This window comes from Sarcophilus harrisii, chromosome 5 (genome assembly GCF_902635505.1).
Source record: "Sarcophilus harrisii chromosome 5, mSarHar1.11, whole genome shotgun sequence".
In the NCBI taxonomy this organism is placed as follows: Eukaryota; Metazoa; Chordata; class Mammalia; order Dasyuromorphia; family Dasyuridae; genus Sarcophilus; species Sarcophilus harrisii.
In genome coordinates, this window is record NC_045430.1 from 210,425,356 (window position 1) to 210,713,713 (window position 288,358).

At 35.2% G+C, this 288,358-nt stretch overlaps 1 protein-coding gene across 1 annotated transcript; it reads right to left on the reverse strand.

The window, feature by feature from the left end:
* Positions 1–54,407: 54,407 nt before the first annotated feature.
* VIPR2 (vasoactive intestinal peptide receptor 2) lies at positions 54,408–187,923 on the reverse strand. Its single transcript, XM_031939586.1, has 13 exons — positions 187,078–187,923; positions 183,957–184,053; positions 143,880–143,987; positions 139,438–139,535; positions 88,524–88,621; positions 80,842–80,983; positions 75,039–75,189; positions 72,300–72,360; positions 69,140–69,209; positions 67,429–67,520; positions 59,912–60,041; positions 59,786–59,827; positions 54,408–56,195 (listed from the first exon to the last, which is right to left on the reverse strand). The coding sequence occupies exons 1-13, from the start codon at positions 187,138–187,140 to the stop codon at positions 56,022–56,024; spliced, it is 1,326 nt and encodes a 441-aa protein (XP_031795446.1). The 5' UTR covers positions 187,141–187,923; the 3' UTR covers positions 54,408–56,021.
* Between the last annotated feature and the right edge of the window lie 100,435 nt (positions 187,924–288,358).

The following is a 288,358-nucleotide window of genomic DNA, read 5'->3' on the forward strand; positions in this document are numbered from 1 at the left end:
TCCATGTTTGATTTTTCATGTGTGTTCATTTTTGAGCTTTTTTATAGCTCTCCTTCTGACTTCAGGACTTAGTCTCTATAGTATACATAGAAATTAGACTTAGTCTCTATATAGTACATATAAGAAATATTATTCTTTATAGTATACATAGAAATATTAGGGGGATAAAATAGTAGGGACATATTCGGTATATAAATATAAGTGGGATAGAATTGGGAAATAAGTTAAAGAAGGTTGACATTTCTTTGATGCTTGGTACATCCTTTGGGTTGTGACAAATGGCATATATAATCCAATATAAGTTAAATATATGCAATGCTGGTTCCTTTCACTTTTACTTACCATGTATTTCTGTATTGTCATCTGGGCAATCACAAATATGATTTCTCAAAAACTTTAGTGAAAGGTGGCTAGGTGGGAGAATACATGTAAGTGGACAAGGGCACCAAACTTGGAGAGAGGAGTGTCCACATTTAAATTTTTGCTATAGACACTTATTGACTATATGAACTAATAACTTCTGCCTGCCTCAGTTTCTTCATCTGTAAATGGAGATATTCTACCTCACACAGTTGTTTTAAGAATTAAATGAAATTACATATGTGAAGTGCATTGCAGGCTTAGGGCCTTAGAAATGCTAGTTATTATTATTATTATTAATTTTATGGTATGCTGAGATAACAAATCTATATAGCATTGATGGAAGGACATTGGTGGTAAAAAAAAAAAAAGATGGATTTTCTGCATCCAGAACAGTTTGAGATCATACAAAGTACAACATAATTTCCCAAATGCATTGTAACTCATTTTTTTCCCCTATTCAATTCTGGGTCTCTTTCAGTGTCCATCTATAGTACCTCTCCTAGATATATGTACAGCTGTACTAACTCAGTGGTATGGTAATGAAATTATATGTAGTAATCTAAGCAAAAGATAATTTTCATCCATTTGATTTTTTATATGGATTGTTAGATCAATCCTTTTATGTCACACATAAACAGAAACATCTGGAAGAACTCATCATCTATGAAGAATATGATTTTTATTTGAAACTTCCACAAGACATTTCACATAATAGGTAAAACACCTTTAATGAACCTTAAATCTTTCCATTTTGTGCTTCACATGACAATATTCAGAGGTTTATTGAATTGTATTTTTCCCATAATTTTATTTATCAAAGAATCATGTGACATCTTAACATGTACAATATCATAGAATGAGAACTGGAAGGTACCTTAGAGACTCCTAAGCTCAGACCTTTCCTTTTACAGATAAAGAAACAAACATGGAGACTTAAAGAGACTAACTTGCTCATGGTCATACAGCTTATCTCAGGCAGGAAAAGAATGTAGGTTATCCAGGGCTCTTTCTACTTTGCCATTAAACCATATGAAGCCCTTTGTTGGAGAAGTGATTTTTGGGTTATATTTTGTTTATTCAATTGAGTTGAATAATTTCTTGTAATCAATAATAAAGAGAAGAGTCTGGATTCTCTATACTTGTCAGTCGATGGCTTCCATCTCAGCATCTTTGTACTTTCCATCTCCCATTCCTGAAACATGCTTCTGCTTGACTTCCCATTTCAGAGAGGCCTTTTTCCTTTTAAGACAGAACTCAAGTATCATCTTCTGCACGAAGCCTTTCTAGATTTCTCCAACTGCCTAGAACTGTCCCTCCCGTACTGCCCTGTATTTAACTATTCTCTCCATGTGTATGTTCATATTTATGCTGTTCATGTATATCCAAGTATTTGTTCTTTACCCATTAAAAGGTAAACTCCTTAAGAGTAGAGATTATTTTCTTTCTTTGTCTTTATATCTCTAATGCTTGGCCCAGAATAGGCATTTAATAAGTAGCTTTTGGATTGACTCTGCTCTATATAATTATTTGCAAAAGCCTGGCTGTTCTTTTCTTATATTTTCATCAAGGATATTTTCTCTGGATATATTGTTAGACTTGATCACTTTGTGCTGGTAGAAATATTAATTAGTGATTTCCCTCTCAAATCTCAGAGTGTCTTCCTTTACCAGAGATCCCATAAAATGAGCACTCAGTGCTTTCATAATTATGTCCCCAGCATAAATTTATTTTGTATGTTCTTGGTCTGGTCCAACAGAACTTTTCAATTTTATTTTAAGTGCCATTCCTCATATAATACCTTGGGAACTGAGAGTTTAGAGTTCAATGTAGTAATTCTACTATCATTGCTGAATGAAACACTGACATACAAGTTCTATTCTATTTTCTTTTCTAATCATGCATTTTATATTTGATATCTCTCTATATACTACCTATCATTGGTATTATGCTACAACCTACTTTTACTTACCATGTATCTTTCTATTGTCATCTGGGCAATCAAAAATATGATCAGTTTTATCTTTGGATGTTCTGGAGATGATTTGACTTAGTTGGGTTTTGTACAGGCTTACTTTTTTTTCTGTTACTTTTTAATCTTTTATGATATGGTATGATATTTCCACTATTTCCCCACTAACCTCCAAGAGTTTCATAAATGAATTTTTATTCTATAATGATGTTGATCTTGACGACTATGTCTCTTTAGTGGACAAGAAGTGAAAATATTGCTGAGTAAGGGGTTTCTTTGCTCTTTTAGTTTCCTCATGTAGCAATTGCTTCATGTTAATTAAACCTGTGTAGGAAATGATGATAATAAAAATGATCTTTTTTGCCTTTTTCATTTTACCATTTTGACATCAATGACTAATTTGAATAGTTTGAATTTTGTAGCAAGTACATCCAATATAATCTTTCTCAGATTGATCTCTTAATTGATGTTAATTTTGACCTTTGCTGTAACTAAATGATCATACTGCTGATTCTGACATGACTGACATTAGTAACTAATTATTTCTCTTCTCTTTAGATATAGGATTATTGTGTTGTTAATTAGATCCTTCCATTGACTCATGTTCAAATTCTTTTCTTGAAGAAAGAATTAATGATATATAAATGCACGATTTTCTATATACAGAATATATCATGCAAAATGCCAGCCTACACAAATCAAAAGTCAGAATTAAGGTTGCCAGGAGAAATAGCAACAATCTCAGAGATGCAGATGATGGCACTCTGATGATAGAATGTAAAGAAGAATTACCAAGCTTCCTGGTGAGGGCAAAAGAGTTGAGTATAAAAAGTGAATTGAAGTTTAACATAAAAGCAAAACAAAACTAAACCAAACTAAGATCATGGCAAATGTTTTCATCACTTCCTGGACAAATAAAGGGAGAAGAAATGGCAATAGTGTCTTGAGCTCAAAGATTTCTGTAGACAGTGACTGCAGCCATGAAATTAAAAAAAATCTTGCTTCTTAAAAAGGAAACTATAAAAAATCTGGACAGTTTAAAATCTATGGTTTTTCCAGTAGCAATATATGACCATGAGAGTTGGACTATAAGGAACATTGAATGCTACAGAATCAATATTTTTGAATTGTGATGCAGGAGAAGACTTTCAAGAGTCTTTTTTGAATAGAAAAAAGGTCAGATCAGCCAAAATTTAGAGAAATTAATTCAGACTACTCATTGGAAGGACAAATACTGAGCTGAAACTGAAGTATTTTGGCCAAATTATGAAAAGACAGGACTCACCAGAAAAGACTCTGATGTTTGATTGAAGGCAAAAGGAGAAGGGAATGGCAGAGTAGGAGACAGTTAGATAGTGTCATGAGCTTAGACAGACTTTGGAAAATAGTGGAGGATAGAAGGGTCTGGTATACTATGGTCCTTAAGATCATGAAAAATTGGACATAGTTGAATGACTGAACAACAACAAATTTAATTAGCATGTAGAAGGGTATATTTTATTAAGGTGGCATAGCAAAATAGTTGGTATAAACATTCTCCCAAAAGATGGTGATAGAATCTCCCACCAGTAAATATAGAATCAGGGGAAGGTGGGTTGAAGCTTAAAGTACCTGTAACAAGGTGAAAATTCATAACTTCTGGAAGTATTTTTGCAGCAGTCCTTAAAATGTTCCCTTTAGGTGTGGAATAGCCTTTCCTCTGGGCTATTTGTAGAATTCTTGAAGTTGCTTTTCCTCTTTATGTCTAATATGTCTTCTTTTCCTGATGCAGACATTGCCTCTTTTCTATTCTGGGTACATAATTAAAATACTGACAACAAAGTTCAAATCTTCTGATCCTGCAAAGTTTACAGGGTGTTCTTTTGATTAAGAAGTGATGGAGGAGACCTAGATTGAATCCAAGGGTCTTGGCTAAGTGAGGTTAGGTTACTGACTAAGATGATCTCATCCTTACACTTTCCTCCAAGTTTTATAATAATAATTTCACTGCTTAACTCTTGGAGTGGTTCTAATGAAAGTGCTTTATAAACTGCACAGTCATATTTAGACAATGTAGTGCCATATTATAGAAAAGAATGTAGAAATGAAAGAAGTTAAAAGGTATTTATTACAAGTCAATTCCTTAAAATCTTACTAAAGCCTTCTTTGTAGACTAGATTGCAATTAAAACTATTAAACAGAAGTTTAATATTAACTATAATTAATTTATTGCTTATTCTGTTAATGTGGTAATTGTAAACCTTAACATTATTTTATGTATCACTCAATGTTTGATGTTATATTTATAATGTCTTGTTTGTTAGAGTAATTTAGGCCAAGTGGCCCTAATGCCCATGAACACATATTGGCAAAGCAGACATTTTGAACTTTTCTACTGTTAACGCTTGGTCACACAGATAAGGTTTGCAACTTTTTAATTGAATGAACTCCTTACCTGCTATGGGAACCTTAAATCATTCTTTTGCTGCTTTAGATAGCTATGTTTTTTAGATCTGCTCACAAATTTGTGGTCCTAATAAAGAAACTCCCCTTCCCTGGATCACTTAAGGCTGGTATTGGTATATGATGATAAGGACTTTTCTATCACTTTTGGATCTGATTAGGAATCTCTCTTCCTACATCTGGCACCAATTACCCATTCTCGTCCAAGTCCATTCTTAGGGTACATATAATTTTGCCATTTGACCCCCAACTTTGAACATGTTCCATCCTCAACATGTCTCCCTCAGTCTGGAGTGAGTTTCTTGCATGTGGGGACAAATCCTTCTCTGTTTATCTTGCCATAGTACAGTATGGTTCTTTTTTTTTTTTTTTTTTTTTTGGTTTTGTTTTATCAGCTTGCTGTATTATAATAATAAATTTCATTATGATATCATGATTTTTACTACCAATTTTCTAGAAATTCTGAATCCAGGTATTTGCTTTAACTTTAGCTATAAGATCAACTAAAATAGTTAACAAGACATTGATTATGTTTGCTTGTATAACTTAATGTTTCTGCTAATAAGGGTAAGCCAGATTTAGGTTAAGGAAAATTTGAATGACAGTATATTTGTAAAACAATGAAATTTTATTATGTTTAAATTCAATTCAATTCAATAAACATTTTAAAAGCACTTACTATGTGCAAAAACATAGTGACTCAAATTATATTTTAAAAAATGTTGCCTAGTAGCAAGTTCTAAAAGTATGTTCTAGTGAATAGGTAAGGTAAGGGATGGCAGTTAGGTGATACAATGGATTGAGTATTGAGACTTGAGTTACCTTGTGACTGAACTACTTAGTTAATTAACAATTACTTAATGCCAGATATCTTTTTTTCTTTTAGCATATCATTCAGATGTTTCAGTCCTGTCCAACTCTTTGTGATTTTCTTGGCAAAGATACTACAATGGTTTGCCATTTCCTTCTCTACCTCATTTTACACATAAGAAATAGATGCAAACTGGGTTAAATGACTTGCTCAAGGTCACACAGATAATAAATATCAGGTCAGAATTGAACTCAGGATAACTCTGGTCCTACTACTGGCTCCACAAAAAAGAGCTGCCTTAGCATAGACTCTTGTCAAATACCATCTGGAAAACTTTATAAATGATGAAACGCTAACGTGGCAGTTAATCTTTAAAGTATGTATTATTTTTATTTCCCAATAGGAAATTGTTGCAGTAGCTTAAATATTACTTCTTCAATTGATACTTTTTTGCTTAGAAAAAAATCTTTTTTTCACAATACAATGATAAATTTAAACCCAACACTTGATTTAATTTTGAGGAATTTTTGAGGAAGGCCATATTATTGACTTCCTCATATTTGAGGAATACATTTAAAAGATATATGCTCAGAAAGTTTTAACTACATCTTATATAGGACAGAAAGCAGAGATATTATATAAATGTGGGAAAAAATAAAATTGAGTTAAAACCTAAGTCTTTTCCTTTTGAAGTAATGAGACTCCTTGGAATTCTAAAGAAGTGGCAGTACATGAGTTGGGTGGGCACAGGCTCCAGAGACTATAGCTCACTCTTAACAATAGCCTTAAGCTTACTGACAAAACATGGATGTGGTTTGGCTCAGTTTATAACTTCCTTAAAGCCATAGCAGGTTGGTGACCAGAAGCTATTAATGGCATTTTTCCAATTTTTGCTGTCATGAAAGAATTAATACATTTCTTTTGAAATGGTCTTGATTAAGCCTGTTTTTTTTTTTTTCTCGCAAAGTCATTTCCAAGGCATCTTGAGTCATTCATCATCTTTATGGCACCAACATTTTGCCATTAGGAAAATCTTTTGACAACACTCTCTTAGTTCACTAAGACCTTTCCAATAATGCTAGTGGGTTAAATGTCTCCCCAGACTGACTTGTGACAATTACTGAAGAAAGTGGTCCATCTGGAAACCTTTTCCTTCACACAGGGTGAGACAATTTTTCTTTACTTCTGTGATAACTTCTAGTCCATTTCAATGTGACTGAAACAATTTTCACCAAGAGTTAGGAATTTTTGATTAACATTAGATTAAACTTTGCATTGGTAAATTCTAAATCGATCTGGTTCATTCTTTTTTTGTTCCTGACCTCTTGGTATTTTTCTCCTTCCTGTTATACAATCCAGGATATTGTTCTCAGTTATAGTGACCACTTAGGGAAAAGAAAAGCAATTTAGCAAAACTATCCAATATTTCAACCAGGTCAGACACTACATACACTTTTAGAGATCATCTAATCCAATCCTTTCTTTTTACTAATGAAGAGACTGAAGTCCAGAGAAGTAAAATGAAATTCAACTCATGCTACCAAAATGAATTATGAGCAAAATCAGGACTAGAAATCTTGCTGTGTAGTTTAATAGGTGATATTCACTATGTGTCATTGCTCCTGGGATTAAAAAATGTAGAAAAACAAGTTTAGAGTTAGAACTTAATCTGTCAAATGTAGTGACTTTTTTTGTTCAATTTCTTCCCTCCCTTCCTTCTCTCTCTCTCCTCTCTCTCTCCCTCTCTTTCTCCTCCCTCTTTCCCTCTTTTCCTCCCTCCTTCTCTCCTCCCTCTCTCCCTCTCTCCTCCTTCTTTCCCTCCCTCCCTCCCTCCCTCCCTTCCTTCCTTCCTTCCTTCCTTCCTTCCTTCCTTCCTTCCTTCCTTCCTTCCTTCCTTCCTTCCTTCCTTCCTTCCTTCCTTCCTTTCTTTTCTTCCTTCCTTCTTTGCCTTGACTTGCATTCCCTTGCTATATAAATGAAAGAAATGATTATTGCTAACATGTTTTTCTTTAGTAAACATCATCACTTATTTTTTTCAGTGAACAAGCATTTGTTTTTTTTCTCTTCCTTGCCCCCTTTGAAAAATGAAAGAAAAACAAAACACTTGCAATAAATGTGCATAGTTAATCAAAAGAAAAAAATAAATTTCACATTGTCCATGTCCAAAAATGAATGTCTCATTTTGCATCTTGAATTCATCATCTCTCATCAGGAGGTGTGTAGTATCAAGGGTCCTCTCAAATCTGGGTTGATCATTGTATAGATCACAATTATTGTCTTTAAAAGCTACTTATGCTCATGATGTTATCATATAAATTTGCCTAGTTCAACTCATTTTGCTCTGCTTCAGTTCATAAATGCCACCCCAGTTTCCTTTCTTTTTCTTTTTTTATTAGAAATGTTAGTTTTTTAAAAAATAGTTTTTTATTTTTCAAAATACATGCAAAGATAGTTTTTAATATCTACCCTTGCAAAACCTTGTGTTTCAAATTTTTATCCTTCCCTCTCCCCTCCCTAACTCTATTCAGTGAGTAATCCAATATAGGTTAAATACGTGCATTCTTCTAAACATATTTCCAATTTATCATGCTACACAAGAAAAATTAGATCAAAAGGGGAAAAAATAAGAAAGAAAAGACAAACAAACAAATAACAACAAAGGTGAAAACACTATAGTGTGATTCATATTACTTCTCCATAGTTCTCTCTCTCGATGCAGATGGCTCTCTCCATTGAAAGACTATTGGAATTGCCCTGAATCACCTCATTGTTGAAAAGAGCCAAATTCATCACATAATCTTGTTGCTGCTGTGTACAATGTTGTTTTATAGAATAATTATATTTCATTGCATTCATAGCTTATTCAACCAATGTACTTTTGGTTCTACTCACTTTATTTAACATCAGTTCATGTTTCTCTAGGCTTCTCTGAAATCATCCTGCTGATTTTTTCTTACAGAACAATAGTATTCCATAACATTCACACACCATAACTTATTCAGCCATTCTCCACTGATGGGCATCCACTCAGTTTCCAGTTCCATGCTACTACAAAAAGAGCTGCTACACACATTTTTGCCTGTGTGGGATATTTTCCCTTTTTTATGATCTCTTTGGGATGCAGACTGAGTAGAGACACTGTTGGATTAAAATGTATGCAGAATTTTGTGGCCCTTTGGGGAATAGCTCCAAATTGCTTTTCAGAATGATTGAATCAGTTCACAATTCCACCAACAATGTATTCCAGTTTTTTCAGATCCCTTCCCACATTATCCAATTTCCCAACATTATTTTTTCCTGTCATTTTAGCCTTTATTAGAAATATTGGACCAGTTTCTCAGAAACTACCCCATTCATTTTTTATAATGGAGCATTGGTATCTCATTACACTCACATGCCATTATTTGTCCAGCTAGTCAAGACACAAGATGAGATTATATCTGAGTTTCTATAGGGTTTAAAAGAGGGCATAATGAGGGTCGATTTCATCCCCTACCTCTTTCAGTAAATTTGGTGAGAGAGAGAGAGAGAGAGAAAGAGAGAGATTAAAAATCAGTGGGCTAAATAATTTAACAATTGCATCATTTTATATCCTATTGTAGAAAGAAGGAAGTCTTAACAATCAACCCACTATCTTTAGTGAAAATGACTGCTAATTTTGTGCTAATTTGTAAATAAATCATCACACTTTTTATTTTTTATCCAATTAAAGTAATACAAAATATCTATCTCTTGAAGTATTAAAAGTATGGAAATTCATTGTTTCTTGAATTATATATCTATATTCTTGAATATAAGAATAATTCTTATTATGTCTTGAAATTCTCAAGTAAGTGTGTGACAAACATTCTATGCACAACAAAAGTAGGGAATGGGCAAAACAGATCCCCTGGGCATCCTGAACTACAATATTGAACCCAAGATTCCAGCTTAATTTCTCTTCTGTTATAGGGAGAAGGAGCAACTGACAAGAAGGGAACTGCTATATATACACATGACCAAGTTTTTTATTTCATAAACATACTTGTTATATCCCCCAGAAAAAGCAATTTTGATGTTGAACCTTGTAGCTCTAAATCCTATTGCATCAATAAATGACTTCATAAACTCTTTTTTGCTAATGAATATTCTGTGTAATATGTAAAATATCAATAGAATCATCATCATGAAGTATTTTATTAATAGAATGAGTACTAGTGAAAATATTTTCTAAAGGGCTAGCTAATAATAATAACAATAACTAATATGTATGTGGTGCTTTAACAATTATAAAGTGTGACCTAGGAAGGGGTTTTACCTTCATAGCTGACTTACAAGGCCAGTATTTTGGTTAAATTACTTGAACTCTTTATTTAGGTTTTAATATATAGTTTTCAAATAGGCCTGCGAGGGGCATTAGAACGAGAATTAGTAGGAAGTAAAGTATAGAGGCTAATTGGCCGATAATGATGAATGGTTGTTCTACAGGTTGGCTGCTGATTCAGGTAAGTGTGATTGTTTTTATAAATATTCTCACAATAGCTCTGGAAAGTTAAGTACTATCCTAATTATCATATTGCAGTTAGAAAACTGAGGCAAGGAAGAGGTTTATTAATTTGTGTAGGATCAGCCAGTAAGTGTCTGAGGCCAAATTTGAATTCAAGTCTTGCTGAGCTAAGAGCTGTAGAAGCATTAAAAATTCAGTCTCTAATTTTTGCAAACTAGATTTTCTGACTAAAACATTCAGAGTAAAGGTTCATATCTAGATTTCTCTGAAATAGTTGGATCTCTATCCCATTTGTTCTGGAAACTAATGACTTTTTCTTTATAATACTTTCTCTTCTTGTCAAAACTTCTTTCTTTATACAATAGGATATAAAATGATGCAATTGTTAAATTATTTAGCCCATTGATTTTTAATCTCTCTCTCTCTCTCTCCCTCTCCCTCTCCCTCTCTCTCTCTCTCTCTCTCTCTCTCTCTCTCTCTCTCTCTCTCTCCATCTCTCATTTCTTTCTTTCTGTCTCTCCATTTTGGTTTCTCTCTCTGTTTCTCTCCCCTCTTTCCCCCACTCTTCTCTCTTTCTTTCTTCTTGTAGGTTTTATTTTTTCTTTTCCTAGGAATATCTTCGATAAATGTGCTTCTTTGTGGTTTCTTCTGCTCACCTTCATCCTTATATCCCATTGCTCAAAAAACCCTTTCCTCATTACTCTCATTGCTATTCTAAGGCATATGTTAAAGGTTTCCATTGTCTTTGCTCTCTGATGACAGATGAGCAGAGTTCTTCCCTGTGAGCAAACCAGCATCAGATTTCTCAGTTTGCTGATAGGTTTTTTAGGAGTGGAGGTGGGAGAAATGTCATTCAATTTGAAAAGTCCAAAAAGAGAAGGAAAAAGCCAAGACAGCAGATTTGCAAAGTTTTCTGTTTATGATGCTATTTCTCTGTATTTTAAAATGTTGTCTCTCCCCACCCTTCTCTGCAGCAGCTGGAATATTTTGGGGTTTTTTGTTCTTTCTTTTATTTTTTGGGTTTGATTTGATGCTGCCTGGCCCGGAATGTCCAATATCCACTTCTGCTGAGTGAAGACTTGCCTTTCCTTTTTGATTTAATTATAGATGGCTACCATCTTGGCAAATTAAGGATATCATTCATTCTAAATTTTTGCTCTGCAGAAATTTGATAAGGAGGCAGACTTAGCACCTGCTGCGGGCCCTTTTCAAGTTCAGACAGAGTTCATGGCAAATCTACTAAATTGGGCCTCATGTTGTCTGTGCCAGCCTTTTTGTCCTGGCAGAAATGGGCATGATTGCTGGGTAGAATTTAGGAGACGGTTTGGAAAACTAAACATAGACTCCAGATCTTAGAGACTAGAAAGGACAATGTTTGTTTTTATCCCTGACTCCTAGATTTCTCAGCTTCCTTCAAGTCTCAGATACAACCTCACCTTCAGCATGAAGGTTTTACTAGTCTTAGTGCCTTCCTTCTAAGCCCTGATTTTATCCTTTACATGTCTTGTTTGTAAATAGTTTGATTTTATGTTTTCCCCATCATTAGACCGAGTTCTTTGAGAGCTTTCTTTATATCCCCAAAATTTAGTGCAATACTTGATAATGATGAGCATTTAATAAATTTAATTTAATTCTAATAAATAACATTTTAATAAATACTGATTTATTGACCATGGAAGTAGACTAGAAAGAGATACATGATCTTGTTTGATTGGAAGTAGTTTGGGAGTTTTATTCTTAACCTCGATGTTTTCTTTCCTCTTGACTGAGAGTGAAAGAAGCCTCTGAACACTTTTCTAGTCCATTTCCCTTTTGGAGGACCTTGAAGAATAGCAGGATACAATCTTGTTTTGGACTGCTTTTTTATCCTAGAATTCATCTGAGGATCAGAGCCTGGACTATAGGTTTCCTCTCCTTGTCCCTTTTCCTTCTTTCTGGTTAGGCAGTTGTTCAATAAATTTTTATTAACCCAGTTACTAATGGAAAGATTCTTGTCCAAAAAAAAATTTAATTTGAGAGCCAGAAACCGGGAGAACATTCACATTTGAATGTGATTCAAGATGGCATTTTTTTTGAGGCTTTGATCTGGACACATTTGGATCTTCTGCTTTGTTTGTTATTTGCATGTTGAAACTAGACTGAGATGTCATATGCCTGCTCCAGGATTCAGTATTTATAAGGGAGCATCATAATTTTCCCGAAGGTCTTTGCTGATTCATGGAAAGCCCATTCTAAGACTAACTCTATGACCTCTGATTTTTAACTGATAGACATTTTTATATTATTATCTGTGCAAAGTACTTCTTATGCTTGTATGTGAGATTGTTTCTGTGATTATTGTATTGTCATCATCATCATGATCAATATACTTATCTAATAAATATTTTGGACTTGTATATTGAATCAGTTGGTTCTGGGCTCAGTCCTTATAGGCTGGGAGTAATGATGCAAAGATATAAATTGCATCCTATCAGGAGAGACCATTACAAACATATGTCTTCCTCTGCCTGTTGAAATCCTATTCCTATCCTTAAGTCCAAAATCAGCTCTCTCTCCTCTGCAAAGCCTTCTGGATTCCCAGTCAGCAATTATCTTTCATTCTTCTGACCCCCTATAATACATGGTACTTCTTTCATGCCCTCATACTGATATGTTTTATATGAAAATTCTTTGGGTATATACTGTATCCCCCTGTCTGGATTATAAACTTCATGAGTCAAGAATAATGTCTTTCTTATATATTTATTTATATCTCCCTCACTCCCTGGTACAGTGCCTTGCATGTAGCACATGAACAAATGCTTGTTAAACAATGTACAAGAATTTATTATTGTTATTATTATATTAGTTAATACATTATTAAGTGTTTATTCTGTACCAAATGGTTAGGATACAAAGAAGAAAAAATAGAGTCTTTTCTCTAAAATAGTTTGAATCACAAAATCGTGGAATGCAACTTCAGATGGATCTTTTTTTGCTCCTCAACAATCTAATTTTACTTTCATTGACTTCCTATTGCAAGTCCCACAGTCACTATTGTAATTCTTCACTTCCGTTCTCTCATCTGCAACAGCTCTTCTATTCTTAACACCTCCAGCAAATGACCCAGCCTCCAAAAGGGATGATTGAGGTCATCAGACATGGGCTATCTCAACTATCTTCCTTAAATCTTTGTAACAGTTTCCCAGCAGTACTGCTGGCTGTTTCCTTTTTCACTCTGGTCATAGATGAATTATTCCCCTTCCTCACTCAGGTTAATCCTGCTACCTTCCATTCTTTCCTTTCCTGATAGAACCTTACTCTACAAATAATTCCTTCCCTTTTCATTTTCAGCCTTTTTCTTTCCACTGGTTCCTTCCCATCTATCTCCAAACATGCTCTGATCCCTTCAATCCAAAAAAAGGTTTAATTTGATATTTCTACCACAACCTACTACTCTAGAATTTCTCTCCTTCCTATTGGTGTCATGTTTTTTTTTAAAAAATAAATTACCTGATGGTTCTCCCCTTCCTTCCAAGGTACTCTTGTGATAAAGTGTCTGTTCAGACCACTGAAAAAGATCTCTAAAAAGTGACCTCCTAATTCTCATCTCCAATGGCTTTTAAAAAGTCTTAGGACATATTGTTACTCCCCTTCTAATAGTCTTGATGTTCTCTTATTCTTTAGCTATAGTGATAATGTCCTCTTCTTGTTCCTTTCTGTTTGACTGAACTCTTCTTAGCCTCCTTTCTTTGCTCCATCATATCCCCAATCTCTAGATAAGCATCGTCCAAAGATCTATCCTCAACCCTCTTCCATTCTCCTACTCCCATTTCTTCCTCTCCCTCTCCTGCTTATTTCTCCTTCCTTTTCTCTTTCACTTTCATTTATTCAGTTATTTTCCCAAGTAGTTGAGTCTCTAATCTATGTCTTCTTATATTCAGATTCATATCAAAAGTTCCCTACATCCACCTGTATGTGTTTGAAATCTGAGAACCAGAATTCAAATGGTGAGTTGCCTATTTATCCTTCTACTTTGGTCAAGACAAGTTGTCTTCTCTGTCTCAGTTTTTTCATTTGTAAAATGGGAGAGCTTGGAGTAGATGATGCTAAGATTCCTTCTCATTCTAAATCAGTGATTCTGTTGACTTTCTACAAATCAAAGAATCATGTTCAAAGGAGTGCGGTATGTAGATAGGGTACTAAATTTGGAATCAGAAAGAACTGGGTTTGAATCCTTCCTCAGACACTTTAGCAGTTGGAGAAGTTACTGAACCTCTTTGTGTCTCAGTTTCCTCATTTCCTGCCATTCTTCAAAGCCGCTAGTGGTGAAGTGGATGGAGCACTGGATCCAAAAGTGAGAAAGTCCTAAATTTAAATCTAGCTTTAGACATGTAACATTTATGTGATTTTAAGCAATCCACTTAATCTCTGCCTCAGTTTTCTTAATTATAAAATGGGAATAATAATAGCACCTATCTTACAGGGTTGATGTGAGAATTTAATGAGGTCCATATTCACTTAGCCCATAGCCTGGCACATAGTAGGCACTATGTAAAATGCTTATTACCTTTTCTTTCCCCCCTTTATTTATAAAATTAGTCTTGGTGGTTTCCAACATGCCTCCTAGCTCTAAATCTATGATCTTTTTTGTTCTAAAGCCAAACTAGTTGGTTTTAGAAACCCCCAAATTGCTCCTTCTTTGGATGTTACTATTCCTGTCTATGACACCACTAGTCACCCACGTTCCTAAGGTTATTTTTGCTATTTTTCTCTTACATTCGATCAGCTCTCATGTCCTTTCTTCCTTGCTTTTGCATCTATCCCTTCTTCATTCTTCCACTATCACTACCCTATTACAGGCCCTGATTATTATCTTCTTGACTCATTTAATAACTACAAAACTTCCTGCTACCCCCTCCACTTATTCATCACTCATTTACATTGTTGCTATAATCATCTTATATTCATAGATCTTATGTCACCATTTTCTGTTAAAAAAATGTTCAGATACTCCTGGTTGGCTATTGAATCTAAATCTACTTTTTCTAACATTTGAGCACTCAGCAATCTAGAATTATCTTTACCTTTCCAACTTCACTTCATGCACTCCCCTTCATGCACAAACTTAATCAGACTGCTCTTTGTCTTCAAAATACATGTTGCACTGTGCCCCCTCCCTATCTTGTGGGTGCTGTTGCCAGTATCTGTTAAATTCCCCTCTTGTTCTTCATTAAAGTTAGCTATACTCAAATATCAGAGAGGCTTTCACTCTCCTTTGCTGGTAACAATCCTCTTCTTCAAATTTATAAAGCTTTTAGTTTTGTAACTCTCTAATATACATAATATGTATTACTGAATATTATAGCCTTCTCTGTTAGCCAGATATTTTAAGCTCCCTACTTGACTTTAAGCTCTTGAAATGTTTTATCTAAAAGCTGTTTATCCTTCAGCATCTAACAGTTGTTTGCATATGGTAGATACTTAACAAATATCTATTATATCTGTAATGTGGTGATGAGTTGTTCTACATGCTGAAAAAAATACAATTGAATATTTGAGTAAAGTGGTAGGAATGCATATTATGTACATAGATATCATATTGAGATGAAATAGGTGCACTAGGAAATGTCATATTGGGGAGCAGAGATTTGGGGAGAAGGAAGAATCACTAACTGAAGCATCAGGAAAGACATCATGGGAAAGATAACCCCTTGAAAGAATGGAAGGGTTTCAGGGACAGCAAAACATGATACCATTTGAGTGTGGGACAAAGAAGCAAGTAGGGTCTTTCTAGGCATTACAAATGTTTTTTTGCAAAGATATTGGAATAGTTTGCCATTTCCTTTTCCAGCTCATTTTGCAGATGAAGAAACTGAGGCAAACAGGGTTAAATGCCTAGGGTCATCCAGCTAGGAAGCGTCAGAGGTGAGATTTGAATTCAGAAAGATGATTTTTCTTGACTCCAGCCCTGGCACTCTATGCTCTGTGGTACCACCTGGCTGCCCTGATATGCTCAAAAGTATGAGCTAAAGGTGGGCTTGAGCCAAATTACAAGATGATATTAAATAATAGCCTTGGACATTTGTACTATATTCTGTAGGCAATGGGGAATCACTGAGGTGAGTGATTAGAATTGTACTTTAGGAGGGATAGATGTGTGAAGGATAGATCAGAAAAGGGAAAGCCTGGAGGGGAAGAAACTAGTTAGTCTATTACTTCTAATCTAGGTACTTTCTATTATTGCTAATCTAGGTAAAAGGTGATGAGGTTTTTGAATGAGAATGATGGAAAAAGATACACACACACACACATATATATGTCTATACGCACATATATAGTATCAAATTGATAGGATACAGAAATCTTAAAAAAAATTACAAGGCAACATTTGTATGGTACCAAACAAAGTACAAATAATAAATGTCAGAGGAGTTCAGAGGAAGGAGAGATTACCCTGGGACAGTGTTTACTAAATTAAATAAAGGAAAGGAAGGAACTGATGTGACATTGACATGGTAGAATCAATAGGATTTGACAACTGATTGGGTATTGGAGAGTGGAAGAGAGGGAGGAATGAAAGGTAAAGCTGTTATTTTGAGCTTAGGTGATTGAAGGGTGGTGACATCATCAACTGAAAGAGGTAAGCTTTTTTGGGGGGGAGGGCGTAATGATATTAGAGGAAACAATGAATTTAGTTTTGAATATAATGAGTTTGGAAAGAGATGAGAATAGTCTAGGGGGGCACCAAAACAGGGTAGAGGAGGAAGCTAATAGATAAGTGAAGATAGAGGAGTGATTGCTTAGAAGAGAGAAGAACCAAGGGAAAGTGATGTCTTAAAAGTCAAGGGAAGAAAAACTACATATGTAATATATACTCTTTGGCTCCATTCTTGTCAGGATCAGACAAAATCTCTCTTTCTTCTCAGGATCCTAGAGTACCCTGAGAAATTGTAGCCAATAGTCAATAAATGTTTATTAACCCTGTACTATGTGTCAGACACAGTTCAAAGTTAGGGGAATACAAAAAAGTGAAAATTATTTTCACTGATCTCAAGGAGTTTACAATCTAGAGGAAAATATAATACATAAAAAGAAACTGAAAAGGGAACATGATGAACTGTGTAGCTAGCTGGGAATTGAAAGGATAGCTGCTCCAGATACTCTCTGTAAAGGTGGGAGAAGCCTTCTACTATTTACTCTTCCTTTTCCCCAATGAGAGGGAGGGAGAGGCTTCAGGAAGAGGGATTACTGATAAATTGTGAGTGTCAAGGTGGATGTGATCTTGTAGGATACTGAGGGTCTAGAGAGCATGATGAAGTCCATGAAGGAAATGATGGTGATTTGTGGCCCTTTTCTGTACTGCCATTGACACTGATGGTGTTCTCTGATTGTTAGGGGTTCAATGCTAGTGCACACTAGTTTTATTTAACCGTAATATCAGGAAGCCTTTACAAAGGTATATATATTTCTTTTTTTTCAATTTTATTTTTCTATTGAAGTTTTTTATCAGACTTGATCATCATATAATATTGATGTTATCATGTACAATCTTCTCTTGGTTTTGCTCATTTCACTCAGCATCAGTTCATGTAAGTCTCTCCAGGCCTTTCTGAAATCATCCTTCTAGTCATTTCTTACAGAACAATAATATTCCATAATATTCATATACCACAATTTATTCAGCCATTCTCCAATTGAGGGACATCCACTCAGTTTCCAGTTTCTGGCCACTACAAAGAGGGCTGCCACAAACATTTTTGCACATACAGGTCCCTTTTCCTTCTTTAAGATCTCTTTGGGATATAATCCTACTAGAAACATTGCTGGGTTAAAGGGTATGCACAGTTTGATAACTTTTTGAGCATAGTTCCAAACTGCTCTCCAGAATGGCTGGATGTATTCACAACTCTACCAACAGTGCATTAGTGTCCCAATTCTTGCACATCCTCTCTGACATTTGTCACTATCTTTTCTTGTCATCTTAGCCAATATGACAGGTGTATAGTGGTACCTCAGAGTTGTCTTAAGCATTCCTCTGATCAATAGTGATTTAGAGCACCTTTTCATATGAGTAGAAAGGATGTGGACCCATTTCTTTAGGGACATATGATCTCAGAAGGGAAGAAGGTCCTAAAGATGTTCTTCTTATCACATTGTCTCTTATTTGATACCATGAGTGAATATGAGTTCCTTCAAACAGGAATGAAAATAGAGATATAAAACTACAGTATTCAAGTCTTTTTTACATACCTCTAAAGCTAGGGAACCTTTCTTTTATCAGAAAAAGAAAAACAATAAGAAAAATCACAATTATATCAGTCATATGTAATATAAAGTACTTATGAATCTCAAAAAATGTCAGGAAAAATTCTATATGTCCAGTTAGGAAACCTGTCTGAGAAATTATTCTTTTTTCTGACAATATAAATATGTTAGAGAATTCATCATAAAGAAATAGGCCACTGTGAGTCATGTCTGTGGTCATGTCTGGCATATAAACATGTGCCATTTTAATCCAGAAGTAACAGAAGGGAATTGAGTTTTAGAAATGTGGAATTCATGATGTAGTGGAACAGGAAAACGTCTGAAGAACACCCAGCCGGGATGTTGGGCAGCCAAAGACCATAAGCCATGTTGGGAAGGATTTTAGTTCTTGGATCATTGGCTTCTCTTATGTACAATGGTGTACTCATTATGGTAAGACATGCAGGAATTACTAATGGGATTGCTCCTGGCAGGTGCTGCTGTATGGCAGTCAGAACCAGCTTTGTGGGATTACATTTTAGCTGCTATGTCAGTAACCCCAATTCATCATAAGGGCAATTGTGGCTGGGAGGACTCCAGATGTAGATGGCACGAAACCTGTTAAGCCTTTTCCTTCCACCTTAGGGAGGCGATATGGCATAATGTCTGGGGTGTTGGATTTAGCATCTGGATATTCAGCTTTCAAATCTTGTCTCTCACTTTATTAATTCTGTGACCCTAATAGGTCATTTATTGAATTTGTTGAAAAAAAACCACAGCTTTGATCCTGTCTTTAAATGTTCTACTGATCCATCTTTTCCCTGTTTTTCTTCCTCCCCCTTTCTTTTGATAAAGATTTTGAACCTTTAAGTGAATTATTTCACTTAATGAATGGTCCTTATTTCTGGTTACATTTCTTATCTGATGGGCTGATTTTTTTTGTTGTTGTTCTTTAATAAGAAATTACCATGGTTGTTTTTGAAATCCTATGGTTCCCAACTCATAATTGGAGTGCACTGTGACCCAGACAGCTGGTATCATGATGTATCATTTCAGAAAGTTACTGTTGGACTTTATAGAAAAACTACTAAAATAATTGTGAGACTAAATTGCTATCTTAGAAACAAACCCTGGTAATTATCTTAGAACTTAGACTGTAAGGTCAGGTCTATGGTTCTATATATCTCAGGGAGAACTTACTCCCTGTGAACACCTGATACTTCTCAGAGCTTGAGGTTTAGGGAGTTTACTCCCTAAACTGGAGTAGCTGTGAAAGGGTAAGGGATTTAAATGATTTCAACTGGTGCTAACTCCTACATAGAAACAATTTGGAGAAATACAGCAGAAAGAACCCTGCTTTGGGTGGAGGGAGAGGTCAGAGTACCTGAGCTTTGTATCATTGCTTGGCCATTTAATCCCTCTATTATCTTTGGTCAATCTAGGACTCAGTTCCTTCCTTTTTACAATGAGAAAAATGGATTCAATAAGTTTTCAAGTTTCTTTCAACTCTCAATTTATGATCAATCAATCAATAGATATTTTTAAAAAGGATTTATGATATGCCATATGCTTTGCTGCTTATAGAGATGACAGTCTTTGTCTTTGGAAAAATTATATTTTACTAGATTTTAAGATCCCATGGTCCTATGATATTTACCTCTCCTCAGTATCTCCCATGTTTCAAATATAAAAATTGAAACTTGTGTGCTGATTTAGGTGTTAGAAACTAGGGACCCACTTCCTTTGCAGCAAGCAGCCTTTATTTTTCCTTTTCAATCATTTTAAAAATAGTAATCAAATTTCTGTTCCTGTATCCAATAATACACCAAGTACTAAAAAGGACACAGTGCCTTTCCTACTTTAAGCCACATACTAAGAAACATGAAACAATAAGATTAGAACTTGAAGGGACCTTTAATATCCTTTGATGCCACTTGCTTCATTCTCCTCTGTACCACGCTATTGCTAACACTTAAATGCTAAGTTGTATTATAAGTTTGGGAATGGAGAAATTGATGTAAGTTGGACTAGCATTAAAAGTATAGCCTGTACCAGATTAAAATGTAACTGATTATTTGTTTAATAAAACAAACAAAAATATAACAACCGATAATATGTGGTTTTCTAAATTAACACATATGGGACAACTAGGTGGTGAAGTGGGTTGAACCCCTCATGCCTGGAGTCAGGAAGATCTGAGTTCAAACCTAGCCTCAAACATATACTAGGTATGTGACACTGCGTAAATCACTTCACTCTGATTGCTTCAGTTCCCTCATCTGTAAAATGAATCAGAGAAGGAAATGACAAACTACTCCAGTATTTTTGCCAAGAAAACCCCAAATGAGGTCACAAGAATCAGACATGACTGAAAACAGCTGAATAACATTTAGAGAAGACAGAAGTCTTCCTCTAGGAATAGAGAAAAATATAATAGCTAATATTTATAGCATTTCACAGTTCTTCAAAGTGTTTCATATTCATTATCTCATTTCATTCGAAGAGCAAATTAGTAATAATAGCTATTATTTAATAATTACTTGGAGATTACAAAGTAATTGCTAATTGCTTAGTAATTAGTGATTACTAAGTAATTACTTAGCAATACAGTTCCCACTTTCCAAATGAAAAAACCAAGGTCAGAAATTATGTGACTTGCCTGTGGTCTTAGAAATACAAAATATTCCCATGTAGACTTTGAAAAAGGCAACTTTCTCTTTATTTCAGGTGTAAAACTTTTCCTCAGGTTGGCTGTGCCATCAGGAAATATTTCCTCTGAACACAGGACTGACTACCTTGGAGAGGAGATTTGAACCAGACCTTGCAATCAAATCACTAAGCATTTCGTAGACACATAGGAAGTCCTTTGGAAAAGCTTGTTGATTTGAAGATTGAAATATGTTTCTGTAGAAGGGAGTTGGAGGTGGGGAGAAGGTCATAAGACAAGCCTTAGAAAGAGAAAAGAATATTGGATGTGGAGAAGATGGTGAAATTGCTTAGCTAGAGTAAAGTGGGAAAGATGACAGATAAAGTCAGGAAGCTACTCGAGCTCTCCCAGTTTCCCTCAAAAACTATATGAAACCAAGTCTGTGAACAGGTTATGGAATAAAACCACTCTGCAGTTCAAGATAGACTGAAAAAACTTCAAGAAAGGTCAGTCTCTCTGGGGTGAGAAGAGTGTTCAACCCAGGTCAGAAAGATGCTGAGAATCACAGAAAATCAGCAACTTAGACCCTCAGTCCTGGCTCAGTAGAGGAGCAAATGGGGAGGGGCATCTTCCAGTCCTAGCTCAGAAGGCTATCTCTGGGAAATCAGGAAGTTTACTGAAAAGAACAGGCAAAGCTACCCCCTAAAAACACAAGGGGCCCTTATGCTTAAAGCCAAGCCTCAGAGCTTCCCAGGAAGCTTGGGACAGTGACCCTTTTATCCCAGGAGCAGAGCTCCACCTTAAAAGTAGAAAAAGAAGAAACACCAAAAGAAAAGAAAAGAAAAGAAGCAAGAAACAAAAAGAACCTTGACCGTAGAAAGCTACTATGGTGACAGGGTAGACCAAAATACAAACTCAGAAGAGAACAGAATGTCCACAGAAGAAATCTCAAAGGGTGAGATAATTTGGTCTCAAGTTCAAAGAAGCTTTTTTGGGAAATGTTCATAAAAGACTTCAAACGGTAAATAAGAGAAATAGAAGAAAAATGAGAAAAGAAATGAGAGGTATGCATGAGAGAGTCAACAGTTTGGAAAAGGAAGGAAAAAATTGTCTGAAGAAAATAATTTCTTAAAAAGTAGAATAAATCAAATGGAAAAAGACATACAAAAGATAACTGAAGAAAATCACACATTTAAAAACTAGAACAGGGCAAATGGAAGCTAATGACTTTGTGAGACAGCAAAAATCAACCAACAAACTAAAAAGAATGAAAAAATGGAAAAAATGTGCAATACTTCATTGGCAAAACGGCTGATCTGGAAAACAGAGCTTTAAGAGACAATTTAAAAATTATTGGTCTTCCTGATCTATGACCAAAAAAAGAGCCTGGATAGCATTCTACAAGAGGTCATTAAGGAAAACTGCTCTGATATTCTAGAAACAGAAGGGGAAATACTCATTGAAAAAATTCATTGATCACCTCTGCAAAGAGATCCCACAAGGAAAAGCCCAAGGAACATTCTTGCAAAACTCCAAAACTATAATCTCAAAGAAAAAATATTTCCAGCTGCCAGACAAAAATGATTTATGTATCAAGGAGCAACAGTCAGGATTACCCAGGATCTGGCAGCTTCTACAAGGATCAAAGGGCCTGGAATAGCATATTCTGAAAGGCAAAGAACCTGGATTTCAACCAAGAATTAACTACTCAGTGAGACTCAATAGCATCTTTCAGAGCAGGAGATGGAGCTTCAATGAAGTAAGAGACTTTCAATCATTTCTATTAAAAAAAACAGAACTAAACAGGAAATTTAATCTGGAGTAAAGTGGGAGCTAAAATTCTGTGGATAAAGTGAGCTGCCCCTGCTTTGTTAGACTTTTCATTAAACTCCCAGTCCCACTCTCATTGCTAAAGCCCACCCCAACTATGCTCCCTTTTAATAAGAAAAGCAAAAGGAGAATAGACTGATAACAGTTCAGTCTGATGGAGAAGGGGACTTTATATCATGAATCACTTCTATTACTCTTAGAAACAGCTTCATCAATAAGCTTGTTTTATAATGACAACATGAAACACATTGTCCTGAGAATAATTTCTAGTCTTCAGGTTTTCAACCACCATAATAAAAGCAAAACTCTAGAACTTGTAGGTCATTTAGAGATCATCAGTTTATTCACCTTCAGTAATTTTAGAGAAGAAATTGAGACAGAGAAATTTGTGTCTTGTCCAAGATAACACAACTTGTTAGTGTCAGGACTTGGGTTTGGTCAGTGAAAGGATAGCAAAGCCATCCTTGGATTTGTGGGATAAGAAAACAGATCAGATGGGAAATTAGAGAATATGTGTTGGGTCCTGGCTCTGCCATCTGACTGCTTGTGATTATGGACAAATTACCTTATCTTTTTGGGTTTTAATTTTCTTATCTGGGAAATGAGGAGATTGGACTAAATATCATCTCAGTTTCCTTCCCATTCTAAATCTACATCCCAACTCTCTCTGTGGCAGACTGTTGGCATGGGGAAAGACTAGCAATAGGTAGTATGTAGAGGTCCTGCTAGGGAGACAATTTACAGGAGATAAATCAGACAGAAGGTGTCAGGACTTGGCTACCCCCAGAAGATAAAGTAAAACCCAAAGGATTCCTTCCTGAGCTAATATTCTATCTGTGTAAGTCAGTAATGATGCAATGCAAGACAGAATAGAGATATTTTAGGAATAAGGAGACACTCTTAGAGCCTCTTACATCACCTTATGAAGCTAACTGCCTCCTCCAGTGATAGATTTCCAAAAAAGTTTAAATATCTTGGTTTGAATCCTAAATCCAAAGAGAACCAATATATCTTTGAGAGCTGGTCCTAGGAATATGCTTGATTTAGATTTGAATTTCTCAGAGGATAATGTTTCATTTACTTCCTATGGAAAGAATGATTATAGTCTCTGCATGAATTTTGACATGAACATGCTTTTCTGCTGTACTGTTTACATTTTTCTATTCCTCCTAAATATTTAGTCATGGATCTTGCTTCTTGGGCTCCCCACATAATAAAAATAAGTTCCTCTTTTGAGTTCACAAACTTGTTGGCTTGATGTTTATGTAAATAAATTTTAACCTGTGGAGGCCATTGGAACACATAAGCAGAAGAATTTAAAGCTCAGGCTGTTTGTACTTAGAGGCTGGGAACTATTTATTATTTATCAGGCAGCAGCTATTTAGCTTGACCTAAGTCAAGCTCAGTTCCTAAATCATTCATTTTGTCTGTACTATCAGGAAAAATGTTTAGCGTTTTGCTCACAGTAGCAATTTTCATATCTGTGGGATCCCTGTAAAGTAATTCGAGTAATTTTCTTGTGTGTCTTGTTGTTTCAAGCCTTAAGTGTTATCAGTAGGGCTGAGCAATTCTCAGGGGTGCAATGGACAGGTTTGGGGTATAGGTAAGGGGAGAAGGGAAAAAGAAGAAGAAGAAAAAGGGAATAAGAGAGGAAAAAACAGAAAAATAAAGAGGAATTTAAATAAATAAAAGAGAGAAAAAATAGTGAATGAAATGGTTTCACAGAGATTGGCTTATAGTATGAAAGCAATATTTTGTTTTGAATCAAACCTATGAATCTGTACTTGCTCTGGCATTTATAGTCTTCCAGAGTTGCCAATGAACACGGAAAAAGTCAAATGATCCATCCAGGATCTTATGAGTCAGTATGTGTCAGAGGGAGGGCTTGAATCCTTTCTTCTTGACTCTTTCCAGCTTTCCATCCACATGGCCAAATTGCCTTTGTTACTAATGGAACACTAAGAGAAGTTATTGCTGGGGTTAAAGATCAATGCACAGCTCAGATTTTCATCTTGGGACAATTAGATTGATAATGAAACAAGATTATGGTGATATTTGGTTGTAATATTTCAATAATGTTATGATTTTACAATTTTTTGTTTTTTGAAAAAGAAAGTTCTATGAATTTATAAAAAAATTACTATTATTTTCTGATAATTCTGTTCATTTGATGATAATAATTTAGTACATAGTGCTTTAATATGTGCAACATACTTTACAAATACCCCATTTTATTCTCACTAAAATCCTGGAAGAAGTGCAATGATTCCTCCCATTTTACAGGTGAGAAAACTAAGGCAGGCAAAGATTAATTGACTTGTCCAGCGTTACAAGATAGTCTGATTCTAGATTTGATGCATGATGCCAATTTTGATACCATGTCCATTACTCTCTATTTCCTTGCCAAGGAATATAATCAAAAGAATATAATTGTTAAGCCTTATCACTTGGCATTTTTTATATTTATAGTCCATCACCTCTCAGTTAAGAGGAAGGAGGTAAGCTATGTCATCTGTCTCCTGAAATCATATCAGTGATACTATGCAAAATTCTACTAATTGGACCCATATTATATGGGGTATGCTTATAGATGATTTTTAATTTTTTCCAAAGTACTGGGTCTTTGTCTGGAGTAGCTGATACAAGATGGCTAGTAATGCTTGAATAGAGTTATGCAGGGAGATATGAGACTGCGATATAACTGGAGACAGTTAGTAAAGAATGGATTAATTATTTTTCTACTTTCAAACTTCAGTCCTTGCAAGTTTAGATGAATCTTTAGAAAAAGCAAAGGAATTCTAAGAATAATTAAACATCTTGTCACTAATTAGACTGTTGCAATCTCAACTTCCATATTTCTCCCATTTGGGCTGAGTCTCGACATTTTAAAATGCTTCCTCTGGGTAAGTGTTATCACTAAGTCCACAAAGGGGCCATAAATTTATTCTCTTCAGAGCTTAGCAAACTATGACTTAATAAAATTTAATAAGTTTGTTCACAAGGTAGAACTCAAAGAATTATTTCATATTTTTTATTTTTTCCACAACTAAAAGCTTTATTACAAATATCATGATGTCTTTAGGCATTTGGTTACTATTCAAAAATTATCTACTGAGTGCCTGTTAGATGCTAAGCATTGAGCTAGGTCTTGAGTAAATAAAAAATGTCCATTTCTAATTTGAAGCATCTTATTATATAATTGGGAAAACAAAAGTAAAACACACAAAAAGATCTGTGAACAATGTAACACCATATACCTAAATTCAAATCCTGTGGCTTAGAATACAAGTACTAAGAAAAACAAAGATGCAAATTTCATTTATTTTGGGAAGACTTCAGGGAATAATATGGCACTTGATTTGGACCATAAAGGATGATTACATTATGGCTAAAAAATGACATATTATGTGATGCATTCACCTGATCAGAAACACAGAGATAAGAAGAAATAATGTAGATAGAAGAGACAGCAAAAAATATAGATTCACAGAAGGGATGAACAATCTTAGTAATTCCCCTTTATATGGCACTTTTCAAAAAACTTTTCTCAGAACAACTTTATAATGTATATAAATATTACTAAAATTTACAATTGTTTCTTATAGATAAGGATACCAAGACTAAGTGATTATCCAAGATTATATATCTATATATTGGTAAGTAGAAGACTTAAGTAAGACTCAACTCCCAAGTCTTCTCAATTTGTATCTAGTGTTTTTCTTGTTATATCCATCAATCATTCATTTAACAAGGACGTATTAAGCACTTACTGTGTTCCTGTGCCATGTGCCAGGCTTTATGTCACATGCTGGGGACACAAATTCAGCAAATAAATAATCTCTAGTCTTATGGAATTCCCATTGTAATGGTTGGTGATGCAGCAAAATCATTTATCAGTATAAATTAAATCTAAGAAAGAACAAATATAAAGGAGTTTGAGAAGAAGAACATTAACAGTTGTGGGGTCAATACCCAGAGAAGATACTGTTTGAGGAGATGTTGCTTGGAGTAAAAGAGGGATTCTTTAAGATGGAGGCAAGGAGAGATTGCATTTCTGGCTTAAAACATAGCCAGTTCAATGACAGAGGTATAAAGTGATGTGGGAAAAACAGAGAGGTGAATTTGGCTTTATGTCTGCGTGTGGGAGAGAGAATAAATGTACTATTTCTAAAGTTATTTTTGTATAGATCATACTTTATGCATTGATGATGCCATATGAAAGTATTGACTGAGCCTAATTCCTTGGCTGTGAAATATAACATACTTGTGAAAGCCCAATAGAATTTCATTTGCTAATGGACTTTAATCAAGAGGCAACCTGTGAATAAAATAAACAAATGGTTTATCTGTTGAAAGCTGAAACATTAATTTGCAATTTGTTCTTTCTTCAAACATTAACCAGTGTCTACTCTTTAATAGTGAGACATAAAATGATGTGAATAAATTTAACAGCAATTCATAGAAAGAAAAGAAGTTCTATTTATCAAATTCATGGCACGTTAGAACTTAAGAGCTAGAAAGGATCTTACAAATTGATCATTGAGACCAAACACATTATTTTATAAATGAGGAATGGGAGAAAGTGAAATTTTTCATCTAAGTTGAGTCCAGTCAAATACCCTGTGATCCCATTGATACAGGTATTTCTTCCAACTGATGTAAACTATAATTTATCTGTATCTTCCCAGTCATTTATAACTTGGATCCCTCTGATCCCATCCTATGTAATTTCATTGAATCACCCATTTGACCTGGAAGATGCTACTTAGAGATTATCTGCCTAGTATTCAACATATTGTCACTAGTGCTTTCCTTATAGGCACTTAGATGGTATAATGGATAGATGCTAGGCCTGGAGTTAAAAAGACCCAAATTCAAACCCTGCCTTAGACCCTTATTCTGACACTGGGCAATTCACTTAAATCCTATCTTCTTCAACTATAAAATGATGATAATAAAAAGAACCTATCTTTTCAGATTATTAAGAGGATCAAACAAGATAATATTCATAAAATATTTAGTACATTTTCTGTTACATTGTTTTCTTCCTTCCAAACTAATTTTATTTTACTATTCTGTGTGTTTTAATATATTTATTGCTTTTTATTTATGCTTTTTTTGAATATATGTTTTTAATCTCCCTCAGTAGAAAGTAATTTCCTTAGAATAGTATTGTTTCATTCTTTGTTCTTATTTTTTCTGAGTTTAGTAATGGCTGACATATTTTAGGCAGTTAATAAGTACTTGTTAATGATACATTTATCTGATGACACTTTTCCTTTCTAATTCTTTGTATGCTGATGCTGACTGCTGTGACCAGTTTGTACCTCTAGTGGAGCTAGTATTTGAATCTTTAATCCTTTGATAACAGCATTCTTTTTACTATACTCCAATGCCTTACTTGTTAGAAAAAGGAAGAAAATTTCTTATGATTTGTACATTTGGAGTTATCCATTTTTTGGAATGACTTTTTTTTTTTAAGTTCTAAAAACTTATTGTGAGTCCTCATTGTTATGACTACAAGTCAAATCTTGTTCCAATAAATATCCTTACAAATCCTCCACATAATTAGGGAAATTTTAAGCCCCAGGGGAATTCCTCATTTATTAGAGCAATATTCATCTGCTCAAAGTTTTAGTACCACTAGTCCCTTAGAGTCTATTATAACAGGATTCACTCTTTACAGGAATTGATCAAGTGGGATGCAGATAGACTTAATGGGTTTCATCTTAATTAGAACTAAGCTACAGCACATGGGCTAGGAAGTCTTGGGGCCTGTTGTATCACCTAAGTAAACATGAATGGAAACTGTCCATCTCTTTGTTTCTCACATGACACTCTATTACCCAACTCTGCCCCTTTGCCCTGACTGTCTTCCAACTCTTGAGTGTTCTCCCTTCTTATCTCACCCTCATAGAGTCAATCTCTCTATTCCTTTAACTTGCAGCTCAGGTACCATCTTCTGTATTAAGCCTAGAAAAGAAGAGGTTTTTGCTAACAGTGTTCTGTGCAGCTTGCCTATGATGATAAGAATCCACCCAATTATTATAGGAGCAGTGGGAATATGTTGATTTTCAGAAAATCCTTATCTTTTTGGTTAAAGAGTGGCAAAAATAAATTTTGCATAGTATCCTTTCTTCAAGGAAAGGGCCCAGACACGGGTCAGTGCTGTAGTACCCTCAGGTGAGGTTAGTGCTTGTAGTCTATAGATGAAAATAAGGAAAATAGTCCATTTGCCTCAAGAAGTGGTTCTGAATTCTACTCTGTCAGTGAATTGGAATCTAAAATGGGAATGCAAAGAAGAGAAGATTTTATAACTAGAGAGAAAATTATTCTGGGAAGAAATTCCTACTATAGGAATTCCTACTATAGGAGATTCAGATCTTGTTCCTCTTTCTCCTCTTTGTTGGGATATAGACCCATTAGTGGTATTATTAAGTCAAAGGGAAGTCTTCATTTTTAAAGACAAGGAAGTTTAAATTCATAGAAATTATGTGAGCCATTGACATACAGCTAGTAAGTCACATATCTAGTCTTGACCTTAGGTGTGGAAACACTTCAGATGAGGCATTCTTTTAACTATATTATGCTGCTTTTTTAGTGAATCATAGTGAAGGAAAATTCATAGAAGCAGCCCAAGACAGCAGAGAATCCACATGTGATTAAAAAATGGATTTGTAAAATGTCATATGGGAGTATTTTGATAAAAGCAGAATTGTAACTGCCAATTTTTTTCATCTGGAATAATCAATCACCAGTCAAGCAATATGCATTAAGCTCCTCTTATGTGCCAGACATTGTGCTAAATGTGGGGATACACAAAGAGGCAAAATACAATTTCTAATCATGAGGAGCTTATAAGCTAATGAGGGAAACCACAGAACATGGGGAAACCACTTTTACTTGGGCTGAGTTGCTAACTAGAGGCTAACTTAGTTGTATCTATGATAGTAGAGAATTCTAAAATTTGTTGTTTTGGAGAAAAGCTCCAGGCACTCCATGCTTTAATTCTGATTATCGACTTTTTACTCTTTTATTTGTTGGTTATAGGATATCTAATCTTTGATTTGATTTTAATAGTTTTAATAAAACTTTCTTTTCCTACCCTATATGTATCATTCAAAAGATAGGGAGCATATTGAGAAACAAGAGAATATAGTCTGAGATTCCCCTTTTGGGTAGTTTGGCAAAGCATTTCTGCCCAATTTCTGGGTGGAGCTCAAGTTAATAGAAACCCTTGAAGATTATTCTAGTCAAATAGGGTACTTCTGAACCAAGAGTCCTGTATTGCCTAGTATGGTGTGGTAGAAATGAAGATTAGAAATCAATTAGAAACTCAAATATTAATCCCAGCACTGCCACTGTTAACTTGGGTAAAAATCATTTACCTTGTTAGACTTCACATGTCCTGTTTTTTTTAAATAGATGGGATAGGGCAAATTACTTGTACATGCTAGTTTAGTTCTAAAGTTCTGTAAGTTTATGTATGATTTTAGAATCAATTACATTTGGTTTTTACAACCCTCCATGAGTTAGAAATGCTGCAGTTCATAATCTCCTGAGGGTTAGGCTCTTGCTAGACAGCTCTAATAATTTCATCATAGTATAGCAGTTGTAAGAAACACCAAAATTCATTCTTAGATTGTCAACATGATGGCTGAAAAGAAAACAATTTTCAGGGAAGCATTTGGGTTTGAATGACAGCATCTAAATAAGCAAAGCTTGAAACCTGATGTATTCTTTTGTAGTGAGGGTACTTTTCCAGCCCAAATAATCAGTTTTCTAGGTAGATAGCCAAATTAATTTGTCTGCTTTGGCTCATGTTCTGTTCTGTTACAAACTCTACTGTTTCTTCCTACAAAATACAATGGCTCACAAACTTCTCCCATTGAAATCCTCTCCTCTTCTTAATTCTTCCCATTGGTCCTTGGATTTGGAGATTTGGGCCTGAGAGGAGTAAGGAAGAGGGTTTGGAGTAGAAATTCACCTGTCTGAGGCATGTCTACTACTCAGGTAACCCTTAATAAGACTTGGAGTACACAAATAGAAGGAAGCCCAAGAAACAAAATGGGGATTAGTATAATAATATCCTTCTTTTACTACCAAGTACTATCATGTTTAGTCAAGTTGCTTTAAATAGAAAATCCTAGGTTGGGTTCATGTGAAAAGAAGAAAAGCAAATTTTCTATGGAGAGTGATATTTAGAAATCAACTGGTAAGAAGCAGAGCTACACAAGTTAGAATACAAATTTATGATCCCAAATCCAAGTCTTTTTCTGGAACACCAGTATAAAATTCAATGGACTAGTGAACCAACTGATCAGACTATTCCCTTTAGCAGTGCTTGACACAACTTGCATATGCTTTCTCAACTTGGTACTCTTATCTATGTTCTTCATGTAGGCCTTTTAACATTGGAGGTTCCCAGGGACTCAGGCACCCTTTCCAACTTGTCACATTCATCAAGCCCACCACATCACAAGCCGACCTCTTATAACAAATTTCATTGGTTATTTCTAGAATAACATTTTTTACAAAAGAACCCATTGTTGATAATATGTTTTAAGTTGCTTATACTCATCATACATATTTCAGTTGCACTTTGGATCACTTAGTTTTTATTCTTTGATGTTCCATTATTCATAGTCATATAGTAGTGCTGAAAAATATTGTTTTTTAAAAGATGGGATTTTGTGCAAGAAAGCAACTTGAGTTCATTGAAAATGCTATCTTTTCCTCTCTTTTCCTATGTAATTCTGGGCTTAGCTATTGGTCATATTGTCTGTTCAAAATATATATCCTGATGGACTGACTTAATGAGCTATTCATAGAACTATTTGGCTCACTATGAAAATAAGCATTCTTTATTTATTTGGCCAACTTCTTTTGGGTGGTCATGGATCTTGTTGAGGGAACCTCTTGTTTTCTGAATCTTAATCCCCAGGACATGGCAGATAGTAAATGCTTTCCTGAAGGCAGATTTCAGAAAAACTGGGATACTTACATGAACTGTTGCTTAATAAAATGAGCAGAACCAGAAGAAGGTTGTATATAGTATCAATAACATTGCATAATGATCAACTTTGATAGATTTAGCTCTTAGTAATATAATGATTTAAGACAATTCCAAAAGACTCGTGATGGAACATACTATCCACATCCAAAGAAAGAACTATAGAGTTTGAATGTAGATCAAAGCATGCTATTTTCATTTTGTTGTTGTTGTTTTTCTTTCTCCTGGTTTTCCCCTTTTCTTCTGATTTTTCCTTTACAGCATGACTAATGTGGAAATATGCTTAATATAATTGTACAAGTATAACCTATATCAGATTGCTTGCCATGTTGGGAAGGGTGGGAGGAAAAAATGGAAATAAAAATCTTATAACAACAAATGTTGCAAACTATCTTTACGTGTAATTGGAAGAAATAAGATACTATTGAGTGGGAAAAAAAATGCTTTCCTGAGTAGCTGAATAATTATCACTCTGTTGTTCTTCAGTTCTTTTTTAGTCCTGTACAACTCTTTTTGCCTCCATTTAGGGTTTTCTTGGCAAAGACACTGGCGTGGTTTGCCATTTTCTTTTCCAGCTCATTTTATTGATGAAAAAAACTGAAGCAAGTAACTTACTCAGGGTCATATAGCTCTAAACATCTGAGGCCAGATTTGAATTCAGAAAAATGAGTCTTTCTGACTTCAGGCTTAGAATTCTATCCACTGCCTACTTAGCTGGTCCAAATCATATTAGGGATGAGGCAACTGAGGCAAACAGGGTTAAGTAACTTGCCTAGCTTCCCCAAATCACTACTACATCATTCACAAATCTGACAAGTTAGCACGGCAGTGAAAAAACCATTGGCTTTGGTGTCAAATGACCTGGGTTCAGGCTTGCTCTGCTCTTTACCTGAGTGATGCTTGACAAAAAACTCTGAAGGTCTCAGTAGCCTCACAAATAAAATGAGGGGATTAAAATTGATGCCCTCCTAGTCCATTCTCAGTTCTGGGTATATGATCCTGTGATTTAAAATCATAATTTTTCCAAGTGCCCTCTGATGAGCTTGAATTTCCCCATTTTATGCTTTGCTTAGTATTGATCATTAGAGAATTGCTAGAATTATCTTCTCACTTGTTTCCATCAAAAGAAATTTTATGAATTTTAACATATTTGTGGGCAATATTTCATTGGAGAGTCTTTTCAGCTGTCTTTTCTCTATTGAATAAAATTCTTTGAGAAAATTAATAGCAAACATTTACCATAGGAGATCATACATTTTTAGTTCTCTTTAGTTGTTAATAGACTGTGAAGCTAGAAATCTGCTGCAGAGAAATGCTTACAAAAATACCTGTCTTTTTTTCCTTTTATTGAAGACATCCTAGATTTGTGTACAGATCTATTCATAAATATATTTACTGAGAAAGTAGGCATGTAGATAAGTATGTATTAAATAGCATACATGATTTTTCCCCTCATCCTTTTGTACCTTATCCTCTTTTGTATTTTTATTGTCTAGCTATTCAGAACTAAAAATGATATTCAATGGGGGAGCCTAAAGCAGATTTCTGGAGATGATGGAATTTCTTTTTTTTAATTAAATAAAGTTCAATAACCAGCAGCTTAAATGGGAAAACAAAGAATCACTTAATTATCTAATAAAAAAAAATAAGACTTTCTTCATCAATGAGAAATTAGCTCAGTTTCCATAATGTTCGATGATTAAGTGGGCCAAGAACCACACAAAACCACCCCCAAGCTTTAACATTTGTTTCTGCTATCTCATCTCTCAAATTGTTATGCATGTCTCATGTGCCATTGCAGCCTGACAAAATAGTTTTACTATTAGAGTCTTGAACTTGCATTAGTTTTATAAGACATAAAACAGAGATTAAGTATATAGATATATAAAAATAAATCTTAACAATTGGACCTACTAAAGAAAGTATCTCTCCTCTCCTCCCACCTCTCACCAACCTTTAGTGTGCCTAAGTCTGCTAGAATAGGGGAAACTTTGGGAGACACATTCCCTCTGGTATGTGTGTGTGTGTGTTTGTGTGTGTGTGTGTATAAATTTACTGTGAGCAGATTTGGAGCACATGCAGGCTAGAAAAGTCATATATCAAGGATATTGATATATTTTGTCAAAATGTCATATTATCAAATATATTATCAATAAATAAGTTGATATATGGCATATAATTCAAATCTACTGGGGAACAATGTTTTTGGGAACTTATAGAAATTGAGCATAAAACTGACAGGAAAACTAAACTCCACAAAATGAAGACACAATTATGCTTGAGAAGGAGAATTATTTAGTGGAACTAATATCCACATGGATTCTAGAGTTATTATTAGATCAATGATGAATATGTTAATCAGCATATGAATTACCAGGATGATCTATTAGAATAACACAAATATGTATATTTCTATTGAAATGATTCCTAGATAATGAAAATAGAATCTTTAACAATAACAAAAAATTAGATATAAATTTATTCCTTCAAAGAGGGTTGCAATAGATCAATAACTGTTGTAAGCCCAACGGGGCCTGCCTGCATACCTGTTTACAAAGACTTTCTAACTCCATCAGAGAAAGAGAAAAAGTATCATAAATCTGGAACCAAAGCTACCTTAAAGATCATCTGATTCCAGGATTCTTATTCTTTTCTGTGTCATGAATCCCTTTTTGACAATCTGGTAAAATCTATGAAACTCTTTTTAGGATGATTTTTATAATCTCAATAATATTTTATTTTTTCAAATAATGTTAAATTAGTTTTCAATATTCATTTTTTCTTTTTTTTTATTAAAGCTTTTTATTTTCAAAGGATATGCATGGATAATTTTTCAACACTGACCCTTGAAAAACTTTGTGTTCCAATTTTTTTCCCCTTTCCTCTCAGACCCTTCCCTAGATGGCAAGTAATCCAATGTATATTAGACATGTGCAATTCTTCTATACATATTTCCATAAGTATTGTGCTGCACCAAAAGAAAAAATAGAAAGAAAATAAAATATAAGCAAACAACAAGAGTGAAAATGCGATGTTGTGATCAACACTCAGTTACCACAGTCCTCTCTCTGGGTGCAGATGGCTCTTTTCATCACAAGGCCATTGGAAATGGCCTCAAATCATCTCATTGTTGAAAAGAGTCATGTCCATCAGAATTGATCTTTATATAATCTTATTGTTGCTATGTACAATGATCTCCTGGTTCTGCTCATTTCACTTAGCATCAGTTCATGCAAGTCTCTCCAAGCCTCTCTGAAATCATCATGATGATCGTTTCTTACAGAACAATAATATTCTATAGCATTCATATATCATAACTTATTCAACCATTCTCTAATTGATGGGTGCACAAACACTTTTGCATATGTGGGTCCCTTTCTCTCCTTTATGATCTCTTTGGCATACAAACTCAGTAGAAACACTGTACAGTTTGATAACCTTTTGGGATGGTTTCAAGTTGCTCTACCAGAATGGTTTAAATCAGTTCACAACTCCACCAACAATGTATTAGTGTCCCAGTTTTCCTACATCCCCTCCAACATTCTTCATTATCTTTTCCTGTCATTTTAGCCAATCTGGGAGGTGTACAGTGGTACCTAAGAGTTGTTTTAATTTGCATTTCTCTGATCAATAGTGGTTTAGAGCACCTTTTCATCAATACTCTTTTTTATAAGACTTTGTGTTTTAAATTTTTCTCCCTCCCTCTCTTACCTCCTCATTTCCCATGACAGCAATTTGATAAAGATTAACAGGATGATGTTTATAAAGAAATAACATAAATTACACAGGATTAAGAAGAAACTGATAATATTGATTATATTGAAAGTTTTTGATAGTCTTAAAAAAAACAAGTTCAGAAGTCCTATTTTAATCTAAAAGCTTTATCTTACAGATGCGGAGCTAAAGCCTAGAAAGGGACTTGTTATTTGGCTAGGTCACACAATAAGGGAATAGCAAATGCAGGATATGAACTTAGATCCTCTGATTCCCAAATCAATCATCTTTACATTGTCCCATTATGGTCAGTTCTCTTCTTAAAGAAAGGTTTTTATTGATGAGAAGTTGAGGGATTGCTATGTCCCCCAATGATCCATCCTGCAAGGGAGAAAAGAGCAGGATAAAGAGTTAGCTTGGGTTTCTTTTTTCCCTCATGGCCAACTGGAAAGGGGAGGTAGGGAGTTGGAGAACAAAAAACATGTCAAAGAAAAGAGCTGAAAGATTTATTTGAACTTTTGCTCATAGACAAGGACCTTCTTATTAGGACCTAAGATTGTTTTTTTAAGCTTTTCCCTGAAAGGTGAAACTATACTTATTTGCCTTCTAAACTCTGGCAGAGAGAAAACAATTATAAATCAAAGACATATGACCCTATTAAAGAACAGATCACTTCGCTTCTTTATTCTAGTCCATATATATCACATATTCATAGAGTTTCCAATTAAGAGCTACATGACTTATTTATGTCAGCATTCCTCCAGTCCCTGACTCATTGGTGACCATCAATACTTGTTGAAACCAAGTCAGAAAGGGTAGGTATACTCTCTCTTAATTTAACAACCAAGTATCAGTTATTAATTATGATATTGTGAGTATGAGAGGAGCCAAGGAAACTTTGTAACACTGAAAGATACTATGGTGGGTTTCCTTGCATTGGTAGTCTTTAAGTAGAGCTGACTGACTTTTTGTTGAGGATATTGTAGAAGAGATTCTATTTTAGCTATTGTTTGGACAAGATGGCCTTTCTAATGCTTAGGTTTTGTGATCTTTGTAAGGATAAAATAAAATAATATTTAATAATCCCTTCGCAGATCTTAGATAAGTTACTCCATCATTCTAAACCTCAGTTTCTTTAAATGTAAAATAAGAAAGACTATTCGATCTAAAAGTTAGATCTAAATGCTAGCTATTATATTAGAAATGTAGCCATCACTTGATATAGAAACATGAGATAAATGATTATTGAAAACTATCTTAACATGTATTTGAAAAAAATAAAATATTTTTGAGATTTTAAAAATCATCCAAAAAATGCAACATAGAATTTAAAAGGCTTAAGGAACCTTAAATAAGATCATGATCATGTCCAGACCTTTATACATGAGAAACTTGGGGCACAAAAAAAACATCATGTTATGTAGCATAAAAGTTGATTTAAATCTAATTTCTTTCAAACTTCTTCCTATTTTTCCAATAATTCTTAACTAATAATAAGTTCTTCCCCATATAATCTAGCTTCTTGGATTTACTGTATATTGAATTATAAAATGTCCTGCCTTTTTGGACAGTAGTATCATTTTCTTGTAAATTGAAGTTTATCATTATAAATAACAACTATGTAATAATACCATAGAAGCAAAGATTTAGAGCTGAATGAAACATTACAGTTAAAATAGTCTAACTTTCTTACACAAAACCTAATAGACTTTAGGTTCTCATTCAATATCTTATTTCTCTGTTTTACATGTAATTTTAAAACCACATTGGCTTTTCACATCAGATCAGAAGAAACATTAAAAAGATACATCAGAAAGAAACAAAACTCATTTCTCATTCTGCAACAAATGATGTCTGACTATAGTCTAACACTGACTATATATATAATTGTACAAGTATGTACAATTATATAAATGTACAAGTATGTACATTTATATACAATGTACAATTAAATAAATTGTACATTTATATACAAATGTACAATTAAATAAATGTACAAGTATGTACAATATACAAATTGTACAACACTCTCTATGACTATAATAAACTATAACTCTAAACACATGAATAGCAGTCTAAAGCTATTTAGTATAGTCCCAGCCCATTCCCCAAGAGCCTTATCATAGTATAGAGGAAAGAGCAGTAGATTTGGAATCATAAATGCCATTTGCCACTTTATAATCTTAGATAAGTTACTTCCATCATTCTAAACCTCAGTTTCCTTACATGTAAAGTAAGAAAGTTAGACTATCACTGTACCACTCAGTGTGAGAGTTCTAGCCTTTGTTTCATTAAGGGATAGGATTTTTGAGTTCGTATTTCCTTCACTCTGTATCAGCCAACCATTTGAGGAAATAGCACATAAACTCTCTGCTACCATAAAATACTCCCATACTCTGCTATATGGATTTTTCCCCCCATTTACCCTCCATCATTCACCCCATCTAGCTCAGATCTATCTTTTTTTTTATTTTTTCCCCTCCTTTTTAAAAATTTATTATAATAACTTTTTATTGACAGAACCCATGCCAGAATAATTTTTTACACCATTATCCCTTGCACTCACTTCTCTTCCGATTTTTCTCCTCTCCCCCTCCACCCCCTTCTCTAGATGGCAAACAGTCCTATATATGTTAAATATGTCACAGTATATCCTAGATACAATATATGTGTGCAGAACCAAACAGTTCTCTTGTTGCACAGGGAGAATTGGATTCAGAAGGTAGAAATAACCCGGGAAGAAAAACAAAAATGCAAACAGTTTACATTCATTTCCCAGTGTTCTTTCTTTGGGTATAGCTGCTTCTATCCATCATTGATCAATTGAAACTGAGTTAGGTCTCTTTGTCAAAGAAATTCACTTCCATCAGAATACTTCTTCATACAGTATCATTGTTGAAGTATATAATGATCTCCTGATTCTGCTCATTTCATTCGGCATCAGTTCATGTAAGTCTCTCCAAGCCTCTCTGTATTCATCCTGCTGGTCATTTCTTACAGAACAATAATATTCCATAACATTCATATACCACAATTTACCCAACCATTCTCCAATTGATGGGCATCCATTCATTTTCCGGTTTCTAGCCACTATAAACAGGGCTGCCACAAACATTTTGGCACATACAGGTCCCTTTCCCTTCTTTAGTTTCTCTTTGGGGTATAAGCCCAGTAGTAGCACTGCTGGGTCAAGGGGTATGCACAGTTTGATAATTTTTTGGGCATAATTCCAGATTGATCTCCAGAATGGTTGGATTCGTTCACAACTCCACCAACAATGCATCAGTGTCCCAATTTTCCCGCATCCCCTCCAACATTCATCTTTATCTTTTCCTGTCATCTTAGCCAATCTGACAGGTGTATAGTGGTATCTCAGAGTTGTCTTAATCTGCATTTCTCTGATTAATAGTGATTTGGAACACTCTTTCATATGAGTGGTAATAGTTTTAATTTCATCATCTGAAAATTGTCTGTTCATATCCTTTGACCATTTATCAATTCTTTATCAAAGAATGGCTTGTTTTCTTATAAATTAGAGTCAATTCTCTATATATTTTGAAAATGAGGCCTTTATCAGAACCTTTAATTGTGAAGATGTTTTCCCACTTTGTTGCTTCCTTTCTAATCTTGTTTGCATTAGTTTTGTTTATACAAAGGCTTTTTAACTTGATGTAATCAAAATTTTCTATTTTGTGATCAATAATGGTCTCTAGTTCATCTTTGGTCACAAATTTCTTCCTCCTCCATGGGTCAGCTCAGATTTATCTTTTCCTAGTCTCTGTCATTCTCTATCCTTCAGTTCTTTTGTGCACTCTAGAAACCATTATTTTGTTAAAAAATTTACTTTTATCCTAGATCTCTTCCTTCATGCTCTTTCTTGCTCTTATTTTAACTTTAATCAACTTTAAGTTGATTTTATTAAGAAACTATTGCATCCTTGTCACTCACTTCAGAACAGAGTTCTCTATCAAACTAGTAGGATCAGGAGCAAGTTGCACTCCCTTTGCCATCACCATTCAATATCTTCTCCTTTGAGGTTTACTCTCTTCATCTATATCAAGAATTCTTTTTTTCTTTTTTTTCCTCATTTAATAATAGTATTTATTGTACTTTTTAAAAAAATAACTTTTTATTGACAGAACCCATGCCAGGGTAATTTTTTACAACATTATCCCTTGCACTCACTTCTGTTCCGTATATCAGGGATTCTTAAACTTTTCATGTCACCAGCTTCTGACAGACTGGTGAAACCCAGCCCTCTTCTAAGGATATTTTTGAATGTATAAAATAAAAATACTTTCCTTTTGATCTGATTTTTTTGTGAAGTATGATAATATGGAAATATGTTTAAAAGAATTGCACGTTTAATCTATATTGGTTTGTTTGCTGTTTTGGGGAGAGGGGAGGAAGGGAGAGAAGGAGAAACATAAGGCTTTGCAAATGTAAATTTTGAAAACTATCTTTGCATGTATTTGAAAAAATAAAATACTATTTTAAAAATAAAATAAAATACATAGGAGTACAAAAAGAAACAATCATGTTGAAATAAAGATGTGATTTCCTCCCCCCCCCCCATTCAGCTTTATGGGTTGCATGAAATCTATTCACAGACCCCTTGGTGGAGAAGAGGGAAGTCGATGGAACCTCAGTTTAAGAACACCTGATCTATATCATCTGAGTATAGATTATTGCTATAATCTGGAAGTATCTAGCAAGCAGCTGGCAGTGTAAGACCAAAGTTTAGGAGAAAGAACAGGGTTTGATTTATTAATAAGCACTGCCAACTACCTGCCTCCATCCAGATGGAGCTGATGGCCATTTCTACCTAAATGTCATGGAGCATTTTGAACTCAGCATGAACAAAAGGAAACTGATCAATATCACTTTCTTCAAAGTCTCTATTTCTGATGAGCATATCACCATTCTCTAAGTCACCAAGGTCCATAGTCTTGACTCCTGCCTTTTCCTCACTTCTCCTCATCCTTATCTGATCAATCCTATGTAATGTATCTTCACAGTGTCTTTCAAGGTGTTCTTTTCCTTTCACTCACAGGACAGCCAAACTAGTTCAGACCCTCAACCCTTCTTCCCTGGAAAATTGTAATGGGATCCTAGAAAATCTCCCTGTTCCAGATTCCACTCTTCAATCCATTCTTCATATAATTTATTACATAATTTTAAGACATGGATTTGATGGTGCCATTTCCCAACCAAAAATCTCTAGTATCTTCATGTTGTCTCTTGGATAAAATACAAATAAATCATTCTATCCTTCAAACTCTTTAATAATCTGGCTTCAACATACATTTCAAGACATTGCATATTACTCCCTTACATGTACTCTACCATTTTTAAGCAAATTGAATCACTAACTTTTCCTGATCCTTAGTATAGATTCTCTCTCTCTTTAAGTTGCCATTTATGTATTTCTCTGTGCATGTACTATAACCCAAGGTAAGATGTAAGTTCTTTTAGGAGAAGGAAGGTTTTGTTTTTGTCTTGCCTTTTAAAGTTGAATTGATTGTACTGTGGAGAGCATTAAATGAAAGACTGTCTATGAAGTATTTTGCAAACTTTGAAGACCTATGCAAATATTAACTATTATGATTATCACAGTATTACAGTATTATTACAGATTATTATCTGTAAGTCTAATTATATACTGTGTTCCAATCCCTGATCAAACCTTCCAGAAACATAGAGAAATCTTATATAATATTCTCCCCATAGAGTTGTATTCTTAGCATTTTAGAACAATGCTGGACACAAAGCAATTACTTAATAACTGTTAAATAATTGACTGATTCATTCAAGGTTAAATATTTTAGATCAAATGTTCCAGGAGGCTAAGAAATATTTAACAATAACCTTGACCCAATTTGTTTTGTATTTAAAATTTTAATTATCTTAAAAATAAAAAAAATTACATTACAGTGTAAACTGTTGGGTTTGGAATGAGAATCTGGATTCAAATGTTAGCTCTTCTTCTTACTAGCTACATAATCTTAGGGAGTCTTTTTCCTTTTGAGCCTCAGTTTCCTTCCTAAAAGGATTGGACTAGATTTTCTCTAAGATGTCTTCTAGCTCTAAATTTATGATTCTGTGACCAGACAGCTCTAAGGTTCTTTGATTCCCTTGTAGGAAAATAGGCATATACACCTCCATACAAAAGTTAGAAGTGAATATATAATTTCCCCCCTAAGGAAGCACTTTGAAATTTCTGGGCTGATTATTTCTGATTCTGTATTTCCAATTCGGTTGCCATGGTAATAGTTACCAGCGAACTAAGGTGGGTAGTAAGGATGGGTAGTTCTGAAAAGAATGACAGATAACTTTCATGCTTTAAACATCAGTATTTTAGTGGTGTGAACACTCTTTCTAGTGATGCCCATTTATTTCTGCATGCAAATAAAACAGGTGCTAGGATATATCAGTGCAGCCAGGTCAGAGAGGTTGTAGGCCTGAGGCCAGCTGTCCCTCAACACAGAGTAATCTTAACATTCTGCAGATCTTATTAAACTGACTCATGCACAACTCTGATCCGCACAATTCTGAAACCCTAGGAGTTTCTGAGTGGGAGAAGAAAACTCTGGGGAAAGGGAGAGGAAGTCAAGAGTCTGATGTGAGAATATGTATATCACTGATTGGACACTCTCCAAACAGCAAGTTTATGACCTCCCAAGATAGCTCATATCCATTTCAGACAGTTCTAATTGTTAGAAAGCTTTTTTTAAAATTTTGAATTGAAAAGTATCTTCTCATTTCTACCCACCTTACCTATTGGAAATAATCATCCCAGAAATTTCAAAGTGCTTCCTCAGGGTGGGAAAAAGGTAATTTATTTCTAGCTTTTATATGAGAGAACATTTTTTCTTTAAGAGAATAAAAAATATTAGTGATATCTGGTCATAGAATCATAGACTTAGAATAACAAGATAACTTAGAATCATCTAGCCAAACCCCTTTATTTATATATGAGGAAATTGAGGCACAAAAGTAAAGGGATTTCCTTCTGGATCTGCACAGAATAAATGGAACCCTAATTAGCTTAGGGGTTGTGTGAGGGGATGGGATATGCTTTCTTCTTATAGCAGCAGTACCTTCACTGTGCATCTTCCTCTTGCACAATCCTCCCCCTTCTTCAAAATCCAAACAAAGGGATGCAGTCATCATTGCACCTGAGATACAATTTCTCTCTTCACCACCAGATTTCTTTTTCCATTTTAATAATGTCTAGTTATGGTTCTTAGAATAAGTTCTTCTTCCTTTTGAATGATAGTTCTTGATGAGTTGATTCTGAGGCTGCTTGCCAGCCTACTCATCTGCCTTTGGACATTCTTCAAGTTTCTCAGTAAGCTTTCTAATATGAAGGGCTCACACCTGACCTTCAAACCCAGGACCTTATAATTATTACTCTGACTCTCTCCTGGAGGGGACTGCAGAGTAGCCCATCAACAACTTGGTCTTAGAGAGGCAGTGTGATTCAGTGGAAAGACCAAGGGATTTTGGAATTAAAAGATAAGAGTTCGGATCTTAATTCTGCCACTTACTGCCTACATTAACCTCTTGGTCACACTTAATTAAATTTAGGGCAATGGCAGGCCATGGTGTCTAAGATCCTTTTTATTCTAAATCTGTGATCCTTCAAATGGAATGTGTCAATTCATGGGATGCAGGATAAGGGAATGACATATGAAATATGTTTAAACTGATTGTACATGTATAACCTATATCAGATTGCTTGCTGTCTTGGGGAGGGGGAAGATAAGGGAGAAAAGGGAAAAATTTGAAACTCAAAATCTTACAAAAGTGAATGTTGAAAACTATCTTTACATGTAATTAGAAAAAACAAAATACTATTAAGTTAAAAAAGAGAGAGATAAAAAAGGACAAGGATTTGAACTGAGTTTAAGTGAAGGAGACTTCCTGAAGAAAGTGAACTTTGATCTGAATTTTATTTGAAATTTTTTTCTTTTAAATATTTTTATTTTCCTCCATTACATGTAAAACAATTTTTTTTAACAAATTTTTTTTAAAATTTTGAGTTCCAGATTCTCCTTCTTTTTCCCCATTCCCATCCCCAATTGAGAAGGCACATGTGAAGTTGTGCAAAATATTTCCATAAAGCCATGTTACAAAAAAACCTCCAAAACAACCCCCCCAAAACCTATAAATCTCTCCCCCCCAAAAAAAACCTCAAGAAAAAAAGTTTTAAAAAGTATGTTTCAGTTTGGATGCAGATACAATCAGTTCTTTCCTTGGGTATGGATAACATTTTTTCATCATAAGTCCTTCATAGGAGTCTCAGATCATTGTATTGCTGAGAATAGCAAAGCTATTCACAGCTGTAGATTTGAATTTTAAAGGTGATTAGATTCTAGCCTCTCCTGAAATATATCTTTCAGTGCTCTCAAAGCCTGGCAAGGACATACGACATTGCTATGATTGTTGGCTTTCATGATAATAGCTAGCATTTATATAGCACATTTAGATCTACAAAGCACTTTAGATATGATCCTTACAATAGCTTTGGGAAGTGGATGCAATGGTTATTTCCATTTTATTGATAAGAAAACTGAGAAGAGGATAGCATAAGCGATTTAGGATCTTCCTTATTCCAATCACAGCAGTTTATCCACTCAGGGGTATTCAAACTTTTAAATAGGGGGCAAGTTCACTGTCCCTCAGACTGTTGGAGGGCCAGACTATAGTAAAAACAAAAACTTTGTTTTGTGGGCCTTTAAATAAAGAAACTTCATAGCCCTGGGTGAGGGGGATAAACGTCCTCAGCTACTGCATCTGACCCGTAGGTCATAGTTTGAGGACCCCTGATAGCTGATTGATTGTATTTGAAACTGAGCATCAATTTCAAACTCAAAAAGAAATTGAGATCATTACCTTATATAAGGATTCCTGCAGACACATATTGAGTTAGAAAACCATGTATTAACATTATCTATACTTCCTTCTGTCTTTATTTTATTGAATATTTCTTAATTACATTTTGTTCTACTTTAGACTATGCTTAGATACTTTGCCTGTCATGTTTTTGATACCTCTAAAACTGTAAACCAAGTTCTCTCATCTCATTCTCATTCTTCTGCCCTTCATTTTCAGATCTGTAGGCTTGTCATTAATACCATTTCATTTTTCTAAATTTATTTCTCATTTCTATGAGGAGGAGGAGGTTGGATTACTATCATATAACTCTTGAATGTCAGACCCAGCTATGTGATATGTAAATCCTGACTTTTACTCAATACTTTGGGACACAGAAAGAGGATGGAATATGGAGTTATAAAACTTGTGTTCTGACTAATTTACTGTAACACAGTGTGACATTAAGCAAGCCACTTCTCTTGATACAGTTTCCTCATTAAAAAAAAGTTTTCCTGGATGAGAATCTATGTTTCTTTCCAGTTCTAAATTCTATCATTATTTCCATATTGGTAAGCATGATAAAATTTCTATAAAACTTCCCAATGAGCAGTCATATTTAAGATAATATTTTAAGATCATATAAGAGACAGTAATTGTTTGGATGCATAATTGTTTGGATGTCTCAAAGTGGGTCTTCAGGATACAAATAAATAATACAGCCTAGACAAAAGTCTTCTCTAGAGCTAGACAGCTAGGGTTAGCAGGGAGAGTGTTCCAAGCAATTGCTTTGAAAAAAAACTTCAGCAAGTCTGACTAAGGTTCACTGTGCTAGGGGTGCTGAAAGCTGAGGGATGAGACTATCTTGAACCTTTCTGTTGCTTGCCAGAGTTTTCTAGATTCCTGAGGAAGTAACTTGGTCATAGAAGACCCTGAATCTATAACCATACTGATTCTTCAGAGCTCACTCAGGGCACAGCCATATCTCCTTTATATGATGTGGAAGGTTCTTGGGATGAGGTAAATGAAAATACTGCTGTATAAATTGTGGTTTTGCCTTTGAGTTTGAGATAGATTATGTCATAGAAGGTAGACCCACTTGCAGAACCGTTCAAAAAGTTTTGTCTGTGGAAAGTTGCTATTGTGATAGCACAACTCACTTTTCTTTCTTTCTTTTTTTTTTTTTTTTTTTGAGGTTTGAATTTTTTTTATTAAAGCTTTTTATTTTCAAAACATATGCTCGGATAATTTTTCAACATTGATCCTTGCATAGCCTTATGTTCCAAATTTTCTCCTCCTTCCCCTATCCCCTCTCCTAGTTGGCAAACAATCCAATATATTATACATATTATAAAATATATGTTAAATTCAATATATGTAAACATATTCATACAATTGTCTTGCTGCTCAAGAAAAATCAACTCAAAAAAGAAAGAAAATGAATAAGAAAACAAAATGCAAGTGAACAACAACAAAAAAGAAAAAAATGCTATGTTGTGGTCCACATTCAGTGTACACAGTCTCTCTCTGGGTGTAGATGGCTCTCTTTGTCACAAGATCATTGGAACTGGCCTCAGTCATCTCATTGTAACTCACTTTTCATGAAGAACTTCTGATTATTCATAATTCTGATTATTATTGTTATATGATAATTATTAATGATTATTATATTGATTATTCTGAATAAATATTATAATGATTTTTATTATTCTGATTATCCTTCATCCTAGTTCACTGCTTTGTTGTCTCTTTGTATTCCTTTATTTCCACTTAGATAGCTAATTCTGTCCCTTGATCTAGCTTTGTTTCCCACCAGGCAGTTTTTTTCTATCTTCTCTCCAAGATTTTTGTCTCCATCTCTAGCTCATTATTCTGAGAAGGAATCTGTAGGCTTCACTAGACTGCTATAGGAATATGACACTGAAAAAGATTAAGGACCCCTGGCTTAAACCCCAAACGTGGGGTCTCTATTCTTCCTGTAACTCAGATCCTATATAAATCTGGCAGAATCTTTCCCACTCTCTGACATATTTCTCCTAGAGGGAAAACATGTTTCATCCTAGAGCTGCAACATCCCCAAAATAGAGGTCTGGCAAGGATTTAGGCCTAATTTATGTCAAATAGTGTTTTGGAAAATTTGTTTATGGGGATCTTCTATTTAATCTGAAAATATATTCTAGATTTAACATGTCCTTCAGAGTGAATGGCAAGTTGCTTAATTATTTCTAATTAGGAACATTCATCAAAAGACCAAAATGAAACCCACGCTTTGACCTAAATTAAATGTTAATTTGGCTAAGGTTCAACTTGATGAAGATTCAGATCTGGTTTTTGTGTTGGCTGAATAATTTTAGAATGTGTCTAATTTAAGTTCTTTTTTCAAACTAGTTTTATTAGGTATTATGTTGGGGGAAAGCTTAAAGTTCTCATATTAGTTTAAAAGAGGAGGCAAAAATAAACATGTGGTAGTTCTCAAAAAGGAAAAAAAGGATATGGCAGAGAATAGTGAATGAGCTGACTTTTCCTTGTCTAAAAGGAGTCATTTTGCTCATTCTTGCATTTTAAGCTGGGTTTCTGATATTTCCCTTAACTTGGATGTTCCTCTTCTCAGTGGAATGCTACCCATGGACTAATTTGGAAAACCTAAGTTGGTGGGCCCCAGCATGGTAGGTATATACCAGTGTTCATCAGCTTTTATATTTTCTTCTCAGCAATAAGGGAGATAAGTCATACCCTTATGTCCCAACTTTGTCCTAGCCTCATTTCTACCGTTTAGGCACTGTGCTGGGAAAGTCTGATTCAGGGTAATCTCCTGGTTGCTTAGATTTGGTTAAAATGGAATGAGACACCAGAATGCAGTACTTAATAAAAGGAAGTCTACTTAGCCATAACATAGAAGGGGCATTAAAAATGGAGACTTTAGCACATAATTTTGATAGATGTGGGAATCTTCCCTTGCTTCCATTTAGAAACTTCTCTGGGTGGACAAGATAGAATGACTTGAGACATCCTTCAGACTTGAAGGATCCCACTCTAGATGGCTGACCTTCATATGCTCACAGGTGACCAGTAAGCTAAGTTAGGATTGCCAGAGACTATCAGGAAGCTGCTACAGAGTACAGGGACACTTTTGTTGCCTTTTAAGGAAAAAAAAGCCTATCTCATGTATATGCATAGGATAGGCTATATGTGAGGAGAGAATTTGGGTAGATAATGATCCTATCGGTATTCCTGCGTTTCCTTCAACAAATATTTCTATCTTTTTAAGATTCTTGTTTAGGTCTTATTTAGAATTGAATGCTTCTTACTTGACCATTCATTGGTTGAACTCTTAGACTAATATAGTTTTCTTCTATCCTCCCCATTTAGCTAAATCTTACATAACCTTTAAAACCCAACTCATGTCCTTCTTCACTACTGAATCACTTCTTCCCTATCACCATGGCCTAGAAGGATTCCTTTGTGGTCTAAACTCTCATAACATTTATTTATTTTCTTTCCCACTTCCATTTGGCTCTAAGGAGATTCTGCCTGATACTGTCATTTATCTCTTCATTGGATCATATCTCACCTACCAAACTGAAGAATAAGCTGGGAAATAACAGTGGTGTCTTAGGTTCTATTAAATTCCCTAAGCACTAAGTTTATTGGTGCTCATAAAAAAATTATTGAATATCTCAGGCCTTTACTGAATAGAATCATTTATTTGGAAGAATCAGATTGGTCCATTATATATCAATATACACATACCAGTGAATTAGATTATCATAAACTTTAATTGTATTGTCACAATCATAGAGTTTCAAGTTGAACAAGATCCACAGCCATGCAGTTCAATGCACATGTGAACAAGAATGTTGTCTATAACTTGCCCACAAGTGGTCATCTAGCTTCTGTTTGTAGTCCAATGATAGCTTCGGAGGCTACTCATTCTACTTTGGAATAGGAGACATTTATTTCTTTTTTTATATCCAACTACATTTGCCTTTTTGTAACTTTTTCTTATTCCTTCTAGTTCTGCATTTTGGAGCTAAGCAGAAAAAGTCTAATTGCTTTTCCTCTTGGTTGTCTTTTGCATATTTTGAAGACAACTGTCACATGCCCTTTGTGTAAACGTGTAAAAGGAAAACAATTTTTGTTGGGTGCTTTGCACTCATATTCTCAAACCAAGATCTTTTGACATACAGCTCTTTATGTGTGATTATTAAATGAATCATGCAATGAAATATTTGTAAAAGAACCCTCCAAATAAATGATGGTGTGACAATATATGTGGTGTGATAGCAAGATAGGTACTGAGGAGGCAGAGTAGATAGAAAAATGGACCAAGAATAAGACCTGAATTCAAAACTACTGTTAGACACTTATCATCCATGTAGCTCTGTGCAGGGCATTTCCCCTCTCTTCTCAGTTGCCTCCTATAAAATAGGGATGATAATAGCAACTACCTGCTGGGGTTATTATGAAGATAAAATAGGATAATATTTGTAAAGCTCCATATAAATTATATAATGATGATACTAGTATTTTCACCAATGTTACATGGAAAAAAATTACAATGCCTTTCAAAGCACATCATATACATTATTTACTTTATTCCTCATCATAGACTTGATGTTTATTTTATAGATAAGAGATATGATTTTTAGAGAAGTTAAATATACCAGGTCACCTTGCTAGTAAATATGAAGGCCATACTCAGACCCAAACTGTCGGGCTCCAAGTCTACTGGTCTTCCCAATACATCAAGCTGATTTTTTTGTGTATGTATGACATACATTCCTTCAGTCACCAGAAATGTATGTGTTTGTGTGGAAATGCGAACAATTAAAATTTAAAAGGCTCCTTTGTTTTCATTTATAGTAACATTTCTATTGGTAACTAAAATCATATACCTTGTATTGAAGATTAGTTTTATATGATATCCCAGACAAGCCCAGACTGATGTGAATACCTTCTCAACAAGGAGATTTCTTAACCATCCTCAAGTTTCTTTCCCTTCCTGAAACCCTGGAGAGAGGAAAGGAAGTGACAGATTTCCTTTTTTTCCCATTTATAATAGAAAGTTTTCCATATGAAAGATGCACTAAATCCTCTTTTGCTATCATTAGCCCCCAGGGGTCCCCTTAAAAACTGCACATTGGGTTGTATGAGGCATCCTTCCCAATAACAGGACAAATAATACAGGACATTTGTTGAATGATTGTCATCTGGAGATAGCATTCAGAGGAGGAAGAGGCTGACTGGCTGGTTGCTTGTCAGATGTTTGTAGATCAGGATGAGACTCAGCTGTAGAATGAGAAATATTTATATTTTCATTTTAAAAAAAAGATTCGTGAGAAGAAGGGTTCTAATGTGGACTTCTCTCCATCTGCTGCTGTCAGGATTTGCTTAATAACAACCATAAAATTGGCCTTTTATAAACTGTTTTGGAAACACTGAGATGACCCATATAACTTCCGGTATACATGTATAATATCATAGTAATGATTATAACTTGTTTTTCTATAGGGTGTTATAAAGTATATTTCTCACAAAAGGCAATATGCTTAATGGATAGAATGACTTGGAATTAAGAAGATATGGATTCAAGTAGAGCCTCTGACACTTACTAGCTGTGTGATTACAGATAGGTCACATAGTTTCCTGGGATTATCCATCTTGTCAGACCTTATAGACAGTCAGTACCTGTTTCCTTGTAGAGAAAGTCAGAGAAAATGAAGGGAAATACCAGACCCTTTGGGAACATTTTATAATGAGTGAATGAGGTAGGGATTATACACATTATTTTCATGGGAAAACTGAGTCTCAGAGGTAAACTGATATGCCCTTGATCATATTAATAATAAATGACAGATATGGTATTTGAACCAAGATCTCTTGTATCACTGGGAAAAGATTGTGAATAAAATAGTTTTGCAACTTTGCTTCTCTGTTCTACAGTTCCATTATACAACAATTTATTGAGAAGTTGCCATATACACATCCCTGTGCTAGGAATAAAGAAGTAGAATATGCTCCTAGTCTCTGGCTTCAGGGAGCTTATAGATCAGTTTCTTAGAAAAAAGAGTCCCCTGATCTCTCGAATTCATCTTAAAACAGTAATGAGAGATTGGATCAGAACCAGGTCTTTTTGGTGTGAAAGCATAGTTTCTGTAAAGTGCAATTATACTCTGCCATCATTCTGCCATAATCTTATTCATTGATGGAACATGAGGTCAAAAGGATTATTACATTGTTTAATATGTATTGAATGATATGCAGGACACAAAGATCCCCATGTATATGGCCTAGATGTTGGTTCTGAAAAAGACAAAAATCTCAGTATGTCAAGCACCACTACAAAGAATGATTCTGTGTAACAGAGATATTTCCATAACTTGGGATGACCCACATAAACAATGCTTTATTGATTTAGTTACAATAGATTTTATACAACACATAATGTTATACAAGTTTTTTTTTTTTTCCCCTGGCCATGCAACTGACTTGTTCACATTGTAGGCAGGGTAAATACAAATGAGCCAGACTACAGTTGAATTCTTTTTTTTAAACATATCTTTGGTCCTGCTATAAATATTAATCACTTTTCAGTTTCTCTGACTTTATACATCTTATCCATTTATCAGAAGGTACTTAAATTTCCAAGTTACCCACCCACAAAAAGATCAAGTTAGGAAAAGGAAAGGATAAATATTATATGGAATGGGTGTGGGTTTCTGTTTGGGGTAGGGTGTGAAGACCACGTATTTTAAAATTAGTCCGAGTCAGGAATTCAGGTTAGGGGAAAATCATCAGTCTTTATTCTCAGTGAAGAAAGATCGGAGGTGGAAGAGAATGGGCAATAGCAATGTGTGCAGTTGAGTCAAGAAGCTAGCTAGACCAGCAGCCACATGACCAGCAGCTAGGAGTATGGAACCCAGGCCAATCTCTCCCAGCTTCTCTTCCTGTCTCTCTCTGCCTCCACCCACCCAAATCGTCATTTCCTATACAACACATCAAGACTTGCACGGAGAGTGGGCAGGGACCATTCTTTAGCCAATCATGTATATTAATAGAGTATATAGCCCAATTACTATTTAGCCTCACGTGCTTGGGACCTCAGTGCATCAACTCAAGCCTCAGCCCATTACAGTAGGGGAAAGTGGAAAATAGAGAAAAAAAATCTCTATATGTATATGTTTCCTTTTTGACTCCCATTACTGGATTTAGAGCACTATTTTTTTTTTATTCAATGCATATTTATTGAATACCTACTTTGTAAAGGTTGCTTGGGGGGGAATAAAAAATGTTAATTCCTGACCTCATGGAACTGCAACCTAGTAGGATTAATGAGACATGTACATAAATAACTGTTGTGCTTCTTCATTCATTATAGAAATCCTGGAACCCTTGCATTATTTCCACTTTCACTGGCTGGAAATGTGATTCTAGCAATGGATTCCATTTTTTATCTTACAACAAAACAATCTGGAGATCCCCGGAGTTGTCAGAATTTGTTTTTTGCCTTTGTAGGGTGACCCCAGGTTACTTAGAAGCCTTTCCTTTAACCTCATTAGGTGCTTCTCAATAGACAATTAGTCGTAGATCACCTTGTCATCTCTGATGATGTCTTGGGCTTTTCTACACTTTTACCTGTCAGTAGCTTCATTTAGAAAGGCAGCGAGGTGGTGCAATGAATAGAGTGCCAGGACTGCAGTCAGGAAGACTAATCTTCCTGAGTTCAAATCTGACCTCAAAGCTGTGTGATCCTGAGCAAGTCACTTAATCCTGTTTATCTTAGTTTTCTCATTTGTAAAATGAGCTGGAAAATGAAATGGCAAATCAGTCCAGTATCTCTGTTGAGAAAACCCCAAATAGAGTCACAAAGAGTTGGACATGACTGAAATTACTAAATAGCAGAACTATAGTTAGTACATCATATATATCCCACTTTGGAGGAAGCCTTCTACATATACTTAGGGTGGCATTCTCAGTCAACTTACACATATGAAATTGTTAAATAAAAAATATTGACAATTCATTGAATGGGAAATATTTATGACATGATAGACTCTGTTGTATTCTCCAAATTCCAGATTTTTTTAAATTGAATATTTGAGTACTTACTGCTTTTCTAAATAAACTATTCTTTTAATAAATATTGAACTCATTTTATAACCACTTTTTACTGAATAAGACAAAAGCAGAAAAGGCTTCCTATTTGCCTTGGCAAATATCTAACTGAACAGAATTTTCCAGGAAGGTTCTTTCCCTATTTAGGTTCTCATATATATTTCTGAAGAGGGGCAAGACCTTTAATCAACTGAAAGGAAGTCTTTCAGATTTTTTCAAAGACCTTAGTAGTCTTAACTGGAAGAGATAAATGTGAGCTCTCTACCCCTATTCTACAAATGAGGAAATTGAGACCCATAAAAGAGAAATGACTTGCTTAGGGCCATATATCTATATCCTCTGATGATAAAACAAGTTCTTTTTAGTCTTCTAAGAGCATTCATTCTGTAGCAGGATGGCTTGGATTCAAATCTTCCTTTTGATCCTTAATACTTAAATGCCCTTGGACAATTAATTTAACATAGCTAGGTCTCAGCTTCCTTATCTGTAAAATCAATACCTTGATTGACTTTCATTTTTACAAGGGATAACCCTCTAATGTTCTTTCTAGTTTTTTATCTTATTTACCTGCTTCTCGGGGGCAAGGAGAATCATACCTTTTTCTCTTACAGAGGACCCCAATTTTGCAAAGAATTTTAGTGGGTTAGTTAATGTTTACCTCTGTACCTGCCATGCTGAAGACATTCTTTTTAGATAGCCTAGTCTCATCTTCCTTCCATCTTGTTTTCCCCCTCCCCCAAAGAACTTTTGCCCAAACTATTTTCCAGTCCATTAAGGTAAAGCAAAAATCAGAATCTGATAACAAAATAATACACCTTTATAACATCCAGTTCTGTATCATGAGGCTAGTCCCATGGGCTAATCGTTGTCCCAGAAAAGCTTTGTTTTCCTGATCTGATTTAATCTAATTCTATTAAATAAAAGAATTCCATATGAGTCAAGGGTTTGCCATTCCATCTCAATGGCTTTGAATTCTATATTGTAGACAATATTACTCTGTCATAATAAAATTCCATTTTATTTAACCCTAGTTCATCAGAAATGAGGATATCATGAATTAAAAGTGACTTGTAAGGAAGACCTGAGATCTCTATTGTCTCTAACTGCCCAGAACTGGCAATGGAAGCACCTCTCAGAAAATGCAAGAAGCCACTGCATAAAGAATAAGATGGGACCTTATCCATCCCCATGTTATGGCTTCATCCACGTCTATTACATTGTCCTTATTAGTTTCAGCCTACTACTCCCCCACTGCTCTCCTCAGCTCTCTGCCTGTCACTTCATTTTGATATGACCAAAAACCCACTTTATGTTGTAAATAAAAATATAGCTTATTTTGTCCCTTAAATTCATTGCCAGGTAGCTTTACCATGTAACTCTACAACATAGTATGAGAAATTCTTAATACAATTTCATGGTTTTCAAACTATGATTTAAAGATTTTGTTTACACGTGGTTATGAACTTTGGAATGTGTGCTTTCTGAAGGACCTGGAGGACTGTCAGAACTCAGAGTACCTAGCAAAGCTGAGTGCATGGTGATGGTGATGATGGTGAGACACAGAAAACCTTTGGAAGGAAAGACAGGAATTGGTTTGTTCACCTGACATGCATTCTCCAACTTTTCAGAGCAACTTATCATTCTGTCATTCTTTCTTCCATTGTAAACTCTTAAACCAAACAGGTTTTTTTTTTTGTTTTTTTTAAACATTTTGTGTATTATGGACCCTGCTGAAGCTTATGATCCCTTTTCAGAATAATGTGGGTTTTTTTTTTGTTTTTGTTTTTTTAAGAATTGAAGGAAATACTAAATTTTAGTTAGAGGTTAATAAAAATAAACAGATATGTTTTCCCCCATCCAAGTTCCCAGATCCCTGGAAATCAATCCATAGGCCTCCCTAGAAGTCTTGACAGGTTGGAAACCCTGCTCTCACTTCTGTAAAAAGCAATTTTTTTTCTTTTAAAATAAACTAAGAACTCTAAAGCTAGCACAGAACCTTGGACAAGACTTGTCTTATTTCATTGTGTATGATGTATAGATATGCCATCCATATAACATAAATAAAGATGCCCTTTGCAGTGTCTACCCTTCTCACTGGGACTGCCCCTTCTATTTCTTTCATGTCAAAAACCCCCAATTACTTTGTATACAAGTTCAGACTGCTGATTGCAGGCACGGTATTTCTAAAATGAATTGTAGATAATTTCCCCCTTTGTGAACTGTTCTAATAATTCTCCACTGAAGAAATTTTGAAATTTGACAAAGGATTTCAAAGTGTCCTATTCCCTCCCTCCATCAATACCTTCTTAGTTTCTTTCTTTACTCATTTGATATTTTCCTCATTTTTACTCTGGTGACTGGGATATGACCTGTATCTTCACCTTTAGATTAAGTATTTAGACAGGGGTTGACTTTTCACATAAAATATGAAGATGCTTATGTGATATCTTTCATTCCCCTGGACCTAAATATTGTATCTATCTACCTGTTACAAGGCCTAAAATCCCATCATTAAAGATTTAATGGGAGAGGAAGCATTAGAAATTTTTGTTTAAAAAGTACTCACAAGATGGGCAATACTTTAAGTACTTTTTAGTTATTAATACTTTAGTGAAAATTAGTTGATTAAATTAATTTTCTAGCTGAGAGAAAAAAATTGGGGATGAGTCAAAGAATAAATTGATTTTGTTGAAGAGGGAGGAAAGAAAGAAGTCTTACTGGACACTGTTTGGGAGGAGAAAAGCCTACAGAGATTCCTCAGAGGGGATGCCCAGATAACCAGGGCAGTTGAGGGGAAGTAAAGGCCCACTGTGAATTGAGAATGAGGGCTGACAGTGAAGTTTGAGCTACTTGATGGTTTTTGCTTTCTTTAGGGTTCATTTTGGGGGGATGGCTTTTAAAAGCCAGACATCATGAATGCCAGAGAACATGCCCTCTTGTAGGGCACATTTTTTTCTGAGGTAGGTCTGAATCCAAACAGTATTTCCCGTTTGAAATACCCAAAATGAAACCCAAAATAAAGGGTTGCTTGTTTCTATGCTTAAAGGCCTGAACAGGGAAGTTGATGAAGACTTCACTGGGGTCAGAGGGAGACTACCGAGAGTGGTGCTTCCTTATAGGGCAGGATCTAGCTCTTGGATCTCTTGCTGTTCTTGACTAACTTTGACCTGTGCATCTCAGAGATCATCTCACTCCCTTCTCGTTTCCCCTTGATAATGGACGTTTTATCAAAGATTCCAACATACATTCTAGGTCTGAAGCTCTTAAAAAAAAGCTTAAAAAATAATGCAGTTTAGCCATAATTAGCTTTCAGATCCAGATACATGATGAACACATCACACGAGAATACAATATGAGTGAATCTAACTTAAAGCTCAGCGTCTACAGGACTGAGCTGCCAATGGCTCACAAAATAGGCCATTTCAGACACAGAGATGGGGAGGGGAAGCAGAAGCAACCCAGCATAGCTGAGAAATATACCACATTTGGCCACAGGGGATATAGGCTTGGGTAGCTGGATGTTGCTGCTCATATCACTGTGGTTTCGGTCTGCAGGAAGGAGTGAGCTCGGGAGTTCCGATGAAAATGTAAGATGCTTTCAGAGCCATTGCGAGAGATCGAGGAGCTATGAAGCCTGTAATCCCGGTTCATGGACTGGTTCAAGCACAAGCTTCGCCATTTTCTCTTTAACTCACTTTGCACCTGGAAGGAAAGAGTAAAAAGGGGATTGACTAGTCAAAAATGACCTTGTGTTTATTTTGTGTAGGTTTTTTGTAGGTGTAAGTATTATCTATTTCTCTAAAATGAAAGTTCCTTGAGGACAGAGCCTGCTTCTTTTATTTTTGTCTTTCTATCTCCTGGGTCTTCCATGGTTCCTGGAAGATAACAGATGCTATGAATGTTTGTTGATGGATTGGTCAAAGGAAGAATGAATATGGGAGAAAGAATCCCTAATGGAGTCAGAGGACCTTCCAATCCTATCTCTGATGCATGTGACTTGGGACAATTAATTTAACCTACAGGGGACACAATTTCCTTATCTATAAAATAATAAATGGACTAGGTGACTTCTCAGAATGCTTCCAGTTCTATGTTAATGATCCTTTATAAATAGAACTTCATATTGTTGCCTATGTGTCCCTGAAAAATATAAGCCCAAAGTAATTGTTATAAAAAAGACTTGGTTTCTTGGATTAACCCCAACATTTAGGGCAAGAATTGTGTAGTCCTTGTGTTCTTTTTGTCCACAATCAGGTCAGTAGAGGCCTGGTAGGAGTGCTGTTATTATCCCCATTTTATACTTGAAAAAACTAAAGCAAATAGAGGTTAAATTATTTTATCCATTGTCACATGGTTACAGATTTAAACTCAGCCAGACCCAGCATCCTATCTACTATGTCACCCATTGTTGTGGAGTCATTTACTTGTGTCTGATTCTTCATGAGCCTATTTGGGGTTTTCTTGACAAAGATATGGTTCGCTGTTTCCTTTTTTATCTCATTTTGCAAATGAGGAACTGAGGCAAACAGAGTTAAGTGGCTTGCCCAGCTTCACACAGCTAATAAGTGTATGAAATCAGGTTTAAACTTAGGAAGAATTTTCCTGACTCCAGGTCTGCTACTCTGTCAATTGTGCCACTTAGCTGCCCTATTATGCCATCTAGCTGACTCTATATGGAAGAAGGTGTGCTGGGGTCAGTTCAAAACAGTCTGATTATTATATTTTCTTGGATATCAGCAAGCATTACACCTCAATGCTTGATTTATTGTTTTGTTTATTGTCTGGACACAAAAAGGTAATGGAGAAAATGTTAATAATGCAGATTAAATTTAAGAATATAGTGTATAGAGGGACAGCTAGATGCATAGTGGATGGAGCACCAGTCCTGAAGTCAGGAGGACCTGAGTTCAATTCTGGTCTCAAACACTTAACACTTCCAGCTGTGTGACCTTGGGCCATTTCCTCAGGGGAAAAATAAAGAATACGGAGTATGTGTGTTTTTATTTTTGGAAAGTTGATTATTAAACATATACTATCACACAATTGGATTAGACTCGTTTTTCTTGGCACTAGGAAACAATCGGTAGAAGTTTCAGAGGTGCAGATTTTGGCTACATAGAAAGAAAAAATTCCCAGCAATCCAAGGCTATGGAGAAGTTGAATGGGCTGCTCCAGAACAGAGTTCTAGGAATCTCAGAAGAGGTAGTGAAAGGCTAACTGACCACTCTTTTGGTAATGTTGTAGAGAAGATTCTTGTTCAGAGATGAGTTGGACTAGGTGACCTCTGAATTCCTTTCCAATTTTAAGATTCCAAATCTTATAATGAATGTGATAATGAAGTGATATGAAAGAGAAAGCAAAGAGAAGGGAGTACACAGAGACTCTTTTCAGGCAAACTATATGAGGGTGAAGCTTCTAGTCCCTAGAATTTGGAGAGATCCTAGAATGTACTAGATGGCACAGTGGATCGAGTGCTAGGCCTGGAATCAGGACTTTGAATCTGGCCTCAGACACTTACTAGTTGTGTAATCTTAGGCAGTCACATTGTGTGTTTTTTGTCACTTAACTCTTGTCTCAATTTCCTCAAAATGAGCTGGAGAAGGAAATGACAAACCATTCCAGTGTCTTTGTCAAGAAAACCCCAAATGGGGTCACACAATAGACCAAGAAGAAGAATAATGTAGTAGGTGTTAGGCCATTCATACAAAAGAAGATAAGATGAAATGGCTAATTTACATTCAAAATCTTTAAGTTGGATATAAAGCAGTATTTTAGAAAGCAAACCTTATGTCTATCATTTGTGTCAGGTCAAGTTTCCTGTATTGGGAGTGATGAATAAAGAGGCTGTGGATTAGCCAAAGTGAAACTGAATTTCCTACTTATGAGGTACTTAGATCTATTTAGTTGGAAGAGCCCTCAAAAATCTAATCCTTTCATTTTGTAGATAAGGGTTTTGTTATTTGCTCAACCGCACTACTAGCATCATAACTAATATTTACATAGAACTTACTATGTGCTAATTGCTTTACAATTATCTTATTTGTACCTCATAGCAACCTTGGAAGAAGGTGCCATTATTTTTCTCATTTAGCAGATGAGGCTAGTAGGTACCTGAAGTCACATCTGAATGCAGATTTTTCTGACTCCAGACACAGCTCTCTATCCATTATACCACCTAGCTGCTCTAGAAGGAGCAGGATTTGAATGCAGGTCCTCTCTCCTAAATGCAACACTTTTTCAACTACATCATACTCTAGAAAAAGTGTTGCATTTAGGGTAAGAGAACCCAGCTTCAAACGCAAAGCATTTATTGTCAGATAGAGGCTGACAGAAAACACTCGATCTATATTAGAGATACACTAGAAATGGCAAGGAATGGGGTGGCAGATGGAAAGAAATGAAGAGCTAGAGCAATTTTGAGATGGGGTGATGGAGTGGCCAAAGCCAAGGGCTTAAAATACAACGGGTGGGTAATTCTTGGCAATTAACTACCTTGGGAGTTTGGGTGTGGGTATGTGCAGGCGATAAACAGGGCATCCACACGGAATCCTCAGCTGCTAACACCTTTATTTACGAGAATACTGAATTTTTGCTTCTTCATGTTCACTTTTGCATGTTAAATAGCTACAGGCTGATTTCCACTATTTTATCTGATTAAAGGATGGAGCAAGGTGACAGCAGCTGCAGTGAACTGAGCACAGATGCTTATTAAAAAGCATGCAGACTCTAATTAATTTTCAGCTTGAAATTTCCTGTTGTTGTCACAGGTCTGACAACCTGGCATTTTGGACTCTGTTGAAAGTGGTAGGGGAGACTATTTTGGTAACAGTATTTTACAGTGACTGAAGGAGAGGAGGGTGTGAATTTTGGAAGGAGAGATGGAGGAGGAGGGAACTGTGGGTTTCATGAATGTGGCTTTAATGAAGATGATTCAGATTAGGAGTTATATGGAAAACCACGATGCTTGGTGTAAAATAAAGAACGTCTAACTTTACAAGTGAAATCTGTTTTGAAATTCCCTCTCTTTTCCTTCTCAGACAGTTCATTCTTTAAATATAGAAGCCAGCATGGTACTTATTTCTTTTTTTTTGCATCCTTTTGATGATTAAATATTTTGTTTTCTCCCAATTACATGTAAAAACAATTTTCAGTGTGATACCCTTAACTAAAAAGTCATATACCCTTTTGATATTGATGGGCCTACAGAGATGACACTTGATTGAGCAAACATTCTAGGAACCCAACTGATTATATTTTTACCCATAAGCCTGAGAGAAAGGCAAAAGACTTACTTCACTGTTCAAAAAACAGTAGAGAATTGCAACAACCAGGCCCTGCAAAATAGGAAAAAGTATCAGAGATTATGAAGTCAAACATAGAAAACAGAAAAAATGAAGCAGTTTTGTGGATGACAGTACCTGGAATGATCCAATACATAATTCAAACAGTATTTGATATGTGTTGGAAACGCCGATAGGAAACACAGCAAAAATCATATAGTGAACTCCAAATAAAGGGATGAGCAGCAGCGTTGACTTGGTGAGTCTCCTAAATCAGAAGAAGAAAGAAGATATTCATGCATAAGATTAAATGTGCCATTAATCTAGCATTCCCACATACACTGATGAATGGCATTCTGCAGTGAAAACATGCTATCATTATCCTGTCTTCATTGCCATTGGCCTGGTTTCTAATTTTTCATTATTATTGAGGATGTGAATATTGTACATCGATCTATGGAATTGATATAGACACATATAAATTAGAATTGGAAGTAACTAAGCTCTTATATACAGAACACGATGCAATTATGTATATGTGATGTGCTTCTGGAAACTGGCTCATACTCCTTATCTATGGATTTGTTTGCATGAATTTTTTATCTGATTTTTTTTGTTTGTTTCTTGTATATTTACTACTTATGATCATGTGCCTTATATCATGGAAGAGTTTAGTTCAATGTGCACTGTATTACCTAAATTTAGGATTTGATGGTAATTGATTCTAAAAATACCTAAAAGTGGGGACAGCTAGGTGGTGCAGTGGATAGAGCACCAGGTGCTCTATCAGAAGGTCCTGAGTTCAAATCTGGCCTCTGGCACTTAATACTTCTTAGCTATGTGACCCTGGAGAAGTCATTAACCCCAATTACTTCAGCAAAAAAAAAAAATACCTAAAGGTGACTGCAAATGACGGTTCCTAAATCTGTTAAAAGAGCATTGGAAGGCTTGTTGCATTTGTCTTTTAATCTTGTAAAAATATTAATTAGCAATATTAATAAGAATTAAGAATAGTAAAAACCCTCAAAAGAAAATTTTAAAAAAGAAAAGGAATGTAACTAGCTATCTCCATAGATTTCTTTTCTTTTCAAAGCATTTTGAATATAGGTTCTGAATCTGATATTCCTGAGATAAATTTACAAGCATGTAATTTTCCTGCTTTGGAAGCTTCAGCATCTTTTTGGTACTTTGGGGATAAAAATCAAATTCCTTTGGTACTTAAATTAGGCTCTTACCCACATTTCTCAACTGATTTTCACGTAATCTCTCCTCAAACATTCTTTACTCAGGTCAAACTGGCCTACAACTCTCATCTTGAGGGCCACATACAAACAGTTCACTATATGGCTATCAGGCTTTCTTACCCCATTTTCTGGGAATCTCTAATTCTTCTGTACACTCCAAGTTAATTTTTCTTTGTATGTATTTTAGAATTCCTTATAGTAGCATTTATATTGTGCTTTAAGATTTGCAAAGTGTTTTACAAATATTATTTCATTTTATACTCACAACAATCTTGGGAGGTAAATATTATTATGTCCATTTTTATGGATGAAGAAACTGAGTCAAAAAGAGGTTTGTGACTTGCCACAGGTTATACAGCTGTAAGAGTTTGAGGCTGGATTTGAACTCAAGGTTTTCTTGACTCCAAATCCACTATGTCATCTCATTTGGGTACATCTTGTCTTATATTGTTATATTCTCTCTTCCCTCTATGGAATATAAGCTCCATAAGGGTAGGGACTATTTCATATTTCTCTGACTTCAGTACTTAGCATAGGAATGAGAGACAGTCATTGGTTTTTGTAAAAAAAAATAAACAGAAGAGAATAAATTATGGCTTTTAGGGAAGTGTCAGAGTTAAGTGGATAGAAACTATGGTTTTCAAATTGGCTTGGTTTCTGTGTGATTGGTGGCGAAGTGAATCTCTAGCCTCTAGCTTGTTGAATCTCATCTCTACAATGTTAATGCCTGCCTTTTAACTAATATTATTGTATTTCTTTGTAATGCTCATGTGTGGATCATTATGAGAACCTCATGGAAAACCATTAAAGTCTTAGAAGAAGAAGAGTTATTTAAGTTAAAAAAAACTTATCAATAATGAACTATACCAATTTATTGGTAAATGACTTTAACAATATAATTCTCCATTCTCTTATGTTTATGGTTTATAGAATCAGAGCTGGAAGGGATCTGAGAGATTGCCAAATCATTACTCATCACTCAAGAGGTGGGAGGATTTTCAGAGACCATATAATCATAAGATCAGAGATTTGGAATGAGAAGGGACCTCTGAGACTGCTGAGTGCATCCCCTTTACTTTATAATGAGGTAATTGAAGGGAAGATTTTAGGACTTGCCCAAAGTCACATAGATAAGAAAAAAATACTAAGCCTCAGAAATGGAACTTAAAGCAAGGTTTTTGGAATCTAGAGTTGGTATTCTTCCCATTCTACCATGTTGCTCACCTTGTACTTTGCCATGACACCTAGAACTCCAGATAAATTGTAGCCTCCAATAGAAGCAATGGGATTCAGTGGAAAGAATTCCAGGATTCATATATGGATATGAAATGTGCTTCAGGCCAAGTCTGACTCTGCTGGTTGGATTGTAGGAATGATTGCATTTAATAACTCAGATCTTTGTAAAAATAGGGGAGCTGGGCTAGGTGACTCATAATGTCCTTTTCAACTTTAAATCTATGATCTTATAATTTAAAGGATAGAATTTTAATCCAAGTATAATGTCAAAAGTATTCTTTGTACCAAAGCTATTTCCAAGTTCCAATAAGGGCTTTGTAAATATTAAAGTACTATGTAAATGTGAGCTATCATTATTACCATCATCATTATTATTCTTGGCAGCCAGTCTATACAAAGAACATTTTATTGATCTAGTTTAATGGAATTTTATATGGCAACAAACAATCCTGTATAAGAAAAGCCTTTTCTGGCCTTTGATTATGAGAAAGTCGCTTCTGACAGTAAAGAAAACCTTTTTACATTGTGTCAATTTGTATTGTACGGTTTTATCTTTTTTGGTGGAGAAGGGGAGAGATGAGAAATATGGAACTAAGCTTGAACTCTGATGTATCTGCTTATTTTCATGTTTCTTAGATCAAGTTTCTAGATTGGTTGTGACTTTGTCCAGTGTCACATAGGGATTAAAGGCAGAATGAGGATTTGAATCCAAATCTAGTAACAGCTTGAGTTTTTACTAACTGGGTAACCATTATGTAAACCAATTAATTTAGTTAAGCCTCAGTTTCTTCAGCTACAAAATACAAATAAGGATAAGGCCGCTATCTACTTCACATAATTGTTGTAAGGAAAACACTCTGCCGACTCTAAATGCCACAGAAATGTGAGTTGCTATTCTTAGCAATTTTGTTCCAAATCAAAGATTTCTAAGATAATTAGTTCCCTAGCTTATGGTGGACCAAAAGAAAAAGTCAGCATTGAAGCTGTGCAAGACTTAGAAAAATTCAAATTTCAACTTAAAAAAGCAACCAAGTTGTCAATTTCTATGTCTTCCTCAAAGCTCTAAAAACTCTAGATAACCTGAGAACCCTGTGCTGGTCTGTATCTTTCTAACTTGATCATCCTGACTATAAACCAACTTAAACTTAGCCATTGCTTCATGGATACCAAAATTAAGTCTTACCTCTCCACCACACCCTCTCTGGCTGCGAACAAGAACATATCTTCCAAGGATACTGTCTTCTCTGATGATAAGATAAAGTAGGGTAGAATACTGTGACTTTTCTCTATGCTTTACTCATTGAAATGGGCTCAGTATAGCCCATTCAAAACCATGTCTTATACATTTAGGAGGAATTTGAATGTACATAAGTAATTGTTTATACTGAGACTGTTGACATTGTGGCAAAATGTATAAAATGTCTAATACATTTAGGAGGAATTAGAATGTACATAAGTAATTCTTTATACTGAGACTGTTGACATTGTGGCAAAATGTATAAAATTAAAATAAGTACATTGAATTTTCATGATGTATGTGTGTGTAGGGTCACTTGTATAGAATGAATCGGAATTCTGTCCCAATGCTAAAGGATGGCATCTCTTAAGTCCCGTAATTGTTAGAGGATGATCATTCTCTTTAGGTAAAAGGACCATACATCTCATAGAACTCTCAACCTCCATTGGTCCAATTTATTCAGCAAGTGTCAACTGACTCACATTGAGGAACACATTTAATCTACTCAAGCCCTTCTTAGTAGATGGTATAATTTACTGTGGTTTACTGTTTTTGTCTCAGAGGGCAATGAATCATCCTCACAAAAGAGATAGTGATTTTATAAATTGTGCTCAGTCGCTTGACAATCGTGGTTTTTCTGCATCCTCAGTCTGTTCGTCACATTCTCTGAGCATCAAGAAGTCAGGATTCCCACATGGATATAAAATGTGCAACTTTTTTTGTCCCTAAGCTCTACTGTGTTGAGCTGTACTAATGGCACTAAAATGTATCTAATATCCTGGGTTCTATTTTTTTTTTTAATTCTGCAAAGCTGGGAGAATAAGTCACTGACTGATCATAAACTTTATTAGGCTGTCTGGTAGCATGGAGACCAGTTTTGTCAGTGAATTGCTCCCCTTGAAGGCTCTTCTCTTTGTCAGTGAAGACAGGATTAGGAGTGTCCATTGTCCCTGATTATCACTCAAAAGAAGAGGTCATTTGGGATTTATGCAACTTTAGAAGATAATTGGAAGCTTGGAAAATGCAGGACCAGTATGGAACTTTTTCTAGTTAAAATTTTTCACAAAGTCTTTCTCAAATTTTTTTTTTTGCTGTTATCTCTCCCTCTTCTGAATTCTCACTGAAGGGCTGTAGAGCAGGGAGAATGAGCTAGACTGCAGGTCAGAGGATGCTTTTGCCATTTACTGCTGATGCTTTGCATTGTAATTATTTGTCTTATATTCCCTACCAGACTATTTATATTTCTTACTAGCTCTTGGAAATGAAAGACCATGATTTATTCTTTTTTTTCCCCCACACTCAGAGTTTCAGTACAATGACTCTCCTTGCCTATAATAAATAAGCAATTTTATTCTGAACCCCAGTTACTCATTAAGTACTCATTTTGGTGATGAATTTGAGTATTTGTATATTAATCAGTATCTTCTGCTAAAGTTGCTTTGTGTGCATTCCCCCCCCATTTGTCTAACTAGTATCTAAGTTCTTTGAGAACCATATTCTATGTCTGCTATTTCTTTGGTTAATTCAACAGAATGTTCAGGAAATACCTTTCTGCTTAATCTTGGAGACTGATACCACAGAAGCTCAGGAATCTTGTCTAACTTTTGTTATAGACTAACTAGCTTTAGAACATTTCTCTGGGATTGGGGTTCACTCAGTTTCTTCACTCAGTTGCCCCATTTGTATCATGGAGATGCGATAGCAATGGTATATAATTTCATTGTTAACTGAAAAGGACTTGGTTCTGTAACTTCCACTTGCCCCTGCCTTAGCGTTTTGGCACTGATAGGTAAAATAAAAAAAAAAAGCCACATTTACATATATGTCAGAGATAGAATTTGAACCTGGACACAGGTCCTCCTGACCCTGGTTTTTATTCATTGTGCTATATCACCTCTCAACATAAAGGTGACTTTTACTTATGCCAAAGTACTATAAGAAAAATATATTTTCCCTTTAGCAAAATAATCTTTATTCTGAACCAATCAGCCATATTTATAAGCACCAAAAAAAAAAAAAATGGAAAAACATGTGCACAAGACTCAGAAGAAATGGATCATTTTTTCTCCTTTCAATTCCTATTTAATTAGGCATTTGTCATCCAACCTATAAATATTTATTGAATATTTACTATGTAGAAGATATTTATGCATTGCGCTAAGTGTTAAAAATAGAAATAAAATACATAGTACCACCCAAGTTTCACAACGACTACACGAGTTAAGCAAGGCAGATATTATTGACATTTGACAAAGAGGAAACTATAGTTTAAAGAGGTTAGACAACTGCTTGTGTCAGAGCTAAGTCAGATACTGAACTGACTCTAAGACGTTACTCTTCCTATGACTTCATGCTGTCTCTCCTGAGTGGGATGCACAAAAGTTTTAGACCTAACAAATAGAATTTCTTCGTGGAATAATTTGGGATAATCCTTTGCAAATCTGGCTTTACATAATTATTTTAGAGATTTTCGCAGCCAACAGGATTTAGGGTTATGCTTTCAAATACAAGTTAGACTAAGAGAAAAAAATTCTTAAATATCCTCCAATCTCTCCTCCCCATACATACTTTTTTTTACATCAGTTTAGGAAAAAAGGGGAAAATTCCAAGCCTTGTTCTTCCTTTGAGCCAATTTTACCCCCATGGTTTGTTAGTCTGCGTCACATTCATTTGGAGCTATCCCTTTTTCAGTATCAAAACCAAATGGTGACCCTTCTAACAGAAGGCTTCTACTCTCTGAATTTCAGACTGTGACTTCTGCTGGCATTTTGGTTGGGGGCTAGAAATGAGGAATTGAATGTGGTATTAAGGCAGTCTCATGTATATAAATCTAGAGAGGTTTAGATATTGCTTGATGTTACCATTCCCAGTCTTAATAATTTTAGAATGACTTCAGAATTTTATTCTCAAACTTGGTTTTCTGGTTGCCTCATGAGAGATGTTTGGAAACCTTGAACTCTAATTTACATGTGGTTTATCCCCTTTGCGGATTATCTATAGCCACTTAAAATGATTATGAGCCCCAACTTCACTGTCACCTGCCAAGTTTCTAAACTGTTTCTTTCCCATCATCCTGCTAGTGAGTCCTTAAAGTAAACATTTTAATTTAACTCAAAACAAAGGATTGGATTATAAAGCTGGCCACCCAAGAGGCATATTAATCACTTGTCATAAAGATGACTAGTGATAGAGTTGGTATTAGAATACAAATCTTGGCACCCAATTTAGAGCTTTCCTCCCATTATACTGCATGACTACCCAGTATTTGAGGAAGTTGTTCTTTTGTCCCGAATAATATTTCACTTTTCAGAGATGATCTGTTTATTCTCTATTCTTAATGTATGTTCCTGGGCTTCCCTTTTTAAATCTGTGCTGAAAAGTGGATGGAGATTTCTGTGGTTAATTTAGATCACATACAAATGATCAGTTAGTACAATCATGTATATATATGCAGATCTACATGTAGGTAGATATATTTACATATGTACATATTTACATAGTCTCCTCCACAAGATACATATACATACATATACATAAAATGTTGTGTATGTGTATGTCTCTGTGTATGTAGACAAAAATCTGGTGAGTTCCCAGTTCTTGTGAGTAGGTATAACTTGTTCACTCTACTTTTCTTTTGAGACCTAGTGGAGGAATATTGAGTCAATTATCCCTTGTTCTCAGCCTCAGTTTTCTCATCATAAAATATGGGGACTGATATCTTTCCTTGCTAAAAGTTTGAGCAAGCTGAAAATGCCTCTGATTTCATGAAGTAAGTCTGACCCTTGATTTAAGTGAGATAGTGCCATTTTTTATGTCACAGAAGTTTAGTGTGAAAGGAACTCCCCAGGCATCATTTTTTATACTTGCATTTGTTTATATTATTTTAAAACACACTGTCTCACACATACACATACATGCATATGTATATTTATACTCACTTGTACTGTGACTGATCATTGCCTCCGACATCTGGAGATCTCAACTTCTGCAGTAAAATTCTTATAATACTAATGAAAAGGATAAAATTCACCTGCTCCCAAAAGAAATATTTGTCAGTAATTTTGATTTCTGACTTCTCTGGCCTGAAAACTTAGAATCACTCTGAAAGGTGGGTCCTCCTACTTTGGTGAAATTTCTATATTCAGTTCTGAAGAAGTGTTTCTACTCAGTCATGTAGAATTGACTTCCTTCCTATTTGTCTATTTCTCAAAGTTCTGAGAACTCTTTCCTCAGGGTCAACACAATCATTTTTAGAAACGATAAAATTGATAAAACAATAATACAATGATACCTGTCTAGGGCATAGGGAGAATGGATGAAGTGGTAAAACTAAAGATGTGGAAAAGCCTTCTTGCTCAAAAATATCTTCCTCATTTGGCTACCACAGAACATGACACATTTACCATCAGTTACCTTTTTGGTGACTGTTCTCTGTGGACTCCAATTAAAAGGTAAAATATGTGATATGGGGAGTTAAAGCAAAATTTGTTCTTAGCCCTGGGTATAGATGAATTATTCCAGTGTTTTTGTCAGTCACCTAACAAGCCCTAAAGGGAAAAGATATGTATAGGTAATATTTTCTCAACAGTACCTTGGTTAGCTAGTAAGAAATAGTCTATTGACAGCAGAACCCTTACCATTTTGGAATGGTATACTCTTTAGCAAAGTGAAGAGGAGTGTGACACAACTATTATACCATATCATCTTTGCTCTTTCTCTCCATAGCTCTAGACTTTACTTTTCCTTTCTGTGAGGAAAAACTAAGCACCTGCTGGCATTGACTTATAGCTCCCTGTGGTTCCTCATGGGTATATTGGGCACAGAAGAAATTTATGAGAGGTATCAAGCAGAAGGGAAGAGGTATATCTCAAAACTAGTAAAGAGGTAAAGGGGTCCAGAGTTTTCTTTTCAAGACTTGATTTTCTTTTTAAATTATCCATCTAGGCCCTGAAGACAGAGTGGGGTTGGGCAGGACAGCAGAAAATGGCTACTGCTATAGAGATACAAAAAAATGAAAAAGGCAATTGGGGGGGTATTTGGGGAAAGGGAGAAGACAAGGATTTGTGGGGAATTTAGGACATTTCCTTCTGCCTGTTTTGTGATTGGCTTTAAAATTGCTCATTACAAGAAAAGGTCAAGAATAAGGACTGAATGAGTTGGAATCATCAGTATCTTCCCAATCTATCAATGGAGTTATGCCATAAAATTTACATTTGTAGCAATGCTGGCAACCTAATTTTTGAAGGTGAAGCTCATACCAGTGGACATGTAATTAAAACCAAAAATCAAGGACATCAATTCAACTTGCTTCTAATTCCCCCTGAGATTTCCCCCTTGAGCTAAGAGAACACACTTTCTTTTTTCAATCCTCTTCTTTGCTCATAGATGAAGAATCCTCCCAGGCTTTCCCCAAATCATCCACTCAGACCTCTGCAATGGAGAAACTATCACGTAAATAAGTCTAACTAGATTTTTGCAAGAAATGAGTTCAGACTGCTGGGGCAACAGTGAAACGTAGGTAAAGAGGCTTCCTCAGCAGGCTGTTTGAGATTGGGGTTATTTACACTTAATAAAAGAATAATGGCTTTGTTGTTATCTTAAGCCTGTGAATCAATGGGAAATTTATCCTTCCATCCAGAGTTTACTTACGAAGATAGAAATTAAAATTGGAGTTCGTATCACCCACCAGGGAACATTGTGTTCATTTGTATCCCAGCAACTGTGTGAAAGAAAGAGAGAGAGAGAGAGAGAGAGAGAGAGAGAGAGAGAGAGAGAGAGAGAGAGAGAGAGAGAGAGAGAGAGAGAGAAGGAGGGAGGGAGCCCACTCAGGGTTGAAGGAAGGGGTAAGAGAGGAAAAGAGACGGAGAGAAAGAGAGGGGGAAGAAGGGGATGAGGAGGAAAGGGGGGGAGGGAAAAGGGGGAAAAGAGAAGAGAAAGGGGATGGGAAGGGGGAAGGGGAAGGACAAAGGACAGGGAGATGGGAAGAGGGATGGGAAAGGGGAAGAATAGGAGAAAGGGGATAGGAAGGGGGAAGGGAGAGGACAAAGGAGAGGAGGATGGGAAGAGGGATGGGAAGGGGGAAAGGGGAGGAGAAAGGGGAGGGAGAGGAGAAGGGGAAAGGAGAAAAGGGGGAGGGAGTGAGGGAGGGAGACAGACAGAGATGGAGACAGAGAGACAGAGAGACACACATAGAGAGTCACAGAAAGAGAGAGGCAGAGACAAAGAGACAGTCACAGAAAAAGAGACAGAAACAGAGAAACACACAGAGAGAAAACAAATAAGAGAGTAAGAATATTGTATGTGTTAATTTAATCTGGCAATATATATATAAACACCAGTGTGCTACACTTGAATCTTTTATGTTATTCACCAAAATGATAATTATTTTGTATACTACTGCATCTATCACTTCATTTCTATAATTTTGGTTTTTCCTTGTAATACTTTTTGAAATGACTATTTTACTCGGTTTTGAATAGCACAATTATTTTTTTACTTTGAGACCTGGAACAAATATTTATAAAGAGTCATATTGTTTAGTTTGATTCTTCTGGGTGTGATACTTTGGTGATGAAGGTTTTGGAGACAAATGCATACCCACAGAATTCACAGGCAAGTAATAGGTCCATAAAGGACTTTAGCATGGTTTGACAAGGGAACTTACTGTTAGTCCTAGACTGAAGTACCACATAGTACTAGGTTTTCTCTCTACCATACCATCCTGTAACACATATATACATACAGTGGAGTTTGGTCTTGTTTTGGACAGCTGAAGTAGGTAAAGAAGATAACGTATGAAGTTTGGGGTTTTGGGGTTTTGTTTTGGCAGAAGTAGTCACAAACTATGTATATGTATGTGAATAGGATTTTGTGGGGAAGGGTGTGTGTGTGTGTGTGTGTGTGTGTGTGTGTGTAGGATTTAGGTGAATATGAACAATGTTGGCCAAAGGATTAGCCAAGGATATCCATGGATGTATAAAAAACCTTTTTGCACTGAGTGCATTTTATTCTTGCCCTACTGACTCAAATAGCAGTTAAGTAAGGATTTGGGGAGCTTCAGAATACAGTTTTGCCATGAGAGTGCTTAGGTACAACTCTGATGACACAACTCAGAGGAATGAACATGTTTTGAACCTGTGGAAGGAATTTCTGTTCCATAGTTTTCCCATATTGTAAGAGACTTTAGAGCAGGGACCTAGTTAAAATTCTCTTTAATTTTTTTAGTGCTATGGGACCAGTACTTGACAGTGCGATGCCCAATTTTAAGAAGTTCAAATTATCACCATTCTTCCAAAATATTAAAAAAATATTTCCTTTTAATTTTATATGCCATTTTTGGCTATGTCCCTCTATCCCATTCCAATCAAGAAATAGAGAAAAAAGTTAAACTTTTAAGTCAAATCAACCAACAGATTATGTACTATATGTACTATATACAGTAAACTTTTGTCTCTTCAAAGAACACTATGTAATACATCAAAACACTTATTTTTCAAAAGCAGAAAAACTGGTGTACCAAGCCATTTAGTCTGAGTAATGAATCCTCACTCATGGAAACACTACTCATTAATCAATCGATTTTTATTATGTACTATCATATGCCAGGCACTGTGCTAGGTGCAAGAACATTCTCCTTTCCTTGAGCAATACAAAATAACGCCATAATAATTCCTTTTGTTGTCCAGGCTACATGGTATGTGAATTGACTTTCAACATGTAAATTTTGAATTAAATGTTCTTCACTGTTACTGGGTTAGATTTGGACTTCTACTAAGGATCAAATATTGACTTGGGGCTGCAGTGACATTTCTAGCCTTGACTCTCTAATTATATTCTTCTCCTTGCAAAGTCAAACTGAACTTTTACTGTTTATTACTTACACTTTACATCCCCCTCATCATTTTTTTTCTTCTTAAAGGAAGCCCACAGTTCCTTCAATCACCTTGTATTTATTTTGTTTATATAGCTATATATGAACATGCTGTTTCCACTATAGAATGTAAGCTCCTTGAAACAAGCACTATTTTATTTTTGTTTTGAGTTGTGTGCATTGTTCAGAATTCTTTGGGACATAACTCTAAAACCACTTTGGATCAAAATCCCATTATTTTTTGTCAAAAATCTCAAGTACAGATTTGATGGTTTATTTATAATAATTGATAGGATGGTCTAATTATTTTCTCTATCCTCTCTCATCACCTATTTGAGTTAGGGTTAGTTAAAGACATTCTTCTGCAATTTTGAATCTTACCTAGAATGGTTTTCACCTGTATCAGGAACTCCAATATATCCTGACCAGTAATTCCCAGTGGCTATTACTTCCCTTTTCATTTCTTAACTAATTTAATATTTATTATTAGCATTTTTAAATTTTGAGTTCCAGATTCTCATTCTCCTTTACAGCATTATCCCACCCATTAAGAAGGCAATTGATATATCAATTATACTTTGGAAATCATGCAAAATATAATTTCCATATTAGTCATATTATAAAAAAATAAAAAAGAGAACAAGAAAATTATATATCAATTTGCACTCAAGAGTTCCTATATCTTTCTGGAAATAGATAAGCCTAACTTTTAAGGTATATCTGCTATTTAGCTTTTGACACCATTATATTTCCTTTTCCAATTCACCCTCCTCCCCAAATTATACATTTCCTGAGAGAAGGAACTGAACATTATATTTCTTTATATTGTCAAGAGTGCCTAGCTCAGTGCCTATTCCAAGACTAGATATAGATTAACTAGATGTTCAAAACATATTGGTTGGTCTCATTTGATGCTGAAATGAATGGGATGGTGCTTACCCATTGTCTTCTAAGAAGATTCTTGCCAAAGTCCACACAACAATAAAGATTGTAGGGATTCCTGCAGAAAGATATTTCTTTAATCACAACTCCCTGAAGGATTCAGAATGGCATTGAAGTCTTAGAATATTTGAGTGTGATAAATCAAGCTCAAATGACATTGAAGATATGATGAATGATACTTGAAAATTTCAGTTAACCAAAATGTTGGAAAAAGAGCTTGTTTCACAGAGCTCATCAAAGGATAAGCAGAGACTCTTTTGTTCTAGCTCATATTATAGAAAACTGTCTAAAATGTGTCATACCATATTCCTGCCTTAGTAAACTGACCCCAAAGATAGGAGAAACACACAGAGGGACTTTAGAAGACTGCTATGGATCACTAGTGATGAACTGTCCAACAAAAATGGTATAAATGACATTATCCAGGAAATACATAACTGAAAATGGGTAACCCAGTTGGGAAGCAAGCCCAAGGGATGATGGATGAGTGCCTTAAACTGAGTGCTACTTTGATATTCATCAACTGTTAGAATACCTAGATGAACTTTAATAGACAGGGTGGATCTTCTGTGTGGGATTTATGAGAGATAGACAGGAATCACATGGAATGAGACATTAGTGATAAGTTATGATCTATACCATTGAAGGAAATATCTATACCAGAGGTGTCAAACTTGGGTCCCATGAGACAGCAAGCAGCAGCAAAACTGCTGCCTGAACCAGATTTCAATGTAATTGGGAAATGCTTAACACCATAAATAAAAATACAGTGCAATATAAATATTATCAATTTATGGTATTTAAGTCAATAAAGTAGGGATCTATTTCTAGTTTGGTTTGATACCACTGATCTCTGCTGTCAAAATTAAACACCCACTAGAATCCTGAGGAGGTAAATGGGGTTCAGTAGAGATAATTACATCTTGGCTGAAAATCTTGTAGAGCCAGAGGGACATCATTCTGAATACCAACTGTCATTGATCATGACTATGTTATCCAAGAGGTGTGAATTTGGGGCAGAATGTAGATTGCATCTTCTCTTCTTACAAAACAAAACAAAAATCCAAAGCAACTGTCAGATAAACATTCACTTTGTCATGATTTTGCTCTTTATCAAAACCAGGAAGGGAGGCAATCAGCTTCTGAGGCAGGAAGGCAGTACATGATGCTCATGGCTTAAGTAGGCTATTTGCATCTTCCTGTCAGGCAGCAGACAGCAGCTGAATGAGCTGAGAGTTTAGCCTTTTCAACTATGGTCCCTGAGTTATGCAGGTGTTTAAGGAAGAAGAGAATAAAATGAAGATAAGACTTCTTTATAATAGAGTAGAATGGTGCTAGGGGGTCTAGGGAATCACCTGGGTGACTTTCTCCATATGCAGCTACCTGAATTCTTGTTACCAAAAGAAATGTTTTTATTCTTTCAAAAAGCATTCTTTAACAAATTTTTTCTAATTTGTGGGCTCATGTTACATTTTCTTTCTTTCTGACTAAACTGTCGTGTCTATCTCTACTGTTGGAATATCTCCTCTTTGAAAACAAAGACAAACATATCTTTTGGAGTGGTGTAATTGCTAAAAGTCAAAATAATACAATAACAGTGACCTCTCTTGTTACCTTTTCCAACCCTAGTACAAACACACATCTTGGGGAAATTTTGAACCATGGACTATCCCATAGATCTCTTATCTATAGGATACATGGAAGGGGCCAAGCAGAGTTGGCTCTATAATGTGACAGCTTCATCGTTAAAAACTTTTGAGCCATTTTTTGGTGTATCTAATTCCTTTTTAAAGGTGGGACTTGACAGTCACTGATTGTGGAAACTTTACATTAAAATGCAGTGTTTTTCTCCTTATATCTCATTATTTCCTTGAATTTGAGTTAATTGAATGTTTCTGTTATTTGGACTCAGTTCATTAAGACCATTTTGCAAGGCCTCTGTGGGTTTTTATATCCATAAGAAAGCAATTAGAAGCAGAAAGAATAAGGTAAAATTAGATAGTTTTGCTTCAAGTTTAGATAAAAGGTTTGAATGACAAATCTTTATCTCCCACCTGGATGATGTCCTGGATTTCATGATTTTCAAAAACTCATCATTCTATAAGATGAATCATATCTTAAACTCACACTTATTCATATCTTCTCCTACCCTAACTTCAGGGCTTCCTCAGTCTCTACTTTAGGTATCTTCCTTATCTCCCTTCCCTTTTTAGTTTATTTTTTTGTATTGTTTTCTTCCATTCACCTTCTCGAGGTAGGAACTGTCAAATCACACAGTGTCTGACATACAGTAGGTGCTTAATACATATGTATTGACTGACTAATTCTGACAAGGCAAAGAAGAATGAAGAGAGAGTTTGTTGAAACATCACATTTTAAACAATCTGTCAATTTCCATCATTGTTGTTATTTTGGTTCCTAGTTGTAACACATATTTGAACATATGTTTAAAAAATCCCCCAAAACTTCTATGAAGATGTAACTTTTGAGATCCCGAAAGGTAAGCTTTCATGGGTTTTAAATATCTTTTGCCATAGGGTTAAATCTGTCTGTTTTTGCTAGGTCAGATGAGGTGTGAATTGTAAGCTGAGATGGTAAAGGGTAAAAGAATGTGTGAGAGCACAACCATAAATAGGAACTAGCTAAAGTATCATGGACATTAACTTGTATAATCATCGAAAGAGGGGAGCACAGACACTGGGTATGAGAAAGGACAAATTCTTATGAAATTCTTACCCCATCCAATCAGAAGATACATCAAGAAATATCGGTTTGAGGAAAATATAACCATAAGGAGAGTGTGAAGGTAAAGCCCTTCTACCAGGAGCCAATAAAAATTTGCCATGATACAGTACTGGAAAAACACCAAGATCAACTTGCAGCCAACCTGAAATAATACAAACAAAGAGTAAGGCCTGTTGAAAAGAAGAGGGGAAATATGATAACACTTGGCTAAAAATAGCTTATAGCAGACAGAGATGCCCTAGTACATATTATGTCCCTCTGTTTGAATAGGGAACAAAGGACAAATTGGTGTGCTGTCTAGGGAAGGGAAGTGATTAATATAAAGTATTCAGGCTGTTTATATAAATGTGAAAAAGAATGTATGTTATGTTAAAGTAAGCCCCCATGTGTGTATCTGACACGCCGAGAGACTATTTATTTGGGCATATTAAACTTACTGTTAAGATAAACATTTTTAAAAAGATAAATGTAAATAACTATCTCTAAGAATAGTCAACTCATAACTTTAAAATCAACTGCTGGAAGGCTTAACTAAACAGTTAGGTTTTTCAGCACATCCCTCTAAACTTTTTCATTCTCCCTCAATTTATCTCATTCCTTGTTCTGTGCCTTCTTTTTTATTTTTTGGAGGGTTTATTTATGTTTTATCCTCCCCTTCCCTGTACTATACACATGGCTCTTCTAGTATCAAATAAAATCATTGGAGAATAATAATGAGTTATTCTTCCCCATATTGGGGAATTATTTCATTTACCTAGATGTGTAGGTTCTTAGAGGAGTCCATAGAGAAACCACAGGCAATAGTATGGGGAGAGGAATTTGTTGAATGGGAATCATCTCTAGGTATGTTCCTGATCAGAGAGGTGTGGAAACTTTCTGGAACATTTATGAACATTGATACTAGGGCTGATCTGATGAAAAATCAGAACCCAATAATGTTAGTAATTCTGTAGTTCTGGCCATTTGTTCTTTTTTATTAGACATAGGATATATATATACATACATATATATATAGGTGTGTGTGTGTATATACACACATATGTACATATATATGGAAAAGGAAAGGGATTCAAATTCAAATGAGCTAATTTTTGCTTTATGTTGTCATTTCTGGAAAAAGGTTTTTGAGGGGATAAGGTAGAATTCTGCTCCTAGCAAAAAAGGGATTTCTTATATATCATCCAATGGATTATTAGTATAGAATATGGTTTTTATTGTCAAATATAGCTAATGGATTGGTTTATTTAGTTTAACTATACTTTGTTAGAAAGGTGGTTTCCAGTAGGGGAGTGAAGAATCACTGGAAATTGATAATAGTATTGAAAGAAACAATAATAAAGCATTTATTTTTAAATATAGTTTCTAACTTTTCTGGGTTTTTCCATAAATTTTAATTATTAATATTCACTTTAAAATTTTAGATAATAAGGATTATAATTTTATTGTTACGAACTTTGATAGGAGCTAGGAAAGGCTAAAAAATCCATGCACACAGAGAAATAGGGGAGGAAAATTTTATTGCCTCTGTGCTTTTTTTAATTTTGTGAAAATTACTTTCGAATCTTTCTTCTCTTTTTCTTCATTATAAATATTCCAAATGAGACTTTGAATAATATGTTATATTATGCATGATATAACAAATACTTGTTGAATTGGATTTATGAACATGCTACCTGTGGTACACGATTGATACATTTTTATCTTCTGAAATTCAACAAAATACCTTTAGGTCTATAAAAAGTACTCTAAAATATTGGGTACATTTCAATTCTCCCCCTCCCCCAAATTACTATGTATTGGCCTCTAAGGAGTTTCATCTCCACCGTACTTTTTCACAAAAAGCTTCCATGTTTTTAGAAAATTTTACATTTTTCCTTTTGATCAGAGAAAACCTGTCATGGAGCAGGGAGCTAAAAACAGTAGCATGGTCACAATAGTCAAAGAGGTCTAAAGTCTTGGTTTTCCAATAAAAGAGTCCTCTGGTTCCACTTTGTTTTTCCTTCTCTGATTATAATTTTTTTCTGATTGTGCTATGCCTCTCACAGTACTGTGCAGATGTGCAACGCTAAACATCAGAACCCCAGAGTAACAGAAAATTTAGCCATGGACTCTGCTATGAAATCTTGGCTAGGTACTTTACTGTTTAAAGCCTTGACCTTATTCATGATCTCACAATTTGACATTTCAGGTGGAAGCACTAGGATCTCCCTCAATTGTTCTAATGTGGGACTTGAGAAAATTCTCATTTGATAGCCATCTGACCCATGATAAAGATAAACTGTTCATTTATTTGTCATAGAAGCTTATTCCTCTCCTGGATTTCTATCTGAGCATCCCTTCTTAGTCAAATTTGCCCTACTAGCTAACATAATTGGTCCAATACTAATTTACTGCAGGATACAATGGCTCTTTTTTCAAGACTTCGATGGATCAATTCTAGCATTAACCAGAGTATTTATGGGTTGTCCAAAATATTTTACAAATTTAACTCTCAGAATTATCTTCCGAGATTACTAGGGTGCTTGTTCACTCCTTTTGATCAATGGAGGCAACTAGCAAAAAATAACATATTAACACAAAACAGTATCTTAGGTTTCTGCTGTTTGGAATATCAGGTCAGCAACTAAATTTAGCCGTGCTACCTTTGTCAGTTCATCTGTCAGCTAGTAAATGTTTAACAGGAGTCTGGAAGTTTTCAATGTTGAAAGGGAAATATTTTCATATTCTTGGCTACCTATTCTGTCCTGCCAACATCTTGAGAGAAAGTCTTACACCACCTATTTTGGGAGATGTGCCTCATAAATTTTGTTTCACAGCATAGTTTTGACTAAGCCTGGCTGGAAACACAACCCCCTAAGTGACTTTTCCTTTTTTCTTTCTTAGAATATATATTTTTATTCAAATTTCTGTTTTCTACTTTTTAAAGAAAAAAACAGCAACAAGAATAGCAAAAACCTGAACTAGATCCATCTGTATCTTTTTTTCTTTCTCCTTTTAAAAATGTTCTTCCTCTCCTTTTTGTGTCTCTTCCTTCTTCCCTTATTCTATCTTTTATATTTTGGTAAAGAGATGGGATAGGAACAGTGGCAAAGACATGATCAGAAAGGAAGTATACCTGAAGGATTCTGGATAATTATCTACTTCTTTCCACTTATTCAAATTTCAGTTACAGTTGAAGAAATGGATTGTCAAGGGGAAAGAACATAGTCCTCTCCTCTCCCCAAATTTTTTCTAGAGAATTATTTCTATTATTATTTCTAGAGAATTATCTTAGCCAAGAGATCCTTGCCATGCCCATCATTCATGAATATTTACCAAGGATGGCCCCTAGGTTGGCCACTTAGCATTTGACCTATGAATATGCTCAAGTGATTAAAATACGTGAATTCTACTTTTTGTTCCCATTTATAGGAATGCTGGATGGCCTCTTAGTTTTGATGGTTTGGCACTTCCTCAGAAAACTGCCCACCATGGTTTAAAGGAAGCCTGGAGGAAATGAAGAGAGTATATAGGAAAGTCCTGCATCCAATATCAAGAAATTATTATGAATGGAGATGTTTAGTGTTAAGAGTATGGTCTTAGCATCTTTCCTATCCCTTTCTGTCAATTCTCAGGTCTTACTTAGTATAGGGTAGGGGAGACAACTACCCAGAAATTAAATGCAACAATTCTCTCCACCTTCAAATGTGACCTTTTTCTGGCGACAGTGGCCAAATAAAGTTTCTGTTTTCCATTGTTGATTACAGGAGGATACCATTCATTAAATCAATTTGCATGAATCTTAAGATAAATCATTCTTGATAACATAGGTCCCTGAAGGAAAAGCATGAAGGAACATAGTAGCTTTGCTCATAGTGCTAGATGGATATTCGTCCTATCTATTGCTATAAAGGATTGCTATTATATTAGAAAAATAAAATGTAATAAAGCAAATTCCAGGCTAAGACAGTCTTCCAAGCCATTCATCTGGGAACAGTTGTGTCCGGCTGCCCAGTCCACTTCAGTGGAATATAAATGGGATATTCTGGCATTCCCAGTTGTTTACAAAACAAATACAAGTTCCAAGGTTCACAATATCCCATCAGCAACAAGTCTAAACAGACAAATCTCATAACACAAGAGAAATTCAAATATGACTTGGAGAGCTTGACCATACTATAAGATGACTATCAAACAAATCTCTCCAAAATGATAACTGAAGCTTTACGTGAACCAAGGGGGGAAACAACACTACTAATGGAATGGATGGAATATAAATATAGTTTAGAGAAAGGATTTTTTCCCTTTATTCTGTGATGCTGTGAGGATCAAAGAATCTAGTGATGAAAAGGACTGTAAGGATCACCTATGAAGTAGATTCCTGCATCTTAGCATCATAAAACCATTAGGATATTTTACATGTCATTTTGACTAGAATACGCTTTTTATTTATTTAAAAATTAATTTCTATTTTATTTTTTGCAATTAATAAACATTTTAAAAAATCTTCATTTACCATTCTTCTTTCCTCCATGGAAAGTTGCATTATAGTGTAAGCTATTATTATTTGCTAATGATTTAGACCCTACCCTTCTGATTTCTGTCAAGAGATGGTTACATCTTGATGATTCCCTGCCAAGCCAAGAATTCAGAAAATGAAAATTGCTTTCTTTGTGCTGGAATTTGCCCCTTTTACAATATGTCCTATCTCCACTAGGTGCAACCCAGTGATTATTTATGATAATGAAAATGGAAAATTGAATATAGAGCTTTAAGGATTATCAGAGTGCTTCATGTAAATTATCTCAATGCATACTCCCAATGCACTGAAGTAGATATTATTAATCCCATTTTAGTGATAAGAAAACTGAGGTTGTGAATGGTTCAATAACTTTTTAAGGTCATAGCTAATGTGTTTCTAGAGCAAGATTTGCAACCAGGTTTCCCCAATTTTGCATAGTAATGCAAATAGGCTAACTTCACTGGATTGATCTGGGTCATACCTGAATCATAGGAAAGTCTAGAAATAAGGACAGCATACTACTTCATTGATCAGATTCCATTTTCAGTGTCTCCTCTTCCCATTGCCAAGTCCTTAAACTCTCCAGCTCCCTAACAACTTGTCTGGGACCATTATATACCCTTAGGTATGATTCTGTGCTCTATCTCTTTGGACACTGCTACATTTTTTGTCTATTGTGATAATGACCCCTGACCTGGTCTAGCCTTCCAAATCTACATAGTTGCCTGCTGACTACATCCTCTTTGTCATTGGCTTAGGATAAGTTCCTTGGCTCTTTATCTCTGGCTAGGGGTGCTCAGCCAACTGTACCCTGGCACCTTGATGCTCTGCAATGATGAAAAGTCAAAATGGAGAAAAAGGAACAATGTTTATGATGTTGGGTAACATAAAAGAAAATGATATTTCAAGACACTAGAGTTCTCATCAATGAAATGATAAATCTTGAGGGCACAGTATTGGCAGTAAAATATGCTTTCTCCTTCTCATCAGAGCAGGGGTAGACATCAGGTATAGAATATGACATACATTTTCAGCTATATTTTGAGTTAGTTAGCTATGCTTCTTTGTTATAGTGGAAGGTTTTAGGGTTGTCATTGGAAAGTGGCAGTGATGTAAAGAAAGGCTTCAATAAAATCGTGTTTATTTTTCTTAAATGGAGAGAAAGGAATCAGTTTAGTACATGGTTCTTTTGTTCCTCTTGATGAATATTGTGGTTTGCCAGGCTAATATCTATAGAGTCAAGAAAAATAGTTATATGATTGCTAAGAACAGAAATAGAAGGGACACTCTTACCAATGAAGATGCCTGGTCCAGACAGTGGAGGGTGCTAGAGTTAGAATAAAGAATGTCATCCTTGACTAGAACAGAGATAGCTCTCAAGATGAACGAGAGGAAAAGGTTCAAATGGATGTAATTCCTTGTACAGTGCAGTTTCCTAGAGAAAAGAAAAATTTTAAATACCATATTTTAAACATCCTTAAAAACTAGAGATTTTAATAATTTGCTTATATGGTTTAATTTTATCTCTTAAATGAAACCAATTGGAAACCAACAGATTTTAGTTTCTCCATGTGTTTGGCAAAAACTCTACAAAGCAGATGAGACAGACATTCAATTCATCATGTTTTGTGAGGATTTGAATTCCTGAATTCTATGATGCAGGTATAAGAGTGCTGGATCTGGAGTGAGGGAGAATTCCTATCTAGCTGTGTCCCTGGACAACAGTAATGATGAGGATAACAGCTAATGATGATGATAATAATAATAATAAATAGTAACTAACCTCTATGCAACACTTCCTATGTCTCAGACACTGTGCCAAGTGGTTTACAATGCTCTCATTTAATTCTCATAGCAACCATGAGAGGTAAATGCTATTATTACCTCCATTTTACAGATGAGGAAAGTGAGATTAACAGAAGTTAAGTCACTTATCTAGTTATATGGTTTGTAAATGTCTGAGGCCATATTTGAACTCTGGTCTTCCTGACTCCAGGAATTATCTAACCACTGCATTAACTAGTTGTTTCATAAGTCTTTTAACTTCTGTGCACCTCAGTATCCCCATTCATAAAATGGGGACAATAGCATCTTTCTCCCAAGGTTGCTGTTATAATCTAATGTGATAATTTTTGTAAAGTCCTATGCAACCTTAAAATGCGATTTAAATGCTATTTATTATTATTATTATTGTTATCTACCATGCCTGTCTCTTAGCAAAATTGATGACAAGTGACTGGATTTGTGTGCTTAAGTTTTATTTTCTGTCCTTGTTCTGTTTGGAGACAGAGGAGATTTTGGAGGGGCTCATGCGTATTCCCTTGATATTTTTTCAATCTCTAGTTCTCCTGACATGAAAACATTTTCCAATGGCAGATAAATTCTCCCCTGGCTAATTAACATCTGACTTCCAAGGTCTTGTTTAGATTTTTAATGGCTTAAACTTTTATTGTAACAATAGTTTTCAGTTAGTGATATTTTCCATTATACATTTCCAGTATACATTATACTAATCTAAAAATCTCTGAAATCCAAACCACTGCAAACATTTTTTTTCCTGAGGTATTTGGGGTTAAGTGACTTGCCCAGGGTCACACAGATCCTGAGACTAAAAGTTAGATTTACTGATCTAGTGGAAAGAAAACCATATGGGATATCCAAAAATCCAACCCTGGGTCTAACTTACTGTGTACATTTGGTAAATCATTTAATCTCCCTGGGTCTAACTTACCAAGTCTTTACAATGAGGAGGTTAGAGTAAATGTCTTCTAAGTTCCCTTATAACTTCTATTACTATACAACTTAGATCTCTTAATTATCAAACTAATGCTTTATTTGGCACACCAACTACCTTTCAACCAATCTTTTTTTCGTGGATGCTTCACTGATCTTCCTTGAATGCAATAAGAATTCATTTGTATGACATTATTTGTGAATGAATTGAAATGAAGTGGATTTTTCAGATCACTGAATTTTAACTGTTGAATTGCTAGAATTTTTAACACTGTTTTTATGTTAATATTTTAAGAAATGTTTCTAAAAGTGTTTATACCTACTTATTTCCACACAAGCTTAGTAAACAGTATGTTGAGCACAATTCAAACTTTATTGAATGACTTGGAGTCATTATACATATCAATAATAGTACCTTGAAGTACCAGAAGTTTGAATAACTTTTTCTTTTTATATTCCAGAATGATCTTAGCTAGTGTTCTATGTCCTTAGAGAGAGCTTTTTTCTCTTCTCTCCTTCTGCTGTGAGAGTGTAGTCCCCATTCTATTCTTCTATTCTTCATCATCTTTGCTCCCTGTTGTTTTTTTCTCATGTTAAATCAGAATTTCTATTTTCTTTTTTCTTTCTTTCTTTCTTTCTTTCTTTCTTTCTTTCTTTCTTTCTTTCTTTCTTTCTTTCTTTCTTTCTTTCTTTCTTTCTTTCTTTCTTTCTTCCTTCCTTCCTTCCTTCCTTCCTTCCTTCCTTCCTTCCTTCCTTCCTTCCTTCCTTCCTTCCTTTCTTTCTTTCTTTCTTTCTTTCTTTCTTTCTTTCTTTCTTTCTTTCTTTTTTGCTGAGGCAATTGGGGTTAAGTGACTTGCCCAGGGTCACACAGCCAGGAAGTATTAAGTGTCTGAGACCAAATTTGAACTCGGGTCCTCCTGACTTCATGGCTGATGTTCTATCCACTGCACCACCTAGCTACCCCAGAATTTCTATTTTCTTATGTCATATTTTCTTTTCTTGCCACTTCCCCCATATTTCTTGGCTTTCCCTTGAGGGGAGAATAAATCATTGTATGACAAGCCAGTGATAGTACTTCTTTCCTTTTAGACAGTAAAATACCCGATCACAACCCAACATGTATGATCTTTCAGTTTGGAGAGCATTGTTTTTCTTCTTCATTGCTCAGTGCTCTTTTTGGTTTCCTTTCTGAGTCTGATAGATTCTGAGTAGGACAAGATGACCTCAAGGTTGAACTCTGGGTAAATGAGTCTTTATTATATAATGTTAAAATAATAAGAAGGCAACGCAGTTCAGCTTTGTGAAGGAAATAGAACAAATGTAGGCACGGTGCCACAAAAGGTCACTGGTGCTTCTACCTGGGTTCAGAAGATGATGATTGATTGGCTGACATATTGATTATGATGGTAGCAACAGAATGGCTGCTGACCTCACAATATTGCACAATGATTAAGAATGAAAAGGGGAAAAGGAGGGGTCAAGTAGGACTCTCATCATACTGAGTTTCCATGACTGTACAGGCTTCTAGGACTCTGGAAATTTTTCTTCCTGTGAGTGCCTTTGGTGTGCTTGCTCTAATTATAGCATATCACTTAAGGCATACATACACCAAGAGGCTTAGGTACTTTGGTGGATAGAGCTCTGGGCTGGGAGTGAAGACCTAAGTTGATATCCAGCCTTAGACACTTACTTGCTAACAATATGACCCTGGGCAAATCACTTTACCTGTTTACCTTAATTTTTTTTACCTGTAAAACAGGGATAATTATAGCACCTATCTCACATGGTTGTTTTGAGGATCAAATGAAATAATAATTTTAAAGAACCTAATATAGTACCCAGCACATTGTCACAGACAGCATTTAGTGCAAAGCCCAAATGGAAGATTTCCCTTTAGAATCTGGATGGCAAGATCTTCAGATTTTCCTGTCTGTGCTTACTGAATACACATGATACATCCTGTTGAATGAGATTCACAGGAGTTCAGCCTAAGAAAAAGCTAGATGATATTTATATAGAACTTTAAGGTTTGCAAAGTGCTTTATAAGCACTATTTCATTCTTACAACAATCCTGGAAGATAGGTGTTATCATTATCCTCATTTTAAAGATGAGGAAACTAAGGGAGGGGTGAAGTGAATTATTCAGGACTATACAACTTAGTATGTGAGGCTGAAGTTAAACTCAGATCTTTCTACTGCCCCAAGCTGAGGAAGAATGCCTAGGTGGTTGAATGGCCAGTCCATCAATTCCCACATCTTGGATAGGCAGTCAACAGCATTCAGAATTGTGAGGCAGAAACAAAGCAGAAGGGCTGCATTTCAGAAATTGCACGATGCTTTCAATGATACTAAACTTCTCTTTGGAACAAAATATATTATTTTTTAAACTAATGTTCTTCTGATGATGCTATATGTCTCAGAATCATGGAATTGGTCTCTAAAAATTATATTGGCAACAGTCCCTCAAAAAGCCATGGAAAGCCATATTATAAGGATGCTAAAAGCATATGCCATGTGATGATTTCTATTCAAGAATAAGTGGGAAAGGTCATAAACTTTATCACTGAAAAAGGAGATGAATTAGTCATGTTGGAAGTAAGGGTTAAAAACATATGTACTGTATGACTTATCAAAAAAGACCTAGAGGTGAAGCTCCTATTTTCTCTCCCAAATTAAGCATATTGTGTGGAGCCTCTCTAGGATTCATTGGACAACAGTGATAATGGTGACACCAACTGAGAACATGAATGTTGATCATGAACTGAACAATTTGAAAGAATACCCACATGGGTGAGAGTGTGACTCCATTGAAATTCTCTAGATTTATAGTATCTGTCTGTCTTCCTAGTATACTGGCTAGTTCCTTTCCAAGGGAGTGTTGCACAAGAGAGTCAAAGAAGGTACGTGGTACTTGATTTCTATAAAAGTTTCTCCTATGTTAATAGTTTGGTTGTTGAAATGTATTGAGGTTCTGACACCAAATTGTTAGGAAATCGCTTTGTAATAGTTTTGTGTTTTTGATCTTAGAAGAATCTATTTACTTGACAGTGTCTTCTGAGAGCATTTATTCATTCTAGGGTAGAAACACAACACATTGACTGAAGATGAATATATTTGTGACTCCTATCTAATAAAGGCAGCATTGATACAGAGAAAAGAGTATTGGATTTGGACAAAAAGGACTTGGATTCAGGTACTGTCTTTACCACTTACGGTATATCTGTGAGATGGTAGCAAGTCACTTAACTTCTTTTATGTGGGGAAGGGTCCCTTTTGGTTACAAATGTATGATTCCCTCTGAATTCTGGAAGATAGATACTACTATATTCTTCTGGTTATAAGACCCAGATTGAATCTTGCAACAGTTTGTGTGTGTGTGTGTGTGTGTGTGTGTGTGTGTGTGTGTGTGTGAGAGAGAGAGAGAGAGAGAGAGAGAGAGAGAGAGAGAGAGAGAGAGAGAGAGAGAGAGAGAGAGAGAGAGAGAATATGGTAAAGTAGAAATAACATTGGATTTGCTGTCAGATGATCTGGGTTTGAACATGACTTCTGTGATTCTCTATCATCAGCTATGTGATTTCATCACAACTTTTGGTCTATTTCCTCATGTGTGAAAGGAGAGAGTTGGACTAGATGGTCTCTGAGGTCTCTTCACTTCTATGTCTATTATTCCAAGAGCCTACAATCATAACTTTTGTGATTTGACTGATCTTCACGTCAGTCTAGGAAGTTTGAACAGAGTAGTTAAATATATGTGACTGGGCAAAAGAGGAGCAATAGAATGGTTCTATGACTCAAGATTAAGGGAGTCAGTGGTAGAGTCCAGAATGGTACTGTATTTTTCTGTTAGTCGTGAGCTATGCAAGTTACTGTACTGTTGCTTAATACTTCAACAAGCACGGAAATTTCCTTTTATAAATGGAGTGCTTCAGGCAGATGACTATGACTTGCATTTGGAGAGTCGTGTCTGATATCAAGTAAAGCAATTCACTTAGTGCATGAATGAACAAGCTTGCAGAAACTCCTAAATTGCTATCAGGTCAGCTAGTTAAGTAGGTCACCGAGCTCAAACTTAAGGGAAGTTGATTAATGCCTGGAATTTAGAATCTCTGATGATTCTCTGTCTCTCTGTCTGTTGCTGTCTCTTCTTTGTCTCTCCCTCTCACCCTCTCTTTCTCTTTCTTTCTCTCCTTCTTTCCCTTTCTTTCTCTCATTCAATTGCTAGTTTAAATCCTCTTATTCACATCTATTCCAAATTTTCTATCATATATTTCTGACTCAAATGGCACCAACTCAGAGATCCAGGCACAGGAAATGGAGTAGCTTGAGAATATTTCTCAAAAGTTGTCTAAGATCAACTATCTGATAAAGCTGGAATCCATGAAAAATAAAAAAATAGTTTTCAATCATACTTTAGTCCCTGTGCTTCTATTTTTGGAAGATAATTCTCTGGTCATATGGCTGATTTTATTTGATATGTTTTTTTTTTTTACCACTAGAAGAATATTTTAGTAAAAACCTAATTGTTAGTACACTGAGTGGGAATTCATTGCTAATGAGACTTAGGTTTAGGTTCAGTATACAGATGGATTAATTAGCTTATGGAACCTCTTTTCCATGATGATAGTCAGTATCATTGATCTTGACTAGCCACAGAGAAGTACCATTGAAAAAAGGAAATTAATTTGGATTCAGAAGATCCAGAATTGAATTGGGCAATTCATTTCATATCCCTGATATTAATCTCTAAAATGGATTTCCTCAGTTTCTTCATTTGTAAAATGAGATTTCATTAGAATGCCTTTGAGGTCTTTTGCTGAATTAAATCTATATCTGGAATCTTGAAAATATGTGCCATTCATCACATAGCTTATTGAGAAAATATGAATGGTTTATCCTAAATCTATTTTTACTACCAGAAAAAAACACTTCAAGGATATGTCCAAAAAAGATTGAAAGCTTTTAAATAGCAAGGTCCATGTCACCTCTTTTATGTTCCCCAAAAGTGTCTCTCTCCTTCTTTTATCCCTTCATTACTCTTGCTCTCCCCCTTGTTGTTACTCTCTCTTTCTTTTCCTCTTTCTCCATCTCTCTCTTCTCCATCTTCCCCTCTCTTTCCTCATCTTCCTCTTCCTCCTTGTCTGTCTGTCTCTCTCCCCCCCTGTGCTTCTCTTTTCCTCTCTATCCATCTTTCTCTTCCCTCTCCATCTTTCTCCTCCCTCCTTTGCCCCATCTCTTCCTTTCCATCTCTCTCTCTCTCTCTCTCCTCTCTCTCTCCCCTCCTCTTTCCCCCCTTTCTCTCTCTCTCTCTCTCTCTCTCTCTCTCTCTCTCTCTCTCATCCTCTTTGCTGGTCTCCCTCTCTTCAACTCTCTCATTCTTTTCTCTCTCTCTGCCTCCCACTTTTTCCTTTTCCTTTCCCTCTTTCTCTTTCTCTTTCTTCTCCCTTTCCTTTTCTTCCCTTTCTCTGTTTTCTTTTTCTTCTCCTACATTCTTCTTTTTGCTTTTCCTTCTGTCCTTCCTCCATCCCTCTCCTTTTCCTTTCTCTTTCTTTCCATTCTGTATGATTTTTTATTGATTTTTTCCATTTTATGATCTTATTTCCATTTTATGATTTTATTAGTGTAGGAAACACTACATAATGAAGATAGGCAATTTATCTTTAACATACTATTAGAAAATCTCTTTGTCAGATGTGTAAATGATAGTTCTTGAATTGAACATCTTATTGAAGGTGTGTTTGTAGCATCATCTTTAATAATGACACTAGCTCACAATAATATAGCACTTTCAGGTTTACAAAGTGCTTTTCTTACAACTTCTAAAGTAAGTGGTATAAAGATAATTAACCTCATTTAACAACTGAAGAAGTTAAGACTCTGAGATGCTGAGTGACTTGCCTAAAAACACAAAGCTAAGAAAGATTTGAGATGAGATTCAAATGCAGATTTGTGACACTCCAAATCAATGTTCTTTCTATTTTCTTTGAAAAAGACAGCATGTTAAAATGGGAGGGGGCAGTTAGCAATGTATTTTAGTCCAGCGCTGAGGTATATGAAGAACCATCTGTTCAGAATTTTATGAGGATGTTTTGCAGTCTTAGCTGACATGCACTATTCTCCCCAGGGAAAGAAGTATTTGACATGGGAATGTTTGTTTCATAGTTTCTTTTTATATTCACAGATACGTAAAACTGAGAAGCCACCAACCCTTATCTTTTTCCATCTGTTTCCACTCTCTCCTTACCTGAATAGACAAAGAATTATACTTCCAGTTGTCAAAGCAATGAGAGAGACACTGTATCCCAGGGTATAAATTGCTTTCACCAGGATAAAAAAAGTCATCTAAGAAGAGAAAGATTATGAATACAAGTTATTAGTAATAAACATAAAAAATAAGAATCCCTATGTCGATCTTCTTAGTTGACAAACATGAATCTAGAAATACAGAGTGATCCCTGCAGCAGCAGAGTAGGGAGGGTGTTGTTCAGTTGTTTACTTATGTCTCTGTATGGTGTTTTCTTGGCAAAGATACTATGGCGGTTTGCCATTTCCTGGTCCAATGAATTGGGAGAAACAAAGGCTAAATAATTTGCGGAGGCTCACACAACTAGTGAATGTTTGAGGTCATATTTGAACTGAGATCTGCCTGGCTCCAGGACTAATGCTCTACCCACTGAGCAATTTACTTAACTCCAGAGTGAGGAGGTTTAATAAACACATGGCTGCCTAAAAAGAAAGAAGTATCATAGAATAGAAAGAGTGCTGGATCGGGAATAGAGGTTTGAATTAGGAAATTCAATTCACCTCCCTGAGATCAATGAACTGAATCTCTCAGTTTCCCCCATCTGCATAATTAGATTGCACTAGATGACATCTGACAATCTTTTCAGATTTAAACTTATGAGTACTAGAGCTTGAAAATGTGTGCTTCTTGTCACTAGGATAGCCTGGTAAGAAAGGGAGGATAGTCTAATCCCAGCTCTCCAATATACTAGGGCAAATCACCTTGACCCCAATTTATCCCCTCTCTTTCAAATGAGCATGGAGTCCAGAGTTCATCCAGTCCAACCTCTCTCATGTCAGAAATGATGTGTCCACACATCAAAGGGCTTAGAAAAGGAGGCAGAACTTGGATTTAAACCCACATGGGTTCTCCGATTCCAGACCTTGTACTCGGTTCCACTAAATCACAAATGCCTTATTTTGATTCTTGAGATTTGTTTCTATTATCTGGTTGTGTTTCATCCCTTTGTAATATTCTTCTCTAAAATGTAATGTTCTCTGGGAACAGATTTCTTGGGGGGCTTCTGGAGGCAGCCTTCATTTCAGTTTAGTAATTACAAGTGCAGCCAGGGATTAAAATCCAAATCCTTTATTGTTTCCTTCAAAGTCTCATCTCCTTTACTTGGGGCTCAGCTAGTTTTCTGGAGACCTTCTGGATCTTGGTTTCAGTGTTCTCCACAGGGCCTGCCACCACTTCTCTGTCTTTCTTAGTTCTCTCAGAGTGCCTTCTCTGGCTTCTGAATCTCCCCTACTGAATCCTAGTTGAGGCTCCTAGCTTATATATGTCCTCTTAAAGGTGTGAATCTTGTGGAACTATAGTAAGTACTAAGTACATGTATTGAATTAGAGAACTGTTAAGCACCATGCTAAACTAGATAACCATTGTCTCTATCAACTCCACTGACTTAGCACCTTGTTTCAAGTTTTGGCCCTCAGTTCTTCTTTACTGTCATACTGTGAGGCAGGCAGGTAGTGTGATGGACAGAATACTGGACTTGGAGTTAGGAAACTCTTGAGTTCAAATTCAGTCTCAGACACTTATTAGCTGTGTGATCCTGGGTAAGTCACTTAATCTTGTTTGCCTCAATTTCCTATCTGTGAAATGAGCCTCAGAAGGAAATGGCTTATAATACCTTTACCAAGAAAACTTCCAAAATGAATCACAAAGAGTCAGACACAACTCAGAAATGACTGAACAACAACAATAACTTCACACTGTAAGGTATCTTGACATTGTTGTTATCATTCTACTTTCCCATAATTCTTTTCTAATGATCCTCCATTGTAAGCAAGGTAACTTGCTTGCTATCCTTTGTCTCCCTGTCTTTGCAGGTGCCATTTTTTCCATGTGAGATACAATTCCTGATCCTTTCCAATATTCTTTACTTCTCACAGCTATTATAGTTAAATCCCAAATTCACCTCTTCTACTAATTCTTCAGATTTCACTTAATAGTATTCATTTGTGTGAGTTTGTTCCTCTCTCAACACATCCATACTTAATATATGCTATATTATTATTTATTACTTGCTGAGATGTCGCTTTGCAAATGTTTCCTTTAGGTGTTCAGCTGTTTGATATTGGTTTTCTTTCTTCCTCGCGAGATGTATAGCACATATGGGGTAAAGAAGATGTCTTCCATTTTTCCATTTATTGCTCCAGAGTCAGGTGCATATACAGCTGTGCAATGCACACAGTAGGTGCTGGGACTGCTTGTGTTCATAAGTTGATTTGCTACCATTGCCTCCTCAGAGTGAATGTGAAGAAAGCTTCTCTACCTCAATACATTTTCCAAACCAGATCAAGAAATCAGCTGATTCAAGAATTCTGCTTTTGAGCACTCATGGTGGTATTTTTAAATTTTATTTTTAATTATTATTTTTGGTGGTATTTTTTAAAAAATACATGAGTGACAGCAAAATCTCTGAATGTGTCATAGCAAAGAAGATAGTCCTGATGGGGAAGCTGTACACAGTTGTGTGTATGGTTGTATGTGTGTGTATGTTTTAAAGTTATGTGAGTTCCATTTAAGAAAGAGAACAGAATAATTCTGCTGAGTTCACAATGCAGAATTCATTGAGCATCTCAGCTGGGTTTTCTTTGATCTCATTATTTTAAACAACACTTGGCCTTGTATAGAATGCTAAACTTTGTACAATGTTGATATATAATAATAATGAAGACATAAGGAATAGTAAGCAATGAATGTATACATTATATTAAACATGTAATAAAAGACTTTAAAATCCATATATTTATATGCATTAGCACAGAATTCTCAGATTTTTTTGACTGAAATGTTTAGCTTTGGGATGTAGATCATCATCCATTCATTCAACAATCAACATTCATTTATTAATTATTACTTTCATCAGTTGTTATACTAGGTGATAATGATACAAATATAAAAATGATAATTCTCTTCCCTCAAGGAGCTTATATTCTAAAGGAAGAGGTGCAACATGTACATATGAAACAGAGCATAAATCACAGTCCTGCCTGGCCCCTTTGGAAAGGAACACAATTCTCAGAATGTTGACCATGTACCTTGTCTAATTCTGGGAAAACATAGTTCCGTATTGAAAGGATATAACATTTGGGCTGATAACATAGGGCTGCGAGAAGACCATGGAACTATCTAGAGCTTAGAAACTGTCAGTGTACTTCATTCTTTTATCAATGAGTCACATTTTCTCAGAAGTATCAAGGATTCAGAGTCAGCACAGTAGGTGGCTTGTTCTGTCTAGTCAAAGTAGACCGGGGAATTTGCTGTTTACTGATCATTAATGCTCACATAGATTACTACAAAGTACACACAAATTAATTCAATGCAGTTTCAAGACATTAAGGACCTTAACAAACAAGAAAGTGCAGAATGGTATCATATGCTGTAGAAAAGGGTTTCTGGCCTCCATTTTAAAGGAAATAGGAATTTAAAGAGATAGAGGTGAAGAGGGGATGTATTCCAGATATATAGGATCACAGGGAGAGGAAGTAGCACATGGATAAAGACACAAAAGTGGGAGATGGAATGTCATTTGAAGAAAAGAGGTCGAAAGAAAGTCTGCTGGAAATGGAGAATGCACAAATTCTCTACAGACATAAGTTTGAGCTATACAAGTTCTGGAGAAGACAAGGAAGACAAGGGGTATCTAGAATAAAATGAAAAGACTTGATTAGTTGGGCTCAGGGCTTAGTTTCATTGTGTAGCTGGGATTTTGCCAAGATGAAAATGAATGCTAAATGAAATCAAACTTCTTGCAAATGCAGTATAATAGGTACACTCAAGTTAAAAGTCTAAGGAAAATAAATTGCTTATGTTAGTAGCCAGATCTTAAATAGATTTGATACAAATGGAGTAAAGCCCACTTTGCAGCAGAATGAGGGACTACATAGGTCTGGAGTATTCTCAGTGCTGACACTGAGAACCACACACTGGCACAAATATTTTCTCACCTTTGCCTTGCTTTAGGCTTCTGTGGATCTAGTTTTAGTCCAATAATATTCAAGAATCCCCTAGGGTAAGACTTGATCTCTATTTTGGTCCAGAATAGCCTTATCCAGGTCTATGTCCAATCCACAGAAATCCTAATTGGCCATTGAGGTTCCATCTATTGAAACTTTCTCAGGCACATCTGTTTATTTAGTTCTGTCTGAATCATAGTTGTAATAGTTTAAAAAGTATGTATTATGATATGCTTGTAGAAGTTCAATAGAACTCCTTATTTTCATCTCTATATAAGTTCTTCTCTATCTACTCTCTTTCATTTTCATAAACTCCTATCTTAATTCAAGAACCCCAAGCAGGGATTTATAAATCTAAGGCAGTGTATCCCAGCTTCTTAAACTGTGGGTCACAATCCCATATGGGGTCTCATAATTGAAAGTGGGGATTATGAAATTATTATTTATTATGAGTAAATGTTTAATTTGTATACTTATTTCATATCACTAGATATCTGGGGTTATGTAAAAATATCTTGGTAAGAATGGATCGCTAGCAGAGAAAGTTTAAGAAGCTCTGATGTAAATGGTTTTCTTCTCACCCATCCTTAGAGGTATAGTAGACTAGACACAGTAATGGGAAGAGACAAAAAGGATTGCGTACTTCAAGGGGATTTCTTTGGAGTAATGTGCTTTCTTGGGAAATCTGGGTAGGTAGATATTAAGGAAAAGAATAAGTCTGACACAGCAGAGTTTAAAGAGTCAGTTTCTTTGCTCTGCAATATTTCCTCACCACCACCACCATCATCGTTATTAACAAACATTTATATATCATCTACTATGTTTCGGGCTCTGTGCTGAGCACTTTACAAATATTATCTCATTTGATCTTCACAACATTCCTATGAAGAAAATGCTATTATTATTCTCATTTTACATATGAGGAAATGGAGGCAAACAGATTAACTGACTTGCCCAGAATCACACAATTAGTAAGTGTCTGACACTGGCTTTGAACTTCAGGCTTGGTATAATGTCTAATATGCTATATAAGTCTCTTAGTTCTCTCACCTATAAAATGAGAAGACTGAACTAATCAATCACCCAATCCTTTCTGTTCTTGCATTGAAAGAATTATGACATCCTAAGTATCTAAGTTCTTATCAGGGAAAAACTTGGGAATTGGATTCACTAAAGCTGCATCTGGTTTTTACCTAGCTACTTTTTGACTTTATATCATGGCCAAAGTGCTCTGAAAAAAAAATCACTGGATGTAAAAGGGACATGGAATGTGATCCTGATGAGTATGCAGTAAAAACTTCTGAGATCAATCGATCAAACAAGCAACAAGAATATATTAAGCCCTTTCTGTGTGTATCTATTCTCTATGCTCTATGCTAAGCATAGGAGATGTGAATAAATTATACTTTGACCCTGAGAGATGAAGAAGCAGCTACTTAGCACCTATTATTCCTTTCTTGTAAAAATCTAGGAGTCTCATATCTACTTAATGGAGAGAAGAGAATAAAATGATCCGAGGGTATTCCTTATAGAGGGAGTGAGAGACTGATGAATACTAGACTTCTATAATATAATAAAATTATATATATATATATAGAAAAATTTGGGGAGAAACTAATGCATAAGGAGTAGCTAGGCCGCACAATGTATAGAGTGCTAACCCTGGAGTTAGAAGGCTGATCTTCCCGAGTTCAAATCTGGCCTTAGATATTTACTAGCTGTATGACCTTGAACAAATAATTTAACCCTGTTTGCCTCAGTTTTCTCATCTGTAAAATGAGCTGCAGAAGGAAATGGCAAATGACTCCAGTATCTTTGCCAAGAAAACCCCAAATGGGATACAATGAATCAGATGTGACTGAAACAAAATAACAACAGTAACAACTCATGTAAAGAATCAAGAGAGATATCTAGGAAGGAAGCTCTGCAAAAAGTTCCTTTTAATATATTCTACAAATTAAAATCAAAGAACATAAGAATTTATAATGGTTCTTTCTTTCTCTCTTTCTTTCTCTCTTTTCTCTCTCTCTCTTTCTTTCTTTCTTTCTTTCTCTCTTCCTTTCTCTCGCATTCTTTCTCTCTTCCTTTTTTTCTCTCTCTTTCTCCCTCTCTTTCTCTCCTTTCTTTCTTTTCTTTCTTGGAATTGGGGGCTAAGTGACTTGTCCAGGGTCACACAGCTAAGAAATATTAAGTGTCTGAGGTCAGATTTGAACTCAGGTCCTCCTGACTTCAGGACTAGCGCTCTATCCATTCTGCCACCTAGCTGCCCCCGACTTTATCTTTTTGAACTTCTTAGAATGTGATTTCAGTAAAAGGGTCATAAGTTCTTGGGAGCTAAGTGATCAATTATCAATGATCAAATATCAATAATCCTCATGCAGGATCCAGGTTGCCTTGATACCACATGGCATGGCTAGGATATGAACTCAGATCCTCTGAATTTCAGAATAATCTTTCTGCCATGCTGTGCTGGTGCTGTCTTTGTTTTCTGGTACCTAACCTCCAAGTCAAGAAGGCCACAGTGCCTTTGAATAACTTTTGAATCTAGCCTAACTTGGTTTTAGTAAGATATATAGTTATAAAAGTCCATGCATCTCTTATATTTTGCCCAAAAATTTTGAGCTTTATTGGAGGGGACCTCAGTGAACATCTAGTTCAGTCCATTCCTGGAAAAAAAATACCTACTAGAACATATCTGATACCTAGTAGATCTTTACTTGAAGACCCCCAATGAAGATCAAGACAACCCATTTCACTTTGGGACAGCTCTAAATGGGAGCTATCCTCCTTGAAATCATGCCTGAATTTGCATCTTTATAATTTCTACATTTGAAGAATGTCACTTCCTCTAAGTGACAGTGCATCTGTTACCAGAAGGCAGCTATTACATCCCTCTTGATTCTTCTCTAGGCTAAGCATACCAAATTTCTTCAGCATATCTTCATATTACATGGACTCGTCAAGATCCTTCACCATCCTGGTTGTATTTCCTTGGACATTCCTCTGCTTTTCATTATCTATTTTAACCTGGAACTACTAGAGCAGAGCACTATATTCTAGATAAAGTCTAAGAAAGTCAGAATACAGTGGGACATTCCTCAACTCATCAGTCCTAGATGTGATCCTTTTACTTATGCAGTCCAAGATTGCATTAACGTTTTATTTTTTTTTTTTACTTCTACTTCACACTGCTGACATATATGGAGCTTTCAGCCCACTAAAACTCAAGAGATCTTTTTTTCTGACAAACTGTTGTGTAAGCATTCCTCCCTGCCCTATATTGAGAAGTTGATTTCTCAAAACATAAATTTAAGAACTTGATATTTGTCTCTACTGAATTTTATATTATTAGATTTAGCCTAGTGCTCTAGCCCAGGAGTCAACAAACAATAGCCTCTGAGCCCAAGTATAACTTATTGCCTTTTTTTAGGGTATGCAAGCTAAGAATGATTTTTATATTAAAAAAGCTTTATTGTATTTAAAACTCTTCTTAGCTCATGGATGAATTAAAATAAGTGGCAGGGTAGATTTGTCCTTTGAGCTTTAATAAGCCAACACCTGCTAGCCTATCAATACCTTTTAGTAGCCAATTGTTATCCAGTGTGTATGCTAGCCCACCTGACTTTGTATCATCTGTTAATTTAATGAGTATATCATCTGTTCATTTATCCAAGTAAATGATAAAAATGTTGAACTGTCCAAGGCCAGTCCTAGATTGTTGGGGCTCCCAATTGTATTCTTCCTCCTTCCCTTCAGATTAAAGTCAATTAATTGTTAGCTTCATAAATCCATTGTGTACATGGTCCATTACTTGGGTGGATCTCTTCAGATGAGGCCACAGACTGGCGGCACTCAGCTTCTTTGATTATCAGGCTAAATAGATCCTGATCACAGAATTCTCTATATTCATGCAATTCCAAGGCCATTAATACTTTGTAGCCATTATGATAATTAAAGGTTTTGATTACAAAGAAAAAGTTGGAGAAAGAGTATATGTGATGGTTTTTCTTAGCACAAAACCATCATGATTAGAATCACCCTCCATGAATGAAGGAAAGCAAATTTAGAGTAGCATCAATCCAAGTATCATCCCTTAAGGAAAATCTTTCTGGATCTTTCTAGTTAGTGCTGACTTCTGCTTCAAATTTTCTTTTATTAAATTATCTGTTTGTGTAGATAAAATGCACTCCTGATGAAAATACACTGAAAGCAGTACTTTGTACAGTACCTTCCAAATCCAAAAATATGGAAAGGAGTTGTGATTTTGGATTTCCTTAACATGAGGAATTCCTCATATGGGACCTCTATCTATGGTTTGTCATAAGACAGCCCATCATTGACTAAGTAGATAAGTCCTCCATAAATCCTGAGTCAGTAGAGATTAAGGGGATATAAGGTCATATAACTAGTGTCAGTAACTGAATTTCTATATAGGTCAAATCTGGCATGGAATCCATTGTGTCCTTCTAATATAAACCTTGCAAATGCTTTATTGGGACAGCTAGATGACATAATGATAAAATCAGGAAGACTCATCCACTTGAGTTCTAATCTGTCCTCAGATTACAAATTATGTGACCCTTAAGAAGTCACTTCATGCTGTTTGCCTCAGTTTCTTCATCTGTAAAATGAAGTGGAGAAGAAACAAACTATTCCAGTATCTTTGTCAAGAAAAGTATAAATGGAGTTACAAAGAGATATGATTAAAACTTCAAATGTGCTTTAATAGTGCACAATGCTCTCACTCTCTCTCACATTCTCTCTCTAATCTCTCCCCTCTTTCCCTCCTTCCCCCCTCTCTTTCTCTCTTTCTCATTTCCCCTTAGCACTACCCCCAGCATAGAAATCTACTTGACTCTTAGATGGATATTCAAAAGGCAGTCATTGGGAATAATATTCATCTGCTGATTTCCTTCAGTGCTTTGATGATCTCTTCCAGCAGAAGGGAAAAAGCAGAAATCATTATAGTTATTGTTGATCTTAAGTATTCATAACAGCTTTGATCGTTAACATAGTATTATGAAGAGACTAATTTCTGACTTCAAAGGAGAAGCAAGCATGCTGTGGGATTGTCTGCATTTGGTCAAAGGAACTAAGCAGCTGCAACCTTAGAGGAAGTCTGGGTTATTTCAGAAGTTAATTCCAGCATTGAATTTTGAATAGGAAAATTCGTGACTTTAGTTCTTTAATCAAAGATATAATGACAATATTATCTCCATAATGATGACAATAATAATAATAGACATTTAAAACCTGCAAAATGCTTTATATTCTGATGCAATATATGATTTGAGCCTCACTAAAACCTTGTGAGACGGATACTTCAGATATTTTGTTGTTGCTCAGTCCTTTAGCCAAGTTTGACTTTGTGACCCCCCACTCCTGCACCGTCTCTTCAGTGGGGTTTTCTTGGTAAAGATACTGGAGTGAGTTGCCATTTCTTTCTCCACTGGATTAAGACAAATAGAGATTAAGTGACTTGCCCAAGATCAGCCAGCTACTAAGTATCAGAGGTCACATTTGAACTCAGATCTTCCTGACTCCAGACCCAAAACTCTATTGAGAGAGATATCTAGTATTAGCACCCTCATTTTACAGATTAGACAGATAAAAGCAGAAAAGTTAAGTGATTTGTTAAATGATGAAGCTAGGAAAGATTTGAACTCATCTGTCTTGATTCCGAAACCAATACTTTTGTCTTTGTTACTAAAATTAATTTTATTGATGATACTTTTTGTATTTATATCACAGTTATTTCTGGAAATATTACCTCCTGTTGGACAGGTTGGTACCGATAATCCTAGCTACCAGGAGGCTGAGGCAGGTAGACTGAATTTGGGAATTCTGAAGGATAGTGTGCTCAGCCAATTAAATCCTTCACTAATATTGTAAAATTTGAGATCAGAGGGCCAATAACAAGGGGTTATAAGGAGAGAGAGACAGACAGACAGACAGACAGACAGAGAGAGAGAGAGAGAGAGAAATATTACCTTTTCTCTGTGCCCCTACTTTCCTCCCCAAATTGTACCCAATTTGTAACCAAGAAACACAGGTTGTAACCAAGAAACCAGTCTTACAATACACATCATTCTGCCTTAGTAGTTTTCCATATCTCTGTTAACAGGACAAAAGCCTATTGCATTATTTTCTTACGCATTATTTCTGCATTTTCAGTTATTCAGTTTAGCTTCGTTTTAGTGACCTTTTCTTTTATTTTGCTGTAGTGAAATGTGTGTGTGTATATATATATACGCACATTTTATATATATATATATATATTTCTTAATATCTATCTGTATTAATCATCCTATGTTTTCTGAGTTCATATTTATTCCTGAACAATAAGAACAATAATATTATTACATTACATTCATAACTAATAATTTCAGCCTTTTTCTTTGCTGAAATAATGGCAATGTTGAATACAGACCAGCTAGATGCATTACATTTCACCTCACAGAATACATTCTTATGGAGTGAAAGCAGAATACTTCCAAATCCAAGGATAACTAACAACTGAAACAATATGCTCAAGACAAGAGGGAATGGCAGGATTCTGAATTATGTCCAGGACCCAAGCCTCACAAGATACAGTTGGCCCCAGTGCATCAGAGAAACTCAGACATCTTGTTAGAAGTGACTCTCTTTTCTGTGCTTTGACAGATACTTCCGTAAAGTTGAAATGGGCCTGGAGCTCAAATGTTTCCTTGCAAATAAATGATAGTTATTCTGAAAAGAACCAGGTTTGTCATTTCCAATATCTAGTTATATTACAGTTTGACTGCAAGCAGGAAGTGGATGAAATGTTAGAGTTCCAAAAATTCCCCATGAGTCCTTTATTCTCAGTCCTCTCATTTATTTTCAGTGCTGATGATTCTCTTGTTGGCTCAAGCACGTTAAACATCTTTTGCTGTTCTCTGCACTTCAATGACTCTATCAATTACTGTTTCTTGTACATCTTAGGTATATGTATGTATATGTATGTATGTATATGTGCTCTTCAGTGGAATAGGACCCAGGTGCAAGCTATTGAGGACAATGGTAGAGACAGCAAGTTTCCATCATGTAGGAGGAATTGAGACACATATTTTAGTGAACAAGAGACATTTTGTTAGCTAGGATACAGTCCATTAATAAACAGTATATAAACTCTATTTAAGTCCAAATCCCCTATTTCTATCCTAGACCAGTCTTCTCATAGTTTCTTAGGTGTATCTATCTTCAGGTGTGATTTCTTTCCTCAATTAGATTACTTTCTATTCCTCCTTACCTCTATCTTTTGGAATCTATCTCTTTCCACAAAACTGAACCATCTCTTTCCCAATGTGATCAATTTGGATAGACTTCTTCTATTCCTCCTCCAACATCCTAGAGTATTCTGTCTTGTAGATATCATAGGATCATGCGTTAAGAACCGTTAGACATCATATGTTTTTTCAACAACTTTTTGATATAACAAGAAATTGTTCTCAAAGATTGTGCTGAATTTAATGTTCAGTTTTGACTCACTTAAAATTCTAATTGCATTGAAAATGTTTTCTTTTTAAGACTATCTAGACAGGATTTGGTTTTCCTTGAGACAACAAAGAAGAACCAAAAATTACATAGAACTCACTATAGTTTCAATTTTATTTCTTTGATGGATTGAATGATTCATCCATTTGTTAACAAGTTTATCCTCAAGAAAGTGCTTTGTAAATATGAAAGGGCCACATAAATGAATTACAATCAATAATTCTTTATGTATTGTCTTACACATATAAGGCATTTAATCTCTGTTTAGAGAATCAGTGATTCCCATATTAAGATTTAAAAGGAAAATTAGAAGTTATCTAGTTCAAATCTTTTATTTTATATACGAGGAAACCAAGGATGTGTTAAATAACTTGCTCATGATTGCTCAACCAGTAAATGTCAAAGGCAGGATTTGAACTCAAGTCTTTCTGATTCCAAGTTCAGTCCCTTAACCACCAAACCCACACACTAAATAGAAAGGAATGCATTTTTTCAAACATTGATTAAGTGCACACTATGTCCAAGTTGCTTTCAGTGATATGATATTGTCCATTTCTTTATTAAATTTCTTTTTCTTAAAGCAACCCTTTAATGAGCTTAGTATCCCTCCCTCTCTGAACTTGTATGAATATATGTGGTCATATACACATATAAAAATACATGTACATGTGTATATATACTGTACTTATATATTTATTTCATATGAATACATGCAAGTAGATATATTTTTCTTTGTTCAGTTGTTCCTTTATGCAACAAATATGTTCTTTAAAAGTTGTGAAATGAATGTTTATATAAAAAATCAATTTCAAATGCCTTAGGGAAGCTGATTTTTTTTTTAAAAAAGGAACCCTGCAGTGTATACTCCTGCAAAATTTAGGATCCTTTGTACTGACCCCCTAACTCATTTCTTTTGTAAGTTCAGACTCTTGCAAAGTAGAATAGAGCTTTTTTTAAAGAGAGGAAGCACATGTTATATATTTGTCTTTTGCCTGAAAACCAAATGGATTTCCACCAACAGAAAACAGCTATTTCTATTAAGCTCAGATTGATTTGGGTTTTATATGTAATCTTTTTTTTCTTCCTTATTTTCTTGAAAAAACTTAAAAATGGAAACAGTTTTTGAAGGTTCTTTTTATGGAGTCCATTTCAAAGCTGACTTCAGATAGTAACAAAAAAATGAAACAAAATGAGAACAGATTGCATAAAAGAAAACAATTGATTCTTTTTTTCTCCCACCACAACATTTGTAAGGTCTGCTATAGTTTGACATTTTCTTCTCTATCTTCTCTTCCCTGTCTCCCTCCCTGACATAGGAGGAAGTCTTTCTGGGTTAGTTTTAAATATACACCTCAATTTGCAAGATCATTTCTTCTGGAACATGAATGTAATTGAGAAAAGCATGTCAACAATTAACCTCTATATCCATTATGTAGTGTATTATTTTGAGGATTCCTCACTATAAGCAGATCATGTATGCACAACTACATACATCTGACATGGAATCTTTACTAATGAATGTATTTATGGATCTTAAATTTTACAGACATTTCCACTGTAAGGTTCCTTTAAATAGTCAGCTTCCTTAAGCCATTTATAGTTGATTTATTTTTGCAAGCTTTTTAGAAACACTTGTGGAACATCTGAATATATGTAAATATCTTCAATTACATATACATATGTATATATGTATTTATAGTGAATATACATGAAATATATGTGAAAAGAAAGAATAAGAGAGAAAGAACAATAAAGAATTGGGCTATTTTAAACATGTTTATATATATTCATACATATACACATATAGCTTCAAGTGCTGATAACATGATTTTCACATGCAGTTTAAATATGGTAGCTGAAAAGAAGGAAATATAAGGGCAAAAGCTCCATAAAAATTTTACATGTCACTACTCATTGATGTGTCTCTTTTCCTCTGCATAACCTATCTTTCTTTCACAAGAATGACCCATTACATCCTTCACATGTGATGTAGATTTAGGGATTGAGAAAATTTTTTGGTCTATTAGGAGAATTCTTGGGGGGGGGGGAGAAATTTATAAAATAATCAATAAGAAAGAATTCTGGGGAGTCACTAGAAGGGTAATACTAATTCCTGCAAAATGTATAGGAATTAGTAAATGATTTATTTGAGCAAAAGAATTGTGGAAACCCATGCTTAGATAACAAATGGCTACCAGTATACCAGCAGAATGTAAACTTGCTAAGTGTCTTCTAGGGTAGAAGTTTGAGTAAGATCCAGCTATTATATTGTTTTCTACCAAAGAATTAGCTTAGTTACATGCAAAGAGTCCATAGCCAAAAGTTTGTCCCGCAGATCACCAGTTCTTTGACCATGGCAACCCATGGAACAAAATAAAATACAAACAAAATGGCTCTTGGTTCTATGTTATTTCTGCTTTTGAAGTGATGATAGCAAAATAACAGAAAAGAGGGGAAAGGATATAAAGAATCACGTTTTTAGATTTGCAAACATTTATTTAACTGTTGATTTAAAGGATAAAAAAGCACATAGGGCTGTGAATGAGTTCTTTTTGGAGAGATAGAAAAAGGAGTGGAAGGGATTGGGTTTTTTGTGCACCCAAAGGCAAAAAGGAATGTAATTCCAATAGCTACCTGGTCATCTCCCTTGGCAGTGCATGTGATAAATATAAGTTAAAATAACATCATGAAAAATAAGGTTCATGAGCCAACATGTGTTGCATAGAACTAAGAAAAATAGAAAGTTTAAAGAGTTGTATAACCTTTTCAATGAAATATATACTTGTGTCTGGAGAGACTTACATGAACTGATGCTAAGTGAAGTAAGTGAATAGAACCAAGAGAAGAATAAGATTATGTGATGATCAACTCTGATGGACTTGGCTCTTTTCAACAATGAGGTGATTCAGGACAATTCCAATAGACTTGTGATGTAAAAAGTCATCTGCATCAAGAGAGAGGATTATGGAGACTGAATGTGGATCACATCATAGTGTTTTCAACTTTTTGTTGTTGTTTGCTTACTTTTTTTTTCTTCCTCATTTTTTTCCTTTTTGATCTGATTTTTCTTGAGCAGCATGATAAATGTGGAAATATGTTTATAAGAATTGCACATATTTAACATATAATGTATTATTTGCTGTCTAGGAGAAGGGAGTAAAGGGAAGGGAGGGAGAAAATTTTGGAAAAAATTTGCAAGGGTGAATACTGAAAACTATTTTGCACGCATTTTGAAAACAAAAAAAACTATTATTAAAAAAGAAATATATACTTGAAACTCAATAACCTTTATCAAAGATAAATCCAGGGGTACATATTTTTAAAATGTTGGAAACATAGCCCTAACTAGGAAGTCTAGTATCTAAGATAAATTAAGTTGTAGGAAGATGGAGAAGATATCTGTATAATGCCTGGCATACAGTAAGCACTTAATAAATACTTATTCATTTTCAGTGATAGGGGTGAAGGGGATGAAGAGAAGCAGTGATCTAGTATTATATTTTTGAAAGCATGGCATAGGTCCCCAGAAGTTTGCCCCTGTTTGATGCATCTGTATTGAGAGAGGGAACAGCCCATCCATACTCCCCACCCCTAAAATTTTTTTCTCTTAATTGTCAAGGTATGGTTGATCTCTTATTAGTGCTTGAGATCCTTCCACCTTCATCCAGACTATTATATAATAAATGATTATTTGGTTTATATGAAAGATTTTGTGAAAGTAGAAATGACAAGATTTGTCAATAAATTAGATATATTGGGTAAAGAGTTGAAGATCCAACTGAGGTCGCAAGCCTATGTAATAGGATAGTGGGTCCTTGGACAGTAATAGAGAGGCTCAGAAGAGGAGAGGATTTCAGGGGAGAGATGATTTCTGTTTTGGAAATGGTGAGTTTGAGATATCTATAAACCCTTTCATATTTTCAACATAAATATACCGTGACGTTATATGATTGCTAAATTTGGAACACCATAATGTTTGAAGAACAAAAAATTCTGTATGACTCACAAAACAATGAAGAGATAGATGGAGGATTCAAATAGGCTATATCATTTTACCTCGTGGTAACTTGTATGCAAGCATTGACATAAAAATACCATAAAAATGTTGGAAGTGATGTGGGAAAACTGGGACACTAATACATTGCTGGGAGAGATGTGAAATGGAATATCCATTCTGGAAACTAATTTGGAACTACACCCAAAAGGTTATAAAACAGTGTATACTCTTTGATCCAGCAGTGTCACTACTGGGTCTGTATCCCAAGGAAATCATAAAAGAGAGAAAAGGACTCACACATGCTAAAATATCTGTATCAGCTTTTTTTGTGATGGAAAAGAATAAGAAAATGAGTAGATGCCCATTAAATGGGGAATGGCTGAATAAGTTTTGGTCTTTGAAAGTAATGGAATATTATTGTTTTATAAAAAATGAATAGGCAGCTTTTAGAAAAGTCTGGAAAGATTTACATGAACTGATGCTGAGCAAAACAAGCAGACCAGGAATATATTGTACATAGTTATATCAAGATTGTGTGATGATCAGCTGTGAAAGGCTTGGTTCTTCTCAGTGGTTCAATGATTCAAGGCAATCCCAATAAACTTTGGATGGAAAATACCATCAGCATGCAGAGAGAGAACTATGGAGAGTGAATGTAAATCAATACATACTATATTCACCCCCACCTTTTTTTCTTCTGTTGTTGTTCTCTTTTGTTCTGATTTTTTTCTTTCCCAACATGATATATAAGGAAAAATGTTTAAAAATGAATGCACAGATAACCAGAAAAAAAGAAATGCCATCAAGGATTGATCTGATTGATCAGAAAAGAAAATGGGCTGGAGGGAATTAGACTGGGGAATAACAGTAACTTGGGCAAAGTGTTGCTTGGAATTTACAAAGTCTTATAAATCCTAGAAGAAGTCCAGTTTTATAGGTAGATTCCTTTGTGGAAAATTCTTAGAAGATATTGCAAAGAGTTGCACAATAAGGGGAGGTTTAGAATCTACAGAAATGGTAGTAGTAGCTACAGCAACTATAGAAATTGTAGTAGTAGCTACAGCAATAAGATCAGAATTCCATCAGAATTCTGATTATTTTTTTAGGATTCTTATGACTCTTTTCAACTTGGAACCATGTATCTATTTTTCACAACTTGCCTACTTAAAATTAAAAAAGCCACAATAGATTGGGATAGACAAAAGATTAAGAATTCAGAAATTTTTTTTGATGCCTGAAAGTGGTCACTAAGTAGCTCTTTAATGCTAGACATATCATGTCACTTTTCTGGGCTTTAGTTTCTGTATCTTTAAAATGAGGGATGTGGACCAGAGGATCTCTAAAGTCTACAAAATCAGACCAATAACAATTTCAGAGAAACTGGGGTCCTATATGAATGGATGCAAATTGCAAAGCAGAATCTGAGGAGCAGTTTATACTAACTACTTTGAAAAACTTTAGTGCTCTAATCAGTGTATTAATAAAGCATAACTCCAGATGACCAAAGATAAAGCACACTAACCCCCTTCTGGCAGAGATTTCATGAATTTAAAATGTAGAAAATAAACTACACTTTTGGACACAATCAATGAGGGGCTTTGCTTCACTTGTCCATGCATATTTGTGATGCATATTTTTTATCTTTTTTAATTCATTTGAGAGGAGTGGGAAAGGAAATGTGAGAAAGAAAAAATGCTTATTAATTAAGAAAAACTAAAACCAGGTCAACACTTCAGATCTGATCTCTGAAAGCATGTTCTTTTGTAAGGAAGTTGGTATTAAATAGAGTTCCATCAAATTATATAGAGAAGTTGTCTTAAGTATCAGAAAGTAACTCAAAAACTGTTAAAGCTCTCTACACTCAACAATAAAAGAATGAATTTAAAAGAAAAAAGTCAAGCAACAACAAAAAAGTCGCATTTTTCATATCAGTCTAAAAGTAATTTGATTGATGTGGTATTATATATACATCATCAAAGATGTGCCTAATGAATATAACAATAATTCTGATTAAAGAACTGCTAGCAAAAGGATTTGGGCTTGGACAGATTTACGGGTATACAGAAGGAATGAAATTTGGCTGGCATAAAAAGCCACTAACATTTTAAAATTTGCCATTAAAACTATTTCAGGTTTAGCTGATAATTAAATGCCAATGATTGATCCCCTTTACTGAAGGCTCTGGAAATACTTCACTTGGCACTGAAACACTGACATGCTTCCACCAGAAGGTGATATTTGTAAGCCTTTCTACTTGAGTTTGGTGACAGGGAAGATCCTAACCTAATAATGCTATGATTTTGGATTGCTCCAAGGCCATGGATGTTTCTATTAACACAGGTCTATGAAGAGGGCTCCTGACATAGCTGATGAGATCACTGGCTTTTATGAGTATGAGTAGTCATGACTTCTGCAACCATGAAGAGAAAGAACTCCATAGTTCTTTATTCATCTGCATAACGTTGACGAGGGAATATTGATGTCCATTAATGATACTGCCTAAAGAAAAAGAAAATCCATGATTTTATTGGTTTAAAAAATTCCAGAGTTGGGTGACAATTCTGGGAAGATGGCATAGTATGTTGGTAAATTTCAAGCTCTGCCAATTTCCCCCACAAATAAAATAAATTTGTGCCTCAGAGTGAACAAGGACTGCTGAAAAACCAAGAAAACTTGGAGTAGAACAGGGGTCTTCCTGATACAATCTAGTAAAACCTGAAGAAAGAGTCTGGGCTGGGATTAACTTGTTTGAAGTGCAAATACCTCCAGGCTAGCTCCACAGAAACAGCAAGTGGGGATCTCTCCAGGTTGTGGCTAGAGCCTCAGTGGGAACTACGGAGACTTTCACCTCCCAGACTGTTTGTTGCCTGAGAGTTTGAATCCGGGAGGATTGAGGGAACCTCAGTTGACTGGTAATGCCAGGTTCAGCTGTGCAGCTGAGTTGCACTGAGACTCCCCTGGGTGAGAAGGAACCAGAACCTGGTGACTGCAGAAGCAGTGGAGCAGGGGCATTGCTGGCTGTGGGCACGTGCAGGAAGAAGGGGCTCTTGGTCTAGGGTTCTTGGTCAGAGTGGAGAGCTCAAGGGAAGCTTGAGGAATCATCCCCTCATCCCAGGATTAGAGAAGTTTACACTATTTCTTACTATTTCTTATATTTTTTTAAAAAAATGAACCAACAAAGAAGTAAGCCCACCATGAAAACATATTATGGGAACAGGGAAAATCGGGGTCTTCAGAGGAGGACACTTAAGTGAAAAAAAAAAATGAAAGCTTCAATACCAAAGAGTAATGTGAAATGGCTCCTTGACCAGAGAAAATTTATAGAACTCAAAAAAGAATTCAAATTCAAATGAGAGAAATTTGAGGAAAAATTAAAGAAAAAAATTAAAACTATCAAAAAAGCAAGAAGATTATGAAGAATAAAGCTAACCAATTAGAAAAGGAGGTACAGTCTGAAAGATAAAAATAACTCTTTGAAAATTAAAGTTGGGCAAGGAGAAACCAGTGAAACTGGTGTGTGTATGTGTGTGTGTGTGTGTGTGTGTGTGTGATGTGTGTGTGTGATGTGTGTGTGTATAATATATATACTTTTTTAGATTGGTATTTGTTAAGATATTTTTGAATCCCCCCTGATATTCTTCTGTGCACATAATAATGCTCTCTTTTGTTTCAGTTTGTTTTGTTTTTCTGTTTTTATTTTTTCTTATTCTGTTTCTTTAAATAAAATAGATTTTGGGAAAAAAATCCAGAGTTGTCTCAGTTATGGTTTATCCCAACTGGCCCCCTCCACTCACATAGGAAGCCTACGTGCATTTAAGACTGCCCATATAGAAGGGGGTTGTTTAATTATCTCAGGATATAATGGGGAGAGAAGAGTCTGTTGACAATATCAAAAACAGACATAGTTGTTCGGATAATTTGGATCTTGTAGGATCACCTAGTCCAAACTCATTTTTACAGATAATGAAATTGAGCCCTGGGAAAGTCAAGTAAATCAGAAGCAGCAAGACAATGTTTCAAATCTATGTTTGATTTCAGATCCAGGGCATTAAACTGGGGCATGTCATACAAAGACCCCAGATTGAAATCAGCCAAGTTTACAAGCACTTTATAAACATGTGATTTTGTTTACTTTGTGTGGCAAGTTTTAAAGGCATTATTGCTTCTAGTTTATATTTGGAGAAAAATTAAGTAACTTGCAGGGAGAAACAGCTTGTAAGTGTGGGAAGTTGTATTCAAACCTGGGATTCTCCTGCTTTCAGATTTAGGACTTCTTCCTCCAAGGCTCAATAGAGAAGGTGGGACTGAAATTGGTTCTTGAAGGTTGATTAGAGTTTGAATAGACTATATGTATACATATATATATATATATATATATATATATATATATATATATATTTCAAACTCTAGTCTATATATGTGTATATATATATATATATATATATGGAACAGTATTAACAAATATTAATCAACCAATTAAAAAGCAAGTATTAAATGCCCATCATGTGGTAAGCATTGTGCTAAGCACTGGGGATACCAAAAGAGGCAAAGATAATTTCTTAAGGATCTTACAATGTAATATAATATATGGAAATAACATGAGAGGAAAAGGAAGAAAGGATATAATCTAACCTGTGTTTAATAGAGGCAATAGCATGGGGAGTAGTGTGAAATATTGGGTAAGTTGTTTGGGACCAAGTTATGAAGGATATTGAAAGCCAAGCAATTGGAATATATACAGAAAACAGTCATTTCTTGCTGATTGATACCATCCTTCATTCCCTTACTGTTCTCTTATTTTTATGGAGAACTCACAATAGTTCAGATACTTCCTCCATGAGTTCCACAGATTCTGACAATGAAGGAGACCAGGGTAAGTAGCTGGGGATTATTCCTTAAATTTTTGGACATGGAAACCCATTAGATTGAGAAGATAGTTACTGTGCTTTGTCCAGGTACCTGAGGCAATGGTTCATTCTTTGACACTTTTTAATTCATTCAGAAAGCTCTTTCACTTAAAAGCATTAGACCTCTTTGGCAATTTCCTTTAGGAACATGGCTGAAGAAATGGATTTTCCAGCTTTAGCATCTGGCAGACTTCAGCATCTGGCAGACCTTAGTGTAGAACAGCCAGCAGGAAGGAAAAGAGAAGACAGGTACATTCTGTTCTAAGGGCAAGGGTATGTCTATATTTTTTTTCTGGGAAAAAAACCTGGAAGATTTAATTTTTTTAATGCTTTCCAAGATAACTTAAATCTTTGCCTTATTTTTCCTAGAAAATAGAGTGCCAAGCTTGGAATTAGGAATTTGACATTGAGACTTCAAAGGAAGATATACTAAGTTTGAACGTTGCCATTTTAATAAACAGACTAGCAAACCTGAGCCTTCCTGGCTCTGAAACTGTATTCACTTACTATCCTGATCTCTTTTAATACATTACAAAATGTTAGAAAACAAAGCACTCCGATGTCTGATCACCATGAGATCATTATTGACAAAATTAGTCTTTGCTTCCTCAAAGAATAGCATTTGAATTGGCCATTAAAATCTGCATAGAAATCTGATCTGGCAGAGTATAAGGGAGAGGAACTCTTTTTAAAGCTCTTTACAATCTTGTTCCAATCTCTATTTCCAGGGTGATTACATACCACTTCCCCTCAAACAGTATGCTTTCCACACCTACTTGCTCTTCCCTTGAACATAATATTCTATCTCCCATCTTTTTATCTTTGTTTCATGTCTGCAAAGTTCCTTCTTTTCTGTTGGAAGTCTGTAGCTTCTGTCACAGCTCTGTTCAAAGGCTACTTTCCTACAAAAAACCATTCCTAGTTTCTCTGATTGTTTGTGTATGTGTTTTCTCCTCCCCTCTCCACAAAATAAGCACATTACATAATGCACATTGATATCTATGCTGATGTCTATAACGTGATATCTATCTATCCATCCATCCATCCATCCATCTTTCCATCTATCTATCTATCTATCTATCTATCGTATATGTTGTCTCCTTCAGTACAATCTCAGTTTCTCAATGGAAAGAAATGTTTTAATTTATGTATTTGTATCCTTGGTACCTGGCACTGTGCTTTATACTTGTGGAGTTGAAGTAGTTGATTTGAAGCCATTCCAGGCACAGAGGCAAAGTTTAGGGCTGCCTGGCAGCAGGGTTGGGTGAACAGAAAGTAGTTTGGTTTGACTAGAGCACAGAACAAGTAGAGCAGAAGCTTGGTATGTGACAAACCAGACCAAGAGGGAATCAATCTTTTTTGAGGAAAAGCTTCAGGGCAGATTCAAAGTCTGAGAGGTCAAGCTTGAAGCTTCCAGGGCAAATCACTGTACAATGCCATATTTGAAATACCTCTTTATTTCTTTTTCTAGAAATTGCTTAGTATTTTATTTCCCCCCAATTACATGTAAAAACAATTCTAAGATTCATTTTTAAATCTGTTGAGTTCCCAGTTCTCTCCCTCTATCCTTCAACTGAAAAGGCAAGCAATTGATATAGGCTGTGTATGTGTAGTCATGCAAAACATTTCCACATTAGTAATGTTGTGAAAGAAAACAGACCAAAAAGAAAAAAAAACTTCATGAAAAATAAAGTTTAAAAAAAGTATGCTTTAATCTGTATTCAGACACCAGCAGTTCCTTCTCTTGAGATGGATATCACTTTTCATCATTCGTCCTTCAGAGGTGTCTTGGATCATTGTACTGCTGAAAATAGCTAAATCATAACCAGCTGATTATTTTATAATATTGCTGTTACTTTGTACACAGTACATTTCACTTTCCATCAGTCCATGCTGATTCCAGGTTTTTCTGGGAGTATTCCGCTCATCATCTCTTAAAGGATGGTAGCATTCCATCATAATCATATAACCATGATTTGTTTAGCCATTCTCCAATTGACTGTCATGCTTTCAATTTCCAATTTTTTGCCATCACAAAAGAGCTGCTACAAATAGTCTTGTGATATAGCTCCTTTTCCTTTTTAATCAATCTCTTTGCACTACAGACTTAGTACTGCTATTGCTAGATCAAAGGATATCCATAGTTTTATAGCCCTTTGTGGATGGTTAGAAAATGGAAGAATTAGGTCACAACTTCACCAAGAATGCATTATTGTCTCATTGTCCCCATATCCTCTCCATCATCTGTCATTTTCCTTTTCTGTTCTATTAGCCAATCTAATAAATGGTAGTACTTCAGAACTGTTTCAATTTGCATTTCTCCTATCAATATTGAGTTAGAGCTTTTTGTTACATGGCTATAGATAGCTTTGATTACTTCATCTGAAAACTGTCACGTCTTTTCATGATTTGTCACTTAGAAATGGCTTTCATTTTTGCAAATTTGACCCAACTCTCCATATGTTTGAGAAATGAAGCCTTTATGAGAGCAACTTGCTTCATTTTTTTCACTTCATTTTCTTCCATCATATTTTCACAACTACATTTATTCTATTATTTCTCTCCTTTCACCGTGCCCCTCCTCAAAAGTGTTTTGCTTTTGACTATCCCCTCTTCCAATCTGTCCTCCTTATTATCTTGGCCTGAAACACCTCATTGTTGAAAAGAGCCAAGTCCATCAAATGAGAAAATTGAGACCCAAAGTGTTTAGGTCACTTTTCTATAGTCATATAGGGAATAAACATCAGAGACAATTTAAAAACCCATATTCTTTGGCTCCCTATGTTTTCCATGGTACTGATTCAAATGAGGTAAACTGTTAATGTGAATTGTTTCTCACTCTGCTACTACACTTAGATAAAACAGTGATCTGCATGTGTCTTAAACCTTTACAGTGGATATAATGTCAGGCCTAATATCAGAAAAACTAATTTTCCTGAGTTCAAAGACACTAGTCATGTTACCCTAAGCAAGTTATTTATCCTCCTTCCCTCCATTTCCTCATTTGTAAAATGAACTGGAAAAGGAAATGGCAAACCACCTCAGTATCTCTGCCAAGAAAATCCCAAATGGGGTCATGAAGAGTCAGACATGACTCAACCACAACAATGATAACAAGAACACAAGCTCCATGAGGACAGAAATATTTTAATTTTGTATTTCCCTTGGCCCCTTGGACAGCACTCTCTAAACAGCAGATGTTCTGCAAATATCTGCTGAACTGAAGTGAATCCAAAGTGAGAAAATGTGTGAGAAAGTACCCTGAAAAGGCTCAATTGTTCGCTTACCCAAAGTAAATTATAGTGTCATTAATAAGCACTAGAGAGAAAATACTGAGGGGGAAATAAGAACACATTGCAATCACTTTTTTTTGATGGAGAGGAAAACAACAAAAAAAAAGAGTTTTATATGCTGGGACAGAAAGGAAAGGGATATTGAAATCAAAGTAGATATAAAGAGAGAGGTAAATAACTAAAGGAAAAAAAAAGGAAAACCCAGCAACCTCCAAATAAACCCTGAGAGTCTCTTGAAGTCAAGCATCTTGCAGGGAGTTAAAAGGTAGTTTCCATTTAACAGTCTATCAAGGGGCAAAGCTTGGCTTCCTCATTGTCACTTCCAATGATAAGTAAATGTTCACACAAGGGCTGAGCTAAAGGTCAAACTGAAAGAGTGTGTGACATATTTCCTTGGCTGCTTTTTTTCTAAGATGTCAACCAAAGGTCAATCTTTTCCCCTTGGATGCTTGGACACTGAATTGAGTAACAGACTGGTAGTCTTCTAAAGATGGTACTTAGTTGTCATCCCAGATTCTTCTTCAGCTCCACAGTATAAAAACTTATACATTCAGGGTCTCTGTTTCCCATCTTCCTCTTCTGATGCCTCCCTAAATTTTGAGGCTTAGAGTTGTAGGGGACCTTAGAAAACAAGTAGTTCAGGCACCTCAAAAAAAATTGTACAATTAAGAAGACTGATGCACAAGAAGTAAACTCTTAGCTGCTAGTGACTGGTCCACTCTCTCCATGAACTGGATCATAGACTAGGTCACATAAGACAAATTAGTGGTAGAATTGGGACTAGAACTCGAGTCTCCCTTTTCTCTACTTTCCTCCCCTTTCCACCTCAACTTCTGGTCCAGAACTATTTCTTCTGTAGAGTATTGCATCCTAGTTAAACAATCTTGCTTCCTTTTGGAGCTGAATTTCATCAACTGAATAACAATAGACTTATTATTCCTTTATTGCTAATTCATAGCTTCTGCTTTATTTTGGATTTCAGCAAGTGCTCACAGGATTAGAGTTAAAGGGATGAGAGAGTAAAGGGATGAGGTAATTAAAGCAGTCACAGGGCAGTTGTTTGCCTCATTAATCATACATTCAGATTGTGTTTCAGACAGATGTCTGGGATGTGGGTAAAGTACCAGCTACTTCTCATCCATCCCCCTCCGACCATGTTTTAATTACTAGTTAAATGAATGAGATAAAGAGCCAGGGAGGGGAGTATACCTGATGTCTCACCTGGGGAATCTTATATTTCTTATAAAATTCCAAGTAAAGCCATAGCAATATTGGTTTCTATCACACCTGTTCTCTCCTCTTCCCTCACCTACTTTTCATAAGCTGTCTCCAGACTCTGGAAGTTCTAACCTACAGAGACAAGTTTCCAAGGGTTGCTCAATGCACAGCAGCCATATACTCATATCTGGGCAAAGTATCTTGGGTATAATGAGAAAGCTAGACCCGGAAGGTCCACCCTGTAAGTACAAATTAGTTAGACCCATCCCAGCTGCCATCAGAGGCAGCTACACTGACTTCTTGGAGAACAAATCATAATTGAAGTGGGGGATTTGGATGTCCTCCCCAGGCTATCTTTGACCTTGAATCTCTCACTATCCATAGGATCAGACTTACAGACTTGCTTCTTTTTTGTGATCATGAGTCTCTATTTGCTTGCTGAAGTGGCAGCTTTGTGGAGTAGAAAGATGACAATTGAGAGACTTGAGCTCTGCCTCTGATTCAGGGCTTGAAATTGAGCAAGTTATTTCAGTCTTGATTTTCTCATCTATAAAGAGATAACACTGGGCTCTCTAATCTCAGAGAACCTTGTAACTCTGGAATTCACTCATTTTCTTTCCTGACTATGGGGCTCAGGTGTTTGGGAGGAGATTCCAGCAACTAAGGGGCCTTGAGCTAGAGCTCAGAAGAACATTTTATTATGTATCCTGTTATTCTGAATGGAACAGGTCATTATATAAGCAATTGTCTTGGTTACCAGGTGAGGCATATGTGATTTTATTGTCTGAAAATGATGATCTCTAACAAATACCTACAAATAGAATTGCTATTACTTTATTTAGTTTCTGAGTCAACCAAGAAAAATAATTTAGAGAAATTTTTTTTTCTCCAATCGTCCTATGGGTATTTTTTTTAGCTCTCTGATTTTATTAGGGGATATGTGACTAAATTCTTATTCAAGCATTTAATGAAGTCTGCAAACAGAAACCTTGAGTGAAGAATGGGGGGCAAAGTATTATTCAGAAATTTAAAATCCTTCTCTGTTTTCCTTGAATGAGGTGATGTCCTATGATAAATAACAAAGATGTTTTCTTTTTTTTTCCCAATGAGCATTATAATACCAGTCGACTCCTACATAGGTCAGAAAGTTTCAGAAACTTCCATTTAATTTTTAGATTTCTTAGAATAAGTAACCAGGCACTCAAAAATAATAAAACTTGGTTCTCCTGTTAATCATATTTCTCTTCATAAGCTATACTAGATTTGTTCTGCCTTGGATTTTAATATTCCATTGTATTTGACAAATAATAAGTATCTACCAAGTATAAGTCACAGAAGGCTAAAAAGATGAATAATAACAGATAGTATTTATACAGTGCTTTAAGGATTATAAAGTAACTTATACAAGTAATATATTTGATCCTCACAACTCTATGAGTTAAGTGTTATTATTTTCCTGATTTTACAAAAAGATTATGATAGAAAAATTAAGGGTCTGTCTGAGGCAGGATTCAAATTCAGATCTTGACTCCATATCAGCTCATAGTTCTTTGTCTCTAGAGGTTACAAAAATAATCTAGTGCCACTTGCCACTCAATACAGAATGCCCCTCTTCAAAATTCCTAATATTGGTCATCCAAACTTTGCTTATATACTTTCACTGAAAAAGAGCTCACCAGGACTTTCATACAGTTCTTGTTAGAAATGCAACCTTAGATCAGACTGATATATTTCTTCCTGTAACTTCTTTCCATTTATAAGGTCTGATTCTTTGATGCCATAAGGAATACACCTTGTACTCAGTCTTCTACACACTGCTCTTCATATTAATTTGCTATAATTTTGCTTTATAGAAAAGCTGCTACTTACTCAAAGGTTCTCAGAACAGAACCAAGGAAATATAAAACCATTCTCTAAATAATTTGACCCTAAATAGAGCCTTTGTTTTAGTTACCTACATAATTCTTCCTCCCTTTTTTCTAACCCCCAGTATCCTTTGCTTTGTTTGCAATGGCAAAACCAATGCATAAAATTGTTGGAAGAAGATATTAAGCTCCGTTCTGTACCCCAGAGAAGCAGCTGCTGAATTGTTCCAGCATCCCATGTTGGAGTAGAAATGGGACAAGAGGAGCTTGTGCTCCTCTTGGTATCATTGATGGCCACATGATTGGAGATGGAGCTGGTGGAGCTCCTTGGGAGGAAACGGTCACATTCAGAATAATTTTTTATACCTCCTTGTCTTTTGCCAGCTCCTGGGTTCTATTCACTGAGTAAAATGCAAGGTGCCAACAGGCGCTACATTCAGTTCTGCAGGTGGTCTGCCTCACATGGCTTGTCTGCTCCCATTCTGAATGAAGACCAATTTTCAAAGGAAAGGTTTACATTATTATTACTCAAAGTAAGAACACTTTGGGACTGGGCCTACTGGGATAATTGGGAGATTACTTGCACAATTTCTTTGTAGTGCAATTATCCTACAGAGATATTTTAGAGAAAAGGTAAGCTCTCCAGAAAGCTCGAGTGATCAGGTGTTATTACAGCATGTGAAATGTGCAATTAGAGTTAGCTAATAGCTTGTTTGTGCAGGACCATCCTATTTATAATAGCTGGCATTTACATAGTGTGGTCAGGTTTGCAAAGTACTTTACAAATATCTCATTTTCTCCTCACAACCACCATTGATACTTGCTGAAGTGGCAGCAAATGTAGTAGAAAGATAGGAGTTGAGAGACTTGAGTTCTGCCTCTAATTCAGGGCAGGAACTCGAGTAAGTTATTTCAGTCTTGGCTTTCTCATTTTTAAAGAGATAGGACTAGACCCCACTGATCTCAGAGAACCTTGTAGCTGTGGTGAGCTAGGTGACCTAGGTGCATTTATTATTCCCATTTTACAGAGAAGGAAACTGAAGCTGGGTAAAGGTAAATGACTTGTTCATGGTTATGTTAGGTGTTCCATTTTTTGGTAATGGAGGGGAAACTGATTTCATTTAAAATCTAAATCCAAAGTATGATAATTTTTGTTTTCATGGAATTATCTCACAAAAGTCACTTTTAAGGAAGAAGGAGAGCAGAAAGAGGAATTGGGGTCAAAAAACCTATGCTTGAGTTCTGGCTCTAAGATGACTGTGTAACCATGTCATCTAATTTTCTTGAGCATTAAATTCTTCATCTGAAAAATGGTCATAATAATTCATTGTTATCTCTCTCACAGGGTTAGTGAGGAAAAGATTTAGCAAACTGTCAACCTTCCTATATAAATGTTATTCTGTATTCCATTATGTTGATATTTTAAAGTCAAGTAGATATTTAGGAAGTACAGTGGATGAAGCACTGAGAAATGTCAGGAAGTAATGATATTTTTTCCCCTATTTGGACCTTTGTTTCCCTAAATGCTGCTGAATCAAGTAGATCTCCTTGTCATTTCCCACATGACTGCCTCCTTTAAAATAATTTAGATAATCAGGGAAGGAATTATCTCTCCTTTTGTGCTTGATCCAAGACAGTAGACCAGATGAGTCTCACAGCCATGTTAGACTTGAACTTATGAAGCTTTATTTCAGGTTGGCTCTCTAAACAGGAAAAACAGGCAGAAGAAAGATGTGTCCATGAGCGGCAAGGATAGAGGAAAACATGAAGCTAGGTCCATTGTGTTTATGCTTAGAAGGTTGGTATCAGTTATTACATGAAAGTCAAGGATATTCACTGCCCAAGCAAGAGCAAGCAATGCATTAGTCTAGTTCCTTATTTCCTGGCTAGGAAGGGTCCACATATTCTGTCTACCCATTGGTATCTGATCCTTTTGACTAGTTTGAATTTGCTCTTGTTATCACTCTTCCAGAACTTTATTTAAGACCCTAATTCTACATAAAAGGCTTATTGGGCATACTGTGGCCAACCAATGTTTGCACATTCAGCAAGAGTAGAACTAAGCCTCAGGCATCAGTGGAATACCAAAAATGGATAGTCAAAGGAGGAAGCCTGGATTCCAAGATGTCAAAGAAACTTGACAACTGTTTGTCAGGATCTCATAAATAAATCTGCACTCTTTGGGTAGTGGATGACTATGGTCTCTTTGGCTTCTAATACTATGATTTCATGGCATCTCCTATATAAAATTTTAACAAAAATTATGGCTAATAAATATGACACTAGGAGAAAATAGTGATTATGGACCATTCTGTAAATGTGAATTTTCTTTATTTTTGAAACATAAAAACTACTGCCCCAAAACAGAAACATAGAGATTTTTCTAAATATTGTATTTCTTAATATCATTGAATTTTAGAACTCACAGGAGTTCAGTACAATTCCAATTCAGTTCCAATTTCCATAAGGAAACTGAGACTTAGAGAAATTAAGTGTGACTAAGCTCATACAACTGGTCCCTACTTTGCATTCTCTTGTGCAAGGGAGTGGGCCTAGAAGGGAGTATCAATTAGATACACAACTTTCAACTTTAGGATTGAAATCATCATAGACAAACTCTTTTCAGCAAATAACATTTGTCCAAAAGGACAAAAAGGGTGTCAGACCTATAAATAGGTTAAAAATTTACAGATATACCAGTAAAACAAATCACATTTCCCAAAGTAAAAATAAAATCTAACAATAAGTATTTCTTACTGGATATATCAAATGTGGTTGAAAGTGGTTTATCTCACTGAAGAAGGGAAAGGGACCTGTATGTGCCAAAATGTTTGTGGCAGCCCTGTTTGTAGTGGCTAGAAACTGGAAAATGAATGGATGCCCATCAACTGGAGAATGGTTGAATAAATTGTGGTATATGAATGTTACGGAATATTATTGTTCTGTAAGAAATGACTAGCAGGATGAATACAGAGAGACTTGGAGAGACTTACATGAACTGATGCTAAGTGAAATGAGCAGAACCAGGAGATCATTATATACTTCAACAACAATACTGTAAGAAGATGTATTCTGATAGAAGTGGATTTCTTTGACAAAGAGATCTAACTCAGTTTCAATTGATCAATGACGGACAGAGGCAGCTACACCCAAAGAAGGAAGACTGGGAAATGAATGTAAACTGCTTGCATTTTTGTTCTTCTTTCTGGGTTATTTATACCTTCTAAATCCAATTCTCCCCGTTCAATAAGAGAACTGTTCGGTTCTGCACACATATATTATATCTAGGATATGCTGTGACATATTTAACATGTATAGGACTGCTTGCCATCTGGAGGAGGGGGTGAAGGGAGGGAGGAGAAAAATTGGAACAGAAGTGAGTGCAAGGAATAATGTTGTAAAAAATTACCCTGGTATGGGTTCTGTCAATAAAAAGTTATTAAAAAAAAAAAAAGAAAGTGGTTTATCTCCAGACAGACCCAATGAAATAACTAACAATGCAAAACTGTAATCAAAAGGCATTCTGTGGGTGACATCCAAAGTAACTCAATTAGCAATATGTTGTCAGAATGAATGAAACAGATTTGTGCACAGAAAAAAGAGGAATTTATGAGTGATTCTGGATCATGTCATTGCCAATGGCAATGGAAAATACAGTAAAGCTATCTTTAATAATCCCAGATTTTTTGAGTAATGCAGATTATTGAGATGAAATGATGGAAGCTGAGAAACATCAATTGTACTGAAACATTTTAGCATCTTCTGGATATCTAGAAAGATAAGCTCATGTAACTAGAGTTATACACTAGAAGTTAAGTATCCTTTATTAACTAACCGATGACAAATCCTTGTACTATAAATACAAATTCCTAATAGCCTTGAAAATTCAACCAGAGCATTATTAGAGACAGAATTATTGCCATTAACTGCCCAGACATACCATTGATCCATAAAAATTTAAAAACATTTTAATCAGATGTCATTTGGTGGGAGTCTAATGCCATGAGGTACTCATAAATCATTCAGTGGTAAACAAAAAAAAAGTTTGCTTTGTCTTAATACAGTTCAAGCCCAAGCCAGGCCTATCTTGATCATTGTTTGGATTCTTATGACTAAGAGTGAATATAAATAGTGGCTAGAAACCCTGAAGGTCTTCCCCTCTCAGATTGATTTTTTTTTTAACTAAGTAAAAGAGGTCATGTTTTTGCCTCATCTCTTACCTTGTCTTAATTGCTGAATAGGTATTGCCTCAAACAAACTGAGATCTGAGTAAGACCTAGCTTAAAAAGGCCAAAAGCTTTACAAAAGGTCTCCGACTGCATCCAGGGCCATTTCCAGTTGTCCTGATCTATAATTTGCTCCTGGACCCAGGTGACTTAGAAGGAGAAAGTGAGGGTGCATCCTCATTTAAATCCAATTCATTTGAGGGTTATGATTTCACCTTCTGACTGTCATGGTTCTCTTTCAAGACAAACAACAACAGCAATGGCATGCTGTACAAAATACAGTGGCATTCAGCTTCTATGGAATTGATCCCTTTATTTTCGTATGCAAATGTATTAAACCCTTAGATTAGGGTGTGGTGACTCAGGCTTTTAACTCTTAATCTCTTAATCAACTCTTAATCTGAATAGGATTTTTAAACCCCAAGGCTTAATCAGAAAACTGTCAAAGAAGGCAAAGGGCCATTCTAGGACCAGGACAGCCCCTTTTAGAGAAAACTGACTCCTATTGTAGGGAAAAGGGATATCCTGATCCTATCCCAGATGCCATCACCCAGAATACTTATAATCTGGAAACTACATGTAGTGAAAAGATTTAAAAATTACAGTGACAGAAGAAGGAAATAAAACCATATGGCAACAGGACAAGATGCATGTCATCCCTTGTTATCTTGTCTGCTATTGGAATTATCCCCAAAATGTTTTCAGTCAGTCTACAGAAGGTGAGCTCTCATCCCAATATTCTTAGTCAACGACAAAAGCAATAATTCTTATCCACTTTCATCCTAGACCACGGGTCATTTAATATGTAGCAGTATATAGCAAGTTGTCCTTAGACCATTTCTCTCCAGATGCCACATGAGAACAAGAGAATTATACTAACTACAACAAATCCTGACATTATTATATAATGTCTTTAGGTTTGCAAAGAATTCCACAAAAACTCTGAAGTAGTTAATGTAATGGGCTGAGGTTTGAGTTGATGCACTTGAGGTCCCAAGTATGTGAGGCTAAATAGTAATTGGGCTATATACACTATTAATATACATGATTGGCTAAAGAATGGTCCCTGCCCACTCTCCGTGCAAGTCCTGATGTGTTGTATAAGAAATGACGATTTGGGTGGGTGGCGGCAGAGAGAGACAGGAAGAGAAGCTGGGAGAGATTGGCCTGGGTTCCATACTCCTAGCTGCTGGTCGTGTGGCTGCTGGTCTAGCTAGCTTCTTGACTCAGCTTCACACATTGCTATTGCCCATTCTCTTCCACCTCCGATCTTTCTTCACTGAGAATAAAGACTGATGATTTTCCCCTAACCTGAATTCCTGACTCCGGCTGATTTTAAAATACGCAATCTTCACAAGTTAATACAAGCATTATTATCTCTGTTTTATAGGTGAGAAAAATGAGGCTTAAAAAGATTCAGGAATTTGTTCATGGTTATATTGGGAATAATGGAAGGTGAAATTTATTTTCCACCCTTCTGAGTGTAATTCTTTCCATGACTATCCAACCTTTATTTGCATGACTAACCTTTAGAGCAGCTTAACAACATGCTCACAATCCTCATGAGATGTTTCTAGGGAAACCCACAGACTTATTTCTTTTGGCTATGGGTAGCGAACTGGTAGGATAGACAAGTAAAAGATCCCAATAGGGGCAGCTAGGTGGTGCAGTGGATAGAGCATCAGCCCAGAAGTCAGGAAGATCAGAGTTCAAATTTAGCCTCAGACACTTAACACTTCCTAGCTGTGTGACCCTGGGCAAGTCACTTAACCCCAATTGCCTCAGGGGGGAAAAATCCCAATACACTATAGCTGCATTGCCTCCTGGCAGTGAAAGTTCTATATGATTCTTTCCCTCTTTTTCCTTGCATTTATTTTCTCTGTAACCACAGAATTGTGAGGGCTAGACTATAAACACCATGAATCATCATTTCTACTTATATTTAATAACTAAGAAGTTATTAACTTAAGACCTGTGGTGGCAGGGCTGCCACAATCTCCATTCTACTTCAGGATGCTTCTAATTATTTAGAAGAAATCTGCATTAAATTGCAATACCCATCCCTAGATCTATATGTTAAATATCATTTATCCAATTTGGCTGCCAATAGTACTTATGAATCTGGTTTTTAGTTCTGTTTTCTCTATTTTCCTGCCAATAAAATAGCACGGTGTCTCTAAAGGACCTTCAGCTAACATTGTAGATGTAGCAACCCTACACTAGTGAGGGCACTACTCAAGGTCTTCTAGATCTCCCTATAGTTATTGCCCACACTCTAGGTACAAATAATACCAGAATTTCACTTTTTTTCCCAGATCTAGACTGTAATGCTTATTCTCTTCCAGTTTATTTTTCACCCTTAGAAAAAGTATTACTCAGAAAAAGAACCAAATGAATAAAGGTGCCCATCATGTAGGATGTTCTCATAGAATACAAGTCTTTGAAATAATTCAAATTCTTGTGTCTTGTTTGGACAGTGACCCCTTGCCATATTCTTTCTTGCTTATTGCTGCCAGGTCGCTAGCCAACAACTCCCAATCTTTTTTTTTTTTTTTTTTTGTATTTTTTTCATTAGAAATAAGCGGCCTGAAAAAATAGGTTAAGAGTAAGTAAATAGTCTCCTCTATGAATAAATAGTGTGACAGCTAGTCTATTTGCTGTTCTGGAACCATCAGTCATTATATCCAAGGGCAGCGTGAGTTTGAATTTTACAGAAACAGGACTGTCACAAACATCTCTTTAGGACCAAGGATACCCTCTTGTGTTTCATTTTCCACCTGGTTCTCTTTATTAAGAGCCAGGTGAAGAGAACCAAATGAATTTCAGATATCTGGATATAAAGAAATAGTAAAAATTGGTCATCTCTAGAAAATGCTTCAAAGCTTAAACTTTTGAGTAACCCCAATCTTGGGGTGCTATGTATAAACTATTTTATCCACCTCTGAGTCATCTGGCCCTAAAATGAATCCAGGAGATATTTATTGTAGTGGAAAGTACCTTCCTCTCTCCCATTCCCCTCCAGTTTTTGACATAAGCTGTGTTAAAAGAGTCCACAGCTAGTGGTACAGTGGTTAGAGCACCAACCTTGAAGTCAGATGGACCTGAGTTCAAAACTGACCTCAGACACTTAACATTTCCTAGCTGTGTGATACTGGGCAAGTCCCTTAAGCCAAATGTACTGAGCTGGCTCATCCAAAAAAAAAAAAAAAAAAAAAGAGTCCACACCTACATGAGTCTGTTCTTGGAGAGATAAAATGAACCCAATTGAAGCAGCATAACTTAGTATCAGAAATATTTTTATTCTTAGTCATTTTTTGATCTTCAATAAATTCATTCATTAATTAGCTGGTTTGTTCATTCATTTAACAAGTAATTATTATGTATCTACTATGTGCACAAAACCATCTGGCAATGTCCTACGTTTCTAACTTTATCTCCCCCACCTCCTTATTTTATATGCTAGGCTCAACCAAACTGGGCTACTTGGCATTTTCTGTGCACATTCCTACACATGCTTGATGCTGTGCCTTTGATTTCACCGTTTCCTAAGCCTAGAATACCACCCCCCTCAGAATTAAAAATATATGTATATGGGTCACATATCTCTCCTCCCAGGTAGTAAGCTCCAAGAGCAGAAAAGTGATCTCGTTTTTCCTCGAATCTGCTACAATGCCTACCACAGTTCTTTGCACGTGATAAATGACTGTTGAATTAATAAATGAATGAATTCTGGTAGTAATATTAATTAGTACCAATACTTGCAAGAGCCTCATTCATTAGTTGTGTGACTCTGGGCAAGTCACTTTACTTCTGATATTTCCTCAGATGGTAAAATGGAAATGATTATGTTACATACATACCTCTCAGGGCTGTTGGGAGGATAAATGAAGTAATATTTTGTGAAGCACTTTGAGCTCTTAAAACATTACATAACTGCTAGTCATTATTATTATATAATATTTAAAGCACTATATCAATAATCATGTATTACCATTAATCTTATTAATCAATAATTGTGCTTCTAGGCCTTTTGGCTGTCTATGTGTGAGCCTCATGGTCAATATGCTTTCACTCAATCTCAGGGCATCCATCACTGATAACTCTGCTGTCTATACCTCTGGTAACTAAATGCCAGTATAATCTGCCTGCTGATGCTAAATCTGAAGCATTAGATTTAAAGTGCCATGCTCCAAGGCATTTCTTCAGCCTGTCTCACCCATGATTGATTTCCTCCCCTCACTTTGCCAAACTGTTTCCATTCCAAGTGTCATCTATTCTCATCGCTTGATGAGCCAGCTCAGTACATCTGGCTTGCAATGAGCACGCCAGTCATTAAGTGCTTAAAACATCAGACTTTATTTGACCACCTGATGTGAACTGGAACAGAGCTCCTGCAGGTGAAACTTGTTTGGGAGACCAGTGAAATCTTGGCGGCAGGCCTGGGTGTAAATATTGAATAGGTTGATATGGTATTAATAACAATGACACCCGCTGACATTTATATAGCTTTTTAAGGTTTGCAAAGCACTTTTATTATTATCTCATTTGATCCTCCCATAACCCTATGTGGGGCAGATACTATTATTATCACTTCCACTTCATGAAAAGGAGGAAGCTAGGATCAGTAACTGTCTGAGGTGAGCTTTGTGGGATTCCATTTTAGCACTCTGTTCATCATATCAAGCTGCCTCTGTATAATTCCTAGTTTCAGTAATGCTCATTTGAGTTGTTCAAACAAAGGCTAGATAATTATTTGAAAGATATGTTATAGAAGAGAATCCGGTAATAGTGGTACTAGTTGGCCTCTAAGCTCCTTTCGTAATCTGATATTCTCTGATTCCATTAGCAGTGTCTCAAAGGAGGTCAGGGAAAGGAACTTTTCAGTGATTTTTCTAGGAGGGTTAATGGATTTGCACAGAGCTATCCTCATATATTCAGTATTAAGACCCAGTAACATGGAGTTATCCAGACTGGACATATTGGGAAAGAATTCTCTGATTGAAGAATTACTTGAAAAAATAACAATATTCATACTTTCATATGAAAATGAAAACCATTACTTTGGCTTCATTGTCATAGTACTTGAGGAAGAAACTAAAGAAAAGGCAAAAATACCTCAATTCATATCTTCAATTTACTAGGACAAAGTACTTTTTTTGTTTTTTTCGATAATAATTAGAAAGCAAGGATGAGGAACCAAATCAGCTTGGACTTCGCATTTGGGATATTTTTCAATCAATGAATTAATCCCTCCATCCATCAGTTAACAAACATTTATTAAGTGACTATTATGTGTCAGGAAATATGCATAAAAATTCAAAGAATGAATCCCTACTCTCAAGGAGCTAGTATATTAAAAAATTGCCTAAGTAACCATTCTTAGTATTAGTATTACTATTCTTAGTATTATTGTTACAAAAAACTAATTCTTTATTGCTTTTTTAATTATTTGAAATGGACATAATAGCTGGTTTTTTCCTCACTTACTTCCAGCCAAAAGAAAAAAATAAGAGCGCAACAATGAATCATTAAACTGGATTAAGGAACTAGCTTTCTATTTTTAGCAGCATGGCAGAACCTTCTTGAGTGAAGGCTTATTCTTTGAAAATATTTGATACTTTCATTGAACTTTAAGTTTGACATAAAACTCAAAATACAAAAGATATGATGTTGCTTCCATTCTTTGGGTGATTTGTAGAGATTCTACAAAGAAAGAAGATAAGTTTTGGTCAAATTGCTGTGTCTGATTCTTTGTGACCCCATTTGGGGTTTTCTTTGCAGAGATATTGAAGTGGGTAGACATTTCCTTCTCCAGCTCATTTTACAGATGCAAAATCTGAGACACACAGGGTTAAATGACTTATACAGAATAATATAACTGATAAGTGTCAGAGGTCAGATTTGAATTCAGGACCTCCTGATTCCAGGACCACCACTCTGGAGAGTGGGACATGTAGCTATCCCAGATTATTAATTATATATAACTTGAATAGACCAAAAGTATATGAAGAATTTGAGAGTGAGTAGATCCTAGGAATGATGGGATTTAGAAGTAGAAGGGGATTTTGAGATAATCTATTACAACTCCTTCAATTTATGGAGTATCAGAGAGAAGTGATTTGACAAAGATCAAACAGGGAATGAGTAGTAGAGTTTGCCTAGCTTTTCTTTTGATTCTTCTCTGATGCTTTCCTTAGAGGTCTGCCTGAGTTGGGATAGGTCTTAGTTGATAACCTTAGTTAATAACCTCTATTTGTTGGAATACTTGTCTGTTATAGTTACTATCAAGAACGATATTCTCACTTACGGAAGCTGTTTTTTTTTTATGGATTTGTCTATTTAGTGAGAAATTGAGCTGGAAATTTCTTTGAAAATCTATAGACTTTTAAGTCTTCAAGAACTAGTTCTCAACCAAAATCATCTAGTATCTACTGCTTAAAAATTCAATATTATTGGCTAGGAAGGAGAAGTCAATTTTGGCTCCAAATTCATCTATGGGGCTTTAATACATTTAAATGAAGTGCAGAGTAGAGAAATATTACTTTTTAAAGTCATTTCGACTCTTACACAGTGAGGATTATGCATAAATATTTTTAGGAACAAGGAATTATGTGGAAGAAATGTGTCCATTTCATACATGGGGAAAATCTAAAATGCCAAGCAATGCTTTTGGGTAATGTAGCGAACATGCTCTTTATGTAAAAAAGGAAGGTACATAAATTAGGAAAGAAATGGTGTAGAAGACATATGGCTGAATAACACTATGACTGTCATAACCAAGTATAAACTCACCATTGTCATACCTGGGACTCTGTTAGAAGTGAGATAAGCCATGATAGATGAGCCAGAACAGAAGGACTAACGAAACATGCTCATTGGGGCAAGGCAGAGAATTGAAGGAGGTCCATGCAGTAGGTAATGAAGGAGGTGGTCAAGTTAAGTGGATCAGTGTGAGGGTGCTCATAGGAAGCCAGTTAGTAAGATTGTAGATGAATTATGATACTGAACTGGTTTTTTAAAAAATTTAAAAAGTAAGGATTCAGACACAGGAAAAAGTCAATATGGTTTGGTGGAAAGAATTTGACTACATCATTCCCTTTTGCCTTTAAGAAAACACAGAAAATAGAGACTTTCCATTGCTTTTAAGATAATACACAAATTACCCTTTTGGGCATATAAAACTACATTCTGGCTTTAACTTATCTTTCCAAACCATTTACACATTACTAACCTTTTAGGTGGCAAGAAGACCTGAATTTAAATTTGGCCTCAGACACTTATCTGTGTGACCCTTGGCAAATTATTTAAACCCTGTCTGCCTCAGTTTCCTCAACTGTAAAATGGGGATAATGACATAACCTATCTTTTAGGGTCCTTGTAACTATGAAAGGAGACATTGTTTCTAAAATACTTAACAGGTGCTTGGCAAACAGTAAGTGCTATATAAATGTTTACTTAGAATAATGCTTGGCATATAATAAGTGCTATATAAATGTTTATTCCTTTTCCTTCTTCCAAAGCTTCCTAGTCAACTAATTTACACCATAGCCAAATTAGTCTACTTGCTGTTCTTCAGGCACAATATTCCAATTTTCACTTATACTTTTGTATCAACTGTTCCCCCATGCATACCTAATAAATGTAGAACTCAGTAACCAGGGATAACTGGTTACTGTTATGGGTCTAGGGTGCTTTCTCTTCCTCCTGATTGGAGACAGCATCAGCAAAGAAGCTTTAGCATTGCTGGAGGCAGTGCTGACCCCAGGGGTCAGGCTTAAATGATTCTATCTATACTTTAGAGCAGGAGTTATTCTAGACTTCTCTGATATCCTCTTAAAGTCTATGAACCCCTTTCTTAGAACATTTTTTTAAGTAAAGCCTTTTTATTTCTTTAAATTTTTTTAAAATTTGGAGTCCAAATTCTCCCCTTCCCTGCAGCTTCATCCTCAGCCTTTGAGAAATTAAGCAATATGTGAAGTCATGTAAATAATTTCCATATTGTCCATATTGCAAAAAAAAAAAAAAAAGGAAGCAAGAAAAAATAGAGTGGGAAAATAGCCTTCAGTTCGGCACTCAGAGTTCAGCAGTGCTCTCTTTGAAGGTGGATAACATTTTTTATCATGAATCCTTTGGAACAGTGGATTGTTGTTTTGATCAGAATAGATTATCTTTCACAGCTGATCATTGTTACAGTATTCTAGTTCAGAATAAATTTTTTTTAAAAAAATCTTAATTGAAGGAAATACTAAACCAGTTAAAATGTAAGGAAAGTGGATAGTCACAAAAGAACAAAACAAGAGCCTAAGAGCAGATTATATATTATCATATATATATTAGCAGATTATATAACATCAGATAAGACTAATAGACTAAAGGAAAGATAGAGAAATAGAAGGAAGAAATGTAATTTTCAATATTTTTTTTTCCCATCCAAGTTGATAGACCCTCCTTAATCTATCCATCTACCCTTTGGGGTCTATGGACTCTAAGCAAAGCTTTACAGTAGAAGCACAGAATTTATAGCACCAGTATCTGATTCACAAGCTACTATATTACATCATTACAACAGGTCTTTAGTCCCCCACTACATTTAGAAGGCTCTTGGCATTTATGAGTATAGTGTAGATGTGCACTTTGGGGAAAAGTGCTTTGGGTTACAGTATAAGAAGTGAGCTGGCTCTACTGTTTTTTTTTAATTTTTATTTTTTTATTTTTTTACAAAGGTGGGGGTGCGTTATTTAATGTCTCAGTGTCTATTTGCCCTTCTGTAAAATAAAGGGATTAAACTAAATGATCTCAAGATTTTTCTTCTATTACTAAATTTTAATACCTCACATACTTTTTGAAATTTTACTTTTAAAATTCTTAATGCAAATGCCAAAAAAGGGAGAAGGGAAAGAAAGGAAATAAGCGTTTATATAGCACCTAGTACATGTCAGGCATGACACTAAATGCTTTTTACAAATTTACCTCATTTGATCTTCACAACAATTTTATAGTTGGAGAAACTAGGATAAAGAAAAGTTAAGTGACTTTTCCAGAATCCCATAGCCAGTTACTGTCTGAAGCGAGTTTTAAACTCAGATCTTTCTGTTTCTAAGCTCAGTGCTCTATCCACTGCACCACCTACAATGCCCCAGAAAGAGTATTTTCACACTTTGCAGACCAAAACAGGACTCTAAAAGCTGTGAATCTCCATTTAATGCTATTTTAAAAACATACAACAAATTCTACATGCCATCTTATATGCCACAACAAATTCTACATGTCCTAAATAGGCCTGCCAAAACTGCCCCTGCTTCCTTCTGAACATCCTTCTGTCCTTTAAAAAATGTATTTGTTCCTCTTTTTTTGGAAGGGAAGTGGCATTTTAATTTTTAACCCCCTTGACCTTGAGTCCCACTCCAAATTATCTTAGAAAGAGAAAGGAGGGGAAAGCCTTGATAATAAAATAGCACAATTAAGCAAAAAATCTACATAGAGATTATGTTAAAAAAAATTGTCTCTTGGCACTTTGTATCCATCACCTTTCTGTCAGGAAGTGAGTGCCAGGTTTTCTCCGATTTCCTCTGACATCATGGTTTGTTGCTTTGATCAGAATTCTGAGAGATTTTCAATTTTTTTCCTTTACAAGGTTATTATTCCTGAATAAATTGACTCCGTCATATTTGTTCCCAAAATAAGATAGTCAAGCAGCCTACTGAAGGGAGCTATTTACACGTTCATTCTATGTTTCCTTGACAGATCTTAACAACCAAAGTTTGCTTTACAAATCTCCAGACTCTGGAGAAATCCATCAAGTATTTCTCAATTAGATCTCTGTGCAGAATCCTTTTGATGTTTCCATGTTTACTCCTCTATCTTTGTTATAGATACTCCTGCCTTACTTTACTAAATGATCCCATGATTTAAAAGAGGAAAGAAGCTTGGAAATTATCCCCTCATTTTACATACAATTAAGCACAGAATTAGAGAGGAAAACATTTGTCCAAAGTCACTCAGATATTAGAATTGTGAAGCCAGTACTGGAATTCAAATCTTTTGTCTCTAAATTCAATGCTTATTCTATGGTACCAAGGATAGAAGCACTATGAAAAACATTATGTCAAGTTTGTTGCTTCACTCCTTTCAGAACATCATCAAACTCCATTTTAATTGATTCTTTTACTTATTTGGTAAAGTCCATGACCCGCAATGTGGGTCAAGTTTGTTTTTTGAATCAATTTGGTTTGAAGCCAACAAAATTGCTATACACACTCCACAATGCAAAATAACACCTCAGGTAAATTGTAAATTTGATTGAAAAATGCAAGAAGTTGGGGGAAAGTGAGATACTGGAGATGAACCATAATGAGGAAAACTATTTGAGAAAAAACTTTTGTCAAGATTAAAAATGTTCTGGCTTTCATCTATCTATGAAAGGTGTAGCTATCACTATTGATAATTTCTTTGTGGATCTGATTTTTTTTCCATGGAAGTAGTTAATAAGTACTCTAGTCCTATATGCTTATTTGCTTACTGGAGCTGATTGAGTGAGTCACAGCGATTGTAGACCTGACTTGGTCTATACTTGGGACATGGAGAGATGAAGAGAAAAAACATCAATCTGAGAGGACTATACATAGGAAGTGAATTTGGATCCCTGGGGAACAGTTAACTCCAGGTTCCCACCCAACTCTCCAGGAAACTTCATGGCTGCAGAGATAGCACCTATGAATCAGCAATAGTTGAATCTTTCTTAATTTCAGCCCAGAGATGGTACTTGCAGAGATTTAATGGCATTTAGCTCAACAAATGGACATAAATAGGGGCACTGGTGACATATAAAGAATTCTTGAACCTAATCGCTTAAAGAAAGAGGAAGGGTATCTGTAACAAGGTATGATATTAAGAAACAAGGCACTGATATGAATATAAACAAACATGAATCATGCCTTTTATCAGTACCCTTGAATTGTTCAGATTTTACAGGTAAAATGAGAAAGGTGTTCATTCCCCAGTAATTTCCTTCCAAGAGAACCCTCAAGCATAGCTAGGTTCTGTACATCTGGAGAGGTATATAGGACTCTATGTTGGAGGTGCTGTAAGTCTGGAAAGTCTCAAAAGAGAATTTTCATAGTTATGCTTTGGAATACAGAAAGTTCTTGCATACTTTTGTGAGATGAACTAAAGGTTATCTTGTCTTCATCAAGAATAACAGAATCAGCTGAAAATGACCTCAGAGACCATCTAGCTAGTCCAATCAATTTCTCAACAGTAATCTTCTACATATCACCTCGATCAAGAGATCAACCAGTCTTTGCTTGATGATCTGTAGTGATGGCATATGCAACCAGCTCTCAAAGCACTTTATTTTACATTTGGATAACTCTAATTAAGATGAATTTTTTTTTTTACCTCAAATCTGAAACTGTTTCTATCTAAATTTTACCCGTTATTTCTAATCCTTCCCTCTGAGGTAAAGCAGAATGATTCTCCTCTACTTTGCAACCCTTCACATATGTGAATAGAACAGCATGTTCTCTAAATCTTCTCATCTTCAATTTAAACATTTCCAGTCTTTCAATTAATTTTCATACCATATGTTCTTCAGTTCTTTGCATATCTAGATCCTTCTCTAGTGGGTATACCTCAGATTATCTATGTCTTAGCAAAAAATATGATGCTACATGTGCAATAATATAGCAGACATTTTGGTAATAGCAAGGAATTAGAAATTGAGTAGATGCCCATCAATTTGGGGAATGATTGAATAAGTTCTGATATGTGAAAGTACTAGAATATTATTGTACTATAAGCAATGATGAGCAGACTGGTTTCAGAAAAGCCTGGAAAGACTTTTGTGAACTGATATTAAGCAAAGTGAGCAGAACCAAGAGAAAATTGTATGTAGTAACAAGAAGATTATGTGATGATCAATGGGGATGGACTTGGCTCTTTTTAACAATAAGGCAGTTCAAGGCAATTTCAATAGACTTGTGATAGGAAGTGCCAGAAAGAGAACTATGGAGACTGAATGTGGATCAAAGCATAGTATTTTCAACTTATTGTTGTTGTTATTTATTTGTTTTTTCTTCCTCATTTTGTTTTCTTTTGATCTGTTTTTTTTTTTTTGCTCAGCATGATGAATATGGAATTATGCTTAGAAAAACTTCATGTAACCTATGTTGGATTGCTTGCTATCTCAGGGAGGGGAGAAGGAAAGGAGAGGGAAAAAATTGGAACGCAAGGCTTTGCTAAGGTGAATTCTGAAAACTATCTTTGCATATATTCAGAAAAATAAAATGTTATAAAAAACAAAAAAGCCCCAAATTTGGTGCTAGAACTGTATATAATATTCCACATGTGACCTGTCCAGGGCAGAGCATGGTGAGACTTTTATATACCTTGCTTTGAACACTATTTTCTTTAATGCAACCTGGGAAAGCATTAACTTTCTTTGCTAATACAATACAACGATGACTGATATTGAGCTTATAGTCTACTGATATCTTCAGATCTTCATCATAGGAACTTTTGTTTACTTATACCCCCATCCTCTAGCTGCAAATTGATTTTTGGATCTCAAATATATAGCTTCACATTTATTGTTATTAAATTTCAACCCACTCAATTTGGTCCAGAGTTTTAGCCTGTCACCTTCAATTAAGTGGAAACTTGCAGGAGTGATGTGTTTATCTTGTTTGACCTGAATGCTTGCACAGCAGGCCTCTTTTATCTCTTTTACAGAGAGCTAGACATAATCCAAATGCTGATGTTTTCAAAGTGAGATTCTATATGAGGATAAATATAAATATAAATAAAAATAAAATATATATAAAGATTTCTAGTAGATGCCTTGGATGGGGACATCAACAAAAGAATTGATCAATCAATTATTCAGAAAATCAATCAATTAATCATTAAAAATTTATTAAGCATTTTTTTAATATGCCTGACACTGTGTTAGGTGCTGGGATAAAATTTTGGAATCTGTGAGAAAATTCCTCTAGGATCAACTAAGTCTATATTGTGGACCTATATGTGGACCTGAGGTTCTCAGATACAAATTGTTTAATGTTCCACAAAAAACTTCATTTTTGTTTTATTCCTCCTCTTTAAATCCAAACTTAATTTCCAACAGTATGGCCCGATTCTCCTCAGAAGCTTGAGTACAATTTCCTTTTTGGAAGCTAGAGATCTTCAATCTAGTATAATAGCGGATGTTCAACTCTGGTGTGCTATATTTTGATTGTTTACTCCTTCTTTCAAGTGATTCTTCAATGTAATCAAGCACTTCATGCATTAATTATTTTCCCAGCTCAAAATAGACAAGGAAAGATATTTAAATAAAACTATCCAGCTTGGGTTTTGTGCCATCATTTTCTCCCCCTTTCCCACACTGAGATGTTTTGACTTCTTAATCCATCAGTAGGGAATATACATTTATAGTATTTGCAGATTCCTTGATTTATCTAATTAAGAAAAAAAAATTGGTTCTCCAGAATAGAAAAAAAAAGATAGAGGGAGGAGATCTCTCCTGCAATGTTCAAGTAGAGAAAGTGATGTATTTTCCCACAAATGGAAGCAGAAGAATTTTCCAAATGCATTCACCAAAAATATCAATGATTGAATAAATGGTGGGTAGAATGGGGAGCAAGCCACTTACTTTTTTATATTTAAAAAGTGCTGGTTTTGGAGTCGGAAGACCTGTGCTCAAAATTGAGCTCTATCACTTATTCCTTGTGTGTCACTGGAGAAGTTACATTAGCTTTTAGTGCTTCATTTCATCATCTATAAAACGAGGGTATTGTACCCAGCAAAAGGTCACTGGGAAATGAGTGTGGACCACAACATAGCATTTTCTGTTATTGTTTGCTTGCATTTTTGTTTTTCTTCCCAGGTTATTTTTACCTTCTTTCTAAATCCAATTTTTTTTGTGTGTGTAGCAAGACAACTGTATAAATATGTATACATATATTGTATTTAACATATACTTTAACATATTTAACATGTATGGGACCACCCGCCATCTAGGGGAAGGGGTGGGGGGAAAGAGGGGAAAAGTTGGAATAGAAGTTTTTGCAAGGGTCAATGTTGAAAAAGTACCCATGAATATATTATGTATATAAAAAGCTATAATAATAAAAAACATATCATCTTGCTCAAAAAAAATGAGGGTATTAGACTGGATGACCTCTGGTCCCTTCTATCTTTAAGTTTATGACCTCTATAAATATTTAGGTAACATTTGATTTGTACTGACTAGTAGCACATATCAGAGCTAGTTCATTCTTAGTAAAATGTTCTCCCCAATCTATTCTGTATTCTCCAACTCAGCTATGGAACTCTCAGTTAAGTATTGAAAGACTGGTTGTTCAATGTATAGAATAAATAAACTATTTCTAGGTACCCAGAATGAAAAAATTTCTAAACCATTCTTTGAAATTCCTATTTATTAACAAATATTTCCTGAGACCTTCATCAAAGTTCTCTTTGATGGCATATAGCACAGAGATGACTGAGTTGAATATATGGATAGATTAAATAAGCATTCATTAAGCACTAGGCATTGTGCTAAGCACTTTATGGAGAGTTCCCAAGACTATACTAATGAAACACAAGGTTCCTTATGTCCTTTAAAGGTGAAAAAGGCTTTGAATCTTGTCTGGTACTGGACAGTGCACCTGTCAATCAAGAAAAACCTTGGCTAAATTTGGAGGGCTTAGGCATCTGGTTGATCACATGTGTTTATCATTCTCAGTAATTCTGAGGCCATTTATGCTGCCATTAATTAGGAGCGTGCTCACAATGACAAAGCCACAAATCTTTGAAATATGGAAATATTTACAGAAGAAACTCTGGGAAAAAACTATAACAATCAGGTCATGGCTTGCCAATGCTGAAAGCATAAATGATCCCTTCAATTAAGTAGCAATAGTGTATTATGCTGGAGTTGGAGCTAGTACAGGAGACATCCCTAGAAAAGAATACGGAGAAGTTGCAAAGGAAGTCCTCTGAATGACTTCTCCCAAACCCTTAAAAGGGGATCTTACCATAGCCCTCAGACTTCTTAATGTTTTGTCCCTTGGGACCCCCTGTTTCTTTTCCCTTACCTCACCCCAATCATTAGACAGCCATGCAGAATTTTAACAACTGGCACAGTGGTGTGGATAACACCTCTTGTAGCAGCACAAGGAACCACTGAGACTGTTGCCATCATTATCCAGTGTTAGTGGGAGAGAGATAGAGAAACTGAAGCTTAAAGAGGTTAGATGGCTTGTTTACATTGACACAGTTAGGAATAGACAGTAGCAAGGCTAGAATTAGATCTCAGCTCTCCTGATTCCCAAATCCAGTGTTATTTCCCCTATACCACAGTGAAACAATTTATATGGTAGCATTTATAAGCTTCCTTCTAACTCTCAAATTTAAAGTTATTACTAATTATTATAAGATGTAACATGATATTAAAATAGAACTGATGTCCTATTGGACATAGGAATTTATTAATAATTATATCTACTTAATAATATAATTAATAATAGCTAGTATTTATATAGTGCTTCAAGGTTTGAAAAGCAATTTACATAAATTTTTTCAGTTGGTTCCCATAGTGTTGTTGTTCATCTTTTGTACTCAAAGAGAACAAATAACACCACAAATTTGGAACATCCCAGTGTGTTCAACTGACCAGTCAGTTCAGTATAATCTCAGGAGGCTCTATCATACATTGGGTACAAGTAATTCATTATGACATTTGGAACGGAGAGGGTCTCTGAATTTGTGCAGCCCGTGTTTCCTTTGTGCTACTTCAATTCTGTTTTGCTCATACAGCACAGGACCTTTTTTGATGAGGGCTTGCTACGCTGGGCAATCCTGTGCCAGTGTCTCCCATGTTTCCCAACTGATATTAATGTTCTTCATAGAGACTTTTGAGAGTTTTCTTGTATCACTCCTTCTAACCACCAAATGAGCGCTTGCCTTGTGCAAGTTCTCCAAAAATGAGACTTTTAGACCAACGTATGTTTAACATTTGAACAATATAGCCAGTCTATCAGAGTTTTGCTCTCTGTAGTAGAGTTTGAGTGCTTGGCAGTTCAACTCAGGAAAAGACCTTGATGTTCAGTACTTTATCCTGCCAAGTAAATGTCAGAATCTTCTAAAACAATTCAAATGACAGTGATTCATTTTCCTAGTTGACACCAGTATATTGTCCAAGTTCTGTTGTCTAAGTTATACAGTGAGGTCAGCACAATGCCTCTGTAGACCTTCAGTTTGGTAGGCAGACTAATATCTCTTCTCTTTCACACTTTCTTTCAAAGGCTTCCAAACACTGAGCTAGTTCTGGCAATGCATGCATCAATATCAATACCTGTGTGGACATCACTAGAAAGTATACTGTCAAGGTAAGAAAACTAATCCAGAGCATTCAAAATTTCTCCCTTTTCTGTCACCGTATGGATAGTGAAGTGCTCTCTGGTGGAGGACCTTTGCTTTTTTGGAGTTGGTTATCAGGCCAAAATTAGCACAAGCAGCAGAGAATCTCAGCCTTAGAGAATACATTGATCTACACAAAAACATCTCACATCAATTCTCCCTCCATCTTAAACTTGGCTTATACATGCTCTTTTCAGATTACTTTGCCATCAGTGTGATAGTTGACCATGATGACATTTTCATTCTCATTGAAAAAAAATCATGCTGAAAAACAGGAAAATAAACATCCAGCACTGCTTTACTACATTAGTGACTGGGAAAGTATTAGAACCGTCCTTTATCCAGAACCTATGTAAGTATGTAATCATGAAACTTCCCTACAATAATAATGAACTTCTCTGGGCGACCAGATTTTGCCATTATCTTCCACAAGTCTTCATAACTGATAGCATCAAAAGCCTTAGTCAGGTGGACATATGCTGGGTCCACTTCTGCATTTCTTCTGAAGTTGTCAGGCAGCAAAAACCATGTTGACTATTCCTCAGCCCTTTCTCACAGTCATCCTGGGAAGTGAGTACTATTATTAAATCCCGATTTTATAGATAAAGAGGTCAAGAGAAGTTAAGTGACTCACTTGTTCAGGGTCACAGCTAATAAAATGATTGAGGCAGAATTAAAACTCTGATTTTTCTTACCAGAGTGGGGTTGGAATGGAATTGAGTTACTGGGAAAAAATTGAAGTCAAATGTATTGGCTGAGAAACACTAACGGTGATTTTTGCACACAAAAAAGGGGAAGTGAGTGCTACCAGAATGTTCAAATATGAATTTCTCTCTCATTTAACTCAGTCCCACTACTTCAAAAACACAACCACCTTTTTAACACAAATTTTCTTTTAGGAGATTGTTTTTTGTAAAAAAAAAAAATATGGCATTACTTCAGCAATAATAGGATTTATATTCATTGCTACCAGACAATTTAGATACTACTTACAAAAATGTGTTGACTCCATTCTACCTGAAAATCTAATGCAAAAAGCCACCACCACTGTGAGTCTTCTATTAAAGGACTGGGGAAAAACCCCACCTACTTTTTCCTCATGAGTATTTGACTACGAAGAACATAAAAGCCTGTTAATGTTGAACTGAATCATATTCTTTGCCAAGCAATCAAAGAATTGTCTGTCTCTTCCAGACATAATAGGTTATTTTAATCTATAGGGCTTGGCACATAGAAAGTATTCAGTAAATACTCTAAAATACTCTTGGCTAATACCCTGATAATGAAGTATGTGCATAGAAATAGAACTTAATTGGCTAAAGTACCATTTGCTTATTTGTGACTGGTTGGCTTAGCTGAATAGAGAGTAAAGTTAACAAGGATTAGGTTAGTCTAGTATGGAACAGTTATTAATATAGATTCCATGACTACAGAACATCCTTATATGGAAAAGGCCCAAGGGAAATTGGGTGAGAAGTGGGTCAGCTGCAACTTAAATTTGTCATCAACACAAGAAGAGCTTAGATCACATGCATTCCTGACAGTGGGTCAGAAGGTCTGTCTGTTTTCTAAAGAATAGTTCAGAGTCAACTATATTTTCCTTAATCTAATGTTTCTTTTCCTAGGGTTTAATGATTTGTAACAAAGTCAAGTTAGTCTTAAATTGCATGAGAAGTGCAAGAATGACTAAAATTTCTTTGTATTTCCATTTTAGAGTAGGCAAGAAGCACTGATATCCAAAACACTTTCATATTCTAAAGAAGGGAAAAGTTAGAAAGGAGTAGAGTTAGTGATGAGATTAGACTGGAAAGAGAATGAACTCATGGGAGTAGACAAAAGGAAAATTACGTAGGAAAACATCACTAGAACCAAGCAGATTTTTTTTTCCATATTTAGGAGATTTAAAAATACCCAGCTTGAGGTAGTTAAGTCTAAGAATCTTTGATATCTTTGAACTGGTCTTAATGTGCTCTGTCTTAGTGTGATTGATATTATGTCACATCTTCACATCTTGTATTAAAGGTATAGCTGCTGTCTCAAAAATGGTTTATAAAATCTTGGCCTTTCACAGCCATGCTATGAAGAAAGTGGAATGTAAATATAGCAGTTTAGATGTACCTACTGTGAAGGCACACAAGGATTCACTTTCCTGGTAATCAGCCAGATAACCTGAAAATGCTGCAAAGTCTAAAGTGAGAGAATATAGTAAGAGCAAGGTGCTCAATGACAACTGCTGGGAAAATTTACACTGACAGAATTCCTGAGTAGAGTTTTTTGTTTTGTTTTGTTTTGTTTAACCAGACTTGGAGTTTTGACATAACAACTCTTATGAAAAAAAAATCCTCAGCTACTTATGGGAAAGTTTCATGCAGAATATAATAACCTTTATAACTTCTGTGAAAACTCTGCTGGCAAAGAAAGGTAGTCCTGACAAGGAGAGAAGTCACCTGTTGAGTCACCGGTTTTAGATAGTCATTGCTGGCAGCAGCAATATATTGCCTGACTCACACTACCTCATAGTTTTGCAAAAGAACATTCTATTCTTGACTACTTATTATGCTCAGGAACAACTGGGACCAAGGAAAGAAATAATGTGACAGTTAGTTAAAATTCTAAACTGGAGTATAGTTTCAAATGAGAAATAGAAATACTAGTAGTGTGAACAATGAACTTTAGTTGTTACAGTCTGAGATGGCAGATATATCCATTTGACAGCTTTCCTTTTTTTCCCCTCTAGATCACAGGCTGACTCACAGTTTTTCAGTTGGAAAGTTTATCAGAATTCCAAAGGATAGTTCAGAGTCAACTATATTTTCTTTAATCTGTTTCTAATCTAATTTAATCTAATTTTGTCTCTAGGTCATAGGCTGATCCACAGTTTTTCATTTTATATATAATCTTATACCTTCAGTAACTATATCGCCTCATAATGAGTCAACTTTTTTTTCTTTTCAAAATATTAGGTCTTTATTTTTCCCAGGCTAGAAATTAAGTGACTTTTGCATATGCGATACCAATAGTGATCAACATAGAAGAACCTGTTCTGGTTCAGGAACTTAGTGACCCTTTGTTCTCAAGGGCTTACCCTGTTAGTGATTGACTTAGTATAGACACATTGACTTAAGCCCTAAACCCTATTGTAGTTTAAAACTTCCAAACTCAAGTAATTCACCAGCTTCAGACCCCCCCCCTCCCCAGCCCCACAGCAGGAATTGGAGGAGGGCACTATCAAGCCTGGTGTCAACAAACAGTTATCATCAAATTGAATAAAGATAGAGAGCAGCTAAACTTAAATTCTTATTTAATCACTGAGCTAATATGAATGTACTTTATTAGTTCCTGAATAAAAGTCAGGATACTCTAAACAAGGTCAGAAGATGAAAGAAAAGATCTAATGCTTCCAGGGCCTTTCAAAATAAAGCAACAGCACAAAATAAAGCATGAAGGAACAGGCAGTGAACATATCTTACCTTATTATCATCTTCAGAGTCACCATAGCCACAGGCACTTAAGAAATTTGGAAAGATCTCTGACCATCCCTTACTAGTACAGTTTTTGCTGATATTTCCTGTAATACAAAATTCAGCCATTTAATCTATAGGTTTATCAAAAGGTATCCATTAGTAATACTTCAATCAGCTGCAGACAAATGACAGAAGCTTTGAAGACTGTACAAAATAGAACTCTTAAAGGACAGAACCTGCCTGATCATAATCGGAAACACATCTATAGCTGACTTCTGATTATTCAGGAGCCAATTAAGAAGCTAGCCTATTATTCTGGTTCCTGGCAGCTACTTTTTCTCACTCCTACTGCCTGAATCCTAGCCATTATTCTTCTCATTAGAATCAGAAAGTGGGAAGGGCAAGCTAGAAGGGGAAAAAAGCATAGCAGGAGAGAGGATGTTCAGATTATTATTATCTTGCTCCAGTCTCCTGAATAATCCAGTTAATTCTTCCTTGGGCATGATGAACATAAAGAAGCTACCCCAAAGTAGAACAAATTACCTTGGAAAATATTGGGTTCTTTCCTCTTAGAGATCTTCAGGCAAACTGACAGTTTGTCAGTTATTTTGTAGAAAGGATTCTTGTTCAGGTGTAGATTGGGGTAGGTGGTCTCTGAGGCCCCTTCCAATTTTGAGAGCCTGAATTTGTGACAGAGAAAACCCCAGAGCTTTCTTTTAAGTCAAGTGTTAGAAAACTTTAATGTGTGATTATGAGACTCCATGTATTCTCATTAGTTGTACTTTCCCTTCCTAATTGGACCCAGTGGAAGCTTGCTTCTCAGTTCCCACTATCTATCCACAAAGAAATAGTCTGGGTCCAGCCCTTCCTTCCTTTCTTAGAAAACAAAGAGGTGAGGTATTGCTTCTGGGACCTAGCATCCATTGTACAGGTTCCACAGAAAGTATACTGTTACGTGAATGAACAAGTAAAGGGTTCATAATACCATAGGTATGAAAGTGTCTGATGTTCGTTATTCATCAGAGATTCCTCTGGAAGACTGCACCATAATCCTGGAAAAATAACTTATCCCTACATCCTTAGACATGATGGATGCTTGGTTGATTTAGCTCAACTCATTCCTTTATTGCTAGTGTGTGTGTGTGTGTGTGTGTGTGTGTGTGTGTGTGTATGTGATGGTCACATTAGAAAACAACTATGGTGTAAAAACAAAAGGCATCAACAAAACACTTCCCTTTCTTACCTCACAGTTCATTAACAAAGCAGAGCACTAATAGTAGCATTTGATACTATTTAATGTACAAGGAGATATGGGACACATTGTAACTAGGAATCTTAGTGCTTGAGGAGAATTCAGTCTATTCAGATGCAGTTGTTCCAAGAGTGGACAGCCCCATGCATATCTGCCTCCAATTTGTAGGTAGATGGAGAATAGTGGATGCGTCTTCTTGACTCCAAACCTGGAACTCTATCTGTTGTTTGGTATATCACCCTCTCCCATCTTATACTCAGCTCCCTTTATATACCTTGCCCAGATAACTCTCTAAAATAATAAGTTGCAGAGAAGATAATGATCTGCATTGGGTAGAGAGTTTTCTTATATGAGAATTTGGTATATCCAGTTCTATCCCTATTTCATATATATTTTACAATCTTTATTTTGGAAAGACGCCTTGGCAGAATATGTCATTATACATTAATTTTGTTAGATTCAAAAAGCTTTGTTGTTCTAAAGCTCTTCCCCCTTAACTCGTTCCATTCCCCTAATAGCAATAGAGATAATTTATTGCCATAATCTTTTGTTTTAAAACAAAAAAGCATTGAACATATTATATTTGATTAGAATACTGATAATATTCCAAAACATATTCAGATTGATGGCTGTAGCATTTTAAAGTTTCCCATCTTTAGTTGTTTTTAAACTGAGTTCCTGAAAAGCAGGAACTATTTTTGCCTTTCTTTGTATTCCCAGAACCTAGCTCAGAGCCTGACAAATAGTAGACATTTCATTAATGCTTGTTGACTGACAAAGCCATGCATGTCAATTTTATGAGATCAATATTAGGGATATTATTATTAAAAACCAAAGGCTTGTGATTTAAAATGACAACTAAGGTCTCAGAGGTCTCATGAGATTCCTTTGAAACCTAGCCTGCTTCTGCCTGGATGCTTGCAAAAGACTATCTTACCAGTTTTTATTTTGGTACGGGCCAATTTGAAAATCACTGGACTGTTTTGAACCCTTGTAACAGCCTTTTTAATGCCATAAAACAGGATTAGAAAGAGTCCAGGTGATGCCAAATAATTAAAAAAAATATTAGAACAATAATCTTCAGCCTAAATTGTTCAACGGGAATATTATTGATTTGATGGGGATTCATAAAAACTCAGCTACTCTCAAGTTCTCAGACCTGGAAAATGATCAATGATCTTAATGTAGATAAATTCAACAACTCAGCATACACTTAACTTACTTATGATTTCCTAAGTCCTTTAAATGCTGATTTGGCAATAGACAGATGTGCTGTAATAAAGATTCACCCTAATGGAGGCTGGAAGCAAGGAAAGTAGTGAGATATGGTTGTTATCTTCTTCAAACTTTCCCTATAAGCCCTCCTACTTATCCTACCTACTTCCTTTCATCCTCGTACCAAGTCATCCTTACCAACCTCTATTCAACCTGAAGCAGAATTATTGACCCTACAAAAGTATTTCCTTTCATCATTTACCTAAAATAAAAATTAATTGCGTCTCTGTCTTTTCTAGTAATTCTAAAGACCTCAGGATTTGCCTTTTGTTTCCCCAGGCAGTCTTCTGTCTGTTATAAATACCTGAAAGCCTGAGGTAAGGATAGGGACAGGAGCTAGAATAATACACAAGCAGAAATAAAGACAGAGAACAGGAAATGGAGCATGTGCTCATTTGAAACTCACTGCTTAGGGATGTTCAATTTGCTATGAAATCCAAGAAGGCAGTTCATCTTTTACCTGATCATAAAAACACTTTGAGAATTTCTACAGAAGCCCAGAGAAAAGATAAAATTTCAACTAAAGTAAGATGTGGAATGGGGAGTTAAGGGTGGACATTAAACTAGGTGATAAATGGTAGCCTGCATTCTGGGCAGCTAGGTAGCCCAGTGGATAGAGTTCTGACCATGAGTCAGGAAAACCTGAGTTCAAATCTGACCTCAGATATTTACCATCTGTGACCTTGGGCAAGTCATTTAATCCTGTTTTCTTCAGTTTCCTTATCTGTGAAATGACTTGGAGAAAGAAATAGTAAACCAGTCCAATATCTTTGTCAAGAAAACCCTAAATGGGTTCATGAAGAGTTGGACAACAAGTAATCAACCAAACAATATGCCTGCATTCTAGAAAATGACAAGTTCTCCTAATCACTAATATTTAGGAGTCAGTCCATACATATAATCACCACTGACTCTATAATACTGACATTGAAGGCTAAAATTTTGCACTCTCATCCCACTCTCATGTAAAGTCAACTGAAGAACTTCCTTCTGGGATCTTATGATTTCTCTAACTCTACTATTTTGTCCAATCAGAGAAATGGACTGACAGGCTCTTATTTAAGATCAGTGGTTGTACATCAATAAAATCAAGTTCACATTCTTATTTTGGTTGCCTTTTGCTCTGGACTGGAAGCCATCCTGGTACAGTATATGCCCTGAATTTGCAGTCAGAAAACTAAGAATTGAATAATGACTTTATTATTTACTAGGAAAACCATTTCAGTTCTGAGGCTGTTTCCTTATCAGAAAAATGGGGATAATAATACCCACAGTATCTATTTCACATCCAGGGCAGTATTGAACTACCAAATGACTTAATATATTTAAAACTCTTTGTAAATCTGAAAGTGCTATATAAAGTTTAGCTATTGTTATCTAGTAGCAGTATTGTCTCTCTATCTCCATGTATAAGTATACAAATATGAATTTTTTATGTAGATACATGTATATATATATTTCTTCAATGTATATGCATAATTTGTTATATGTACATGTATACATATATATGCACACATATACCATAAATTATAAACACACACACATATATATACACATATGTACATACACACACACATATACCTTATAGGTAAACAGATGTAAATATGTAGAGTTAGCTATTTGGCCTTGATTGTAAAGGGGATGCTACTCAAATACCATCTCCTCCTGGACAATGTTTTTTTTTTTTTCCCTTCCTCTGATTTGTATGAGGTGAATAGTCCCAAGTAAGAAGTTTTGTGTTCTCTCTAAAACTAACATTTATCAAAATCCAGGTGAAGGCTGGTCCCCATTTTAACTTAGTGTAATAAATACCCAAGGGATCTGGCATTATGGTTTCTTTTTGCCTTTCCAGGATCCACAGTATCCACAGAAAATAGCACTCTGGAAAGCCCCAAGAATTCTCAACAAAAACATACTCTACCTGCTTTGTTGTTTAAACTCGTGAATATTTTTGGACATGGAACTGTGACGGTCTCTCCAATGTCAGCAGGATGCCAGCATGTAATGTTGTCCCAGACTCCACTACATGCTGTAAAAAATTTAAAAAGACATAAAGGAAGTGAGGAGGTGGTTGCTCACTCAAGCAAATAAAAAAGAAAGTTTAAATGAATGAAGTCATAAAGAGAGAGTCAAGATGTAAATGTTTAAATGATTTGCAAAAACACTGTATAAATAAAAAAAATTATCATTACATAGTTATTTCTCAAATTTTTTCTCAAAAGGAAACCAACAGCAATGATTTTATGGAAATTATAACACCTTATTGTTTTGATTCCATTTAATTTTGGAGTATTAAAAATAAGAATCGAGAGTAGAAACATGTATGAAAAAGTAAAATTAGGTTTGCAAATACCTGCATTTTAATTTTTTGAGTTGTTTTCCTGATTCACAAAAGAATACCCTCCCCTTATAAGATACTTGGTGCAGTGAACTAGAAGCTCTGGTCCTGGTATATTAATAATGACAGTTGACTGACTGATTCTTGTATCTGGCTAACTCTTTCTTGCTGTGCTATGGACCTGAGTCTGAACCTACTAGCATTGCCAGGTCAGGTCCCAGGATTAAGGATGCCATACTATGGAGAGCCCAGTACAGCCATTTTACTATCTTTATTCCTTTCTTGAGAAGAGATCTGGAATATTGCTTTCCTACATGTAACCCACGGAACTGACTTCAAGGGCATAGATATCTTTCTGCCCCCTGACATTCAAAGTGGTTATCATTCTATCTATGACTAACTATTATGGGTCAGTGACTTTGCCAGAGCTGTTTGCTCAGTTCAATTAAAGACTGGAATTGCTGGATCTGTTAGTGCCCTATCCTATGCTCCCCAGCAACAATAATGATGATAGCATTTGTAAAGCCCTTTAAGATTTGCAAAAAGGCTCTATAAATATGATCTCTTTTCTTTAATCTTTGGATAAATGTGCTAATGTTATTCCTATTTTGTAGATGAGGACACTAGTAGAGAAAGATTTAAGTGATTTGCCCGAGATCATACAGTCAGTAAATATTTAAGGCCAAAGTTGAATATGGAGTTGAGTATTCTAACCACTGTGCCATCCAGATCTTTTCTATGTCAGTAGCTTCAGGTTATCTTCTTTGCCATCATTTTTTAAAAATGTTGATCTGCTAGGTTGCCTAAGTACTGAGGATTTAGGCTGCCTTCATTGAGATAGACCTCTCTTGTCACCTCAAAAACTCCTAACCATTCAATTGAACTATAATATCAGCAGATAAGTTCTTTCAGTCAAATGTGGGCTTTTGGAGGACACAGATTATTTTATCTCTGTATCTTTAGTACCCACCACAATGCCTTAGACATACTAGGTTCTTAATATATTTGTGTTGAATTGTTATTCAATAAGAAACTTATTTGGTTTGGTCATCTAACATGCCTCAAGGTAAACAACATTTGTAATTGCAATGGACTTCATCATCTTCATCTAATAAGAGCATTATTATCATCATCTTCATCCAATAAGGGCATCATCAATATCAATATCAACATGGGCACTGAGTTTACAGTCAAAGGATATGGATTCAAATCCTGACCATCTCTTAATACCTAAGTGACCTTGGATACTTCACTTAATCTTTCTGGGGGCCTCAGTTTTCTCATCAGCAAAATGAAGGGAACTAAGTAGCTTATCTTTTGAAGGACTTTCATTTCTAGAATTATGATTCTACTGATTTCATACATATGTATACAATGTGTTAGCCAAGGTTAAAACAAGTTAAATAGACATAATGGCTGACCTTCAGGAGTTTACAAACTAAAATAGACTGAATCCAGTTGGAAAAAAGCCACAATAGAACCACATAAAATAATTACAAAGGAAAATATTACCTGGCAACATGTAATAAATATATAATATGTGGTTTGAATACAGAGCGTCTTGCTTTCAAAAAACCCAAACAGATGTGCCACTGTAAAGTTGGATATAAACTAAGTTTAGCAAATCAATATTTGTTTTCCCACACATTACAATTATACAAATGAAAATATGTTCTCATCAAACCCAAGCTATGATGAAAAGTACACTGGGCTTAGAAGCAGAGGACCCAGTTTGCATCCCAACTGTGCTCTGTAGGCAACCTCAGTGTAATCTTGAGGAAATTACTTCATCTCTCTGGTTTTTAGTTTCTTTATCTTTAAAATGAAGATTTCCTTCCAGATCAGTCCTATGATCCTAAAAGTAAGACTCAGCTTAGGATAATCCAACAAAGAAATAATAAAATCATTCTTATATGAATGCTGTAAACTTTTGAAAACTTTGTTTAAAAGAAGGATGATAGTTTTCTTCAGTATTACTCTGAGACTCTAAAGAGGAATATTTCATTAAGAAATCAAATTCCCTTGAGGTTAGTATCATATGAGCGCCTATAGTGAGGGCATCTGTATTCTAAGCACAGATTTCCTATTAGCGTTCCAAATTTATAAGAAAGAAATGCTTGAGAATAGCATGTATCTTGAAGTCAACAATGGGAATCCTTAATTAAGGAAAGGGTCAGAACAACTGCTTAAGTCAATCCATATACAGGGTGCTCACGGGCAGCTGGGAAGAATTTTGAAGGGGAGGGTAAGGTTAAACACTTTTACTAAGAATGATGAATCAATCTGGTACTGACCAAGAAATAGAGCAAAATGGGAGACAATATGAAGAAGCAAATGCACATAGTAATCTAAATTTTGATAAACCCAAAGATCCCAGACACTAGGGCAAGAACTTTCTATTTGATAAGAACTGCTGGGAAATCTAGAAAGTAGTTTGGTTGAACCTAGGCACAGACTAATAGTTCACTGTGTGCCAAGATAAGCCCCAAATGGCTATATAATTTAGATATACAGATTGATGCCATAATTAAATTAGGGGATCCTGGAAAAATACTTTTCAGATCTATGAATAAGAAAAAGTTCATGTACAAACAAAAGTTAGAGAAACTCACAGGAAGCAAAATTGATTATTTTGATAACATGAAATTAAAAAGGATTTGAAAAACAAAATCAATTCAGCCCAAATTAGAAGGAATAGAGGGAAATTTTTATAGCAAGTTTCTGGGATAAAGACCTTATTACTCAAATATGTAGAAAATGGAGCCAAATTTATAAAAATAAGAGCCATTTCTCAAGTGATAAACAAAGAATATGAACAGTTTTTAGAAGAAATCAAAGATATCAACACTTATATAAAAAAACAACACTCCAAATTGCCATTAATTAGAGAAATGCAAATTTAAAAACTCTATGGTACTACTTTTCCCTTATCAAACTGTCTAACATGAGCAATGCAAAGAAAAAAAATGAATGGGAAAGATGAGATCTCAACAAGAAAATCAGAGGTATCAAGAGGATATTTCATGTAAAAATTGGCATGATAAAAGGCAAAAAGAAAGGGACTTAACAGAAGTAGAAAAGCTTAAGAAGAAGTGACAAGAGTACATGGAAAAACTATACAAGAAAGTTGTTACCATCACTGATAATGGCTGTGGTGTGGTTACTGATCTGGAGAATGAAGTCAAGAGGGTCTTGGGAAGCATTACTATCAATAAGACTAGTCAATGTCATGGAATTCCAACTCAATTATTTAAACTTCTAAAAGACGATACTTTTAAAGTGCTGTACCCAATTTACTAGCAAATTTGGAAAACTCAGTTTATGTCATAATTCCAAAGAAGGACAATGATAAAGAATGTTCAAATTACTGAACAGTTGTACTTATCTCATGTGCCAGGAAGATTAATTATGCTTAAGATTCTGCAACAGCGGCTCAGCAATGTACACCCCAAGAATTACCAGAAGAGAAGGCTGGTTTTCAAACAGACAGAAGAACTAGAGACCAAATTGCCAGCATTTACTGGATAAAGGAAAAAGCAAGGAAGTTCAAAAATTACTTCTGCTTTTCATTCACTACACTAAAACTTTAACTGTGTGGATTACCACAAAATTTGAAAAGTCCTCAGAGACATGGAAATGCCAGCCAGGTCATCTTACTTTTCTCCTGAGGAACCTATATGTGGGTTAAGAAGCAACAGTTAGAACTAAACATGGAACAATTGATTGGTTTAAGATCGGGAAAGGAATATAAGGGTGTATATTGTCACCTTATTTATTTAACATATATGCAGAGTATTCGTGTATGGTGGCAGTAAAGGATTAGAGTATGAATTGGAGAATGACGGAACAAATCATGGTATCTGATTATGACAGAACACTACTATCTTGTTAGAAATAATGGAGGGGATGATTTTAGAAAAACCTTGGAAGACTCATATGAGCTGATCCAAAATAAAGTAAGCAGAATTGGGAAAACATTGTATACAGTAGCAGCAATATTGTAAGGATAATCAACTGTGAAGAGTTAGATATTCTGATTAATACAATGATCCAAGATAATTTCAAAGCACTCATGATGAAAAAACCCTACCTCTGCAGAGAGAATTAATATGCATAGTAAAGCATTTTACCCACTTAATTTTTCTTGCTTTTTTTTCTTTTGATAAGATGATTAATGTAGACACTTTTTTGCATGTCTTCAAAAGTATGATTGTTATTATTTTAATTGTCTTCTCAGTGGCTGGGAAAGGGGCAAAAGGAGGGAGAGAATTTGGAATTAAAAATAAAGAAAATATGTTTACCCATCATTTGAAGGATTGAGCTTCCAAAACCTTAGGGAATGTGCTTTTTAAAAAAAGATGCTACTGCAGGGCTCACATTTATTAGTGTTGTGTTGACATTCAAATGGCTTTATCTCTACCATGGCACAAAACTCTAATGCTTAAGAGATCTACCAGTCTTAGCTTCCCTTACAGAGATTAATTACAAGTATGTGTCACCAAACTTTGCAATGTAATTTTAATATTGTTAATAGTTTTCTAGTGCTGTTATTTTATTCATTTTTGATTCATTAAATATTGATTGAATGTTTCCTGTATTTACAAGGAGCTATATTATGGATTATAAATAGAGCACAAAGATATATAGAGCAGGTATCTGTACTCAAGAATTTTTTAATCTATTGAGAGAAATAATGCACACAGAGATAACTCCAGACAAAACAGTTCAAATAAGGTGTCAATGACTTTGCTTGGAAAAAGGAACAGGAATGTACATTAGGGTTATCCTGAAAGGATTTATGGAACTACCTACAAGATAAAATAAGCTAAGATATGGATAAGGGTAAGGTAACTAAGAGTGGAGACTGAGGGAAGAATGTAACAGGTGGTAGGAATGGCTTAAATGGTTGTTGTGGTGGTTATTATTTGCTCTTCGAAGAGGACCATGACCTCAGAAAGTTATTGTCATGGCTTGAAATTGGATTTAAGTGAGGGAGGTCTGTGCAAAGTCATCAGTCTCACTGTCTTTTTCAGAGCGATCTGAGTCCAGTGGCCAGATATTCACAACTGGTGAATGAGGAAATGACAAGTGAGGAAATATGGAGGGAACTTTGGGAAAAGTGGTTTAGTGAAAAGAGTCATTGGTCTCTGGTTTAGATGCTGACTCTAATTTTTATTATCTGTGTGACTTTAATCCCATTCTTTATCATCTCTGGGCTTCAATTTTCTTATCTATAGAATGGGGGCATTATAGGATAGTCTCTGAGGTACTTTTTTTTTTTTTGCTGGGGCAATTGAGATTAAATGACTTGCCCAGGGTTGCACAGCCAGGAAGTGTTAAGTGTCTGAGGCAGATTTGAACTCCCATCCTCCTGACTGCAGGGTTAGTGCTCTATTGCCACCCTAGCTGCCCTAATACTTTTCAACTCTAAATCTATGATCTCATAAGACTCCTCAGAATGGGGAGAAAAGATACAGGATGATTTCCTCTGGGAAAAACAAAATTGAGAAAAGGTTTCTTTAAGGATGGGAAAGATCTGAACATATTTGTAGATAGCAGCAAAGGAATTTGAAGATGAGAGAATGATTGAGATGTCAAATTTCTTGTTGAGATACAGGATACAAGTAGAAGTGTTGATCTTGGTAAGATGAGTTACTGTTTTCTCAGAGATTGGAGAAAAAGTAGAGAAAATAGAGGGTAATCTAGTAGGCTTTTAATGTGTGGAGTAGTAAAGATCCTTGAAGACAAGGATCACATCTTCCATGTTTCCACTTCAGTGTGTTCCTGACATTTCTTCAGTTTAATTCAAGAAAAGTCTAAGTGCCTGTGTACAAGGAACTTATATTCTATTTTCTCTGGCACACCATAGGTGCTTAATGCATTTCTGTTAAGTTGAATTTAAAAATGAATTGAGTAATTGAAGTTTCCAGCCAAGGTAACTGGGAGAATGCTGTTATTTTTTTAAGTGGAAAAATTAATTAGAAGAGTTGTTTTCTTCTGTTTGTTGGGGGAAGATGATGATTTCAGTTTGGGGCATATTTAATTTGAGTTAATGGCAAATCAATTTCATGAAAATGTATGGCAGAGACATAATACTGTAGTTCAGGGAATAGCCAAAGATGTAATTCTGGGAGTCATCCATATATAAAGTTGAAGATATCTGAATGGATCAAATCACAGAAGGAAAACATAAAAGAGAGAGAAGATAATAGAAAGGATTGAAATGAAATCTTAGAAAATGTCCCACTAATGAAGGGGGGAAATGGTAGAGAAATCTAAAATAGAAGCTAACTTACAAACAAACAACAATAAAAACTGTTTCTTATTTATCTTTGGCATGTATTATGAAAAATTGTAAAAAAAAAAAAACCCCAAACACTTTTTAATTATGGTTTAAGGCTAAAATTTAATTTATTTGCATTCTCTGAGCACAATTTGCCAGACTACCAAGTGAAGCCAAGGTAGAATAAACACTTTAGTTGCAATTATTTTTTTAAAAAGCAACTAGAATTGACTTTGTATAATTTGCTAGTCTTTTCTGCCTGGGTGATTTCCTTGGTATATTTCAAAGACACACATTTTATAAGCTATATATGGTTTAAGAGTCTAGAGAGAACTTTAACTCACCAATGCAATTTCTTTTTTCCTATACCAAGATATAAATGTCTTAAAGGTAGTGCTTCTTTCAGAGATTTTGTTGTTTTGCTGTTGTATAATCAATACCTAGCATTTTACTCTACATGGAGTAGGTGTATAATAAATATTTATTGAATTTTAAGCTCTTTGAGGACAGGTACTTTATTATATACTATGGATATAGATATGTGTATGTTGACTAAGAATATCCACAGAAAAAAAGAAAGAGAATTGCTTATTTTCCAGACTATGAAATTCGCTCTCTCTCTCTCTCTCATATATATATATACATATACATATATACAAATACAATTAGCAGACATTTCAGAGAGATGTTGAATCAGTTCCAGAGTTGAAAAGGAGGAAGAGATTAAGAATTGCTTGATATTTTCAATCATCTTGAATTGTTCTCTGATACCAAATGTATGTATATAGGTATATACATGCATAAATCAATCAATATTTATCCAGTCCTGCTATATTATTGCTCAACACAACAGACTACAATTATTGAAGAATTAAAACTAGGAAGAATCCAAGAGTCTATGGAAAGATATATAGTGAGTATAAGCAAACTATTGCATATTCTCAATAACCTCAAAAATCCAAGAAGGGCATCAAATAGACAGGATGTTACAAAAGTCTTATACTTTTAAGACTTAGTAACTTAAAAGTATATGAAAAAACAGCAATGATGTATGTGGTCAGGAAAGAAGATGGGCTGGCAATCATAAAATGAGAGAGAAGCTAGACAGGTGGATAACCCAAGTGCTGCCTTAGAGAGCTCTGGTACATGGGACAGATTCTCTATGTGGGCTTTATGACCTATATAAATATGGTCAACACCTGCATAGAATGAATAAGGCTGGATAAATTATGATCTGCTCCAAAAGAAGGGGTAGCCATATCAGTGATATGTATCCATTTAAATAACTATACATATGTGTATATATGTGTATATATGTATGTATATCTTATAGCCTAGTTAATATATAATTTTGTTCATAGTGGCCATAATCAATATTCATTAGATGAGTGAATGAATGAATGGAGAAAGACTGTTCCCTATATTTGCATACTCTTTATATAGATTTTTAAAAAGCTCCTCATGGAACTTGGATTAATATTACAATTTATGGATCCTATTCTTTTTTAAAATTTACTAGGCCATTGACCATTATTTATCTGTAACTGGAGAAATTTGATCTGATGTCTGCTTAAATGTTTTAAGAGCAGACTGTGATACTGAGGTTACAGATTGTGAAATGACCCCTCTCCACGTGACCTGGAATCAACCTATTAAGTGCCTTTTGCTAAAGGGAGAAGAAGCTGGTCTAAACACTACTCAGGTCTTTGATGTTATTCATAATGTGTACAGTAAGCAAGTTCAGGATTTATCAAGCACTCAAAGAGTACAGTAGTACAGTAATGATTTCACAAATTTGAGTTCACATTGTATTTTGAAGCCTTTGACCAGTAGGTCATAAGATTAGTTTTCCATGAAATAGGTCACTATTTAATCATCAGGTTAATTGGAAAATTATAAAATAAATGATAGCACATACTACCTTATGCAAAGTGTGCTAAGTTTGTTTAATGTTATAATTGTTTTGCATTAAATGTCCATGAATATTGAACACACACACACATACGAAAAAGTCCTTTGTACTTAGTACGCCTTGACAACACAATATAAATAAAAGGACTTTTCTAGCTTCCTATCTTCTCCTCACTAGCATGAGGACTCAGAAATTGCCTCAGAGTTATTTCTAGAAAGGATTGAAAGGAAAAAAAAGCTTGAAAATAAAAATAAGAAATATTACTGCTGTTAGGATCTTCCTAACTTCTAAACTGATAGATGATGCAGTCTAGGGGTCATCAAATTATTATCAAATCCAGTCCCATCCTGTTTTTGTGTACCTGAAAACTAAGAATGGTTTTTGTATTTTCCATTCTTAGCTTGCCAGACTGTATAAAAACAGTCAGCAGGCTGAATTTGGCTTGTGGCACATATTTGGCTGACCCCTGGTGTAGTTTATCAAAAGGTATGTTCAACAAGATGGGATGGGAAATCTGGATTTCACTAATGTCTTGAAGTATTGAATGAACAGATTTGTTCTCCTTGAACCTGGAAATCAGAGCAAGAAATAATGGACAGAAGTTGCAGGATAGCAGATTTTGGCTTGACAGAAGGAGAATTTCCTATGGATCAGAACTACTCCCAAGTGGAATGGACTATCTCAGGAGGGAGTGGGTTCTTCCTTTCTGGAAGTCTTCAAATGGACACTGAGTAGACACTGCCTGTCAAGACTTTTGAAAAGGATGGGCTCATTCAGAGGATGCAGTGTACCCAATGATCCAGTAATGTCCTTTCCAACTCTGAGAGCCTTTGAGATAGCTCCTTTTCTCTGCCCCATCTTTTTCCTCCTCCAAGTTGTTGGATGTTTTTTTTTTTTTTTTTTTGCATTATTGCCTAAAAACATCCAGTGCTTAGTACAGTACCTGACACATATAATTTAATAATACTTGGTGGGGGGAGGGGAGGAAGAAAAGACATTTTCTGAATATTATTTTTTTCAGGTGGTTGAAGTATTTGAACTATAAATGTTACTTAATGGCAAAACAAAAGAATTTGTCAAGAGTTCATCATAAGGATTAACTGGCTCATCCTAATTGCCTTCCTTCCTGCCTACAGTAAAAGCATCCCTCACTCAGGTTCTTTCAATATAAAGAATGACTGCTACATGGATAGAGGCCAGAGAAAGCATTTGTGGTACACAGATATTTTAGAGTTTGTTGTAAGCAGATCAACAAAGCAATTTCCAAGGACCATCTGTCAGAATGTGGAAATAGCTTTGCTATATAAAACTTCTTTTTGTAATGGTATTAGTTATAATGGGATATTACCTATTTAGAATAAGTCTCTTTTAGGTAACCTAAAAGGACGTCAGTGGTTTTCTCCATGTTTTTGAAGTTGAATATTTAACACTGTACTTTGAGGATTACTATGTCCTTATGGAATGTTGGAGCTGAAAGGGACCAGGTTCTCTAGCCTTATCTATCTCTTAGTGTTCCTGGCTTCTTTGAAGACTTAGCTTCAATTCCATTTTCTATAGGAAGCCTCTGATTTTCCTTCCCTGTATCCTCCGAGATTATCTTTTCTGTTTAGTGTCCCTTTCTGCATACCATGCTACTATTCTATTTTCTTAATAGAATAGAAAACCAAAATGCAAATGCTTAAAAAATTCAGTCAACTTTTAAATAGTAGAAAAAGGACAGTAAATAAGCATGTATGACTTTATATGGCAACAGCCAACTCTGACTGTGAACATTTAGAATTCCTCTGGAGTTATGTTAGTTGTTGCTGGAGGAAGATGAAGTACTACCAGAAACATTAGTAGGGCTCATTAGCAGGGAGGTATGGAGAATGAATGGAAAGATGAGAGAGATCAATATTTCCGAAAAACTAGCTCTGCTCTGCCAGCCAGAGAGAAAAATTTTTGTCAGGGTTGGTTGAAGCCAGAACATATAACCAAAGGTCACAGAGAGGGACAAAAATACTTTCAAAAATTAATTTAATTCCTACCTGTCCCCAGCCTTCCTCTTTCCTGGTTTTATTTACCATTCATTTCATTAGCTTCTCCATCCTTTAGATATGTACCATTCAGTGCCAGGGAAATTTTTAGAAAGAAAGATAAAAAAGGGAAGAAATAATGATAGAAAAAGGAAGGAAGGAAGGAAGGAAGAAAGGAAAAGGAAAGAAGGAAGGAAGGAAGACAGGAAAGAGGGAAGGAAAAGGAAGAAAGAAAGAGATCACTTAGGCTTGGATAGCCATATAGCAGGAAGTTTTATTTTAAAAAAATAATACAACAACAAAGCTGTTGTTATCACAGCTTTAGAACTAGACAGACACTCAGAAATCAATTCCCTCATTCTATTGAAAAGGAAACTGAAATCCGATTTGAATAAATTATCCAAAGTCACACATCTATTTAATATTAGAGTTAGGATTAGAATCCAGATATACATATTGCTAAAACAAAGTCATTTCTAGTCTAACATAATCATTTCTGAATTCAACCTAATATAAGGTGATGTGAAGCAACAAATATTTACAAAGCATCTAATATGTGCAGAACAGTTTGACCATGGACTAGGTAATCAAAGGCAAAAACAGAACCAACCCTATCCTTGGGTAACAAGTTCTACTGGAAGAATGCAACATTTACAAAATATGTATAAACATCTGTAAATCTAAACTATGTACTTAGTGATATAAAGTTATTTTAAGAGGGCCATCTCATTGCCTAATAGGATAATATAGATTCTTCCACAGATTAATTATCTCCTACATGTTGGTACTTTCTCCACTGAGATAAAATCCCCTATTTGTTTACATCTCATCCTGTGCTATTAGTCTTTTTATCTATCCAACAATATGACATCTGAGTAAATGAACACTTTTTAATTCTACACATAAAAGAATAAAAATCAGATTCTAATAATGCATATTAGCATAATGTTCATTGTTACCCGATAAGTGTTTTATTATTATCAGAGAGAATACTGGTCTTATAGGCAATGGCCAATGTATTCTCACATTTAAAAAATCTATTTCAAATCTTCCTTTTTTCTCTCCAAAAAAGCCATCAATTTTTCATATCTTTTTAATTTTTCAACATACAATTCCTTCCTCTTAAAGGGACTTTTGTCCTCTTTATCCTCATTCACAGGTTGTCAGAATAAATTATAGAATGACCTACATAAGTTCTGGAATCTGAAAAAGGGGATTGAATTTAGAATTAGGAAAGACAGGTTCAAATGTTACTTCCAAATCGTATTAGTTGACTTTGAACCATAGTTTTGAAATAGAACAGTCCATTGTCAGAACATTAATCCACCCATCCTGTTTCCATTGTCACAGAGTTAAGCCAACTCCTGAGACTGTCTTGATTAAACTATCTAAAGAAAGGCCTGGTCACCTGGTCCATGAGTTCTCCACTGGACTCCTCCTCTAACCCCTCCTTAACACCTCCCTAACTTCTTCCTAATTCTTTCACCACTCCCCAGAATTGTCCCTTACTTTCCTCCCCTTCTTCCTTTTGAATTTAAAAGTCCACCCCAGCAGAAGTATCTTACTTAATGATATATAATTCAGCCTTACCTAGTCATAATTGATTTAGCCCATGAGCCATTTCACATAATAAATGGCATCTTTTGTGCCAGTGATAAATGCTCTTCATGATGTGAATCGTTTCCACTTGGGACTTTATTTATCTGATACTTTTTCAAGTTTTTCCATTATGGGGATAAAAATGCCTAGAGTGCTTATCTTATAAGGTGGTTTTGAGGGTCAAATGAACATCTGCTATTATTGTCTCAGATTGGTGATTGACAACCTACATGAACTTTGATAAGTGTCTTCATATCTCAGGATTTCATTAGCACTGTAAAATGCAGGTATTAGAATCAATGATGTGGAAGTCCTTTTCAGACCATCAAGCAATTAAGCAACCAGCATTTATTAATTAGCAAGCCACCTATTATATCCTAGGCACAGTGCTAGATGCAGGGGACATAATGCCCCAAATGAAACAGTTTGGAACTGAAAATCCTTATGCTTTCTACAACTTTTGTAATTTGTCCCCATTTAATGTCTTAGATAGTAATGTAAGTGTTGTAAATACTTAATAACATAGTTGTTTCCTAAGTAGAAAAGAGGGTCTGGTGATGGCAAAAAAATTTACCATGAGGTGAGGACTTGGGGAGGATTGTTTGGTTTCCATTAAAATGAACTTAGGGACTCCGGGCACCTTTGTTTTTGTAAATCATAATTGAGTTGGAATTGTTCTAGCACAGAGTATCTAGGAACTCCACCTGGTAGGAACTATACTTTGTTGGAGAAATCAAGAACCAGGTAACAAATGTGGTCTGTTACTAATGAGACCAGTCTACAAATACTGACTTGTGTATATATATACAAAAACCAACACCTGTCAACTTGCAGACACAACAAGGAAGGTACATATGTTTTGTCTTTTTCTATCTGTGTTTGTATGAGTATGTATGTCTTCTTTCCAACAAGGGATCTCAAAGGAACAGGAAGAATGTTCTTTTTGATAAGGGAAATCAGATAGCTATGATCATTTATTTTTCCCTTTAGAAAATGAATCAATATTAATTTCCCAGTTTAAGCTCTAGGTAAGGTTATTTGAAAACTGATAAATATATAGCAAGGATTCTTGATTTTGGGGGTCATGGGTCCCTGTGATGATCTGATAAAGCTTACTGACCCCTATTCTGAATAATGTTTTTAAATGCCCATGAAATACATTGAATTATAAAGGAAAGCAATTGCATTGAAATCCTGTTATATAACACTAAAAAAATTAGGTCACAGAGTTAGAAATGACTGAAACAATTGAGCAACAACATAAAAAACAAAACAAAACCAAACAAAAACATCAGAAATCCATATTCAAGACCCTGGGTTAAGAACCACTGTAGGAGTTGTTTTTAAAAAAACAAAACAAAACAAAACATTTTGCTAGAGGGATTGCTCAAAATAGGAGAATCCTCAGGAACTGTGGAATGTCAGCCTTGCTCATATATCACAGGCCACATGTCAGGCTTGGGTCTGGACAGCCTCTGTCTTGGCATCTTAGTCTAAGTGACCAACTGGCTACTAGTAGAGAAATCAAAAAGGGCAAATATTCAAATAATAACAGCTTTGCTATGACTGGGCCCTATTTTTAGACATTTTAATAGCATCTTTGAAATACTTCCCCTTGCCTTGTGCATTTTTATTCTTTAAAGATTCTCTCCAGTTGCATTCCACTTAAAAAAAAAAAAAAAACTAAGGTCCTACAAATACTTCTATGTAAAGCAAAGAGGAGCCTCATCCTAATGATGAGGTTGGGGTAGCAATTCCTAGTTTGAAATAAACATGTAATAAATTCACACTGGCCATTCTCTTGGCCAAAAGGGACATTTATTTAGAAGAGATTACCAGAAAAAATGAAGAGAAAAAATAGGCACTAGAAGTGATAAATATGAAATAGAATTGGGAGAGCAATAGAATTACCAAGAAAAAGAGTTTAGAAGATTTCATTAAAGAAGTATGCTGTAGAATTAGGAATCATTGCAACAGTAAGATTATACAGTGATCAATTCTGATGGACATGGCTCTCTTCAACATTGAGATGATCCAGACCAGTTCCAATGATCTTGTGATGGAGAAAGCCATCTACACCCAAGAGAGAAGGCTGTGGGGACTCAATAAGGATCACTACATAGCATTTTCACTCTTTTTGTTATTGTTTACTTGCATTTTATTTTCTTTCTCATTTCTTTCCTTTTTGATCTGATTTTTCTTGTATAACATGATATTTGTGAAAATATATATAGAAGAATTGCACATATTTAACATATATTGGATTACTTGCTGTCTAGGGAATGACAAATTAAATCCATAAAGGAGTTGAGTCAATGAACCAGAGTTAGCTACAGTAGGAAGATGCCATTAAAGGGAAGGTACTGTAAAGAGGGAGAGTACCTCATAGTGGGCTTAGTCTTGAAAAGGGCTTAGCAAAGATCTTTGTTATGAGTACATCTTTTATTGAAGTATGACTTTGGAGGTTTCTCAGGGGAGGAAGAGAAGTACCAGGGAAGGATTGGTAGCTGGGATGGAAGGATCAAGGAAAAGCCAGAGAGAATGCATCTGGCAGAGGAGATCCCAGACCTGTCTAAAGATACACTAATCAATATCTCAAAGATTGTTTAAAGATGTCCCGGGGCTGGAGGAATAGATAATGGAGGCTGATAAAGAGTTCCAGTTTTACAATCACTTTATACAAAAAGAAAGGTCTGGGACTTGGTTCTGCTTGATAATAGCCAGTTGGACTTCTTCCTAACAAAGGAAGAGAGTAAACTCCAAGTCCACATCACTAAGATGCTTATGAATTAGTAGGCAGGGATGAAACCAGTGCAATATCTGGTCTCCTTCCACTTTAAGAAGGGAGAACTACATGCTTGACATAGGTTTTTTACATGTGCATATTCCCCAGAAGAAGTTGTTGCTGACACTCTACTATACATACCCTACTAAAAAACTCTCAATTCCTCCCAAGCTAATTAAGAAGGGTTTTCAACAGTTTAGGCTCTTGATACCAAGCAGCATAAAGGACAGAAAATGGGGATTAGTGTTTAGATAGACATGGGTGAAAATTCTCCCTCTGACATGTACTTTGTGACCCTGGAAAATTATTTAACCTAAGTATGTTCTGAATAGCTCCAAGATTTATTCACCATTGGAATAATGCAAAGAAGACTGCTTTGGAAATGGAAATGGAAATCTGGCCTCAAGGCCTGCCCATGTCACTTTCTACCTTTGTAATCTTAAACCACCACTTAAGTTCTTCTGACTTTACTTTTCTCCTCCATAAAATGACCCTGGGTGGGTGAGGGAAGATCAGAGATTCTTAATTTGGGGAGTCTGTGAACTTGTTTTAAAATTTCATTTTAAAAATATTTTGATAATTATGTTTTAATATAATTAATATTCTTTAAAGTCCTTTGAAAATGTTTTATTTTATGCATTAAAACATTATTGTGAAACAAGTTCCATTATTTTCTTTGGCCTGCCAAAGGGGTTCTTGACAGTTGGTAAACATTAAGCATCAACTACGTATAAGACACAGAGATTATTTCTTGGGATGCAAAAAGAGATGAGAGACATCAAGGAGTTTACAATCTATTGATCACAATCAAGTTTAAAACTCCCTGAATCAGTCTTTCAGCTTTCTAGTGACCCTAAATCTATGGTTCTATCATCCTACTAAGTCATAGACAGGTTGAGAACTGAGTTGATGGACAGTTTTCATGTCAAGAATTCCCCAAGAATATGAAATCACAAATCCTTTGTGTATTTGTATGATATACACACATCATTATAATGAGGACATATATACATGTAGTCTTTGTCTTTGGAACTATGTAAATATGATGATGTTTCTAAGGAAAAAAACTTCCTGCCACCATGAAGTCAGTAGCTATAGTTACTATTTGCAGGATTCTGATGTTCCTTCCATAGCTCCCTGACTCATCTTTGCTGAAAAACACCCAGCTTCAAAGCAATCTCTCTCCTGATTTTTATGTTCCATTTTGCTCTTCCTACTATTTCCCAACAGCCCACAGCTCAAATCCATCATAATTAAGTTATTCTTTAGAATTTCTTTAAGAGTTTCTTAACTCATCTCATTCACTATGTTGTTCACATTGTTGGAATGAATGAATGAATGAATCATTAAACATTCAGGAAGTAATTACAACTCTGCTAGAGATATAAAGTAACATGAAAATAGTCCCAGTCTTCATGGAGCTTGCATTCTAATGGAGGAGACAATCCAAAAATGATCTATCTGCTTCTTCCTTTCATATTAGACTGAGCACACATTCCACTTGGTAGACCAAAGTTGCAACAAACCCCTTTGTATTTTACTTTCAGAGTATCTTGTCTTGCTACTTAATGAGGAATAAGGATCATACCTACCGAAAGTCTTGTTGGATACTTAATGGCATAAAGGTATCCTTTGGTTGTCAAGAAGTGTGTCAGTGACAAGCTTTGACAGCTCCTACCCAGGAAAGACAGGCTTGGTGGTAGAATAATTATATGGCTGTGGTTTGTCAACTAAATCTAGAGAGACTTATCAACAAATTACCCATCGGGCAGTTATGTTTTTGGCCACAGCAATTTCTGATGACCATTTTCTAAGTCACTGAGAGGTTGTATGTACCTAAAGTGATGAAATTATGAGTCTATCAAGTATTAAGGAATAGAAAGTCCATGGGTAATGCAGACACTCAAGAAACAGAAGGAATATCTAGATCTTACAGTCTTTTAAGAAAAATAAGACACCATCACTGCTTGTTATACCTTCACTTTGATCCTAAACACATTGGTGCTGTGCTTTGTCCTGAAGCCTCCCAGAATACATATTTGCTCTCTTAGTTTGATAAGAGCTTCAAAGGGACACAGAAATGCTTAGTATCTGCTAATTGGCTCTTTTTATGGATACTTCACTGAGTTTACTGAGAAGGAATGTCTCAGAAATGTACTTCCAAACACACACTGAGGTTACAATGCCAAAGGTCTTGTTTCATCAAAGGCAAATTCCTATTGTAATCTATTCCTTGCTTCTTAAATTGTGGGTCACGACTCATCTCTTCACTCTAAATCCAAGGTTCTTTCCAAAACACAGCCCAAAGGATAAAAATAACCTATTTTGGCTCCACTTGGACTATGTGGCTGGTCTTAGATGACAACAAATGATTTCTTAAATAAAACTGTCTTTTATACACTCTTTTCAATCCCTGGGGAGGCACCATGGCATAGTAGATAGAGAGTTAGTTAAAAAGTCAGGAAGGCCAGCATTGAACTCTTTATCTCTAACACGTACAAGTCATTTAACCTTCAAAGTATGAGAGTTGCAGAGGAGGTGACAAAACACAATAGTAGGAGTTTCCTTACCTGAGAGTTTCCTATAATAATGAAATTTTAAGTGTAGTTCTTATCCTATTCCTACTCTTAGGTAAAAATTTTTAAAAATCTTCCCCAGGCTGATGACTTATGTTCCTTGAACATTTGTATTCTTGTTTTTTAATTAATTTTTTAAAATGAAAATCTTTCTTTTCTTCTCAAACCTTCCCAAAAAAGAAAACAAGAAAAGGAAATTCTTATTACAAATATGTACAAACAAAACAAATGCTGCATTGACCATATCAAATATATATGTATACATATTCAAAGTATATATATGTATGTATGTACATGTACATACACACAAATACCTACATACATTTATGTATATATTTCATATATATGTATACAAAGTATATATACACACATATATGCATATACTTTGAAACATTTAGGAATTTTGAACACCATCATCACAATTCCAGAGGACCCATGATGAAACATAAAATAATGAAAATATCTATGTGCATATTTTATGCTCATAAAAATGTGGGTTCTGTTGATCTGAACTATTGATACCTCCCAATTTATGCTATTTTTAATACCTAAAGAAATCCCAACTATTCTGAATAACGACTTCTTCTTTTCTTCCTTTTGGTCAGATGGCTAGTTTTTGGTTTTGTTTTTTGTTTTTTGCAATGGGGTTAGATTTATAATATACATTTTGTCTGTGATAGCAGCAGATATTTTTCTATGCATTTGATCTATATAGAATTTGAAATTTTGATCAGAAATACCTTAATTAACAATATAATTGCTAAATTTTGCATCATTCACAGTGCAAAATGTGGTGCTTTGCACATAGAAGTTTAATAAATGTGTATTTATAATTAAATTAGATAAATTCCTAGTCTCAAGAGCAATATTTAAGAATATTTAAGAATAATATTTAAGAAAAAGGCAACAACAATAACAAATAGGGATCCCTGACATAAGTAGTCAGAGTAGTCTGCTAAAGTTTATGACAAACAAAAAGAGGATGTAATATTCATAGAGGACAACAATCTCAGTTCAGGTGAAAAATGATCACAACAAAAGAAAGGATATTAGTTAGCTGCAAGAATGTATGGGAAGAAATGATTTCCAAAGGATAAGGAAATTAACATGGTTTAATGAGAGTTGGGCTGCACAGAAGAACAGAGAATCTGGACAAGTCACATAAACTCTCTTAGTTGCTCATCTACAAAAAATATATGGGGATAAAAATGACAATAAAAATAATAATGGTGGTGATGACGGTGGTGGTAGTACTACTGGTAGTAGCCCTAATCTCACAGAATTGTTGTGAAGGTCAAATGAGGCAATGTGTATAAAGCATTTTGTCAACCTAAAATATACAGGGGATCCCAAGAATCTTAACGTATTTTAACACTGGACTAAGACTTTTGGAACATCCAGTGTAAATGTACATTACTATTTTTTAAATTTTACTATCAGCAGTTAGCAGTTGTCATTGATTGGCTGCCTGTTATGCATACTATGCATAATACATCATGATCATGTGAAAAAGCATAAAATATGAACCCTGGTCTCAAGAAATTTATTATTCTTTTTTGGGGGATAAAGCACATACACACACAGAAGGAACCCCACATGCTGCTCAACATTGTTAGCTAAATGCCACTGTATTTCCATGTGGGCCATCAGGGAATGCCTCCTGGTGAAGAGAAATTTAAGCAGAGTCATCAGGAATAAGTAAGATTTTTTTTTCCTATTTTATTCTGACTCTGAACTTAAATATGAAATAAAATGGGCATTTCTATACATACAAAAAAAAACAGAAAATAAAATGAAGTTGTAGGTTTCTTATGAATAGCTTATTTTCTCTCTCTCTCTCTGTGTATATATATATATATATATATATATATATATATATATATATGTATATATGTGTGTGTGTGTGTGTGTGCGTGTGTGTGTGCGTGTGTTTAACCTATAGCTTTCAAAGCTTTTTCCATGTGTACTTCTTTCCAGTCTTCCTTCTTTTCTCTTTTCTGAATTAAAAAAGTAGATGGCCTTCTTATCTTTTTAATCCCCATCCCTATTCCCAATTTATCTCTTATCCCTTCTTTTGGAGAAAAAAAAAACCCAACAGCCAAGTGATGGCTAATCTTTTTTTAAGATAGAGAAAAAAGAAGGAACATTTTAGAAAGTGGCAGAATAATAATGACAATTCACACATATATAAAACCTTAACATTTATAAAAAGTTTTTCTCACAAATAATCTTTGAGATAAATAGTACAAGAAATATTATAGTCATGATCACACAGTAAAGGAAAAATCAGGACTTGAGTTCAGAACTTTTGACTCTAAATTCATTGTGCTTTTAATTTTTACTATTCTGAATCTCAAAACATCATGAGTAGGTATAAAAGCAAGACTCCAAAAGAAGAGCTGGAATTGGGTAAAGATAATCAATAGATTACTTTGCTTGGATGAAATGGAGAGGTTTCATCTGGAAGATTAGCAAGAAATAACCGTGGAAAGGTGGGTTAACCTTCAATTATTGAGGCCCTCTAATATGAGGTTAGGAATGATAAAAGCAACATGTCGAAACAAAATAATGCCATCTTTGAATAATTTCAGGATGAGATAAATGGAAGAGCTGCTCAATACAAAAGAATAAATGGAGACCTTTGGGGCAGAAGAATAAGGGGTTTATTTTTGCTATGCTAATTCTAAATGGCAAACACACTTTCAAGAACGATATTTCTGGGGCAACTAGGTGGTGCAGTAAATAGAGCACTAGCCCTCAATTCAGGAGGATCTGAGTTCAAATCTGATCTCAGACACTTAATGTGACTCGGCAAATCACTTAACCCCAATTGCCTCAGAAAAAAGAAAAAAAAAAAGATTGTTTCTGTTCCAGCATGCACCCGCCTCCCAGACCTACTCTTCTAAATAAACTCTGCATTGTAGATCTTTTAAATAACCTGACTTCTCAGTCCTTACAGGAAATACTTTTTAGAAGCTGATCTAATCAAGAGGAAAAAAAACTGACTACTTTTTTTACCTAACTGTATCCTCATATTAAAAAAAAAAAACCCTCTCAAAATCTCCCTTTTCCCCCCTTTTTTGCTCAGTTCTGAATTTTTCTCCACAAAAGCCATCCATTTTCATGGCTTTTTAATTTCCCACGGTTCCATCAATCTCTTTTAAATGACCACCTTACCTTCTTTTCCAATATCATCTCTAGGCTATTAAGCTAGTACACAGAATAACCTACATAGATTCTTATAATAGAGAGGGACCTCAGAGAGAATCTAGATCAAATCCCTCATCTTATAGATAAGGAAAACAAGATACAGCAAAGATAAGTAAATTAACTAGGGCTATATCATTATTATGACTAAGCTGGAACTAAAGCCTTACTAGTTCAGGATTCTTTTCTTGGAAAGATGCAATGTTATATATAACCTAGTTGACACATACACATATATTCAAACTTGAGCTGAACCTTATGATTTGGGATACAATAAGGAGAAATTTTATGGTGTGAACCGAAGCTACAAGACCAAGTCTTACCTCTAGCTAATTATCTTTGTTCATAGACCTTCTGATGATTTTATTCTTGGTGATATAGGAAAAGTACACAAGCCACAGGAAATGGGAAGAAAATCCATTATTAAGACATTGCCACAAGATGGCGCTTAGCAATTGGATTCCAATAGAACAGGTGAGGGATCTTTTTGCATTATCAGGCTAAAAATTGCTTCAAGAATTTCAATTCAGTTCAGTTCAGTTCAATTTAACAGACATTTATCACCCTCCAAAATGTTGAAGACTATTGTGGACAATGTAAATCATGCACAATGTAGAACTCATCTTTGTATTTCTTCCTTAATACAGACATGCAGAAACAACCAAAAATTCATAATTCCTCCATATGTATCAATTTTGGTTCTTTGCAAAGAAGCAAGTGAAACTTGATGGCTATTAAAGAAAATATTGCAGTTCTTTCTATTAAAAATCACAAAGAGGCAAACAATAATTTTTATTGTTGTTAGCATCTGCTTGGACAAAAAGATAGCAAATTCCTGTAGGGTAGAGAGCAATATTTTCTGGAAGATTTTGGTTTATCCGTTCAACTTCAGGAATTTCATTGTTAGGGGAAAGCTTTTGTGCTTTTCTGCTTAAAACCATATTAAAATTTAGCAGCTAGGTGGCATAATGGATACAGTACTCTCCTGACTCTCTAGAGAGTCAGGAGAACCTGTATTCACTTATTAGCTCTGTGACCCTGGCCAAGCCACTTAATCCCTATTGCCTCCATAATATAAAATTTAACAGTTCAAAAAGCACAGGAAAGGACATTAAACTTAAAGTTGAGACCTAGATTTTTGTCCTAACTCTTATCATGAACAAGCTATATGGTCTTGAGCAAAACACTTAAACTTCTCTGAACTTCAGTTTTCCTTATTTATAAACCAAGAAGTTGAATTAGTTGATTCTTAAGATAATTTCTAGTTCTCACCTGTTGTATCATAGAATCAGATGAGCTGGGTTTAATTTATGGGTTTTGCCTTTTATGCTTCCTACTTATATGATCTTATCGGAACATAACCTATCTGGTCTTTGGTTTCTTCATTGATAAAATGAGAGGGCTCATCTATCAGGCACCTAGAATCTGAGTTGGGAATAAATTTCAGAAGCAAGGATTCCTAATCTGGACTCCTTTGAAAGTCTAATGACATAATAAACCCTTTTTTTCAGAATAATGTTTTTAAATACATCAAATAAATTAAGATTAAAATGAAACTAATTATGTTGAAACAGAGATGTATTTTCTTCCCCTTCAAGTTCATGGACTCCTTGAAATCTAACCATAGATCCTAAGAAGCCAGGTTGAGAATCTCTGTTCTAGTTCAACTCTATCAATGCAGGTAGTTCCTCAGAAAATAATCCCGCTTTGGGATAGTTTTAATTACTAGGAAGTTATTTTTCAAAATCAAGCTTAAATTTGCCTCTTGGCAGTTTTTAACCATTGTTATTAGTTCTGCCCTATGGGCCCAAGCCAATTGAATCTGCCCCCTTTTCTATGTGGTAATACCTTTTAAGAAAACTTTTACACTATGATCCTTCCTATCGTATTTATTTAATGAAACTACTGGTGAAAATGCTTTTTGGTTTTAGTTCTCTCTCTCTCTCTCTCTCTCTCTCTCTCTCTCTCTCTCTCTCTCTCTCTCTCCATTCTTTGCCTCAATTGTCACTTCCCTTGAAGCACAGAATGTTTGTAGCCCCAGTCAAACTGAGACCTGTTAAAGACCTTAGTGTAAATAGATCAAGGTCTCCCACTGCATCCAGGGTCCTCTCCAATCATCCTGATTTATAACTTTCCACTGGACCTACGTGACCCTGGAGGAGAAAGTGAGGCAGATGTCCTTGCAGAGCCTTCCCATATTTAAATCCAATTCATTTGCATGTCATGGGATCAGCTCCCTAATATCATGGTCCTTTTTGAGAATGAAGGACAAGCAACAGTAATATGTCTCTTTTGTTAGAAAAGAAAAATCACTAAAATGGGCTATGATTGGAGAATGAAGTGTCTATCCCAAAAGGACTATGGGTTTTTATGAAGGGAAATAGTGTAAAACATTCCAGGAAAGTAAAATAAAGAGATTGTGGAAGGCCTTGAAAATGAAGCTGAGTTAGATGGGAAAATGCATGGAGCATTGGATCTGAAGTCAGGAAGACCTGACATCAAATCTTACCTCAAACATTTATTAGTTGTGTGACTTTTGATAAGTCCCTTATTCTCTGCTTCAATTTCCTAATCTATAAAAGGGGGATAATATAACATCTACCATCCAGGATTGTTGGGAGGATAAAATTATAAAGCAAGCATTTTGCAAACCTTAAAGTACTATTTATTGTTATTATTGTTATAGACCACTGAAAATATATTTGGGTATTTCTTGGGAAAGAGAGAGTTCATAATGTTAGGTTTAAAACTATGCTTTAGGATGATAAGCACTTAGCACAATACTTTAGTACAGAGTACTCACTTAATACAAATTTAGTGATTCACATTATCTGGGAAGCAAGTTGTGTACAGGATAGCTTGGAGGTAGAGGATTGGGAATTGAAGAAAGGGAACCCAATTAGGAGACTGATGCCATGATCAGTAGAGAAATAGAGAGGTTCTGGACTAAGTTGTTGATAGTGGGAATATTAAATGAGACAGATAAGAGAAATGTGACGAAATCAATTGGGTTTAGCAAGTAGCAAGTTTTAGCAAGGATTATCAAAAGATATAATTTAGCTTTCACCTTGCAGGGAAAGCATTATCTGAGGAAATGGCACCCAGATTCGGGGACTTTAATCAAATGCAAATCATGAAGCCAAAATGATTCTAACCTATTAGAAATAAAAGAATGAAAAACAATCAAATGAACACTTTGGGAACAAGATCAACTCTATCTGTAGTTTCTCAAACTGCTTAATCAAAAAAAGTCCAAGAATCAAAATATTCTACAAACGTAAACCAATCTTATCTTTCATTTGGACTCAGACTCTCTTAAAAATTGGAAAATAGGAAGCATGACTCAGTGGAGAGATTGCTGGACTGGGAGGCAGAAAAGGGAATATCTAGTATTCCAGTGAAGTTTAAGATAAGTTGAGTGGTTGTTGGAAAACTGAATTATCTAAAAGGTTGTGAGCCCTTTTTAAAGTAAGACTTTGGAGCAATTTAATACTTTGTCCTCCAGCCCCCAAATTAGAAGTGACTACATTTGAAACGTTCTTTAAGGTATCAAGTTCACTATTTAAGAGATTATTACCATTGTCTCCAACTTTCTTGATTTCACCAAAGCTTCAAATTTGGGAGAGAGAGCTCTCTTGTTCGCTTCTCACTAAAAGCCTTACCTAGGAAGGCCTTTTAATTTGAAGTAATTTAATCTAGGGAAAATGAACACTCTAGGAATCCAGAGGTGAGCTATTCCTAGGACAGACCACTTTGGGATTGGAGCCATGTTATTCCAAAGGTAATCTCCCAGTGATTTATGGTTAGGATTTGGGTGACTTCCCAGTACTGTTCCAAATCATATATCTACTATTGTTATGATATCTTGTGACAAATAGATCCTTCACACACAAAATAGCAGAAGAAAAGGAGAGTCCCTGCACTATTTTTCTAGGTGACCTGACTCCTTGGAGCTTGCAGGTAAAATGATCCCCCATCAGAAGAAAATACCATGTCATCAGTATTACTTCTTCCAGGTCACAAGACAATTTCCTTGTTCTAGTACCTCCTCTTACCTTCAAGGATTTTAGAATCTGTCATTCTAATGCCAAGGTATCCTTTGGGCATTAAGAGTTCAGATTTAATGCTATTAGAAGTAAGACATTATTGTGGGGAACTGAGCAACAGGATGATGTAAAAATGAAGCAAAGGAGATCTGTATACATATAGTATGTATAAATTATATCCAAATAACAAAATGTATATGAACAGGTATATATGGGCATGTATGACCCACCCAACTAGCAGAATGCATCTCTAGGATTTTTTCAGTCCCAAGTCCTGTAATATTAAGTAGGAACATTGTAAAAATTAATAATTGAGCATTTATGAGTGCCTGCTATGGGTCAGGCATAGAGATTACAAAAAGGAAACAATAAGTTTCTTCCTCAAAAGAGCTTATATTCTATCAATCAGGGGAGAAAATGAGTAGACATAGAAATATAAGCAAAATACAGGCAAAATAAATATGTGGGGGTGGGGAGGGCAGTATTTGCAGCTTGGGGAAACATGGAGGACCTTATATAAGAGAAGGCATTTATGCTGCCTTTGAAACAGAACAGCTAAGATGTCAGAAGGCAATTCGTTGTAGGCATGTCACGCAGTCTATATGTACAAAACATGGCAATAAGTAAAGGAATCTTTTGTGAATGAAATTTTAAGAAAATCATTTTTTTTCTAGGTCTTAGAGTGGGTAAAGGGAAATAATGCATAATAATCCTGGAAAGGTAAGTCAGAGCCAGTTTTTGAAGGACAATAAATGCTACACAGAGTAGTTTGTATTTGAGTCGTAGAGGTAAGAGGGAGTCACTGGAATTTATTGATCAAGTAAATATCAGGTCACACATGGTGATTTAGAATTTGTTAACCATATGAAATAATGGAGAGGGAAAAGACATGAAGCACATAGACCAATCCATTGTAAAATATAGTCAAGGGAAGATGAAGATTTGAACCAATGATGAACATGATGAACAACATCTCTGGGTGTTGCTAAAGGTAAAATCAACAAGATTTGGAAGCTGGTTTAGATGAAGAGGGGGAGAGAGGGATCAGTGCGAAGAATCAAGAATTACCTCGAGGTTTCGATACTTTAAATCTTGGGTAGGGACCGAGTTGGAACATATAGTTTTGATACCTAAGGAAAGCTTCATTAAGTTCTCCTGGAATATGAAACTCCTCTTCCACTCAACTTTTTAAAGACAAATTCAGGAACCACATTCTGGGAGGGAAAAAGGGTCCCATGGTGTAAGAGGCTCCATAAAACCATCTGGGGAATGGAGATCCAGAATTCAGTGGAAAAGAATTCAATGTGGGCAAAGATCACAGGATACTCAGAAACTGTTGTCAGGGGACCCCACTAAAAGATATAGAAAGAATTAATGGGGAATAGAAGAACTAAATAATGGAGAGGTTGTTCACCTAGAGTAGTATATCTGGTAACTTCTCATTTTAACTGAATATTCTTGCTAATTAAATGCTAAACTCATTTGTTTCTTTGCAGAGGGAACATTATCAATATTCTTTAAATTTTGTTTCCCTGGGGCAAAGGCCTGATCATTCTACCCTGGTAATGGATCTGGACAGTAGAATGATGTAAAAGGCAATTGTGGGAATTGGTGAATTAGAGAAAAAGATAAAGGAAGAAAAAAAAAGGTGCTGTTATAATGGGGAGAACTGAAGGGCTCTTAAAAATACCTTAGCTCCCTACCATTTTGTATGTCACTCTTTCCATATTCTGCTCATCCTTGAGCTACAGGGAAAGAGTAAGAAAGTTAGGAATTTACCTTTAAAACAAATCAGCATCTATGTACATAAATAGTAAGTGTTTTTTCTCTTGAAGTACATCACATTTCTAGTCTTTGTTTTAATAGATTCCTCTCAAACCAAATTGGTTACCACTGAAGTCTTTAGTGATGTTGCTATTTTACTAGATTAAGATTCATGTCTTTTCCATTATGCTTTTTATGATTCATAATGTCTGAATCCACGTTTTGCTGCTATGCTATTTCTTAGAGCAAGAATTCCCAACAATCTCTTAGATTTAGAACTTAAAGAAACCTTAAAGAATACTTTATTCCATCTTCTCATTTTATAGATGAGGAAAGATTAAATGTCTTGCCTAAAGTCAAACAATTAAACAGTAGTAGCAGGCTAGAATGCCAGGCTTTTAATCAGAGATACTCATTTTTGTGAGTTCAAATCTGGCTTCAGATACATACTTGATGTGTGAAAACAGGCAACTCACTTACCTCACTTGTCTCAGTTTCCTCATCTATAAAATGAATTGGTGAAGAAAATGGCAACCCACTCCAGTATTTTTGACAGGAAAACCCCAAATGAGGTCACAAAGAGTCAGACATGACTGAAAATGACTCAGCAAAGTATTCTGTCCTGGGGATGCAAAGAATGGCAAAACAAAAAAAAACCCAGCTTTCTAGAAATTCACATTTCTAATGGGGGAAACAAAATAAACACTCACATATACTATATGTACATGTGTATCTATATATAATATACATATGCAGGTTAAAATATACATAATCCCAGAAATTTGATACCATAGAGAGTTGAGGTAGGGTAGAAGACAGAGTGGGTTTGAAGTTGAGTTCTGGAAAAGAAAAACAAAAAAAGCGGGAGGTAATGAAGGTGAACAGAGACTAGCTAGTAAGCTATTGTAGTAGTCCAGGTCTGGGGTGATGAGGATTTGCTTGAAGTTGGCAGCCATGTCAAAGGAAAGAAGGGGAAAGATGCAACAATTCAATTCAACAGATATTTTTCTTTCAATATCTATTATGAGTGAAGCACACTTCAGAAAGTCTAATTGTATCCTCCAAAAAACAAGGAGCAATGTTGAAGGGGATGTGGGAAAACTGGGACACTGATACATTGTTGATGGAACTTTTAATAGATCCAATCATTCTGGAGAGCAATTTGGAACTATGCTCAAAAAGTTATCAAATTGTGCATACCCTTTGATATAGCAGTGCTGCTACTGGGCTTATATCCCAAAGAGATCTTAAAGAAGGGAAAGGAACCTGCATATGCCAAAATGTTTGTGGCAGCCCTTTTCATAATGGCCAGAAACTGGAAACTGAGTTGATGCCGATCATTGGAGAATGACTAAATAAATTATTGTTTATGAATATTATGGAATATTAATTGTTCTGTAAGAATCGACCAACAGGATGGTTTCAGAGAGGACTGGAGAGACTTACATGAACTGATGCTGAGTAAAATGAGCAGAATCAGGAGATCATTATACATGGTAATAACAAGATTATAAGATAACCAATTCTGATGGACCTGGCTCTCTTCAACAATGAGATGATTGAGGCCAGTTCCAACTGTTCAGTGATGAAGAGAGCTATCTACACCCAGAGAGAGGACTGTGGGAACTGAGTGTGGATCACAACATAACATTCTCACTCTTTTTGTTGTTGTTCATTTGCATTTTGTTTTCTTACTCATTTACTTTCTTTTTTTGATTTAGTTTTTTTTTTTGTTGTGCAGCAAAAGAATTGTATAAATATGTTTATTTATATATTGGATTTAACTTATATTTTAACATGTTTAACATATATTGGATTGCTTGCCATCTATGGGAGGAGGTGGGGGGGGGGAAGAAGGAGAAAATCTGAAACACAAGGCTATGCAAAAGTCAATATTGTCAAATTATCCATGCATATATTTTGAAAATAAAAGCTTTATAAGAGTGAAAAAAATTAAAAATTTAATTTAATTTAATTTAAAATAATTATATACTCCTATAGAATATAAACTTCTTGAGGGCAGTGACCATTTCATATTTTTATTTGTGTTTCCAGTGCCTCTTTTACATAATCAATCAATCAAGAGAATTATTAATTGGATACTTGATACATGTTAGATGCTGCACATACAAGTACAAAAATGGGAGAGAAAAAAAATCCCTATTCCTAAGGTGCTTACATTCTACCAAAGGCTTCTACAGCCTACTTTAGGACTAGGTTATGGCAGAGTGAAGTTGTGTTTCTGTAAGGATCATCATGCTAATAGACAATGAAAGGATAACATCTTATTTCACATCTTCTCTAGCTGGCACCTTGAATGGTGGCCATCCAGATCTAAAAAATTATAAGGTACTGGCCAATAATCCAAGCTAGGTTTGTGGAAAATCAACACTTAGATCAATTTCTCTCTTAGATCAGTGTAATTTCCCTTTGTCACCATGGCACGCCAAGGGTAAGAAGGAGAAACAAGAAATGTAAATTTATATTTTCTCAAGACTTATATTCCCCACATATTATTAGTAAGAAAACTTTCCAGTTTTAAATTTTACTCTCTTCCATGCACTCTGCAAACCAGTGACACTGGTCTCCTTTCTGTTTTTCATATATGATTATCATTCAACTTGAGGTGTTTTTCCAGGCTCTCCCTCATACCTGGAACTCTCTCCCTCCTCATCTTCAACCTTGTGACTTCTCTGACTTCCTTCAGTCTCAAATAAAATATCACTTTCTGCAGGAAGCCTTTCTCTATCCTCCCTATCTGAATGTCTTTACTCTGAGATTATCCTGTATATTTGTTGTTTGAATGTCGTCTCCTCCATTAAACTATGAACTCTGAGTAGGATCTGGATTTTGCCTCTTTTTATCCCAACATTTAGCATAATGCCTGACACATAGTAGGAAACTGATAAATGTTTCTTGACTTGAAAACTGAGAAGAGAGATCACAATCCTGTCAGTATTGCTTATTGGAAGATCAGTTCAAAATAGAATCATGTCAGTTCAGAGGTTAAGCTATGCTCTGTAAGGGCTGATACTGGTCCAGAGAGACATTAGGCTTTTTGTGGATGGTGATATGGGAGATAGAACAGAGCATGCTCATTAAATCTGCACAATTTTGAGGGGGAATGACTTGTAATATATAAAGATTATAATAAATTAAATTGGGAAAACAGTGAAGTACAAATGGATTGTGTTTCATCTGGGACAAATGTAGAATTGGGCTCTCTCCATTATATCACCTGGCTGCCCAAGAGTACTAATGCAGAGAATTTGAAAAAAATGTTATTATTGAACCCACAAGAGAAAAAGCTGAAGAATGACTTAGTTCTATGCTACTCTGAGATTCTAGGTATGTGCTAGTCTGAAGGATTTCCTCATTTGTAAAATGCCTTGAATTCGCTAGATCATTTCTCAGATTATAAAATTCTCCATTTAAAAAATTCTGTGAAGTTGAATGTCAATTTCCTCCCTTATTTCTCCCTGCTTGGAAATATATTTATGTTGTCCTGTTTTGGAATCTAACACTCTTGTCGCAAAACCATTCTGACTTTTAAAGTAAAAAGGAGATAACAGCCACTGTCCTATTTACCCCCATTTTAAAGTACCTTGAAAAATATAAAGTGCTGTCTGTACATGTCCATGGTGGTTTATTATCACTGGAAAGATGCCATAATCATGGCTTATTAGGGAGTTGGATTATTGATTGAAAAAATAAACATTAATATGCAGTCTCAGTTCAAATCAGGAGTAAGTAGCAGTAGAGAAATCTAATTGCAATGTCTCTTCTCATATCACTGTCTTTAATGCTGGAGAGGTGTATGGGTGAAGACCAAACTAAGATTGGGAGATTTAGAGTGCCTCTCACACACATTGGCAAGATTAAGTCAAAGTCAGCAAAAAACAGCAACAATATTAAATCAAAATGTCCCATGTGCCCAGTAAACCTTTCTTTCTTACAAATCATTCCCTTTAAATAATTTGGAATCGCTATTCTTTTTTTTTACTCAACATAGAGCCAAGGGAACAAGGATGCATCTAACTAAAAATTGCTTCCTCTCTTATAACTTATAATAAGCATAATTTCTTCCTCTGCCTTCCCAAATAAATTTTTAGACCTATGCTATTTAGTTGACTGTCCCTTAAGATCTCTTTGGTTTGAAAAACACTTCATTCTGTTTTTATTTAAGTTCACACACACACATGCAAATACTCAAAGAGTAAAAGATATATATATATATACATATATATATAATATATATATATATATATATATATATATATATATATATATATATATATATACATATGGCATTTCTTCTCCCTTTCCCCCTTTCCCAATACCAATTAGAGTTCTTTGACTCATCTTTGTTAGTTCTGATTTACAACCTCCATGGAATCTTTACTCTGGTATCTTAATATCCTATTTTTATCCCTGGCATTTGTGCTGCACCAATTTCAAATAAAAAAAATTAAAGTAATCTAAAACAAGAGTTGGTTCCCCTTAGAAAAAGCACAGCAATGACCAATCTTAACTTACCATCAGGTTTAAAGAAGCATTGCTTTTGTCTTGGAAAGCAACAAACAAAAGTTTGTTACCAGGCATTTTGAACAGATCCAAAGGTCAGTGAAATCAAATGCAGATTTTTTTTCTATAGTGCTAATAGTGGAAATTAAAGCATTATGTATAGCAAATGGAATACTGGAACTTATTATTACTAAGCAACTGATTAGTAGCTTTGTTTTCAAAACACTTCTTGTCCAGAGTTAGTTGCCCTAAGCAAAGGAAGTTGTTTTATAGACTATAGCTAAAAACATCACATTCTGTCCTTTCCCAGTTGATAACAAAGAGGATGTGAAGGAGATAGGAGTTGGGAATTTTTGAAGAAGAAGATCATAGATTCTAACTCATAATGCAAAATTGGAAGGGACCCAAGAAGTCATTTAGTTCAATCTCATTTTACAGGTAAGAAAACTAAACTATTGGGTGGGGGGAAGGAGGCCTAATTGATTATTTTCAAGATCACAAAGGTGGTAAATGATAGAGCCAGAATTAAAATTGGTCCTCTGACTCTACATCCAATATTCTACCCAATGTACCACAAAGATTGAAAGATTAAAAATGAATGAAGAGCCATCATTGGATGAGAAGGTACTATACTGCTCCATTATTCTCTGTATTCACACTGAGTGATAAGGATAGATTTCCCCCTGATCATCGACACGCTTCACTTGGATTCTTTTCTGACTGATATCCTGTACATATGAGATGGCTGGACAGAAGGAGAATACTAAATCTGTGGCCATGAAACTTAGTAAGGTCAACTGCCCCAAAAAGGAAATGAACAAAACAAGTTCATTATTACCTAGTCAACTGAGATATTGTTGTTTGGTTGTTGCAGTTAGGACTGACACTTCATGATTCCATTTTTTTTAATATATTTTTTTATTTTTTATTTAATAGCCTTTTATTTACAGGATATATGCATGGGTAACTTTACAGCATTAACAATTGCCAAAACTCTTGTTCCAATTTTTCACCTCTTACCCCCCCACCCTCTCCCCTAGATGGCAGGATGACCAGTAGATGTTAAATATATTAAAATATAAATTAGATACACAATAAGTATACATGACCAAAACATTATTTTGCTGTACAAAAAGAACATGATTCCATTTTTTAAAAGATCCTGGAATGGCTTGCCATTTCCTTCTCTAGCTCATTTTTACAAATGATAAATTGAGCCTAAATGGGGTAAGTAACCTATCCAGGGTCACACAGCTAGTAAGTATCTGAGGCCAGATTTTAACTCAGGGAGATGAGTCTTCCTGACTCCAGGCCCAGTGTTCTATCTACTGTAACACTGAGCAACTGAGATAACCAACCACAGTCATTTTAGAAAGGAACTAAAGAAAGGAAAAAATGGAGCATGAATCATAAAATAGTATTTCATAAGTTTATCTACATTGATAAGGCTTAGTCATATACTTAGACTTATACTGCCCATTCCTATTAACTCCTTAGTTGTAAACTGAAGTCTCCCACCCCAGGATCTGATCATATTTCATGTTCAACACATGATTATTTGAGTGTGGATTTTTCTCTAGTAGGGATATTACATTGCCAGAACCCTGATCTTTTGGGAGAAGGGTGGGTATCCTCTGTAACTATGTTGGTCAGGACTAAAGGTGGGTACATCATTTGGGTTTTTCTATTTTTCTTTTTTCTACCCACTAGTATCAAATACCCCAGAGTGGGAAAAGATCCCAGAAGTCCTCTGTTCTGACCTTTACTTAAAGCATTATTCTAACAGGCTATGTTTGAACATTCCCAGTCACAAGGAACTTGCTACCTTATTAGGCAGCTCTTTCCATATCTGGACAGTTCTAGTGGTTAGAAAGTTCTTTCTTACATTGATTCTGAGGAATTCTAGTTCTTTCCTTTTTTATACTCAAATAGTTTAAGACAGTGAACTATGTGTCCCCTGGTACGAATATAGATAGTAAAGAAGTGATTGTGTATCCCTTCTACAACTCTGAAACCTCAATTATCATTGCTTTCTACTCTGTAAAGTTCTAGATCTATCAAATAATATTTTTGTGAAATGCTTAGTACAATGTTTGGCACATAGTAGGTACTAAATAAATGCTTATTCTCTTTGTTTTTCTCTATGTATTGTATCATCTTAATGTATTCCCAAGGTTTTTCTGGGCAAGGGTGAAACACATATATCAGAAAAGTTCTCTACTTGGCATTTTTTTTTGGGGGGGGCAGGAGAGAAGACAAGATCACCGCAAAATTTTAAAGAACTAAAGTTTTATTATTTTCAAACATAATATAAATTCCTCACAGTTTTCTTTCCTTTGGAGAAATGGCAAGTACAGTAGAAAGTGTTATCTCCCAACAGGAAAATTTGTTGCCTCTGACACCTGTGACCTGTACCAAACAAAACAGCTTTCATATGGGTTTCTGATTTCATTAATGGAGGGAATTTCCATACTAGATAGTTCCTACTCCAATAAAATTATTGTTAATTCCTTAAGTTTCTCTTCTAGTCTTTTCTGCAACAGGGATGAGATTATCTAGTGTATACTATATATCTAGTAGAACTTTATACTTTAGATCAACAGTATGGCACCACATTATGGGGGGAAAAAAGCAGACATTTAGTGAAGTCATTTTCATGAATCATTAACTTACAAGCTATGTGATCTTGGGGAAGTCATTTAAACTCTCCAAGTTCTCTAGCTTTCCCTCACTTCAGTTTTCTCATCTATTAAATGAGGAGATTGGAATAGGTTCCATGACCTTTAAATTTTTTTCCTACTCTAAATTTATTATCTTATGAATCCTTTTAGATGGGCACCAGATAAATCAGTTTAGTATTAATGGCATTATTATAAGGTTCCTCCGTGTTTATATGATCTTTCTGTTTCTCTCTCTTTCTCTCTGTGTCTCTATATGTCTCACAAAAACACACACATCTATCTATGTATTTGTATGTGTGTGCTATGTATGCATAAATATGATAACTACCATGTTGGCCCATCTATCTCAATAATCTGTCTCTGATGGAAGCACTAGTACAATACAATAGATAACAGAATCCCAGCATTCTATAAATTAGTGGAAAGAGCCCTGGATTTGGAATTTAAAAGGTTAGGATCAATATTACTAGTGATATGTATGATACTGTATATGACTTTAGAACATTTTTTTTGGAGCCTAGGGTTTTTTATCTGTAAAAAAAAAAGGGTCAGAGGGGACGCTAAGGTCCATTCATTTCTAAAATTCTATGATTCTAAATAGAAATTAAAAGGAATAACTGTAAAGTTCTCTAAGTTTTTGAAAAATCAACTGCACACCACAAGATAAAAAAATATGACTTAACTAGAGTACTTTTGAAAAAAGTCAGAGATGAACATGCAATGACATTAATATTAACCAATGTTGTAGTATTTCTTCTAAAAATATGATTTTGATCTTAGACCCTATTGATAGAAATAAAGCATCCTGACTATTAAAAGCTATAAAAAGTCCCCTGGTGCTTTGAAGTGTTTGGACAATATATCAAATATTGTGTTCAACTCTAGGTATCACATTAAGTTGGATACCAATAATTTAAATTGTATCAATAAAACAGATTTAGAAATGTAGCTTGAAGTCAGGATAATCCGAGTCCAAATCTTGCCTCAGACACTTACTAGCAGTATGACTCTGAGCAAGTCACTGACCTCCCTAAGCCTCAGTTTCCTCATCTATAAAATGTATATTAAAAATTGATCAATGCAATATGTGCAAAATGCTTTGTAAACCTGAAAGTTTTAGTAAACACTAGCTAAAATATCATCATTATAATTATTAATAAAATATTTTTCAAATATTTTCAGGACTATCATTCAGAAGAGGATGAAGACATGATTTCTAATGCTTTAGGAAGTAGAACAACAGTGTTTGTATATTAAAAGGAGGCAGATGAATTCAAAATAACAAATATATTTTAAACAGTGAAAGCAGTCAAATAGTGAGATGGGCATAGAAAACTCTGAATTTCTGGAGGTATACAGGCAGATTCCTGAGCTAGGTGAGAAGTTGGAATACATGACATTTAAAATTCTATAATTTGAGTAATAGTGTGTTCTTTTATTTATTTTAATCTTAATGGAGATTCTACCATTAAATAATATTGAATTAGATTAATATGCCATGCAGACCAAGGTTATTAATTTAGATATCACTCTCAATTTGCCTTACTCCATCTGTCTCTATTTCTATCTCTCTGTTTCTGTCTCTTTCTATTTCTTTCTTTCTCTTTCTGTGTATCTGTCTCTTTCTGTCTGTCTATACACACACATGTAATTGCATGTATATGTATGCACTCATGCACATATAACCTGTTGCTGAGGGCTCTAGATTTTATCTTCATAACATTTTTCATATACGACCTGACCCATTATTCCCTATGACATTATTCTAATACACATCCTCATCACCTTCTGCTTGATTGGCTTCTCTGCTAAAAGTCTCTCTTCCTTCCAGTCCATTTTATGTTCAACTTTCAAATTTATTTTCTTAAAGCACAGATCTGACCATACAATTCCCTACCTGTTCACATTCAATAAACGCTAACCTCACCATTACTTCCACAATCAATTATAAAATTCTTTATTTGATGTTCAAAGTCCTCCATAATTTTCTCTTTCCCGCTTCCATTCTTTTTATACATTATATGCCATCACGTACTATTATTATTAAATGAGATGCATACTGCTTTCAAGTTTGTAAGGTACAACAAGAATAACAGTAATTTGAGGACTTAGGCAAATTGGTTCTAAAGCTTATCATGAAACCTTTATTAGTCATTTAATAATAATAACTGATATATATATATATATATATATATATATATATATAGTGCTTTCAAGTTTTCAAAGCACGTTAATAATAATGATGATAATAATAATAAAATGGATCCTTATGCCAGTAGCTTCCATAGTTCAGTGGATCCCACTCTGAATTTGTTTCCTTATTTCTAGTACTTGAACTTGAGACAAAGTACCTACTTTATAGCCTTATTCTAATAACTAGACCATTTTATTTTTGCTCTGGACCCACATCCCTTCCTTTGCTCCTTGCCCAATATCCCCAATTCTTCTGTCTCATCTCCCTACATTCTTATTTTCCCAAGTATTAGAATCCTCCATCTTCTCAGACCCTGTGGTTCTTTTCCTACTATATGAATTATAAAACTTCTTTGACAATCACTGCCCAAGAGGCAAACTTCTGAACAGTTCCTATTGATTGATTCTCCTGACATTTTTTACCTACCTAATGACAACTTCCTACCTTCTGGCCTTCATCCTATTAGCAACCATTTGGGTTCCCTTTTATTTTCCCCAACGAATGTATAGGTCTATGGGTCTTATTAATCCTTTTATTTGGTCTGTCATCAACTATGCCCTACTCATGACTTAGAGGCCTGGACAATATCACTTTATCTAAATTCTACCCCATTTTGTAAATAAGGAAACTGAGAGAGATTGTGCCTTACCTAAAGTTATAGAGCTAATAAATAACAAACCTAGACCTGAACCCAACTGAGATTCTTTCCAACTTGAACATAATAAGATTTAGAGTTGGAAAGGATTTTAGAAATTATTTACAAATGAGGAAACTAAGACCCAGCTAAGTAGTGATTTGTCTCAGACCATATGAATAATAAGTAAAACTACAAAATATTTAGGAAATATATTTTATATGTAATAGATATATAGATTTGTGTATAGATATATGTATATAAACACAGATAGACACGATTCAATGAATCTGTTATCTCATTAATGTGATACTCCCTCCAGTGGGGGAAAATTGTAACCCATCTATTCTTTGTTATTCTGTGGAGCTTAGACCCCATATTCTGTCATATATCCTCCATAAAAGATCCAAACGATATTCTTAATCTCATTGAATAATTGTGAAGCACATAGGCATCCATCAGTTATCCTTCAGGCTTGTTATTGAAGCACCTTCTAGGGGTTTCTTTCCTATTGGAGAGTTCCTTAATCATAAAGGACAAACCCAAAGCAAAATAGTCAAATCAGTTCTGACTTTTGTCTTGCCCAGTAGATTGAGAGCTGGAAGAAACCTGAAATATTTAGGTGAAATTTTTCATTTGATAGATAAGCAAACTGAGTTCTATTGGGGTTTAAATGACTTTCCCAAGATTGCATATCTAGTAAGTGGAAGAGGCAAGATGTTTATAAATGTCATGTGTGATCGTTCCTCAATTTGCATCTGTGTTTTCTGAGTATGCTTTTTGTTTATTTGAACTAGAAAATTCTAACACAACACAAAAGTATATTTATTTTACCCTTAGTTGAGTCCATGTTCCCTATTTGCATCCTGATAAGCTTTCCATTTACTTGAACTTAAAAATAAAACAATACAGTACCCCAAATGCAAAAAAAAAAAAGTAAAACATTTTCCCTTCATGCAATATGTGGACTACTTTTTCTTCTCCTTACAATTACCATGTAATTATTTTAGTAACTATTGCTATCAGTACAAGCCAGAAAAGCTGTGTTACTATTGAGGATTAAAGCTTACTTTTAATTGACTGGAATGTCAAAACTGCTCAAACTATTCTCAACATTATTTACTTTTCCTGGGGCTCATAAAAGAGAAAAGAAATTTTAATTGAAGCTAGTCTTAAATAATACTTTCACTGAGACAGAATTAAGAGATACTCAGGCAATGGAATTACCTATTCATTCTTTTAGTGCAGTTGGGGGGCAAAGTGGGTAGAACCTCTCAGGCCTGAAGTTAGGAAGATCTGAGTTCAACCCAGTCACAGGCACTTATTAGCTATGTGGTACACAGTAAATCTCTTCATCCTGTTTGCTTCAGTTTCTTCATCTGTAAAATGAGCTGGAGAAGGAAATGGCAAACTACTATCTTGTCAAGAAAATCCCAAATGGGATCATGAAGAGTTGGAAATGACTGAATAACAAAAGCAACAGCTATACATTCGGGTATTTTGACTTCTCATTCAATCCCAAAGTGACTATGACCACATTTATGCCATTCAGCTACATCTAATTGTTATTTCTCTGTCTCTCTCTCTCTCTTCCCCCCCCCCCCCCCCCCCCACTGGCAGTGTTTTCTGGTGAAATATTCTTCTTTTTGTCGAATTTGTTAAGAACTCTTTAAAAAACACATACACATTAACACAAATGCTGATAATATGGTATACAACAGCACATCACTTCCACATATTATAACAGGCAAGTGAACACTGATGATAACCAGATTTAAAACCCTTGACCAGCTCACACTCATTGCATTAATTAAATTGTAGCTTGAATTAAATGTGATCCCATATCAGTTCATCATTTATAATCTCTAAATTTAATCTTGTAATTGAACTTGGCATTAATCATGACCTAGCAAGCTATTCCTTCTCAAGTGCAGTTAGAATATATGATGTTTTTGCTTCACTTTTTTTTTGTTTTTTTGATGGGATTTTTTTGTAATAAGAGAAGATCTAATCTAGATTGGGATGCCCAGAAATGATTGTAAAGACAAAAGGCACAAAATATTAAAATAATAATTTTTTAAAATGACATACAAACAATGGCAGCAAAAATGGATAACCAAAAATTAATAAAGGAAAGTAATAAAATAATGTAAAGATTGTGGCAGGGATGATAAAGAACAGAATGGGATGAGTCTGCTAAAGACAAACAAAACTTAAAGCTAAACTGAGAGAAATAGGAAGATCAAAGAAGGTATGGGAATAGTATTTAGGGTAGATGAGGCAATGCTGGCTAGAGAGAAGGCAAACCTGCTTGTCTCATTTTGCTTGTTTTCTTTGCCAACAAGACTGACCTTTGATTAGGAAAAGTTAGAACAAAAATAACTAATAGGGAATTGATAACCAAGAGAGGTAAAACAAATTCTGACAGAGCTTATAGCTTAAGATTCCTTGGCCCAGAAGAATCTTATTAGTTAGGGAAAGAATTGTAGATATAATGGTTGAACCACTTTGATATATGAAAGATTGTGGAGAATAGAAATATCACAAGATTGAAAAGAAGTAAATATATTGACTTGATTTTTTAGAAATGTGACAACAGGAACAGCTAGGTGTTGGCGTGGATAAAGTACCAGCCCTGAAGTCAGGGGAGGACCTGAGTTCAAATTTGACCTCAGAAACTTAATATTGCCTAACTGTGTGATCCTGGACAAGTCACTTAATCCCAATTGCCTCAGCAGAAAGAATAAAAGAAAGAAAGAGAAAGAAAAAAGAAATGTGGCATCATTTTAAAAACTTCCATTTCAGTTTCTCCAGAAATTTTAAGAAACACTTTAGTTGTTTTTAATGAAATTTTAAGACATATTTTAAACATTTTTAAAGATCTTAGGTCTAAAGACTTTTGTGTCTAGGTGGGTTTTCTTAAGGGAACAGAGTGAGGGTGAATCTAAACTTTTAAAACATATTTTATTTTCTTATTGCCAATTATATGTAAAACCCATTTTGAACATTCATTTTAAAAAATTTGAGTTCCAAATTCTCTCCCCCTTTCCCTGAGATAGTAAGCAATTTGATATATGTTACACAGATATAATCATGAACATTATATCTGGGGCCATCCCCAGTCATCCTGAACTATATTTTGCCATTGACTCAGATGGCACCAGAAGAAAGACAGACTGGTGAGCTGACATAGCCCTTATTAACTTAAAATCCAATTCTCTTGGGAAATGAAGAACAAACAATAACAGAAACAGCTGAGCAATCTTGGTAAGTCACTCAGTTTCCTCAGTTTCCTCAATTGTAAAATGAGCTGGAGAAGGAAATGACAAAACACTTCATTATCTTTGCCAAGAAAACCTCAAATGGGGTCATGAAGAGTTAAACACAGCAAAACAAAATTAATTCTTTCTGACTTGAAGGAAAGGCCTCTTTTCTCTTACCTTTGTGTTCTGTTTGGGTACTTAGGAAGGCCATACATTTGGTTTCCTCTTCGTGGATTTCCATGTACAATCTGCATTCTGGATGAATACCATTTATCTATGAGAAGTTAAAGGAATGTTTCATAAATTATGGTCCTTTCATACGGAGTGGAATCAAACCTATCCCTCATTAAACAAAATAAAACATACATACTCCCATACATTCTCAATTGTTTCAAAATAATACTATTTAAGATCAATCAATATTAACCCCCTGGTGTTATTGTTTAATGAAGTTCTTTTGTTTGCTTTTAGAAAATATCAGTGTAAAAAGCAAAACTGAATATAGTCCCTCACCTTTAAAAGAAAATTATATTAACAAATAATATGGTGTATTCAGTTTGCATGAATCTTAGGAACAAAAGAATGCTTTAGTTGAGTAATTATTTGGTACAGAAAACCATAATATCTCATAGTTGATGAGTTAAGTAAATACACTGGTGAGTATTCTTAGGGGAGTACTAAATGACACGGTATACCAGATGCAAGTATGTCAGCATAGTTTTCTGAAGCACTCTCCACTCTTTTTAAGTTAGCTATTACCAATCTAAGCAAAAATAGTATAGACATGATTTTAAAATGAGTCACAAAATGTGAAATTGTAACTTTTTAAACTTAAAATTTAGAGTACAGGATGGGAGGAGAAACAGAGGAAGAGATAGATAATTTTCCACTTCGTAACCAGATTTGTTACCAGATTTAAATATATTACACACATATTGATTTAAGAAATGCTAGCTAGATAGCTACTATCAAGGAAGATAAGGCTACTGAATTTTCTGTATCTTAGAGAATAACTACTATCCATGTAGAATGCTGATTCTCAGAGTTCTGGTTTTGGATGTTTTTGGATGAGAGGGCTCAATTCCCTGCACACATTTGCCTACACACATTTGTTCAGCTGCATTTCATCAGTTAAGGAATTCAGATTTAGGGGACTGAATGTATGGCCAAAGAATATTTTTATTAAGGAAGCAGATAAGCACAGATATGTTTCTTTGTTTTATAAAATCATATATAATTTCAATACCACTGAAACAGGTTAGATAGAGTTCCTAGTGTAGACTGTTTTTATTTTGGAGGGGAAAACATTCACAGAATATATAGTACATTGTATATTAGGCAAAGACTTTAAACAGCAGAAGGTGTAACTTACACACACACACACACACACACACACACACACACACAGAACCAAGGTCCCATTTTTTCACTTTGTTATACAAGCTACAATTTGAGAAAACTCCTGATTGTAAATGAAGTATTTTAGGGAAATAATTTTTATAGACGTAAAATGTCAAAATGGGGGAAAATCTTATTGATTAAAAACATTCAAATTATTGATGAGAATTGACTAAGATGGTTAAAAATAAAGACCATTATGGATTCGATATAAGAAAATAGTCACAATAATAATATGACCAAAGTAGCATTAATAAGGAACAGCACCTTGTAATGCTAAGATGTATGTATTTCAAAAGACTTCTCTAATACTATAATGTTATCAATTTATCAGGAAAGGGAGTGATGGGATCTGTTGTGGATTCGTGTATGACAAGAAAGCTCCTCAGAACAAAGTTTAGTAATTCTCATAAGCTTCCCAAAATAGGAAGTATTTCAGAAATTACAACCTTTCCCTACTCAAGCATTCCATTGAAAACATTACATTGTGTTCTCAAACACAAAGATCAATTCTAACAAGTTTCATCATTTTGATCTAGGCCTTAAGTACAACTAACATGTTAGTAATAACAATGCTCATGCTTTATAAACATTTTCCCTTCCCTGAATGTAGGATGTGCACATAGGAAAGTTAGAGTTGAGATTTAACTTTCCCATTCTTTATTCGGACAGTAGTTTCACCTGTGTGGAAAGTCCTTCCTCATCTGGAACTCAGCAGCGGGGTTGCAGTTTGTCTTAGAGATTTACAAGGGATTGAGAGAATAAATGATTTGCCTCTATTTTCATCAGAGGGATGACTTGAACCCAGATCTTTCCCATGAGAATAAACTCCAGCCACTGTGGAACACTTTCTTTCATTATATATTCCGAATAATGAACTATTCACACTAGAAGAATCGATTGATTTTTTCTCTGCTGACTTTACTTATCCACTACACTTTGGTTTATCTTTTTTTTTTATCCCTATGCTTGGAAATGGAGAGTTTCAGCTTCAATATTTTCCAGCAACAAATTTGCTTAGGATGTTCTGAAGGTTTCTTTCCTCTCTGCTTTCTTGGGAACAAGTTCTAAACAGGAAAGTACTGGGCTGTGCATTTGTGTGCAAGGTGGGGATGGGGATGGAGAGGATAAAGGGATTAGAGACTGAAAGATCTTTAGTGACCTAGTCAAATACACGCTGCTGCTCTCTGGAGTCTGAAACCTGTGTTAACGACTGCCCAGGCTGACTCTTGCAATAGAAAGCTGAAAGGTCATTGTCAATTCCAGCCTCCCAGCTGCGTCTCTGCGTTCAGAGGATCAGGAGCTGTTTTTTATCACTGTGTTAATGGTTGAGAATAGACAGCTAGAGCCCATTTCTAGCAAGGGAAGGATGTTGCGGGAGAACTTTGGTGGGAAGGAAGACAAGGCTCTCTCTAAGCCCCAGAGTTGCAATATCTGCCAGACTGGAGCGATTCTACTTCGAAACATCTGCCTGTGTAGGCAGCAAGCTCCGTAGGAGAACTTGTTTAGCTGATAGCTCGTGAAAAAGCAAAGCAAGCCAGCTTGCAACCTACTATGTGTAATGCACAAAGAAGACGGGCATGTGGGTATCCTCCAAGCACCCTAGCAGGCGGGCGGCTGCCCCACAGGGCTCTTTCATAGAAGTCTGACCCCCAAACCCTGCCCGGAGGTTTGTTTTTCCTTTTTCTAAACTTTCTTGACAACTCCCAGCATAGGCGCACCCCTGCTTAGGTTACTCAGAAAGAATCCGTAACAGCTTGATCGAACAGAAACAACATTTGGCGCGGAGGGCTGTTAAGAGAGGAGAGAGAATATTGCCCTTTCATAGCCCCCCTCTCCTCGCCCACGCCCCATTCCTCCCTAAATCCTGAAGCCCCCTTGGAAGAAGGACGTTACTTACAGACACCGGCAGCAGGCACCAGCAGGTTAGGAGGACGGGGATCAGCACAGTGTACCTCCTCATCCCCTTAGACGCCTGGGTCCTAGATTTGGAGGCTGCGGGGAGGATGGGGGTGCACGGATCAGCTGAAAAGAGGGGATCCCGTCCCCGCTGTCTTCTTCCAAAGAGTTCCGTAATCCCGGAGCAGAAACATGAGGTCCGGTCAGCAAAGGGGACAAGAGCCGACCTCTCTCTCACACACACACACGCACGCCTACCCTACTCCCACTCTACCTAGTCCTTCTCTGACTTGCCTTGCTCCCTACAGACAGCCGAGGCAACGGAGCCCTGCCTTGTCGTGTCTTCTCTTTCCGAAGGGAGAGAGGTGCCCACCCAAGACCACGTCCCACTGCCAGTCCAGCTTGTGCAGCCTCCGTTGCTGCCGCTGCTGGAGCAGCCACCCACGTGCACTCTGGGACAGTAGCTGCGGCAACAGTAGCTCAGGCCCCTTCGCCACTCGGGGGAACAGCCAGAGGCTCCCAGGTTCTCAGATGTACCCTCCTTAATCTTGCCCTTGCGTGGTGCAATGTGAACGTAGGGCAAGATCTCCCAGAATCTTTCTTCCCCTTTTTCTTTCCTCTCTACTGAGCTCTTCCTACTCACTTCCCTTCTTGCTTTCCTCTTCCCATTTTCTCCCCCTTTTGTTTTTCTCTCTCTCTCTTTCCCTCTTCCTCCCTCCACCCCCAACTCAACCCTGCTTTCCTCCAGTGCCTGACTTTGCTTCTGGGTGGAAAGAGAAGGGAGAGAAGAAAAAGTAGGAGGGAAAGAAGGGAGTCCTGTTAAGGGCTGATCCTGAGTTTTTCCCACAGGAGGAGGCCCCCCACGTGGGTTGAGGCAGGATAAGAGAGATGTTTCTTGGCTAGGAATGAATACCGAAATTAACTGGAATCCAGAAAGAGGCAAGAAGTGAGTGTATCTACGTAAAATCTGAAGATGCATTCAATTATACACCATTAATATAAATTTTTAAATTTCATTAAAAGGGAGGAAGAACCATTAAACTATAATCTTGGGCTGAGGATTCCCCTTGGAATCTCAGTTCTGTCCCTAACTACATGGGCCTCAGTGTTCCTACCTGTACAAATGTTGTTCTTCATCCTTGGTTCTAAAAGAGGGCTTTGACATCAGGGAGATGATTCCATGACATGAAAGTGAATTGAATTTAAGTGAGGGAGGACTGTGCAAGGTCACCTGCTTCACTTTCCCTTCCAGAGCCAGTTGAATCCAGTGGCAAGATAGAGATCAAGAGTGTGGAGATGGTCCTGAATTAAATGGGAGACCTTGGCACAATGAGGGTGTTAGAGATGACTTCTGAAGCCCCTTTCAATTCTTGATATTCTCTGACTCTAACCTGATAGTGATCTTTTAGTGAGGAAGGGGGAAATAATAGCTAACGGCTTATGGCTAATATATAGTTTTTTCAGTTTTGTAAATGCCAGTTCATCTGACTTTTACAGCCCTGTGAAGGAGGTGATATTAAAAGTATTGCCATTTTTACAGATGAGAAAAAACCGAGGCTGGGAAGTTGGGATCTGTTCAGAGTTAAACAGCTAGTAAGTATCTAAGTAAGGTTTACACTGGGATCTTTCTATTCTAAGCCCAGCACTTCTATATATGATATCACCAGGATGAGTGTAAACATTTAAGGGGTTTCTTTTTTGAGAAAAGAACTAAGGGGAAATATGAGGGCAACTTTAGGGAAGAACATAAAAACAAAGAGTGAAGTAGAGTGGAGTAGAAAGAGTCAGAGGGACTGGTTTACATCCTGGTTTTTCTACTGTGTGTTCTTGAACAAGTTGTCTGCATTGTAGATTCCTCATCTGTATCCAAGATATTGCCCCTTTCATATGGGGAGATTTTTGTCTGCTAAAATGGGCAGAGAAAGGACATTTATTTTAGGAAAATTGAGAAAATCAGGTAGAGAAGGAGCAAAGCCTCTCAGACAAACATTGTGTGGTGGGCACTGTTCTGACCCTCCTAAGCCCCAAACCTGCTAAGAGGACCTAGCGAAAAGTAATGTTGGTGGCAGGACATTGTCACCAGGGCAGTTAGGTGGTGCTGGAGTCAGAAAGAGCAGAATTCAAACTCTGCTTCAGACATTTATTGTGTGACCTGGACAAATCATGTAACCTCTGTTTCAGTTTCTTCATTTGAAAAATGTGAATAATAGCAGCCACCTTCCAAGGTAGTTGTGAGGATAGAATGATATTTTATTTAATATTATAAGTTCTTAATATCAAATGAGATTAAGTACTTAGCATAATTTCTAGCATATAGTGTTACATAGTATTAGCAATTATTATTATCATTTTTTCATTTGCATGGAATTCTTTTCGATGTTTTAAGGATTATAACAGAAATGATAAACAACAGAACAAAATTATATATACATGAATTTTATATACATATATTTATATATGAGGATTATAACTGAGAAATGATAAACAAGATAAGATTATATATACATGAATTATGTGTGTGTTTATATATGAGGATTATGACAGAAATGATAAACAACAGGATGAGATTATATGTACATGGATTATATATATATGTTTATATATATATGAGGATTATAATTGAGACATGGTAATCAACAGGATAAAATTATATGTACATGTATTTTATATATATTTATATATGAGGATTATAACAGAAATGAAAAACAAGATAAGATTGTAGGCACATGAATTTTATTTTTATATGTTTGCATATATATGTGTATGTACATAGCAGCTAGGTAGGTCAGTGGATAGAGGTTTGGTCCTGGCTTGAAGAAGACCTGAATTCAAATCTGTCTTAGACACTATTAATTGTGTGATCCTGGGCAAATCACTTCACCTTGTTTTATCTAGTTACCTCTTCTGTAAAATGTGCTGGAGAAGGAAATGACAAACCGTTCCAGTATTTTTGCCAAGAAAACTCCAAATGGTGTAATGAAGAATTGGACACAATTCAGATGACTGAACCATAACAATATTTAAGGGGTTAAGATTCAGGGAAAATGACCAATGAAGCTAGCAACAGAAGAGAAAAAAGAGCTCTGGTGGAATCAGGAACAGAAGACACAGGATTCAGAAAATAGGATCTAAAAGGATAGCAATTGTTTGACTGGCAGACCTGTAGAAGGGGAAAGGAGCATGACTTTAATGGAATGTAAAAGGCTAGAGTTGAAATGCCCTTTTGTGCCATCTACAGGCTTGCAGATTTCAGAGTTTGTGTTGTCCTTTATTTCCATCTCTATTGTGAAAGGGAAAAACAGAGTGGGGAAAGATAGGTTTTGCATCAGCTTTCCTGAGACGAGATGTGTGGATTGGCTGACAACTGGGTGAATAAAGCAAAATCCTTTCCTATTTCAGGACCAGGCTGAATGTCCCTGTAATTTCATATAGTTTGATATGGAGAAACTTCTTAGAGGTCCAGAGCAGATCTTAGAGAACTTGGCAATTTTCTTTTGGCCTAAAGAACCTGCATGATACTGAAAAATTGTAATATTTTCTCAATATTCTGGAAAGGATGGCTTTGTGCTAAAAGAGTTTGACACAAGATTATATGTACATATAATGCTTTAGCAGCCTGAAGGTAGAAAAGAATCAGCTTTGCCCAACAGGAGCATTATGAAGATCAGGTGGGGAAGAGAGCAGGAAAGTAGTTTTGTGTTTAAAAGGCTCATTACACAAAGGCCTGTCATCCAGAGTTGTGAGTTGCCATTGGCACTTGGGTTTGTAAATGCACTGTTTTGGTTGCATTATTCCTTTTTTTTTATTTAATAGCCTTTTATTTACAGGATATATGCATGGGTAACTTTACAGCATTAACAATTGCCAAACCTCTTGTTCCAATTTTTCACCTCTTACCCCCCCCCTCCCCTGTGGCAGGATACCGTAGATGTTAAATGTATTAAAATAAAAATTAGATACACAATAAGTATACATGACCAAAACGTTATTTTGTGTACAAAAGAATCGACTTTGAAATATTGTACAATTAGCTTTGAAGGAAATCAAAAATGCAGGTGTGCATAAAATAGGATTGAGAATTCAATGTAATGGTTTTAGTCATCTCCCAGAGTCCTTTTCTGGGCAAGCTGGTTGTTCATTTGCCCTTTGGAAAGATTTGGTTGATTTTGTGAGAGGCCGGTATGAACGGTCTTATAGTATTGTTGGGGTAATAAGTTCCGGTTGCTATTTATTGCCGTGGGGTCCCTTTGGTTTTGAAACATTTTGGCTTTCTTGGTAATTTCCTTTTTTCCAAATTTTTAGATTTCCAAGATGGAATTTGCCAGTTTTCCCATAAAAGGGCGCCCAAAATTGGGGTTTTAAAGGCCCTTTTTCCCAAATTTATTTTTTTTTAAAAAATTCTTTTAAAAATGGCCTTTGAAAAGAGTTTGCTTTCTGAAAAATGGAAATAAAGACTTTTGGTTAAGGATAAAGTGGTTTTCTGTTTTTTTTTTTTAAAAGTGGCCGGTTATCAAAATTTGCATTAAAATTGCCAAATTTTTTTTTTCATTTTCCCCATCCCTTGGGGATGACCAGAATGAAAATTAAAATATAATTGAACAAATGTTCTGAAAAACATTTTGTGCGGTCGATTGGGATTTAAATTTTTAAGGGAAAAGCGGTGGCAAAATATGGGATTGGGAATTCAATGTTGGAGCATTCCCGGTTTTTTTTCTGGTTTTTGTTTTACGTTTAGAAAGATTTGGGGATTTTGCTGAGGGACCTTTATTCGCTGGTTATTAGATTGTTGGAAGATTTTCTTGGTTGCTCTTTACTGATGTTGGTGTTTGGTTTTGAAAATTTTTGGTCTTTCTAAACGTTATTCCTTTTTCATATCCCTTTTTTGTTTTTCCAATGAGGAATTTGTTTGGGTTTTAGAAAAAAGGGCTCCCAAAAAATTTAATAAGGTTTTTTTTTATAAATTTTGGGTTTGGAAAGCTGGGGGGTATGCAAGTTTGATAATTTTTGAGATAGTTCCAAATATTAAAATGGTTGGATTGCAAATCCCCAAAATGTAATTGTTTTTAATTTCCCCAACACATTTTTTTTCCTGTTTTGAATCTGATAGGTGTTATGGTTTTAGAGTTGTTTAATTTGATTTTTGATTAAAATGGGATATTTTTCATTGACTAGAAATGTTTAATTTTTTTGAGAATTATTGTTTTTTTGAATTTTCTTGGGAGAATGGGATTTTTTAAATTAAGTAATTTGTATTTTTTAAAATGGGTTTTTATGAATTTTGAGTAAAAAATATTTTGTTTATTGTTTTTAATTTGTCTGTTGTTTTGTTTTGTAAAAATTTTTAGTTTGGTAAAAATTTTTTTTTTTTGATGAATGATTTGTTCTGTTTTGGTATAAAGATTTTCCCTTCCAAGGTTGGGAAGGTAAATATCCTGTGTTCTCTTAATTTTTTTTTATTCTTTTGTGGTAAAATTTTTGATTTTATTTGGTGTTGATGTTGGATGGATAACTGTTTTGTTTAGTTTCCATTTAGAATTTTTATCAAAAGTGTTTTCCAAAATGGGATTTTTGGGTTTTAAAGACTAGTTGCTTTTTTGTTTTTTGGGTAATTTTCCATGACACTAATTTTCCGGCCTCCAAATAGTTTTGGTAATGTGTTATAAAACAGATTGGTAACTTTGCCATTTTTTTTTTTTTTTCATTTTTTTTGATTTTTGTTTTTTAAAATTGGTTTTTTTTAGGTTTAAAAAAGTTTTGGGGATGGATGAAATTTATTAGTTTGGTAAATTGTTTTTATTTTGGCCTTTTCCCGAATTTTAATATTTTTTCCCTTGTTGTGCTTAATTTGTGGAAAATGGTTTGTATTTTTCAAAGTTTTGATTTTTTGGCAGATTTCAAATATTTTATATTATGGGGTTATTTAAATGGAATTTTTTTGAATTTCATTTGGATTTTGTTAGTATATATAAGAATGTGATGATTATGTGGGTTTTTTATAACCAGAATTTGTTGTGGATTTTTTTAATTTTTTTATAGAATTTTTTTTAAGTATAATGTACGAAAGAGGTTTGGTTTTCTTGTTTTTTTTTTAAATTTTTCAGTTTATTTTTCTTTAAAGGGTTTTTAATCAATTTAATATTTACGGTTTTATGTTGGGATTTGTTTAAAAGATTTTTTGGGGGAAAATTTTCAATTTTAATTTTTTTAATAGGAATGGTTTGGATTTTTTAAATGTTTTCTGATTTTTTAAGGGTTAATTTTTTTTAAACCTTAAGTGTTTTTTAATAGGGAAAGTGATTTTATAAATTCTTTTTGATTTTTGGAGATGATTTTCAAATTTTTGTAATTTTATTTAAATTTGCCAATTATTAAATTTTATAATTTTCCTTTTTTACCACCTGGTTTGGTATATCCTTCGGCATAGGAATTTGGGGATTTTTCCCTTTTTATCTTTTTAATATCTTAAATTTTTTAAATTTTGAAAATTATTCCTTGGTTGGTTTTTTATTTTTTTCTTTCTTTTTTTTCATTTTATTCAACAATTTTTCCCCTTGGCTGAATTTTTGGTAATTTTTCATTTCCCAAATTTTTTATCAAATAATTTATTTTTTTTCCATTTGGGCCCCAATTTTTAAAATTTTTTTTTTCCCCCCAAAATCAATTTAAACATTTTTTTTTGGTTTTTTCTAGGGCCCTTGTTTTTTAATTGCTGTTTTTTTTTCTTTTTAATTTTCCCTTTTTTTAAACCAATTTATTTTTTATTGGGGGTTTTTTTTGGTCTTTTTTTAGTTTTTTTTTTTAGTTGAAGCCCAAATTAACTTTTTTTTTTTTTTATTTCCTCTTATTTCTCTTTTACCCTTTTCTCATCCCCTTTTTTCTATCATTTCATTTAGGGTTATTAATTTATTTTTTCCTTTACCCAACTTTCTTTAAATTTTTTAGTTCAATTATTTTTTTTATTTCCCAATTTTTTAATTTTTTTTATTGATCATGATTGAAAAGGGTTTATTTTCTTTTTTGTTTTTTTTGAGGTCTTTATTTTCCTTATATGTCAATTTTTTAATATTCCCCCATGAACTGCTGAGAAAAGAAAGTATATTCCTTTTTCTATCTCCATTCAAATTTTTCTCCAAAGATCCAAATACCTAATTTTTCCCTAATATTCTATTTACTTTTTTAATTTCTTTTCTTATTTTGTTTTATGGTTTGATTTGTCAATTGAGTGCAAGGTGAGATCTCCCACTATTACAGTTTTGTTGTCAATTTTCTTGCAACTCTTTAACCTCCTTTAGGTTATGCCATACCACTTGGTATATATTTTAATATTGATATTGCTTCGTTGTTTATGTACCCTTTAGCAGGATGTGTTTCCTTCCCCTTTTTCTTTTTAATTAGATCAATTTTGCTTTGCTTGATCAGATAAGGATGGCTCCCTGCTTTTTGACTTCATGAAGCATAATAATTTTCTCCAGCCTTTTTACCTTACTCTATATGTATTCCCTGCTTTTGGTTTTTGTAAAAAATATTGAGGGTTCTGACTTTGATCCAGTCTGCTATCTGCCTCCTCTTTATGGGGAGTTCATCCCATTCAATTTACGGAGAATTACTAAACCCATTTTCCTGCCATCCAATAACCCCAGATTATGCTTTTTTACTTATTCTTGCCTCCCAACCCTCTTTTCCCCCAAACTTATGTACCCCTTGTATCACGATGCTTACCCTCTTTATAATCCCTCCCTCCCCCCTTTGAGTATTTTCCCCTTCCTTCCCTTATTACTCTTTTTTTGGTTGCATTATTCCAACTCTTGCCTTTCTCTTGAGTGAATGCTGTGATCCATTTTTGGCCTTTAAATATAGTCACCATGACTATTTTTGTTTTTAACCTTTTAATGGACAATTGTTATGAGTATCCTGACTTTTGCCTTATTGCATAGGTTTTGACTCATGCTTAAGAGTCAATAATATCATTATGACTGCTTGATTTATATATATATATATATATATATATATATATATATATATATATAGGAAACAACTAATTAAGGGTTCAGGATCTATGGTGTTAAATAGTAGTATAGTAGGTAAGATTCTGTGTTTATTCAATCAATGGACTAAACACACAAATATATATTATAACTTTGGAAAAGTGTAATTTTCATCCACTTAGGCTTTCCTATGTGGATTATTAGCACATTCTTTTTTGAATGATTGATCCTAAATGTATTTTACAACATAGAAAAGGCATTTAGGAAAATTAGGTTGGGAAGAGCAGTTGGATCAAAACAAGTATGAATAAACTTTTTAGCCATAAAAATCTTTATGAGAATAATCTCTACATGCTTATTCAAGTTATCTATCCATGATGAAAATATGAGAAAGGAACAAGTAAGCTTTTTGAAATCAATCTCCACAATAAACCATATCTTAACAATCACATGACTGACTGATCGAAAGATACAGAGAATATAAAATCGCTTTCTATTTATTGTTTCTTAAATACAAAAAAAAGCATTTGATATGGCAGAACAAATAGGAAGACTGCCTTCCAGCAAGAAATCTCATATGATATTTTTGATAAGATCATATAAGATTCCTTGACAAATGCAACTACAATGATAACTGTTTTGTGACTGCTCATAACAGAAAAGTCGTAAAAAAAGGGAGATGTATGTTCACCAAAGATATTCTCTACCATAATGAAAGATAGTATCCATTATTTACTATCTACATATGGTCCAAAGGAAAGAGGTATCTCTTATAAACGGTGAACTTCTTCAGATTCTTCTATTTGTGAATGTCATATTGATTAATGCATCAGATGTACTAACATTGTGCTCAGCATTCCTTAATGAGATTAACAATCACTCCAAAGATATCAGCTTTACTTTCCAGAAAAAAGTTGCAAAATTTAAAGAGATATATATATATATATTTATATATAATCTATTTATATATATTTATTATATATAGTATATATAAGTATATACCATATATTATATTTATACTATATATTATATAATGTATTTGTATATTTATTTTTTAAAGATTATATATATTTATATATGTGTGTATATTAATATGTGTATATATATGTTATATATATATACACACACATATATATATATATATATATATATACACACACATATATATATAAATACTTAGATTGACAAGAGAGAAGCAATGTCAACTGCTTTTGGAGTTATAGGAGTTTAGTCAAATACCAGTTCTTCACTTTACTATTTGTATGACCTCAGATCAGTCAATTGACTAAGTCAGTTAAACCTCTATGCAGCTTTGCTTCTTCATCCACGAAATAATAACCTTGAAGATCCCTCTATGATTGTAGAACTGGAATGCACTTGAAAAAAATCACTTGTTTTCCCTCACGATATTTTCAAGTTTCAAGAGAACATTGAAGATCCAGTGTGTAAAAACCCTGAACATATATTTTATTTTATTTTTTTGAACATATTTTAAAATCCCTTGAAAATCTTGTGTAAAATAGAGGTTCTCATTGAGAATTTGAGAAGTGATAACCCCTTTGTTATTTTGCCCTAATCATTTAGGGCATTGTATTCAATTCTGGACATCACATTATGAGAAGGACATTGAGAAGTTAAAGTGCATCCTTAGTAGAGCAGCCAAGATGGGGTGGTACCTGAAGTCTGTGGCTTAGAAAATTAGTTAAATCAACTGGGAAAGTTTGGACGGGAGATGAGAAGACTTAGTAAGGGACACGATAATTCTCTTCAAGTATTTGAAAGATTGCCCTTTAGGAAACAATTTAGAAAAAAACAATTTTTCTGCTTGGTCCTATAGGTCAGAAGCTAAAAGAGGAAGTGGGCAATGAAAAGAGATAACTTAGGCACCATATAAAGTAAAACTTCCAAACAGCCAAAAAAGTGATTCTTATAAAGGGCTTGTTTGATCTTGTCACCTCCTTACTCAATAAAATCTTCTGATCGGCACCCCAAATCCCATAAACTCTCCAATCTTTCCAATCTTCTTACACCTTACTCTTCTCTCTTTGATCCAAGGACATTGGTCTGGATATCTAACAAGATTCCATCTCTCAGCTCCCAGCATTGCCTCTGACTCCCACCACTACTCCCTATGCCTGGCTTCTTAACACCTCTTAATTACAGTCCCTTTCCTTTGTTAATTATCTCTGAATTGCCCAGACATACTTGTTTGCACATATTTGTTTGTGTGTTGTTTCCCTCCATTAGATTGTAACCTCCTTGAAGACAGGGGCTATCTTTTGCCTCTTTTTGTATCTCCATCACTTAGCATAGTACCTGGCACATAGTTGGCACTTAATAAAATTTTATTGATTAATAGGTTGATTCAGTTAGAGCTACCTTTAAGCTACTTCAGAAGTTGGTCAGTTACCTTCGGGTGTGCTAATAGCTGTTTAACAGTCAATAAATGTTTAAGTTTGATACTTGCAAAACTCAATTTGCATCATTAACACTTTCTCTACCACTTTCTTAAGTTTAGAAAATCAACAAAAGAATAGATCAAGTGCTCATTTGTAATACTGGGAATATATAAATTGGGTCCAGAACACCACTAGGCTTCCCTTTAGTAAAGGTCTTTAGGTAGAGGCTGAGTGATCACCTGTTGGGGAAGGGCTTCCTATTACAAGATTAAGTAAACTAGATGACTTCTAAGCGGGGGTTTCAAACTGATTTTCTGGAATTAAAAAAATCAATTTAATTTTATCAATTTTAATTTAATCAAGAAACAAGCATTTATTAAGCATCTACTATGTACTAGACACCATGCTTGGTGTGGAGGATACACATATAATGAATGAAAGAATCCTTCCTCTCAGTAATTTAAATTGTCTCTTTAAATGGTTTATACTTTTACACTGAACACCTGGGAAACAGTTAGGCATCCCTCATTTGTAGTTGCCTCATCCTGCTTAGGCAGAGAGTAAAAACTCCAAAGTTTTACTCCAAGAACCCCCTTAGCCCCTGGATGACTCTCTTTAGTTTATTGGCCCCATGCCTCCAGTGCTATCATTTTAACCATCCAATTCTTCCACACTGAATCTGTACCAAAGGAATTTAAATATCTGGGACAGAGGCAGGTTCCCCAGACATGTCCTAGATAAGAGAGAACAAAGACAAAATGAAGGAACATCCTTAACCAGAAAATAGGGGATCCATGGGGAGAGAGAAAGAATCTCTTTTAGTGAATAACCTTGTATTACTTTATTCAGTGATATTCTGCTCTAAATGCCTCATTGTTGTGGGAGAGATGACCTTCCCAATATGGGGATTATCTGAGGCTGTATTAAGGGATGGGGATCTTTGGTAGATCTAGAAGACCAGAGTATCTTTGGGGAGCACTTGTGAGTGATCATGAATAGTTGAACCCAGAGAAACTTGGATAATTGGCAGTAAGGCAATGATGATTTTGTTTTGATTTATGGTTTAGCAACTAACTCATGGAGACCATCTACTAAAAAATTAGACATTTTTGTGTATTAGTGGAAGAAATGCTGACACTATTAAAGGACTCAAATAAGTAAATTCTATGGATTAATAAGTTCTCACTTCAAACTCTCCTCCTTCCCTCTTCTTTCTTTCTTTTTTCCAGTAGGAATGAGGACAAGATGGAGAATGCTTTCTCATTTGACAAATGTGGACAGAAGGATTTTCTGTACCTTAAAAAAATCCCACAAAATCCCTGATAGTTATAACCTTGATGTTTTAGATGTCATGCTCACTTTGCAAAGCTAATAAATCCAAACTAGCAAGTTTTACAGCTCATAGAACAAAGGTCACAGGAGAAGAGAAGATGCTATTTGAAAACTGGGCAATAGACACTTCTTAATTTCCTTCCTCCAAAACCTCAAGCTTGGACAGCATCTTCAGAGTTAGTACACACTGTGTTTTCCTTCCAAAAAACCTGAAAAAAAACAAAAAAGGAGAGGAATGAAGGAGGAAAAAAAAAAGAAAAGCAATTCTTGCAACATCCACCTTACTATTTCATTTGGTGTTTGCAGCCCCCATTCTGCCATTCTCTATTGAATTCACTTTGCCTTGAGTTATAAATCATCACTAAATGGCGCAGTTACTGTTCCCAAACAGCTGCTTCTTGTATCCCCTTGGGTGACACTGATATTGCTGCCTTAATTTTCAGTAGTGATCTCTAAAGTGATGGAGACTTAAGAGCTCATAAACACCTTCTTGTCTTAACCGTTATGCGAGATGCACTTCACTCTGGGGGGTGCTGAAGAAACGTTTCACTGCAGCCCAATCAGTTTGAGTACTGAACTTGCTTTTCCCAGGGCCTCATCTCCTCCACACTTGAAGGAGCTTCAGAAGCAATAGTTTTTCCTTTCAAGCCACTAAGCAAGTTGCTTCTTCAGTGATCATCTAGTAATCTGGGGGACTCTGATGCTTCTCAGATCTGAATTTTTAGCTAGACAGCTATCTAGGTGTCAGAGTAGATAAAAGGCTGATCTTGCAGTCAGGAAGACAGAAATGGGAATCCTTCCTCACATGCTTACTAGTTGTGTATCCCTGCACATCACTTAATCTCTTACTGCCTCAATGTCCTCATCTGTAAAATGGGGACAATAATATCACTTACTTGAGGATCAAATGAGATAATTTGTAAAACTCTTTGCAAAGTTTAAAGCTCAAGGAATGGGTCATCCCTATGGTCCCTTCCTTTCAAAATCCACTTTTTCCCCCCATGGTATCCTCTTAAGTCAGCTCTAGGTATCTATCATGTTTCCTATTCCTATAGGCTTTTGTCCTCATCCTTACCTTCACTGTAACAGTTTATAGAGATCTATTTGGGACAGCTATATGATTCAGTAGATTAGAATGAGGAAGATCTGAGTTCAAACATGGCCTCAGACACTTATTGCCATGTGACCCAGGACAAATCACTTAATTCTGTTTGTCTCAGTCTCTTCATCTGTAAAATAAGTTGGAGAAGGAAATGACAAACCAGTCTTTGGCAAGAAAAAACCCAAATGGGTCCTGAAAATGACGAAACAATAAATTCAAATAAGGTATTAGTAGAGAGTGAAAGAAAGGGGGACAAAATAGAATCCTAATTTAAAACCTGCCCCATTCCTCAAAGAATTGGCAATCTTGTTGGAATGAGGACATAGGCACACTAGAAACTTTAAGTAAGATAGATATAATCAGTGCTAAGTGATTGGTACAGGTAGTAATTGGTATAGCAGTCCAGAAAAGATAGAATTACAGTGGACTTTGTTAAACTTTGAAAAGAAAGCTGGGACTTAATGGGAAAACAGAGTTCAAATAGGCAGCAATATGGCCTAATGGATAGAGCACTGGGCCTGGAGTTAGAAAGACCAGAATTTAAATCTGACCTCAGATCTGAAACAGCTTTCTAGATAGTGTTACTCTGGGCAAGACTTCACATTCTCCTGCCTACATAAGATTGGAGAAAGAAATGGCTAAACCACTCCAGTATCTTTTCCAAGAAAACCCTATAGGTTCATGAAGAGTTGGACATGACTGAACAATAAAGAGTTCAATTAGGCAAGAGAAGAGGTGTGTGTGTGTGTGTGTGTGTGTGTGTGTGTGTGTGTCTGTGTGTGTACAAGCTCTCTGAATACCAAAGGTATGTTTGGGTAATCGTGAATTATTGGATTATGGGAGTACATAGAATTTCAGAATTGGAAGGGATTTTCAAGGTCATTGAGTCCAATCCCCTAACCATGCATAATTCCTTCTACAATATTCCTAATAAATGGCCTCCCAGCTAGTTTTTGAGTATCCCCAGTGGCATTTTTCCATTTCACTTCCAGAGGGAATAATGATATCAACAAGCTTATATAATGTTTTAAGATTGGCAAAGCACATTTCTCACAACAATTCTTTGAAATGGTTGCTGTTATTATTCCCATTTTACAGAGAAAGCATCTGAGAGATAGAGAAATTAAGTGATCTGCCAAAATTGCTCAGCTAGTAAGTGTTGAAGCCCATACTTAATTATCTTCCAATGCCAACAGTGTTCTTTCCTCCTACGTTAATAAAAGCTAGAATATTTACCAAAAGTACTACTCTTCACAGAGGTATGCACATTTGAAGATGATTCTATTTTGCAAACTTTAAAGCACTATATAAATGTTAACTATTACTTTTATTAATTATATTAAAGTTATAAATTAAATGATGGAATTTTTAACACTGTGACAAGCATCAAGAAATATTTGAGAGCAGGAGCACTCCTAAGAACCTTTCAACTCACACTTAATGAGTGATCATCTATTTTGCCTACTTATGTGGCAATTCTTATCTAGTAGAATCAATTTCCTCAAAAATTTAGGATACAATAAAGAAATAAAAGAATAATCAGCACTTGTGGTAATTTTTCTCTTTTTGCTCTTTAATTTCCTGCTCCTTTCCCCAAAATTGTGATAGCAGAGGATGATTACTAACTGGTATCAAGCTGGGGCAGGGAGACATTAAATAAAAAGTAAAATAAAGAAAAAAGAAAGAGGAGGATTTTTATGGGGGGGGGATCACTCTGCTCCCACCTGCTGTCAGATGGAGCTATAATTTTTCTAATGGCTTTTGATCACTTAGACTAATGGAAGTACTATTCTCTATGATAATCCCATTCCCCTTCTCCATTCCCTCCATCACCCCCAACCTAACCAAAACAAATATACTTCACATTCTCTAAATCCATCTACTCCGCTGCAAGGCTGAATCAGAAAGGAATAATGAGAAATAGCAGATATCTTTTTTTTAAAGTGTAAATTGGAGAAGCTGAAATCAGTTCAAGTTGTATTATTAAATCAGTTAATCCATAGTCTAGGATTTAGCATAGTGTTTGTAATAATAGTAATAGCAAGGACTGGCATTTATTTAGCATAAAGTTTTAAAAGTGCTTTACATACTAAATCTCAATTGACTCTCCCAACAGCCCTGTGAAGTAGGTTTTATAAGCTTCCCCATTTTACACATGAGATAACTGAGGTTGAGTGACTTGCCTATTGTGAGCTTAGCTAACCAGAGGCAGAATTTTCACTCAGATCTTCCTAATTCTTCATCCATAGTACAATACTGTACAACAATGGATGAATGAATAGAATGAATGAATGAATATTGTATTTTCATGAACTAACAAAAATAGAAATAACTGAAACTTATATAGCTCTTGCAAATCATTGTAGATAGGTGGTGTAGTAAGCATAAGAACAGCAAGACAGGAGTTCAAATCCAACCCCAGACACTTGCTAGACTTAACTTCTGTTTGCTTCAGTTTCCTCATATGTAAAATGGGGGGAAATAATAGCACCTATTTCTCAGGATTGTTGAGAGTATAAAATAAGATATTATTTTTAAGTGCTTTGCAAAACTTGTTTTTGTTGTTCAGTCATTTTAATGATGTGATTCTTTGTCTCACCTTTTGGGGTTTTCTAATATCTGGTAAAGATGCTAGAGTGGTTTGCCATTTCTATGTTCAGTGCATTTTACAGATGAAGAAACTGAGGCAAATGGGGTTAAGTGACTTGTCCAAGGTAGTCTAGTGCTACCACCTCTACTACTACTACTACTATTATTCCTACTACTACTACTACTGCTGCTGCTGCTGCTACTGCTACTACTACTACTATTACTAATACTTCGAGGTAGTAAGTATCTGAGGCTGGACTTGAACTCAGGAAGATGAATCTTTTTTACTCCAAGCCCAGTATTCTAGCTGCTCAACTAGCTCCAAATCGTAAAACACTCTATAAATACTAGCTATTGCTATGATTGTTTTTAATTGTTTAAATTAATTGATTTTGTTTTAATTAATTACTTAGTTTTAATTAATTTATTTTTAACATTCTTTTTTTTAATTTAGAGTTCTAATTTCTCTTTCTTTCTGTAGCCCCTCTTCCACACAGAGAAGGTAAATAATATCAGGTCAATTATACATATGAAATCATGTAAAATGTATTTCCATATTAGCATGTCACCAAAAAAGCGAGAAAAATACAGGAAATGAAAAAAATATAACTTCAGGGTATATTCAAAATTCAAGAGTTTTCTCTCTGGTGGTGGATAGCTTTTTTTCTTTATATATCATTCAGAATTGTCCTGAATCATTGTCCTGATCACAGTAGTTTAGTATTTCAGTTGATCATCATTAAAATATTGTTGTTACTCTGTACAATGTTCTCCTGGTTCTGCTCACTTCACTTGCTTTCAATTCATGTAAGTCTTTCCTGTTTTTTTTTTTTTTCTGAAATCATCCTGTTTATCATTTCTTATAGCAACAATAGTATTCCATTATGATCATATACTTGCTCAGCCATTCCCCATTGATGGGCATTCCCTCAATTTCCAATTGTTTATCAACACAAAAAGAGCTGCTATAAATATTTTTGTACAAATAGGCCATTTTCACTTTTTTTTATCTCTTTGCAATTCAGAACTAGGAGATGTATTGCTAGATCAAAGGGGTTATAGTCCTTTTAACATAATTCCAAATTGTTCTTCAGAATGATTGGACTAGTTCACAACTCCACCAACAATGTTCCAATTTTTCAACATTTTCATGAGCATTTGTCATTTTCCTTTTCTGTCATGTTAGCTAGGCTGATGGTTGGGCATGGTAACTGAGAATAGTTGTAATGGACATTTCTCCAATAAATAATAATTTAGAAATCTTTTTCATGTGATTATTGTAGCTTTGGTTTCTTCTTCTGAAAATTGTCTATTCATATTTTTTTTAACAATTTATCATTCAAGGAATGGGTTTTATTTTTATAAAATTGACTTAGTTCCCTATATATTTCAAAAATGAGACCTTTATCAGAGAAATTTGCTGTCAAAGTTTCAATTTCCCCCTTTCTTTCAAAAAGATCAGAATAGGCCATGAAAAAACAAAACTATAATTCTTTGCAGATAGATAATACAATGACATATTTGGAGAACCCTAGAGTATCAACTTAAAAATTAGTTGAAACAAATAACAACTTTAGCAAAATTGTAGGATATAAATAAGCCGATATATATCATCAGCATTTTTATATAGTTCAAATAAAATCCAGCAGAATGAGACAGAAAGAGAAATTCCATTTTAAGATAATGGCATAAAATACTTGGAAGTCTATTTGGTAACACAAACTCAAGGACAATATAAATACAAATGATAAACATATAAATACAATTACATCCCTCCTTTTTAATTTCATGTTATCAAAGTTATGCATTTTACTTCACATGATCCTATTTGTCATTTGTTTGGTGATGAACTCTTCTCTTCCATACATATGTGGCACATTATTCTCATCTATCCCCAAATTTACTTTTTATATCAATCTAAATAAATAAATAATTTATCCATTTCATCTTTATTTGGGTACATGGTATAAAATATCCATCTGTGCCTAACTATTTTTCAGTTTTCCCAGAAATTTTTGTCAAATAACAAATTCTTGCCCTCAAAGCTTGGATCTTTGAGTTTATCAAATAGTAGATTGCTATGATCATTTATAACTGTGTATTATGTATTTTATATATTCACTGACCTACCAATCTGTTTCTTAACCAATACCAGATAGTTTTAATAATTACTACTTTGTAATATAGTTTTAAATCAGGACAACTTCACTTTTTTTTCATTGATTCCATTGATTTTTCTAGTGGAAATGTGTTATTTTTTCTAACTCTCAAATAATTATTTGGAAGTTTGATTAATATAACACAAAAATATAAATGAATTTAGGTAGAATTGTCATTTTTAATATATTGGCTTAGCTTACCCATGAGCAATTAATATTTTCTAATTGTTTAAATCTGTATTTGGTTAAAGAATGTTTTGTAATTGTATTTATATAGTCCTTGGGTTTGTTTTATCAAATAGCCTCCCAAGTAAGTATTTTATGTCATTATCTTAAATAGAATTTCTCTTTCTATTTCTTTCTACTGGGTTTTGTTTATAGTATTAAAAATACTGATGCAATATATTGGCTTATTTATATCCTAAAATTTTGCTTAAGTTGTTAATTCTTTCAACTAATTTTTAAGTTAATACTCTAGGGTTCTCCAAATACATAATTGTATTTTCTGTAAAGAATTATAATTTTATTTCTTAATTACTATTCTGATTTCTTCAATTTCTTTTTTGTCTTATTGATGTAGCTATTATTTCTGGTACTATATTGAATAATGGGGTTAATGGACAGGCTTGCTTCATCCCTGATTTTATCGGGAAGACTTCTTGCTTATCCCCATTACAAATAATGCTTCCTCTTGATTTTAGATATATAATGCTTATAATTTTAAGAGAAAAAAACTATTCTTTTGCTTTCGATAGGAATGAATGTTAAATTTTGTTAAAAGTTTTTTCTGTATCTATTGTGATAAACATACAATTTTTTCTTATTTTTGTTTGATGTGGTCAATTATATTGACAGCTTTCTTAAACATTGAACAAAACTTCCATTCCTGATAGAAATCCTACCTGGTCACAATGTATCATCTTTGTAATACATTGCTATAATCTCCTTAGTAGCATTTTATTTTTAAAAATTTGCATCAATATTCATTATGGAAAGTGGCCTATAATTTTCTTTCTCTGTTTTTGCTCTCCTGGGTTTAAGTACCAATAAAATATTTGCATCATAAAACCAACTTGGTAGGAACCCTTATTTGCCTATTTCTTCAAAGAGTTTATATAACATTGAGAGTAATAGTTCTTTAAATGTTGGTAGATTTCACTTGTGAATTCATTTGGTCCTGGGAATTTTTTTCTTAGAGAGCTCATTTATGGTTTGTTCAATTTTTTTTCTTCTAAGGTAGGGTTATTTAAGTATGCTATTTTTTATTCTGTTAACCTGGGCAATTTATATTTTTATTAACATTCATCCATTTTACTTAGATTGTCAGTTTAACTGGTATATAATTGGGCATATTAACTCCTAATAATTGCTTTAATTTCATCTTCAATGGTGGTGCATTCACCCTTTTTATTTTTCCTGCTAGTAATTTGATTTTCTTCATTAAAAAAATAAAATTAGCAAATGATTTATCTGCTTTATGGTACTTTTCCCTGTACTGGTTTTTTTCTTTCAATTTTATTAATCTCTTCTTTGATTATCAGAATTTTCATTTTGATATTTAATTGGGAATTTTTAATTTGGGTTTTTAAAGGTTTTTAAAATTGCATTATCATTTTATTAAACTGCTTTTCTATCTTTTATTGATATATGCATTTAGAGATATAAAATTTTCCTTAAGAACTAAGTACTTAGTACTGCTAAACTGCATGCCACAGATTTTGACATGCTGTTTCTTTGTTGTCATTATCTTTAATGTAATTATTGATTATTTTTTGATCTATTATTTGACTCATTCTTTAGGATTAGGTATTTAGTTTCTAGTAAATTTTTAATCTATGCTTCCACATTCCTCTATTGAATGCAATTTTTAAAAATATTTGATCTGAAAAGTTTGCATTTAATATTTGTTTTTCTACATGTTTATAAGATTTTTATGCTTCAGTACATGATTAATTTTTATGAAGATGCTGTATAGAGCAGTGAAAAAGATATATGCCTTTCTATTCCCATTCAATTTCCTCTAGAAATATATCAAATCTAAATCTTCTATTCAACTCTTTAACTTCTTTCTTGTTTATTCTATGTTTAGATATATCTTGTTCTGGGAAGGGAAAGTTAAGGTTTCCCCAGAAGAATATTTTTACTCCTATAACTCCTACAGCTGTAATTTTTCCTTTAAGAATTTGGATGCTATGCCAATTGGTGTATATTTATTTAGTACTTATATTACTTCATTATCTATGCGATCTTTTAACAAGATGTAGTTTCCTTAATTATCTCTTTTAATTAGGTCTATTTTTGTTTTTGATTTCTGTAAAGTACTGTTTGATACCACTGCCTTTTTTTTACTTCGTCTGAAGCAAAATACATTCTGCTTCAGCCTTTGATTTTAACTTTCTGTGTCTGTTTCAAGTGTTTTTCTTTCAAACAATATATTCTTTGGACACTGGTTTTTAATCCATCCTATTTGCTTCTTTTTGTGAGTGAATTCATCCCATTCATATTCATAGCTATGATTATTAAGTGTACATTTTCCTCCATCCTGTTTTCTTTTATTTATTCTCATATTCTCTCTCTCTCTCTCTCTCTCTCTCTCTCTCTCTCTCTCTCTCTCTCTCTCTCTCTCTCTGTTTCTGCTTTTCTTTCTATTTCTGTCTCTGTCTCTGTCTCTCTCCCTCCCTCTCTTTCCCTCTCCCTCCTCAAATCCTCAAACGTCTCTTTTGCTTGTGACCATTGACTCCTTTTTGGAGGGAGTGCCATCCCATTTTTTAACTCTCTTACCCCTTTTCTTATACCCTTAGCCACCTATTTCCCTACTGAATAAGGTAGATTTCCATATTCAACTGAGTGTGTGTGTGTGTGTGTGTGTGTACATTTTCCCTCTTTGAACCAATTCAGATGAGAGTGAAATTCCAACAATGACCTCCCCATTTTTCCTCCATTGTAAATGCTCCATGCTCTTTCCATTGTAGGATAATAGGTCATCCACCAAGGGCAATTTGAAAAATATTAGATCTCCTCCTTCTCCTCCTCTACTCCCCTTTTCTCCTCCCTCCCCTTACTTCTTTTTCCTCCCCTTCCTCCTCCTTTTTCTCCTTCTTTCCCTCCTCCCTCTCTTCCTTCCTCCTCCTCTTCAAGTATCTCTCTTTTAAGGGATCCCAGTCCTTGAAATTCTTCCATTAATTATCCCTTTATTAAACTTTCCCATCTTTATGACTCCCTTTTTTTCTAAAAAAGCAAATAGCCTTAGGAGGAATATCACATTGAGTTGCTAACACTTTAGTATAAATTAGCTAGTTAGATTTTTTTACTTCATTGGCAGGGAGAGGGCAAATTGGCCATCTTCGAAAGACTTTGGATTAAGGGAAGTGATTTTTTAAAAGGGAGGAAATAAGAAATGGATCGATGCTTATTCTCAGTTTTGGCTATGGCCAGCTCTGTCTAGGACAACAATTATTCCCTGCTATAGACTTCAAAACTAAATGGAATACACTGTGTTGTGGAAGACAGGTGCTTTCAGGGTGCTTTTTTCAGGAAGAAAAGAAAAAAAGAATAAAACCAAAGGGCATCATGACAGGGACCATCTGTTTTTAACTGCTTATTCAGCAGAATTAAGAATCCAATTGAGAGGTAAATTAGTTAATGGAGCTAAGTTTTAAAAGTATGCATTCAAAGTGAACAGTGAAGGATAATTAATTACTCAAGTGGTCCTTTAAATAATTAATAATGTTCTCCAGAGAGCAATTAAAACCCCAAATGAAAGTGAGGAATTTTGTATGCCTAATTGTTCTCAACCTCTTAATTCTTTTTATCAGTGAAAGAAGCAGATTTTTTTTTTTAAATCAAAGGAATGTTTTGTTTTCAAGATTGGTCACTGAACATAATTCCCTCTCTGATGGGGGGGGGGAATTATTCTCTTGTTTTTTACTTTAAAAGTTTTTATTGATATGTTCTTTTCATATCTCCATGTCCAGATATCTCTCTACCCCCTTTTCTCTAGCCATCCCTTGTAACAAAGAAAAAAAGAAAGAAAGAAAAGTAATTCAACATAATTAAGCACCAAAATAACTAGTTAATCTAACCAAATTAATTCAACATTTCAGGAAAACATTCTAAATATTTACAATACACTATCCATTAAAGGCCAGGTATAACCTGAAGGAGACAAAACTAAATAAGACATAGACAAAGATGCCTGGACCTCAAGGAACTCATCATTATTTTTCTTTAAAGGGTAGGAGGGAAGATTTTAATTCTCTGAAAAATGTATATATGCGGACCAGTTCATTCCCCAGAAATCAGTGATGAATTAGTGAAATTTCAGAAGAATTAAGAGGTGAGATTCATTAGGGAGGTTGAAATACTCAAATAACTAATGTATTACAGCAAAAAGAATTTGTAATTGAATCATCCAGCAAGGAGGATGCAATACTCTTTGGGCTCAGAACATCCCTGTCGGCTGTCATGTCTTTGCTGATTGGTTTCCCAGATGATGTATCAGCTCTTCCATATGATGACATCATTAAATGTCTCTTAGCAAGGCATATGCTTTGAATTTCCCTTCTGGTGCTAACAGAAATATGGAGTCAGGCTGTAAGAAAGTGAGAGGGATCTCAGAATTCATCTAAGTAAATACTCTTTTTTTTAATGGGGGGAGGCAAGAGAGGTCTAGACAGAGGGAAGGACTTTCCCAAGTGAGGCATCAAAACTAGTATTCGGGGAACTACTGGATGGTTAGTGTGGATAAAGTACTGGCCTGGAGTCATAAGGACCTGAGTTCAAATGTAATCTTAGTCCATTTGATACTTACTATTTATCCGACTCTGGGTAAGTCACTTAAACCCTTTTCAGGGGGAAAAAAGTATTGTTCAAAGCCAGATTTTGCACTCTCCAATTCAGTTTCTTTTCATTTCACTACAATACTGTGGTCTCTCCACTTTGTCTCCTGAGAAATCTCTGGATGAACAGCATGAATTTCATACATGGCTAACTGGGAAATCAATATTCTGTGGAACTGAAGAGACTCATATTACCTGTTGTAGCTGAAGCTTGAATGAGCTCTTTAGCATTCAGTGGCCTCTCCTGCTGGGGTTTACTTCAGTAAATGAGGGAAAGGAATAAATTGGCAGTGGGGAGAAAAAGAGAAGAAAACAGGTATCTGATGCTGGTTTTGCACTTGGACTGCCTCTTCTAAACAAGAACAATGCTTCTGATGAGCAGATTTTACAGGAATGCTTATGGTTGACTCAGGGTAATGAGAGACATACTGATCCCAAAATGTTTTCTTTCACATAGGATCCTCATTCCTGAATGGTGCCCATTTCTGTAGTGGTTGTTGGGGCTAGTGATGCAATCAGTATAAAACTGGCCTTAGTCATGGAAATTGGTAGTTTCCTCATTTTAGCAGTTGAATTAGAAATGGTCAGGGACCAGTTACTAAACAATCATAAAGATAGGCAGTATGCAATTGTGGAAAGAATACTGTACTTGGAATTGGAAAGAGATCCCTGATAATCATGAATTTACAAAAGGCCACTCAGAGAGGACTGACAACTTTCAAAGTGTTCTGGCCTCTGTCTCCCTACTACAGGGCAGTCTTCATTCTCAGCCCTCTTTTACTTTGAGGCAGAATGTCGCAGATGACTTCTTGGTTACTGTTTTGTTTAGAAGATCTAAGTTCATGTTCAGGCTCTGCCATTTACTCTTTATGTGACATTGACCAAGTCTGATCTCTGAGCTTCAGTTTCCTAATCTATAAAAACAGAAATATTGATTTCTAAAGCTGATTTTAAAGGTCTCTTTAGGTCTCAACAGTCTATGAAATTGGGCCAGATTTATTCATAAGCAAAGTTAGTGACTTGAATTTAAACAGTGTGAATTAAAGGGTAGAGGGAAAATGGCCAGGAACCAAATCCTCACTGATTTTATTGGATGATGCCTGAAATTCTTCTGTAATTTAAGGCTTTAATGCTTGTTGAAATGTTTTGTTTTGTTTTAGCCAACTATTGCTTTAATTTTGTTGTTTTATTTTTTCTGGTTATAAATGTACTTTAAAAATACACATTTCTTTATGAATTATGTTGGGGGAGAAAAAGCAGAACAAAAGAAAAAAAAACAACAGAAAAAAAGGGGAAAGAGTTGCTTTTCATTCAGTCTCCATTGAAATGTATTTTCCCTCAGGAAGGGAAGAAGTTAAAGCTATTAGCAATAGTTTGGAAAACATCTGAACCCCACAGTAACCCTTTGAAGAAGGTATTTCAAGTTTCATCTCTTTTACAGATAAGAAAATATAGTGAGAGAGATTAGGTGATTTTTCTTTTCATGGTCACATGTTAGTAAGTGTCAGAGCAAAATTTTTTTTTGGCAGGGGCAAGGCAATTGGGGTTAAGTGACTTGCCTAGAGCCACACAGCTAGTAACTGTTAAGTATTTTAGAGTGGATTTAAACTGAGGCCCTACTGACTGCAGTGCAGGTGCTCTATCCACTGGGCTGCATAGCTGCCCCACGGGATTTGAAGTGAGATCTGGTTTCCTGATTCCAGGAGGTGCAAATAGATTTGGATAGAGCTTTGGAATGGGAAAGGTTTTGCAACATCAAGCATGTTAGGAGTGAAGAAAAGTTAGGGGAGAATGAATAGTGAGGTTCATGGTGGCAAAGATACATGTTGCCAACTAAATAGTTGGTAAAGATAGCTTCACCAAGAGTTTTTTTTTTTTTAGTTACCCACAGTGAATACAACCTGAGGGGTTGAAATAGTGGATTCTGCAATCTAAGATACTGCTCAAGCATTCATTCTTTTTGTTCATCATTTTATGAGATTTTCAGTCATACTTCTTGAACATCTCAATTTTTTTTTTAAAGAACATAATGAAATTTAACGAGTTTGTAAATTGAATATCAGTTCTTGTTTTATTTTTAAGAGACCATGATATCATGATTCAAAGCTGGAATTCCTTTGAAAATTCTATGGGATGTTCTAGGTCTAGCCCTCTTTTGGAAGAACTTGAAGAATACTGAGGATAAAATGAAATTGAGATGAACCCAGAATTTTAAAAAACACTTAATTACTACCTTCAAAGACAAGCTTCGAGGGAGGCAAATGACATGGTGAAGATGGTGGTGGTGAGGTTAATTCTATCCATTAACAAAATAGACAGGGAATAACAAACTTGCCTTGTTTCGCTGTAAACCATATGGTGACATATTTTCATGCTCTGTAGTGGTCTCCCTATTGTTTGTGTTAGTACAACGTAGTAAATTTATTCAAATTCAGTTCCTAATTTTGAAAACAGAATCAAATTAAATCTTTTTCCTTTTCTCCCTCTCCCCGACCATTGTGTGTGTGAACTAACTACTGCTCTTTGAGTTAAATTTCTAATTCATTAATATAATGTTAGATCTTTATATCATTTACTATGATCCTTTACTATTTTTGCTAACAAGCTCCAACCTCTGGCAAGAGCAAGCCAAATTTAACAGTGAAGGGCTCACAAGACATTGTTAAGAACATAGCCATTACTGACTTTATTTTATATATAGATGAAGAGGGGACCCCTGAACTTGGAAAATCCTGAAAGGAGAAAATCTTCAATTCTGCCTCAAAAAGAGACTTTGCCCGATATCTTTTTTTCTTAAATGAATTTAAGTTCCAGCTGCTTGAGGGGGGAATGATATGGGAAAGATTCCTATCTTTGATTCCCAACACACACACCACCCCCTTGTTAATGTAATTACTCTTTAACATATACATATTCATACATAGATGTGTGTATATACATACATACATACATGTGTATGTGTATGTATATAGGGGAATATGTATTTGTCATATATGTATATATGCACATGTTTTATGTATAGATATGTATATATTTATGGTATATCTAAATATAGATATACACATTAATTCATTCATACATATACATACAGTTAGCTAGTTAGCTAGTCATTCATCATTGCCAAGCTCTTCTGTGTTCTGAGCCCGAGGCTTTAGGAGTCACACAGCAAGGCTGGCACACAAGATTTCCCAAAGGCACACTGAAACAAACACACACACACCACACACACACACATAGAGGAAACCATTTCAGAATAACAGATCTTTAAAAGCACCAGTGTTCTGTCACAGAATTATCACTTGTTCTCTTTCCTCATCCTTTCAAAGGTAAGTGGCTCTGCAGCTACAACTCAGTAGGTCTGCTTAGAATACTAATGGAGAAGTCATACCTTTCTCTGCTAATATCTGGTTGCTTTTAAGCAGGCTCTGCAAAAGAGAGAAGTTGCTGCTCTTTTTTAGGGTCATTGCAAGGTATCTTATCATCCTTTTGCTCAATTATTCCACTTCTCTTATTTTGTAAGGACCATCTCCAATTGTTCTGATCTATATCTTGCAACTGGACCAGACGGATGTTTCCAGAGGAGAATTTTGGTCATTTTACACAGCCCTCTCTCTCTTAAATCTAATCACTTGCCACATATGAATCATCTCCTGATGTCCTCTTTGAGGACAAAGGACAAACAACAACATGGTAACACTGGTGTAATTTTTTTTTTCAAGATTGCAAATTTTCTTGAATACACTGTAAGCTCCCAGACTGTGGGGAATGTCGCTGTTGCTTCACTGTATCCTTCTGAAGTGTCTAGCTTAGGACCTTCCCCATGGCATGCATTTGTGTACCAGAAAAACAAATATTTGTTGAAAGATGAACTGTTACAATTAAACTATGCACTCTTCCCCTTTTCTCCCTTGGTGGCTATGAAATGCAGGAATGCTAAGTGGCTCACTTGGGGGTTGGACTCCATAGCAGCCATATTAGCACTCTAACACAAACATGAAGGACTGGGTCATTAACCCAAGCAAATTAAGGCAGTACTTGAACCCATATTATGAATCCTTCTGCCAGAAACTCTCCCATATATTAATTTCTTGGCTAAAGTGTCTGGATTACATTCTCTGGATCCTTCTCATTGTATACTGATGAATTATCTCTTCCATGGTTCCCACTTTTCCTCTTGTAGCTACCTCCTCTCTGCCTGAATTCCTTGGTTTCTGTTTGTGCTTTCTGGATCTCCCTTATCAGATACTATTACTCATCAGCCTTTTTTATTTGACTCTCCCTCTAGAGCGTCATCTCCCTAGAAAATTCTTGCCTCTATTTGATTGACCCAGCACTCAGTAAACTGTATCTCAGCAGAGTGGCCATGGCTCTAATATTTAACTCTAACCAGCCCAGTTCACCATCCAGCACCGGGATCAAGATGCCTTTCAGAGTTGATATAAGTCTTTAATAGACTAACTTGGACTTGTAATGATTGGAAATAACAATAATGATCTATTAAACATACAATTGCTAAAATAAAACTTCACAGCCTAATAGACTAATTTATTTTATCCTCTTCCTAGCATTATACATCACAGCATTAGGAATCTAAACCTAGAAGGTAGCTCAAAGGCCATTTGATTCAACCCTTCATTATAAAGGCAAAAGAATTAAAGTCTAGAGAGATAAAATTATTTGCCCAAATTCATATAAGTAATAACTGACAGATCTGATTTGAACTCAGATTATAAGTTCCATTTCCCTTTGCTATTATAAACTAGATATAGAATATATGGACAGAATAGAACTAATTCTGGCACTTGGCAAAAGCCAGATGAGGTTGGAAAAAGCAGGAGACCTTTTACAATCTTAGTTTATAATAGCAAAGGGAAATGGAAATAGTTAGTCTATTACAGGATTATAGCAACTCTGAAAGACACCTTGATCCTGGTGCTGGTTAGTGAACTGAGTTGGTTAGAGTTAAATATTCTGGCCATGGCCACTCTGCTGGGATACAATTTACTGGATACTAGGTCAATCAAATAGAAGGCAAGAATTTTCTAGGGAGATGACGCTCTAGAGGGAGAGTCAAATAAAAAAGGCTGATGTGTAATGGTATCTGATAAGGGAGATCTAGAAAGCATAACCAGAAACCAAGGTATTCAGACAGAGAGGAGATAGCTGCAAGAGCTAAAATGGAACAATGGAAGAGATAGTATCTTAGATCCTCAATTCTCCCCATCTCCTCCTCCTATATTCTCCTCTCCTTTTCCTTTAGAACGGGTCATTGCTCACACTAATCACTAGTGATTAATTGGCTAGTCCCAATTAGCTCCCTTCAGAGAACACCTACAGATTCCTATTGATTGGTTAATTGAACAGGTGCCCAGATGCAAGATTGCTATCTTCTGCCTCTTGTAATAATAAAGGCAGGGCACTCAGGATGGGTGAATAGTAAGAGAAGGGCACTAAATAGAATTTCTTAACATTTTCAAGATCTGAGACACAACTAAGGATGGGACAATGAAGACTTTAGCCTATAGTTCTGAAGTTTATCTGGGTCATCTCCAATGATTTTCTATCAGCCTGGAACCAATGCTGTTATATAGTTCTCCATTTACCCCGGAGGAGAGGGACACAAGTACCAACTTACCATCCTCTCCCTCAAAGACTTGTCTCCTATATGTCACCTCTCTTATAGTTTGCGAAGTCAGAGGTTTCTGGACCCACTTCAAGAGGGGCACATGTCAGACACTCGAGTAGGTAGAGCCAATTCGCCCAATTACATGAAAACTGTCTATATCCCAGGGAAGTTAGTCCATGTGTGCAAGCTAATATGGGATCCTAAGATCTTTCTTGACTCAAAGGGAAATTTTTTTCCTAGCCCAAGCCTACACTATTCTCTTTCTCAGTGACATTCTCCCCAGCATTGTCCTATTCTTAACCAGTGGTTAGTATGAACAATGACACATTCTAAAGGGAAAGAAGAGGAGAGGGTGGGAGGACATGGGGAGAATCTAGGGTCCAGAGCAGGACCTCCACTCAGGGAAGCAAATTAGAAGGAATGCTAACCCAGAAACAAATGAAAATGTTTCTACCTCCTTTGCTGATCTTTTTCCAGAAGTCACACCAAAATTACATTTTACTCATCCTCACAGAAGACTAGACTCCCTTCCAAAGTGTTATATTGAACTTCACATTTTTTTTTCTCACTTTGATTTCTGGTTACTAACCTTAACTTTTCCATTGAGTACCCCCTAAGCTCATGATTATTTTTAAACATGGACTAGGCTTTAAGTAAAAAATGAAAAGCTTTCTATGGCCTTCTATTTGCATTCACTAAAAAAATGCCTAGTATGTACTAAATTCTTTCCAAATATCTCATTTGATCCACTCTTTGAGATGGATGCTATTATTATTTCCATTTATAGTTGAAGAAACTGAAGTTGACAGAGGTTAAGTGATTTGCCTAGCATCATATAACTGAAACCATATTTGAACTCAGATCTGTCCAGTGCTTTATTTACTCTAGCACCTAATGGGCCTTCACTCATATCATTTCCAGAGTAGAATGAATGTCCTTCTGCTTTTCTATTGAGTTTTGTCCTTTCCCTCCTCTAAGTTCCTACTTAAAATTCATCCTACTTAAAATCCTCCACTTAGCTAATCCTGTCTAGCTCTATTCTAATAGCTACATTTGCTCCTTCATACCATTAATAACTTTTTTATGGCAAGGGAGATCAATCTGCCCAAGCTGCAGTCTGGTTGACCTAGCTGTAGTTTGTCAGCTATGATTTTACCAACTTGCTGAGATTCAAAAAGAAATAAAAAGTACTAAAGTTCAGCCTTAGTTAGTAATGTCACTGGACTAAGAAACAAGGGATTTATTTATTTAATTTTTTGTGCATGCATGTGTGTGTGTGTTAGATTTGCTCTTTTAACATTTAGTACTTGCTTCAGCAGCACATATACCATTTTAACATTTACTATTAACTCAAAAATGTATGTTTCAGAATCAATTTCATTTTTTAAAAAATGTGGTGGTCCTGTCTTTTTAAATACATTATTTCTCAAACTCTAAATTAAGATTTTTCCATGAGTTTAGATTTAGGAAAATCGATCTGGAAGATACTCCAAAAATCATCTGGTCTAGCTCCCCTCCCCCATTTTATAGTTAAGAAAACTAAGACACAGAGAAATGAAATAATTTTCCCAAGGTCACAAGACTAATTAGTAGCCAAGTTGAGAAATGAAGGTCTCCGGATTCTCAATTTTCTCCTCTGCACTCTACTTAAATGTGGACCATCAAATGGTAGGTGGGCCAATGATAGGATGGTTGGGTAGACGTTCTCACTTCAGCCACCAGACATGCTCAGTGTGTTGACAGCAGGCTCTACCTCAATCACAGATAGGATCAATAGTCACTTTGTGTTATTGTGGAAGTCCAGAGACAATCCTTTCACTGAGGTTAACCAAGCAAGGTGGTTGAAATGGCCATAGCCATTCTTTGGAGCCAAAGACCCTAGTGAAATGTACGTATCCAGAAAGAGTCAAAAGAATACAATATTAGAGCTGAAAGTGACCTTCAGGTTTACCTAATCCAACCTTCTTATTTTAGAAATTGAGAAATTAGTAACACATTAAATCATTATTACCCATTAACATTTTACCACCCAAATCAGTTTATCCTGTTAGCTAGGTCAATCACTAAACAGAGTTATAAAGAAATGGGGACACAGGATAGATACATTTTGGCTGGGGAAACATGGCAGAGTAGCATAATGGAAACAAGTTTTATAGTCAGAGGTCCCAAGTTCAAACTTCACCTTTCAGTCAGTCAATGAGGCAACAAGCCTCTACTGAGTACCTTTTATTATTATATTAATTATAATAAATATAAGAGAAAATGTGAAATAAATATGAAATAAAGAACAAGAATGAGAAATAAATATGAATGAAAGCTTTTTCACTTAGAAGTCCTAACCCTCAATTTTCTTATCTAATGGGAAGTGTTTTAATAGGTGATCCCTTCAGTCCCTGCTTGTTCTAGACTTAAATATGGAGCATCCTAGAAAAGGTCCTTGGACAAAGTGGAGGGTCCTGGGAGTCTTTTTAGGCAAGGGTTAACCCACAGAGAGGAGATACTAATGAGAGATGGAAATATCTTACGAGCCAGATTTTCCAATTCACCATTTAGCCTTGAACTAGCACATGTCAGCTGGATTGGCATTTTTTTCTCTTAGATCAGTAGCAAACATTACTCAACTTGACTCTCTCCATTGAAGTGGGAAAGATGATTTCTGGGGTCCCAAAAGGAAGAGGCTTTTTTTCATCCTTTTCCCTCATGTCTTTCAGCATTCTTCTCACCTTCATGTCCCCCTTCATTCAAATCATTAATGTAAAGAAAGAAAGCCCCTTTTGTGTAACCCAATCATCTTTAGCCCCTACATAAATCATCTTGTGAATTTTCCCTTTCTCCCTAATATATTTACAGGATTGAAATCATGATAAAATGCACATCAAGGACAACTTTGAAGGCTAAAAGGCATCATCAATATGCAGCTTCAGGGACTGTATGGACAAGACAAGGGGATGTTATTAGGTAGCCAATCATCCATCCTGTGTGTGTGTGTGTGTGTGTGTGTGTGTGTGTGTTGGGGTGGGGAGAGGTGTATGCTGTACATTGATTATATGCAGGTATTTTTAAATATCAAGCAACTTCCTCTGTCTTAAGGAACTGGTTCCTTAAGTCACTGGCCAGCTGTTCCCTAACAGTATAGGTCTCCCTAATACTCAAGAGTCCAGAACAAATGGTTGTCCTAGAACTAGTTCTTTCAGAGAGCCTCATGCTAATTTATATCCCTTTTTCAAGTGAGGAAGTGGAGTTTCAAAGAGGGTCAGCTAATTGGAATTAATTGGAAGGTCAGAAGCGAAAATTTGTCCTTTTCACCCTTAGACAGGAGACTGATCAAATCCTGCTGCCTGTTTGCCTCATAAGGATGTTTTGTTCCCCCAAACTCTCAGTCTTTGAGAAAATATGTTTATGCAAAAGCAGCAAGAAGACTTTCTGCAGATGTGAATGGATTGATTTGGGAATTTTTCCCAGATTCTAGAAGACAGAGTTTTTTTTCAAGGTATATCCTTTTATTTTTAAAGCTAAAATAAAAAGGGAGGAAAAAACTGCTCTTAAAAAATCATTTTAACATCATGCTAAACAGGTGCATTCTGTCTTCCCACATACTATTAGAGCATTAGCCATCAAGTTCAGTTTCAAATTCAAACAATGCAGACTTGGACAATCTAGCCAACATTTTGCTCTTTGCGCCTAATAATATCAAATCCCCAATAGCTTCTAGAAGATAGTGACAGTCTCACAATTAGATATTTTCCTGGATTGGTTCCCAAATCAAAGAAGGGCTCTTCTTAGCACAGTAATATTCATAAAGCACTTAGCACAGGGCCTAGCACATAGTAGTCATATAATAAGGGCTTGTTTTCTTCCATCCTTTAATAAATGTTTATTTGCTTGACTAAAGCAATGAAGTCCCAGGATGTTATATAATATCAAAGAGCTTGGACTGAGTGTTGTGGGTATGCTCAAAGGGGAGGAAACAATTTCCTACCTATTGTATCTGTAGACAAAAATCAATCAGGAAACATTTATTAAGCATTTACTATGCTTAATAGTCACTGGGGATATAAAGACAGGCAAAAAACATGATCCTTTCTTTCAAGGAACTCACAATCTAATGGGGAAAGCAACATACAAATACTATGTACATACAAAACATATACAGTATTCATAGGAGATAATCTCAGAAGAAAAGCCCTAGTTCTGGAGAAAGAAAGTAAAAGGGACCCTTGGAAATGTCTCTTGGAGAAGGAGGATTAGTATTGAGCCTTGAAGGAAGCCAAGGAAACCAGAAGATGGAAATAAGGAGGAAAGTATTCCAGGCATGGGGATCACTATTGAGAGAACACAGTTTTTTGTGTGGAAAACAGCAAGAAAGCTCACCACTCACTGGCCACAAAGATGATTCTTTATAAGGAAATGGATAGATGTCCATGTTGGTATTTATTCACAGTACTTATAATGTTTTGATTATGTTGTTAACCACGGATGACTAATGTTCTCCATCTTGATGTCTCTGGGTTTTAGAAGGTAACAAACACAGCTGTTTATAGGACTCGTGATGCTCTCTCTCTTATAATAACTTCTTGATGCTTACCTGGCCTATAGTTTTGGGGACCTCATTCCCAATGGGATGCAGAGTTAGAAGTTCTGTAAATGACTAGGAATCCCATGTTTCTGTGGCTTTAGGCTCCAAGCATTTCTGTTAGCACTCCCAGGCCTATATTACTGCCAATAAATCAATCAACAAGTACTGACTGTGTGCTAGACACTTTGCTAGGAACTAGGACTAAAGAGGCAAAAGTGAAAGAATTCCTTCTCTCAAGGAGCTTATAGTCTATGATGGCAGGGAATGGTGGTAGGGGGACAAAAATGTAGAAAATGTCAGGAAAAACATAGAAAGTGGCTCCTAAGTTGAATCTGGAAGAAAAGGAAGGGTTTTAAGAGGCAAAAATGAGGAAGTTGTGTGTTGTACACACAGGAGACAACCAGTATAAAGGTGTAAGTCAAAATGGGTGGTTCTCAGACAGCGATGGATTCCAAGTTAACTTCAAAGATATAAATGGAGAACATAAAAAGTCAAAGATGGGGTGGGAGAAGAGATGATACGTTGAGAAGCCTAGACTGTTGTAGAATTAAAAGTCAGAAGGAAGCTTAGACATCATATAACTTCCACATCAACTTAAATTTTTGATGACTTGTTAAATTTGAAACAAAACAAAAGACAAAAGACAATCTTACACTACATTCAAATCTAGATGCTGAGGAAAGGATTGATATCAAATAAATGACTCCCCTGAAGACATGATTCATTAAGCCTTCTGTATCCTGAGGTTTCATTTTTTTGATGACCACTATGTTAGCAAAGTGCTTCCTCCCTTGATTCTCCACCAGGATAGGTAAATAGGTTCTTTATCCAAAGATATATATAGCTTTATATAATATAATAGAATATTATTTGTCAGAGTAGGAATCCTCTAGCAATCCAGGCTTTTACTACTTTCTGGTTTCTTTTCAGCACATTGGCAGATTTGTACTTGCTTCTGAAAGCAACATGGAAACTTTGACAAGTCAAAACAAAGCATTGACCCATGGAAAGCCACAAAAAGATAAGATCTAAAAGAAATCACAGCAATCACTTTTTTAGCTATGTTATTCCTGGATTTACTTAGAGGAGATAATAGCTTTTATTTCATAAATTATTCTAATTCTCCATCTCTCTATATTGAATTTTATTTTTACATTAAAACATTTTTTTAAAAAAATAATTTATTTTGTTTTAATCAGCCAGGATCTATCTTCTCACTGCTCACAGTTTGTGTTCAAGCTGTGTTTTTCTCTGAGACTTTGCTTGTAGATTTTTTTTAGTATTTGTGTTTTGAGTATCCCCACCATCATTTTGAGGGTGAAGGGGAGCTTTAATCTCTTTAATTCATTTTTAGACACATGAGTTATATAGAAGACCTAAAATGTAATAGGGAACACCTAAACTTAACCAGTTCAAGGCTTGGTTGGTGGTGAAAAGGGCTGAAACTACAAATGGCTCTACTATAAGAGCACATCTTAGGAAAGACGCTCTGCCTTCCAGAATATGTCCAACCTCATCTAAACTCAAGACTGGACTAATGACATAACCTATAAAAACAGCTGAGACAAGAAGGGTACAGAGTAAAATATAAGAAAAATGATCTGTAATCTGATTTCTTTAAAGGGTTAAGATAACAGAGTAGAAGGAAGTAGTACAGGTGAGCTCCCATCCATAACTTCTTTTTTTTCTTTTCTTTTCTTTTTTTTTTTTTTTTGGCTGAGGCAGTTGGGATTAAGTGACTTGCCCAGGGTCACACAATTAAGAAGTTTTAAGTGTCTGAGGTCAGATCTGAACTCAGGTCCTCCTGACTTGAGGGCTGGTGCTCTATCCACTGCACCACCTAGCTGTCTCCCATCCATAACTTCTTTAAACAGCCTTATGAAATGCACAAGATCTTATCTTGATGGAGAAATCCAGAAAAACACACTGTAAAGAGTCCTTTAGTCCAGCCCAGATCAATATTGTGATACAGAGAGGTCTGTGGATACTGGGGACAGCTTAGGGCAGGACCACATGGCAAGTGGAGTACCCTGATGCCTAGGGAAAGGCTCTACATCAGCACAAAAGAAAGTTCTAAGCCTGTCCCAGAGTTTGCCCAGATCCAGTGTGGGAGACTGCAGTTGGAAGAAGTGCCAAGAAAGAAGGAAGCTCAGAAGCCAGCAGATCTTACGCATTTCATAGGTCTGGTTAGAGGAACTGTGGTTGGGAACTCAGATCCTATGGCTTCACCCATTAGTTAGAGTTATTTTCACAGACTGATTCTATCAAAGAGAAAGAAGTGTTATCTTTACCTATTTAATTGTCATTGATTCTTTTGTTTGCCTCCTCACTTCTTCACTCAATAGGCATGTGGATTCATGTACATGGTGTCTATACTCATAAAGATTTGCTTGATAATTTTTAAAAATTTGTGGAGCACCTACTATGTGCTGAGCACAATTAGAATTGTTTTTCATACATCTTGGGCTAAAACAAAATATTCTCTCTCTCTCTTTCTCTCTCTTTCCTTCTGTTCTTCCCTTCCTCCCTCCCTCTGTCTCTCTCTCCTGTGTGTCTCTGTCTCTTTCTTTCTTCCCCCCTCTCTGTCTCTCTGTCTTTGTCTCTGGCTCTCTCTGTCTTTGTCTCTGGCTCTCTCTGTTTCTGTCTCTCCCTCCTTCCGTCCTTCTTTTCCTCTCTCTCTCTCTCTCTCTCTCTCTTTCTCTCTCTCTCTCTCTGTCTCTCTCTCTCTCTCTGTCTGTCTCTCTCTGTTCCTCCTCCCAAAAAACCCCAAGATTTATATTTTGCTTTTATGTCACAGGCATTTGTGGACATGCTATCCTTGCCTGCCCCAACAAAACAAAGAAATGCAATTGCCCTGAGCCTCTGCCAATCAGTTGGAAGAGATAATTTTAGGTAATTATCCAAATAATTCAATCTCAAATTCCCTGCTCTTGATAAAAAGGCCAGAGTTTAAGTTTGGCTTGACCTATTTGGCTGGCAACATATTCACTAAATATTTTGTTCTCTGCTTTACTTTACCTAGATGTCAGATTAAATCTATATCCTGACTGAAAATTCCTATTGTTCTTCAATGTTGATTTTATTGAAGACCTTCTTCCAAAGATCAAATTGAACTTTACATCTAGGATATTCAATTGAAAGCTTTGAACACCTTCCCTGTTCTTTTCATTTGGTTTCCTATAATATAACCATAATTTATATGTAAATTTATGATCTAGGAAAAGAATTTTCCTTGTGGTATTTTCTGCTAGTTATGGAGAAAGAAAAGATGAATAATTATTAGTAAGCATTCTAGAGACTGACAACTCTCCAGTAAGAATAAAAATAAATGTTTTGAATACAAGTCAAGAGAATATTAAGATATTAGGATGGGAAGGTTGGTGGTATACATTTTTTAATGATAACTATTATAGTCCTTTATTCACCTTCATCTAAAGTGATGTTGCTGACCCATTAATAATTGGATTTGCTGTTAAAATGCTTTAATTATATATAACACACACATAATTAAATGTATATATATGATATATGTGTATACATATATGTGAGTTTTCATGTATTTCTACCTTGGATTCTTTATGACTAAAGATATTTCAAGTATAATGTGTAATGTAGTCTATGTAGTTTATGATCATTTATAAGAGGTTTCTTATAACTATAACTATAACTATAGTTATATAAACTATAACTAGCTAGAGATAATTAGGGCTTTGGTGGAATGGGAAAATATATGATAAAATGAAGAGCCCACTTTGGCTGGGTAAAGAGTATAAAATACAAAATAATATGAGATAAAGCTGCCAAGATATAGTGGTATTAAATTTTGGAAGGCCTCAAATATCAAGCAAAGGCATTTAAAATGGACATGATAGATAGAAGATAAATATTATAAAATTATAGGTAGAATGCCACCACCCTCTTAATGCAAAAGGAGATATCTCTCTTTTGAGAAAAGAATGTATTAGAGGTAATAGGGAAATTAGGAAACTAGTAGGAGACTAAGATTTAAGCATGTGATAATGAAGCCCTAATCTTCAGATATAGGACATTTTTATGTTCTCATTTTCATTTGGACCTTTTTCAACCCTTAAATTCTTCTTTGTTGAATAACATCAGGATTTACACTTCAGTAAATATAATCTAGCAAATTATTGGAACTAAGATGTTACTAGGTGATATTTGTCATTAAATTGTAGTTCCAAGGCTTTTAAATATCAGGGTCAGTGATTTAGCCTACAGGTCTGTGATTATTTTAGACAATATGGCTGGCTCATGGCAGAGATACTTTTAGCAAGAGAGCTTTTGGTGACTCATCTTAAACCACTGGCTATATCCAAGAAAAAACCCCAATAGAACCTGAGTTCCCTGAGAGCAGATTTTATTTCTTTTCTGAACATCTATAACTGAGTCCTGTACCCAGTAGATACTCAATAAATCCATGTCAAATTGAAGTGAAATATTGAAGTAATTCTCAAGAATTCAGCTGAAAATGTTGGAACTAGATTTCTCTGGAATTCAATTGGTTTTTCCGTCTATAAAACAAGTAGGAACTCTATCATTCTTTCTCACTGCTTGAGCTGTTGGGAACCCCAGTGTAACAGTGCTTGCCTGGAACATGTGTCTCAGCCAGAAGATCCCACAAATTAGGCCAAGAAAAGAGAAATTCATGATGCTCCTGAATTTCCTGTGGGAAAATGTATAAGATGAGAATTTATAATTTTGCTCTAGGAAAACATAGGAAACTAATTTCTTGCTTTCCTCAGATCTTTAATATAAAAGCACAAGTATACTTTGATTTATTCCAGGGCCCATATCAGGTAAAATTTGAAATCAAATGCAGTTACTCTTCCTTTCCTCTTTTTTCTCTGTGTTCCATTTTGGCTATATCTCAAGAAATCCATGTCTTCATATAATGTACCCTGCAATGAGATGCCTGCTGCCTACACAAGTCTGCCTGATTAGTCAGCATTAGTTTCTCTGGATATTTTCTTCTCTCATCTTTTCCTCAAAACCTCCCTATCATATATCTTATTCTGTCTGTTAAATGCCTTTGATAGCTGACCTTGATGAAGTACAAATGACTAGTAGTGACTTCATGAATTGGCTTTTACTTAGATCTTGGATAAATGATTCATCCAACAAAATGACCCCTCAGACTAGAAGCATTTTGCTTGGTATTTCTGGGGGAAGCAAGATAGGCTTTCCAGATTGTCCCTTAAATTATACCTATTAAACAGCTATCCACTCTACCTGTTCATTCGAAAAATGTGTAAATTTGTTCATGAAAAAAAATTTTGGGAAATCATATTTTGGTCAATTAAGTCTCATTTTACTCTTGACTCATAACTATCCCCACCCTGCTTCTAAGTCCAGCTACTTCATTTTAATTTCTGAGTAATCTTCATTTGGCAAGAGCTCAAAATATTTTCAGGTTTCTCTGCTAATTTTCCTTATCTCAAATTCCTTTCCTCACCAGGTAGTTAATATAAACTAGTTAACCAGAGAATGGAATAATGGAATTCACTGTTAAAAGAATTTTGTATTAAATTCCTTGATAAAGAAAATATCTTTTTAGATAATGATAAATGTTAGGATTGATGTGGGAAAACTGGGACATTAATGCATTGTTGGTGGAGTGAAATGATCCAACCATTTTGGACAGCAATTTGAAACTATTATCTAGCAGTATCTGTATTGGGTCTGTATCCCAAAGAGATCATAAAAAAGGGGAAAAGGCCCACATGTGCAGAATTATTTATAGCAGTCCTTTTTATAGTGGCAAAGAACTGGAACTTGAGTGAATGCCCATTAGTTGGACAATGTTTAGATAAGTTATGATATATGAATATAATATTATTCTATAAGAAATTATGAGCGGGCTGATTTCAGAAAAATTTGGAAAGAATTACACGAACTAACAATTATGTGATTATCAACTATGATGGATTTGATGCTTTTTAAAAATGAGATGATTCAAAGCAAATCCAATAGACTTGTGATAGAAAGTGCTATCTGCATCCAGAAAGAAAACTATGAAGATTGAATGTCGATCAAAGCATAGTATAGTTTTGTTGTTGTTGTTTGTTAGCTTGTTTTTTTCTTTTTCATGTTTTGTTTCTCTTTTGATTATTTTTGCACAATGTGACAAATATGAAAACTTGTTTAGAAGAATTGCACATGTTTAATTTATATCAGATTGCTTGTTGTCTTGGGGAACGGGGAAGAAGGATAGAGAAAAATTTGAAACACAAGAGTTTGCAAAAGTGAATGTTGAAAACTATGTTTGTATGTATTTGGAAAAATAAAATACTATTAAATTTTTTTTTGTAAAAAATAAATGTCTTGATTTATCTATTTGGTAAGTCTTACAGACAGAAATCAATCTTGAGATATCTCCTACTTGCATTGAGAAAGAATTATACTTATGGCATCCTAGAAAAATAGAATATAGCTCCATTTTTTCAATGAATCAGCAATGTAACAGATTTGCACTCAATAGTGAAGATCAAATAATAATTCAGATCCTCCCATATTTTGAAACCCTCAATTATGTCTTGCTGTAAATCCTTCAAATTAGATGTAGTATAGAAGGAGTAATATTGTAGAAGACCAAGATACTTATCTTTTGAAAAAAAATTAGATATAAAGATTTACAAACAATCCTGAGTAATAATTTTAAGATAATGATAAGCTTTAGTCAGTAATTACAGTTAATGTGTGGCCTAAATTTTTCCTTCTTTCATATGAATTTGCTTCATTGAGCATACAATACAGTATCTAGGCCCTGTGAATACACTATTTAGAATTTAGAATTTCACAGTTACATAATGCAGTAGCTACAGCACAAGTCCTCAAGTCAGGCCTGAGTCAAAATCTAGCATCAGATATACCCTAATTGGACAAGTCACAACTCTGCCTCAATTTCCTCAACTGTAAAATGTGGTTGATAATTATACTTGGATTGTTGTGAGGATCACATGAAATAATATTTGTAAGGCACTTAACATAGGACCTAGCACATAGTAGATGCTATATAATTGCTTATTCCCTCTATCAAAGGATTTTGAGGTAAAATTCTTTCATGATGTTAGAGACGAATACTTTTGAGTCTTTGTGGCATTCACTAGAAATAGGTCTTGACCTTCTTCATGTGACAAAATAAGTGAGGAATTTTTCTTTATCATGTTTTTAAAAATAGTAAAGTAATTAAATTTTTTTAAAAGTTTTATATTTTCTCAATTACTTGCAAGCAAAAAATTTTAACATTCTTAAAAAAAACCTGAGTTTCATATTCTTCCCCTTTTTCTTTTCCCTTGTCTCTCCTTCAGAAGGCAAGAAATCAGATATGGATTATACATATGTAGTTACATAAAACATGTCCACGTTAACCATGCTGCAAAAGAAAAGACCATAACAAAACCAAAAAATCAAATCCAAGAACAATAAAGAAAGTAAAAATTATGCTTCTGTCTACATTCAGATTCTAGCAGTCCTTTTTCTGAAGATTTATAGCATTTTTCATCTGAAGTCTTTTGTAATTATCTTGAATCATTGCTTTGCTAAGTCATTCACAGTTGATCATTGTATAATATTTCTGTCACTGTTTACAGTATTCTGAATTATTTGTATCGGTTCATGCAAGTCTTCACAAGTTTTTTTTGAAAATATTCTGCTAGTTATTTCTTATAACTCAATAGTATCCCATCACAATCATATATGACAACTTGCTTAACTATTATTATTAATGAAATGAGTGAAATAAATGAAATGATATAATGAAATATCATTAATGAAATGAAATGTCTTCAAGACCTTCATCTTTCTTTTCTCCTTTCAGTGTTTCACTGTTGTTCTTCTATCTCCCATAGACACTCTATATCTTTGTTGAGCAAAGTATCCCCTCTATCAAAATCTGCTCTATGGAAAAAAATGGTAAAATTACTGCTAATAAGATATAAATGACTGATAATAAACACTTAAAGGTCTACTTCTCTTAGAAGGAGTCCTAAGTCAAAAGAAATTTGTTGTAGAATTCTACATTTAAAAGAATTGGCGAGCCTAAGTGGATGGAAGGAACTGAGCAGGACCTTTCTGGTGCCTCTGAAATCATGGTGACTGGACTAGGGGAGGGAAAACTATTAATTTAAAGATGGGCCCTAACTATAATCAAGAGATACTGGCAATGAAGCATTGTGAGATGAAACAGCATGGAGTTTCAATTTCTTCCTCCAGAGACATACGCATAGCTCCCTCTGCTGGCCAAAGAATGTACCCAGACTTTTACCGATCCATCAGACCCAAGAGGGAAAGAAACTAGGACATTTTTGTTTTAAGTGGTAAAGAATCCAAGACGTCAAGCAGTCCATGTGACTGTCTCTTTTAGTAGCATCCATTTTGTAGCTTCTGGTTTCATTCTTCGGAGACATGAAAAAAAGACAAGATCATGCTCTGGGCAAACTCTGGATCTTAACTCATAACTTGGGGGTGAGATAGAATAATGGCAATTGCTCACTTTCCAAAATGTTTCTCAGTGTAGTTTCTTTACTGAGTTACTTCAGTGCATTTAAATTTTTTTATTTTCCCCATCACACTCCTATCAAATAAAAGAAATCCATTTCCATTCAGTTTTAGAGAAAACTCCCTATTGTATAAAAAGAATAGTTTTAAGCCTACTGAGGAATTAGAATAGGTGAATTTTTGAATTTGAGAATGAGAAAGTTATGGTCTAGTCCCCAGCTTCTTAAATTGTGCTTTGTGGCTCCATATGGTAGGGATTGTGAAATTATGATTCATTATCAGTAAATGTTTAATTTTTATATATCTATTTTGTGTACTATATAATTAGTGTCATGAAAATTTTCTCAGGAAGGAGTGGAAAAAGTTTAAGATGTCCTGATCTAGTCTACTTTCTTATTTTATAGATGGGGAACTGAGGTGCAGAGAAAGTGATTTGTCCAATGTCATGTCAGTAGTCAGGGGAATTGCTGGTAATTGGTTCTTAGTGCTTCTTTACTTTTTTTCTCATTCCTCTCCTGGTTCTCCATCCTTCAGAACTATTCAAGAAAACAAATCCTTTTGGGAAGTAGTGAGGCTATCTGAGACATGTGTGAAAAGGAAGGGGCATACAAAGGGTGGGGAGGGGAAGATCCAAAAATAACCACAGTCTAGCTCAACATTATGCCCTATTTCTTTAATATAATAAGCAATGCAGTGTAGTGGAAAGAGCATTTGGAACAGGGGTTTAACATCTCTCCTGAGAGCTGCTTTTGAGAGGAGAGAGAGAAAAGATGAGAAAGATGAGGCAAGGGCAGAAAGAAACAGTCTTGGTGGTGGAGCACACAGGGGCAAAGAGAGCAGGTTTGCCTGCCTTATTAGATAGTTCCTTCTCTCTGGAAATTTTGAAACAGAGGATGGATTATTGAGAATTCATGCAGTAGGTTTAATGTTGGACAATATCAAATCAAGTTGACAAATATTTATCAAGTGCCTCCTATGTGCCAGGCACTGTGCTGTTTGTTGGGGATGTGAAGAAGGGAAAGAACAAAACAAAGCAAATGAATAATCAAACAAATAAACTGATCCCTGCTCTAATCCTAAGAACCAATGATTTTATGAGTCAGGAGACCTGGGCTCTAGTACTGATTTTGCCAATGATTACATCATCTTGTACAATAAACTTGTGAGCTTCAGTTTTCTCATTTGTAAAATAGAACTAATAATACCTTGAAAGCTTTTGAAAATGATGAAATGCCATGTAGATATTAGACATTATGTTACTAACCTATATAAATAAATTTTTTAAAAATAAATCTGATCTGATTAGTCAGGGTCAACCTTCAAAGGTTCCATGTGTAACAAACAACCTTGCCCTGGGTGGATGTGGGACAGTTCCCTGAAGGACAGCTGTAGGATGCTATTGTAAGGGAGATAGAGATTTCAAAGAGATTGATACACTGGGAAACCTAGTTCAAGTGAGAAAAGTTTAAGTAGCTAACAGGAACCTATTCTTTGGAGAAAGCTGATTTCCTAACGTGGTTCTTGATTTCTATTGCTTGAACCTCCAGAAATGGTTAGGAGGAACTCCTCTGATAATGTTCTTCTCGAAGATTTTTATCTTTCTCCAAAGTAGAAGTGCCAATTTACTCTTGTGCATTCTAACATCTACCCTAAATATAACTTTCCAAATTCTATTTTACTGTTTGCTGGGATAAATATGTTTATTGGCTTTCTGAGAATGTCTTGTGTATACTAAGTTGGAGTGGGTTTAGGGAAAAAACCCCAGAGTTAAGTTGGAATAATTCAGTCATTGTTGGGTTTGAGGAGCATGACAAACTCCACCCATCACACATGATCACTATTCCTTCATGCTTCTGTCAATTTTGTTTGAGGTCTTTGTAGGCTTAACTAACCAAAAAAGCATTTTGTATGGCTTTCACAGAACTTTCATATGGTTGATATTTAACAGACACTAGTAAATTCAAATCCCATGAATAGTCTGATGTCTCTTATACAAGAGTTACAGTCAGAAATGGAACACCATCAGAATCAGGAAGACTAACTTTCATATCTTACCTGCCTCTGATATTTACTAGCTAAACTCTCTTCTCTCTTGGTTTGTTTCTATGATATAACCTTATCCTTGTATTTTTGTAGAGGGCTGAAATTCTAAAAAAGGTGTGCTTGAATCAGACAAGAGAGTACTTAAGGCTAATTACCTATTTGATGTAAGATAATGGCTCTATTAGCATATATTTAGATGCTGGCTCTCCTCATGATTGGTACCTGCTGAATGAGTAGTAGTGAAGTAATCCTAGAAAAGATTGGAGGGTTGGGGGAGAGAAGTCAGAGGTTAGGCTGCAGGAGGAGGAGGAGAGAGGCTAGAGACTCCAGACTCCAGAATCCAGGATACATCTTTGGCAAGCCAGGTGGCAGCTTGCCTGCCTCTTTCACTTCTCCCCCTAAAGACCAAGGACTTTGATTTATCCTGACTCTGGCTAATCCTGAGGTCCTCCAGGGAGCTAGTCTGGATTTATAGTTTTTTTAAATCCTACTTATCTAACTACTCTAATTTCCTTTGCTGAACTAGGCTGTGCTTGATAATAGTAGGTCTCCCAGAACTCTGTTCTGGGCTGTCTTCTCTTTTCCTCCATACTTTTTCCCTTGGTAATGTTATCAGTTCCCATAAATTCAATTACCACTTCTATGCTAATGTTTCTCAAATCTAATTATTCAGCATTAAAGTCCTCTCTTAACTCCAGACTAGCATCTCCAACTGCCTAGTGGACATTTCAAACTGAATGTCTTGTAGATGTATTAAATCAGTATTTCCAAAACTGAAATCTTTCTCTTTTCCTTTAAATCCTTTTAAACTTCCTTTTTTTTTTTTTTTAAACTATTGATGGCTTCATCAGCCTCCTGGTTACCCAGACTCAACCTCTCATACTCTCTTACCTTCTATATTCAATCTGCTACCAAGTTCTGATGTCTATGACTTTGTAACATCTTTCTATGTATGATTCTCTACTTTGACATTATCGCTATTTTATTTCAAGCTCTTATTACCTCTTGCCTGAATGTCATAATTACTTTTTGGTTAGACTTCCTGACTCACATCTCTCCCTATACCAGCCCATCAGATCACTCAGTTGTCAAATTAATCTTTTTAAAACACAGATCTGATCATTGTACATGACTACAACACAATTATATGATGATCAGTTCTAATGGATGTGTTTTTTCTGACAATGAGATGATCCAGGCCAGTTCCAATGATCTTGTGATGAAATGAGCCATCTATACCCAGAGAGAGGACTGTGGAAACTGAGTGTGGAACACAACATAGCATTTTCATCCTTGTTGTTTGCTTGCATTTTAATTTTTTATTTTCCTTCTCGTTTTTCTTCTTTTTGATTTGATTTTTCTTGTGCAGCAAGATGATCATAAAAATATGTATGCATATATTGGTTTTAACATTTATTTTTATCATGTTTAATATATATTGGATTACTTGCCATCTAGGCATGGGGGTGGGGGAAAGGGGGAAAAATGTAACATAAGGTTTTGCAAGAATTAATATTGAAAAATTGTCCATACATATGTTTTGAAAATTAAAAAAAGTTTTAATAAAAAAAAACACAGATCTGAACATATCACCACCATATAATCAACTCTGTTGATTCCTTATCATCTCCAGGATCAAATAGAAAATCTTCTATTTGGCATTCAAAGCACTTTACAAGTTAGCCCTCTCCTACTTTCTTAGTCTTTTTATACATTGCTTTAATGTATTCTCTTATCCAATGACACTGGCCTCCATGCTATTTTTTTTTTTTTTTTTGCACAAGATACTCCATTTCATAACTCTTTTTTGTTTGTTTGTTTTTTTACCATCCCCATACATAGAATCTTCTTCCTCTTTATTTTTTCCTCTTGAGTTTCTTTGCTTCTTCTAGTCCAAGTTAAATTTCTAAAAGAAATCTTTCCCAGTCCTCCTTAACCTTAAGCTTTCCTTCAGAGAGTGGCCCAAATTATTTTTTTACATCTTGTTTATACATGGTTGTTTTTATGTTGTCTCCTCCATTAGATTGTGAGTTTCTTAAAAAAAAAAAAAGACTATCTTTTGCTTTTCTTTATATCCTCAGCACTTTAGCAAAGTGCCTAGGACACAATAGGCACTTAATAATTGCCTGTTGATTGAGTGAATAACTGGCAAAGTGACTACTGGTACTTCACATTTAAATGCCTTACTTGTCTCTTTTGTAAAATAGGTATAATATCTTTAATGTGCAACTCACAAGATTGTTGTGGGACTCAGATGAAATAGGGAGAGGAGGAAGTACTTTTCAAAACTGAAGAACTTGGGTAAATACTTCTTATTTGGAAGTCCTGACATTCCATACTAGGTGTTATTGTATAGAAAATCTTCTCATTGAAGTGAAAAGAATACTGGATTCAGAAGCAAAGAACCTAAGGTCCCAATAGCATCCTTACTAATATCTATCTGTGTCACATTGGCCAAGTAACTACAACTTTCTGGTCCTCTACATCTACAAAAAGAAAGATTTGGGCAAGATAACTTCCCAAGAGCCCATTCAGCTCAAAACTTAATTAACTTAATTAACAGGGTACCCGTGCAGCTTTGATTATGAGCCTTACCATCATCCTATTTCAAGCTATATCAAAAACAAAGATTTGGAAACTTCTAGAAATGTGAAGATTCAGCCTGCCTTTACTTAAATAGGATCAGTGAAGAGATATAGTCAGAGCTTTGGAAAATGATCCCCATTTCCAAAATAGCATTGAAACAAAAGATGAGACCCCATGACAAGTTAAGACTACAGATAGATGCTCAGAAAACTAAGGCTTAAGAGAGGAATAAGGGAAAGGACCAGAAGTATCCTTAGCATTTATCTTATGTTACATTATATCTATAGATAGAGGATCTGAGGTTGAATCCTAGTTCTGCCCTTCTGCACTGTTATATTCAGGGACAGGTTGTTTAATCTTTTTGGATCAGGATTGCCTATCAGTAAAGTGCAGGACTTTGTCTAAATGATGTCTAAGGACACTTTCATTGTTATTCAGCCAGTCAGTAGGTATTTATTTAGTGCCTACTGTGTGCCAGCATTGTACTAAAGTGCTAGGGATGCAAGGGAAAACAAAGTTAGCCTTTGCTTTTAATAAGGAGCTTACTGTTCCGATGCAGTTTTATAATGTCTCAGTATCCCCTCCCTTCATGTTTGCCCTCTGGCAGGATAAAAAAAAAAAAGAATCATAATGATAAGTGATTATTGATCATTATTTCTCCAAACCTCAGTTTTCCCATATGTAAAATGAAGAGGTCAAAGTAAATTATTTCTACGGGTGCTTCTAATGCTGAGTCCTATGACGACTCAGGATTTCCCTCTAGATAAGATGGTAAAGAAGACATTTTAAAAAAACAATAAAACCAGTGGAGCCTAAGTCTGCCATTTACTTTAGCGGTGTGAGCTTAGGCTGGCAAATCTCTTTACTTCTGTGGCTCTCAGTATTGCCATCTGTAAAGTGTGGGGATTTGATTATGATGACTTCCAAGGTCCTTCTCAGCAATAAATCTATGAGCTGATTCTAGGCAGGGGAGAATGTTCAAATCTCTACTTCCTCCCCTTCCTCTTCATTGGCACTAGATACAATTAAAGAAAGCTGATTTAATCATGTATAAATATATCTATTCACTTGCCTCTTTCCAGCAATTTTGAGACTCTTCCCTTCTTTGAGGGTATCCTTTCTTCTTAAATTAAATAATAATTTTATAATTATATAATATAAATATATAATAATGTAAATAATAATAATTAAATAATTTTAAATAACAATTTAAATTAAATAATAATTTAAATAAACTTTTCAACATGCCACCTAATCACCAAAGACTGATTTAAGATCTTTTTATATGCCAGGAACTGTGCTAGATAGTGAGCATACAAATATAAGAGTGAGACAGTCCCCACCCTTCAAAGAGTTTATTTGGGGTGCTAAGGTGAAGGAGGGGGAGGAGATACAGAATGTTCACAAATAAATACAAACAAAATATAAATGAATAAATACAAAGTGTTTGGGTAGGAAACCTTAATGCTTGGGGAGATAAGGAAAGGTTTCTCCAAGGAGATCATATTTGAGTTTGGTCTTGAATGGACTTAGACCTGAAAGTTGGGGGTGAAGTGGAAGTGAGTATATTAGTACCCTGTGCAAAGGCAGGGAGGCAGTTTGCATATGTTGAATAGGCAAAAAATATGGGGGAATGTTAATGAGGAACGCCCTGGTCAGTGCAACTCCCAAGACCTCTTGCATAAGACAGCTCAGTCACACTCCAACCCTCAGTTGATAGTAGTTTTAGGGCCTATTAGCACTCATTAACACCAATCTCACTCCAACCCCCAGTGGATAGCCAATCATAATCCAGCCCCAGGCTGATAATATGACTCAGCACTTATATCCCGTATAAACTCAACCACTTTTCGACTGGAGTGCTATTACTGCTGCTCCTTTGAAAAGAAAGGCCTCTTAAATGTGTTATTCTAATAAATGCCTTTATTCAGTTTGGAGACAGTTTGAACCTTGATTCTTCAAAGATGATATATTATACATAATGTCATATGATGACCAACAAGTAGGTTTGGTGAAAAGTATAAAATTCATGAGGGGAAGTAATGTGTGATTATTTTATTAGGATAAGCTAAAGCCAGATTGTGGAAGGATATAAATGCCAAACAATCTGTTTTTTTATCCTAGAGACAAGAGTCTATTGGAGCTTCTTGATTAGGGAAGTGACTTGGTAAGAACTGAGTTTAGTAAAATCACTTTGGTAATCAGTTATATGGAGGATGGATTGGAGAAAGGAAAGACTGGAGGTCAATTCTTGCAAAAGTCTAGGCTAAAGATGATGATGATTTAATTTAGAGTTGTTATTGCATGATCCTCCAAAGAAGGAAAGAGGGTAGACGTGAAAGCTGCTGTAGGGGTAGAATAAGATTTGGCAACTGTTTGCACGTGGTAGGTGAAGAAGTAGGAGTAAAGGACATGGTTTCAGTTCTTTTCTACCTCAGACCTTAGGGTAGATCACACATCCTCTTAAAAATGAGCCAATCCATTCAGCTGAAAGGACTGAGAGGGATTTGAGATGAATAGCTTAGATCTTGGATTCACAAGGAAAAGGCTATCTGCAATAGAGAGAATTGTGTGTTTGGTAGATCCAATGATATTTTAGGCATTTTGTATTTAGAATGGAATACTTTGGAAGTATAGGTACAAATTATTCTCTAAAAATCTAATATTACTGAGAATACATCAAGGTCAGAATTTATTTTTTTCTTTAGTAACTACTTTACAATTAAATCTCTTTTCTTTCCTGAGATTGAGTTATTTGTTATTTCTATCTGATTTTCTGATAGTTTAGATATTTTATATTTTTGAAAGTATTCCTGTATTTCTTCTGTGTTTTCAATTTTTGTTAACATAATTATGCATACTATGTTCTGGTTATTCTTTTTATTGATTCTGGTTTTGGTATGATTTAATGTTGTTCATTTACTATTTGTATTTATTTGGCTTTCTGCTTTCTTTTTAATCAGATTAGCTAACAGTTTATCATTTTTAAAAGCCTTTTTAAAGGATGACTTTCAGTTTTATTTATCATTTCTATGGAGCTTTTTGCTTCTAATTTATCTAATTCCTCCTTAATTTTACCATATTTTTGTGCTTATTTTAGATATGTTTATTTGTTGTCTTTCTAATTTTTTAAAAAAGATTTATATGCATTTTGTTAAACCATTCTTTTTCTGTTCTGTTAATGTATTCTTATAGGAAGGTGATTTTCTTCCTGAGGATGGTTTTAGCTGCATCCCAGGAAATTTGGTAAGTTGTTTCTTCATTATCATTTTTTCAGTTATTAATTGTTTCTATATTTGTTCTTTGAACCACTCATTATTTAGAATTTCATTGTTAAGTCTCCATTTAAGTCTATCTTTTATTTGTAGTCTTTGAACCAATTACTATTTGTATTGTAACTGATGAGTTAGCTATTTATGCCTTTTAACTTTTGTTTTCATATCTCTGTGACCTACTTAGTACGTGGTTATCTTTTGTGAAAGTTCCAAATTAATAGTGCTGACAAATATGTATATTCTTTTGTTGTCCTATTTAAATGATTTCATAAGTGTTTTTAACTCAAATTTGTGGGTAATTTCTTTAGTTTCATATTCGTGTATCTCAGATGTTTCCTTTATGAATTTAGATGGTAAGGCATTTGGAGGGTATAGTTTTTGTTTGCTTTTTTTTATTGGTTACTTATGGTTCCTTTCAGCCTAGTGAAGTTTCCTTGTTTATCTCTATCTCTTTTTGCTTTGTTAGATAGCATGAATGCAACTGCTTTTTTGACTTCACTTGATTCATAGTAAATCTTTTTTAAAAATGATTTCCTGTAATAATCAACAGATGTAAAGCCTCTTTTTCCTTGTCCAACTTGTGCTTTCTCATTTTATTGAATTATTTAATCTATTCACACAAAGTTATCAGAGTTATATATATCTCTAATATTGAGTTTTTCAACTTACAATTTATTCTTTCTGATTTAAACAGAATTCTATATTATTTTAGTTACTTTCCATTAATTTTTTTTTTAAAAGATGGCCTTATTCCCAATGACTGTCTTCTTCTCAACCTTGATCCCCTTCTCTTGTTTGATTACCTTTGGAATTTTGCTTATTAGTTCTGTTTTCTTTTGCAGCAGTTAATTAGTCATATAATTCTCCTTGCCCCTCCTTTTCCCCTTTTCACTTATATACATTCTCCCTTTTCTTCCCCTTTAATCCTATTCATTAGGGTTTTTTTTTAATTTCACTTTTTGTTCCCCTTTCCAACAGGAATTGCTCTCACTGTCTTCCCTTTCCATCTTCTCTATCTGTTTATTCTAGATTCTCTTTGAGTCCATGCTCTCTTACTATATTAGGTCTCTTCCAGAAATTCCTACTCCTCTGTTCTTGAGCAAGGACAAATGGATTTTTCAAGCACTAAATCCCCCAGACTATGCCCTGTGCAAGATTCTCATCTTCCTCCACATCTCTTCTTCTCTTCACCTCTAGGAGCATTCATTAGTGGAACCCTATCCTACCACCAAAGCAAAGCCTCCTTCCTTTCCCATCCTTTCCATTCTTACCCCTCTTTCTCACCCATTACCTTGTAGGGTCTTCTCTGACTGAGACCTTAGAGGTATCTTCCAATTATTATTGTTGGTCCTCATTTTGATCCAGATACATCACAGGCAGATGTATCTTTATCTTGTACTCTTTATTCTTCTCTTCCTTCCCCCCTCCTTAAGATACTCTCCTACAAAAACAAAACAATAGAACTTTGATTTCCCTTTAGGCAGGGTGCTACCAGGTTATGTCCATAATTGTCTTCCTCCTAATCTCCACCAGACTTGGACCTTTATCTCCATCTCCTTGTGTATTCTTAGAAAGAATTTCTTATTGATCTCCATTCTGTCACTCTTAATATTGCTGCCCTTTCTGTTTGGGGTATTCAAAAATCAAATAATCTTTCCAAGTATGATTTTCTTTGAAAGATTGTCTCAAATGCCTTTTTATTATTGAATATCCCTCTTTTTATGTATGATTAAGCTTAAATGTGCAGGGTAGGACACTGAACTACATTCTGAATTCCAATGCTCTTTGGAACACATTATTCCTTTCCCTCTTCCATTTTCTGGTAGGTTAAGAAGGACTTTCTCCTGATCCTCTTGAAGAGCTAATTGCTTCTGAATTGAACTGTTAAATTTTTGAATTCTAAATTTAATTATTAAATTTAAATCTGTCTGAATTTACAATCTTAGGTTTTTATGGCAATCTATAAATTTCTTCACTTCATATTTCATTTTCTATGTTCAGAAATTCTGGGCAGTTTTCTTTTATTTTTCTCACTGCATTGTGATAATTAAGGTTTTTTGTTCTGTTGTATTCTTCTAGAAGGTCTATGAACCTTAAATTACCTTTATGCATTTGTGAATACTTTGCTTTTATAGAGAACATATTTTCTTCAATGTTAATGGTTTTTAATTGTCTTTTTCAAGATTTTATGTATTTACATTCTCAATGTATTTTTCTCTTGTTGCTTTGGTGAGAATTATCATTGCAGATTTAAGTTTTTCTATTCTGTCTATCATTTTTGTTGTGAAAGCTATAAATTCTGTTCTCATAATTTTCATTTCTCTTTTGAACCATGCAAGAAAAGTATCTTATGGTCTATTTTCCTCAAATCCCACAGGGTCTTCTGTCTAATCAAGTGTTAAATCATTCACTTTTTGGGGGGCAATATTTATTCATAGATTCCTGAAACCATTTACCAGATTTCAAGGTTATATGTCTTTCTCCTGTTAATGATTTCCCTGATGATTTATCTACTTATATGAGAGAGAATCCATTATCTGTGTTAAAGTAGATGGCTCACCACTAGAGTTGGACATAGTGCAGGGAGTCATATGAAAGGGAGAAAAAAATGGTACCTAGCCAACAGAGTGTACAGCTCTTCTAATGAATGGACATTGTTTCTCTCTAACATCACCAAATATGTTCGTTTCTAAACCCAGTGCCATCTTTTCAGTCTTCATCACCACTGAATCCTTTGTAGAATTTAACTCTGGGAATCATTCTAATTATGCTGTTTTCCCTTGATTTTTCTGATCTCTTTCTTTCTGATCTCTTTCACTAGTTTATTTTCCTTTTCCTAAGCATCTGTCCTTAACCTTCTTGCGCACTTGACTGGCAATCTCATCTTCTTGCATGGCCTCAATTATTACCTCATCTGAATGAACCCAGGATCTTTAGAGTCCCAGTCTCTGTTCTTAACCTCAACTCTTCACATATCCAACTTCCATTCAGAGGCAGAAGACCTTCTTTATTCAAAACTATGGACATCTAGGAGGTAAATGGATTTCTTTTCATTTAATCAAATCAATCAACTAATCAACAGATACTTATTAAACACTTAGTATATGCAAGGCACTTTGCTAAGTTCTGGCTATAAGAAGACCAAAGAAAATAAAGTGCCTGCCCTCAAGGAATTTACATTCGAAGAGAGAACATACATATAAATTGGTCTAAACAAGAAATGCAACATTGATGGAAGATAGCATGAGAGGGGAAAGCACTTAGAGTTTAGTGGAAGTCAGTATCCTTCCTAATATGATGCCTTTTGGCATTTCATTATAAAAAAACATTGTATCATCTCCAAGGTTCTAGAATAGATTAATATTGCCTCAAGTCTAAAAAGCTGAAACTGAGGGGAGACAGAAAATTGCATGGAATCTAGTTTAAGTATCAAGTAGGGCTTTTGGAGGTTTGGCTTTTGACATTCTCTCCTTTTTCTTTCTTACCTTGCAAGTAAACATGAGGGGAATCTTAGAGGCCATTGAGTCCAATCTCATTATTTTACAAATGAGCAAACCTAGGTACAGGGCAATTAAGTGACTTACTCACTGACATGGCTAGTAACTGTCTGAAGTAGAATTTGAACTCAAGATCAGTAACCTATCTATTACACCATACTGGTGTGTCTCTCCTAGTGGTCCAGGAAAACTCTGAGCCTAACTCAGTTAGGTCAGCACCTACCTGTCTCTTATCTGGAGCCAAGTCACATAACAAAGATATGGTTTTGTTTATCTGGCTCTCTCTCAATCTTTCTGTCTCCATCTCTCTTTATCCCTGTTTATCTCTTTATATTTTTCTATATTTCTCTCTATCTTTGTCATTCTTTTTTGTCTCTTTCTCTCTCATCTTTTCTATATAGATGTAGCCTAGAAATCCCTATGAAACATTTAACTAGTGCCATTTTCTTTATGGAAATCATTTAGTGCTTTATTTTTTTATTATTTGGAGTTTATTATTAAGGTTATTATTAAGGATTGTACTTGTGTTAGAGAACTCATTAATAATTATTGTTGAGCTAAGGATTCCCCTGATGGTTCCTGTGCTTGGTATTTCAATTTACAATGGATTGGCAAATTTATTCTTGAGCTAAGAAATTCCTTGTAATCTACATCCTGATAATACCTATTAAATGCTTCTCTAAGAAGCAAAATTTTGTAGGTTGTTTTTTGTTTTTTGTTTTTTTTGCTTAATACATGTTTATTGATCAATTGATTGCACCAGTATAATACAGGACGTGGTCTCTATGACAATTAGTAATTTTATTAATTTTTTAATACACATTGCTTTAAGAATCATGTTGGTGATTAATATGTATGGGGCTGCCTGCCATCTAGGGGAGGAGGTAGAGGCAAGGAGGGGGAAAGTTGGAACAAAAGTTCTTGCAAGGGTCAATGTTGAAAAATTACCCATGCATATGTTTTGTCAATAAAAAGCTATAATAATAATAATAAAAACCTAACTCTAAAAAAAGAATCATATTGAAAGAGAAAAATCAGAGCAAAAGAAAAAAAAAACATAGGAGAGAGAAAAAAAGTGAACATAGGGTAGTTATTTTCAATCAATTTTTTTTAACCTTCTGTTATGGGCTAGGAGAGAGTGTGATTTTGTGAATACAACTTTGCCACTGGGTTAAAACCCAGATCTAAAGGACGTAGGAGATTTAGAGATGGGTACCACATTTTTAGATCCCAGCCATCCCCTTAGTTTTATGACAATCAGTCAATCAATAAACATTTATTAGATGCTTGCTGTATGCCAGGCACTGTGCTAAGAGCTAGGATTAGAAAAAGAGGCAAAAGACAGTTTTAGGCCTTAAGGAGTTTATATTCTAAGGGCACCATTGAACTAAGAGTCACACAGGTTTAAGGCTTCAGAATCATTGATTCTTTTTCTCTTAGCTCCTATCTCCAATCAATTGCAACCTTGTTGATTCTACTACACATCTCTCTCATTTTTCCTCTCTTCTCCATAGTTGAGTCTTTTGTCACCTCTCACCTTGGCTATCTTAATGACTTCTCTGTTCTCCCTGCCTTATATCTGTTTTATCTCCAAACTATCTCTAACAAAACTACTAAGCCCACTGCCCCTAACGTTCAGCCTGGAGTAAGGAAGACCTATGTTAAATTTCAGACACTAGCTATATGACCATGGGAAACTCACAGCCTCTCTCTGTCTGCCTCAGATTCCTCAACTATAAAACGAGGGAAATTATGGCCCCTATTCATAGAAATCAGAGAAGGCATTTGCAAAGCACATAGCACAACACCCGACACACAATAGCATTTGATAAATGTTTCTTCCCTTTCCTTCTTTTAAGCCTGGCATTTAAATTTCTAGTGGATGTGGTTTCAAGCTACCTTTCTAACTCTAGATTACATGAATAATTTTCAAAACTATTTCAAAACCAGCCATTCTTAGCTCTCATCTGGGCTTCCTTCAGTCATTATGTATTAAATGCTCTAGTCCCTGAGGCTGGAATGTATCCTCCTCCATCTCTGCCTTTTAGTACCTTTCTGTTCCACACAGGACCAAATCAGGTGCAACTTCCTCCATGAAATCTTTTTAAGTGCACCTTCCCTCCCTCTGCCCCCAACTTGGAAAGATGGCTTCCTCCTTATGAACACTTTGCATTTCTCCTTGACTTATTACATTATATTATTTGTGTACATATTGTGTTCTTTCTTTTATATTGTAAGCTCCTTCAAGGCTTGAATCGAATTGTTTTGTAGTTTTTCATCCTCCATATTTAGTATAGCACTGATATAGTAGACACTTAATACATGATTGTTCAGTCAAGTTGAAATTAAGCAACTATGGTTAATGCAATCACTGGAGCAATGAGTGGGTACCAAATCCTTTTGTTTTGAGTTGACTTTCTATGTAATACAGAACCATACTGTAGCAAATCCCTACTTCCTCCCCAAAACATACACACATGCGCACATGAAGACATACATAGTCTGGGGGCCACAGGTTGTATTAAAAAAGAGTGCTGAACTAGCTGCTAAACTGGGTTCTCTGAACCTCAATTCCCTCTTCTGTAAAATCAGATGAATTATATGTACATTGTTACTTCACTAGGTTAGTTGTGAGGAAGGTGCTTTGTAAGGCCATAGATAGCATAGTAGATAGGATTCTGGACCTGGAGTCAGGAAAACCTGAGCTTAAATACAGCCTCAGATACTTAAAAGCTTTGTCACTCTTGACAGGTCATTTAACCCATCTGTTGCAGTTTCCTTATCTGTAAAATGGGAATAATAATAGTACCTCCTCCCAGGGTTATGGTGAGGATAAAATATTGTGATATACTTCAGAAACCTTAGAGTACTATATTATTATTAGATTGAATAGATTAAATTAAATTTTATTTGATATCTTGAAGATCTATATAAATATGAGTTAATATTAATTAAGCTCAGGAAGAGTTGGTTTTTATAATCATTATCCTTGTCTTTGACTCAGAACTATTTGTAATGTATGCCAAATTATTTGGCAGCTACTTGGTATAATGGATGGAATGCTGGATCTCAATTCACTGCCCTAAGCACTTATTAGATGACCAACTCACTTAACCTTTTTGTGCATCAGTTGTAAAATGAAAGGTTGGCTGTTGATGACCTCTAAGGTCCTTTCCAGCTGTAAGTTTATGATTCTGTAATAGCACAATCTTAACTGATCCTGAATGAATGTCTCTAGGGCAAGATTTGACATTGAATGTTTAAAATTTCTTGAGCCTCTATTGACCTTAAGAGTGTAATTCCTCTATTTATTTAATATTTCTCATAGAGCCCTTTTCTCTGGAGAGCCCAAGTTGCAAGACTCAGAGTGTTCCAAACCACTTTGCAGTGGGCACTTTAAATAATTTCCAAGTGTGAAAATCAGACCCAGACAGTGGGGAAAGGTACAGAAAATGGAAAAGAGGTAAAGAAGAAGAAAAGAACAAAAAATACATATCAGTGAACAAGAGGAACAAATTTGGCCCTTCAGTAATGTAAAAGTAGTGAATATGTGAAGAGCACCTTGTTTCCTCATGAATGATGAACTTAATTTACATGATTGTCAACTCATCCCTGAATTACAATTTCTCAGACTCCCAGCATGATGGCTTTGTCAATTTCTATCTCCTCTTAACACATTCTTCCAACCCCCAAAAGGTATAAACTGCCCAAGGATAGTGTTTTGGAAGAAATACTGGCTTTGGAGTTAAATTACAACTCGCAGCAACTTGTGACCTTGGAGAAGTACTTCACTTGGTATGAGTCTCATTTTCTTCATTTATAAAGTGAAAAGAATGGACTGGGTTGGAGGATCATCATGATGATGACAATGATGATTGCAACTAACATTTGTATAGTGCTTTAAGATTTATGAAGCACTTCACAAATATCTCATTTGATCCTGCTGGTAACTCTAGGAGATGGGTACTTTATTATCCCAATTTTACAAATGAGGAAATTGAAGCAAGCAGAGGTTAGGGGATCTCTTAAGAGCTTTTCTAAATGCTATGATCCTATGACAAATGAGAGGGTATATAAAATGTAAAACTGAAAGGGGAGAGCATCACCTATAGCTTGGACTTTTTCTGCAATTTCCCCAATCTGATTTTCTCTTGTTCCAAACTTTTTCGTACAGCTTCCAGATTTTAAAAGAATTTTTGAAAAAAGATAAACAGAATGCATATGAACAATTCTATATACAAAGTATAGAAAAACATGAATTCATAACATGATGTTTGTTTTATATATGATGATATTTTTATTCAATAGTATAGATTTTAGGTTGTATGTTTATAATGAATATTTATATATATACAACACATACTACATGTTATATGTATATTATATATTTAATACATAGAATATATATTTGATGAAAGCACTATCACAGTCTTGTTTGTTATACCTCTTTTTGAATTTCCTTATTATCTCTTCTGTGTATGATTTTTAATGTCTCAGTAACACTTTGTTTTCTTTTCTTCCCTGTTGTCTTAAAATCAAATACAAATTCTTCTATTTGGCATTCAAAGCTCTTCATATCAAACCCAAAATTACCTTTCCAGTCTTATTACCTAATATTCCCCTTTATGAATTCTGTGGTCCAATAAAATTAGCCTTGCTGTTTCTTATTTATGAAACTCCAATTCTGGTCTTAATGTTACTGCACAAGCTCTCTGCCATGTCTGAAATAATTCCCTATTCATCCTTGCCTCCTAAAATCTCTTGTTTTCCCCAAAATGCAGGTCAAGATCCACTTTCTAGTTATATCAAGTCTTCCTTGATTCCCACACCTGCTAAAACTACTCTGCCCTAAGCCTGGACAAATGTCCTCATATCTTCACTTTCCTATTTCATGCATAAATATTTGTCCTCCCACATAAACAATACGTTCCTTAGGACAGCGTTTGCTTTTGTATTTGTATCTGGCACCTAGTAGAGTGTAGGTGCTTTAATAAATATTCATTCAGTCATTGTTTTTGCTGGTTCTTATAGTGGTTTACATGCTGATTTATTTTATTATGAATTTATTATGAATCTTCCTTTTTGATTTTCACTCCTGGAAATTTAAAGTGCCCACTGCAAAATGGTTTAGAACACTCTAAAACTGAATCTGAATTCAGGAAAACTGGAGACAAATTGAAACGTTCTGTTTTCTGGTTGTTTATAATTAAGCTGTCCTACCAGATTGCTCCAAATACAAAGAACTTTATTTTTTTTATTTTAAAGTTTTCTAGTACTTTACCCAATTATACATTTTAAAATTTTTATATTTTACTCAATTACATGGTAAAACAATCTTTTAACATTAAAAAATGTTTTGAGTTCCAAATTCTATTCTTCTTTCCCTTCCCCCTCCCTGAAATAAGCAATCAGTTATAATTTATAAATGTACAATCATGTAAAATTTTATTAATTTTGTACAAGATGACACAAGTAAAAAAAAAGCATGAAAGAAAGTGAAAAAAGCATGTTGCAGTCTGCATTCAATTAATCAGTTCTTTCTTTGGAAGAGAATAATATGCTTAATTATTACTGTTTTGTGATTATTTGGAATTATTTTAGATCATGTTATTCCTGAGAATAGCTAAATCATGATTTTTCATCATACAATATTGGTATTAATGCATGAAATGTTCTTCTTTTTCTGTTCACTTCACTTTGCATCAATTCATGTAATTCTTTGCAAGTTTTTATGAAATCATCCTGCTTGTCATTTCATATAGCACAATAATATTCTATTACAATCATATACCACAGATTGTTTAGGATTCTCCAATTGGTGGGCATCCCTTCAATTTCCAATTCTTTATTACCAAAAGGAACCACTATAGATATTTTTGTATGAATAGGTCTTTTCCCACTTTATGAAGGATGTCTTTGGGATATAGAGTAAACAGTAGCACTGGATATGCAGAGTTTTATAGCCCTTTGGGAATAGGCCACATTGTTCTCTAGAATAGCTGAATCAGCTCATAGCTCCACTGATAGAGCATTAGTGTCCCAGATTTCCCATATTCCCTCTAATATTTTTCATTTTCCTTTTTTTTTTCATCATATTAGCCAATCTGATAGTTGTGAGGTAATATTACAGAATTGTTTTATTTTGCATTTCTCTGATGAATAGTGATTTAGAGCATTTTAATATGATTATAGTTTTAATTTCTTTATCTGAAAACTGTTCATATCCTTAATCCAAAGAACTTTAAATCTGAGACCCTGGTGGCCTTGTATGGGTGGGGTTTTAGATACTTAAGTTTTCATTACATTTATCAGCATTTGAGAGCTTGCTTTCTCTATAGAGATTTTGAGTGTTTGGGAAGTGTTTATGTGCATGACTTGTAGAATATTCTTAAGCACTACTTTCTGCTGTCTAACTCAATGCTGTTTTATCTTAGTTTGCTAGTGGTCTTACATCTCACATTGGTAATTAGTCACCAAGCTTTTATTAAGTGTTTACTATGTGCCAGGCAATATATGGAGCACTAGGGAGCCAAATAGAAGCAAAAAGAAAGACAGTTCCCATCTTTAGGAAATTTACATTTTATTGAGGGAAGACAACACATAACAAGAGATGAAAACAGCTGGGAATTCATATAGATGAAAGGGAGGTACCTGATCAGGATACCTGATGGTACCCTGACTAAGGGTACCTTGACTAAGTTTAAAGAATAAGGGGTGGCTGCCAAAGTGGGTTTCTCTCTAGAATGTAGCTTGCTGGGAAAACTCACCAATCAAAGAAGGTGGTCAGAGGAATAGTTAGGAGACAGCTGAGGCCTGGTGATTAATACCAACATGAATTTCTTTCCCTAAGACAGTACAAGCAGGACCTAGACTGACCTAGTTCTGTTTTGCTGGATACAAGCTGTTATCCTTTAACACTCTAAGCCCCGGAAGTAAAAGTCCCTCAGCACAATTTGTCAGATTCTTAAGAGCTGTCCTTCTACTTATTTGGCAAAATGGAAACTGAGAGCATATGTATGGAAAGTTTTCCATAAAGCCTTAAATACCTTTCTTAGTTCACAGTTGCTTATTTTTGCTAATTATATCAAGACTTAGGACTGGAAGAAACCATAAGAATTTATTAATTCAAATGCCTACATTTATAGATGAATCCAAGAGAGATGAACGTCACAAATATAATTGGGAGGGGGGGAAGAGAAATGCATAAAAAGCAAAGGAATCGTCCAAAGGGTATTTACACAGTAGTAATAAGTGTGTGTGTGTGTGTGTGTGTGTGTGTGTGTGTGTGTGTATGTGTGTGAGAAAAAGAGAGAGAAAAAGAGACAGACAGACATAGTCCTAGAAGGCAGAGAAACTTTCATTTCTGTCTTTATATTCCCAAAGCAAACATAGTATGAGAAGATACTTAAATTCTTGGACAGATTTATCAGAGACTGATTTACTAAACTGCTTTCCAACAACAAGGGAATATGGAACAGGTAAATTATGACTGGACAGATAATGCTAACTGGAACAGAATACTGAAAAAGGGAATCTTTAAGCAACTAGATACAGCATGAGGCATTGGACACTTGGGCAATGGGGCTCCAAGGAAAGGAGGTAGGAGGACACCAAAGACAAATCACCAGATTTCTAATTGTGAAATGGGTTGTGGGCTGCTCTTCCATGTTCTTAAAAGGAAAGGGGAACCAAGCCGTGAGGTGAGAAGTGAACCCATACATCCAGTTCTATTTCCCTACCTCCACACTCCTACTGAAGTCCTATTTTGCTTCTTATGCTTTTCTCAGCCTTCTGAACATAGGGTATAAGACATGTAACAACTTCTATACTCGGTAAATAAGAGATGGTTACAGTAGCAGACTAAGGGATTACTTGTCCATTGCTTTGAAGAGTCAAGGACTGTCATCAGTAAGGCCTCAGATAGATGAGTAAGCAGGAAGAGAAAATCTAAGGGATAAAGCAGCTAAGAATTCCATTATAGCAGCCACTTTGCTCATATTTAATTGAGGGAGGGGGAATAGGACTGAGCCTGTAATTTCACTGGTATAGGGAACTGCCAAGGAGGAAACTTTCTTTAACAATTCAGACTGATATGTCTATGCAACTTAGTTTTAGAGCAAATCCTGAGTCCTGAAAAATTGTGATTTGCCCAGATTAGCACAGACAGCATAGATCAGAGGCAAGACTTGAAACCCAGGTCATTTTGGCTCTGAAGACTCCTCTCTGGCCACTGTTCCCCACTGTTTCCCCACTATGTAATTAATCATAAAAATTCGCTTTCCATAGACTAGCTATAAAATATTATAGTCATAAACAATCATCAGACCATAAATTATATCTACTGTTAATATCTTCATTAGATACTCTTCAAGCTGAAAATGGCTAAAAAGATCATTATAACACAATTCTGAAATGGAAAGCAAATACCCACAGTGCTGGTGGGAACACTCTAGATTTTTGTCCAGAAGAGAATTTTAAATCTGCCTTATAAGAGCAGGAAAAGAAAGAAACTGCTGAGATATATTCAGTGATAAAAAGAGCATTGATGTTGGTTAATGAATGGTGGATCCTTCTTCTTTTCAAATATCATCTAAGAGAATAACCTGAAGTTTTACCTGAGAAAGTTTTGAAGTAACTCAATGGTCATTCAATACTTTTGCAAAGGGATTCATGTGAAAGAGAAACCACCTTGAATTTCTTTTTGCTGTGAACTCCTTATTTTAAAGGAGTATTGTTTGATCAGTAGTGGAAAAAAAATAATTTTAATTTGAATAAAAATGTGATTTTTTGGGGGAAAGAAAGTCAGGAGAAGAGAGGTAACCTTTTGTATTTAAATCATACAATCCAAAGTGAAATGAGAGAAATGAGAAGATTATGTGGGCTTAGAGTGGCTGTTGGAGGAGGGATAAATAACAAAAGCCTTTTGATAGATTTGTGTTAGGAAAATAGAATAAAGTACAGTGTTTTTAGTATTAGTAAAATTCAGAAGGAACTTATTAACTTGTTATGAAAAACAGAAGAGCTTTTTTCTTTCCAATTTATCATTTTAAAAACAACTTTCTGTCCTAGAATGCTGTCTTGTTTGTGGTACTCTTTAGGTAGTTGGCATCCAAGATCATGTCAACCCAAATGTAAATCAAAAAGAAACAAGTATTGATTTTTTTTAAAAAGAAGATTTATAAAAAAAAGGGGACCATGTACTTTTTGCTTCTTTCCTGCCACATCTTCAGGTTGCAGCTGCTTTTTGCTGCTACTGTCAACTTGTTTCATCCCATGAGCGTGAAAGACACTAAAGAAGCCAATAAATCTTACTTGAGAGGAATTATTTTTAAAAGTTCATTTCATGAAATTTTCTAAAAGTTAAGATTTTAAACTCATTTTAAAATTTCAAACTTAGAATCTAAAAAATAAATTCTGCTTCACTTAACCTAATTCACATGAAAGTCAAGGAATCATCCCATAATGTCACTGGTTCTTTTCAAAAGTAAAGGATGAGCACTAGGTACCATATTGTCAGAGGGATATTTATAAGGTGAAGAACATCCAAAGGATGGCAACTTGAGGGGTAGACTTGATGGTAAGTAAAGTCACATAAATGCCAAACTTCTATCAAAATCTCTCAGACAAAATTACCAAACAAAATGTCAAATTGAATACTGAGCAGAAAAGACAAGGAGAAAAGTCAGTGAGTCATTATTCTAGCCCCGGGCAGCTTAAACAGATGAAAAGAGAGGTCTGTGGACTCTGGACTAGTCCAGAACTCAGAGGACTACTTGCCATGGAAGTGGCACTGATTGTGGGCCTTGAAAGCAGTGGCTGCAGCAGCATCAGTAGAAGGACTAGGTATGTTCATTGCACAAGGACAGTAAGATAATTGAAAAATCTGATCAGAAAGAGATTCCAGGGTATTTTATGCTAGCAGTAAGTACAGGATCTGTGTCTTTGTTATTTTTTAATTTAAAGCCTATTATCCAGTCCCAAGAGGGAGAAGAGGCCCTACATGGTTAAAGACCAGGGTACAGAAGAGGAGAGAAATGACCAGGTCTTTCTGGAAATCATATCACATTACAAATACTAAAAAAAAAATCACTACCTTCATATCAAACTACAGAAACTCAGGTCAACCATCCCTCCCAATGGTAGAGAGAACCCTACTTTAACAAAGTCTAAAATCAAGAAATAATCTATAAAAATAAGGAAATAAGAAACTTAGAACCTGGTTACAAAAAAATCTTCTACGAAGACAGGGCAACTTAAGATACACACTTGTAAGATAGTGATGTGAAAATATCTATAATCAAAACCTCAAAGAGAAGTGAAGATAGGATACAAAGTCAACAAGATTTCTTAGAAGAGCTAAACAAATAGATTTCTAAATTCTTTTTCAAGTCAAAAAAGATCAGGGAAAAAACAGGGCAAGTACAGGAAATAAGTAAAATTGGGATATGGGAAAAGAAATGAGAAAATTATGAAAAGAGAGTTAACAGCTTGGTAAAAAGTTTCCAATTTGATCCCAAAGTAGAAAACTTTTCAATGTGTCATATTTATCATAAATACCAGTCCTTTTTCTTACAACCCACTTCTTAATAGGTATTTTTAAAAATTATATATTTTTAGGTTTTATAAAAATATATCAATCTGTGGAAAGTCTTTACCACATTCCTCAAGGAGCCTTGACTGGCAGTTGAATCTATTTCTTAGAATGCTTCATAATAAACAAAAAAAGTATGCTTCAAAGAGGAATTTATAAGTGGGGTTTCCCTTCCTTATTTCAGTTTCCCAAAGCAGGTTTCCCTGGAGAAATTTCCTTTTGCTAAACTGAAGCTCTTAGACAAAAATTCTTACCATGTGCCAGTAGGACAAAAGGACAAAGCTTCCCAGAGGAAGTAAACACCATCTCCTTACACACACACACACACACACACACACACACACACACACAGACAGACAGACAGAGAGACAGAGACAGAGACAGAGAGACAGAGACAGACAGACAGACACGTACCTTTTTTCTCTTGGTTTTCTTACCCTACCCTCACCCACCTTCCCTCAATGCAGGATGGTTTGCTGTATAAATATAGAAATATTTCTTGTGCTAAGAGGAAATTGTGACTAGAGTCATAATTCAGAATGATTTACCTGGAGCAAAAACTACTTGGAGAACAGGGGAAACAGAGATGGCTCAGAAAATCTTCCAGCCAGTATAGGAAAGAAACTGGTCCTGCCCTTGCTTAGAGGACTTAGGATGTGGAGGAATAGGTCTTGACAATGAAAACTTTAGAGGCTATCATTTCTGGGGACTATCTTTCCTGTCAACCCCAGCTAGGGAAGGGCTGAAACACTGCCAGTCAGTCATCCATAGTAGAGAATCCTAAGGTGGGCTGTGGCCATGATAAGGCGGGGAGGAAAAACAACCCTTAGAAGTATTCATCCAGGGCCTTTGATTTACAGCTTGTTACAATTCCATGTGTTTGTAACTTTTTGATACCCTTGTGTCCATAAAATCTCTTACCTGTTTGTGGGGAAGATGACAATCTATTGTGAAATAAACAATCATAATATTGTTGTTTTTGTTATTAACATGGTTTATTACATTTATAAAAATTTAAACTGTTAGACTAATTCTCCTCTTCTTATGCTCCAGAAGTAACTCTTAGAAATCCATGGAGACCTGGAGTCTGTCTATATCTTGATAAGAAACTTAAGTCCTCACCACAGGCTGGGTTTTAATAGAGGTCAATAGTGCTTTTGAATTTTACTTCCTGGAAATTTTTGTAAATCAGTAAATCAATTAAGAAATGCCATTCTGTTTGGGTAATTTTCTCCCCAGTATTGAGATAGTCATAAGATTTTATGAATATTTCACTTAGGATTTTGTAAGTATGTTGAGCTACCAGTTAGCTTTTTTTTTCAAGACACTAGAATTTTATAAGTAAAATTCAAGAAGGAATAGTGTTTGATGTTTGGTAACCGAATTTCTGAAATAATGCACTGGATCTGTCAGGTATGAAGTTAAACCAAATGGATCACAAATTACAGCTATGCAAAAAAATTTAAAAACAGCATTTCTGCTTTTGATGCATTAGACTAGGATAATAAATCTAGATTCTATTCTATTTCTTTTTAACTTATGGGGTACTGAAAGATCATAGGAGAAAGTTCAGCAAAAAAGTTGATAATGATTATTATAATTCATAATACTTGATATTTATATAGAGGTCACACAATCTAACCTTATCATTTTATTGATGAAGAAACTGAGACTCCAAGAAGTTTAATGCCTGTCTTAAGGTTATGAAGGTAGTAAGTATTAGAGGGAGAATTTGAACCCAAATCCTCTGAATCCAGAGCCAATGTTCTTTTCACTATACTATGTTTCTTCTGCTGTATGTCATGCCAGATCTTTTCTTTTTCAGGTCCACTACCTCCAACTAATTAACAAAGCAATTGCATGAAGGATGAATTTGAATTAGTAGATCTTGGTATTAGATAAAGACATTACTGTTATCTAGATTTGAAATAATGAAAAATTTAGGATTAGTTGGAGATGGAGTCAGAATTAGGATTAAAGATAAATTTAAGATGGTTTTGGTAGTAATAGACATGGAAATTAATGGAAAAAAGAAAGATGTTTCATTGGAAAAATTCTTCCCACTGCAATTGAACCATTGCTTTGGAGAGAGTGATTTATGCATCTATTCCTTCATTCAAATAGTGTGACTTTTGTAAAGGGTTGGGATTATTCTTTCTGGAAGCTATTGCACCAACAGGTTTCAGGAGTAAAACACAAATAGCATCCATGCTTGCAAATGAAGGGGGTTGCAAGCCAACTTTCAGATGAAAATTCCTACAAGTCTCCAAACCAGGACTTGGAGACTCCCAAACTTTCTCACGCTCTTCCATAACTCATTCTTGCACAAATATTCCCTATGAGCAGCTCTGGTGATACTCAGAGGAATTTGTGATTCTTGAAGATTTTTTTTCCCCTTTAAGTGTTTATTCTGCATTGAACAAGGAAAGAGGGAGTGAAAAAGGAGGCTGTAATAAAAACCTTAATAAGTAAAGAACCTTCAGACTTTGGCTATCAAAAATGAAGCTGGGTAGAGAGCAGAGATAGCACATGTGATACTACAATTTTTATAAACTGTCACAGAATTTTAGATTTGGAATGGACCTCGGACATTAGAGATTCAGAGCAAAAAGTGATCTGAGAGATCATCTCCCTTTTTACAAGGTCAACACTAAGTTGAGTGCTTGGCACAGTTCCTAGCGTGTAGTGGGTGTTTAATAAATGATTTTTGCTTTACTTTCTGATCAAAAACACGAAAAGACCCAGAGTCATACAATTAATAAGTGTCACATGTTCTCCAACTCCAAATCTAATTCTTTCTTCACTGCACTTCATAAGCTCAAGAAACTGAACCCTATAGACTTCATAATTCAAATCACTAACTCGGAGATACATGACCAAGTTACAGAACAGGGTCCAGAAATCCTTCCCTACTAGGACAGCTAGGTGGTACAGATGATAGAAAGCCAAGTCTGAAGTCAGGAAGACTTCAGTCTCAGACTTTTCCTCACTGTAACTGAACAAGTTATCAAAAAAAAAAAAAAACCCAATTTTTGCTTCAGTTTCCTCAATTGAAATAATTATAAAGTACTTAGTACCAGTAAATGCTTAATAATGCTTATTTTCTTTCCTCTATTTGAAAATTCTCTAATCTATTTGAACCTCAAAGGAAGGACCAGAGATAATGGGGAAATAGGCAGATTTTAACCATATAAAGGAAAAATTCCTAATAATTGGAAATATCCAAAGTGTATGGACTGCCTCAGGAGACAGGGAGTTCCTCATCTCTTAAAGTCTTCAAACAAAGGTTTGACTGGCACACCTGTACTATGTCTTCTATATCACATTGAATTTTGTTGGTTCACCAAAATTTGCCTAATGTCTTGACTTTACAATATTTTTTTTTCAGATTTTTAAATTTAATTTAATTTTATTTAGGATACAGAGCTTCAATCACTGTTGCAGTTGTATTAAAAATAATCAATCATTCCAAACTTCCCTGTGTCTTTAAGGGTTTGTTGAAATTCACATTTTTGTTGGTTTTCCTGAAACAGATATTTGAAAAGAACTTTTGCTTATTTAAAATCTAGACAAGTTTTTACAATATTTTTAAGAGGTTGATCAGGCAATATGTAATAGGCAAAGGTGAAAGGATATAGTCCACTGTCTATGACTGGGATTGAAGATCTAAAATGCAGAATTCAGCCTGAAAGATTATGTACCAACACTTATAAGAGGACTTCTTGTTGAAGCACCTAGCTCAGTGATTCACACTGAGGACTTGCTGAGTTTTTCCCAAGCTGGCTAGTCCCCGGGGTTTTCTAAATGGCTTTGTGAATTCCCATCCAAGTTCCTTAAGTGTCATTATCCTGGAAATATTAAGGAACTTTCACCTGATAGAAATTAAAAGGGGACCTCAGATACATGAGCTTTGAGCCCCTAGTTTCTTCCTTTATTCTATCCTCTTCCTCCCAGAACTGGACAGAAATACTACTATCCTCAGTACAGAATAACTTGATTGTGTGTGTAAACATATCAATATACACATATGCATATGTGTGTCTACATATTTATGCAGAATAAGTATTCTTACCAACCCTACATATGAAGGGAGAAGTAACTTTTAATAAATCCACTTATTTGGATGACGAGTACTCAGAGAATAGTTTAAAAGTGCTAACTCCAAGATTGCAGTTCCAGTGGACTTTTCAGAATACTCCATATTTCCAAACAACTATGCCTTTCCAAGATAAGACTTATGGGGAAGGATGTAGAACCCACTATTACATATACATAAAAAGAAGAGGGGAATTCACTCAATTTAATGTAGGTGCTGGAAGAAGGTGTAAGAGAATTGTCTGTAAATATATTATATCCCCTAAATAGAATATAAACTTCTTGGGGGCAGGAATTGCTTGTTGCTTTTTGCATTTATATTCCCAGTAGTTGGCACAGTGTCTAGAATATAGTAAGTGTTTGAGAAATGTTTGTTAAGAATAACAATTATGAATAATATAAGAATATGAACTAAAACTGTGATTTCCCTGGGGACCTCCTAGATGAGAAAAAATTACATGGTCAGATTTCTAAATATTTTTGATTTTATGTGGTACATTTCTGTATTTGCTAAGCTTTTCATTCTACTTAATTTAGAGATAAGGATTATGCAACATGGCAACATAAAATGGTTTTTTTAAAAATTTTTATGAATCAATGGCATATGTAGTCAAAGATGAGTAATGATTTTATGTGGACAACACTCTAATTCCAATAGTTTTCAGGTGAGCTCTCAAGAATACTTTAGGACCAATATTTGCTGTATGTTAGTTTATGAATGATAGTAACTTCTCCATGCCTTCTATGATCCCACCATACTTGTGTACATGTTCTTTCTTCCACAGGAAACTTCATCTCCCATCTCCTAGGTTTTGCATTGGCTACATCTAATGGGATGCTTGGTTTGTAGCTTCTTTTTATGCTTCTCTCTATGTTAGATTGTAAATTTAAAGGTAGGTTTTGTTTTCCCTTTTGTCTTAGCACTTAGCACAGGGTTTGGTATGTCATAAAACCTTAATAAATATTTACTAATTGATGAATTAGTTGTTTATTATATAATTCTGAAAACCTGATTATATATTTCTACCCTCAGATTTTCTGAGAGCACATTATAGGAATTTCTCTTTGGTTCCCATTACATCATGCTTTATATTATCCTCAAATTACTTTTCATATATTTTGTATTTCATTTTACAAGCACATTTTTTTCCCTCATAAAATGTAAGTACCTTGAGGATAAGATTTTTTTGGGATCTTTTTATCCCTAGCACATTTCATATTATATGGAACATAGTAGGCATTTAATAAATGCTTGCTGACTGATTGATTGTTCTGTGTGTTAGTCACACATCCTTCTCATCCTCACTAGAAAATAATCTCCTTAATGAACGGACTATTTCTTTCAAATTTTTGATTACCCAGTAATTAAGGAGGCTCAAGAAATTATTCACAAGTCTCAGAGCAGTTTTAAACCTCGCTAGCTATTAGTAAGCTATTAAAGTTATTTAGTTATTAAATTTTAAAACTGTACCCAGATTTTTGAGAAAACCTAGATAGCCCATGTTTTAATCAGCTTTTGTTTCCAATTTCCTGAAACTTTTAGATACCAGAAGGAAGAGGCTATGTCACTTTGGAAGGGTTCCAGGATAAAAAGGGTTTCTAAGTGTCTATGGCCATCCTAATGCAACTCTCTAGGGTCTGTAAGGAGACCTCAACATGAAGACAGAAGTGGATAATTGTCACCATCCATACAATGATGCTAAGTGAATATCACTGAAGTGAGACTTTGACCCCTTCCCGTAATGTTTTGATTGTAATTCTGAGATTAAGTGTGCTTGGTACTATGGTCTTTGATGCTATTGTTTCATCTTTTTTAAGAGCAACAAGGGTTAATGTAGAAGTGGTTGGGGGGAAGTGAGAGCATAAATCTTCACAGAAGCAGCTACAGCTGCTGAGAGTCTTAAGAGTTCAGACTTTATCAGGAGAAAACCATAGAATGATAGGTGTAGGAATCTTGATGGACATTAATTGGCACCCAATTATTTTACAGAGAGGCTGAAATTGTAATTTCATTTCCAGTGTAGTAAAGAACCAATTTATTATATAATGAATAATACTTTCTCGGCAAGGGGGAAAAGTTAGAACTTCAATGGGACAGATGATCCTTCTTTATTCTAGTACTTCTCTTCTATTGATTATCTCTAATTTATCCTTGATTTAACTTTTTGGTACTTATTTGCCCATTGTTTTTCCCTACTATATTGTGTGCTCTTCAAGGACAAGGGCTTTCTTGTCTTCTTATGTACAAAATACCGGGTCTTTTCCTTATTTTGTATTGACTGCCATATATAATCTTGTGCATTTTTTTCAGTTCCTTCTAATGCCTTCTTGATTGACTGTTTAGTTCTAGTCAACTCTTCTCTATATTAATTTGAGAGAACGTCAGATAGCAGAGAGCTGATTTTTTCCATCCACTATAAATAACTCTGAATGGAGGAATAACCATGTCTTCTAATTCTTTATACTTCTTCTTCCCAATGATCACCCTTTTTGACCCTGCCTTCTTTAGGCCTATGAACATGAACCATGGTATTTTCCCTACCTTTTCTCCACTCTGACCTTTGGTATCCTTGCCTTGGTTTTGCTGCTTTACTGTTCTCTTGCTGCCTGAGAGATTTTGGCATGGTAATCCAAATCTGACATCTGTATCCCCACCCCTATTTCCTGTTTCCTGCATACGCTTCCATCCAAATTCATTGTCTCTGGTTATGACCCCAATTTAGTGACCTGACTTTGAGTACCAATTTCTCCATTTTTTAAAATGATTTGGTTTTGGCATCCTGAATTCTGGATTGTTCTACAAATCTGATTAACCCTACTGATGCTATTCTGCAGGAAGGACTCTGGTCCATTTCTTTTATGAAAATGTGTTCTGGATTATAGGGATGAACATTCCTCCATCTGTGATGTATCACTACAACCTTCCCAAGAGAGACCTTAAAAGGAGGTTTAAGACATGATTCTTTTAAGTGATGATTAAGTGGTGGATTTTTAAAAAATCAGTTTTTCTTTCCCTGGTAAGTACTTCTATGTAATGTTCATTAGATAGGCTTTGAACAGAACCTGTGGCAAGGTTGTTGCCACCTCTCCCTATTCCCATCATCCCCAACCCTAACTCCCCAGCACATACATAATAACTGTAAAATATTTGCAATTTATTTTTAGGGTACACTCATAATTTTTAAACTCCTCCTCCCCATTATATATGCTTTATGAATTACAAAGCACTTTACATCTGTTTCCACATTAGGAAGACTCATCTTCATGAGTCCAAATCCAGCCTCAGATATTTACTGATTGTGTGACCTTGGGTTGGTCACTTAACCCTGTTTGTCTCAGTTTGTTTTTAAAATAAACCAAAGAAGGAAATGACAAACCACTCCAGTATTTTTGCCAAGAGAACCCCAAATGGCTTAACAAAGAGTCATATACAACTGAAAACAACAACATTATTATACATTTTTAATAAGTGAGCAAATGAAACTTACCAAGAGTCATAAAATTCTAAGGATCTGGGGTAGAATTAACACCCATCTTACTAACTCCAAGGTCATCATTTTATTTATGGTTTCCCCTAGCTCATCTATTATGTTGTAGTAAGGAAGCTTTCATAATGCAAAGGGCAATTCCCCACAAAAGTCTAAGGACACCAAGTGTCTTTACCATTAGATCAATATTTGCATCCTACTGATTTGCATTTTTCCCTCCCCTTAGTTCAATTCAGGCTCTTTCCTGCTTACAGATTATCGGTGGGGGTATAATTTCTTTAAATTCTAAAGTGGCTGAATAGATGGAGAAATGATTAGAGAATAGAGAAATATAAAGAAACTAGGGAAAAGGAAGCCCTGCTCAATTAGAAGCAAATATTGTCATGGGAACCCAGTGACTTTGGATTAACTATGAATAAACCTTTCTAGGCAAGTATGCTTATTATTATTTAGATTTATGAAAATGTACTCATCACTGAGATCTTTAAATATACAAACAATAATTTTAAGAAAACACATAAGAGCAATAAACCACAATAGTATAAAAAAGGCTGCTTAGGTCATCAAGTTTATTCATAATCCTAGACAGAAGCCAAATTATAACATCTTATATTAAATCTCCCTCTTCCTCCCTTTCTCCCCCTTCTCTCTTCCCTTGTTTCTCCCTCCTGTCCCTCTGTCTCTTCCTCCTTTCCCTCTGTTTCTCCCCGCCCCTCCCCGTCTCCCTGTCCCTGTCTCTTTGCCCTGTCTCTCCCCACTCCTGTCTCTCTCTCTCACATACAAAAGAGTCCATTATTAAAACACCCATAGATTAGATATACAAAATGAACCATAGAGAAATTACGTGGCTATCACTGGTTATTTGACATATTCCCACTTTCTAATCCCAGGAGAAAAATTACATCAATTTGCTTTTGGCAACATGAAATTGACTTGGATCACCATCAGCTGTACAACAGCTTGATAAAAGAGTGAGAAGAGACCTCAACAGGTCATTCTGTCCATCTCGATGCTTCTAGAGCTATTAAGAAAAGCATTCCAGAAAGATCTACCCTTTTTAAAAAAAGGAATCAGAGAAGAAAACTCCCAAACCTCCTTTAAAATTTTATCTTAATGTGTTTCAGAATCATTGAAATTTCCCCCTCTATTTTCTAACCCTGGTATCTCCTATTACAATAATCTTTTCTTAAATGTAAACAAGATCTATTCACTATATCATATTTCATCATGTATCTGAATACTACTGGGTACCCTTTTGACTTTTTCTTCTTTAAGTGATATAGAATGATCTCCTTTCCCTTTTTCCTTTGGTTATTATCCTCTAGACATCTTCTACCTTCTCCTGGTTCAGTTACCAGCCCTGAGAAAAGCTTGGTACATTATGATACTTTCATAAAGGGCTTATAGATCATGGATGGGCTATATGATAGATATAATAGAATCACTTCATACTTCAAAATCCATTTATATTATACTCCTATTTATAAATTCTAGAGGGCTTATATTTCAGCCTGCCTTCTGCTGTGACCATGAAGTAGTTTTCTGCAGTGTTGGCAGAAATCTCTATTAACCCAACCTCTTTCCAATAATAATAAATCACTTTCCTATAATGCTTTATGTTTTTGCCCCCATGTGAGTCTTAGTCTAGAGGCAACTAGGTACCAGAGTAGATAGAATGCTAGACTTGAAGTTAGGAAGACTCATCTTTCTGAGTTCAAATCTGGCTTCAGATACTAGCTATGTGAATCTGGGCAGGCAGGTCACTTTACCCTGTTTGCCCAGTATATATATAGTGTATGTGTTATTGTTTATCTAAACAATTATTTAATAGAAGGCTATGAGCAACCTGTGACATGAGTACTTATACCCATGAAAGCTGGGATCCTTGAAATACTGAAAAAGAAATGTTTTTTTTTTTCTTACAAAACTCTCTACTCAAGTTCCATTCCTTCATGAGGATATTTACCAGCTAGAACAATCTGGTTGAAGTCTCTCTTCCCTGAGCTGCTTTTGCCTTTGTGTCTAGGATTGTACCATTTAGATCTTAACTCTTCCCTAATTGTGCCACGTGGGATTATTATGCTTCCCCATTGAGAATGTAAATTCCCTGAGGGAGCTCCTTGAGAATTCCCAATCAGAATCATAACTAGGAATTCTTTCATCTGGGGACAATCAATCTAATGTAAAGGATGCATTCTAGCATCCAAGGATGTTGGAGTAGGTCAGAAATTTCCAGGTGCTCCAGATTTTCTCCATAGACAGAAAATCATCACAAAATGAATGTAAAGCAGCAAAATAAAGGGGTAAAACATATATCCTTCTAAGTCAACTTAAAGGGATCTCAGAAAATTTAAGTAATGATGGAACAGAGAAGACATCCCCATTCAGTGGTGGGACAGTGGAGAGCAGTGCAGAGAACAGTTCGAAATTAGACAGTGTTCTGCCAGCAGCAGCCCATCCTCTACAGAAACTGGCCTTTTCCTGAATCCTGTTTCCTATAACAACCCCAAACTGTAGTCTTTCACTAATGATTGCTGAAAATACTTTTCTGCATATAATTCTTTATAATAAAATACTAATTCTGGTAATATGTACTTTTCTTGACATAATAACCATAAAATAATCCATAAAATGCAGTATCTAAAACAAAATTGGTAATATGCAAAACATTTTTGCTAACAACTCTCTAGAATTCTATGACTTGTTTGTGTTAATATTTCAACTAAAATTGATTACAGACAATATTTACTTTTCATAACATGAAATCTATAGTACCATAAATGGTGGACAGCAAATAAAATTCTTAAAACTAAAACATTTTTAGTCTGAATCGTACCTTCTCCTGTGTCAGATGACAATATGAAGGCATTGCATTTATACACCATACTACCGTGATCACCTTATAGGAACTTAGGCAATTATTGTTGGGAGTTTAGTTGCTGCTATCAGAGGACACTGACTCTGGCAAAGTCTCAATCACACCTCCAACTCTTTGTACTTCAGAGCTGGTAGATGGCACTGGAGATCATGAAAGATGCACTAGCTTCAGATGATCCGCCTGCAATGCCTGCTTTGTGTGCTAATTGATATCTGTTTGATGTATCATTTGAGATCCTTAATGGTCTCAGAGAATAGGAAAATAGCGAGAGGAGTTGACATTTAACCCTGAGAATGATCTAGTTGGTCAGCAGCCTAATACGATAGCAGATACTCCACAAACTTGCACCCATCATGCCTTTCATTTTTTTCCTATTGCATATAGCTGGGAATGTACCTGGTTGCCAATGAGAAAGTAAACATAAGGTTACTGGTAAAATCTTTCAAATGCTTGAAATTGCAAAAGATAAGGTAAATGTCCAAATGTTAAGGAATAATAGGACACACACACATATACACGTGTGAAAGCCACCTGCGTCCCAAAGCTAATTATTATGGGACTCTCTCCTCAATAAGGAAGAGCATAACCCCATAGGTATGTAAGAGGTGCGATGGAGTTGGTGAGAGTAGTTCAGGCTCTGTAATTACTTTGCATTCTCTTGGTTTCCAGCTTCAAGAACGAAGATGATCAGTACCAACCCCTCCCTCTGTCTCTCTTTCTCTCCCTCCCCCTTTCCCCTGCTTTAGGTTGCTGAAGGGAAGAAAAGGCTTTAGAAAAGCCTGACATATAGTACTGGGATCATATTCCCATTTTCATTCTGCTACACTAGAAACTTTGAGGAATTTCCCTTTGGGGAAATCTGGCACTCTGTCTCTTTTGGCTGAGCCAAGTTACCTCACTTTTAGTGGGAGAGCGGCTTCAGTCTGTATAATCTGATATATATTCTCTTGTGTATATTTTACCTTATCTCCATTAAGTTATAAACTTGAATAAATGGGTTTCTTGGCTACTTGCTATGTGTATTTATTATAGAAATAGTATTTAGGGGGAAGAGAGACAATCTTTGAATATAAATATTGGGTCCTCCTTTTCCATTAATGGATAGTTATCAAAAGATTAGTTATAAATTGAAAAATATGCCTTCTAACTTATAAGGGAGCAAATAGATATAATATTAGCATAGTCCTCCCTCTCGGAGAAAAAAAAATAGCCTCTGCTTTCTATTTCCTACTTCTTTTTCTTGCAAGAATTAAAATTTCCTTTGGAAAAGTGAGAGAAGAAGCTAGAGATATTTATTTTGCCTTCCTTCAAGTCATACAATAACATTCTTATCCAATTTGTGGGAGACAACTTTACTACATGTATACACACATGTACATATGTGTATCTCTATGCTAATAAGTAATTTTGAGCTGATGCATCAGCAACCAGCAGATGCACCAGCAGATCAGGAAAGGCCTTGGTCTCTCTTGAGCTGAACTTTGAAGGTATCTGTTTGAATCAGTAAATCTAAGATAAGGAATTGAGGAGGGAGTATATTCCAGGAAAGGTAGTCAGCTTTAAAGGCAGGTTGAGAGATAGAATAAAATGGATAGGGAAAATGGATGGAAGTAAGCCAGTGAGTGTGGGAAGAGGCTTAACATGTAATCAATTTGGAAAGAGGAGTAAGATTATTATAGCTTTGTGTAAAGAGCTTTAAGAATGCAAGAATTACATTAATGGACCTACATTTTAGTTTCTAAAAACTAATCAATTTAAACTATCAATTATTACCAATTATATGTAATAAATTATTAATTTAAGTATTAATTTAAAAGCTGCATGGAGGATGTCCTACAGAGAGATGTTTCTTTCTAATCGTGTAGACATCTGTTGGTGTGAACATTCTAGTCCCTGAGAAACCTCCCTGAGATTGTGTTACATGTTCTGCTCCCACACCTGACTTTATATAAAAATTGCCCTTGTATTAAAACATAACACTCTCCAGAAACTTGTCTTTCCCACCCCATCCCCTATTCCTTGAACATGTTAGGCAAGAGGAACCCAGTACTTCATATGAGTTCTACTACCCCACTTACCTCATTTTATTTCCAGTAACTCTGATTTGAAATAAGCTGAGTCTAACAATTTATAATTAAAGTCATTAACACTTCCTTTTGTCAGATTGACAAGACTATTCTCTGCAGAGTTAAGGGCCCTTTGCCAATGAAGGACCTTGTTGTTATAGTTACATTTACTTTGAAAAACCATTGGCACAGATATCTGAAAGTGCTACATGTTACCTACTGACTTCCTAGGGGGTAATCTTTTAGAGTAGGGGATTAGATTAGGGTAGCCACTTAGATAGAAGATATCTGCTTAGATTGAAGATTTCTGCTTAGATTCTCCTGAAAAAGCCTTCAATTTATCAATTTGGCAAAACCTGATTCCCAGACATATCAAGTGAAGGATTATGTCTTTGAAGTATCAAAAAAAAGGTGGCTCTTTCCATTTTTCTAGATAGTTATGAAAGTAAAGGAACAGCGTTCAGGCTGAGAAAGCAGCACATCTAAAATGTGTTTTTCACAGAATTGTGAAGTTCACAGAGGAAACCGGAGCAATACAATGAAGAAAGAATGTTGGATCAAGAGCAAGAGTACCTGATTTTGAATCCCAGCTCTATTAGCTTCTATTTTTGACTTTGGATAAACTGTTTCAAAATTTGGAACCTCGGTATCTTTCTTTCTTTCTCACCTTCCTTCTTTCCTTCCTTCCTTCCTTCCTTCCTTCCTTCCTTCCTTCCTTGCTTCCTTCCTTCCTTCCTTCCTTCCTTTCTTTTTTCTTTCTTCCCTCTCTCCTTCCCTCCTTTCTTTCTCTCTCTCTTCATTCCTTTTTTCCTTTTCTTTTTAGAAAAGGAGATTGGATTATATGACCTTCATACAATTAAAAGATGTTTATGAAGAATTAGCTGACTCTGAAGATATCCAATCCAATTATGAGGTGTGTATATATATATATATATATATATATACATATATATATATATATATATATACCTCTTAGATTGGATCAAGAAAGGAATAAGTGGATTAGTGAGCAGACATCTTTGTCGCACCTCTGGGAGACTTTTGATAGCTATCCCAAGGATGAATTTCCATAGTTTGAGAGGGTGAGGAAGATTATAAACCAGAACCACTTTGTCGGAGAGATCCTTGGATCAGGGAGGGGGAGGGAAATTTTTATTTGCTCAAGCACTGGAACAAGTGGTTCTCATGATTGAGGGAGTTTCCATTTTTAGTAGTCTTCCAAAATTCTGTTTCACCTATCTCCTTCTGTGGCAAGAACTCTTTGAACCCCTCAGTTCTTTAGAAACATACTACTTGAGTGGTTACAGCAGTACTATTTTCAGCCAGTTGCTAAAGTAGCTGTTGATAAATTAATAAGTAGAAGCTAGGGTGGTTGATCCAATTTGTAGTTAATCTAGTCTTCAAATAACTGGCAGAAGTTCCACGCATGTTGAAAAATTCAAGATGACTTACACATTGACATATATATTGGGTTATACACTTTTTTGCCCAAGATGGGGATAGTCATAAACTTTAGAAAATTTACAATATTCTTCCTAATATGTTATTTGGATTAGTCTATTTAGTTCCTATACTAGATGGTCATTGCCATGAATGAAGCTGTAAGTTGTTAAGTAGCCATAGATCTTTTTATTCACTATGCATTTTTTATGCTCAAAAAGCAGGTCTGCTTCAAGATGTGTCCTTAATTGACATGTTCTGACTACTGGAAAATTGGAAAGGACATAAGGAATAAAAACAAAAGAAAACAAAACTGTGACCTTAAGGGAAAATTTATAGCTTTTTTATTAAGGCACTTTGAAAAATTACAAAGCACTTTCTTAATTTGAATTCCAGGAGATTGGGCACAGGAGTATTATTATCCCCATGTTACAGATAAGGAATCATACTCTGAGAACTTATGTGATTTATATAACCAGGATGATAGAGTTAATAAATTTAGGAGCTGGGACTTGATTGCAAACCCTTGTGAATCAAAGAACCAGCATACCACAGTGCCTTAGTGGGGGAGTAGGGGTGAGAGAGCAGGCAGGACTAGGAAGTCCTTAAAGTTTCAGTTCTGACCCAGAGACAAGAAATAGTGCTTGAGAATTTGAGGGCAAGTATAATGATGAGTTATTTTCTTTCATGTTATCTTAAATTCTGAAGGTGAGAACTGATCTTGGCAATTGGAGAAATTTCATACCCTGTCATTTCAATTTTCTCTACTCCCCCTTTCTGCCACCCACGAACAAAAGTGACAGGTTTCTTTTTGCATGCAAAACTCCCTAATTTGTTACAGCACACAATGTGCCATGCATCTATCTCTTTCTCTAGTTACAGGGATAAAAGGGCATTTTTGCATTAGTAGATTCCTATGTTCTGAGATTGCTTTCTAATAAAACAGGCTTCATATGTGTTTAACCAGCATTCCATCTAATTGAAACTTTGTATGCCTTTGAATTATGTTTTGTCCTTAAATTCCAGTGTAGATGCCTGTCTCCTTAAGTCCTGATGCAGAATGTTTCTGGGTTTTGGTCCTGGGTTGGGGGACAAGGAAGAACAACAAAAAAATTTTTTTTAAAAAATGATTCTTGTAGAAGGAGGGGTGTAGGGAACAGGGAAGATCCATCACAGACTAGTCATAGTAAAATTTGTGTGCTTTTTGGACCCATCTGAAATGCCCCTTGGCTAAAAAAAACGATTCTGCTGTACTGCTTTTTGCGTCTTGCCTATCTATTATGTTTAGTTTTCGTATTTTCTGAAACTAACACTTTATTTTGTAAATAAATATGTAGCTAGGCAGCTGCTATGGAAGATGATATTTGAGATAAACGAAGTTATTAAGAAAAAATTTCTGTCAGGGGATTTTTGCCACAAGAGGTCCTGGCTGCTGGCTGTAGTCAAACACATCCTTTGGGATATCATCTGGTCCCACTTGATGTAGCCTAATAGCTACGGGCTCTTGGCCCTCTAACTTGGTTCACTGTTAGAAATTTAGCCAGGAATGTGGTTTATTGCTTAGAACTTAGGAGCACAGGATCAGCAGTTCGGGTCTATGAGGTTATTTATCCATGCATCGCGTACACTAAACTGTAAGATGTTATGAAGGCACACGTGATAGCTTATTTGTCTTTGTACTATCTAGATATCTAGCACTGTGCTCAGTATAGAAACGTTTTCTTGACTTTTAAAAATTTTTTAATTAGGTACAACTTAAGAACCTAAGTTACTAAACTATGTTACATATAAATTGACAATATCAGATGAGAAAATTTTCACACAAGGTCCCTACACTAATAAAAGCATAGATTTAGGTTGCTCAGCTCTCCTAAAAAAAAAAAGGCTCAAAAATAACCTACTTCTTTCTCTCAAATATATTCATTATACTCCTCATAGGGTAAACAAGTCTCTTTCGTTGCCACTCTAGAATTTTACATCATTACATCATTTCTGGCATATAATAGGTGCTTAATAAATGCCTAATGCTTTTTAAACTGGATTATATAGCTAAATTAATAGGTCTTTTAGCATATAAGCTTTGAAAGATTCAGAATTATGGTTATCCTTCAAGTTTATAAATTCTGCAGATGACTTACTCTTCAACATGTCCACAATGAAGTGTGAATAAATAAATCCCATAGATATTATAAATTTCCAGTTTCTTTTTAAAAGGAGAGGATTTCCAATAGGAAGATTTCTTTTTTCTTTTATCTCAGTTTCATCATTTTGATTTTTTTTGGTCTTTTCTTTTTTATCATTAAAGTTTTTTATTTTCAAAACATAAGTATAGATAATTTTCAACATTCATCCTTGAAAAACCTTATGTTTGGGGCAGCTAGGTGGCACAGTGGATAGAGCACCAGCCCTGAAATCAGGAGAACCCAAGTTCAAATCTGATCTCAGACACTTAACACTTCCCAGCTGTGTAACCCTGGGCAAGTCACTTAATCCCAATTGCCTCAGCAAAAAAAGAAAAGGAAAAACCTTATGTTCCATACGATTTTCCCTCCCTTCCCTCTACCCCTTCCCCTAGGTGGCAAGTAATCCAATAAATGTTAAATATGTGCAATTCTTCTATACATATTTTCACAATTATTGTGCTGCACAAGAAAAATAAGATCAAAAAGGAAAAAATGAGAAAGAAAAAAAAACAAGCAAATAACAACAACAACAACAAAATGAAAATACTATGTTGTCATCCACAGACTGGAACTGACAGTTCTCTTTCTGGGTAAAGGTGACTCTCTTCATCTCAAGAACTGGTCTGAATCACCTCATTGTTGAAAAGAACCACATCCAGGAGAATTGATAATCATATAATTTTGGTGTTGAAGTGTACAAAGATCTTCTGGTCCTACTTGCTTCACTTGACATCAAGTTCATATAAATCTCTCCAAGCTTCTCTGAAATCATCCCGCGGATCGTTTCTTATAGAACAATAATATTCCATAACATTAATATAGCATAACTTATTCAACATTCTCCAACTGATGGTTATCTACTCAATTTTCAGTTTCTTGACACTACAAAAAGACCTGCCACAAACATTTTTGCACATGTGGGTCCCTTTTATTCCTTTATGATTTCTTTGGGATATAGGCCCAGCAGAGACACTGCTGGATCAAAGGGGATGCTGTTTGGTAGTCCTTTGGGTATAACTCCAAATTGCCCTCCAGAATGGTCAAATCAGTTCACAACTCCACCAACAATGTGCCCCAATTTTTCCACATCCTCTCCAACATTCATCATTGTCTTTTCCTGTCATCTTAACCAATCTGAGAGACGTGTAGTGGTATGTCAGAGTTGTTTTAATTTGAATTCCTCTGATTAATAGTGATTTAGAACACCATTTCATATGACTAGAAATGGTTTCCATTTCTTCATCTGAAAATTGTTCATATTGGAGACGGCTTGATTTCTTATAAATTAGAGTCAACTATCTATTTATTTTAGAAATGAGGCCTTTTTCAGAAATGGAAAGATTTCTTAAGAAAAAACTAAATTACTTGCTCCCAGGAATGAGATCATGAAGTATACCACCCCTCAGTTGACAGAGAGGCTGGGCACTGAAGGTATCAAAAATCATATAAACTTTCATATGAAGGCATTGTATTGATTCTTTTTACTTAGCTGTTTTTCTTTGTTACAAGGAAAGGTTTGGTTCTTTATGGGTGTTGATGGTGAAGGGGAAGGACTGGATTTCAGAAATGATTGTGCCATAAAAACTAGTCACCTATAAAACTTATTTTTAAAACAGTCACAAATTATCATGTATAGTGACTTCATGGAAACATGACCTTGTGTGTTTTTTTCACTGTAAATTAAAGAAAAGCTAATATTTATATTTTTCAATAGCTAATGAAACAAAACCAAGAAAGAAGAATCTAACTTAAAAACTAGCACTAGAAGTCCAGCTTAATTTCATTTCTGGAAGGAAACATAACTGGTACTTAGAAGGTCAATTGTGTCCATTACTACATTCAAAGCAATCCATGGTGCCTAACAGATTAGTTAAAAGTTTCCATGTGAAAGCTAAAAAACATCCTGAACTTTTGCAGATGCTTTTAAGGGAAGGATATCTTGCATAGGGTGGCACTAGTCACCCTAGAACTGCTTTTTTTTTTTTTTTTTTTTTTTTTTTTTTTTTTTGTAATTAGATAGTGGAGCAATTTCCTGGGAGTGGATTGAGGGTGGAAGCTAAAGCCCCTCCCCTCCTAAAACATGATTCAGGCCCTTCTTGCCAAAGAAACACCCAATAATTATTTACACTTGACTCAGGGGTCATTGGGAACAATCACACCCTCCACTCCTGCCCATTTTGTTTTGGTGGGACAAAGTGAGTTTCACATAATGAGTGATCGTAGGAACCTCAGACCCAGTTGGATTTTCTTTCCTCCAACATGTACTCATCTTCTAAACATTTCTTCTGGTTGAGGATCTAACAAGCTGCATATTAATCCTTAACTGAAACAATCATAGAATCATGTAATTTGAGAGTTGGAAGGGACCTCCTTGGCTACCTAGTCTAATCCAATTCTCATGTGAAATGGCATCCTTATGATATCGTGTATGTCAGATAATCACTGGAAAAGAGAGGATGGACTTCCTGTTTATCAAATAGCCAATTCAACTTTTGAACAGCTTTAATTGGGGGGAATTTCTCCTCACATCAAGCCTAAATCTGCCTCTTTTGAATTTCTTTTTCATTGCTGCAGGTTCTGATCTCTGGAGTAAAGGAGAACAAGTCTAATCCCTTGTCCTACTCCACATGGAAGCCCTTCAGATACCCAAAGACAGCTGTCATATCTTTCCTGAATCTACTCTTTTCTAACATGTCTAAATCCTGATTCTTATATGATGTTGACTCAAGGCTTTTCACCATTTTGGTTGTGTTGCTATGAAGACTCTCCATCAATCTCCTCCATATACTGTGGTGCCTAGAACTGAGAACAATATTCTGCATATAACAAGGGCAGAGGATTATGGGTCAGTCACCTATGTCTTCTTGAAAGTTATTTTCTTCTTAATGAGGGTAATGAACTAAGAGATTACTCATATTCACATTTTTTTTTTTAGCTGCAACATCATTTGCCTGCTATTTGCTTTGAAGTTTTTTGGACATATTGTATGATAATAGCTAAATTTATTTAATGCTTTGTTTGCAAACCACTATAAAATATGAGCTTACTTAATCCTCACAACAACTCTGTAAAGTAGGTGTTATTTTTATCCCCATTTTATAGATGAGGAAACTGAAGCTAAGAAGTTAAATGACTTCGCCAGGGCTATTGAATTAATATCTAAGGCAGGATATGAATTCAGATCTTTCTGACTCCAAGTCCAGCACTATCTACTGTTCTACCTGGACTGGAATGTCTTTCTCCTCCTGTCCAAATATTTAAATCTAACCCTTTCTTCAAGTGTTGATCTCCCACTTCATTTCTGAAGGCCTCATTTTGCAATGATCTCTCCATCCTCTGAACTCCTATAGTACTCTCTTTTTATATCACTCTTTGGCCACAAACCAATGCTATTTTACTTCTTTTTTGTCTCTTTTTACACCCGTCAAACCAAATAGGTCAGAAATTTTTAAACTTTTCCCACTCATGTCCCTTTTTTTTTGCCAGAGAAAGTTTATATCTGGTTGCCTGGATATATAAATATCTAAAATGGGTATACAAATCAAATATTTACTGATAATAAATCATAAAGAATTTATTTTAAAACAATTCTTTGGTATACATATAATTTTACATTGATTAAAGATGAAAGCAAATTTGCATGATAATGAGATGGATGTGCTTATTTTTATATAAAGAATTAAATCGTGTAGGAATATTTGATACTGCAGGACATAGAGCATCTTCAACATTTTTCAGAGTTGATCAATATTTTGATATTTCATGACTTCCACATTCAGTTTCAATCCATATTTTGAGAAGCTTTGAAATGGATTATAAACTCCTTGAGGGCATGTCCACATGATATACAGGAATAGAGAGTCAAGTGGTTGAACAAAAAACAGATTTGTAACCAGAGAACTGGTGTTTTCATTGAAGCCTTCATTTGCCATGTGAACTTGGACAAATAATCTGTTTGGGCCTGTTTCTTCATTTGTAAAATAAGGTACTTCTCTTAATTGATGCCTGAGATCCCATCCAGCTCTAAAACTATAATCTCCAGTGTTTACAATTCCATAAATGTTTGAGGAAGAAGAAACCTGTCTTTCCCTTTGTCTTTAGGTTCAGCCTGAATCTTGTGGGAAAGTCCAGTTCTCCCATTCTCATTTTATAAGATGCATTAGTCCTTCTATGCATGTTACACTAGATTGGTCCTTACAAAGACTCTGATTAAAATATACTCTCTATATAGATAGAATTCCCAAAGAGACTAATTAGGATTTGGCTAAGAGGGACTAGACCTTTGGAACCAGGAAATCCCTGATGTGAGAGGTTGTTCTGGGAATGATTGGTAGAGAATGAGAAGCTAATTATTTCCTGGCCTCCTTCCCCACCCTTATGCACCCATACCCTGTTCCTTTATAGAGCTCTACAGGGCCAAAACAAAGTACAGCATGGATATTCCTACTCCTTGAATTGTTGGTGTGATCCAGGGAGAACCCTGATCCTCTTCAAACAGCAGCAAGGTATTGGGCCCTTTTAATTTAGAAATTAAGTAATTACTCACTCTGGCCCTCAGTCCCTTCCCTAGTGACATTTGCATATTAATTAAGTTGTCAGCAACCTGGGAGTATCAACACACCCTATTCTTGCTGAATTTGATTGCTTCCAATCAGTCTTTACAGAAAGTAATAGGGCATCTACATTTAATGATAATATCTGGGCCCCAGAATGATGATACCTATTTTTTGAGTCTCATGAATTTTGCTTTTTTTTTTTTTTCTAACATTAAAAAAATTATTCAAAATAAAATCCTTCTGACAGCATCCTGGAAAAGGAACTTAGTGCTGATCTAACTTAAGACACTTTCTCAAGATTTGTTCCCAAGTTTTAAAACAATTGGTCCTGTATTTTAATCACTTTCTAGCACATACCTATGGAAGTGACTGACTGAGAAAATAGATCACTTTCTTCTGGAAATCATCCATTCAGCTTTGCAACAGTACACCTTTGCTGATGGTGATGGTAACAACATGGTGATCATAGATTTAAAAGGGAGTTCCTTGTTTATTTCCTTTTACAGATAAGGAAAGGTTTAGAGTCAATGATGCTATTTAACACTAACCTGTTAAACCAAATAGAACAAGGCAGGATTATCTTGGCTCTGAGTTATAGGATTCCTGAACTTTAGGGTTCCTGAAGCTCATACATCATTAGAGAAGTCTCCAATAAGAGGTTGCCAGGTACAATTAGGGGACTAGCGGTTCTGAAGGAGATAAAGGCTTTTTGTAAAGTTTCAAGTACCATAAGTCAGCAAAAATACCCCTGATCCTAATTAGTTAAAAGCGACAAGGAATAATCCTATGGAGAATAAGCACTACATGCTTACCAATCATTCCTAAACATTGTGGCTTAGCTTATGGTAACAGGAAAATAGATAGGCACTATCTAATTAGCATTGAAGCAAGTGTTCAAATACCCAACTTCCCTATTATTATTAAGAACACTCTATCTTCCAGGCAGACTCAAAACCTTGGTATTATCCTCAATTTTTCACTCACATTCATCCCACATAGCTAATCTCTTCCCATGTTTTGTTATTTCAACCTTCATGGCACCTGACCTCATGCTAACCCTTCTCTCTACTCACAGAACTGCCACCCTGCTCCAGGTCCTCATTGTTTCATACCTGGACGGGTACAATGATCTTCTAGTTGGTTTCCCTATCCTAAGTCTCTCCCACCATTCTAGTCCATCACCCACTCAGCTGCCTAAGTGATCTTCTTCAAGTGTCACCCCCTCATTCATTCAATAATTTGCAATGGTTCACTATTACCTCTAAGATCAAATATAAAATTTGCTGTAGAGAATTTAAAGTTCTGTCACAACCTATTCCTGTTCTACCTTTCCAGTGTTCCATACATTATACTCCCCTTTATATACTCTACAGACTGGAAGCATTAGCTTTGTTGTTCCTCATAAACAACAGTTCATTTCGCTATCACTTTTCCCTAGCTATCACCATTTGTGAAATACTTTTTCTCTTCATCCCTGTCTCCTGGCTTCCCTTCTTTCCTTCAGAATTTAGCTTTAGTCCTATCTTCTGCAAGAAACTATACCCACTCATCCTCTATAATCTCAACTGCTCATTCATATTTTGCCTCTGAGGTTACCTCCCCTTTACTCTGAATTTAACTTGTCTCTACAAAGTTATTTATATGTTTTCCCCCAATTAGATTATGACCTTTTTGAAGGCAAGGACAGTATATTTCTTTAAATATCCAGAGCTTAGCACAGTTTCTGATACAAAGTAAGTGCTTCATAGGTGTGTGACTGATAGGTAGAATGAAACATTTCCAGTGATGGAATCTATAAAACAAAGACAGTTATGAGTAAGAAAATGGAAGTAGTTGCTCCATATTCCATCAGCAGATCTGCTTGGTTTCAATCACTTCTGTGCCCACTACCTCCTGGTAAGCTTCTTCTTTTCAGCTCCCTTTTGTATGTTGCCTTCCCTAATAGATTTCAAGCTTTTTGAGGGCAGGGATGATCTCATTTCCTAATTTGTGTCCCTACACTTTAGCGCAAAACCTGACAAATAGCAAGCACTTAATCAATGTTTATTTTGAAATGAAAGTTTGAATTGAAAATGTGCCCTAAATCTTCTGACTTGCACCAGTGTTTTGATATGTTTATTAGTAGTGTAACCTGCAACTCTTTTTTTCAAGGCTTGGGTTATGAATTGATAAACTAACCCAAGGTAATATATTCATAAGGTGCTAATGATATCATTTTACTCATCTCAGGCAACATATTTGTATTTTTAATCTTCATGTAAATGTGAAAATGATAATAATATAGGGACAGAGGAGTAGCTTGATGAGTGGGTAGATGCTTGATCTTCAAGTCAGAAGGAGAGGGTTCAAATCCTGCTTCTAAAATATATTGATTAAGAGAACCTCTCAGTGACTGTAAGACTATAAGTCACAGAGGTTACTGATCTGCCTTAGTTGAAAGACTTCCTTAAAAGGAACTATTTATACAGATTAAATTATATCAATAAATATGGTATATGCATACATACACACACTTGTTTTCCTAACTACTCTACATTTTTATCTCACTTGATCTTCGCAAAAATCCTTTATTTGCAGTATCTTATTTGAACTTCAGTTTATGAAGTACTTTCCAAAGTAAGAATTGGAAGTCAAATAAAAATTCCTTCCTCTTCTGTTTCTGATCCAAAGTAAGTGCCATCTCCAGTCATCTTGATCTATATCTTGTCATTGAACTCAGATGGCTCTGGAGGAGAAAGTAAGGCAGGTGACTTTGCACAGCCATCCTTCACTTAAATCTGATTCACTTGCACATGACAACATCACCTCCCTGACCCCATGGTCCTCTTGGAGAGTGAAGGACAAAAGCTTAATCGGTGTTTGACTGATACATAGAAAAAAACCATTTCCAGTGATGGAATCATCAAAACAGAAAGACAATTATAAGTAAGAAAACAGAAATAGTTGCTCCATATTCCATCAGCAGCTGTGCTTGGTTTCAACCAAGCCCCTAGGACATGGCTTTTCCATATATGATGCTGCTTCCTAATTCACAAGGCAGGTTCTTATGGAAAGCAATGAGGGTATATTTTGAGGCAAGAGGGTCTTAGATATTATTTGATTTGGGAAGCTCTCATAGGCTATATTCCTAAATAGAAATAATCTTCTTAAAATAGAAATGGAAATTTTTGGAATGAAAAAGGAATAGTGAGTGAAGATTTTTTTCCTCTATTTAATCCATGGAAAACATATATAGTTATAAGTTGCCCACTATATATTATCTACTTTTCTCTATAATTTTGGCAGCCCCATATCTCTTTATTTCACTTAATTTTTTTTGCTTTCACTTCATTACTTACTTCTATCAGATGTCGTCCATTGTGTTAGAGTATATAACCTTCAGGTATTTCCATTATAAATTTACTTTATGTGCTCTTCACAATAGCTAGTTTCCTTTTATTCCCCGAGCCTTTACCCATTGGCTGAATCTGAATCACATAGTGTCAAAATAGCATTGCCTACACAAATAGCTTTTGACCATGAAAACTTTGCTGTTCATGCCTCTTCTTCAGCACAGTTCAAACCCCTACTTCAGTAGCTTATCAGTGCTGTACCAATGGATCAAAATCTACAAGCTCAAAAGTGAAAAGGCTCCCAAAATGTAGGAAAAGAGGCCACTGAAGAAAAAGATTAGGAAGATGATGAGACATCGATTTCAGGCAAAAGCTATTTTCTTTGATTCAAGTCAAGATCAAAGTCTAATCAAGACTTTGATTCAAGTCTGGCCATGAAAGATGATATGAGAAATCTGCAGAAAATTTTTCCAGGGAGGATTCATTCTACAATGAAATCCAGAAGTAATTTACTATTTCCAGTAATATACTTCTCTATATGTCAATGGAAGCAGGTGAATTCAAATAAAATAGTAAAAACATGTCAGGACTTTTGGATTTGAAACATGTTACGGGATATATGTGGAAAAATTGAATTGTTGCAATGACAAGCACAAAGAGAAGGATAATTGTTATAATGGAATCTAGAAGAAGGATACTTAGTGTCGAAATTTCTCAGTATTTGCCAGTGACAAAAATTGCAAAAAAGGCATGAAGAAGAAAGAGAAAAGACCATCACATCTGGCAATTAGAACACTATTAGTAACTGTGTATAGTACAATATTATAGTAAAAGAGAAGAAAGCCCAGAATTGACTTTTAGAGGAACAATGGGTCATTAAAATCTTTGGACCTCTGTTAAATAAGGGAGTTAGATTAGAAGACTTTTAAGATTCCCCCTAGCTTTAAATCCATGAACCCAATCATTAAATAGCTGTGCGGCTATATCTCTGCTATGATAGTACAGTATGTCAAGCTATGTTGTTATCTAGATTAATTATCCCACTCGATTTCCTAATAGCTTTTGCTATTTTTATCTCATCATCAGTCAGTTTTTTTTCATAACCACTTTGACTCTTCTAATATTTCAGGAAATGCATAAAATGGTTAAGACCTTAGATTTTCTACTCAATTCAATTCAATTAAAACTTTTAAAGACCGCCGTGTAAAGTTCTAAATTAGATATAGAGGATAAAAAGGCAAAAATGCAACAGTGCCTGATTTCAATTAGCTTATGTAGTTTTAAATTTTTATTGGAGGTGGGGTGAAGAGGGTATACAATATGTGTACCGATATATGCATTGAAGGTAACTTGATGAAAGATGTATACAGATATATGCGTAGGAGGTAACTTGATTAAAGACAGCATTAGCAACAGGTGAATTGGGAAAGTCTTCATGGAGGAAGCATTGTCTGAGCTGAACCTTGAATTAGGAATCCTGGGTGGTAAAGAAATAAGAAGGAATGGGGACTGGTTTGTATAAATGCCTGGAGATGAGAGAAGCATGTTGAATTTTAGGGAACAGCAAGAAGTCCAATTTGTCCAGGATACAGAATGTGTGAAGAGGAGCAATGGGAGATAAGTTTGGAAAGTTATATTGGAGTCAATCTGTGGACTACATTAAATACTAGGATGAGGAATTTATCTGGAGGCAAGAGGACTTTGGAGCATGGGATTGACCTGGTCATTTTGATACCAAAAGGAAGATTATTTTGGCTGTCAGTTCTGTGAAAGATGTATTAGAATAGGGAGAGACTAGAATCAGGGCAACAAGCCACTAGAATTCTATATATAAAATATATAAATAATATATAATAAATAAGTATATACATTATATATACATATATGTATATATATATATATCCTCTAGTATAGCTGAACACTTTTTTTGTATGTAAATCAATCTCAATTGAATTTGGATAGATAAACCAATTATAAAAAGGCAGGACATCTTTCCCGTTAACTTAACCATAATATATCAAACCTGATGACTTAAGATTCAACCTCCCAGTATAATATTCCCAACAAAGTCCAAAACCCCATGAACAAAAATAGCTAATAAGATTTAGACCTGGATGTTGCCTGAGATATGACCTACTCTGGCTCTCTGATTTCATAGAAACTGTCATCTTCTTTTAATAATAAAAAGTATTCATATTTACATAGTAATAAAATTTATAAGGGGCTTTACCATATTTCATCTGATTCTCACAATAACTCTGTCATATAGGTGCTATTATTATCCCCATTTTATGGAAGAAGAAATTGAAGCTCAAAAAGTTTAAATGACCTGCCTGGTTAGTGGTTGAGGTAGGATGTGGATTCCACTTTTTTTTTTTACCACCCTGATTTCTTTATTCATCAAGCTGCAGACTCTTTATTTTATATGATCAGGGTAGCAGTTTCTGATGATACTGTTGGTCCTCTCTAAATTTCTTGCCTTGATGCAAAGTTTTACATCCTGCCTTAGTTAACAGCAGTGGTGATTCAGAACTAGTCACTGCTTCTGTTTTCTCTTCATAGCATGTCTATAGCAACAAAGGTACTTTGGTTAAGGAAATATTGCAAATGTTCCAACGTGTGTGTGTGTGTTCAAGAGACTAAGACAGAAAGACAAACGGACAAAGACTGAAGGAACTAGAGAGAGGAAAAGAAAGGACAGAGAAGGAGAAACAAAAAAAGTGAGAGGGAAAGAGAAAGCAAAAAAAAATGAGAGGAGAAATAGAAGAAAGACACTAAGTCATAGAAATTAAGACCCAGAGATATAGAGAAAACAAGAGAAGAAGAGAGAGGAAGATTCAGAGAAAGAAAAAAGCTGAAGGGAGAAAAAACAGATTGGAACAGAAAAAATACAAAGATATAGAGAAACAGAGGAGGTTTTAATTGGTGGTAGGGATTTTTAGGGCTGTGTCCTAGAACTCATTTACAATATTCCATGTAGCTGTCTTCATATTCTCTGTCATAGTATGTCAGAGAAAACTGTCTTCAGGAGTTGCTTGTGGTGATTAGTATTTCATCTTTTTCAATCTTTATCTACATCTCAGTCAGTCTCTGTTCTCTCCTTGGCAGATCTCATAACTGACTTACTCAGCTATCTATTTTAATACTTGCCTTTGACACCTTTATTCCCATTACTTACAAGTTTCACAAGTTATAATATCTGCTGTTTTATTCCTATTATTGGTTATACATTTACATTTTTTAAAAAGAGGAATAATGGTTAATTTGTTTAAGGCTGATTTCCCAAGTTTTTGTTGCCCCCTCCCCCCCCCACACATCTGAAAGACACATAGTTTTCTTCAAGGTAACCTTTACAAAACAGAATATATATTAATTTCTTAAGAAAATATATTAGAGGAAAATATTTTTCTTGTTTTTCTTTATTTTTTTCCCCACTGAATAGGCAATTTTTTGCAGGGTGGAGTAGAATGGTATCATAGGTCTTACCAATAGATGACCTATGAATTGATGCACCTAGCATATCCATAGACAAAAGTTTAACACATTTACATTTACATGTAACTAGTGTCCAATTCGAGTCTAAGAAAAAGATTTCTAAGATTTTAAGAAGTCAGTAGATTATTTGGGTATATAATAACTGTTGATGACAATTAGTTGACTTCTGGTATGGGTGAAGATGGGGGAGGTGATCACCTTCTTTGTACCAGGCTCAGGAGATTAAGGATATGTCCTCAAGCTATTTATACTTTTAACAATAAAATGAGTTCCCTAAATATACTATGTTACATGTTACTTAATTTTCTAGGGTACAGTACAGTAGTTTTTCCCCTTGAAAATGGCTTCAGGGCTGGATCAAAAGACTGGACCAGAGGACATTGAGTTTCCTTGGGCTTTTAAGTTCAGGGTCCTGGTTTCTCTCTACCAGTGTCTGAGGATTAGTGGTGCCGATAGTTTGATCCATCTGGCATATTTACCTACTATTTCTCTTGTAGGGAGCATTTGCTGCTTTGCCTAAGTTGGCTTGTCTTCTGGGGAGAGTTAGATTTCTGTTATCCCATGAGAATAGAGAGAGTATAAAGGAGACATTGTTAAAAGAGTGAGCATGTCAGATATTTCAGTGGAATAGAAGATGATATCCAATGTGGAGAAGTAAGGCTGAGAACGATCTAGATGAGAATCACTCAGCTAGTCAATTATAGACTGGGAAGTAAAAGGTCACACAGCTGGTCAGTGACAGAGTAGGGATTAGAATCCCAGGCCCCCTTGATTCTAAGGCCAGAGTTTTTTCCACTAAAAGATTCTGGGGTTTTTTCCCAGTGGTTCCATTCTTCTACTTTCCTTTCATGCTAGGCAATTATAAAATGACCTTTAGGAAATAAAGATTGCAGGACTTCTTGCTGAGGCAGAAAACCTAAATTGTGATGACATGTTTGCATATGCTCCTCCTGGGGAGTCTTTCTTTTTAGCTGTATGTAATCTCCAATAGTTCAGTTTGAAAATAAAGGAATGGTACCTAGAGCAGAGAACGGAGAATCAATGGCAATATTTAATAGCCTAACATTTTACTAAGACTTTTGTAACACCTTGTACAGAGAGATATCTGTATAGATCTGTACATAATGCTATATCTCATCTATATCTTTATTGTATCATATCACATATCTATGTCTACCTCTTATGTGTCTCGTGACTACTTACGTATTACTCTATATAGCAACAGCAATTTCTCCTGATCCCAGCCCTGAAGCCATATTCAAGGGGAAAAACTACAATATTGTTCCCTAGAAAATAAAGCAATACCTAACAAAGTATATTTAGGGAATTCATTTTACTGTTAAAAGTATAACTAGCTTGAGGACATATCCTTAACCACCTGATCACCTTCACCAGTCTTCACCCATGTCAAGTCATTCTTGATCATTCTGGATAGTGATGAGAGCATAATTTCCGTCATCATGCTACTTGGAAGGAAAAGTTGTGTGATTCTGGGCAGGTCATTTAACTGTCTCAGTTTCCTCATCTATAAAATGAGCTGAAGAAGGAAATGGCAAACCTTTAATATCTTTACCAAGAAAATCCCAAAGTGGATCACAAAGCGTGAGACAACTGAAAACTGACTAAACAACAACTAGAAGTGGAAGAATGCACATTCTGCAGTAATAGTAAAGGACTGTTTATCTAGAGGGTGTATTAAGGAAACTTGGTGGAGCAGTGGCAATGCTAGATTTGATCTAGACTCAAATCCTGTCTCAAACACATAGTAACAGTGTCACATGCACATCACTTAATTTCTCTTATTCTCAGTTTCTTAGAGGTCTATAAAATGAAGGAGTAGGATTTGATGGCTTCTATGGTACCATATACTTCTAAATGTATGAGTCTGTGACTTTTTTTTTTTTAAATTTGGGTATGTGTGACTTCAAATAGTAGTATATGCCTTAGAAATTTCAAAACTTACTACCCTCTTCAGAGGTCCTCAAACTTTTTAAATAGGGGGCCAGTTCACTGTCCCTCAGACTGTTGGAAGACCGGACTATAGTAAAAACAAAAACTTTGTTTCATGGGCCTTTAAATAAAGAAACTTCATAGCCCTCGGTGAGGGAGATAAACGTCCTCAGCTGCCGCATCTGGCCTGCCGGGTGTAGTTTGAGGACCCCTGCACGGTTCTAGCTATTGTGGTTTATAGAATGCTTTATTTGAAAGATGTAATGGAATCACTTATACTTAGAAGATTAAAAGAACATCGAGTATTGAGGAGTCCAGACTATACCTTAATCAGGAATTCCTCTGTAACATCTCCAGAAAATATCTGTCCATTCTTTACCTAAAATTGTACAGTAATAAAAGCCTTCAGAAGCAGTCCATTCTACTTTGAGATAACTGTAATCATTAGGAATGTTTTCCATATGCCAAGGATAAATTTACTTCCTTTCAATTTGCAGTCATTATTCCTCCTTATGTTTTTGGAGGCTGAGCATGTCTATTACCCATTCCACACAATAGTCCTTTGAATACCAGAAGCCAGTTGTCATTGCTTCTATCTAACCCCCAATTCCTTTGGCTCCTCTATGGCTCAATGGAGCTCTTCAGCATCTTGGTTGTCATCCTCTGAACACAATTCAGCTGAGCAATATCATTCCCAAATTACAGCTTACATTTGACCATAATATTATAAATGTAGTTAGACAAAAATTAAATAAATAAGTGCTATGATCTTCTTAGTCCTGTTGGAATTGTGTTAAAAGGGATCTAATTATTCTGATATCTTGGGTCTAACTATAATGGTATATAATATATAATGGCATATAATATATATCTGACTATCATGGTAGTTTTGGTAATAGGAGGCAGACACATACAATCATCATGTACTTTCTCACCTCAATTCCATCTCAGAAAAGATCTGTGTGCTCAGTATAGTATGATTGCAGTAGCCAGTTACATCCCAAGGTCAGGTATCCATTCTTTTAAAACATAGGGGATACAAATAGGAAATCTAAAACCAGAGATCCTTAATCCTTATGTATGGTTTTTAGTGCCTGTTCTTTTTGGTGTTACATTTTTAGGATCCCAGAGACAGACTGGATCTCAGGTTAGCCAGGATGTAATTGTAGCTTTAAGCCTAACATGTCACTACAGCACAGTGATATGCTTCTGCTATTTTTAATTTAAGTGAACAAGTTTCCCATCAAAGATAGGTTGTCATGGTGACTAAAAGGCTACCTCCTAGATGCCAGGACAGTGCTAACCCAATATGTAGTTAGTGATTACTGACTATAGCTCGTTTGATTTCCTAAGTATCTGCTAAACTCAAGCATGGAAACCAATTCCTAGCAGATTCCAAGAACACACTTCACTGAGAACACCATGGTACAAAATAAAGGGTTGTAGCCTTCTTAATTATAGGGACTGCCAAAGACATAAAATAGTTTAACTTTGGTTTTCCAAACCACCTACGCCTCTCCTTTCCAAGGCTTTACTGATGGAAAAGACATCCACTTTGATTTATCTTTGCAACATCACTGGAATAAATGCTCCCCATCTTCCTTCTTTTCTTCTGCCAAGCCACCAAGTGGAAGATAAATTTCTTTCAGAAGCATTTGTTAGAATATGTTAATAGCACATAGCTTGGGGAGCACATACCAAATACAAACCCAGATCTGAGATTTCTATTTTGTTTTTACAGGTATAAATTCACCACTTTTGAATCCCCTCTTTTGTGAACATAAAAATTCCACCCTCAGTCCCAATTGGTTGCTGCACTGTGACAAGAAGATGATTGTGGATTGTTAAAGATTGTGCTTGTGAAGCAGAAATTCTTAACAGATTTTAATAAGCTGGAAATGTTTCAACTTGGGGTTGAACAAGAGATGAATAATCAATAGATAACCTGTCTAGTTATAACTACTGAGGGGCTCATTACAAAAAGGGTGATGAATTTTTGGCCAAAGCAGTTCACAAATTATAGAAAGAATGCCCATAATGATACAGTCATATTTTTCAAAACCATTAAAAGTTATTAAAAGAATCATATTGCCTCAGACCAGAAGCTGGATTCCTAACTAAGATAAAATGACCAGGTTTTGATCCCAGAATGGTAAGTAGAGGAAGAGGTACTTCCTCTGGCAAAACTCTATTCTTCTATCTATGTGACTGACAGTCCTTCCTCAGCTATTACCTACTATTAAGCTCTGTTCCCTTCTTCTCTAGGATTCTCTGGTCAGCCTTCCATTATTATGTTACTTTTCTAGGAGGGTCCACCCTTTCTCACTCACCCACTATTCCACCTTCTCCTAAGGTTGGGAGTCATCAGCTCTGGATTGAACCTATTGACTTTCTAAATGTGGGTACACTAAGAGCAGACTACCCTATGTACCACCTCATTCTTCTCCAACTGAATTTGCTATGGGACCAAGAATTCCTTAAGGTTCTGTCAGTGACCTGTTATTCTAGTGTAATTCTATATGTTGTTTGGTAGTATACAGCTCTGCTTTGTCAGAGTAGGCTTAGGAGGTTAGGAATGTGTCCTGGAATTTTTTGTACTTGTAACCTACAGGTTAAAGCCTGACACAAATGTCCCTTATTTGTGTCTCAGTTTTTTCTCTGTTTAAAGATAAAAACTGAGTTGACATGAAATATGCTTTTTAGTTTTAAATTCTATGCACTTGTGTTCTGGCATTACAAATTTTTATTCATAAAGTAGTTTACCCAGTAAAAACAAGAAAAATAACTAATATTTGTATAGTGCTTTGAGGTTTGTAAAATACTTTATAAATATTATTTTATCCTTAGAATAACCCTGAAAGTTAAATGTTTTATAGACGAGGAAACTGAGGGAGGCAGAAATTAAGTGAATTGTCTGGAGTCACATAGTAGTTGAAGTGTCTTAGGCTGGATTTGAACTTATTTTCCAGACTCAAGAACAACCCTCTGACAAAAATGCCACCTAGCTTTAGCAATATATTATAAATTTAGGGAATTAAAGAATGTTGTAAGTTTAAAGCATAAAAGGGTTCCAAGAATATACTTCCATGAAGTCATAATTCTAAGACTTGAAGGGTATGGAGGTGAATGTGGGCTCTCAAAGGATAAACAAGGTTAAGTAGGTTCTACTATACTAAAATGATTAACTATGGTACTGACAAAAGACTGGAACTGCCATCTGAGTACAAAACTTGTTAAGTACAGAAAAACTCATTCCCAGTGTCTGGTCACTTGTCTTTGACCATGGTAACCCATGAAACAAAGGAAAATACAAAATGGTTTCCAGTCACTTTCAAGGACAGTGTTAGATTCTGAAACAGGAAGGGAAGAAGTTGCTAAGATGGCCCCTTTTTCAGATCATCTTTAGTCTAATCGTCACTCTAAACTTGTATTCAATATTTCAAATACCACTTCAGTGGCCAAGAAACTGCCATACTTATGAGGGAACTGAGTGATATTTCTGTTAATGTCAAAATAGAAAAAGACTTGTTATTTCATTAATAAAAGTGACTTCCAGTTGAGGAAAGTTCTTCCATCAATGCAGATTAAAAAAAATCAAAGAAAACACTCTACTGTTCAAAAATTATTAGAAATCTGGAGGTCTTCCTCAAAGAAAAGAGAGATATAAATTTATACAAATGACTTAAAGGGGCAAAATGGACTTTCTTCAAGGTCTATGTGAATATTTAATAAGTGCAAGAGTAAAAAATGAAAAAAAGAAAAAAGTGAAAATAATTAGGAAATTATTACAGGAAATAGACAATAAATAGCTTAGAAGAAAAATAACTTTACCCCCAAATGGACTCCCTGAAAATCAGAATTGGCCAAATAAAAATCAATAACTGCATAAGACAATAAGACATAGAATAAAATCAAAAGATTTTATAAATCAAACAAAATGAAAACACTGACCTGGAAAATAAGGAAAGGAGAGATATTGCAAGAATCAATAAACTCTCTTAAAAACATAATTTTTAAAAGAAGACTGGATGTTATACGTACAGGAAATCCTAAATGAGGGGCAGGTAGTATGCAGTACTAAGTAGAGGACTGGTCCTGCAGTCAGGAGAAACTGACCTCAGACATTTGACATTTACTGGCTATGTGACCCTGGGCAAGTCACTTAAACCTGATTGCCTCATAAATAAAAAAAAGAAAGCATAAATGAGACAGACCTAGATCTTTTAGAATAAGAGGAGAAAGGGGGAATAGAAAGAATCTGCTAATGACTTACTGAAATAACATCCCAAAGAAAAGTCTTAGGAATATGATATTGAAAACCTATAGCTTTCATGTCAATAAAAAATTATTGCAAGCATCCAGAGAGAAGCAGGGCACATAAAGACCATAGGAGGATCACACAAGTGCTGGTGGCTTCTATTAAATAACAAAGGAGTTCTTGATTTAGAATATTCCAAAATTCAGAAAACACAGGTTTTTAACCAAGAATAACACACAGCAAAAATCAATATAATCCTATAAGAAGGAAATGAATTTTTAATGGAAAGATCAGAAATGAGAAGGAACTTTGAAATACAAAAACAAGAAACCGGAGAAATCTAGAAATGTGAATTTGCTTGAAAAGGTAGAAGGAATTGTATGATGATATAGTGCTAAAATTCTAACAGAGGAACACAAAAACAAGTGTCCTTTCCTAGTGTGAATGTCTTCAAAGAGTATTGAGGGACTTAAATAACAACAACAACAAAAAATTCCTGTGAGTAGAAAGGTTTGGTCCTCAGTGTTTTAAAAAGAAAAAAAGAGATAGGAGAATAAAAGAATCCATTAATATAGGAAGGACAAAGAAGGGAGCAGAACTTGTTATGTCTTATAATTAGGATGTATGAGAAGAAAAATATACAACTGTAGAAGAAGCTGTTGAGGTAATGGGATTCAGATTAACCTCATTGTTATCTTAATTAGACAGAGGAGCATAAACTCCTCCCTCCTCCCCTCTGATCCCCCCAAAAAGAATATGATGTAAACCTATAGTACTCGACTGGGAAACAACCACAACTGGGAGGGATATTAAGAAAGAATGACTATAGTGGGAAGAGTATAACTAAGAAAACAAATTTCTTGATACTGAAATAAGAAAGTAAAAGGGAATTAAAAGGAAAAAAAAATAACCTAAGAGAATACCTTAGATTGCCTTTTATAGACCTGGGAGCATGACTAAACAAATTGTGAATGTAATAGAATATTATTGCACACTAAGAAATTATAAGGGAGAAAATTTCAGGGAATACCAAACTGTTCCAGAATGAAGTAAGCAGAACAAATAACACAATTTATTCTAAGACAGCAACTTTGTAAAGAAAAGAAACTTTTAAAAACTTATTACCTCTGGTCAATGAAATAACCAACTCTATATCCAGAGAATTTCTTATAAAGAAAGGAAGGAAATAAGCATTTATTAAATGCCGACTATGTGCCAAGTGCTAAACTGTGCTAAGTACTTTACAAATATTATCTCATGCCTATAACAACCCTTCCAGGGTTATTTATCTTCATTTTAAAGTTGAAGTAACTGAGGCAAGCAGAGATTAAATGACTTACTTATCTAGGGTTCTGTAGTTACTAAGTATCTAAGACTGGATTTGAACTGAGGTACTCTTGACTCTAGTGTACCCCCTAATTGCATATTAACTACCTCTTCCCAGTAAGGGAATGTCCTCATGGTGCATTTATTGTTTCATACATTTTTAGACATAACTAATGACTAGATCCATTTTACTTGTTACAAAGTTTTTCTTTTCTTTTCTTTCCATTTTCATTATATAGGAAGACTCAGGACTGGGAAGAGAGAGATAGGAGTAGTGAATCCAAGGAAAAGAGGATCATTCTAACATTGTTAAAATACACCTAAGAAAACAGAAAGAAGGGAATTTCATCAGGAAGAACAGACAAGGACAGTTTTCAAAATAATCTCTATCCTGGAGCTCCAGGATAGTCTACCTCTCAGATCTGTGGAGAAGGAAGGAATTTATGGCCAAAGAAGAACCAGAGAACATTATGAAATGCAAGATGGATAATTATGATTATATTAAATCAAAAGGCTTTTGTACAAACCAAATCAATGCAGCCAAGATTAGAAGGGAAACAGAAAAATGGGGGAATTTTTTTTTTTTACATCCAAGGGTTCCAAGAAAGGTCTCATTTCTAAAATATAGAGAGAATTGCCTCAAATTTATAAGAATGCAAGCCATTCTCCATTTGATAAATGGTCAAAGGACATGAGCAGATAATTTTCAGATAAAGAATTTAAAGCCATTTCTAGTCATATGAAAAAATGCTCTAAATCACAATTGATTAAAGAAATGCAAATTAAGATAACTCTGAATTACTACTACATACTTCTCAGCTTGGCTAAAATAAGAGAAAAAGATAATGATAAACGTTAGAGGGAAGCTGGGACATTAATACATTGTTGTTGGAATTGTGAAGTGATCCAACCATTCTGGAGAGCTATTTGGGACTATGTCCAAAGGGATGTCAAATCCTTTCATCCAGAAAGTAGTTTCTCTACTGGGCTTGTATCCTGAATAGATCATAAAAAAGGAAAAAGGACCCAAATGTGCAAAAATGTTTGTGGCAACCCTTTTTGTAGCTACAAGGAATTGAAAACTGAGTGGGTGACCATCAATCAGAGAATGCTTGAATAAATTGTGGTAAATTAATGCTATAGAATATAATTGTTCTATAAGAAATGGTCAGCAGGATGATTTTAGAGAGGCCTGGAGAGATTTATATGAAGTAATTCTAAGTGAAGTGAACAGAACCCAGAGGACATTGTACACAATAACAAGAAGATCATATGATGATCAACTGTGAGAGACTTGGCTCTTTTCAACAATGAGATGATTCAGGCCAATTTCAATAGACTTGTCATGGAGAGAGCCATCTGCATCCAGAAAGAGAACTATGAGGACTAAATGTGGATCATAACATAGTATTTTCACCTTCTTCTTCTTATTGTTGTTTGCTTGCTTTTTTTTCTTTCTAATTTTTGTTTTCTTTTTGATCTGATTTTTCTTGTGTAGTATGATAAATGTGGAAATATGTTTAGAAGAATTGCACTTGTTTAACCGATATTTGATTACTTGGTGAGGGGGAAGGAGAGAGAAAAATTCAGAAAACAAGATTTTGCGAGTGAATGTTGAAAATTATCTTTGCATGTATTTTGAAAATAAAAAGCTATTTTTTATTATTATTATTATAACTTTTTATTGACAGAACCCATACCTGGGTAATTTTTTACAACATTATCCCTTGCACTCACTTCTGTTCTGACTTTTCCCCTCCCTCCCTTCACCCCTTCCCCCAGATAGCAAGCAGTCCTATACATGTTGAATATGTTACCATATATCCTAGATACAAGATATGTGTGCAGAACCGAACAGTTCTCTTGTTGCACAGAAAGAATTGGATTCAGAAGGTAAAAATAACCCGGGGAGAAAAACAAAAATGCAAACAGTTTACATTCATTTCCCAGTGTTCTTTCTTTGGATGTAGCTGCTTCTGTCCATCCTTGATCAATTGAAACTGAGTTAGATCTCTTTGTTGAAGAAATCCACTTCCATTAGAATACATCTTCATACAGTATCGTTGTTGAGGTATATAATAATCTCCTGGTTCTGCTCCTTTCACTTAGCATCAGTTCATGTAAGTATGGCCAAGTCTCTCTGTATTCATCCTGATGGTCATTTCTTACAGAACAATAATATTCCATAACCTTCATATACCACAATTTACCCAACCATTCTCCAATTGATGGGCATCCATTCATATAAAAAGCTATTATTAAAAAAAATAAAATAACCTGCAAAATTTCTTATAAAAGATTTTAAAATCATGGTATGAAAAGAAGATGTATAGTTTTCCTATGGAATCCTTATGCAGCATTGTGTGTTCTGTATGTATGGTAGTGCCCTTTGATAGTATTTAAATTCAGATTTTTTTTTAAACAAAAGAAACAAATGAAATAGCAGAATTGGTTTTATTGTGTGCCCAAAGGCAACAAGTAACATTTTTTCCCCCATGGGACTAGTGCTAAGGACTAGCATAAGTAAAAAGACCACCATGAAAATCATTGTTGTTTAAGTGCCAACATCTGTTGCATTGTAAGAATAGCAAAATATCACCCCTATTACTTTGTGATGTCTTTCTTAAGTGTAATTTTCTCCAGCTGAAAACATTTAGTTTTTCCACCATCTTGGTTGCCTTCTTCTGTATGTATGTATTTCACTTGTCAATATCCTTCCTAGAATGTAAATGTCAGCAGGACTTACTGCAGGTGTGTTCTGAACAGAATAGAGTAAAATGGGACTCATTTTTATTTCATTCTGAACATTCTACTTCTATTATTATAATCTAACCAATATCCCATTAACTTTTTTGGCTGTGTGATCACACTGCTGACTTATATTGAATTTGCAGTACATGCGAACCCTCAGGGCTTTTTCATATGAGCTGTTTTCTTTTCTCTAAACCTATTGTTGAGCAGTTGATGTTTTTGAAACCAATTATAAATTTGTTTCTATTAAATTTCATATTATAAGGTTTGCCCTATCATTCTAGCTTGTTGAGATCTTTGGATTAATCTGGCAGTGATTTACAAGATGGATTTGAAAGGGAAAAAACTG

Bases quoted from the DNA above. Each gene is read 5' to 3' on its own strand.
- VIPR2 (XM_031939586.1), bottom strand. From the start codon at position 187,140: ATGAGGAGGTACACTGTGCTGATCCCCGTCCTCCTAACCTGCTGGTGC. The intron at 60,042-67,428 runs GTGAGTATAAAT...CTTCTGATTTAG, and splicing joins AATGATCAGTCACAGTACAA to GAGACTCACCAAGTCAACGC. The intron at 59,828-59,911 runs GTACTGTCATCC...CCTATTTTGCAG, and splicing joins TATGTATTGGATCATTCCAG to GGCCTGGTTGTTGCAATTCT.